The 288,358-nt window shown below is 41.5% G+C and overlaps 4 protein-coding genes and 1 long non-coding RNA gene across 15 annotated transcripts; 2 read left to right on the plus strand and 3 right to left on the minus strand.

The window, feature by feature from the left end:
• Positions 1 to 1,621: 1,621 nt before the first annotated feature.
• EML4 (EMAP like 4) lies at positions 1,622 to 155,380 on the minus strand. 8 transcript variants are annotated; one of them, XM_073791414.1, is made up of 25 exons: positions 155,102 to 155,380; positions 86,917 to 87,099; positions 72,173 to 72,302; positions 69,053 to 69,226; positions 67,069 to 67,197; positions 66,576 to 66,601; positions 66,343 to 66,399; positions 53,765 to 53,888; positions 52,336 to 52,485; positions 48,492 to 48,561; positions 47,324 to 47,434; positions 45,856 to 45,897; positions 45,077 to 45,172; positions 39,829 to 39,963; positions 39,579 to 39,714; positions 30,642 to 30,793; positions 29,435 to 29,560; positions 29,218 to 29,349; positions 28,422 to 28,489; positions 16,973 to 17,061; positions 15,476 to 15,573; positions 9,042 to 9,129; positions 8,461 to 8,559; positions 5,350 to 5,480; positions 1,622 to 4,435 (listed from the first exon to the last, which is right to left on the minus strand). In XM_073791414.1, the coding sequence occupies exons 1-25, from the start codon at positions 155,124 to 155,126 to the stop codon at positions 3,962 to 3,964; spliced, it is 3,045 nt and encodes a 1,014-aa protein (XP_073647515.1). In that variant the 5' UTR covers positions 155,127 to 155,380; the 3' UTR covers positions 1,622 to 3,961. The 8 variants fall into 8 exon arrangements, with proteins under 8 accessions (XP_073647515.1, XP_073647516.1, XP_019798269.1 ...); XM_073791415.1 differs by lacking the exon at positions 155,102 to 155,380 and adding an exon at positions 125,855 to 125,898; XM_019942710.3 differs by lacking the exon at positions 155,102 to 155,380 and adding an exon at positions 97,084 to 97,227 and having other exon boundaries at positions 66,343 to 66,375.
• Positions 155,381 to 183,814: 28,434 nt separating this feature from the next.
• Positions 183,815 to 219,193, minus strand: LOC109551227 (uncharacterized). The gene is made up of 4 exons (XR_012325726.1): positions 218,948 to 219,193; positions 218,675 to 218,775; positions 210,465 to 210,559; positions 183,815 to 184,511 (listed from the first exon to the last, which is right to left on the minus strand). It is a non-coding gene; the product is annotated as an uncharacterized lncRNA (long non-coding RNA).
• LOC101337297 (large ribosomal subunit protein eL6-like) lies at positions 206,043 to 207,507 on the plus strand. Its single transcript, XM_019943353.3, is given in 3 exon segments — positions 206,043 to 206,132; positions 206,701 to 207,274; positions 207,277 to 207,507. Coding segments are annotated over 3 exon segments (846 nt in total). The 5' UTR covers positions 206,043 to 206,045; the 3' UTR covers positions 207,462 to 207,507.
• On the plus strand, positions 206,147 to 206,697 carry LOC109551226 (ubiquitin-ribosomal protein eS31 fusion protein-like). Its single transcript, XM_033838659.2, has one exon. The coding sequence runs from the start codon at positions 206,184 to 206,186 to the stop codon at positions 206,649 to 206,651; it is 468 nt and encodes a 155-aa protein (XP_033694550.1). The 5' UTR covers positions 206,147 to 206,183; the 3' UTR covers positions 206,652 to 206,697.
• A 38,100-nt stretch (positions 219,194 to 257,293) lies between the features above and the next one.
• Positions 257,294 to 267,299, minus strand: PKDCC (protein kinase domain containing, cytoplasmic). Of its 4 annotated transcripts, none has more exons than XM_033838660.2 (7): positions 266,462 to 267,299; positions 262,144 to 262,266; positions 261,277 to 261,548; positions 260,532 to 260,611; positions 260,170 to 260,294; positions 258,377 to 258,550; positions 257,294 to 258,181 (listed from the first exon to the last, which is right to left on the minus strand). In XM_033838660.2, the coding sequence occupies exons 1-7, from the start codon at positions 267,113 to 267,115 to the stop codon at positions 258,170 to 258,172; spliced, it is 1,440 nt and encodes a 479-aa protein (XP_033694551.1). In that variant the 5' UTR covers positions 267,116 to 267,299; the 3' UTR covers positions 257,294 to 258,169. The 4 variants fall into 4 exon arrangements, with proteins under 4 accessions (XP_033694551.1, XP_033694552.1, XP_019798094.1 ...); XM_033838661.2 differs by having other exon boundaries at positions 260,170 to 260,277; positions 261,277 to 261,461; positions 266,462 to 267,298; XM_019942535.3 differs by having other exon boundaries at positions 260,170 to 260,277; positions 266,462 to 267,298.
• Between the last annotated feature and the right edge of the window lie 21,059 nt (positions 267,300 to 288,358).

Raw genomic sequence — 288,358 nt, forward strand, 5'->3', positions numbered from 1 at the left:
AACACAAACGTGTTCAGTTCTGTAAGCTATGGTCTCCTGAGGATGTCACCCATGGATATAGAAATGAAACACACTGACGTTTCTAGAGACAATGAAACTTTGTTTTCTCCTTTTGGGATTCTTTCTCTTTTAGTTTCTTTGTCCACTTTGTATCAGAGGTTACTGTAGGGGTCTATTAATGAGGGTGGAGTCGAAATTCAGGTTTCCTTTGGAAAAGATGAACTGATTAGCACAAAAGGTGTAATATTATCAGAGTCCCTGAGGAGAGCAGGAGTTGCCCCTTTACAAAGGAGACGTTTACTATGGTCCTTGAAGATGCCAGTCCTGGGCATCCTGGACAAAGGCGGCTCTTCAGCAGGGCCTATTTCTGTGATGGGGACAGACGTGCAGCGTTGCTGTGGGCAGTGCCCTCACCCTCTCCTGAACTGAGGACTGAGATGACATAGTCCTCTGCTGTTTCCCCGTCTCCTTTCCAAAAATCTCTGAATCTTCACCCACATCTTTTCCTTCTTCCTCCATTTATAGAGAATGTCGTTCTCCTCGTGTAAGTGGAAGAGGCTCCAGCTTTCCAAGTTACAACACACGAAGTCCTGGCGTGGCAGTTATCTGGGTAAGTGAACGCAGGCCTGTTCCTGAACCTCTCCAGCCCGCCCCTTGCCCACAGGGCAACACACCCCTTGTCATTGTGAGCTGGGGTGTCTGGGGGTGCGCTGGCCACACGGGGACTCCTCCAGCAACAGCTCTGCTCCGCTCCACCCAAGTCCTGAACACATGCTCTTCAGCCCCGTCTCCTTTGTCCTAAAAACATGTCCTTGTCCTAAACTCTCATTGTAGTTCCACCTTTAAGCTAGAAACCTAGTTCCTTATAGAAGTTACACTAACAAACACCTCAATATGTCCAAGATCTAATTCATCATTATTTCCCCATAGAGGTTCCTTTTTTGGATCTCCTTTTTTATTAAGAAGAAAAATCATATTGTTTAGTGGGTTGGTTCTGGTGTCTGTCAGCTGTTTTGTCTCTGAATTCTTGAAAGAGGAATTCCTGCCCCAAGACAGCATCTCACAGGTTAGTATATGCGAGTGGCTGTGAACATATATTCATAGTTAACAAGGATGAATAAGATGATGATGAAAACCCCATCATTTCCATGACTGTAAAACTGGGAATGTATGGGATACTCTTAGTCTAATGCTTCATAAAGAAAAATTTGTAGCAGCTAATTTATGGTTGCGGTGTACAGAGGATGTGTCACTAAGCAACACGGGAGAGATGGCGAAAGCGGGACGCTGAGTTCAAGGGCTTCTGGCAGGCTACACCGGGGAGGCAGGCAGTGGAGGCGGGTCAGGCAGGTAACCAGGATCACCAGGATTACCTAACAAACACTGGAGAGAGTGTAGACATGAAATAAATTAAAACAAAGCTATTCCCTATTAAATGGAAGCATAAATGAGAAGTAATTTCCTCTAACATTATGAGATGGAGTCTGTCACTCCAGAATAGCTGTATCCATAGCAGTGGCAGTGGTCAACTGATAAATGTGTCCTTCTGAACTGTCATGTCTTCTGATGATTGGACAGTCACGGAAACTAGCAGCATAAATGAAAAAAGACTCAAGACACATTTGGAGAGACAAATGAAACATTTTATTTTTTAATCTTCAAAATCTTCTGCCATAAGACAGGAATGCATGATAGAAATGGCTCAACATCTTCACATGAAACACTTGGATTCATTTTCATTCACAAGTTTTTCTAAAAACATCTACAATTTCATAATCCCACCCACTTCCAACCATTATCACAGATTTAGTTGACTGTTAAACAGTAGTCGCCAGCAGTAGAGCTGGAACGCTTTCTGCGTATTAGTAGTGTCTTTGGAAACTACCACCCAAGATATCACGAATATAAATTTCATGGTACACAGCAACCCCAAAGGTGACTGATGTCCCCAAATAAACTCCCTGCTTATCATGGAGAGTGGTATCCCCCGGGTACTTAATGAAATGCTTTTTCTTCTCCTAGAATTACTTGTTCATCTCATAGTATTTTTCTTGCAGGGTATATAGCACATGCTGACCTGATGATTCAGTCACCATAGCTAATAGGCAAATATATATGCCTGATACTACTGCTGCTCTCTGATAATTATGTACAAACATACTGAAAAATGATGGGTTGCTTGGAGTCTACCTCCCTTCTTCTGAAGAGAACTACTTTGAGGTTTTTTTTTTTTTTTGAACAGTTGTAAACAAAAGGAAAGAGAAATACATGGACATATATCTATACACAGAGATAACACACTGAGTATTTTCAGTGTGGTGCATATCTTCTTATATAGAGATACACAGAGTGAGTGTCTACACTCACCCCTTCACACATACCCACACCCTTACATACAGCATGTGAATACAAATGTCGTGAGTGTCCTTGGGAGTTCACTGAAGTTTGTGTATTACCAAATGATGATGAAATACCTGATTTGTATTACTCCTGAGAAGACAGTAGAAGGGAATGACAGTTCTGATGCACTTTGGAATGGCACAGTCACGTAAACACTTGCATACTTAAGACTTTTGAACTCATCCAAAGTTTCTAAACATGATCTAACCAAAAAAAAAAAGATATCAAAACATTGCAAGTTAAAAAATAAAACAGTCTTTTTTTATAATCAAAGTATAAACAAATATATAGGAAATGCATATTTGTCAGTAATTATTTTGAAAATAGGAAACACATACTTAAGAAAAACAATCATCTGACAAAACTTAAAAAAACAACTATCCAATGCATAATAACACATGCACTGCCCCCAAACAGCAGAGGATAGCCACATCAGAACTGCAAGGCTTACAGCAACTCCACCAGAGAAAGATCACTGTGTATAGCAGGTCTGTTAGTATGCAATTTATCAAAAATGCCTGTGACTATTATTCACACTTATATAAAAAAGAATTTGCCATTTGTTGAGTATTTTATCCCTCAATAATCTGTATAAAAATTACACCTAAACCAGTGAATTTCAAGCACCAATTCAATCATTTAAACTTTATTAATATTTCTGTTATTGAAGGAGCAAATTATGATGAAGGCTAAGCTAAGATTAGCCAAGTGTAATTTTATAGGCGTGCGGTTTCTTCTGTTCATTCACTTGAATGCCAAACATTTGAAAATGTTTAGGCCAGCAAAGGAATCCTTGGAGGAATCCATTATTTCGGAGTATCAATGGTTTAATATACATTAAAAGCTCTTTAACAAACCACTGCTTTCTTAGTTCTAAGATAAAATAGATTTGCACACAGGAAATTAAGGGGCTTAGAAAAGGCAGCACCTACATGGTAGACTAACAAGCACATCTGGACATCTGCTGGCTACGTAAGAAAAGGGTGTTGTTATTATTTAAGAAGGCAACACCACTGCTCATGGCACTAATGAAGTTTTTAACTAAAAAATTTCCACTAGACATTTGGGGTGGGAGGGAATCTCAGTAAGAGAAGGTTTTTTTTGGTTTTTGTTTTGTTTTTCTGATTTTCAGCATCAGGAAAAAAAAGTAGCACAGTCTGAGCCAGCAGATGAGTAACAGTGTTTGTGATGCCTCTGCTTGTTCCTGAAGAAAACCTGCTCAGATAATGAGGGGTTTATTTAAAATCTATACAACCGCTATTTTTGTTTCCAGTATTAACATCATACCACTCACGTACACAGTAATTTCCGAGACACAATTAATGTTTCAGTCTTTTCCTACTATTAAGTTTGGTTAATTTTCAACACACATCAAACCGAACCTTTAGGTCGACCGCATTTAAGAGACGGAAGATAAGACTATTGAAAACAGATTACGTGGAAACCAAAATCTCCGTCAATAGTGATTCTCCATCACTTCCTGGCCTGTTATCTGAAACTTTATCACAAGACCACATCATGCAGCTGGAGGAAAAAAGTGAGTCACGCGGAAGTCCTGGTGTTAGGATAGGGGTGAAGGGTCTTGCTGGTCCCCGGGAAGAGCGCCTTCGCTCTGCTCATCACTCATCTCATGGGCTGGCTCTTCATAAACAGGCTCACCGAGGTCTTCGCTGCCCCCCTCACTCTGCTCCTCACTGTGGTCTTCGCTGGGCCCCACAGTCTGTTCCAGGCTGTTCTCCAGAAGTGTGGGAGAACTGCTTATCCTGCTTTCTTCTTCAGCTGTCTCATTTAAGGGCTGGGAAGGAGGTGGTGTGGGAGCATCAGACTGCATGACACTTTCAATGGAAGAGATGGGGGCTTTGGTGAGCGCAGTATCTGCTACAACCTCATTTTGAGGCAAAGATAACTTTTCCACAAGTTTCCACTGAATGATGCTCGTGTCTTTTCCACCAGTTGAAATCAGGTGACTGTCATTATGAGTAAAACTGACATTGGTGACATGGCTGCTGTGGGCACTGTACTTGTGACTGGGAGCCTACATGAAATAAATCAGATAGGAAAATTAAACTCATTCTTCACATGCCTACTTACAGCAATGGAGGTGACTAGGTTAGGGAGGTCATTCAGTTTGTGAAACAGGTAATTCAGATCAAAACCACAAGTCATTGACTCTGAGGAATAAAGCTAGCAGTAATTTTCTTTTTAATACCTATTTATGTGGGAGAAACAAAGTAACTGGACAGCTGTACTTTCAGACTGTAAAAAAAATAAATGTCTCTTCTGCATACTTGTTAAGAGTTTAGTGACTATTCTACTGAGACGGCTAGGGGAGAATTTACTAGGTTGGAAAGATTAGAGACGATTTGGGAGTCATAATGTTGATCATGTACCAAAAATAAAATATTTTAATATGTTTAGAAGAAATTTAAAACTACCAAGGTATCGGGCTTCCCTGGTGGCGCAGTGGTTGAGAGTCCGCCTGCCGATGCAGGGGACACGGGTTCGTGCCCTGGTCTGGGAAGATCCCACATGCCGCGGAGCGGCTGGGCCCATGAGCCATGGCCACTGAGCCTGCGCGTCCGGAGCCTGTGCTCCGCAACAGGAGAGGCCACAACAGTAAGGCCCGCGTACCGCAAAAAAAAAAAAACAACAAAAAAACTACCAAGGTATCAAAATGAAAAAAAAAGGACAATAAACAAAAATGAATAAAACATCATCAAGTGGCTTCTCGGTCTTCTCCTTTACCTTAATGAGGAAGGAAAAGACAAGCACTGCCTGCTTGGATGCTTACAGATGACCCTATTCCCTCCCCACAAGCACTGTAGTATCACAGACAGTAATTAGTAACCCTATGAATATTTTCCCACCATTGACACAATATATTCCCAAACAAAAATTATCCCCAAACAAAAGGCCCTATAACACTAGTTTTCATTAAGTTGATTTTACCTTTGCTTTGGAGCAGGGATACTGAAACAGGTGGACTTTGCAAAAGTCATCAGCAACAGCTATCACCTTTCTATTGTGGGATCGCACCAGTGCATTGATATCTGTCCCATCAGATCCTTCTGGCCAGACACCTTTGATATGGAAACATGGTGGGGGCGGCGGGGGGGGATAGAAAAATTAGCCTGAAAAATACAACTGCCATGCTACGTGTGTTTATTTTAGAATCTTAATTTTCATCCGTGTTCAAACTCTTAGCTGCTAAATGTCCCTTAAAGATTTCTTAGTGGCTCAATACTTCATTCAAATGATGAAATTTTATCCAAAATCTAATAATAAACTGAAATAACCTCAAGATGGAAAATTTAAGACTTTAAACTTTAAGACTCAAAATACTCACTAGTAACCAGCAGGTGGTGCTAATAAATTTAGTTTTAGGTCGTCTCACCTTGACCATAAGCTCCTCCTGTTTAAAGTTTCCAGTTGGAGGGGAAATTCTCAGTTATTTCTGTAGCACAGTGCAGAAACAATGCCATAGCACTAATTCTTCAAAGTGGACTCTGCTCCCTTTCAGGCAGGCATTTAAAAAAAAACACCTCATAGAGATTCTTAATGGAAATGTATAGGCCATCCACTAGTCTATCATGTTATCCATAGAAGTCTCCATAAACCATTACTTATGTCCAAAGGTTGACACAGCAAATTTAATTATTCTGAATCATTATGAGGCACTGGTAATCATGTTCAACATAATCAGCACAAACCTCTACTAGACTAAAAACATACAATATATAACAGTTGAGATGCTGGCCTCCTGTAGTTCAGTACTGCTCTAGAGAACAATTTTCTTTTTTGTAAATTCACTAAAGATGAAACACTTCTTGACTGACATCTCTTAATAAGTAAATTAAATATTGTTTCACTAAAATAACAAGGCAAGTTACTAGCTATTGGCCACTGCTTCAGCTTCACCCAGAATAATGAATTTGTTTACGGACTAGTCAGGGTTATTTTGTTTCAATTTCTTCCAAGCCTGGTAGGCTTCTTCATCTCAGTAGCAGTTGTATTTAGAACAAGTACCCATAATGGATTATTTTTCTAATGCACACAGCATAAAGAAATTTTCAGATCTACCATCAGAGTGCAGGAGAGAGTCCAACTTTTCAGAAGGCAGAGATACACTGTTAATGGAAAAATATCTAATATTTTGGGAATTGCTTTAGGTACTGGTGCCACATCCATATCCAATATTCTAATTAGAGTATAACATCTCTTTTTAATCCTAACTTTCTCAGAAGAATTCCTACAGATTGGCAAAGACTGAGAAAACCGTCAAAGGACAGATTTCTAGAAATGTCCAAAACATGAGGTTAGGAATGATCTCCACATTTTATCTTTAAATAATGTCTACTGAAAATGCCTTTATATGTCAGTATGGTACTGGGATAATTGAACACCCACATGCAAAAGAATAACAACTGTTGACAATGATGTGGAGAAACAGAACCCTCGTACACTGCTGGTGGCAGTGTAAATGGTGCAGTCACTTAGGAAAACAGTCTGGCAGTTCCTCAAAAGGTTAAACACAGTTACCATTTGACCCTGCAATTCCACTCCTAGGTATAACCCAAGAGAATGAAAACATGTCTACATGAAAACTGTTCACAGCAGCATTATTTATAATAAAAAGTGGAAACAACTTAAGTGTCCATCAACTGATGATGAACCGAATGTGGTATAGCCATACAAAGGGATGTTATTCAGCCGTAAAATGAAGTACTGATACATGCTATAACATGATGAACCTTCAACACCTGTGCTAAAGGAAAGACGTCAGTTTCGATGGATCACATAGTACATGATTCCATTTATATGAACTGTCCTGAATATGCAAATCATTAGAAAAAGAAAGAAGATCAGTGGTTGCTGGGAGGTTGTGGAAGGAGGAGGGAGAGAGTGACTGCTAATGGGCAGAGTTTCTTTTTGGAGTAATGAAAATGTTCTAAAATCAGATGGTGAAGATGGGTGCACAATCCTATGAATATGCTAAACCCACCAAATTGTGCACTTTAAACAGGTGAATTATATGGTATGTGAATGGTATCTCAATAAAGCTGTTATTTTGAAAATGCCTTTACAAATTTGAAAGCTTCAATTTTCACTTGCAGGAAAAAATTGTGAAAGGCAATCTATACTATTATGTAAATGCCTTTCCTTTTTAATTGTCTTTCATATTTATTGGGGACCAAAAGTCTGCTGAATTCTGCAGAGAATAAACCTCATATTGGTTCAATCGTAAATACATTCAGCTTCTCTGAACTGTGCATTAATAGTGATAACACTAAAGAGTACTAAGTGAAGTGAGTCAGAAAGACATACTATATAATATCACTTATATGTGGAATCTAAAATATGACACAAATGAACTTATCTATGAAACAGAAGTGAGAGAGTGGCATGGACATATATACACTACCAAACATAAGGTAGATAGCTAGTGGGAAGCAGCCGCATAGCACAGGGAGATCAGCTCCGTGCTTTGTGACCGCCTGGAGGGGTGGGATAGGGAGGGTGGGAGGGAGATGCAAGAGGGAGGAGATATGGGGATATATGTATATGTATAACTGATTCACTTTGTTATACAGCAGAAACTAACACACCATTGTAAAGCAGTTATACTCCAATAAAGATATTTAAAAAAAATACACTCTGCATCTCTATTAAAAAAAAAAAGAAACAGAATGAGGGACATAGAGAACAGACTGGTGGTTGCCAAGGGGGAGGAGGGTGGGGGAGGGTTGGATTGGGAGTTTAGGGTTAGCAGATGCAAACTGGTATATACAGAATGGATAAACTACAAGGTCCTATAGCACAGGGAACTATATTCAATGTCCTGTGATAAACCATAATGGAAAAGAATATGAAAAAGTATGTATATGTATGTATAACTGAATCACTTTGCTGTACAGCAGAAATTAACACAACATTGAAATTCAACTATACTTCAAAAATAAATTGAAAAAACACATGTAGACTATTTTTCATTTAGAAATTTAAGTATTATACATAAAAACACCACAAATCGCCTTTTCCCATCAAGTGCAATGTCCTTACCAAAGACTTGAAAGCCTAGCACACAGGTGTATGTTGTCCAATCGATGTCCTTACAATCTGATCGATTCCTGATTAGTTTGCAGCCATTTGGAATGTCCCCTTTAAATTTAGAAACAGGAAGTATAATCACAGTGCTAGTGTACAAATGTATTTGAAAATGCATCTTGACTCAAACTAGCCACGTTTACTTGTATTTATAATCCATACACTGAAAATGTTAAGACACACTTGAAAAGAAAGTGTTTAACACGGTTTATAGAACTATAAACTGTTTCCCACTGAAGTTGTTTTGTCTTTAAAATGCGTAAATGCCCATCCATTGTACTCCTTCCTGCCTCCAGGAAAAGTTGTTAAATACAGAACCATTCAGAGCAGGATCAGTCCCCCTGAATAATTTCTCATGACATTCAAGTGAACTCATTACTTTGAGATTCTCATTCCTTAGCCAGCTCCAAGTAGCACATGCTTCTTCAGGTTAGAGGGGCCAGTGTGCAGTGGCTGCACAATTCAGAGTCCATGCAGCCTGCTCTTTACTGCCCCTGACAGACACATCTCAGCCGTATGTAATCATTCATACTTACAGTACAGAATCTCATAGTCTCCCGAGTTAGACATTATGTACTTGTTGTCTGGAGACCAGTCAAGGTGTGTGATATAGCTGGAATGTCCCTAGGAAGTAACACATCAACTATTAGAAAGCGTTTAGAGTTCTGAATGATAAATAGTCTCATAGTAGCCAGTACTGTCTTCTGAGTAGCCATTCACTGGGAATTCCTGAAGTAGAGAGAGCAGTACCACGGCCTCTGGAACTGAACAGGGCTCAGAACAGGTCTTTGGTTCTTTTTCACACTATCTTCTTGGGAGCTAGAACTGTGGAACTGAAGAGATCTGACCACAGTGGAAATGGTAGGCACTTGGAACCTGGGAGTATCCTGCTGGTCTCTCCATTTTGATACCAGCACCAAGTACTACCTGTGCTACACTTCCAAGAAAGACAGCCTCTTAAAAGACACTGAAACAGATACCACAACCTCAGGCCTTATTTCAAGTCACTAATGTCCCTAATTAGAGTGACTTCCTTTTTGATAATGAAGTATTGGTTCCATGTTGTGTACAAAAAGAGTACAGTTTTCCTGGGCTGCTGCTTCAGTACCCATGGCACATGGAGGTCTAAAAAAACTCCTATCTCCAAAGAATATTTTTTGGGAAAAGTTATCCAACATCACACTCCCTCCAAACAGCTGGATCCAATAATCATCTGACTCCTTAAACAAGAAGACAGTGATCTTTTTCTGCCTAGGTTTTTACTAACACCAGGAATTCAAACAAAAAAATTACCAAATGCCATATTTTGTTGGCTTCACATGTAAGCATTTGATTATTTCCAATAAACTGCAGATAAATCACACAGGTCTTACAGTTTACACCAAAGCTGACAGAGCCTCAAAAATCACTTTTATCTCCTACACTCTGTATTAAAACATTTAATTTCAATTGTACATTTTGAATTACTAGCTTTCTGCTCACATGGTTTTTTTTTTTTTTTTTTTTTTTTTGCGGTACGCGGGCCTCTCACCGCTGTGGCCTCTCCCGTTGCGGAGCACAGGCTCTGGACGCGCAGGCTCAGCGGCCATGGCTCACGGGCCCAGCCGCTCCGCGGCACGTGGGATCTTCCCGGACCGGGGCACGAACCCGTGTCCCCTGCATCGGCAGGTGGACTCTCAACCACTGCGCCACCAAGGAAGCCCATGGTTTTTATTTTTAAAGTTAATAAATTCAAAATACCTTAGGTGTAGTTTTCAGTGATTTTCACAAAGCATTTTAATTATTCCAGTAGCCTTCTGAAGCCAAATGACATAACCTAAAACCTCTCTGGAGCTATATCTCCACAAAAGTGCTGCATGGCAAATACCCACATTTATACATTTAAATGAATTTAAATTATGTGAATTTGAGACCTGTGAAGCTTTCTGAAGTCCCTGGAGATTAGCTGGTATGTCAGCAAACAGGTTGGGAGTCACTTGCGAGGCATGTGGGAGACCTCCCAACTTAACAAGAAATCAATTTCAATGCCAGAAAGACACATGTGGTTCTTGGGTATTTTCTGAATATGGCAGGAGGGTGGGGTTCACACAGATCTTTTCCATAGTGTTCATGGATCTGATGCCTGGCTCTGGAATCCAGAGAAGCCAGGCTTCTAAGATAAGAAAACTGGTGCTACATGAATGAAGGATTTAACCAGATTAATCATGTCAAAGTGTTTGAACCTTTGTGAAAATACTTTAATAGTATTATTTAGAAAAGCATCAAAGGCAACGTGTGGATACATAACATGCGTGTAATTCACATCTGTGTTGGACACAGCATATTTAGATGGTAAGTCAATATAAAGGATTCTCAAAGAGAACTCGAGCAGGAAAAGCCCCCAAATTTAGAAAAGACCTTCGGGAAAGTTATCAATTTATATTGGAAAACGAAGTGAGTATTTTTTCGCTGATGTGGAGTCCAATAAAGAAGCAAAGAAAAGAGTAGATGCAACTGTCTGTCGGGAGTCTATGGTGCTGCCTTCCCAGACCACCTCAGAGGACCCTTGTCTCACCCAACTCTTAGGCCACGCAAGGCACATACAAGACTTGGGGGAAAACACCCTCAAACGTCACCCCACAGGCACAGACACAGTTGGGAGCAAAAAGTACACCTCGCTGAACAGAAACAGAGTACTCTTAAGCTGATACTTTCATCACTGCCTTTAAGCAGCTGAATGGTGTAACCACAATAACAATCACAAGTGATGGTGCCTAAGAATAACTCTGGAAAAATAAGAAATATCTCAGCTGAATCTTTGTTAATCACATGGAAGGTTGTCATCTGCATCAGTGGTTTGCAACCATGGCTGTATATTAATATTACCTGAGGAGTTTTCAAACAAGTACCAGAGGCCTTCAGTTAGGGGACTAACTTTTTTCCTAAGTAGGTATCCAGGTGTCCCCTCACCCTCTAGGGTAGTGACATCCAATGGACCTTTCTGCAGTGATGAAACTGTGTATCTGCACAGTCCAATGCAGAAGTAACTAGCCACCTGTGGCTTCTGAGTACTCAAAATGTGGCCAGTGCTCCCAGGAAACTGAATTGTATTTAATTTCGTAAACAAAGTTGTGGTTAGTAGCTGTGATGCAGGCTGAGAAGAGTCCACTGTCTCTCTACTGATTTGAAATACCTAAACTTCCACATAAACAGAGATTTGCTTTTGGACTCTCTTTTCTGTTCCATTAGTCTATCTGCCTATTCCCAGCCAACTGTGATAGTTTCGTGGTATGAGGAAAATTTCAGATGAACTTTAGAACCATTTTATCAAGCTCATAAATATTGTGCATCAAATTTAGAGAATAGTTTGTAGAGAACAGACATGTTTATGAAGTCTTTTCTTCTAGAAATATGTCTATTTTTTCATTTCTTAGTTTGTGTTTCAGCCATGTTTCACATAGCTTCCTGTGCTTTTCTTGCTAAGTCTATTCTCAAAGCATCACAGTTTTTGTTACTACTGCAATTAGGATTTTTTTCCCATCACATTTTTGACGTGCTTTGCTGGTGTGAGAGAAAGCTGACCTTTAGAGTGTGGACTGTAGAGTGTAGCCTGTCCAATCCAATCTTTAGACTGTAGATTTGTAGAGCATAGTTTATCCATTCCACATGCTCTTAAGTGCCCAGCTAAAACACTGTTATTTCCTAATCTCTTTTGCAGCTATGGGTGGCAGAAGTCACTGAGTGGGGCTTCCAGGAAAACTTTAAAAATCGACTTAGGAGGAAGAGTGTCTTTTTCCCCCTTGCTCTGTCCCCCTAGAACTAAGATGGGATGACTGGAATTCCAGCAGCACCTTATTGAGGATGATGGAGTAGAAAGAAAGAAGGACCCTGAGTCCCTGATGACTTCTTTTAAATAGGAACACATCCCTCATTTGTTGAAGCCACCAAGTATTGCAATATAATTCCTAACTGTTATGGTAATATTGAAATACGTACTGCATTAGTTTTATGGGTAATTTTCTTGGAGATTTCTAGGTAGACAGTTTTAAAAGTCTTTTACTCTTCTCTTTCTTATATATATTTTCATTCACCAAAATCCTGACCAAAAAACACTTATTTTACCAGCACTTCTTGCGTATTCTAACAGACTCTGTAATGCTTTTTTAGTATATCACTACAACTTCATTACACTCCATCTCCTGGGCTAAGATCTTTGAGTAGCAGTGTTAAAGGTATACAGGAACTGGAGTCAAACACAGAGCTATTATGTTGGCACTCAGGGACAGTTTCAACTGCTTGGTTACAATTTATTAGAGGGACACTTCCTAAAGTTCTAAGCCCAGTATGTTTCTGAAGCTATAGGGTCACTTAAATGTTAACTAGTAACAGGAAATATTGGAAACAAAAGAGAAAACAGCATTTGTATTTGGAACTCTGAGAGTAGGTCTAGTTGCCACATTTTAATCTTTACAACAATCCTATGAAAGTAGGAACTATTATAATCTCCAGTTTTAAGATAATAAAATTAAGACTCAGAGAAGTTAACTTGCCTAAAGTTGCAAACTAGTAAGCAGCAGAGCCAGCATTAACCCAGTTTTTTCTGTCCTGTATCATAGCAGACAACAGATAAAAGGAGTTAATATGAGACTATAAGACCAGCTGGTGGAAGCAGACAGCAAGAAGTGAGAGCTGGAAGCAAAGCACAGAACAGAAGATAATTAGAAAAGCAGAGTGGCTGAGCCTTTCATTATAGCCTCAAAGAGTACTATAAGCTTTAACAGTTCCTGAAGATATTTCAAAATAATACTTCATATGCTCTAAAGATAAAAGCTGCCTAACTGGAGAGGGCAAATTGATAAACTTGGCAGTTCTCAACACTTCCAAGGTCGTCTCATTATCCCATGTCCAACACTGCTCTTTCCTTTCTGCATCAGTTGCTGTACTCTGAAAGCACAGTACACTGATATACACACTGAAAAATCTGAGGCCTTTTTGTACCTTGGGAAGTCTGCTCTACTAAGAGTTAGGAGAACAGGGTTCAGGACCCAGATCTGCCACTATGTCAAGATGTGACCAAGGACAAGCCATTTATCTTCTCCGAAACTCAGTTTCTTCATCCGTAAAATGAGATCTAAGTTAAGTGCTATAGTGTGACCTGTAAAATTTTATGATTCCACAAGATTAAATTATATTTGATAATACTCTGTTTATTAAGACATGGACTTGTTTAAAAGGTTGGGGTAAAAAATAATTAAGAAAAATTTGGTGCCTGGTAGGGTAAACTTAAGTAATCTGAAAATTCCTTTCAGTGGAATATTTCATTTGATCATGCTGTACAATGAGGCACTATTATACTACTATTCCCAAGTATTAAGATAATAAATCGATTAAAAGATGTATTTAAATAAATTAATGGATATTGATTCATAATTTTTGTCGAAGTAAATGAAAATATTTTGGATAAATTATAAAACTATAAAGTTGCTTGTAGATCAGTTTATAGGCTGGTTTTAGCACATGGTACAAAATACGCCCCATCCCCCCCCAAAAAAGCAAAAAGCAAATAAACAAAAAAAAAGCAGTAAGTCTCTTCTCTGAATAGAAAATGGCCTGGGTTTTACTTTTGTATATACTTTTAAAAATTCATTCTTTTATTCATTCCCCTAAAACTCTTTTGTGATAAAGACTGTTAAAGGGGGATTTCCCTGGTAGTCCAGTGGTTAAGAATCCATCTTCCAATGCAGGGGATGCTGGTTCAATCCCTGGTAGGGGAACTAAGATCTCACATGCTGCGGGGCAACTAAGCTCATGTACCACAACTACAGAGCCCATGTGCCGTAACTACAGAGCCCACGTGCCACAACTAGAGAGAAGCCTGCGCACCACAACTAGAGAGAAGCCCGCGTACCGCAACTAGAGAGAAGCCCGCGCACTGCAACCAAGACCTGACGCAGCCATAAAAAATAAAATAAATATTAAAAAAAAAAGACTGTTAAAGGATCTGTGCCACTAATTCATCAAGTAATTTGCTAATCCTAAATTGACTGGTAACATAGATACCAACTACCTCATTTTCTATAAATTCATAGTTAACATATACTGAGTACTTTTTATTTGCCAAGCACTATTGTAAGTATTTTATATGCCTTAACTTGTTTTAATCCAGTGAAGTAGAAAGTACTACTATCTTCACTTTACAGATGAGAAGACTGAAGTAGAAGGTTTAAATAACTTGCCCAAGGTCACATTTGTGGGTGGTGAAACAAGAGTTAAAATCCAGGTAGTCTGATCCCAAGTTCATGCCCTTTAGCCACTATGCTATACTTCCTGCCTCTCTCATCCTGTTCTCAGCTTGAATGCGTACTTTTTGAGGACCATGAGCAAATCTTATGCAAATCCCCAGGGCCTAGAACATTCCCCTAGTTAGCAGACTGCCTGCCATAAGATAAGTACTATGTCTAGAATTGAATCTAATCTTCATCTTAAAATGATAAACTAATCAATCAGAAATGCAGTAAATTAAAGGAAATATGCTTCTATTAATTCTCTTAATACAGACAAACCTCCATAGAAATTATGTTTAGTGCTAGAGAGGTCACCTAGGAAATTGCAGAGTGTCAAGGATGGGCAGGATCATGGGACATTGAGATTAAAATGTTAGAGATACCCTTCCATTTCTGACTCACTCCATTTTAAAAAAGCATTGTTTTCTAAGGATTTCCTAAGAAAATAGCTTTGATTTAAGAAACTGCATTAAAACTAGTAGTCAGAGAGAGAGAGGTAACAATATTAAACTCTCATCAAAGGAGAAACCTTTCTAGAGCATACAGGGAACTGCAAGATTCTACTGTCAGGTAATTTCAGTTTCAAAGATAGAGATTAAATTTTAAATCTGCTAAGTTTAAAGGTGATACATCAATGTAAACATTTAACTCTCTTTTTACAGAAATAAAATTTTCCAACAATTTTATAGATTGACTTCACTACTTACAGTGCACTTTCCATGTCTGCTATACTTTCTTCCATTTTCTGAGACTACATAGAGGTAAATAAAGTTGTCATGAGACCCCACAGCCAGGAAGGTGCCATCTGGAATGAAACAGGAAAAAATGTTGAATATAGAAATACACTGATAGGTTTATTTACTGTCACTTTACTGGACCTACACCAAATGGTATTTTACAAATGTTGTTAAATCTCATCAACTTAACTATTCTTTGGTGTTTAATGAATGACTCCTTCCATCACTAAACATACTTGAAAACCAAATGGTCATCTGGTTGAGTACACAATCCCTTCTTGGAAATGCTCACGGGCCTTGGACTCTTCCCTTAGTCTCATCTCCTTCTAGTTAGCGACAGACTGGCCCCAGGGAGGTTAACCTACTTTTATGGGTCTAAGTATACAGTATTCATATGGCAAGCTGAGTGTACAATTGCTCATTTCAGCTGAGGACATGTGATCTCTCCAACTACAGGGTCCATTCTCTTGGGAAAGGACCATATTCTCTCACAAAGGACCATTGTACTCACCACGTAACAGATGGTCAATAAAGTCCATTTGATCTTTGGGTTTTAAATGCTACATCTGCAGTAGTTATTTGCTATTACAGCATTGAAAAAAGCCAAACCAAGACAGAAAACCTTTTCTGCTTCAAGACAACTCTTGCCAAGCTTAGAGCTTGAAGCAAATACTTTTCCTTCCTTGTTCAACACAGAGAATAGCATTCTGAGCTTCCTCTGAAATGACTCAGAAGAAATCAAAAAGATCATTTGGACTCCACACTGACCCAACAACTACTGGAATATATTTTTGAATATAAGAAAATGTCACTCGAACTAACTCCAGGGAAGAATTATGTGGATCAAAACCATATTAATAGCGGGAAAAAGGAACCGACTATCATGGAAACTTAATTAACATTTTGAATAAAGTATGAAAAGAAGTATTCAAAGTAGCTAAACGAATTGATCAAATTCATGAGTTGCTGAGTACTTTATCTAATTAACAGACCAATCATTACTATGTAACCAGTAAAAATCAAACTAGATTTTAAAGAACTTGAAGGGCCTATAAAATTTGTATATTTTGAATATTATTATAATTTATTTTCTATTATCTTATATACAAAGAAAAAGTTGCTAAATAGATTAACATTCAGCCTAATACAGTACCTATTCAAAATTCTAAGTATTTGTAGTTCCAAAAAAATGGGATTTGATTGCACTGTATTCTGTTTTCAATTGCAAATGCAGTTGTAACAGTTTGTTCTAAATTTATGTTTGCTTGATGATTTAGAATGTTGTTTAACTTTAGCAGATCTTTTGCAGTTTCCTGCAGCAGAATTTAATCTAATGTTGGGGGAAACATATTCAATACTTAACAACTCTAGAGAGTAGAGAAAAAAGTAGTCAGCTTTACTGGAAGTGAAAATATGCAATTACAGAGAAATGCTGTAAATGCCAGGAGTGGGAGTAAATCTGCCTACCTAATGAGTAGCGCATCACAGAGAGCTGTTCATTCCCGTCTGTGTGGATAGAAACTAGATCTCTGGTTTCTGCATCCAGAACAAACCACCTGTTAAGAAGTAAAAAATCAAAAATTTTCTCAGATATTATAGCATTTATAGAAAAAAAAAAAGGTTGCTGACTTTTTCTTCCTTTTAAAAGAAAAAGAAATTCTAATAATGCCCTTAAGCTGGACATGTTTCCCTTTTCTAACAAAGGATGAGTGCAAAATGTTGCGAGATACAATAAAAATATACTTATACGGGCCTAGGCATGTTCACATTTCTATTTAGGTATTCACTGAATGCCGATGATGTCTCTTTTCGAGGCACTGTCCAAATAGAAAATGACAGGATTATCAGTGTCCTTGAAGATTACACTAGAGCCAGGAAAAAGGAAATGAGCCAATTAAAACAACGATTAAGCGCCAATCTCACCGATGGTGACTACATACAGCAGAAGAACTCACAGAAGGGAAATGAATAGCAGACAGAAAAAAACCTTCGGGGAGGATGTAGAATATGAGTTGAGCTGAATGTTGAGGGAAAGAAGTAGAGGCAGTTGAGGCAGGAGGAGTGACAGCTGCACTGCCATGGAGGTGGGAAGGAGCATGGACAGTATGATGGTGGGAGGGAAAGGCAGAGGGCCATTCATTTGGTGAGAGTTCAAAGGGACCAGCAGGGGGCACTCCTCCTCTCCAGTACCCCCTGCACATGCAAGCTCTAAGTTCTTTGAAAAACACGTCTTCATTCACATTTACAGGAAAAGTCAAAATGTAAAAAGCCTCTGAACAGGTAAAACAATGACTTAAATCCAACTACAGAATAAGTGACTCTTATCAAACCCTGTTCTAAGAGCACCTGAAGGAAGAGATGGTACTTCAGAAGAGCATGGTGAGATACTGGGTACAAAGCAAAGACTGGGAATTAGGAAGGACAACTAAAGGATAGATAAGGGAGAGGAGGGCAGGTTATGGACAGCACACACAGTTAGTTGGAGGAGTTTGGAGGTGAGCACTGCCTGGCTCAGAGCAGGCACTAAAATAAATATTTATAGAATGTACAAATGAACAAATAGAAGATAAGTCTCGAACCTGACAAATGCAAAGGTTTAGCAAGAATTATGTGGCAGCAGTGCAGTGTGTAGGAAGAAGTGGTTGGGGTGGCAACAATGGAACAGGAGCAGAAAATTAAAATCACTGTCTTAATCTCATGGAACTGGATGGGACAAAAGAGCAGCAAGTTTTGTTTCTAATTATTCAGATGGAAAAATTCCACCACTAAATTCAGTAACAGCAATCGTAACGACAGTTCCTTTTAATTTGGAAGCATTATAAATAATATCTGGACAGAGACCACTATGCCTTCAGATAAAAAGAAGTATTAGGGCTTCCCTGGTGGCGCAGTGGTTAAGAATTCACCTGCCAATGCAGGGGACACGGGTTCGAGCCCTGGTCCGGGAAGATCCCACATGCTGCGGAGCAACTAAGTCCATGAGCCACAACTATTGGCCCACGCGATACAACTACTGAAGCCTGTGCACCTAGAGCCCGTGCTCCACAACAAGAGAAGCCACCACAATGAGAAGCCTGCGCACCGCAATGCAGAGTAGCCCCCGCTTGCCGCAACAAAGACCCAACACAGCCAAAAATAAATAAATAAATAAATAAAAGAGAAATTTTAGGAGACAGTAAAGGGCTTAAAAGAATTAAAAAAAAAGAATAGTGATGTTGCTTAACATGCCTTCGTATATTCAAGGTAGAAGATAAAAAACTAAAGGATCCTGACTCTTCACCTATCACTGAAATCCCTTTCTAATTAAACATGTTCATGAATGAATTAGTAATTTTTGAGTTATGGGTTGAAACTTCTACGTAGATAACCTAATTCATAAATTCTGTCTTCTACTCAGGTAAGAGAAATAGCTTCTATCTGTGAATACCTGAGTTTATTAAAAGCCAATTATTAGCAGGAAATTGGCACTTTGAAACCCTGCGCTGAATGTTTGATCATTTCCACTTCAAAAGGTGCATGAAGAACATATCTTATTGCAACTGGACAGCATCCACAGATTATAGGTTTCTTCTGAGAATGTAATTCATTAATCAATTTTTATGGCTGCCACCATGGAACTCCTAGAGCCAAGAAATGCCAAAGCTGATGCCAAGTGAACCACCTTTTCAGAGTAAGGAAACAAAATATTCCAACTTGGACTGAACAGACATACCTAAAGAACAATGAGACACAGCACCGCTCTGTAGGTATGAGGTTTCAAGTTTTTAATGAGTTTATAGAAACTTTACTATACTTTCTTAGGCATTTAAAATCACCAATTTTTATTTTGGAGAAGCCTCAACTGATACTATTTCCAGTTCAGTTTAATCTTCCTATGGAAACTGCAAACAATTTTATCTCTTTGAAAACTCCCTTTAAAAGTAATAAAAAAAGGAATTCCCTGGAGGTCCAGTGGTTAGGACTCTGTGCGTCCACTGCAGGGGGCACGGGTTCAATCCTTGGTTGGGGAACTAAGATCCTGCACACCGCACAGTCAGCCAAAAAAAAGTAATGAAAAAACCCAGAATGTCTGTTGGTATAATATGTAGAAACCTAAAACTCTGAGTCATTTACTGGTTAGAGATGGCAGCTCTCAAAAAAGAAAAAAAAAAACCAACAACAAAACCCTACCTACTTTTTCTATTTCTTTAATTACATATCAGAGATTAATTCTTCCACTTTTGGCAAGGAATTTTTAGTAATAATAACTTTGCTGTTAAAAGTATACAACTTCCATATGGATCCCCAGCAATAATTTTAAAGCTCCCACCCTTTTCACTGCATGAATTACGTTCTACCTTCAGAAAAGACTTTCTGGCTCAGGACCTCTATCCTTAACAGAAGTATGGAGAGGATTACAAATCCTTTAGCAAAGGGAATTTTCTAGAAATAAATATTAAGTTTTCACTGTGCTCACCTGCATTCTCATTCTAGTCTAGATTATACACATTGAAACCAAGCTTCTGCTTTAAGGTAATTTGCAATCATTACGGGGCTCTATAGGGCCTAAAGGACTTAAAGAATCTTTCTAAATGTCATTGCTCAGCATCAGAGATGGGAAATCTTTGGCCATATATTTAAACTAATCTGACGTGTGAGTCAAGTACCCATACACAGTACCACCATTAACTAGATGACTTTTTAAAAAAGACACTTACTGATTTCTTTAGTGGCAAAAAGAGAATCATAAGATTTCAGAGCTGGAAAGTATCATACTTTACAGTCCCTAAATGAATATATATGTGTTCATAATAGGAGTTAAAAAATATTCATCATAATATAAAGTGTATCCTCTGGGTGGCAGGTTTATAACTTTTTCCCAACTGCTTTTATGAAGCTTCTCCTTATAAGAATAGGAATGTGGCTTTTATAATCGGAAAAACATAAAGTCAAAGTCAGGGGAAAGAAAAGCCCAATTCAAGCCCAATTCAACCCTCTTATTTTACAAATAAGAACACTGAAATCCCATGATGTCAAAACGCTTGGCCAGTCATCAACCAACTAGTTAGTGGCAGAGCCAGGATAGAGCTTCTAGCCCTTGGGCTTTTCACTACATCACACCAGGGAAGGGTGTGATCCCATGGAAAGTGCTCTCTCTGCCTGAGCTACACTAACATTCAGGATCTAGAGAAGAAAGAAGTCAGCAAAGGAGGCAGAATTGGCGTTTATAACCCAACCGGGGAGACGGAGTGAGTTCGTAAAGTGGTAAATAGTTTAAAGTAAAATGAATGACACAAGTTAAGGATTATGAGGTTTCAGAGCAGGGAGCAATCACTGAGGATGTGGGTGGTCTTGGATTTCATCACATCAAATGTGGCAAGGAGAGGTGGGATATAAATAGGTGGAGAGGGATAGGTAAGAAACTACAAAAAGGGCTGAGGTGTACCTGAAGGACAACGACTTAACCATTCTCGCTGGAATGGTGAGGGGAAAGATTTTTAATGGGCTTTAAGGGCCAGGCTAAACAAGTTTGGATTCCACTGTTTAGCAATCAAGAGGCCTTTAGGAATGTTCTAGTCCAGTTAGCTCATAGTTTCTTGTGTTTGCTCAATCCATTCCTCCTGCTTGATATAAGCTCCTAACTCTTCACTGCTTCTTCAAAATCTCAGAACTCTGTCAAGGCAGGACCAATTCCACCTCCTCTGTGAAGTGTTCTCTGACCACTCAGGCTCACAGTAATTTCTCTGTTGATCTTCAAGCATTACTGCCTGTTTATGCAAGTAAACTACTGATATGACATGCTCTATATCTTTTTATGTAGTATCTAATTAGGTTATAAGCTATTTGGGTAAGACCATGTCTTATATAATATTTCTTTGTGCCACTCACTGCATCTAGTGCTTTACAACTTGTAGGAGCACAGAGTGACTCCGAACTGGAATTATAACAAGGCAGAACTCAAGGAGATTCATGCTGATAGAGTTCAAAGACACTGTACACCCTGGGAAATGAGCTCTGGAGTACCGATGGGCCAAGTTCAGCAACATCAAATTACAGAGGGAAACAAGCTATTCTTTTCTAATTAGAAGTTTTCTCTTTTAATTATGTCTAAGAATAAAGTCTCAGCTAGTGCTAATATGTCTTTAACATCTCCCTTCTGAGCTAAAGGAGCATTTCTTACACTCAGAACCTTTCTAGTCAACAGTAGAATTTGGTAACAGTACTTCAGCTACATTGCTGGTTTGCCAAGGTTACAGTCATCATCAAAACTAACCTTTAAAAATTGTATAAAAAATTCAAAAAAAAATGATGAGTAGAGCTGGATCACTTAAGTCTCTCCAGGTCTAACGTTCTGTAATTCCACATCGAAAACTAAATCTAATTTTTTACCTTTCTGCTCACCAGGTGCATTTTCCCAGCTTGCTCTTCCTTGTCAAAGCTGTCACTATAGATCAGAAACTTTGGGGTCTCTTTTGAAGTCACCTCTCTCAGTCTGCCCTCTCCCCTTTCCATTCCAGTATGGTTATATATAGTATGTTTTATATACTGACTCAAGTCCACGGATTTCTTTCTTTGAAACAATTTGAACTTTAATCTTTGCTTTTTATTCTCCCTACCATCATTTCAAGTCTATTGATTTCCCTACCTCTGGGTGTCTCACCTCCATTTACCAGCCTATAAAATGACTATGGCAAAAACTCCTTTCTTAAATAGTGTATTAGAATAGTGGTTTAGAAATAGAAATGGGTCCAACGAGGAAAAGAGTAAAGTTCTGTGCAAACTGCTTGGGGAATTTTGTCTGAGCTGACACCTGACATCCTGATGGGATGGCAAATATATTTGTGGTTTCTCTAAGGCCTGCAAGTGGTATAAAGATTAAAGCGCCTTTTGAGAAACTAGTTTCAAAAAAAAGGAAGGGAGGGACTTCCCTGGTGGCGCAGTGGTTGAGAATCTGCCTGCCAATGCAGGGGACACGGGTTCGATCCCTGGTCCGGGAAGATCCCACATGCCAGGGGGCAACTAAGCCCGTGCACCACAACTACTGAGCCTGTGCTCTAGAGCCCGCATGCTACAGCTACTGAAGCCCGTGCTCCACAATAAGAGAAGCCAAAGCAATGAGAAGCCCGCGCACCGCAACAAAGAGTAGCCCCCGTTCGCCGCAACTAGAGAAAGCCCATGTGCAGCAACGAAGACCCAATGCAGCCAAAAAATAAATAAATTAATATATACATATATAAATATTTATTTAAAAAAGGGAAAGGATGATTAATTGGGGTCTTGGAAAAATCAAGCAGAATGTATTTTACCAATAATTCAGAGATTATAAACTTTCAAATTCATAACGGCTCAGGTTCACATGTATTGTGAGCTTCATGAAGAACTTTAAATTCCATCAAGAAACACAAATTTAAAAAAATGGGAGAATGTTATATTTGAAAATGTGTGGTATGCCTAAGTGCAATTTATTAATTAAATGGCTTATATAGTCAATGGTTCAACAAATCTAAAATTTCGATAACTAATGATTAACAATTACCAGTATATACTAATTTTTATCCATTTGTATGCTTTAAGGCTTCATTTCGGTTTAGGAGATATCAGGTCTTATTTAAAGCCTTATTGAAGTGCCAGTATTACCCTGGCAAAACCAAAGACATCACAAGAAAACTACAGACCAATGTACCTCAACAATATAGATGAAAAAAATCTTCAACAAAATACTAACATACTGAATCCAGTAATATATAAAAAGAATTCTATGCCATGACCAGGTAGGATTTATGTCTGGAACACAAGGTTGATTAGACATTTGAAAATCAATTAATGTAATACTCCATATTAATAAAGGACAAAAACCATGTTATTTCAATAGACTGGAAAAGGCAGCTGAAAAACCCAACACTCTTTCATGATTAGAAATTCTCAACAACAGAAAGAAAATTTGTCAATAGGATAAAGGGCATCTATGAAAAACCCACAACTAACATTATACTTAATGGTGAAAGGCTGAATGCTTTCCCTCTAAAATAGAGAACAAGATCAGGATGACCACTCTTGCCATTTCTATTCAATATTATACTGGAGGTTCTAGTCAGGACAATTAGGCAAGAAAAAGAAAAAACAATTCAGACTGGAAAGGAAGAAAACTATATTTGCAGATTACATGATCTTGTATGCAGAAAACCCTGAGGAATCCACTAAAAAAACTATTACTAAGAAAATAGGTCAGCAAAGGTGCAAGATAAAAGATCAATATATAAAAGGTAGTTGTATTTACATATACCAGCAATGAATATTCTGGAAATGGAAATGCAATTTCATTTAAAATGGCACCAAAAAAATGAAATACTTAGGTGTAATTTAACAAATGTGCAAATTTGTACCCTAAAAACATCTTTGAAAAAAACTGGAGACCTAAATAAATGTAAAACATCTCCTGTTCATAAATTGGAAGGCTTATTAAACTGTTAAAATAGTGACATTCCCAAATTGATCTATAAAGAGAAAAAACAATCCTTATCAAAATGCCAGCTGGCTTTGTTGTAGAAATTGACACGTTGATCTTAAAATTCATGTAGAATTCAAGGGATCCTGAATAGCTAAAACTGCTTTGAAAAAGAACAAAGTTGGAGGACTCACATTTCCCGATTTCAAAACGTACTGCAAGGCTATAATAATCAAGACTGTGGTACTGGCATAGGATGGACAGAGAGATCAATGGAATATAACTGAGAGTCCAGATAGAAACCTATATGTTTATGGTCAATTGATTTTTGACAAGGGTGTCAATATGATTCAGTGCAGAAAGAAAAGTCTTTTCAACAAATAGTGTTGTAACAACTGGATATCCACGTGCAAAAGAATGACGCTGGATATCTATACAAAGATTAGCTCACATCATATACAAAGATGAACTCAAAATGAATCACAGACTTAAAGGTAAGAGTTAAAACTATAAAATTCTTAGAAAAAAACCATAGGAATAAATCCTGAAGACCGAAAGACAGAGGAAGAATAGATAAATGGGACTATATTTTTATATAGTAAATTTATATAAATTATGTAATTTTTATTTAAAACTTCAGTGCAACAAATATTACCATCAAGAAAGTGAAAAGACAACCCTTGGAATGAGAGAAAATATTTGCAAATCATGTTACCTGATGAGGTACTGTATCCAGAATATATAAAGAGCTCTTACAACTCAACAATAAAAAAACAAATCAATTCGAACATGAGCACAGGATATGAATAGACATTTCTCTAAAGAGGCTACACAAGTGGCCAATAAACACATAAAAAAGATACTCAACAGCATTAGCCATCAGAGAAATGCAAATCAAAACCACAATGAAAAAGTGCTTCACAGCCACTAGGATGGCTATAATCAAAACACAGGCAATAACAAGGGTTGGCGACGATGTGGAGAAATTGGAACCCTCATACTTTACTGGTAGAATTGTAAAATTGTGTAGCTGTTGTGGAAAACAATTTGGAAGCTCCTCAACATGTTAAACATAGTTAACTCTACTCCTTGGTATATACCCAAGAGAACTGAAGACGTATGTCCATACAAAAACTTATGTATGACTATAACTCAAGTGGTTATTTGAAGTATATCCACACAATGGAATATTTGGTGACAAAGGGAATGAAATGCTGACACATGCTATACAACATGGATGAACCTTCAAAACATTAGGTTAAGTGAAAGAAACTAGTCACAAATGACCACATATTATATAATTCTATTTATATGAAAGGTGCAGAATAGGCAAACCTATAGAAACAGAAAGTAGATCAGTTACTCAGGGCTGGAAGTGGGTGGGAGCAATGAGGAGTGACTGCTAACGGGTACAGGAATTCTTTTTGGGTTAATGACAGTGTTCTGAAATTGAGCTTGTGATGAAGGCTGCACAACTCTGTGAACGTCTTAAAAACTACTGAATTGTATACTGTAAATGGGTGAATTTTATGATATATGAATGATATCTCAATAAAGCTGTTAAAAAGACTCCTTACTATATGAGGATTAGCAATGTTAAGGAAGTACTATGTCCACTTAGGGCCATGCATTGAATTTTCTTCTCTTAGAAATATTAGTAACATATTCTTTTAAAATGATATTTTTTTAAATCACTGTGATAATTTATTCATACTTGTGCTTACTTCTTTTTAATTCTTTTTTTAAAACTAATTTATTTATTCATTTATTTTTGGCTGCATTGGGTCTTCATTGCTGCATGCGGGCTTTCTCTAGTTGCAGCGAGCAGGGGCTACTCTTCGTTGCGGTGGGCAGGCTTCTCACTGTGGTGGCTTCTCTTGTTGCGGAGCACGGGCTCTACGCACATGGGCTTCAGTAGCTGTGGCACGTGGGCTCAGTAGTTCTGGCTCGTGGGCTCTAGAGCACAGGCTCAGTAGTTGTGACGCATGGGCTTAGCTGCTCCGCGGCACGTGGGATTTTCTTGGACCAGGGCTCAAACCCGTGTCCCCTGCATTGGCAGGCAGATTCTTAACCACTGCGCCACCAGGGAAGCCCTTACTTCTTGACTACAAGAAGTAGAAGATTTCTACATATGGACATGAAGACATCTTTAAACATTTTGCTAGTCAGCTTTTCTGGATCATGAACAATTTGGACACGTGTTGTATTAAACTGACAACAACAAAAATCCTTGCCCTAAGTGTGACTTTTTTTAGGCTTAGGGTCAGTGATAATAATCTGAATGGCTACATTGAGGAATTTTCTGTTTTAGACAGTACAGCCACATATTCACAGATCCATGTAAAAAATAATAAAGGAGAAAGTTCTCTAAGAAACAACAGACTAACCAGATGTGAAACCAAAGACAGGAATTAAGTATAAAATGAACACTGATAACTACATCTCCCCTAGATTTTAAATAATCCTCAACTCCACACCAGAAAGGATTTTTTTTTCCACTTTTTATTTAGTTATCATATCACTTTCATTCATAAGGTGCTTTCTACTCGCAACGCCAAGAGGAAACAATTGGCTTAGCTTTAGCTTAAGTCACTTAAAGTAAGTGACTTTTCCTGTTAAGCTTGCTAATGATGACTTCACAGTAACACTAAATGTTAGAAAGTAACTTCATTGCAATTTAATTACAAATTGGGGCAAACTGTATTTATGTGTATGTATATATTGCACATTCATCCAATGAAGTGGTGAGTCTTAATGATTCAAGTCCTTCTAACCCTTACTACTCCACTTGGTGTTTAACTCCTTCTTATACACAGTAAATGCTTTTAAAATACTATGTCAGCCAGTGATTTAACCTTCAAAGATAAACTTTCCTTATAATATTTCTAAGTAATGCTACAAACACCATAAGTACATCTCAAAGAGTACTGGTGGAGTAGTGGAAAGAGACAAGCTTTGGAACTATATAGAACCTGAGTTAAATCCCAGCTCAATCACAAGTGATTGAACCTCTATGGATCTTGGTTTCCTGTTTGTGCAAAGGAGATATTAACGAACATTCTGTTGCATTCTTGTGAAGACTTAAAGTACTATATGAAAAGAATTTAGTACAAGGTCTGTCATCAGATACTGAATACAGGGTGGCTCTTATTCTTACTACTTCATTGATTTTAGCATTTGTGATATTTGTTCAGCTGCCCCCAAAACAGATCTGACCTGCCATATGCCTGTTTAGTCCAACTTTAAGTAATAATCTATTACTGACATGTATTTTGGGGAAATCTGAGATAGTAAAGCCATCTGTATTTGCAAGTCATCACCAATTACTCTCCCAAGCAGCCTAATTCTAAAATTCCACTATTTCAGAACCACTCAAATAGCACCTCCAGTTACATGTCCACATTTCAAAGTTTATCTTTACCTTAAAGATCTATTTTTCCATGATTCTGAGCACTATATATGAGGAGGATTTTGAATATGTTTTGACTTTCTAGAGGTATTAATTTGTATCCAAGAGCCAAAGGGGAAAACTTGCTACAAAAAAACTTCACATTGTTAAATTTAGTTAGAATTAAATAAACTGGCTGATTTGAAATATTTGTTACATAAATAAAAATATTTATAGAAGTGTGTTCACAATATTTTCACTTCATTAGAAATCAGCATTCCATATTTTCTATGGGTTTAACTTCTGAAAATTTACTTTATCTTTTTCCTCTGCCTCTTTAAAAAAGAAATTAAGTTATTTGTGATGAGGGCTACTTACCAGCAGAGGCAATAAAAAGGACTCAATTAAAAAATACAGATAATAATATATATTACCTAATAACCTTGGAAAGGTACTATACAATGTCTGCAAAGATAAGTAATTAATAACAATTTCAGGAAACATACCTTTACTTATCTACCTGTGTAGCATTTAAAAAAGAAAAAAGCTATAGCACAAACAAAAGCTCAACTGGGTTATTTCAGGTTCATTTTCCTTCCCTAAAAGATAACAAGAGAAATTTTCGATACCACAGAAAATTTCACAAAGGAGGTCAAGTCTGCTGAACTGTCACCTTCCTTAATGAAGACTATTCTGACCTTCCTATTTATCGTTTTGCAACTGCACCCCTTCCAGTTCCCTCTTCCTATGCTCAACCCTCCCCCACCATAGCTCTTCATTTGCTAACTTAATTAGTTATAATGCTTATTTTTCATTCTGCCTCCACCCCTGACACACACTAAAATGTGGGCTCCACAAGGGCAGGGATTTTTGCTTTGCACTCTGATGTAGCCTGAACACCCACAATAGTGTCTAACAAACGGTAGGTGCTCAAATAATTACTGAATGATTAAATGAGTATACATAAAAGAAAAGAACAAAAAGCATAAAACTGTGCCACTTAAAAGATTAATTTTCCAGATCAGATAGAGAACATTCCTGAATAACGGTTAAACATCCCACCACTTAGATTACTCAGCTCACATTTCCCTTAAAGACCCTACCTGCCTGAGTGCGTTCCTATGGCCACCACTGTGCCACTTGGATGAAAATCTGCACAGTGTCCTGGTTCCTAGAAGAGAGACAGACAACTGTTGGGGAGTACATGAGAAAGTCTCCCTAGATCTATGGGAATAGTGGCAAAACATATTTGAAAATAACTTGTTTCACATAAACATGAAATCTCAATCAACTTTACTGTAGCCAATGGTAATACCACATGGACTTAAGAGGAAAAAGGATTTCAGAGAAGGAAGGGGACATGCTGGCAGAGTGGTGAGGGGGAAGGACCACCAGCTTGTGGCTAGGCAGTGGAACAATGGTAAGGATAACAACAAACATTTGTACAGTTCTTTAGAGTCTGCAAAGAACGTGTATACACCTTTTAGGCTAGAAAAGGTGGATATCTGGGTGGGGTAGGGAGAAAACACAGTAAGAGACCAACTCAAAAAGAAGAGAGCAGAATCTGTTAGTGGGCAGTACTTACTGAACCCAACTGCACCACCACCAGAGACCTAAACATATCCATAACAATTAATACTTCATAAAGATGTGAAATATTTTTTATTTTTACTACTGAACCTGACAGAAAAACTGAATTTCTGTCCTGTTAATTTGCTACTTTGGAGTGGGTTCATGTACTTTGTGACTAAACACTCTCCCTCCACCCCTTCCCCTTTACTGAACTATAGAAATACACTTGGTTTTAACCAATGCTGAGTCCTATTTGCTTTGCTGCTACCATCTGCCATTTTAGGGAGATTCTGTGGGAAGATTATAATCACATTCTGTTTTACTCACATCTACGAGCCTGGTCCATTCCAGCCTGTGTTCCACCGAGTTCCACATGCACACCTGTCTGTCCTGAGCACATGTCAAGAGCAAATCTTTGAAGGGATGTGTGGCAAGACCCCAAAGCTCATCAGTATGACCCTGAAAATGAAATACACCCATTGTTATAAGAAACAAAGAGTATCATCAAAAATACTCAGTTAATGGTTAAAATCATACAGCTTACCTGTACTTCTATTTGGAAGCCATCATTAAACGTTCCCCGTAAAATAAAGTTTCGTGATGTGCCTACCAAAAATTGATCTGCCTTTCCTTCTGCTACAGCTCTGATTGTTCCATACTGATCAGGAACCTAAAAAACATTTTGTAAAGTCACCATACACATACTAACATGCAATAATTACCACCTGAAGACCGTAGTTATAGCTGTATGCAATTATGTGGTAATAAATGACAGAATTCCAAATTTGAAAGTAATCTTATACTAATAAATTATTTGTTCAGACAATTACATTTTATTACACAGAAGTTATAATGCATTAACAACATTCTTTGGTTCAATTTTAAATTCATATTTTTATATGATTTCAAGAGTTAATGATTAGGAGTAGCGGATAAAGGAATAAGTTCTGATAGACCACATGAAGACTGTGATCTGGTTTTGTTACTTACTGGTTATATTATTCTGGGTAAGTCATTTAGCCTGAGACAAATTTCTTTATCTATAATATGGGGATATATCTTCTTGGAAATGAAACCCAAGAGCAGTACTATCAGAATCCTCTTTTTTAGAGAAGATTTTGTCTACAAAGCACGTTATGAGTAGAAAAGACTGAGCATAAATTCAAAATTTAAGTCACCAACAAACAGAAGCAATATTAAACTGAGTGAATTGCCTTTGCTCTGGCAATCATTGACTAAAATACTATTCTTAACCCATTTCACTTCCTGAGATCTCAGTTCAGTTAACAAACTTTCACTGAGCACATAATACCTGTCAGGTTTTATGGATACACTTGGTTCATGCAATGAAGCAGACACATATGTAGATAAATAGCAATTATCATTAAGCCCACTGTTATTATTTTCAAGTTTTAAAATTAAGCTGGTCATTTTGTATACCTTGGAGTAGGATACAGTTTTCAATGAATGTCTGTTAAATTTTAAGTTTACATGGTTATATTTTTGGGTCACTAAAAATATAATCTCAGAAATAAATAAGCAAATTAATTATTCTGCTGATTTTTCTTATTCTTTCAAACTATTTTGTTTAGTGAATAGTCCTTTTTTTTTTTTTTATTTTGAGGGAATGAAATGACAAGAATGTGCACCAAATTTCTCAGAAAAGTGTAAGTTATCTCAATGTGGGACAAAAGACATAAGTTTAGAGGGTTTAATATTTAAAAATTTTTATGTTCCGTTTTCATCCTTACCTCTATTTCTCTTTCAGGATTCAGGTCGTGATCCCACAGAATTATTTTTCTGTCTTTCCCGCCTCCAGTTAATAACATACCATTTCTCATCTGACAAAGTGTGAACACACTGCCATCATGAGCTTTGATTTGTTTGCTGATCTGATAAACACCTAATATGATGAGGAGTAAAATAAGAACGTGAGTGATAACATTTTCCATCAGATTTTAGAGTCTTTTTGGAAGAAAACTTTAGCAGAACTGTAGAGTGATTGCTGAATGACTCAACAATCAAAAACCTATTTTCAGCAAGTCTTCTGCAAGGCAGGTAGTAAAGCTTTAATACAACCTTTTGCATTTATGTCAATAATCAGTTACTCTGAAAATATTTCAAAATACATTCTTACAAAAAGGTAGACTAAAGCAGTGATAATTCCACAGACAACAGAGGGTATATTAACCTCAGAACTTTACTACCTTTTATAATCATCTTACATGGTAGTTAGGGTAGGTATTATTACTCTTCTGATTTTAGAACTAAGGACATAGGTATAGAATTGGCTTAGCCAATACCACACAGTTAGCTAGTGACAAAGCTGTGACTAGGACTCAAGTCTCTTTACTCAATGTTCTTTTACGTTTGCAAAAAAAGCCTTCATTTCCTCTCAAGGCAACAGTCATAATATTTAACATTTAACCACTGCTGAACTGGAGGACTTCTGCTCTGTCAGGGATAGTAACCCCTTTTATTTGCTGAGATACTGGGGAAGGTGTGAGGCAGAAGAGGCACTGGCAGCTTGCAGCAGTGGCTTTTGACCAACCAGAAAAGTATTTTAAAAACTGATCCAGTCACACCAATGTGATAGCTGAATGACAGCCCAGTTTTCTTGTATGCTCTCAGCACTTCACAAGTACCCAGGAAGGGACAAGGCAGGTACGAAAATATAATCAGAGCCTCTTTCTTAAAGGTGAACATAAGATTTCATGATGTCTTACTCAGAGAAGCTCTTCATTCAGCTAGTGAAGCTGCTAGAGTAAGAGAAAAACTTTTTAGAAGATGAGAGCTTGCAGAATTAGTTACCAGGTTCAAAATGGCAAGGTAGAACCTGGTTTAAGTATGACCAAAGTCAGTTAATAAATACACCTTAGATCCCTTGGAAATGAAAAAAATTACAAGTTTAAAAATTGTTCAGTGGGGGCTTCCCCCACACTGAACAACGGGAGAGGCCACAACAGTGAGAGGCCCACGTACCGCAAAAAAAAAAAAAAAAAAAAAATTGTTCAGTGGGGGGCTTCCCCAGTGGCGCAGTGGATAAGAATCTGCCTGCCAATGCAGGGGACAAAGGTTCGATCCCTGGCCCAGGAAGATCCCACATGACGCAGAGCAACTAAGCCCGTGCGCCACAACTACTGAGCCTGTGCTCTAGAGCCCATGCTCCACAACAAGAGAAGCCACTGCAGTGAGAAGCCCGCTCATCACAACGAATAGTAGCCTCCACTCGCCGCAACTAGAGAAAGCCCGTGCGCAGCAACGAAGACTCAATGCAGCCAAAAATAAATAAATAAATAAAAATTAATAATAATAATAAAAAAGTTCAGTGGGGAAATGGGTGAAGGTGGTTAAAGGTACAAATTTCCATTTATAAGATAAATAAGTTTTGGGAATTTAATGCACAGCATGGTGACTATAGTTAACAATACTGTATTGTACATTTGAAAAACGTTGCTAAGGTAGTGCATCGTAAAAGTTCTCAGAACAAGAGAAAAACCTCTACTGTATGAGGTGATGGTTGTTAACTAAACTTATTGTGGCAATCATTTTAAAATATATACATATATCGGGGACTTCCCTGGTGGTGCAGTGGTTAAGAATCCGCCTGCCAGTGCAGGGGACATGGGTTTGATCCCCAGTCTGGGAAGATCCCACATGCTGCGGAGCAACTAAGCCCGAGTGCCACAACTACTGAGCCCGCGCTCTAGAGCCTGTGAGTCAAAACTACTGAGCCCACGTGCCACAACTACTGAAGCCCTTGTGCCTAGAGCCCATGCTCCGCAACAAGAGAAGCCACTGCAATGAGAAGCCCACATACCGCAACAAAGACACAACACAGCCAAAACTAAATTAAAAAAAATAAATGTATTAAAAAAAATGTGAACTGTAAAATAAAAATTAAAAAATATATATATCAAATCATTTTGTTGTATACCTTAAACTTACACAATGTTATATGTCAATTATACCTCAAAAACCTGCAAAAAAAATTGTTCATTTTCTAATAAAATTTTTCATCAACTTTAAATGGATAAACAAAATGTGGTATTATTCAGCCCCAAAAAGCAATGAGGTACTAATACATGCTATAACATGGATGAACCTTGAAAACATTAAGGTTCGACTGAAAGAAGTTGGTCACAAAAGACCACATATTCCATGATTCCATTTATATGAACTGTCCCACACAGGCAAATCCACAAAGACCAAAAGCGACAAACAGTTGCTAGGGACTGAGGAGAGAGAGGAATGGGAAGTGACTCCAAATGGGCACAGTGTTTCTTTTTGGGATGATGAAAATATTCTGAAGTTAGTGGTGATGATTGCACAACTCTGTGAATATATTAAAAATCACTGAATTGTACATTTTAGAAGGGTGAATTTTATGGTATGTGAAGTATATCTCAGTAAAGCTGTTATTGAGGTTGTTCATTTTTACTCATCTATCTGAGCTGCCATTACATTGTTAAAATTAAAATTTGTAGAGTTTTGGTTTCCTAAAAAAAAATTATGCTACAGCTGACTCTCAAAATTACTCAGTGTGAGGCTGCTAGTGGTACAAATATTTAATAGATGGGTATATTTGGCAGGGAGAAAGGAACGGGCTTGCCTACTTTGGAGTAGGGCTTGCCTGATTCAGCAACGCTAGGAGCAGAACTCCAACAAACTTGCTATTCAGGTCAACTGCCTCGGCTCACATCAACATTCATCACGTAAAAATACTTTAAACATTGAACAACACAACTGTGCCCAGCAGGATAGCCAGCCAATTATCTAGCATAGCTCTGATGTGACCAAGAGAGAAAGAACATCTGAGAGATGTGAATTTTCTGAGAGTATTGCTGGCTTTGCTTGGGCATTTAAAAGTGGGGGGAAAAGTGGGGGCAAAGGGCTTATTTTTCTCATGCATGGTCAAATTAACAAGAGTAATCTGAAAGTACCACGGTACCATGTAAGAAATTACAAAACGCAGAGGTGTGGCATTTCATAGCTCTCTATCAGAATGCAGGAAAGTTAAATACAGTTTCTCTATTTTTAATTCAGTTTTCCCTACTTCTAAACATGACAAATACTTTGTTAAACACTTAAGATCTTCCTAGAAAAATGGAGTCTTAGAAAATGAAAAACTGAAGAACAAATGCTTCATCAAGAATAAAAATACCCTATATAAGTAATCAACATGGTGAGATACCCACTTTCTGCCTCCTACCACCCCAGGATAGTTATTTCCTGAGGAGGACTTATATTAATTTAGCTAAAAATATGTCTGTGCTTTAAATTTAAACAAGTTACCAAAGCTTGCTTTACATAGTATTTACCCACAAAATAATTTATAATCCAAGATTTCCTTCTCATGGGTCTATATTTCTGACACTTTAATTTAAGCCAAATAATGTCTGAAATACCTGCCAAGAAAAATAATTATCCTTGTATTACAAACCTATTGTACTTCCTGGCACAATCATGGCCAAGTCCATCCAAGCTTACTTGCAAATCCCCCCTTTCTTCTCAACTCTAGCAGAAACAAGCTTCTGTAAAAACCAAGTTTACCTTGACTGCCAAATAAAGATCCTTTGGAGGGCTTTCTGTGCCTGTTTAACTACAGAATCAAATATCAGGGAGACTTTGAAATTTATGTTATATTCTTAGCAATGCGCAAATGGGTCCATGTTGATTATTTGGAGATCAGGTAAAATGGTAGTATTTCTTAAAGAAACCTGGCAAAGATTTCAGAATAATGAACATTTTAATGGTGGTGTTGATACTCTCAACTTCCTCTCCCCCACTTAAAGAATTATGAATTATTTCATATAAGAAAAATTCTGAACCATTTCCTATATGTAGGAAATAACAAATACCTTATACCCACATAAGAAATAGAAAATACTGAAACAACCTAAGTGTCCATAGATGGATGAATGGATAAAGGAAATGTGGTATATATATACAATGGAATAAAAAAGAAGGAAATCCTGCCACATGCAACATGAATAGACTGTGAAGACACTATGCTAAGTGCAAAAAGTCAGAGAGAGAAAGACAAATGCTATCAACATATGATCTAAGTTATATGTAGCATCTAAAAAAAATAAACTCACAGAAACAGAATAGACTGGTGGTTGTCAGAGGCGGGGGAGGTGGGTAGAAGAAATGGGTGAAGGTAGTCAAAAGGTACAAACTTAGAAATTTAACGCAAAGATGGTGACTACTGTTTATAATACTGTAATGTATATTTGAAAGTTGCTAAGGGAGCAGATCTTAAACGTTCTCATCACAAGAAAAAAAAACTGTGAGGTGATGGATGTTAACTAAACTTATTTTGGTAATCATTTTACAATATATACGAATATCAAGTCATTATGTTGTACACCTTAAGCTAGACAAGGTTATACATTAAAAATGTTATAAAACTGGAAAAAAAAAAAGAGAACAGAAAATACTAATTACTTTGAAGATTCCTGTTAAATTACACTTAAGGTAAGGAAAAAATGGTTTGGAAGCTAGAGAGCTCCTTATGAGGCATAAAACACAGTTTTGGTTTGTCTCCTATTTACTAGAATAAAAGGATTAGCTGTGAAATTATACTTCTGCAATCCCTCAAAGTCCCTTTTTCAGATGCAGTATCACAGTATAGTCAAATTTTGGTTGATAAAGACTGCCATGGGTACAGAAATATCATATTAGGGAATATGCAAACTGGATTAATCTACTGAAATTTTGGGCAAGAATTTAAAAATGGAAACTATGAACATCTGTTCTGATCTGGGCTTACACATTTATTTCACTAAACTCACCAAATCCTTTCCAGCCATATTTACATAGCTCAAAACTCCAAATATAAAGGAAGAAACAAAATTCTCATCAAGTTTGCCCATAATAGGGTCAATCATGTAGCAAATTTCATGTGCCCAGCAGTTTACAAGATTAGATTTTCTGTTTTCTGTTCGTGCATATGCAGATTTTCTCTGCACAAAGGCTAAGCCACAAGTTTTTCAGATGAAAACCAAAATAAAAACAACTTCTGAACCTCTCCCTGCCTCTCACCTTGCACATTAAGGCTAATGAAGAGTGCATTTATACCCAAACTCTGCTCAGAGTGGTAGGATAATATGTCAACAATTTAAGTCACTGTTTTGATAATATAATACTGTTCCTGGCATTTCTGATACTGAAAAAAATGTGCCCAGGAAAAAGAAAAGAGAGGTAAGTGGGGAGGGCAACTGATAATACTGTTCTTTTTTCTTAAGAATCCTTAACCAGGAGCTTCTGGGTTGGTGAACACATGGGGATTCGGGGAGAGTGGTGCGCCTGGGGAGGGCATGTAGGCTCTTGGCGGGCCCTTTTCCCTGGCCTTGCCCTGTGCATTTTTTCCATCTGGCTGTTCCTGAGTTATCTTCTTTTATCATAAACTGGTGATCTACTTTACACTGGCTACAGCGCTCAGGCCAGGTGTCAGTACTGGAGGGAATTTGGTGTCCATCCACCGTGATGCCTCCAACTGCACATATGGCCACTTGCTCACACTAAGGATGACAGTGAAATACTTGGAAGATCATCAAACTGAAATCAGAGAACCCATTTCAACTGCTAGCTCTGCAGACTCTGGGCTAATTAATAAATGTCTTCAATTCTTAGTTTTTATGCATGGAAAAGGGGTGTGAAGTGGAATAAAGTGATGTCATGGATATAAAAAAATCCCCAGGGGAATGTCTCAGGAACCTCAGGTTGGTTCCCTGTCACCTCCTTTTTCTTTCTCCCCCTCCTTTTTTTTTGTGGAACTCAGAGACTGACAGGCCTAGCTAGTTTTCTTTCTACTGCTACTACATGCTACGCTAATAAAGAATCTCTCTCTGCTCCCAGCCTACTGATTTTAGAACAAGGTCTGTAATTTTCCTCTCATAACCTTCTACTTTGAAGGAAGTATATGGTTCTCTGGATATTTTTTCAGTTTTATTGTCCTTAAACAGAAAGGAAAAATGAGATTGAAAAAAAGCTATTTTTTTAAATTTAGTTTTTATTTTATATTGGAGTATAGCTGATTTACAATGTTGTGTTACTTTCAGGTGTACAGCAAAGTGATTCAGTGACATTCTTTTTCAGATTCTTTTCCCACATAGGTTATTACAGAATATTGAGTAGAGTTCCATGTGCTATACAGTAGGTCCTTGTTGATTATCTATTTTATATATAGTAGTGTGTATATGAAAAAAGACTATTTTCAATGTTTTTTCTCTAATTTTTTCATGTACCATAGAAAAGGGCAAAGTGGACCTGTATATTTGGGTGCAAATGGGACTTGAGGATAAAATATATCTGTGTTTTTGAGGAAAACCAATTTGAGGTAAAGCTGAATGAATTCCAAGGCCTACTGGGGCTGGGAAGAGGAGCTGTAGTGAGAAAAAGAAAAAGAAGAGGGGACTAACGATGAGTTATTCTTTTTATCTCTCCTGTCCCATTTTACCATATGGCCATACACACTGTTCTTACACATATTGTATCTCCAGACCCAGCCCAGGAGACAGTAAAACCTACAGTCGGTTGCTATGTTGGGAAAAGGAGAAGAGAAAGGGAGGAAACGTAACACAAATGTAGTAATTGGGACTATCTTTCTATATCACAGATAACTATGTTAACCAACAGCTGTTAAGAAAAGGTCCTTGGAACCATCCTTTTGTGAGTTGATATGGACAATTTTAATCACTAACTATTTAGAAAATGATACCTCTAAATTTGTAGGTCTTTGGTTTTAGTATTCATTTATTATAATAAATCCAATTTCCATAGGCAAGTCAAAGGTTTCAGCTGGACTCCAATTCCAACAAGTAGAATTCTGAAGTAATGGAGTCTGATTATGTGATATTTTACTATATTACTACTCTTATATTATCCATTAACAATAAAAACTTCAACTTTTTAACAGGGAGCCACTTTTACTGAGAGCAATGTCATCCTGCATGACCTCCACCATTTAGCCACATAAGATCTCGGGATAGAATGTAGGCTATTACTCTTTTTCAAGGATAAAATCTTTCTTCTTACACTCAAACCAGTTATTCTCATCTCTCTCTCTAAGATTTTTAGTCTTTTTTCCACCACAATACCCAGTTTACTCTCAGGTTTTAGGCAACCTTAAAAAGACTACTGATTGATTCTAGCAACTTTGCCTTCCATTCCATTTTCAACTAGGATTCTCAAAATTCTCCATTTTATTATTATTATTTTTAATACATTTATTTATTTATTTATTTTTGGCTGTGTTGGGTCTTTGTTGCTGCGCACGGGCTTTCTCTAGCTGTGGTGAGCTGGGGCTACTCTTCGTTGTGGTGCGCGGGCTTCTCATTGTGGTGGCTTCTCTTGTTGCGGAGCACAGGCTCTAGGTGTGCAGGCCTCAGTAGTTGTGGCGCACGGGCTTAGCTGCTCCACAGCATGTGGGATCTTCCCGGACCAGGGCTCGAACCCGTGTCCCCTGCACTGGCAGGCCGATTCTTAACCACTGCGCCACCAGGGAAACCCAAAATTCTCCAATTTAAAACTGGATATTCTATACTTAGCTGTTCTACGGCCTTAATGTTCTATTGAAATTGCAAGCTCCTTTGGTCTTTCCTTGGTTCTTATTCTTCTTGATCTCCCTAGAGCACTGAAACTCCTGGGAATTCTCTGCTTCCTTGTTCAGGCACTAAATAAAAAGTTCTATCTTGCTAACTTTTGTTTTTTTTTTTTGCGGTACGCGGGCCTCTCACTGTTGTGGCCTCTCCCGTTGCGGAGCACAGGCTCCGGACGCGCAGGCTCAGCGGCCATGGCTCACGGGCCCAGCCGCTCCGTGGCATGTGGGATCTTCCCGGACCGGGGCACGAACCCGCGTCCCCCGCATCGGCAGGCGGACTCCCAACCACTGTGCCACCAGGGAAGCCCTTTTTTTAAAATCTCACTTCTGTAACCCCTGTAGGCTCTTTTCTGGTCATCTAACTGTGGGACTAAGGATCCTTGGCCTCACAGCTCTTCTCTCTTCCATGGTGAACTCAACCAGTTTTTAGGATTCTTGTGGATAACTCGGAAAATCTGTATCTTCAATCCCTATTTGAATTTTCATTGGCTTAGTATATATTAGTTTAAATTGATAAGAGAAACTGCAATTCACTACTATTTTTTAAAATTGTATTTCCTTCATGCTGGCTATCTCTTGTTTTTGTTAACACATGACAAGTTATTCACACTATCCTGGATGTTTCACGTTCATAACCATCTTTGTCCCTGAACTTACACTGATCCCTAAGTGGGATCAAAGTTCCATATCTTTTGTAGTGTTGCACATTCATTATGGCTTAACAGAAATATCATTTCTTCTGTGAAGGCTTCACAAAATATTGAAGATTGGGATGACTTCTCTCTTAATCTTTACGGTGTTTAAATTAACATGTATCTGTATCATCTCTAATTATTTTGTATTAACCTCCTGGAAGGAAAGGTACAGTGTAGTAAAATGTAGGTTACATATGCTTAATAAATGAGTAAATAATTTGATTTAAAGAAAGACTATTGTGAAGAACCTTAAAAACAAAATGTATGTTGGTGACTCTCATACTGACTCCCTGCAGCTTTCTCTCTCCTGGTCTGGATAAGAGATGGCACTGCAATAGCAATATGCGCAAACTGAAAGGAATGACTTCAATATGAGAATACTGTACCTTTAGGCCCTTTCCCAGGTGTGGGTTCTACAGTAGTTTTGCTCCATATAAGTATGACTCCACCTGAGTCTCCAGTAAGAACATCTCCATTCCCCAAGAATGTCAAACACTGCACAAATTTTGGTTTTTCATATTTCTACAATGAAACAATGAGAATTTTCAGTTTTCCCTTTGGCATGATGACTTTATGCTTACTCAACAATTAAAAAATTCAAGTTTTATAATGAAGTTATAACATTCTGGTCCTTACCCCAAAAACTCCCTGTTTTCTTGTTAGTGAATTGCCACTCCAGGTCCAGAAAAAAATGTGAGATTTACCACAGGTTATTATAGTATTTGCATCTGTTGGATGGAATTCCACAGCCAAAACAACTTCATTTGTTGTCTGTGGAAAGACAAATAAAGTTTTAGATGAATGTATATACTTATCTCCATTAAGTACCAATTACAGGTACTGATAATCAAATATAGGAAAATTTTTAAGGAAATGCCTTTTCTTCAAAGTTCTATTTTCCTGAAAAATTTTAATAATAGATTTTTAGAATAATGATTTAAACTTGATGTCCTTATCCTATTATATCATCTTTTATGCTATCTATATATAATAACTCTGCACTAGGAAGACATTTACATGAATTAGTTTTAGGTTGTTTTAATTTCTTGCATATTCAAGGAAAAGTACGCTAAAACTACCAAATGAAAGAACAATGTACATGCTGTCTTAAAGACATTGCCATTTTGGTCTTAAAAAAAACAAACCAGTCTTATCTTTATTTGTACCATACTACTGACCATTCATTCAGGAAAATATTACTGATTTAGAGATTCAACCCCATGCTGAAGATGTAAAAAGTAGATACAGAATGGTCACTACTGATTCCTACAGAATGAAAAAACAAAAAACAAAGAGCTTTTATGCTCTTTCCTCAAAAAAACCTAGGAAAGGGACCTCATTAAACTTAAAAGCTTTTGCACAGAAAGGAAACCATAAACAGAACGAGAAGACAACCCGAAGAATGGGAGAAAATATTAGTAAACAATGCAACTGACAAGGGATTAGTCTCCAAAATATACAAATAGCCCATGTAGCTCAGTATCAAAAAAACAAACAAGCAAATCAAAAAATGGGCAGAAGAGAAACAGACATTTCTCCAAAGAAGACACACAGATGGCCAAAAGCCACATGAAAAGACGTTTAACATCGCTAATTATTAGAGAAATGCAAATCAAAACCACAATGAGGTATCACCTCACACCAATCGGAATGGTCATCATCAAAAAGTCTACAAATAATTAATGCTGGAGAGGATGTAGAGAAAAAGGAACCCTCCTACACTGTTGGTGGGAATGTAAATGGGTACAACCACTACGGAGAACAGTATGGAGGTTCCTTAAAAAATTAAAAATAGAACGACCATACGATCCTGCAATCCCACTCCTGGGCATATATCCAGAGAAAACCATAATTTGAAAAGATACACGCACCCCAATGTTCACCGCAGCACTATTTACAACAGCCAAGACATGGAAGCAACCTAATGTCCATCAACAGATGAGTGGATAAAGAAGATGTGGTACATAAATACAATGGAATATTGCTTAGCCATAAAAAAATGAAATAATGCCATTTGTAGCAACATGGATGGACCTAGAGATTATCATACTAAGTGAAGTCAGACAGAAAAAGACAAATAACATATGCTATCACTTATATGTGGAATCTAAAAAAATGATACAAATGAACTTATTTACAAAACATAAACAGACTCACAGACCTAGAAAACAAACTTATGGTTATCAAAGTGGAAAGGTTGGGGGAGGGGCAAATTAGGAATTTGGGAGTAACATATACACACTACTACATATAAAATAAACAATAAGGACCTACTGTATAGCACAGGAGACTATACACTCAATATTTTGTGATAACTATATAAGAAAAGAATCTGAAAAAGAATATATATTGTGTGTATATATATGTGTATGTGTGTGTATACATATGTATAACTGAATCACTTTGCTGTACACCTGAAACTAACACATCATTGTAAATCAACTATACCTCAATAAAAAAAAATATAAAAAAGTACACTAGGGATGTAATGTACAACATAATAAATATTATTAACACTGCTGAATGTTATATATAACACTTGTAAAGAGTAAATCCCAAGAATTCTTATCACAAGGAAAAAGATTTTTTTCTATTTCTTTCATTTTCTATCTATATGAGATGATGGATGTTCACAAAACTTATTGTGATAATCATTTCATGACAAATGTAAGCCAAATCATTAAGCTGTATACCTTAAAGTTATACAGGGCTGTATGTCAATTATATTTCAATAAAACTGGAAGGAAAAAAGAAGAAAAAGGAAAAGATAATGTGTTGATAACAAAGCAAAATTAGTCACCTCTCTTCCAGAATTGGAATCTTTTAAAAACTGATTCAGCAGTCCTTAGTTTTCACTTGGAAAAAATCAAAACTACTCAACAGTTGGATCTTATGCCAAACCGATTAATCAAGGATTATAAAGCTAACTATAAATATTCCCAAGTATACAAACCCATGGTTCCAGTGGTAAGATATTCAAGATATAAACTGAATAATCTATGAAAATAAATCACTTTGGGTATGAGTGTGGCCTTACAGGGTATTTTAACTTTTTATTGATGTGTACTATATAATCAGAAAAGCTCACAAATCCTAAGTGCATAGCTTGATAAGTTTTCACAAATTGAACACACCTCTGTACAGCATCTAAAGCAAGAAACAGAACATTACTAACATCCCAGATCCCTTTTCTACTCACTATCCCCTCACTGCTGAAGTAACCATGATCCTCATTTGCAGTAGCGAAGATTGGCTTTGTCTGTTTTATTTAAATGGAATAATACAGAAGGTATTCCTCTGTGTCTAGCTCATTTTATCAATATTACATTTGTGAGATCCACAAATGTTGGTGCATATATTGTAATTTGTTCATTCTAATTGCTGTATAGTATTCCTTTGTATGGAAAGACCACATTATTGATATATCCATTCTCTTATTGATGGGCATTTGAGTAATTTTTTCTTTTATTTTTGATTACTTGTATATACTTCTTTTGGGTTTATACCTAGAAGTGGAACAAGATGGGTCAGAAGGTATGCATATGCATGTGTTCAACTTTACTAGGTAATACCAAACAGTTTTCCAAAAGGGCTATACCAATTTACATGACTAGCAGCAGTATACGAGAGTTCCAGTTACTTTACACCCTCACCAATCTTGGTGATTTTGTCTGTTCTTACTGATTCATATTTCCACATATATTCAGCTTGTCAATGTCTATAAAAATCATGCTGGGATTTTGATTTTGAATGTATAGACCAATATGCAGAGAAGTAGCATCTTTACAATACCGGCTTCTATCCATTACTACTGTATAATCCTCCAATTATTTAGGTCTTCTTTAATATCTATCTGTCAATAAGGTTTTGAAGTTGCCTTACTGAATTTTAAATATACATAAATTAACAAGTAATGTATTAAATCCCCAATCCTTGTGACATAAGCCAGGACAGAGCTTATCTACAGAAGAATAAAGTTAACACACAGGGAGAAGCTAAGAGGGGAGACAGAGAATCAGTGATGTAGTCCCTGAATCAAATCATTCCTGAGGCAAAATCTCCCTCTGACCTTTACTAGAGGTTTTCTTTAACTCCCTAAACATGAATCAATAAACTCTCGTTAAATTTGCTTTAGTTGTTTTGAAGTTGTTTGCAATGAAAGAGTTCTAATATAGATATTTGGGATACAGAGTTGAGTGAACTTGCTGACTGACTGGGTGTGAAAGTGAGGGAAAAGGAATCATGAACGATGCCCAAGTTTCCAGCTTGAGCAACTAAGTGCAATGTGATGTTAGTCACGGACAGACAAACTGGTTGGGGGCTAACAAATATGATTAGCACAGATTTGGACACTTTGCTTGTGACTTGCGGGATTCAAATAAAGATGTCCAGCAGGCAACAAGAATTGCTCTTGTTACTCTGGGCTGGAGTGAGCTGATGTGGGACATGGCAGGTAGTAACCAAGGCCATGGAAGCAACAGGAGCAGCATATGATATCAACAGAAGACATGGGGTATAACTCTCAGGAACACCAACACCAAAGGTTCTGGAAAGGAGGTCCAGGAGTGGCCACTAGGAGGAAAACCATAAGACTTCATCCGGTAGCCTTTCCTACAAAGGACCAAAATTCACATATTTCACTTCAGTGTAACTTTCCTATGTTTCAATGTTAAATTACTCTGAATGATGGCTGACAGACAATCTATCTTCATTTATGTTTTTTAAAGTCTGAGGTTTCCTGATACCTTATATTCCTTTCAAGTACAATCAAATCTACTCTGCTACTTTCAAAAGATTAACTTATACTATTTAAAAGAAATAACCTCTTTTCATCCAACAAGCTGAAGGCTTGAAGCTTACACAAAACTAGGAGAGCGCACAATTGAAGAGGAATGTGACGTTATTTAAGAGTATAGCAAATATGTCACAGGCTTTTAAAAGCCATGCTGTCAGGACTTCCCTCGTGGTGCAGTGGTTAAGAATCCACCTGCCAATGCAGGGAACATGGGTTCGATCCCTGGTCCAGGGATTTCCCACATGCCGTGAAGCAGATAAGCCCGAGTGCCACAACTACTGAACTTGTGCTCTAGAGCCCGCGAGCCACAGCTACTGAAGTCTGCATGCCTAGAGCCCTTGCTCCGCAACAAGAGAAGCCACGACAATGAGAAGCCCGTGCACTGAAGAGAGCCCCCGCTCGCCGCAACCAGAGAAAGCCCACGCGCAGCAACGAAGACCTAACGCAGCCAAAAATAAATTAAATAAATTAAAAAAAATTTTTTTAAACCCATCCTGTTGCTTTGAATCCCTTTGAACCTGTCAGAGGGAGGCCGTTTCTGAGCCATATGAATGCAGTTGCAATGCTAACCTCATTCCTCTCTTACAAGTTATAGCCTGCTCTAAATGAAAGGATTAACACTATTCTATAGCAACTATAAAGGCTGTAGTATTTTATTTAATAATTCCATACACATAATTAAAACCAAAAAACTTATCATTACATATGCTTTTCAGTTATGTCAGCCATATTCCAAAGGTTGAATTTTTCCTTTAGATTTGTTAATCTTTAAAGATTGAAAAAAATAACATATTTTGTTAAAGAAAAAGAAGCCAAGTAGAGTATACAGTCTTAACTTTGAGATTACACATCCAACTACTTTGGCATTTCAGTAGTACAATGTGTCTGAAATATCACTGAAAGTGGTTGAAGCTGCTTGACTACTGTATCTTAAAACTGACTACCATAAGAATAATGACAAATCAATAAATTTGATGAATTTGGCCAGCTGGTGCTTTCTTGAAACCTAAGGATATGCAATATACTTCCAAGGATTTACAAAACAAATAATGTATTCTAAAAGATAATACCCAATTAAAATGTTTTTACCTTTATTTCTGCTCCTTTTGATTTCTTCTGCCAATCCCATACAGTAAGCATATGCTCATTGGAGTCATCAATAACACATAAATGAACACCTGAATCCTAAAGAAAAGTCAATTTAAATAGGCATTTAAAAATTTTCAGATAAGGCTGACTTTCTAAAAAGAAATACCATATTATTAAAACTGCCAAGTTTAAGATAATCCAAAATCCTTTAAGCTCATGGTTCCTTGAAATATAATGAATACACTATTTACTAAGACTGTATTTTCTTCAGAAATATAATAAAAAGTCTTTAAAAATTGTTTTTCCATTTATAATTTTTTCCCCTAGGTTGATCTCCACTTGCTCTCTAGCCACTTTTATTATTCAGAGATAGCAAATAATTAATTTGGAGGACACCCTAGTCCCTTCTGCAGCTTAAAGTATTTTCTGCTTTAAAGTAGTCTGACTGCATTTAAAGTATTTTCCTTTGAGGTAGATGTGAAATGTATATAATTTTATAACTTTGCTCCTAAATTTTGGTAGTTTGATAGAACAAGCTAAAATTAATGGCTACTTTAAAGTTTGCCAATTTGTTTTCCATGATATACCTGATTTACATTAACATGAATAAACAAGATAAAAACATAACTAATGCCTCCCAGTTTAAGAAAAAGAACTGTGGATGATACTAAAAGATTATTTTTTTCTAGTAGCATTTGTAGTATATGCCTTATGATGTCTATGGAACAAAGAAATATTGTGGTGATAAGTGAGAGGTACCGAGGAAGGGCAGAGCTTACTTTCCTCTTTATCTTTCTTTTATCCTGTATTGGAATGATTACCTAAATGAGGAAAAGTCAGAGTGTGAGGCAATCCAAGATACTCTTAACACTGTAACAATGGTATCAACAAGATGACAACAGTTCCTGCTACAGAAATTTTGGGGGGTAAAAAAGGTTTAAAAGTATTTCCCTTCTGTCCTCTGATCTCCTTTTCTAAATGCCTTTCTCCCAATTCCTGACTCATTATACCCCTTGACATTCAGTGCCTGCAAGCTAGTAAAGTTCCTATATCCACCCAAACTGATCTTTCTGCTCTAAAAATGTCCCTTGCTCCTCCATGTCCCACAAAACACTCATAATCCAGAATATAGCTGCTGATAGTTAGGAACTGAAGAGACAATATGAATACATAAATATATCCTAAAGCATGAATGAGGCCCAATAAAATCTGGAGCTATATTTGTAATTGAAATTAAAAATTATGATCCTAAAATAAAGAAGTTTTCCTGTATACTCTATAATAATTACATATAATTCAAGAATAAATAGAATGTTTACATGAGCAACATCTTGTTTTATTTTCACAAAATAAAGTCTCAAGGCTTAGGTAAGATTGCTAGACACTGAATTTTAAACTTAAATTTAAAATCATGCTGTCGGGGCTTCCCTGGTGGCGCAGTGGTTAACAATCTGCCTGCCAGTGCAGGAGACACGGGTTTGAGTCCTGGTCCGGGAGGATACCACATGCCGCAAAGCAACTGAGCCCGTGCGCCACAACTACTGAGCCTGTGCTCTACAGCCCATGAGCCACAACTACTGAAGGCTGAGCACCTAGAGCCTGTGCCCCGCAACAAGAGAAGCCACCGCAATGTGAAGCCTGCACACCGCAAGGAAGAGTAGCCCCCGCTCGTTGCCACTAAAGAAAGCCCGCACACAGCAACGAAGACCCAATGCAGCCAAAATTAAATACATAAATAAATTAATTAATTAAAAAAATCATGCTGTCATCAATTCAGAACCAAAACAATTCATGATTTTAGTGAACGCAAAGGTCTGACTGTTTCCTTTACTCCAATATGACATTAAGAAAAGACAATACTTGTGGGAGAACTGGCCAAGTTTCATGTCTGTACATTTTCTAAATAAAATAGATCTCCATGATTCAAGCTGAAGCAAAAGCACATCTTACTGCTTGTTTCAATTTTACTATGCTACGTATGCATTCCTTTAACCATTTCCTGCTATTACGTTAGAATCCTATTTCAGGACAGAACAAAGTTAAGTATAATTAAGCGAAATATCCTGGATCCTATCTAAACCAAAGTACTTTAGCACTTAGGTTAAAATGCTGGCCACTGTTAAGCAATAGCTAACATCTAATTTTTCAATTCAATTATCACTTTCCCTGAACACAGACACAAACAAAACTGAGCTTAACTTCTTTTCTGTGTCTTTGTGCAGCTGGCTAACTCCCTTAAATACTTACTGCTTTTGAAAAATCCAGGCATCCTACTCCACGCTCAAAAGTTCCAAGTCCAATAATTTGCAGTGTAGATAGACTAACTGAATCCCACACTCTGACATGGGGTTGCAGGGGCTGCAGAAACAAGGGGAAAAACACAAGACAGCAAGACAACTAGTATTTAGGTAGATGAAAATAAATACCACTCCCACAAGAACTGTTTACATATGCCCCCAAAGAATCTTGAGCAGGTATTTTCTTCTCATACCATGAAAGTAAGGAAATAACAAAAGTGATAACAGTAGCAGCAAATGATTTGAAGTATTTACTATGTGTTATATACTATTCTGAGTATATTACATGTATTAATTCATTTAATTCTCACAGACCTATGGGTTAGGTGCTATTTATTATAACCACCATTTAACAGATGAGGAAACTGAAATGGAGGTAATAACTTGTCTATAGTTATCCAGCTATTAAAAGGTGGAGTCAGGATTCTAACATCAGCAAATTTGCTCTGGAAATCCTGCTTTTAGCATTACTTTCATTCCTGAGAAAATAATACTTTTTAAAAGAATCAGTGTCCAATAAATTGCTAAGCAAACAGTCCTTAAATAGAATTTACAACTGGAAGGGTCTTAAAAGTCATCCAATATAACCCCTCTAACTCCTTTTTCTTTAAAGAAACTTTAAGTCGGAAAATGTCATGAGTAGTCATACACATGCTTATCAGTCATCATTAATATTCACTGTCGATCCTTACAAATAAGGGATTTGTTATGTAAGCCAATTTAACAGTACTGAATAATAACTGAAAAATTTTAAGTGTTATCATTTCTAGTCATATATAAAATCAAGGGATTCATCAATTTAGGGCAACATTGATAAATTATTCTCTGTTTAAAAAAATTTTTTTAACAAGCTTATCAGTTCTCCCATTTTTACAAGTAAATAGTTTCCTTAGGGAGAACACATATTTTTTTTTGAAACAAAATTTTTACTTTGACTCTCTTTTGTTTTTTTGGAATGTTATTACATCCTAATATTTTTTTTCCCTGCTTATACTAGAAATCCCTTAATAATTAAATTTTAAGAGAATAAAATAAATGAGTTATGGTTAAAATTACAATCAATTCCATTCTAATATCAATATCACTAGGTACAGAATGCATAAAACTGTGCCACTCACCCTTCCATCCTTATCCACTCCAGCTATCTGTCCAGTTGCAATCCTAATTTTGTCAGGATGTATAGCAAGGCTAGAAAGCAGTATTAACAACAATTTTAAATACAGGAAAGACATAAAACAGCAGAAATATGCCTAAGTATCAACATTTTTCAAACAGTTTTTAATCATTAAAAATATCTCAACGTGACCCATTTGATTTACTTTAGCAAATCAAATAAACAACAATTACCTAAAGGATTTCTTTCCTAAGTTTTCAGCTGTACTACTTCCTTGTTAAACTGAACAAATTATTATTAGAACACTAAATCTGAAGAAAATATTTACTCATAATTGTGGCATGATAAATTAAACTGTTCTCATTTGTTCAAGTTCCTTTGTAGTCCTGCACCTAGGAATAAATATTCACATGGTTTTATTACAGTGAAGATGCAATATTGCATTGTGTAATTTTACTTTATTAAAACATAAGCATTGGGCTTCCCTGGTGGCACAGTGGTTGGGAGTCTGCCTGCTGATGCAGGGGACACGGGTTCGTGCCCCGGTCCGGGAAGATCCCACATGCCACGGAGCTGCTGGGCCCATGAGCCATGGCCGCTGAGCCTGCGCATCCGGAGCCCGTGCGCCGCAATGGGAGAGGCCACAACAGTGAGAGGCCCGCGTACCGCAAAAAAAAAAAACAAAAAAACAAAAAAACCCCAAAACATAAGCATTGGCTTCCCTGGTGGCGCAGTGGTTAAGAATCAGCCTGCCAACTTTGGGCAAGAAACTTTTAAGTACAAATTGAAAATACTGCAAAATATATGCCCACATTTCTCATGCTAAACATATGAGTGATGAGCAAGATTTTTAAAAGGATGTCTTCACATCCGTATCTAGAATTCTTCTACATCTTGCAACCAAGGGGTAAGCGCAACTGAGAATGTAATTTTGTTCTTGGTATGTATTGCTCATTAATCTCCGGAAGAGTAGTATCAATTTAAACTGTCATAAATAAAAATGTTTTAAAAGTGTCACTAGGGCTTCCCTGGTGGCGCAGTGGTTGAGAGTCCGCCTGCCGATGCAGGGGACACGGGTTCGTGCCCCGGTCCGGGAGGATCCCACATGCCGCGGAGCGGTTGGGCCCGTGGGCCATGGCCACTGAGCCTGCGCGTCCGGAGCCTGCATGTCTGGAGCCTGCGCTCCACAACGGGAGAGGCCGCAGCAGTGAGAGGCCCGCGTACCGCAAAAAAAAAAAAAAAAGTGTCACGAAAACTTCCCCATATTAAGAATTATACCTTTTAAAATGCCTTGATAATTTGATTGGTATAAATGGTATCAATTTTTTTGGGGGGGGGGGCACTCTGGGTCTTTCTTGCTACATGTGGGCTTTCTCTAGTTGTGGTGAGCGGGGGCTACTCTTTGTTGCAGTATGCAGGCTTCTCATTGCGGTGGCTTCTCTTGTTGCGGAGCACAGGTTTCAGTAGTTGCAGCACACGGGCTCAGTAGTTGTGGAACGTGGGTCCTAGAGCGTGTGGGCTTCAGTAGCTGTGGCACACGGGCTCAGCAGTTGTGTCTCGTGGGCTCTAGAGCTCAGGCTCAGTAGTTGTGGCGCACAGGCTTAGTTGCTCTGCAGCATGTGGGATCTTCCTGGACCAGGGATCGAACCCGTGTCCCCTGCATTGGCAGGCGAATTCTTAACCACTGCACCACCAGAGAAATCCAATGGTATCACTTTATTTTCTTTTATTACTAAGGAGGCTAGAGTTTATCAATGTTTCTTTAATTCTATTTCCTCTTACTTAAATAGTTCACATCCTTTATTGTGGTCAATTATATTAAAAGTAATTAAAACCCTAACATTAACATTTTGCCATATTAAAATCCAAAAAAGAGGGGATATATGTATACGTATAGCTGATTCACTTTGCTGTACAGTAGAAACTAACACATTGGAAAGCGACTATACTCCAATAAAAAAATAATAATAAATAAATAAAAGTTGTGGAAAGAATTTAAATACAAAAAAACCCAATCTTTTAAAACACATTTTAAAAAGTGAAATTGCTGGACTAGGTAATATATATGCATGGTTCAAATATCAAAAGCTATAAAAACACATATTGAAATTCTGCTAAAATCTCATCTACCTTGCTATTATCCCTACTCCCTGCAACCCCAGGTAATCACTGTAATCAGTTTCTTTTTATTAATAATTCCGGAAGAATTTTACATATGTGGAAGCCAACATAAATATTTATCTTCCACCTCCTTTTTACACAAATGGTAGAACACTACACACACATTTTCTCGTTCAAACTTTATACTTAGGAGTATGTCTTAGGGATCTTTCCATATTAATACACAAAGACCTTCCTCATTCTTTCTTTTTTAAAAAAATTTATTGAAGTATAGTTGATTTGCAATGTTGTATTAATTTCTGCTGCAGAGCAAAGTGATTCAGTTATACATATATACTTTTTCATATTCGTTTCCATTACAGTTTATCACAGGATATTGAATAATTCCTTGTGCTATACAATAGAACCTTGTTGTTTAACCATCCTCTATATAATAGCTTGCGTCTGCTAATCCCAAACTCCCAATCCTTTCCTCCCCAACCCCATCTTCCCCTTGGCAACCCCAAGTCTGTTCTCTATGTCTGTGAGTCTGTTTCTGTTTCGTACATATGTTCATTTGTGTTGTATTTTACATTCCACATATAAGTGATATCATATGGTATTTGTCTTTCTCTTTCTGACTTACTTCACTCAGTAAGATAATCTCTAAGTCCATCCAACCTTATTCTTTCTTTATAGCTGCATGGTAACCTATAGGTACACCACAATGTTACTAGTCCCCAGCTAAAAGATATTTAGGCTGTTTCCAATCTTTTCTATCACAAATGATGTTGTAATAAGTAATTCTGTACACATATTATTCTTCTAGTGAAAAAGGCAATATTTTAATCATCTCTAAAAGTTTAACAATATCTATATAATATTTTAAGTCTAATATATATTACAGTAATTTTTTTTTTTTTGCGGTACGCGGGCCTCTCACTGTTGTGGCCTCTCCCATTGCGGAGCACAGGCTCCAGACGCGCAGGCTCAGCGGCCATGGCTCACGGGCCCAGCCGCTTCGCGGCATGTGGGATCTTCCCGGACCAGGGCACGAACCCGTGTCCCCTGCATCGGCAGGTGGACTCTCAACCACTGCGCCACCAGGGAAGCCCTAGAGTAATTTTTTTCTAGATAAAGATATAGTTGCCAGAATAGTACAGACATAGAAGAGAAGATTTTAAATGTTGGAAAATAATGAATCTAAGCAATAGATTATTAAAGTTAACTAAGAAGTAGTAAAATTAATTGAGTACTTTAAAAACATGCCAAGTATATAAAAGGAGTTCTCACTTTTTTACAGTTTGACACCCTATGGGATACTTTAATCCTTATTCAGCCATGATTTCCCTCTCCCCCCAAAAGCATCAAGTTCAAAATTTACCTACATAAAATAAATCCTCAAGAAATATTTAGTAACCAATAATCACTCTTAGAAGTATGCAAAAGTCTAGAATGCCCCACATATATCTGATGTTTTAGGCCAGAAGAAAAAGACCATAAAAGATGTGGGAAAGAAGAAGAGGTCCCAATTGAGATTTATAGATGATATGTTTTATTGCAGTGGATATCACACCAACCATTCTGGAGGCCTGTAAGTCTTTTTTTTCTTTCTGAAATTATCTACAGAATGCCCATAATATCCTTAAGTTCTGAGTTTTCCATAGGAAATCATTTCCAATAAAAATCCAGATTTAAAAAATAAGAGCATGAAATTAAAAAATGAACAAATGTTAAACGATACCAACCATTTCACACAGTCTGTATGACCCAGGTAGTGTCGTTGAGTTCTCTCATCATAATTAAATAGTACTACTACTGATGCTATGAAATAAACGATTTCCCCGGTAGGAAGAAGGTAAACATTAGCTCGACAGTCCTTTCCTCGATAACCATATCTTAAAAGAGTCAAGGTTTTTAATAAACATAATTTTCAAAGTTTAAATAAACAATTTTTTCATGGATACTTAAGGGAATCGGGAAGGTATAAGAAAAGAGGACTGGAATGGAACTAGAAAGCTCATGTCCTGCCATTAGCCCTTGTGGAACCCCAAGAACTTTTAACATGCTTAAATCTTAGTTTCCTCATTCAAAGAACAAATACACATTATGCTCCTAGTATGTGTCAGGCACAGAGCTGAACACACACATCTGAACAAAACAAATGTAGGCCTATGTCTCTAGAGTTTATGCTTTACAAGGTGACAAAAATTAACACCAAATATATCATTAGAAATTGTGGAAAGAAAAATAACAGGATGCTAGGAGAAACCATAAAAGGAGTATCTAATTTAAATGGAGAGAGAAAAAGACAGAGATCACAAGAAGGGCTATCTGAAAAAGTGACACTTACGCTTGACCTAAATGATGAATAAGAGATAGCCAGGCACAGTCTGATATAGGCAGAGTCTCCACTAAGAAGCTGTACAGAATAACAGGATTGGTGAGTTTTCTCAAGCTAATTTCTGCCAAAAGGAGGGACTGATTCAAGGGGTCGGGCAGGAGGATGTAGGAGAATGAAGGCAGAAAGCAGAGTTCAAACTATTAGCTCCTTCTGCTTCACTGAGAGTTTCTTAGAGGGTCTAAGAGAAATGAGACTTTCTAAGTGAAATAAGGAGCACTTTGTTTTATATACTCATTTTTTTAAAAAGCCTGGCGGTGAAGAAGTTAATTCTCAAATTAGAATCCACCTTGCTAATTTGAGCTCTTAATAAAATAATTCACATTATTTCACAGCTTACAAAATGCTTAACTGATGTTTTCCTACTTAATTCTTACAATGGACCTGTGAGATAGGGATTATTAACATCTTTTTGTAAGTGAAGGAAGTAAGGTTCATTAGGGATAAGTGGCAGAGCCAAGGCTCAAACACTAGCCTTCCAGTTCTAATCTGATGCCTCTTCTACCACACCACAAGCACCTGCCTCGATGTTCGTAGGATATTGCTTACCTTATCTGAAAATATTAATTTTGGTAGTTTTAAATTGCTAATAGCAAAATACATGTAATATGTGAAAGGATTAGAGATGACATCTCTTTACTTTCTCAAGTGGTTGCTATGTTTATTACATTTACTTTTTTTGACATAAAGACAATTTTGATAGAGGTCAAGTAAACTAAATTTTCTTAAACTAAAGACAAAGCAAACAAATTTGCTGTCACAATAGAAAAGGATACACCCACTCCAGTTTGAGCTTCTCAGGAGGCAGCTCTGTTCTGATGTCATCATAGTTGTCAACATCAGAAGGAATGAACATTGTAATTGGTCGACCTCGCATAAACATTTTAATATATTCTCCTTCTGTTAAGACACAAGAAAAAAATTAAGACAGATGTATTTGCTGAATATTCATAGAAAAGCGTATTATTAATGTGATACAACAAAAACAGATAAAAAATAGCTACTTCAGAGTTCTAGTCTCATTATACATGATTGCTTTTGTATAAAGACCTAGTCCAAAACACTGTAGGAAAAAAACCATTGGTCATTTCCTTAAGTAAGAATAACTATTTTCATAATTAAAATATAATTTATCTATGAGTTGACACATTTCAACAAGACGGCCAGGAAAGTTGAGGTACAGAAATGAAAAGAAAATAATTTTGTGATGGCAGTTTCTCTGACAATTGAAAAAAGATTGTCAGAGTAGAAAACAACCATGTCCACCACACTACCTGATCAACCTACTGACATTTAACGGCATACAAAACATGGCCTCAGAATACACCATGAGGAGTGAAGTCAGACACCCTCATAAGTCAGGAAGGGGAGAGAGACTAAGCGCTCTGCTACATAGGGCAGTGACCAGAGCTGGATGGAAAGAGGACCACGGTCCCCTACTTCACAGTCATGCCTACAATCAGCCTTGAGTCTAAGCAATTAAACTATAATACACTAACATTTTAAAGACAGTGCTAGGAAACAGTTTTCGAGTTAGCAGCAAAAACATCTTTTATTTATATAAACCAATAGCTGTTTTTAAGATGTGCAACAGTCTAAAACTAAAAATGTTAAAAAGACAACTCCAGAATCAAATCAATATTTATTGTACACCTTTTACAAATGAAAACAACACTTAAGTGAACAGATGAGACTGTTTTATGTCTTAAAAACAAAACAATACTTAAGTGAAAAAATGAGACTGTGTATGAGACTGTGTTGGGATCCCCGGTCGCAGCATCCCAACCTACATACAGACAGGTTTAATAAATGTTGATGGTGGTCGTGAAATGTTTACAAAAGAACCTAAGCAGGAGGGAGAAAATAAGGGACCGAGTACAAAGGCATAGGCAATGTCTAGAACTTGCTAACTTGTCTGTTATATGAAAATCATGTTAAAAACAGACTGAAAATGTGATCATCAACCAGAGGCTGATACAACCTTAGGACCTCTAATAATGACCTAAGCTACTAAGGAGAAGAGTAGATAATCCAATAGCTTATGTAATGCAAACCATGGAAGAAGGAAAGAAATTATTTGCTGAATGTCTGTAAATATTTCTTCAGAGTCAGATTTTAAAACTCTGCTTGTTATGGGTTAGAAGTTCGCATTATTTTTATTATTATTACTCATAGTGTGTTCGGCCTCAGGGTTTGATCTAAGAACAGGCTAAGACCTCCCACGCCATAGTTTTAATACCACATGATGTATGTCTCTATTACTTCTGAATCTAAGAGTGGGCTCTGCTTCCTGATGAGTTGTAGCATAGCTGGACTTTGATGATAACTAAATGATTTAGTTATCAGCTGTAACTATTTCCCTTCAGCAATCATCTTTATCTGTATCTCCTTGTCATTTTTTGTATAGTTCACTTTCTTATAGGTGTCAATTTGTTACCTACTTTTCCCTCTAGTTGTTGTTTTTTTTTTAAAGAATATGAATTCTTTTTTTTTTTGCGGTATGCGGGCCTCTCACTGTTGTGGCCTCTCCCGTTGCGGAGCACAGGCTCCGGACGCGCAGGCTCAGCGGCCATGGCTCACGGGCCTAGCCGCTCCACGGCATGTGGGATCCTCCCGGACCGGGGCCCGAACCCGTGTCCCCTGCATTGGCAGGTGGACTCTCAACCACTGCGCCACCAGGGAAGCCCCAGAATATGAATTCTTAAAGGGAAATATCCTGTCCTTTGGAATTTCTTCCAAGATCATTGATCAGAGGTGTATAGCATAAATGCTTTCTGAATGGAAAAAAATAAAATATTTAATAGATGCTTCTATTGCCAGTTAGAAGAGATTATATGTCCAGCAAAGGGACTGGGTTAGGGATAGCATCAAAGAAAAAAAAAAGCCCTCTCCTTTGCTAATAGAGACAGCTCAGAATACTGCACTGATCCCTTTAGCAACTGTCAAGCAGCACAAGCAACTAACTATAAGCAAAGGAACTATGCATCTAGCGCCTGTGAACTTTTCTAATATAAAAATGGCAATGCATGTTAGGATGAAAATGCTTTTCCTGCCGATAAAGTGGCAGTATGCATGCTGGACGCAGAGAATATAATCTAGACACTGGGAACAATTCCTGAGACTGAGAGGGAGGCAACACATTACAGTGGCAAGAGCAGGAGCTTTGGAGAAAAAGACTGATTGGGATCTGAATCCCAGCTTTACCCCTTCCTAGCCATGTGACTTTGGCCTCATTTTCCTAATAAATAAAATGATAATACTACTTACCATTCAGAATTATGACTGAGTAAATATCACACTGTAAAGTGTAAGGTCTTTGACAAATATTTATTCCCTTCCCTTTGTGAACGATTTATGACCATTCTAAACACTGTCTAGGAATTGCTTGTAATACATGATTTAACACACGGTAATCTCTCTTCATAAGCTTTAAAGTGACTGTCCACAGAACAGCAAGTGCAGCAAATAAGTTAGAATTCTGAGGGTTCTATCAGGTACACTATAATACATGGGTCACAAGTTCAAATATCTACAGGCCCAGGCAGGAAATGCAAAATGAGAGCAGTGGGAGAATACAGGATGACTGGTTGGGGTTCGGGCACTGGCATACACCAGGCCCCATCTCAGGAAGGCAGCAGTTAATCATTCTCAGGAAAGATGTGAGCCCAGTGCTGCTAGATCTTCTCATTTTTCAAGAGAAACAGAAAATCTATACGTTATTGTGAAATCTCCCAATTTTTAAACGTTTACTCCCTTGCCAAAAAAGGGAGAATACCATGTGAAAACACACCTTTGGCCTGCATGTAGCTCACTAGTTTGCAACCTAAGAAGAGTCTTTACCTTGGGAATTAGGTAAAATATATAGATGAAGAAGAACCTCTTTCCTCCTCAATCACTGTTGAGTCAAATTCTCACTGCAAACCGTTTTTTGAGGCTGTCAGGCTTATTGATCTTATAGTCGAACAACTTAACAATTTGTTTTACCCAAATGCTACTTTCTGGCTGTCTTCACTGTATACCAGCATGAAAGTCAAGGGGAAGAGATGGGCCGTGGGACTGGTCAAAGAAGAGTATGAGATCAGTAACACTAATTAATACATTAATAAAGTCTGGTGGTCCAGAAAAGTAATGAGAAAGAAATGATTAAATTATCTCATAATAATTAGTAAACACACTATAGGGCTATCTGTATTCAATAGTGAAGCTGCTGCTTCTTGAAATGTAATGAATCTCAACATTTTATCTCCTATTTTGACATTGTGAAAATTCCTGGGACTGAGAGGGAGGCTATACAGTATAGTGGAGAGAACACAAGCTTTGTGATAAACGCAGACCTTGTTTGAATCTCAGCTCTACCACTTACTAGCTTATGCTCAAATAAAATATTCTTAATTGAATCTGATCAATGCTTAATTATAAAAGAAGAAATTCAGGGAATTCCCTGGCGGTCCAGTGGTTAGGACTTGGTGCTTTCATTGCTGGGGCCCAGGTTCAATCCCTGGTCGGGGAGCTAAGATCCCACAAGCTGCATGGTGGAGAAAGCGAGAAAGCGAGAGAAAGCGAGAGAGAGAGAGCGAGAGGGCGAGAGGGCGAGAGGGAGGGAGGGAGGGAGGGAGGGAGGGAGGGAGGAAGGAAGGAAGGAAGGAAGGAAGGAAGGAAGGAAGGAAGGAAGGAAGGAAGGAAGGAAGGAAGGAAGGAAGGAAAATTCTGGGGGATATTGTTGATACCATAAATACCATAAATCTTATTAGTTCATTTCTCTAGACATATATAATGCTGGAACTGGAAGAAATCTTAGAGCTTACCTAGTTCAAACGGCTACTTTTACAGAAGGGGAAACCAAGGCTCAGAGAGGTCAAATGAGTTCCTAGACTGTGTTCTGTTGGGAAATATTTTCATTCTAAACTATGTTCTAGATCTGCACTATCCAAAATGATAGCCACTGGTAGAACACTTAGAAGGCAGCTAGTGTGAACTGAGACATGCTGTAAGTGTAAAATACACAACAGATTTTGAAGATTTAGTATGAAAAAAAAAGTAAAACATCTCATTAATGTTTGTTTATATTGATCACACATTGAAATGATATTCTGGATATACTGCATTAAATATACTAAACTTAATCTTACCTGTGTCTTTCTATTTTTAAAATGTTGCTACTAGAATATTTAAAATTATATGTGTTATACATTATATTTCTATTGGACAGTACTGTTCAGACAGTGGTGATATCTTTAGGCTCGTCCACATAAGTCCAATTACCTGACAGTACAGCTTCCTTATAATCCAAATAGTATTAGCTTGAGCTCTGGATCCCAACAACAGGAAATCAGAGAGTACAACAGAAGAGGAAGATGTTTCTGCTCTATTATCTTTTGGAAGAGTGAATGCTAGGCAAAAATTTGAAATACTGTATTTCCATGTCCTTCTTGCACACCTCTTAGTCCTTCTCCTTCAGCCTCCTCATGTGCTTCTACTTTAGCACCTCCCCTGGGCTGTCCTATCCTCCAAAGTGCTTCAAATTGCAAAATGATCATTATATTCCCTAATCCAAACTTTTTGGCATAGTTATTCTCAGGTGTTCTGAGAAAAGCAGTATTGCTGAAATAATTCATACTGATATAAATAACTGGTTATTAACATTATATGTTTAAAAGATGCTTATCAAAATTTATTAATCTTTCACAGATTATAACAAAGCAAAAGGAAAAATTCAAGGAGAGTGTAGAAGAAAATTAGTACTGGGCATACTCTGCTCCAAGATTGGTTCCTCCTGTGCTTTTTTTTTCCTTTTAAATAGCTTGCTCGATTTCTGCACCTAGAGATTTAAAAAAAAAAAAGCCTTTCAAAGGCAACAGCAGAGCTTCAAGGGTCTGGACTATGACTTGTACTTGTTTATGTACTGGGTATTGCTTTGTAGAAAGCCTTCTGAACTTCTAGAATGCTTACAATTTAAAGCATCTTTCTCCTAAAGTTTTCACTTTAGGAATTCATTTTTATATTTTACGATCTTTAGAACTAAAGAGCTCCCCCCACAACTGAATTTGAATTTTATATTTAACTAAAATGTAGCTAGCTGTGAGATGCTACCTAATTCCAGCAAACAAACAGAAAATTTAAGAATCTTTACTTAATTTGAGCTTTTTCTCTGATACTACCAGTTCCATTCCCCAAAACCACAGAGCTACAGAACAGGCTGGTAAACAAGATGCTAGAAATACTGTCCACAATTTTACGGTAGAAAGTGACAAAGACCATTTAAGGAAAGCTAAAATCTTTTCTTGAAACTCATTTATTTTTAAACAAAGTATTTCAAGTCCCAGTTAATGATCCAGTTACACTCGAGTAATAATTTTAAAAATTCCAATGAAACAATGTAATCTGTAAGGATCTTTGAATTTTGAACAAGGAAATTGATTTGTGCTATAATAAAGTCTCAATTTCACCCCTTTCAAATGTCTAGCTGTAAAAATAGATCATAAATGTAGACTCCAAAATAAAAAGGGGAGTCATGAATTTAGAAGGATATATAATCTAATCTTATTGTGCTCATTTAAAAAATTCCTAATTGTGCTTGCCAAATATTATGTAGTTAGTTTTACTGGCTGGGACAAGAACACAGTTCTGAAAAATCTGACCAAATACTAAAATGCTACCTTAATTTTCATTGTTCTATAGGTAGAGTTCTACTAGCTGGTAAATTTTATTGAATTCTTAATTACATGGGGGTTGGGTGAGGGTATACAATGAAGATGTAAAATGTGTTAACCTAGCCTCTTAGGAGCTTAGAAGACAGGCATAACCAAGTCTTATGTATCTGCTGGTCAACACTTATCTAATTACAGTAACAAGCCAATTTGCAGTTAAGTAATTTTGCAGTTAAGTAACTTTCTTGAATCTAAACCTCCTTTAATCAGATTTTTCTTTGCTGTTTTGCTTTTTGGGCTTTTTTTTTACAACTATGATTGTTATAAAATTACTTGAAAGTATCAGACATGGGACCTTGCGTAAGAATTTTAATTATTTTTACTGCGTGAAAAAGGCTTTCTTTGGTAAAAGATGGGAAATACGTCTATTCCAACAATATAAGGCACATAAAACTTCTGAAAGATTTGCTATACTGCTGAAAACATTTCTGAACTAAGCAAAACATGGCTGTACTTTACAAAGTCCCTCAAATCACTCATTTATATCCCCAGGAAAAGTTATCTTAAACACTAAATGAAAAAAATTCTTCATTTTATCTGAATACACCAAGTTGGATTTAATTTTTTAAAAATAAGAAATTAAAAAAAGAAACTTCAGATATCAAAATATTTATCCCTCTCTTTCTCAATTAACTATAGCAGAAAGAAAATCAAGAGGCCCAAGGGGAACAATAAAAACTTATATATGAAATTCTAAAGAGTATTAAAGAGTATTGAGAGATTTCATCTTTAATGTTTTATTTCTTTAAAAAAAAAAAATAGGGACTTCCCTGGCAGTCCAGTGGTTAAGACTCCATGCTCCCAATGCAGGGAGCATGGGTTCGATCCCTGGTCGGGGAGCTAAGATCCCACATGCCGCATGGCGTGGCCAAAAAAAAAAAAAGTTAATTAAAAAAACCCCAAAACCCCAAAAGCCTGAGTCAAATAAAGCAAAATGTAAAGATCTAATAAATCTGGGTGGTCAGTATATGGGTGCTTGAAATATTATTTGCATGTATTTTTAGAAAGATGAAAATATTTAATCTTTAAAAAGTTTAAAAAGCATTATTTAAGGAAATAATCAATAGAATATTTTTGGTGAAATTGTTCCTTGGAGAATCAACTATGAGTATAGCTCAGGAATGTGACATGTGATTTACTATGCCTTTTCTTGCAGTTTTGTATATGTCACTGATCATTTGTACCTCTTTTCTGCTACACTAATCACAAGTTTCAGAATTCTTTTCAAAGTGCTTCAGGAAAACAGTAAACAGTTGATACAGTGAGCAACACATTGTGGAGTCTAATTGCGGTTTCTGGACAGAACGGATTTCTAACTATACTAGCTCAGTTAACTGGCATGCTTAAGGAATGGAGATTTTCTAGTTAATTACATTTTCTACTTTAGATTTTTTTAAAAAAAAGTATGCCTACAGTTGTGAAAAGTTCAGTATGGGTGAAAAGTCTTCAACTGGAATAAAATAAATATGCACAAGACTAGGATACTCTCATGAAAAGTCATATTCTCCATGTTCAAAGGGGGCACTTGGGACTTTTTTCTCAGCTGAAAATAAGGAAAGAGGATGTCAAGAACACATATTCTTAGAAGTTGGGATAATTTATACTAAAAAAATTGGACAGCCTTTAAATACATTTTAATCTATAAGACTGTCACCAACAGATACCAGATCTCTGCTTAAAAAAATCTCCAACAGAGAAGAGGTTCCCCCTTTTTGGTCTCCTTTTAAATACAGGCAATACTTGGACAAAGCCCAGACCTAGGGATCCAAGTAATGATTATATATCCTATTTAACATATGCCAATAGGTAAATTTTAGAAGTGAGTGTATTTTTTTGGAGGTGCAATATTTGGTTTCCTGCCCTTCCTGCTTATTCACATTTAAAATAGACTTAAAGCTAGCACCCTTCTTTCTAAATTCTGGAACTGCAAAGTTTTGGATATCATCTCAGAAACAGCAAGGAAAGATTCTATCTGTAGCACAATTAAGGGCTTTTGACTTCTTTGGTTTGTTTCAAACTGTACACCCCCTCAGCAGGGGACAATATACTTCCTCTCAGTAGGTAACACAATATACAGACAGTGTCAGTAGGACTGCTATCCTATATTCTTACAGGTAAATTTTAGTTATTCTTTCAGATACAATGCTCAGTTTACACAGATGTGATCAGGTTTTAGGACAGAACATGCCTGGAGCCAACAGGTCAGAAAACAATACAAGGCACTGAACAAAAGCCCCTGTATTCAAATTCGTTAAAGGTAGATTAAACATGAGTTAGTGAAGGTATGGGGGCTGCCTTCCATTTTCTATTTGCTGCAGGAAAGAGCTTTTAAAAAGTTATTAAAGAGACTCTCGGCAACGTCTAATCTAAGCCTAAGTATATGTAAGAAAACTGAGGTCCAAGGTCTCAAGAGTCATAGGGAAAAATTTATTATCAGATGAAGGATGTTCTATTTTTTTTTTCATAACTTCCTTTGGGAAATGAAATTTTTAGTTTCTCCCCAACCAACACTCATAATTTTAGTCATTGTAGGATTCTGATTCTTTAAACTTCTGTGATTCACCCCTAACTAGGTCTCATGCTTATTATTATTATTATGCTCTTTCCACTAAACAACTTTGCTTCTCTTTCCTAAGTGAGGTGTCTAATGACTCTTCTGTTGCTTAGAATGAATCCATATTTTATAAATGTAATGGTTAACAAATACAAAATTGTGTGCACACTACGATCAAGGACCTTCTTGCTGCTCCTAACACAGCAAGAAAGCTCTTGCCTCAGGGCTTTTGTACTTCCAGTTTTCTCTGTTCATGAAATTCTTTTCTCCAGATACACAAATTGTTCACTCACGTCATTCAGGTGGCTCAAATGTCACTTTATCACTTTATCAGAGATGTCTCCCCTAACCACTCTATGTAAAATAGCAATTGTCTACTCTCCTTATTCTTTCCCAATATGTATTACCTACTGACATATTAAGTATTTACTGTCTGTTTCTTATAGGTAGAATATAAGTTCCACAGAGATCAGACAATGTAACTGCTGTATCCCCAAGTTTCTGGGACAGGTCCTGACAAAGTACACTCAATAAATACTTGTTGAATGAATCTTTAAAATTTTAAAAATGTGTATCTGATAAAGAAACAATAAAGAAACACATCAGAACTGTAATAGTTGTTAAAATGACAAGATTATTCAGTTTTTTTTCTTTCTCCACTTTTGTAAATGAGTTTATATTGTATATTTTTAGATTATTTGAATGACTGTTTGGCTAAAACAAACTACTGAAGGATTTTAGACAGTATGTATTTCAAAATGACTTTTAAAGTATTTTTCATCTGAAGCCATTTTGGACAGATAGCTAGGCAGCTAGTAAGAATTAGTCACCTCTCAATTTTCTAAGATGTTACAGTAATAGTTCAATCTAAATACACCTGTAGTTAAGCTACTACTGCACTGGTTTGGTAGTTAAGCAAGAATGAATTTAATCATAGAACAGTGAGGCAGCTCTATAAGAGGAAGTAAAAGTGTGATTTGGTGACTGAGGAGTTCTTTTCCTCAATTAAGCAGATTTCTCTCCAGTAGGAACCTGAATCATTCAGGTTCTCAACATGACCAGACAATTAAAAGAGTTTAAGATGTGACAAGAGAAAATTGATTTAGGATTACTCAAGCCTGAAAAGGACAGTTAACATGCAATAATTTGAAGACATTCAGGTTCTGCTCTGGAAATGAGGACATGTGACACTTATTTTCCATATTTTAAAAATGTAATATACTAGATAGTGATTATAAGATGAGCTTATGAGCTGTACTCATTTCATTACAAAATTTACCTAGTATATTATTTCTCTTGTGATGGGAGAGGATCCAACAGAATTAGGGAGAAGAGTAATGAAAAGGGGCTTAAGTTTCAAGGATCTGAGTGTAGATAAGGATCTAATTCAGTAAGAGCCTCTTTTTATAGGACATGGTGTAACATGTCCTTCCCCCCACATCTAGCCTCGGAGATTGCCCTGTGTACATCTCATTTCACCTCCCACTGCTTTCAACCATGGTTTACTTCCTTCTGTCTAAGTGCTGATCAGAATATGCAGATTTATGCTCTTCTACTCTGCTGTGTCTGAAGGACACAGTCATTTCAAGTGAAGTTTTCTCTGCTACCACTCACTTATATGTACCAAATATAAATCGCCTTGTTCCCAAAACAAAGCAGATGACTTACAGCAAGTCACACTTGTCACTGTCAAAAAAAAAGAGCTAAAGAATAAATCACATTCTAAAAAGACTGTCCAAAAATGACAGATATTTTTTTAAATGACGTATTTTAGATTAATACCTAAAGTATAAGAAAATGTGCTGTGAAATATGTTATGCAAAATGAATACCAAACTTAAATTTATACACAACTTACATCAAGTGAAGATCATCTATTTAACGGTCATCTTTTCATCTTAACTCCATATATTTGAGTACAAGGTTGAGTACTGTCACACTTATATTAATAACTAAAATTTATTTGGTGCTATGTGCCAGGTACTATGTTTAAACACTTTATTATCTTTAATTTTTATAATAACCCTTTGAGGGTTTATTATTGTCTCAATTACAGATGAGAAAACAAAGACTTAAGAAGGTGAATTAACCTGCCTATGGTCACAAGCTAAGTAAATGGTGAAACCAGTCTTGACTTCAATTACACGTTTAAACATCTACACTATGTTGTTTGTTACACACCTCTACGAGTAAATTAAGATTTATAAACAACTCAAGTGTAACTGTCCAAAACCAAACTATTCTTTTCTACACATCTACTCCTCCTCAAATGTTCCTTATTTTAGTAGATGCCTCTTATCTACTTTCAAGTTAGCCTTCATAGATTCCCTCCGTTCCTTATCTCTCATACCCTACCTGTAATCTCCTAAACCATCTAGAATCCATCTACTTCTTTCCATAGGCTCTGCCTCACAGGCAGGCCTGAATTATATAACAGGCTGAGGCACAAGAGTTTTCCTTCAAGATACACTCTAATGATAAATATAGCTGATTAAAATGGCAAAGGAACAGGCTCAAATTCCAAAAGTAAGGCTTAATGCAAGCAACATTTGCAAGCAACAATTTTAAAATTCCAACATCTGGAACAATCTTCTTCAGCTAACAATTCTTGTACCAGAATTGAACTGGCTTTTCCAGTTTTTCATTTCATCCTTCTTCCCCACTTTAGTGATGCTTCTCTAGCAAAACCCTTCCCTTTTAAATACATTTACTTACCTGCCTATTTGAATGGTTTTGAAAATTGTCACCAACACAGAGCACTCACTTACATACTAATCATAAGTTAGATCCCTTTTCCTTCCAAAGGACATACCACAGCACGACAAAGAGAAAGACAGCCCTTTCTCATTTACCCTCTAAGGATTTTTATAAAATGTAAGCTCTTTGGCAAAACATGTAATAATAGGAGCACCTTTTTATAGGTACAGTGTTTTCTGTTTTTAAAGTACTTTCATACATATTATTTCATCCTTCAGCAGTCCTGTGAAGTAAGCTTTATAGTTATATTCTCAGATTAGAAAACTACCCAGAGATGTTGCCATTTTGCCTGGGTCACAAGGTTGTTATACAGTAGAGCCAAACACTAAACAGAGACTCTCCATTCACTGCTCTTGCCACTATATATCACTATCTCTCTCTTTTTAAAATGTTTTGACACATAATAAGAATTGTCTTTGTAAATAAAATTTCATTTGTCCTTAAGGTATTTCAACTATTACTTAATCTATACTTAACTATAAATTATAAAAGAGGGAGTAAGACCTAACTGAAGGAGAACAGCAGCAATAATCAGCTTCATTTAGAATGTCTACGTAAAAACAAATGATCCAAAGAAGATTGCAAATATTCTTCTTACCAGAATCAAAAGTGAAAATCTACAGAAATCAAGTTAAATCTCTAACAAAAATTTTAACCACATTGTATATGGTTAATATAATAAATAACCCAGAAAATAAAGATAACTATGACACATAGAAATGAGCTGTAAAAAGCATGCACGGGAAGGACATGCTTTTATTTAGAACAGCATGCTTCAATTAAATTTGCAGGCAATTGAAGGAGAATGTAAAACTGATGTATAAATCTTACCTACTTTGCAATTAAATTAAGTACACATTTACAGAAAGTCTTCTTTCCTTTTTTGGGTCAGAACAAGCCAACAACAGCAAGTAGCCAGAAATTACAATTAATATAAAAGAAAAATTTAAGAGGAAATGGATTTGCTAGACTTATTATATTTTAAGTCTTAGCTTCAAGAAATGAGTGATTATTTGCAATGAAGTTGGCAAGACAGGAAATCGAGTTAAAATTTATCAATCTTTTAAATGGCTTTTCTAAGTACAACTTTTATTTTTTTTAAAAAGGGGGAAATTCCCCTTGGTATTATACCTCTTTGTAATGATATCTTTATTCCTACTGTTGACCTTAAAACTTCAGAGCTCAGAGAAATAGAAAAGTGGTTGGATTCACTAGTTCAAATTACTATATTTCCTTTATTAAGAGGAAAGTCAGGTAGTGTAAAAAATGAAAAGCCAAATAAGAGATCCAGGAAGAAATTAACTAAGAAGGCGACCAACTGTGTAGCTTATTCTTACCTTGGCTGTTTTTTTCACGGGTTGACATTTTTGCTGGTTGAGACAAAAATGACATATCTTACAATAAAAATTAGATAGTTTCTTAAATGACTATAACAACACACTTCTTTTTTATCACTGTGAGCTAATAAATAAAGTACACTGAATGAAAGTAAGTCAATATTCTTATCAAAAGAAAAAATTTAACTGATGTAGAAAAGATAAACATTTTTAAAAAAGAATTTTTAACTTACCTTGGTTGATGATGACATCTTTATGCCTACAAAAGGAATTCAAAGACATTTATTTTATAATTTTATTTGGCTATTATCATCACCTGAAGAAATTGCAAAAGATTCAATGTCTAGGCCACACCCCAGATAAATCTCCAGACATGAAATTCAGGCACCAGTATTTGTTAAAGTTTCTCACTGGTCTAAACTACTAATATACTGTTTCATAAAAGAAGGAATATTCCATTAGGATCACTTAAACAACAAAAGCATAGAAAGAATTTATGAAAAATACTCAAATTTTATGAGATTATTGAAATTTATTATGAGTTCAGAAGTATTAACAGGAAGACAGCCTTTTCTAAAGACACAAAAGGAAAAATGCACTTCAAAGAAAAAAAGATATCAATACAGATTTTTAGAAATGATTTAAACGTGCCATATAATTGTACATGCAAATGTGATAGTCAAAGAATTAATAATTTTCAGATATAACTTAAAGTATAATACTTACTTGTCTGCATTTTTTATAACTTTTGATATTAATTTTGATGTTGAAACTGCCCTCAGCAATTTATTACGGCTATCGTCTGAATTTTCCCATGAATTATGTGACTTTTCAGCTGTTGGTAGTCGTTTTATGCTGAAAGAAACATATTAGTTTCTTAGAAAAAAATTCTAAGAGTAGTAATTGACAGTTTGACTAGAACATAAAAGCAGTGATTAACATTTTCTTAAAGCTAATCCAGAAAAGAGAAGGAAGGATTAGTTGAAAGTTTCTGTGCCTGGATGAGTCAAGGAGTTAAACAAGGCAATTACCAAGTCTGTTTTTTAATTTTCACTATTATTCAGAAGATTCACTAGAACAAATATTACTTGATCTAAAAAAAAAAAAACCCATTTGCTTAAATATAAATAATTACTATCTCTCAGAATTTATGAAATTGCGTGAATTTGTGAAAAAACCTATTCAAAATCATTACAAGGCTGCTATTTTCATTTTTTATGTCCTCATGGAATTAAATTATACATGGTACAAATGACAATTTCTAAATAATTGTGGGACTAAAAGTAAAACTCTTGTTTATATCTTTTAGAGTCAATTTTATCCATGAAGTAAAAACAATTTAACACAAGAATGTTGTATTATCAAAACTGCTTCCACATATTCATAACTGAAATTTTTTAACTTATAAATGATTTTTTGGCTGCACTGCTAACTGTCCTACAACTCATCCAGCCTTCAATACTTCTTGTAGTAGTATATCCAAAGAGCAATTCAGAATGGCAAGCACATTTCCAAGAGACCTTAAAAAGCTGAAAAAAAGATCTGGGACAAAGAAGATGCCAAGTCAAATCAGAACCTTAAAGAGATTGATTATAAAATCACCACATACAATCCAAAGTTGCAAAACATTAATAAGCTATATCCAAGAAAAACTCCACATCAGACCAGGCAAAAGAATTACAAACCATTTAGATAGCATAAGAATCTGCACGAGACACACAAAGCATTTTTAAAATGTTAAAAACATGCATCAATCAAGTGAAGGGTGTTGTGTTTTCCCAAATTTCCATTAGAGATTTGAGGCAAAATACTAAGCTAATCAAATAAAAATATATTATAAATCTTTTAGGAATGGATGTCATTTATTTTTATTAAAATCCTAGCCAGTTCTGGGAATGGTTTATATTTTCCTAAGATTTCCAAGAGGAAGTATGATGATAAAATACATCTATACCTAATCATAAAGCTTGAATCAACATCCCTAAAGCAGGCAAATTTCATTAAGTTGGTCTAAATATTTGATTACAAGGCAGCTGTAGTGTTGAACTCCCAGCATGCAGGTTTAGATCCCCAATTTAGGCTCACACACATTGTTAGAATGTTTCTCCCTTCTCCCCTTCTCATAACTTTAAAATATTAATTATTATAGACACAGAGAGAAGCCCTCAAGCAAGCCTTTAGCATAGAAAAGATTAGGTGAAATGAATTCAATTCTCTACTCAAGCAAGAACTTATCCTCCCAAAACCCAAAACTGAAACTGAGATGCAGTCACAATGAAGAGCCATTTGTTGAGAAGGGCCCTTGCAAGCTGAAGGTTGTAATGATGCCAAAATATGGTGAGTATAACAACATATGGCAATTTTCTATCCATGGCTATAAATTTATGCACAGTTATATATAAATTTTAAAATATTCTATGATTTTACTATAAAAATGTTGTTTTGGTTTTAGAGTAGGTTACTTTTGCCTTCCTTTCATCAAATTGTTTATAACTTAATTTTTTTCCTCCAGTTTTAACTGATAAATATAACCTCAAATTTTCATTCTCCAATGTGTTAAAATACAGATTACAGCAACAAAGATGTAGGGGAAAAAAAGCCATCAGGCTTTTCTCTTGGAAACCATGGATAGCCAATTTTTTTCTCAAGTCACAGAATTTAGGTATCGTTACAACCATTCCCTAGCTCTGTACTTGGGGTCAGTTAAAACCTTTTGGTGGGAGTAGAATTCTTGCTTTCTTGAGTTTGTCTGTGTATTTGGAGAGGCTGTGAAGAGGGCTGGGGAGAAGGTGATGCTCGAATTTGTGGACTTTGATCATTAGAGTGAGATTCCTCTTTTTTTTCTCTCTGTCCTTGTGGTTTTTCTTTCTTTTTTTCTGTACCACTGTAAAATAAAGTATAACATGGAACAACACATATTTAAACAAATAAAAAAGATATATCAAACGATGGAAAAAGTTACTATTATATAATTCAAAATCCTAAATCATACAGCTAATACAATTTATACTGCTTTCATTCAATAATGAAAATATTTCTTTAAAAAAAAATCTTCAGTAAAGATTAAAATCTTCAGCAAATAATTTATTATAATTCTAAGGCAACATATCCTAGGAAGATTGCCCCTTTGGACCAAATTGGCCTCTAATGCATTTTGCCATCTTGGCAAATCTGGAAGGACAGTAGAAGCTCTCTTAACTGACTTCAATTTACCCAAATCAGAGCATTAGTGACATTTTACCTCTGTAAAGCATACTGATGCCCAAGGAACACTAAATGTTCATGTTTTGTAGGTTATTCTCTAACTCCTGTTTCTTCTGTATACTTCTGCTTCCACCAGTTGAGTTTCACACTTACCAAGAGTCAACTGTGTTTTCTCCCCCGAACCTGTTTATACCAGTTGTACTTGTTATTTTAATGATTAAGTTAATAAAATACAAAGAAAACTGACAAAATGTACATAGGAAAGAGAATGATAATTTCTATGTAAACTAAGCTGAATGCTTTGGAAAGACTCCATAAAAATGAGTTACTAAAAAAACTGCTGTTAAATTGTGTAGGTGACGCAATTATAAAAGATTATGTAAAAAAGTCATAGAAACAGATGGGTTCTAATTCATATTGTTTTGCAAGTTTCAAATTTCTTACTCTGTCTGAAAGGATGAAACTAAAAATTATAGAAAATGATTTATGGGTGTATGTTATGCAAGATAGTCAACAAGCAATCTAATCAGAGATGCATACTTAGAAAGAAAGAAGGGGGAGACTCAGCCTTTCATTAAAAAATTGACAAATGGACATATGTGAACATATTTTAGGTTAAAATATTTAAGATATATATGTATAAATTCTTATGATTCCACACTTTGACTCTTGATTAATGAAGCATCTCCTATTCCTGATCACACTGGGTAAGAATCCTTATATTGCACAAACACTTATGACAGTATTACAAAGCAGATGGAATCAACGATTCCAGGGTTGAATAGGTATAAAACCATCAACTATCTACATTTCTTCTCCTTTTTTTTTTTTTTTTAATTTGGTTGCGCCAGGTCTTAGTTGCGGCTGACAGGCTCCTTAGTTGAGGCTCGCGGGCTCCTTAGTTGTTGCATGCAAACTCTTAGTTGTGGAATGCAAACCCTTAGTTTTGGCACGCGAACCCTTAGTTGCGCCATGCGTGTGAGATCTAGTTCCCTGACCAGGGAACTGAACTGGGAAGGCAGAGTCTTAACCACTGCACCACTAGGGAAGTCCCTACACTTCTTAACCAAAGGACATTTTTAAATTTGACCATAAGGTACATAAGCTACAAAGAAGTTTGTTTAAGAACATTCTAAACAAATATAAGTAGTACATACAATTTAATCACATGATAATAGTGAATAATGTTAAAATATAATTTTGACAGTAACATTTCTTAATCTGATTCATTCTGATAACTTCTGACCTCAGACTGACTTTTGACTGTCTTGCTCATATTCAGTTTTTTAATTATGTGCTGAGAAATACAATTCTACCTCAAAAATATCAGATTAACTTTGCAACTTAAAACTGAGTTAGAAATTAATTACTTCTTTCTTGTTGGTCTTCAAACTATCCTAAATGCATAGTATTAGGCTAGTAGTCTTATGTGGGCCCAGTAGATTTTTCTTCTGGGTTATTTAGAAGAAAAACACAAAGCCCCTGCATCATAAATTAACAGACTTATCTGGTTTTAGATTGTTGAGTCACTACTGTACATAATACCACTGCACATAACTACAGCTATGTAAGAAAAATGGGCTGAATCCAAACAATTACTGGACACAAGGAAGTTTATTATTAAAAATTGTATTAAAAATTTCTACTACATATTAGTTTTTCCATAATTTGTCCTTTTCTCCTGAAACTGCAGCAAAGGTAATAAATTTTGGCAGGGGATTTTTAAAAGGCCTAAATATCTTGTCATTTCTTCACCACTCCTGTAGTCAAATGTCTGGTTAACATCTGTAAATACACACTGTTAAATAATTCAGTCACTGGCATTAGTTTATTGAGGCAACCATTTTCCATCAGCACATTTTAAATATTATTCTATTACTGAAAGTTTTTCTTCAATCATTCTTTGAAGAAAACAGCTATAAGATTATGTGGCTGATCTCTTATGGTCTCTCCAAACCCTATATGGAATAATTTGCTGGGTATTACACAAAAGCAGAAAAATCCAGTAAGCAATTTTATTGGAATACACTGAATTAATTAATTGATGAAAAGAACATAGAGAACGTAGTCCACTGAAATTTTATATTACAATATTTCCACTGCCCTCCTGCCCACCACCCCTAACATACTCACACGAACACACAACACAGTAATATAACATTTTGAATTAAGCCTCAATTTTATAGTCATGATTAAAAAATAAAAGTTGTAGCATTTAACCTCCCACTAATATACATATATGCTGAAGATTCTACTCCTTTAAAAATGCTATATCAAATGTATCACTTGCCATGGAAAATTCACTTATATAATTACATTAAATATAGTGATGTTTATCGCATCAACAAACGCCTATTAAAAAGAAACAAAAAGAAACAAAACCAAACCAGGAAATGAAACTGCTTGCTGTCTTTAGTAAGAACCAAAAGCGTCCTCACACTACTCCATAGGTGTGATGAATGTAAACTCAGCAAGTACAGGCTGGATATCTCTGCATTCAGAGACAAAGAATTTAAAGGACATGCTCACCTGAATTCCATACAGCTCTATTTCACATTCTTTTCAAAAGCAGACTGAGTTATCACATTCAATTTTGCAATGTTAGCTTTTTTTTACAAATGCATACCTTTTAGCAGCAGATGAAAGAGTTTCTTTTCTTGCAATTGAAACAGAGCTGGTGTGACTTGGTTTTCTGTTTGCACCACTCCCATTGGTTATACAGGACATGGAAATAGCTTCTCGGATGCCTGGCTGGCCTAGATATGGTTAAGAGAAAACTTTAAAAATCAAACTTCAAAATATTCCTCAAAGATAGGAGCTTAAAAAATTAAGTCCAATAGTGTTTAAGTCCATTAGTGTTTAAGTCTATTAAGTCTGCTAGTAAGCAGACTGTCCCCCCATATGCAGCATACAATATTATTATTTTTCAATAAGTGTTTATTGAGTATATAGATAAGAAAGGAATGAGCGCATAAAGATAAACATTTGTAAACTGAGACAATTCTATGTGGTATATATAAAGTTATAACGTATTTGGAAAAAGTAAATAAAAAGACAATGAAATACTTATTTCCTCTATAGAACAATGAACTTTGTTGACTTGTACACCCAACTTTAATTAGCTACATCTCCAGTGTGGTCTACAGTTCAAAAGGAAATGAATAAGATCTGGAGGTCTCAGAGGAATCCATCATGCAGCATACAATATTACTGTCTGAAGATTTAATCTCATCAAAATAGATCTATAGAAAAGCCATGCTAAATTAAATTGCTAAATTGCAACTAGGGTCATTCTCTAGCTAAACGGTTTGCTGTTCACACATAGCAGCTTTAAAGTGCATGATTCAAAGCTATGCCTCAAGTAAACCACAACTCCCCACATATCAACAATTTTCAGAAGTAGCTCAGGTTCTGTTGAAATTTAATTAGAAATCCTAGAAATCATAAATGTTGAATCTTAGAATATTGTTCCATATAAATGAAGCATAATTATGTAAAATAACCTGTTATCTTAATTTATACAGTAGAAGGTTTGGAACATTTATTCCAGTATTCCAATAACCCATGTGATGGATATGCTGCTATGGTCAGGAAGACTCACAGTCACAAGATAAAACAGCCACATCTACTAAGGCGCAAGTTTATCTAAAAATTTGGGAATAAAGAATAATTTTGAATTTTTAGACTCAGTTTTCTCACATGCACACAAGAAAACCTAACTTTTATATCTGGCTTTCATGTTTCTTTGTTTGCTTCACTTCATAAAAGCACAGAAAGCAAAAACATTTATGTATAGAGCCTAAAATATTTCGTACCCTAGAATGTCACATGTATGATAGTATAGCACTGCATTTCTGACAGTAATATGCTGTTGGGAGCCACTTATATCATAATCATCTAAAGTGCTTCCTTAATATTGAGATTCCTAGACCCTTCCTCAGACAGAATGAATCAGAAGAGAGGAAGAAAGAGACCTACTGTATTTATTTTTCAAACTTCCCAGGAAATTTTTCACATATAATAAGGTACAATAACCCCTAAATTAGGCTAATATCACTGGTCATTAGATCTAGCGCTAGTCTGCCAAATAGGTGACTTCTTGTTATATTGACTCTTTCTTTTTACTCTGGTCAAGTACTCATAAAATTTACCATTTTAACCATTTAATGTGCAACTCTGTGGCATTTAGTATATTCACAACATTAGGCAACCACCACCACCACCCAGGTCTTTATTGCTAGCTTTGGCTTTCTTTTTTTTTTTTTCCTATTTCCTTAAGATTAAAGTTAGGTTATTGATTTGAGATCTTTCTTCTTTTTTAATGCAGGCATTTACAGTTATATATTTTCCTCTGAGCACTGCTTTTGCTATATCAACAGCTGATTTTTCAAATACAATTTTTAAAACTTTTTGTTACACAAAAAACCCATCAGCCACTATATTAAAAACATATATAATCTAAAATCCACTTCCCATGCTCTCTTCCAATGTTCCAAACTTCATCTCAAAAAAAGAGACCAATTATACCCATTAGGATGGCTATTATAAAAACAAACATATAGCACAGGGAGCTCAGCTCGGTACTCTGTGAGGACCTACATGGGTGGGATGGGTGGAGGGGGTGGGAGGGAGGTCCAACAGAGAGGCGATATATGTATATATATATAGCTGATTCACTTCGTTGTACAGCAGAAACTAACACAACATTGTAAAGCAACTATACTCCAATAAAAAAACAAACAAGTGTTAGCAAGGATGTGAAGAAATTGGAATCCTTGTGTATTCCTGGTAGAAATATAAAATGCTACACGTGGTGTAGAAAACAGTATTCGCTGTTTCTCAAAAAATTAAACATGGAAGTACCATTTGATCTGGCAATTCCAATTCTAGGTATATACAACCCAAAAAATTGAAAGCAGGGAGTCAAGCAGATATCCGTATACCCATATTCATAGCAGCATTATTCACGATAGCCAAAAGGTGAAAACCACCCAAATGTCCATTGACAAACGAATGGTACATATATACAATGGAATATTGTTCAGCTTAAAAAAGGAATGAAATTGTGAAACATGCTACAACACGGATGAACCTTGAAGACATTATTCTAAGTGAAATAAGCCAGATGAGAAGAAAAGGGCAAATATTGTATGATTTCAATTATATAAGGTACCTGGAGTAGCCAAATTCATACAAACACAAAACAGAATGGCAGTTGCTAGGGGCAGGGGTCAGGGGGGTGGGGCAGGGGAGAGGAGTGGATGGATACACACTTTCAGTTTGGAAACATGAAAGGGTTCTAGAGATGGATGGTGGCAATGGTTGCACAACAATGAGAATGTGTTTAATGCCATTGAACTGTACACCTAAAAATGGTTAAAGGGGTAAATTTTATGTTCTGTATATTTTACCACAATAAAAAATGTTAAAAAAAAATCAACATATCACCACTGTTTCTAAGTCCTACAGTTTACTGTTGAAGTCTTCAAATGCTTTCAAGGTATCCTGTGAAACTACCATTCATCTTCACAGGATCAGATGGCAGTGCTATGCCTCACAGTTTTGATCAGTCTCAGGAGGCTCTCTATTCTCTATTCTAGGCTCATCCTAAATACTTACTCAAAAAAGACGAGGTATCTTTTGATGTCTTGGCCGTTTCAGGCCTATATATAATGGCTTCCTTTTTATTATTCAATATAAAGGTTTCCAACTACTGAGCCAGTTACAAAGTTTACTCTGTAGAGTAGTAACAATTGAAATGTTTGTGCAATTATTTAGTCATTTTATTATCTTTATTATGTAAAACAAATGGAAAAATAGAAAAATGAAGATGCTGATGTGAATAAAAAGGTAGGTCTCAAAACATAATATATGATTGAAAATTATCAAGTACTATATGTTGAAAACGACAAACCTTTAGCCTAAACTGAATTCTCATTGAATTTGGTTGACTGTATAGGCACTTGTGAAAGAAAACAAAATTAAAAACAACACTGCAGAAATTTTGGAGCTACACCACAGACAGAAGTACAAATAATTTTATTATATTTTATTTTCTTTATCAGACCCCCCCGAACATCCGCACATGATGTAAGCCTTTCAGGAATTAATTATGCTTTAATGTTCTCTTTCTGAAGAACTGGAGTGTAGCAGTGAGATAGGCTGTGGATCAACAGTTACTTCTGAATTTTCTGTTTTAAATTATTTTAGATCCTCTCTTATAAACAAATATGTAAACAGAGAAAAGTTACTTCATGTTCTTTTACTTCAAGGAGAAAGAAGAGCTTGTATTTCATGCACATCAAGCTAGCAATTGTCTCCAACAGAAAAACAAACACATTCTCCCAGTTAGTATAAATGGGATACTCTCTTCAGTTTCTAAATATTCTGTTTATGGTCACAATTTGCATGAGGAGTAATAAGTCCTTTGTAACTCATTTAGAATTTAATAACCTGTAGGTATTCTATTTGCTAAACACCAGCAAGTTACTGGCATTGTTCAACATATATATACATAATTCTGTATATATGTATAATTTATAAATACATAGTTGTCCCTCGGCATCCATGGGGGATTGGTTCCAGGACACCCCCCTCCCACATGGATACCAAAATCCACAGATGCTCAAGTCGTGGGCCAACTATACTATGCCATTTTAATATCAGGGACTTGAACATCCTAGGATTTTGAGCATCCGCCCTCAGGGGTCCTGGAACCAATCCCCTGTGGATACTAATAGTGACTGTACACTCAAAATAACTCCTCGATTCTGTATTCCCCCTAATCACCCCACCCCTGACATATGCACCCACCCACCCCCATTCCAAGTCTAATAAAGTATTTGGAAAAGAGTCAGTGGTCTACACTTTCCTATCTGTACCTCAACCTTCTGCAATCTGGTTATCGTCTAACCACTTCACAGAAAGTTTTCTTGCCAAGATCACCAATGACTTTTTTTCCACTAAATTCAATGGGTATTTTTCAGTCCTTATCTTGTTCAGCTTTTCTTCAGCATCTAATATTGCTGACTATTCAGGCAAGGACAGTATTTAGGTAAGGACAATGTCCTTGGTTTCTAGGACATTGCCCTTGCCTGAATTTCTTCTTAGCTCTGACCATTTCTTCTCTCATTTGCTGGATACTCTTTTCTTGCTCAGATTTTGTATCTTGACTCTTCAGTTATCTTGTTACCATCATACCCTTCTCATTATTTTTTATATCTAACTGCTATTGAACATCTCCCCATGAATGTCTGTGTCCTTCCTCCCACCAAACAAAACAAAAACTGGTACTCTGTGATATACTTTATTCTTGGTGAAAGACATTACCACCCATTCACTGTACGAACCAGAAAACAAGAAATCAGGTTTGATTCCTCCATTTCCTTACTGCCAACATTCAGTGGGTGACTAAGTCCTCTGCTGCATCTGTAACTCTTTAAAAAAATATTCCCCCCAGTTCTGTTGAGATAAAACCGACATACAATAAGTTGCACATATATAAAGTGTATGGTTTTGACATACATATATGTAGGTTTTGACATACATACATACATATATGCCTGTGAAACAATCACCACAATCAGGATAGTGAACATGGCCAGAAGTCTCGAAAGTTTCCTTGAGCCCCTCTGTAATCCATCTCTCCCTCCCTCACTCTTGTCCCCAGGCAACCACTGATCTACTTCCTATCACTATAGTTTGCATTTTCTAAAATTTTATATAAATGGAATAATACAGTATATATATAGATAGATAGATTTGCCTTTATTTATTTATGGCTGCGTTGGGTCTTGGTGGCTGCGTGCAGGCTTTCTCTAGTCGCAGCAAGAGGGGGCTACACTTTACTGCAGCACACAGGCTTCTCATTGCGGTGGCTTCAGTAGTTGTGGCGCATGGGCTTAGCTGCTCCACGTCATGTGGGATCTTCCCAGACCAGGGATCAAACCCATGTCCCCTGCATTGGCAGATGGATTCTTAACCACTGCACCACCAGGGAAGTGCAATTTTTAATGGTTTTAGTCCTCACACTGAGGTCTACAATCCATTTTGACTTAACCATTTATAATTATCTGTAATCTATCTGGAAACCTTACCTGTTTTGTGATCCTTGCATATATCCCCATGCTTAGCACTGTGCTTGAATCCTAGAAAGCACTTAATATCTAAATGACTAAATGAATGCATCTTCACCACTACTGCCTCAAATTTCTCTTCCGGGTTATGTTCAGTTTCTCTATTCTCCCTTCTAGCAGTACTATTACCTTGCTCTTAATGCATTCTGTACACCATGCCAGAGTATCTATCTAAAACAAGCTGTATATCTTTGAAATAATATGACATCAATTGTTATATGTACCATTATCACAAACAGCATTAGAAAGAAGTGTCACTTATGAGAACTGTAAGACATAATCAATAGTAAGATGCATTGTAATTCCAGAGATGTTAAAATGCAAGAAATATAGCCATCTTAGAATTAATGGATTAGTGTAACTCTACCTGTCATTCTTCAATTTAAAATCCTTTAATGGAGCTCCAGTCTCCTCAGGATAAAAACTAAATTCCTTAGCAAGGCATAAGAAAACCTTTCACTATGGGCCCTCTCCACCAGTTGAGGCTCACTTTTTGACACTCCCAACCTCACACCTCATGCTTCAGTTTATTCTGAACTCCTAAACTAAGTACTTTTACTCCCCTGCGCTCTGCACCTGGATGGTCCTTCTCTCTGGCATATGCTAGTCATCCCTGCTTGCCTAAATTAACATATATTCATCATCCATCTACCCATCAAATATTTACTCAGGGCCTATTATTATCCTAGTCTTTTGTTTTCAAGAGAATATAAGGGACCCAGGGCATCAAGGAATTAAAATCTTGCAAGAGAATCACACTAGCAATGAAAACATGTGGTAAGTACAAGAACAAAGTGATCATAAAAGAAATCATCACAAAGAAAAGACACATAATTCTGTAAGGATGATTAGAGACACAGAGCTCAAGAAAGGCTTCCTAGAAAAAAATGCAGAACAAAGTCTTAAGGAATAAGTAAGAGATATCCAGGTAAAAGGGAGGTGATGAAATACTGGGATCTTATTCCAGTGTGTGTAAAGGAACAGAAAGAAGGTAACAGTAAAGTGGGGTATGTAAGTGTGTATGGCATGGGGGCAGGGTAGACAAAAAGCTCTTTATGTGGTGAGAACGCAGAACAAGAAAGGGCAGAGTCCAGATGGTAGAGGAAAGTCCAGATGGTAGAGGTAAGCAGGAGTTAGATCATGGAGATTTTATCTATAGGAAATAGAGACCACCAAAGGGTTTTAAGCTGAAAAAAAGACTTCAATATACATTTAGAGAAATCCTAGTGGCTATGTGAAGAGCAGATTTCAGGGCAGTGGTCTAAGCACAGCACGATGGGGACCTGAAACAAGAGCTAGGTAGCATAAATGGAAAGGAGGAGGCAGTTTTAAGAAATATTTAGGGCTTAAAAGATGATTTCAGTTTGGGGAAATTTTACATTTATGAATTCTGAGGGACATACAAGCAGTACAATCTAATAAGTAGAAAGATAATTCTTAAGTGCTCAAGTCTAGAATATAGATTAACAATTTGGGAACTGGCACCAATAAGTGGATGTTAAGACCATGAAGGAAGATGAATGGCTGATTTCATCTCCTGCAAGGAACCTTCAACTCCAGTTTCGGTTAGGAGCTCCCACAACACCCTAAATTTACCTTTTTAATGCCAATTATTATATAGTTTTATAATTACTGACTTAGCTGTCTTCTCACTTTACCTAAGGCCCTGTGGAGGCAAAAGTCAGTATCTTTTATTTCTTTAATCTCCATCACCTAAAACAGTGCCTAGTGCATTGAAAAGATGAAGGAAAGAGACAACTGTCAATACAGTAAGTGATGTGAAGTAATATTAATTATCAAGCACTTGCTGAGTGCTAAGCATTGTTATCCTAAGTACTTTATAATTAAGTCCTTTAATCTTCACTATAATCCTGAAAGGGATTTACTATTATCATTCCAGTTTTGCTGATGAAAAAAACTGAAGCCTAGAGAGATTATTAACATGCTCAAGGTTATACTGTAATAGGTAGTGAAATCAAGATGTGAGTCCAGGAAGAAGGAATGGTAAGTAAGTGGAAAGAAATAATTCTGCCTTGTGGAGAGTGACATTTTGAGCTTTGCCGGGATAACAGATAGGAATTCACCAGATGGAGCAGGGGGAAAGGAAATTCTAAGCAGAGAGCAGTATTAAATCATCAAGGTCCCCAGATATTTACATAAATAGCAAGAAAAGACCAAAATAAGATTTTCATGGTCATTTTCCATCCTACAGTTTAATTTCTGATAACTCTCAGTACTGGGAATCCTTAGTATTTGGATAAAAGAGTGAATGATCTCCCAAGGTAGAGGCAATGAGTTAAGTAAAGCAGGTGCAGAAAACAAAAAGGAACGTGGGTGAATGATTGTTTGTCACCTGAGAAGTCTAAAGTATATTCTTTGAAATTTAGAATATTAGGAACCTAACTGGAAGAAAGGAGCGTAAAAATGATTATGCAGTACACAAATATATAACTAGAATGCATCATTAGCTATATATATCACATGTATATATGCTTGTACATATACATCCCTCTCCCCCAAGCCTTGGGCATTATAAAGTCTGAGCCACAACGCTCTCAAAGATCAGCCTGCAAGACTGGAAGCAACCTCTAGTAACCAAAGGTACAAAAGTAGTTCAATTTCTGAGCAGCAACCCAGCTGAAATAAGAGAAATTTAGGCTAAAAGTCTATAAACCAGGAAGGTACTAATTTAGTTTTAATCACAGTTTGTTTTAACCATTATAAGGCCAGGGTTGAAGGCCAATGATAAATTTTATACTTTATCTTACTTTATCATGAAATAAGAATACTAATCATTATTGTTTATATTCCTTGATGATAGACCTAAGCAGATGAACTTTCTGATACCTTAGCCTGACAGTTCCTAAATGCTAATGAATTTCACTGAACTCCAGAATCACACAGTAAAGTTACCACTAGGGACTGTTGCATATGTTGCAAATCTGAAATCCATCTTGCTACCCTCATCTGTAATATCCTCTTATTCTTGCATCTATCCCAATCCCTCCATCCAAAGAGCAATTTTTAAAATAACTTCCTACTTCTATAACTTTCTGTTTCCCACATTTAATTCAACAAACATTTATTGAGTCATTCTAAGGCTAGTTATGTAAGAAACTGTCCCTGCCTCCAAATAGTTTATAATCCAGCGGGAGCAACCAAAAGAAACATATATACCAAAAGAAACATATAATAAAATTTTAAAACAATTCTAACAAGAGACAAAAAATAGATCATTTTCAGGAATTAATTTGAGGCCCTAAAGAATGGGAAAATTTTTTATTAGGAGAAGGGTAAAGATGGTCTATGAAGGAAGAACTTTAGTTAACACTCAAAATCTTTTTTCTCAGATTCCCTATCATATGCCCCAGAGCTCCAACTGCATACCTCTTCCACTCTCTTCACATTTTCAAGCTCTGTGCCACCTTTTTCAATCTGTCAATTACTTTGCTTCATTCTTTGGAAATATTGAGGACTACATGTACTTCATCAAATTTTATCTTTTCCATTTAGAGTTTTATGTGTACTTTTCTCCTTTCCTCTTGTTTCACAGGAAGGTGTACTTTAGTTCTCTTGCCTCATTTTTTTAAAGTATATTTTGAGAAGAAATGACCAAAGAGCATTTGACTCTCATAGAGAAATGGAGCTCTGTAAATGGTAATTGCTGCCTGGTCTGAGGCAATATCCACCCATTTACTGTCATATACAAAGAGCAGCTTAGAAGTCTTTGATCTGTTGTCAAAATAATAAGATACTCTCCCACCCCCTACCATAAGTATGAATCATTTTATCCTAAGGGCCCCACCAAGGAAATTCACACCTTCTAACCTGATTAATGTAATTTACTTATTAACAACACTTACAGCAAACTCATGACAATCCCTGTCTTCTCCCAAATGTTATTTGGAGTAAGAGCCAAATGATACGGATCTGTGCCTGTACACTATCCCACAGTCTATATAATTAGGAATATTTTTTTGGGGAGAACCGACATCCTCCAAATTTCAATTTTTCCTCTGGGCTCTCTCATTTCTCAAGTAGCAGTCACAGTGCTTGATATTTCTGGTTTACCAGCAGCTTCCTGGTTTAAAATGACAGTTTCCCACCTTCAGATAATTTGACTCCTGTGCTTTTATACCTCTATGTACTAACAGCTTGTCTTCACATATTGCCACTGGGTTGTATTCTCAAATTACATTCATTTGGTCACCCCAAGAGGTCTTAATGGGTTTCCCAGGCACCAGCTGTGACATAATTTGTCTTCCTGGCAGTTAAAACTGCCAGAGTGTTCCCTGGGCCTTCCCTTTTGCTCCAAAGTACAGGTAATTTTTTTTCTTTTGGCAAGGATTCAGCTGCAACTGGTGCATATATTATGAACATATGCCGTCAAAAGGAAAGAATTCTCCAAGAGAAGAGAAGGTACATGAGAAATTTAAATGACTGGCCACCTTAAAAACTATTGGGAAAACTTTCTACCTAAGTGTCTGATATAATATATTCAAGAAAAAATGGGGTTTAGCTTTTAATACTGCTGGCACACTGGAGAGGACAAACTAAAAGAACAGAACTAAAAATACTGAAATGACTAGTTAGGTGTGTTTCTGATTTTGGGATTTACTGAATGGCAATACTACTATGAAATGACAGAGAATGTCGTTAACCCATTAGCATACACATTTAGTTTTAGCCATACCTGAAGCCAAGTCATGTTTCCATATCACCACCACCTAGCAAAACTGTAATACCTGTCTTCATCAATAAGGAAGCTGACCTATACTTTTAAGCACAGCTTCATAAAAGGTTTCCACCTATTTACCTACGGTAGTTTAGTCTCCCCTCTAAAGAAAAATCCTCTAGAAATTCTAAATATCTTAAGAAGATGGTAGTGATTACTGTCCTGTCAGTAATTTGTGTGAAAGTGAATACTACAAATTCTAATTTCACAAGGGACTAAAACATTTCCATATAAAATTTTTCTACAGTATCAGAAATGATTTTTACTTTTTTTTTTTTGAAAAATTGAGGTATAATTGACATATAACATTATATTAATTTACTTTTTTTTTTTTTTTTTTTTTTTTTTGCAGTACGCGGGCCTCTCACTGTTGTGGCCTCTCCCGTTGCGGAGCACAGGCTCCGGACGCGCAGGCTCAGCGGCCATGGCTCACAGGCCCAGCCGCTCTGCAGCATGTGGGACCTTCCCGGACCGGGGCACGAACCCGTGTCCCCTGCATCGGCAGGCGGACTCTCAACCACTGCGTCACCAGGGAAGCCTTAATTTACTTTTTAATTGAAGGAGAAAACACAAAATCCCTGCAAAATAATTTGTTTTTAAAAAAAATTTTTTCAAAAATATTTTTTTCATTTGTTAGAAAATACTTTGCTTAAAGTGTTTATTCCAAATATTTATACCATTAATATATTAATCCTGTTTTGTCAAAACTGATGGTTGATCTTTTTAAGGTTACATACAAATGACAATAGTGAAGAATCACTTAATATTTCTTTTCCAATTACTTTCTATAGTATACTATATATAAATTTCAAGATAAAGCTGTTTAGAATTGCAAATAATAAAATTAACAAAACTTTAAATATGTATTTCTCTTGATGTGTTAATATCAATATTACAGAACATAACTGGTCAGGCAAGTTTTTTCACTAATGGGAAATCCAGTGGTTAATCCTTAATGAATTATGCTCATTTCTTAAATAATATTTCCCCAAATTATTATATAATCAATCTTCTCCCCAGCAATCCATTTTATATCCAGCAATTCAAAGTCTGTGTCTAAGGTAACAAAGTAACTTAAAGAATATTCACTAGTGGACTCCATTTCAAAATGTGAACCACATCAGCATATTATAAGAATGGCAGTCAAAGTAAACTTATGACATAGAATTAATGGAAAGGAACTTAGTATCTCTCTAATTAATAAAGTTATTAATAAGAAGTAAGAGCCGGTACTATGTGGAAAGAAAATGTTCCAATGTAGAAGCTGCAGGTGGCTCCAGAACTGGATAAATCTCCACTAAAGAGCCTGTAACAAAACTGTTTCTAAATTCACTTTACAGACAAAGGATTTATGAATGACAACTAGAAAAAGACAACTTACAGAAGGTATGTTCCTAGGGGATAGGAACTCCAGCTATTTAAACTGTATTTGTACTTCATGAAACTGAAACAGGTAGGTGCTAAGGAACTGATGTGTCATACAAAATATCGTCTGCATGCCAAATTAAAAAAAGAGCAGTCTTTAAATTTCTCTATAAATATTTCTTTACTGAAATACCTTAGTAAATAAACAATGAGAGAAAACGTTTTTTTCTCAACACAAGATTATAATGTACTACTGTTTTAGCGTAATAAAATTTTTTAAAATTGTAGGTTAATACAAATTATTTAAAATAAGCTTTTAAAATGAGATAATAACCAAATACTATATCATTTTGTCTTATAGGATTTAAAAATACTTTAATATAGAGCCAGAACCTGAGGGTACACATATTAATTATAGAAACCTGTTCTTCTCTCTTTATGTACAGTTTACCTTCCCTGTAAAGCCCGTATACATTAATACTCTAACAACTCTAGAATTCTCTTAGAAAAATCAATTTATAACCAAATAAGTTTTTTTTTCCTGGCTTGATCTTGGCAATCCTCAAAGTTGGTTCTCAAAAAATTAAAAACTCACTTATAACATTATTAACCAAAGTGGTTTCAATCAAGTCTTTTGCCAAACTCTCAGGTCCCTTACTTATCCCATGCCACTGACACATTTATCCTACTAACCAGTAATGGAAAAGAACCATCCTGCTATCTAACTCTCCACTATTAACACAAAGGCCTGGAGTGCTGGAGGGTGGGAGGTATGAGAATGGGAATCAGAAAACCAGGCAGAATGAATGCCCCTCCCTCAAAGTTTCACAACTCGGTAGCCAGTACCCTCAGGGTCCCTGAGCATTTCTTTCATGTCTGTGGCCTTCCATTTTCTACTCTCTTACCATTCCAAATGTCGACTGCCTTTTTTTTTCACCAGCAAGGAACTGCCTTACTTTCCTAAATGGCATCACTATCTCCTGAGGAGAAAGTGATAAGGAATGAAACTTCTAGCCCTGACAACTGTGAATATATATCAATCTCCACTTAGTTTTATCTCTTTCCATTCTATTGGAATGGATATCTCAATATTCAGAAGTAGTCTTTTTTCCATCTAAGACTAATAGTTTTTAACTTGCTCTAACATCCCTTCTCAAACTCTCAGGAAACTTGCCTCAATTACCACCACCCCTCCCTCACCAACATCATCTTCCTCTCTGCTGCCTTTTTGTCCTCAATGTATTTTTCTGCTACAGTCTATAATGTCTTAAAAATAAAAATAATTAAAACTGGTCTTCGATTTAGCATCCTCTTCTACTACCCTCTTCCCCGCTCAGGTTAATTTTCTGAAAAAAGTGGCTGGCTACAGTTGCTGCTCTTAATTCCAGAGTTCTCCTCAATTCCTGCTTCTCAAAATACTGCAATTAGATTTGTAATCCTATCACTCCACTAAAATTCCTTTTGGAGAGGTTTCTAATATTCTCATAAATGTCAAATCCAATGGTCACCTCTCAGTCTTTGTTTTACTTGACCTTTTTGTAGCAGCTGGCAACATGAATCACTCTTTCTTTGCTATGCTGAAATATTGGAGCTCCTGAAAGAACTACCCTGAGCCACTTTCTTGTTTTACATCCTCCTTCTATGGCTTCAACTATCATCCATAAGCTGAACATTCCCAAATTTTTATTCCTAACCAAGACTAGCCTGAGCACTAGACCTATAATTCAGCTATCAACAGGTATCTATCTATACACCACACATACCTCAAACTCAACATTCGGAAACTGAATTCATAATCTTTCTTCCACATCTGCTCCTCATATTCTGGTTAACTATCTAATCTCCAGCTAAAACCTAGAAGTTATGTAAGACTCCTCCCTAGGTTAATCATCTGCTTTGACATATTACAGTAGAGAGGTAAGCTGATGAATCTTTTCCTTTTCCCATTGCCAAATGGGGATAATCATGCCTATGTCCATCTACTCTTCTCTACCAAGAAATCAGTGAGATATATGAAATGATATGTTTGACTGTTTGATTAATGTTAAAGAATTTAAGATTCCTTCTGGGTGGCTGGAAGAAGAGAAAAGCTACATGACATCTGCTCCAAACTCAGAGTAACAAGGTCCTGATAACAGTTTATTCCAGTCTGTGAAAATCCCCAATGTCTAGAAGTTAAAATTTCCATTGAACTGGGGTTGGCAGTAAGTTTCAGAGTTTAAATTAAATTCTTCATGATTCTGCTGACTAATGACCACAGGCTTAGAATGAAGCTATATGAACTATAATGCTTTAAATCCTTTCTGTAATGATAAGAGAGTTCACTTAAAAAGTATGAGTGCCTACCTGCTATGTTCAACATACAATGTGAAGTCTATGGGAGACACAAAAAGATGATCCAGTTCCTGCCCTCAGTAAATTTAATTTTGAATTTAATTTTATTTTATACAGCAGGTTCTCTTTTTCTTTTTAATTAATTTATTTTTTGGCTGTGTTGGGTCTTTGTTGCAGTGCACGGGCTTCTCATTGTGGTGGCTTCTCTTGTGGAGCACGGGCTCTAGGTGCATGGGCTTCAGTAGTTGTGGCACGAGGGCTCAATAGCTGTGGCTCACGGGCTCTAGAGCGCAGGCTCAGTAGCTGTGGCGCATGGGCTTAGGTGCTCTGCAGCATGTGGGATCTTCCCAAACCAGGGCTCTAACCCGTGTCCCCTGTATTTGCAGGCGGATTCTTAACCACTGCGCCACCAGGTTCTTATTAGTTATCAATTTTATACATATTAGTGTATATATGTCAATCCAAATCTCCCAGTTCATCCCACCCCCTCTGCACTCAGTAAGTTTGTTACGTAGTTGAAAGATACTAAATTCACACAAACACTGTGACATAAAAGCCAGTAAGTACAATCAGTGGCATTACCCCAAAATTCCCAATTTAAAATAATAAACTTTCAGAATTTCTTACGGATGAAGAAAAAGGAAATGGAAAATAAACTATAGTCATAAGTAATCCAAAAGAGAAACTATAGTTTTATATTCCCAATCTTAATGTCACTGAAAAAATACACGTTTAATATATTATTTCAAAGAAAATGTTGCAAAAAGCAAAACTCTTCCTACTTACAACACACTTAATTACCTTTACTTGGGACTGATTTTTTCACTGAGGCTACATGATCTTCAGAGATTGTAAGACGCCTCAAAACATCAGCCAAAGCTGCCTTTAGCACAGTGATTTCATCTTCTTGTTGTTGAACTCGTAACTCAAGGGCTGAGAGGCGATCTTGAACATCAGAAGTACTTGCAGCAGAAATACTATCATCTATAAAGAAAAGAAAATATGGAATATTTTTAAAGTAAACTTCTTAAGAAAGAATCTAATGACATATAAGAAAAACTATACCAGATAAGTCTTTTAAAAGATGAGAAAAATTGAAAAAAAAATTGTTTTTGCACAGATTAATTTCTGTAAAGATTTTCATAGCTACTTGAACTAATTTAAAATAGTAAAAGTTAATACAGCTGACATGTAATTAAAATTATGTAAATTTTCCCATAGTCAAATTTTCCATATATTATACCATCACCTTAATAGTTTTTTCACCAAAATGTTCCCTAAATATATCACTCTGTAGACATTTGGAAACTTGCAAGACTGTAAACTATTCAAAGCATCCTTCTTCTTTTCTTTTTTTTTTTTTTTTTTTTTTTTTTTGCGGTACGCGGGCCTCTCACTGTTGTGGCCTCTCCCGCCGCGGAGCACAGGCTCCGGACCCGCAGGCTCAGCGGCCATGGCTCACGGGCCCAGCCGCTCCGCGGCATGTGGGATCTTCCCGGACCGGGGCACGAACCCGTGTCCCCTGCATCGGCAGGCGGACTCTCAACCACTGTGCCACCAGGGAAGCCCAAAAGCATCCTTCTTACTTATTATATCATTATCATAATTATTTATGAAAATAAGGAGTACAAATCACTTCAATTTTGCTTTATGTATCAGATTCAGCATCAATGATCAGAAAGCATTCTTTACTTCTATCTTTATTATTATACTCCGAATCTCCCCCCCCAAATATGGCTACATAATTAGTAAAAGACTTGTTGCTGCTCCTTCTCTCTCCCCAATGCCTCAACCTCTCTTTAAAAAAAAAGGTGGTTTCTATACAGCACATAGCTAATATCTGCCTTAGGTATGTAACAAGAACAACGACAAAATAAAGTTTGGCTGTAACACAGCAATTACAAACTACTTCCAAAGCTATGTAACTTGAGAGTACACTACTTTGTTAGATCAATCTGAATCCAAATGTTTATAAAAGATCAATTGCTATTGGCTAATTCACTATAAGCAGGAAAATTCAGGGGGGAAATTAGGTTCTCACAGAAGAATGGTTTGACCTAAGTGAGATATACTGGGTCAGTCATTCACACACATAGTGTGCCATTTTTCTCATATTGAGATAATGTGTCAGACATCTTAAGCAGACAATTTAACTCAAAGTTTGAGTTAAAAATAACAACAACAGGGCTTCTCTGGTGGCGCAGTGGTTGAGAGTCCGCCTGCCGATGCAGGGGACACGGGTTCGTGCCCCGGTCTGGGAGGATCCCACATGCCGTGGAGCGGCTGGGCCTGTGAGCCATGGCCGCTGAGCCTGCGCGTCCGGAGCCTGTGCTCCACATCGGGAGAGGCCACAACAGTGAGAGGCCCGCGTACCGCAAAAAAAATAAATAAATAAAATAACAACAACAAAACCCTCAGCATTTTAAAACCAAAGTTATCACCCTTTATTATGGAGCAGTAAACATATTCATATTTAAGACCTTATATGCCTAAACATATTCATATTTAAGACCTTATATGCCTACAGACAGCTCAGGCATACATATGTACTCTCTTCTGTCTTTAGAGGTATTTCAATGACAATATTTGGAGAAGTACTGGAATGGAAGGAAAAGTTGGGTTTTATCTTCAATTCAGACTTCAAATTCTCGTACCATAGTTAATCAGTTGTGTAATCTTAGGAAAGTTATTTTACCTCTTTGAACCTCAGTTTCTTTGTCTTTAAATATTGTTATGAGGAAGGTACCCAGGACACGTCCGACATTCAATAAATGTTTAACACACAACTTCAAAGTACAAAAAGTATCATTTGAGAGCTTTGGGCCCATGTATTACATAAAAGGCAGATATGTCAAACTTTGAGATGCTTAAGAAAAGGACTAATAAGAACAATTCAGCTTCTTCTTTTAGAAGTTTTTATATTTGAGGTCTTTTTCATTTCCAGAGTGTTCTAGCTGAATTCTAGCTAATCCATACTCTGTATGTGTGTTACACCAAGGTTACTATTATATTTGTCTGCCCAGAATACTTTCCTATTTTCCTTCTTCTGGTAGGAGAACACCAGCTGTTTTGTGGAACTCCACCAGTTTTTGAGGTTCCATTAGGGCTGTCAATCTAGGATGCCTCATTCTCCTCTCTACCACCCTGCACTATTAATAGGTTGAAGCAAAGGAAGTGACCTTTTTAGTTGGTAAAAATAGGACTATTGGTAATTTCATATGCTTCAACCTAATACTAGCATAAAATGGTTGTGAGATATGGGTTAGGCCAAATGGAGTCCTCCCAAATTTCAGAGAGAGAGAGAGAGAGGTGTAGCCCATCCTTCTTGGTTTATCAACTATAAGGACACACAGACCTAGGGCTGTCAGTGATAAAGAGTCTTGTCTGCCCTGAGTTCCAGTTCTAGTCTCTGAAGCCCTGGACCTTCAATTCTGAGAGCTACTCTAATATTTCTTTTAGCTAATTATGTAACCTAATAAACTCTCTTTTTACAAGCCATCACTTGTAAGCCAAAGGTCCTGATTAAGTCAGTAAATTATACAGATATGCCTTTCTAAATTGTTCTTAATTTATGAAAGGTGGGTTATATATCTAAATTATAATCACAGGTAAAATATTTATGTGATTTTTATAAACACATGATCTCCTTAATTCTTTTGAGAAGGCAGCAAAGGCTAGTGGAAAGATTATCAGACTATAATGCCAAGGGTATAGTCCTGGGTTTTAGTACCAGCATGGTAACTAGCTTTTACTTTTGGTAAGTCACTTAACTTTTACAGACTTTGATTTTTTAAAAAATGACTAAAGTTTTTATTTTGTAAAACTTGGACAGTCACATGAAAGGTGGTTCAGCTTGTAAAAATCCTACCACAACCTGCTAGATACTGTGATAAGATACAAGGACAATTTTTCAAAGGCCATAACAAGCAAAAAGTTAACTATTAACAATGTCCTGCATTTATATAGTACCTTTCCTGTTTATGACCTCATCCCTCTCCTCAGTCTATCTGTATTTTGTATTTGAGGAAACAGCTTGAGAAGTTAAATAGCTTGCCCAAGGTCACCAAACTAGTCTTGATATCTGAAACTCAAACAGAGGACTCCTGACTCAGTTTAAGTGCCCTTTACTCTATTTCATGCTGCATCTTAACAATAATCACAGGAGGACCGAATAAATATATTCTTTCACAAAGCCAGACAGGGTTTAAACTATGAAGTGATATAATCAGATTTCTGTTTTAAAAAGGTTATTTTGGTTTCTGTGAGAGAATGGATTGGAACAGAATAAGAGTAAATGTAAGGAGAACAGGCAGGAGGGTAATGCAGTAACCCGTGTGAAAGGTGAAGGTGGCCTAGGCTAGGAGTAAGGTGTTCATGTGTCTCGATTTGTCCAGGACAAACATGTCTGCTATCTCAGTAAAAATATTATAACGTTCCTTCTTTCTCTCTAAATTTTCCCAGTTTGAATGATCAATTACAGGGTCACTCAAGCTAAGGCAACAGCAACAACAGAGATGCAAAGTGGCATAGTAGTTGATTATAGCCCTGAAACCCTGTAATATCCTAATATCTTGGCCCTTCACCTTTTCAGAGGCAAGTAGAATTGTGCATAAATTCTGGTGTTACACTGCCTGAATAAATCTGTTTGCTACTTACCAGCTCTGTGACTGGTTTCCTCATGTAATTTTTTCATGCTAATTAGTACTTATCTCAGGTTTGAGATTATTAGGTGAAATAATGCACAGCACTGTCATACAGTGAGGGTTCAGTAAGTTACTATTTTGTATAGTGGTGTTCTTTACTACACTGTTTATTATTGCTACAAAATTGGAAATGACCTAAAGTCCCTGGATGGAGTTAATAAGCTATATGTTCACACCACAGAAAGCCATGCAATTAAAAACAATAAGTATATAAACCAGAAGTTTGAAAGATCTATAAGACGACTCAAGTGGAGTAAATAAGCAAATTGGGGAACAACATGTACTAAATAATTTATTGAAACACACACACACCGAAACATACTTCTAAAAAATAAACAAAAAACTTCGTATTTATATATGTATATAATGTACACATAGAAAAAAGTCTAGAAGCATACACATCAAACTGGTAATTGGGTTACTTTTGACTCGGAAAGTGAGATTAGAAGGATAAGGGTAAAGGGAAATTTTTGCTTTTTAGTGTATTTCTATATTATTTGAATTTCACAAAAATGTATCATATGTTACTTTTCATATGTTATTTAAACTTATATTTAAGCTAATATACAGTGCTTCTGAAGCTTAATTTCTTAAAGCAAGTTTCCTTCAGACACAGTACTCCAATTTCATAAAGGAACATATCAGAGCATAAGGCAATTAACTTAAATTTGCATTCATTGATTATAAAAGCTAGAACAGAGACTATCTTAAAGATCAACAGCCCCTACTGCCATTTTATAGATAAGTAAACTAAGACTGTGAAATTAGGTGAGTTACTCCTGGGCACGCAGCAAACTGGAGTTAGCGCTCCTTCCTCAGATGACTCAATAGAACCCATCGCTCTTGCTCCTTCCATTTTCAAAACTTTGTTATGTTTTTCTCTCCCAATCTCTAATGTACCACATGGGCATTCACAATAAACTTTTTAAGAATACATATGTTCAGTAAATGTATCTATTTTCTGGGGGCTTAATTCCACTCCCCCTTCTTGATGCAAGTACATTGATTCCTTTTCCTTATACTGTGGTAGTCTCTTATTTCCTTGCTCCTTCTCAAAATAGTTTCTAGCCTTGAGGGTTAAAATATGAACTACAAATAAATTGCCAAGGGTTATTAAACTCATTAAGGGGGGGGGGAAATAAAAAAGAAAGGAAGAAAGAGAGAAAAGAGAAAGAAGTCCATAAACTTCTTTTCCATCAGTCTAATCTATTTATTGGCATAAGTAAGGTCTCTTTTATTAGAGACGCAAGCAAAAAAAAAAAAAGTAACTAGTAAACTTTCATATCCAATATGACAGTTTTAAAACTACAACAGTAGTCACTCATGCTTTTACTACAGTGAATCATAGTTAATTTGTCTTCTAAACTGTCAAGAAATACATGTTACCTTTGCAGAGATATTCTATTACAAATATCTAAAAGTTGGCTACCCAGCCTCACATCAGAACGAGGCATGCCTATACATTCTAGCATCTTTTGAATATCAATGGTTTTCCTGTCTTCTTAACAAGGGCATATAATTATAACACAGCAACTTCTAGATGACTCAGTCTTCACTGAAAATATTACTTTGTGCTGCAAGCACTGTGATAAAATGACACCCTGGAGGCTATTTCTAATTAAATAATTTAAAGTACATTTTCAAACTTATAATCTTTCTTCATACCTTTTCTGCTTCTTTCTTTGCAGTTAGTATTAACTATGACAGTCTATAGCAATACTCCTTTCTAATCTAATTTCCTACATTATGGGATATTGGATAACCAATCCTTTTGAACTGTTTATAAGAAGAAAAAATAATCTCTGAAATTAGGACCTCTTCTATTAAAAAATTTATATTATGTATGTATATTATATGCAAATAGATTATATATATGATGTATACAATTTAAACACAGAGAAAAAAATGGACACAGCCTCAGGCCTAATATTTGTGTCACTGGAGTCCCAGAGGAAGAGGAGAAAAAGATTCTAGATGAAAAAAATATGTGAAGAAATAATGGCGGAACTTCCCAAGTTAAATTAAAATTCACAAATTCATTAAAATTCAGTATATTGAAGTCCCTATCTCCACCACACATGAAAATCAAATCCAAACAGATTAAAGAATTAAGGGCAAAATTATAAAACCTTTAGAAAAATAATAGAGAATATTTTCATATCCTGCAAGTAGAGAGGAGGTTCCTAAACAAGATACAAAAAGCACTATCCATAAAAGTAAATATTGAAACTACATTAGAATTCAGAATACATGTCCACTAAAAGACACAGTAAAGAGAAAAAGCAATTCACAAACGAGGAATAGTTCTTACACTTACCAAGTGATAAAGGATTAGGATCCTGAATACAGAATTCCTACAAATCAATCAGAAAGACAATCCTACAGAAAAACTGGCAAAAGTCTTGACTAAACACCTCATGGAAAAGAAAACATAAATGGCCAATGAACATATGAAATGAGGCTCAAGCATCTCATTAATAATCTTGAAAAGGAAAATTAAATTAAAACCATATGAAACACTATTTTATGCTCACCAAACAGGCAAAAAATTTTAAGCATGACAATATCAAGTATTCCCTAGGATACAGAGTAATGTGAATTCTCATATATTACTGGTAGGCGGTAAACTGTTTCAAGACTTTGAGATTAAAAAACAAAAACAAAAGTAACACCAACTTTGGCATCATCTGGTAAAACTGAAGATGCACACATTCTATGACCCAGCAATTCCCCTCCTGGGTGTATAGACCCTGACCTACAGCAGGGTTGGCAATCTTTTTCTGTGAGGGCCAGACAGTAAATATTTTAGGCTCTGCAGACCACATCATCTCTGTAGCAACTACTCAAATCTGCCTTTGTAACACAAAAACAGCTATAAGTACGTAAATGATTGTGTGGTTATGTTCCAATAAAACTTTTTTTATAAAACAGGTGGCCTGGAGGGGCTTTCCTGGTGGTGCGGTGGTTGAGAGTCCTCCTGCCGATGCAGAGGACGCGGGTTCGTGCCCCGGTCCGGGAAGATCCCACATGCCACTGAGCAGCTAGGCCCATGAGCCGTGGCCGCTGAGCCTGCGCGTCCGGAGCCTGTGCTCCGCAATGGGAGAGGCCACAACAGTGACAGGCCCGCGTACCACAAAAACAAACAAACAAACAAACAAACAAAAACAGGTGGCCTGCCAGGCATAGTTTCCCAACCTCTGCTCTTGCATATATACACCAACAGAAATGTTCAATAATGTTCACAACAGCAAAGTTCACAATAGAAACAAACTGGAACTATAAAAGTTCACAATAGAAACAAACCATTAACTATAAAATGTGTAAATAAATTGTGATATAAACATTCAACAGAATACTACAAAGTGGTAAAAATAAACTATGGCTACATGAAACATCATGTATAAATCTCAGGAATATAATAATGAGTGTAAAAAGCAAGTCGGACTTTACATAAAGTTCAAAAAACACAAAAGTAAATAATATATTGCTTAGAACAAAACCACAGAGCAAGGGAATGACATATACAAAATTTATGACAATAGTTACTTCTAATGGTATAGGGCAGGGGATAGTACAGGGAGGCCTCCACAGGTAATGGAACATCTATGTCATAAAGACAATTAAAACATATACTGTATTATACTTTTTTGAGGTGGAAGTTAGTGATTTTTCTCTTCTGAGAGAGGATGGGGAACGTGGATGACTAGACTATATAATTACTCACTTTTTTTTTTTAAGAACAATGAAACCATTTTTGCAAATTAAATCCCAAAACAGATAAAACAGATAGAGTTGTACTTCCAAAGAACCCTGAGGTTCTGTGTCATAAAAACAACTAAACCAGGTGGTTTTTATGACTGCTTTGAGGGCTAATGGAATGACCGTAAGATTAGCTGTTACCTATGAACCTTTGGGGAAAAAAAAGTCCATCTCAAAAAGGTATATGATATGAGATATAATACCATCCAAAGAACAAATATTAAAAAAAAAAATAAAAACAGTCTCTGATCTCCCCTTCCTAAAGCACTTATGTTAAGACACTGGGCAGGCCTTAATGGGTAGAATGGTAGTGGCGAGGATTAGAAGAGCTAATATGGGTAAAGAACCATGAGAAACTAGTAACAACACCATGCATTGTTTACAGTTAAAAAAAGTGAGGGCACTAACCTAAAGGACTATCAATGGGGAACTGATTAAATAAACAGTTGTATTACGGTACACTACGGAGCTCTTAAAAAGGATGGTATATATTTAAAATCGTAAATAAGAAAGTTAACTAGGAGTAACAACATACTATAAAGAAAAAAATTGCAGGCAACATTTATAGTGTAGTTGTATCTGTGTAGAACTGTATATCCACAGGCATACATACACCTACAGATGTATAGAGAGACTGGAGGTATGTCTCTGGCAAGTGGGATTTCAGAGGATTTTGCTTACTTATACTTTTACTTTAGATGAATTTTCTGCAAAAAAAGCAAAATTCTTTGTAAATAAAACTTAAACTATTGGGGCTTCCCTGGTGGTGCAGTGGTTAAGAATCTGCCTGTCAATACAGGGGACACGGGTTCGAGCCCTGGTCCAGGAAGATCCTACATGCCGCGGAGCAACTAAGCCCATGCACCACAACTACGGAGCCTGCGCTCTAGAGCCCATGAGCCACAACTACTGAGTCTGCACGCCTAGAGCCCATGCTCTGCAACAAGAGAAGCCACCTAATGAGAAGCCCACACACCACAAGGAAGAGTAGCCTCCGCTTGCCGCAAATAGAGAAAAGCCCGCACGCAGCAACAAAGACCCAAGGCAGCCAAAAATATAAATAAATAAATAACCAAAAAAAAAAAAACCTAAACTATTTTCTCAGTAAAGAAAAGCAAAGCTAATTCAGGCTGTGATGTAATCCTACTTAGTAACGCACCCAAATTTTCAATACAAGTTTGGTTAACATGTAGATTTTTATGCATAGTGAATGAAAACATTTCTGTAAAAGTATACATCTCATAATGTTTGAAAGAAATATTCTCAAGCTAATAAGAGTCACAAAAATCAAAACAATACACCCTAAGGAAAATCGGGTCTTTAAACATCATTTCTTCAAAAGAACAAAACAAAATCACAACTGATTTGTCACATTAGTAAATTCCAATCAGAAAGCATTTAGCAACTTAAATGGTTTTTTCTTTGTTTTAAAATGGAATTAGTTATCTTCAAATATTGTCTCATCAAGACAAATATTTAAGTATTATATCAAAAAGTTATGAATTATGTATTCTAGAACAGCTAAAATCTACTTTTGGAAATAAACCATAAGAAAATATATTCATAAAAACAGCTCATAGAAAGATATATTTATGCAGGAATTAATGTTTCCTATTTATCTTAATATTCTACTTCTAAAAGTCAAATTTTTCTCTCAAAGAAGTTTTAATTAAATAAGGCATTTTAACTGTTAAAGCTTGGATATTTTATTTCTCTAATAAATGACAATATTAATTACCTCCACCTAGCAATATTATATGAAAATAAGACTATCTAATTTGTCTTCAACTGAATAACACAAACAATGTTAACTTATATTTTCTACTTTTAAAAACTTAAGTTTGTTTTTCCTTGTAAGATATTCTTACTAAAAATTCCCCTGCTGGCATAAATTATATAAGAAATTGAGTTAAATAAAATATAAAACCACTTTTGCTACAGCACTCCGGACATGAAGGCTAGTCCCAGGGAAGGACTTTACTTTGTTCTATCGCTAGGATTCATTCACAATTAAGACTTTTTTCAAAGTCTCACTTAAAACAAAATTAAAAACAGATAATCGGATAATTCTGCTTTTGATGTTTTTTGGTTAGACTTCACAGAAGCAGAAGTCAAGCTTAATTACACAATTCTGATTTCTTATTATTTGAGAGGCGCTTTTATTTTTTTACTATTTTCCACTAAAAACTGTTTTAATTTTTTTCCTCACAAATAATATAATGACTGTCTTTTGGGGGGCGGGGCGCAGGGAAAGAACAAGTTGAACAAAGCCCATTCTGCCCTTACAACAGGATATATTTGCTTATAAAGGGGGTACAGTCTTAAGTACTTTATAAAAGTAGGTAGGCAAATATTTATGCCATTATTGACACATACATTTAAAGGAAGGAGAAGGGGAGGGACAGAAGAGACCTAGATGCATTCCCACATCCTCAGATTTCTTTTGTCACGAGTAGTAAAGTTTGTGACACAAGTCTGAATCCCCAGGAAAGGAAAGATACGTTACCAGTGCAGAAGCTCCTAAATGTAGAGGAAGCACACACTGAAGCGAGACCAGGCAAGCGGTCTTCCATTCTTGCCACCTACGTTACAAGCAGTATAAACCAGTTCTGTCTACGTTTCCTGCTGCCTTCCCAGATAGTTCCAGAGCAAATCCCAGCTCTCTAAATCTCACGACATACTTTACATTCTGAGGAAATCCTCCCGATCCAGATGGCCTACCACCAAGCACTTCTATGTTGGCACAAATAAAAACTTCTTAAGATAGTTCTCCTGCCCCTTTGCTCTCTGATCTAAAGAAAAGTTTTCTACTTATTTATAAAGAGAGACAAAGAAACTGAAGGAGAGAGAGGAAACAGAGCACGCAGGCAAAAGGAGGGTAAAGATACAGAAAAAAAAACTTGGGCTGCTTTGGGGAGTGGCTAAATTCCAGGCACAGGCAGAAACACATTTTTAATGCACCACATGAATATTCACTACAATTATTTGGTTGTCCTCAGGCACTACTTTTCTGATCTTCTTTCAATTGGTTAAGAGTAAGGTACAACTGCTTCAAATGCAAAACCCAGTTTTTGCTTTCTGAAACTAAAACATATTAAATAGTTTCTATAAATAACAGAGTTAAAGCCCCCCAAATGAGTATATTTCTCTACTAGGAAATTAAATAAACAATGTGTGTGCAAAGTGGCAAGTCACATTTCCTTTTTCCTTTTGCTTTTGTTTAAAATAAAATGAAATCCACATGAACTCTAAAGAAACTAAAAGAATGATCACTTTTCATTAATTTTTAAAACCTAAGTGTAACATGTCTGATTTATTACAACCATTTCACTAGAGTAAGATAATGAATACAATTAACAATGAGAATAGTCCCTTTTCTTAATTCACTAATTTTCCAAATTATTTTAAAATAATACAACTGTATTAGTAGTAACCTATAATGGTTTACATCTGGACAGATATTCTGATATCAAACCACATATGCTTACAATAATGTAAAAGTATAAGGGAACTGAAATTATAAATATCTTTAGTCTCTCTTATAAAACCATGTAAAAGCAGGTGAAAGTTAATGAATGAAACGTGTATTTATTCTTTTGATAACTACTTCTAAAGCTAATTAAAGAACAAATACATGGAGATAAGTGTCAAAACAAAGCTACTGACAGATCATCTCTTCAGTTTGTTGCTTTTAAGCTTTATATTTATAATTAAGAAAAGCAAATTTAAACCAAACCAAAGTAAAACAGAAACAACTGGACTACTATAAACACACACACCCACACACACAATACTGCAAATGGATAAAACCTAAACCAAACTGAACATTAAGAGCTATGCTACAAAGATTGAGATGAGGATAAACTAAAAGCAAAGCTGATAAAAGACAGAGGAATGAAGCAAAATGACCTAGATTAATATTTACAGAAGAAAGTGGGAACCATCAAGAGTGTTTCCTAAAGTGAGACTCGGGAAAGTTCTTCTCTATAGATTAATACCTGGTACAGATTCATCAAAATACAGGAGCTACTTGGAAGATTAATAGGAATTAAATGGGCTGGGGTGTGTGTAATGTGTCTGAAACAAATAGGGGATACCAAGTAGGATGAATAAAAGCAGACAGAATGGGAAATATAATGATACAAAGGAAATGTAATGCTAGGCACAGACTAGGACGGAGTTCAAATTCTTGCTATTGATTGGTGAGAAGCTCTGAAGCAGATTGTACTTTATTGTTTCTCTTCAGTCAACAGACAAATGTAAGACTATAGTTTTATAATTTAGGTCTCAACTACTCTTCTTTACAACAAATGCAGCCCAATTAAATGACTGCTCACAGACTCCTAAGGTTAGAGAAGGACTGTCAAGAAGTTCTGCAACCTAGTGCTTTGTAATTAGTACGTAACGAAAAGGCTCCCCTTATACATACACTACAGTACATGGGCTTCTTTTTACCACCTCCCATTTGTAAACTGCTACTAATTTGTAGATTATATATCTTGGGCATTCCTTTCTTCTCAAATCAAAATTTGATGTCAGGCCAGAAAGTATGTGGTTCCTAATCTCAGCTTAGTTTTTCTTTGCTCAAGAATCATCTTCTCTCTTTACTATTACAGTCAATCTTTCCAGAACACTTACTCATACATTCAAGTATTTGAGTACTATGATGTACAGAATCTCTTCGAGATGCTGAGGTGAATTAAAAGGAATTTTACCTACTAGAAATTAGAAATTAAAGGACGCACTTAAAAGATGCTACTCAAGATGCAGGATTGATGGAATATGGTCACTGACTGGATGAGGGGATGAAAAGTAGGGGAGGGTCTCCTTGTTCTATTTGGAATAGTGAGCAAATGGTTAGATAACATTCACTGAGCTAGGAATAAAGGAAAAGAAACAAGGTTGGGGGAAATGAGGAAGTAGAATGATGAGCACTTTTGGACCTGCTGAGTTTGAGGTCACTGCAACAAAAGTATAACTAGGTCTTGGGCTTAAGACAAAGGCCTAAACTAGAGACGTACTTTTGAAAACTGTACTGGGATATAATTGATAGCTAGAGTCACTAGAATTGACTGGGAGTGAGAAGAGAATAGGGCCAAGGTTATTTTCAGGGCAGCCAGAAGGAAAGGAACGTGCAAATAACACAGAATAAAAACTGTCAGAAAGGTAATAATAGATTCAGGAAAAGAATAATAATTTCAAAGACTGAAAGGACATCAAAAGACAAGGACTGAAAATGGTCCACTGGATTTGGCAATTATTAGGAGACCTTTACCAGAGAAGTTTCAGTGGAGTGATGGGGAAAGAAGCATGACTGCAATGTACTGAATTGTGACTTGGAGGTAAAGAAGTCTTTTTAAGGAATCTGGTTGAAGATGGAAAGGGGGAAAATGGAATGAGGTGGGGAATGAGTTGTGCAAGGTTGTTGAAGGGGTTTTTGTTCAACATTTACAGGGTTTGGGGAAGGAACCGATGAGAAAGTGAGCTGTACTAACACAAGAGGGCATGCAGCAAAGCTCTTGTGTTAGAGACGATGTGAAGGACTAGAGTAAAAAACACAGACCAAAGGACGAGCCTTAAGAAGGGACAGCCAACATTGTCCTCAATGGTGAAAAACTGAAACCATTTCCACTAAGATCAGGAACAAGACAAGGTTGCCCACTCTCACCACTATTATTCAACATAGTTCTGGAAGTTTTAGCCACAGCAATCAGAGAAGAAAAAGAAATAAAAGGAATCCAAATCAGAAAAGAAGTAAAGCTGTCACTGCAGATGACATGATACTGTACATAGAGAATCCTAAAGATGCTACCAGAAAACTACTAGAGCTAATCAATGAATTTAGTAAAGTAGCAGGATACAAGATTAATGCACAGAAATCTCTTGCATTCCTATACACCAATGATGAAAAATCTGAAAGAAAAATTAAGAAAACACTCCCATTTACCACTGCAACAAAAAGAATAAAATATCTAGGAATAAACCTACCTAAGGAGACAAAAGACCTGTATGAGGAAATTAGAAGATACTGATGAAAGAAATTAAAGATGACCAAATAGATGGAGAGATATACCATGTTCTTGGATGGGAAGAATCAACATTGTGAAAATGACTATGCTACCCAAAGCAATCTACAGATTCAATGAAATCCCTATCAAACTATCACTGGCATTTTTCACAGAACTAGAACAAAAAATTTCACAATTTGTATGGAAACACAAAAGACCCCGAATAGCCAAAGCAATCTTGAGAAAGAAAAACGGAGCTGGAGGAATTAGGCTCCCTGACTTCAGACTATACTACAAAGCTACAGTAATCAAGACAGTATGGTAATGGCACAAAAACAGAAATATAGATCACTGGAACAGGATAGAAAGCCCAGAGATAAACCCATGCATATAGGGTCACCTTATCTTTGATAAAGGAGGCAAGAATATACAGTGGAGAAAAGACAGCTTCTTCAATAATTGGTGCTGGGAAAACTGGACAGCTACATGTAAAAGAATGAAATTAGAACACTCCCTACACAATACACAAAAATAAACTCAAAATGGATTAAAACCTAAATGTAAGGCCAGACACTATCAAACTCTTAGAGGAAAACATAGGCAGAACACTCTATGACATAAATCACAGCAAGATCCTTTTTTTGACTCACCTCCTAAAGAAATGGAAATAAAAACAAAAATAAACAAATGGGACCTAATGAAACTTCAAAGCTTTTGCACAGCAAAGGAAACCATAAACAAGATGAAAAGACAACCCTCAGAATGGGAGAAAATATTTGCAAATGAAGCAACTGACAAAGGATTAATCTCCAAAATTTATAAGCAGCTCATGCAGATCAATAACAAAACAACAAAAACCCAATCCAAAAATGGGTAGAAGAACTAAATAGATATTTCTCCAAAGAAGATATACAGATCACCAACAAACACATGAAAGGATGCTCAACATCATTAATCATTAGAGAAATGCACATCAGAACTACAATGAGGTATCACCTCACACCGGTCAGAATGGCCATCATCAAAAAATCTACAAACAATAAATGCTGGAGAGAGTGTGGAGAAAAGGGAACCCTCTTGCACTGTTGGTGTGAATGTAAATTGATACAGCCACTATGGAGAACAGTATGGAGGTTCCTTAAAAAACTAAAAATAGAACTACCATAGGACCCAGCAATCCCACTACTGGGCATATACCCTGAGAAAACCATAATTCAAAAAGAGACATGTACCAAAATGTTCACTGCAGCTCTATTTACAATAGCCAGGACATGGAAGCATCCTAAGTGTCCATCAACAGATGAATGGATAAAGAAGATGTGGCACATATATACAATGGAATATTACTCAGCCATAAAAAGAAATGAAATTGAGTTATTTGTAGTGAGGTGGATGGACCTAAGGTCTGTCATACAGAGTGAAGTAAGTCAGAAAGAGAAAAACAAATACTGTATGCTAACACACATATATGGAATAAAAATTTTTAAAAATTCAGAAGGACCTAGGGTCAAGACGGGAATAAAGACACAGAGAATGGACTTGAGGATACGTGGAGGGGCAAGGGTAAGCTGGGACAAAGTGAGAGAGTGGCATGGACAAATATACACTACAAAATGTAAAATAGATAGCTAGTGGGAAGCAGCCACATAGCACAGGGAGATCAGCTCGGTGCTTTGTGACCACGTAGAGGGGTGGGATAGGGAAGGTGGGAGGGAGGGAGACGCAAGGAGGAAGAGATATGGGGACATAAGTATAACTGATTCACTTTGTTATAAAGCGGAAACTAACACACCATTGTAAAACAATTATACCCCAATAAAGATGTTAAAAAAATGCAAAAAAGAAGGGACACTTTTATTTAAGAATGAAGGGGAGAAGATGAGAGCAGGCCCACATATTTGTTTTTGTTTGTTTTTTTTTTTTGCGGTACGCGGGCCTCTCACTGTTGTGGCCTCTCCCGTTGCGGAGCACAGGCTCTGGACGCGCAGGCTCAGCGGCCATGGCTCACGGGCCTAGCCGCTCCGCGGCATGTGGGATCTTCCCGGACCGGGGCACGAACCCGTGTTCCCTGCATTGGCAGGCAGACTCTCAACCACTGCGCCACCAGGGAAGCCCCACATATTTGCTTTTATACCTAAATTTTTATCTTGTGAAGCAGGAGACAAGGTCACCTGCTAAGCCGAGCTGGTTAAAGCTTAAGCTGAGTGGCTAAGTGTGGAATTGTTTATACCATCTGACTCATCACAATGCAGGATATTATAATCATCTTTTAACAAAGTTACATTTTAAATCCCTAATTAGATTGTAAAGTCCTCTAGAGAAGAAGTTATTTCTTTTTTGTTTTCCTCTACACCTGGAAGTACCACATGTAGCAGTAACTCTCCAAATAGTGGTTGATTTATCGTGGCTGTACTTTAGAACCAGCGGCAAAGACGGGATAAAACAAAGGACGAGATAGAAACCCCTATTACCTTAGTGACATGCAGAAGACGGAGGATGCTTTAGAAGAACAAAACCCCCCACATGAGAAGTTTCATTGAACTGGGAGGAGGATCTAGAAGAAACAATTTCAGCCAATGGCTACATGATAGAAAAGATAGGTATCTCTCTCCTATTTTCTTCACTACCTTAAATACTTCTTCCTTTTTCAGCTTCTTTTTCTGAATATCCCCCTTCCCTCTTTTGTAACTGGACTTTGAGACCATCTACCTACCTACCTACCTACCTATCTCGCTGCCTTTCCTCCCCCTCCTCCACCTCTCTCTGCCACAACATGCCTAAAATGAAGTACATTTTTGTTACTGCTGTCACAGTTTTAGAGATTTAGCCTGATCAAAAGGTTGGATATTTTTGCACTACTGTGCCTCAACCCAGACGTATTTATTTCACCACTAGATGTTTCTTTTTCTTATTTTCATAAGTAAATGAGCTCAAATGCTTATATTTCTCTTTAAAAAAATCCACTTTATTCCCCTCCTTAACTCCTCTCACAAACTCATAGCTTTCTCCAGGTATTTAGTCCTAAATTTACTCACATTTTCTCTCTCTCAAGCGCACGCGCACGCACGCACGCACACACACACACACACTCCTGGTAAATCACTGGCCTTGGTAGAAAATATAGCATGTCTTGCTTTTAAGAAAACTATTCTACCATATTAGTTTTTGTTAAAAAAACTGTTCCTGGAACACAAAGTTCATGTGTAACTGAAAACTAATTTGCATACACTGCTTAAGAATATAATGCTGGGTTTAGACTCTATGAATTCAAAAACTGGCCTTGCCATTTACTAAATGTATAACCCTGGGGGCTTCCCAGGTGGTGCAGTGGTTAAGAATCCACCTGCCAATGCAGGGGACATGGGTTCGAGCCCTGATCCGGGAAGATCCCACATGCTGCGAAGCAACTAGGCCTGTGCGCCACAACTACTGAGCCTGAGCTCTAGAGCCTGCGAGCCACAACTACTGGAGCCCACGTGCCACAACTACTGAAGCCTGCATGCCTAGAGCCCATGCTCCGCAACGAGAAGCCACCGCAATGAGAAGCCCATGCACCACAACGAAGAGTAGCCCCCGTTCGCCACAACTAGAGAAAGCCTGTGTGCAGCAATGAAGACCCAACACAGCCAAAAATAAATAAATTAAAAAAATAATAATAATTAAAAAAATAAATGTATAACCCTGGGCAAATTTTTAAACTTCTCCATGCCCCAGTTTCTTCATCTTTAAAATGAGGCTAAGAGCACCTAACATATAAAATTACAGAAAATTTAACAGATAAATCACCAAAGGGCATTTAAAAAAAATGAAAGTAAGAACTAAAATAATTATTAAGATTCTAAAATAAAGGTCTGGTAAACCCACACCTAGATTGCCTTAATTCTTAATGATTAGTAAGATTTGTGTGGTCAGGCACCCAAATAGGTCAAAGATTTCCTGAAACAGTCTCAAACATCAGCAGAAAGAGATGCTACATTATTTTACTAATTATTTATTCACTAAATTCCATTTCATCATCAGGAAGTTAAAAAGACTAAATTGGAATTAGCAGAAAAGATTAAACACAACACAAAAATATGTGTTATTTATTTGATAATCACTTTTAACATTCAGTGAATTTGTAATTATATGCCATTCATTGTTAAGAGTTTGAATAAGATGGTCTCCAAACCTAAGAAGCATGGATGAGTGGGGGAGAGAGAAACTGTAAACAAATAAATACAATAGAGTATTATACAACAGCTGTCCTGATAAATATATACAGAAAATAGTGGGACCCGAAAAAGGAAGTTAGCCAAAATTTTTAATGGTGGAGAAGGTCTGGTCTCTGGAACAAGTTATTTTTCTGTTAAAAGAAAAATACCAATGAGAATTTTTTAAAAAGCAATGCAACTGGAGAGCTTACTACGTAAGCCTATTAAACATAAGGCAAAAATGTAACTTCTAAATAATAAGATTACAGACATAACCCAAATGATATGATTATTAGTACTGAATATCAAATATTAAATGATAAACTCTGAGTACATGATACTTTTACCTACTTAAAAAAAAATAAAAATTAAAAAAGAGGAGGAGGAGGAGGAAGGGAGAGGAAGAGACCCAGAGGGTAAACATATCAATTAACAACCACCAGTTGTATCTACAAAACTCATCAATTTCATTCCTAAAACTATGTAATTGAAGGGCATATGTATTGCAGTTTGTCACACAAAATTGAATTCTTTGACCATGAGCACGTTTAGGGTTTTTCTTTGTTGGGGAGAGGTAGTCAAAGGAATAGCCTTAACAGGCCCATATCAATTTTGAAAGCAGGTAGGATGTAATTCTTTAAAACTTTAAAGGAGAAGGGACACTATTTTACATAGTATATAAAACTAAAAGTGGAAAAAGACAGGATTAAACAAGTACAGTACAAGGCCCAAGAAAATCCTGCTTTCTGAGGGGATTCCCTTTGCTGAACCTCAGAGAAATTGCGTGGGATTCTGCTACTGCAATCAAAACTGTATTTTTATACAACTGCCATCCATCACAGGCCTGAGAATTATCTGCAGTATGTGCATCTTTATTCAGAATTTAAGTGTATCTGGAAGATCTAACAGATTAACTCTTCTTTAAATGACTTTCAGACCAAGCCCAAACTGACAAGAACTCTCCTTCTAATCCACTTGCAAATAAATGTACCTAGGGCACTCAAACAATGGGAGACCCAATACACTATTAGATAACCATAAAGGTACAGTTTACACATGGCGGTGCAAATCATTAGCACTCATTTGTCACTTAATTTAGGTAGCATTATTTCTTTAAAAATAAAACAGGGGCTTCCCTGGTGGTGCAGTGGTTGGGAAGCCGCCTGCCAATGCAGGGGACACGGGTTCGAGCCCTGGTCCGGGAAGATCCCACATGCTGCAGAGCAACTAAGCCTGTGCATCACAACTACTGAGCCTGTGCTCTCGAGCCCGTGAGCCACAACTACTGAGTCCTCGTGCCACAACTACTGAAGCCTGACCGCTTAGAGCCCGTGCTCCGCAACAAGAGAAGCCACCGCAATGAGAAGCCCGCGAACCACAACGAAGAGTAGCCCCCGCTCGCCCCAACTAGAGAAAGCCTGCGCACAGCAACAAGGACCCAACACAGCCAAAAATAAATTAATTAAAAATAATAAAATAAAACAAATTTTTATATTTCCACAAAATATTTATTCATTCTACATTTTACTGAGTGACTAATTTGTCAGGCACCATATTAAACCCAAGGACACAAATTCAAATTTTCTTCCCACTTCAAAAAGTAAAAAGTTTAAAGGCAAAACTTTAAAACAGACATTATAATGCATATAAGAAATATGTAAATATTGCCTATAAATCAATAAGAAAAGACAACCTAAGAGAAAAAATGTGACAAAGATATGAATAGGCAAACTTCTGTTTGTAGGGAAGATGGATCAACCTCACTGCTAATTAGGGACATACAAATTAAAATCACAAGCTACTATTTCATATCCATTAAATAAACAAAAACTGTAAATTCTGGCCACATCAAATGTTGGCATCAGAACTTTTATACATTTTGAAGGAAAGTGTACATTAATAAACTACTTGGGAGCAAGATTTACTGAATTTGAAGGTACACTTACTCTACAAGCCAGCAACCCCACGCTCAAAAATAGGCCATGGCCTTGAATAAACATTTCTCCAAAGAAGATATATAAATTGCCAATGAGTACATGGAAGAATGTGGAGAAATTAAAACTCTGTGCACTTCTGGTGGGAATGTAAAATCATGTAACTGCTGTTCAAAACACCCCAGCAGTTCCTCAAAAAGTTAAACATAGATCCAGCAATTCCACTTCTAGGGATATATACCCAAAAGAATTGAAAGCAGGGACTCAAACAGATACGTGTGCACCAATGTTCATACCAGATTATTCACAATAACCAAAAGGTGAAACCACCCAAATGACTACCCACAGATGAATAAACAAAATGTGGTATATACATACAATGGAATATTATTTGACCTTAAAAAGGAATAAAATTGACACGAGCTACAACATGGCTTATAATTATTATGCTAAATAAAATAAGTCGGACACAAAAGGACAAATACTGTATGATTACATTTAAGTGAGGTATCTACAAGAGACAAATTCATAGAGACAGAAAGTAGAACAGAGGTTACCAGGGCTGGGAAAAGAGGGGAATGTTGAAATATTATTCAATGAGTATGAAGTTTCTGTTTAGAATGACAAAAAATGTTATGAAAATGGACAGTGGTGATGGTTACACAACACTGTGAATTATATACCTAAAAATGGCTAAAATAGTAAATTTTGTTATGTATATTTTATCACAATAATAAAAAAAATCACACCACACAAAAATATTACACCACACACAAAACAATCACAGTGTGGTATCACTTCACACCCACCAGGACGGGTGCAGTCAAAATGACAATTAGTGTTGGTGAGGCTGTGGAGAAGCTGAACCCTCGCACACTGCTGTGCGGAATGTAAATGGTGCAACCACTTTGGAAAACAGTCTGGCAGCTCCTCAGAAAGTTAAACATAGAGTTACCATATGACCCAGCAATTCCCTCCTAGATATATACCCAAGAAAAACAAAAAGATATGTCCACACGAAAACTTGCACATGAATGTTCATAGCAGCATTACTCGTAAGAGCCAAAAAGTAAAAATAACCCAAATGTCCACTGAATGATGAATGGATATTCACTCATGTGGTATAACCATACAATGGAGTATTATTTATTTTCAGCCATGAAAAGGAATGAAATACTGATATATGCTGTAACACAGATGAATCCTGAAAACATGCTAAGTTAAAGAAGACAGTCACATATTGTATGATTCCATTTATATAAAATGTCCAGAACAGGCAAATGTGTAACAGAAAGTAGACTCGTGGTTGCCTATAGATTATAGGAGATGGGGGAAATGGGGAGTGATGGCTGAAAAACAAAGAATTTCTTCCTGTGGTGATGGAAATGGTCTAAAATTGATGGTAGTGAAGGTTGTACAACCCTGGGAATATTCTAAAAACCACAGTGTTGTATAGTTGAAATGTGTGGTATATGAATTATAGTGCAAAAAAGCTATTACCAAACCAACAAACCCTTCATTCAATAAGCAACAAAAACTTTCATTTCATAATTTAAATTGTAAATTCCCTTTGAAGGTATAAGTAGAGTTGACATTTTCCCAAAAGTATAAATGACTGGCAGAAGAGCACACTGGGGCATTACTGAGTATGCAAAAAGGGTACAGGAATCACCTAAATAAGGGTACAAATGAGGGGAAAAAGAGAAGCTGGAGTTGTAAGCACTTCAATTTTTTCATAATGTAGCTTACAGCCAGCATTGCTTAGAAGACTATTATCTCTATTTACTAAATTGTCCAAAGATTAACAAAAATTTAATGGCCTCTGTAAACAAAGATGTTACTCACTGTATCTAGATGTGTTTTAGTGAGGATGTTTTTCATATACTGAGAGAGATCTGGGCTAAGTAGGTCAAAACCTCTCAAACGGTACTCTTGTAACAGGGACAGACTTCTTGTAAGCAAGGAGAGGAAAGATGACTGGCTAGAGTAAAAATTGTAATTTGTGGCTGCTGACATTTAAGATCTCTTCAAAAACAAAAAGAAAAATGAAATGTTGAGATGATGAAACTTCAGCTCCTTTAAAGCATGTCTTTATAAGTGTAAATGGCTTAGCTTCTTTAGTCAGCAGGAGATTGAAAACTAAAATAATTTTTACTGATCTTAGGGGCAATTTTTTTTTTAAATGACAACAAATAGTAGCCAGAGTGTTAGGACACAGGCAGTTGTACTGGTGCACTTGTGAACTGCTATGAATTTTTTGAAAAGTAATCTAGTAATAGCTACTTAAATTAAATAATCAGAATTACACATACATACTCTGATGCAACAATGTATATAGTATGTATAAACAGACCTAAAGGTCTACCTAAATGAGATCAGGTGAATGAAATATGGTATCTAAATATGGAATACTGTGCACCATATATCAGTGTAGTATGGACAGCTATCGATCAGCAGTGGATAAGCGGAAAAAGTTAGTTACCAATAAGTATAATATAATGCATATCCATTGCACACACTGTATTTTATGCCCTGCTTTTGAAAAAAACAAATGACAAAACCTGTTTATGTATTACAGGGGTCAGCTAACTTTTTCTGTAAAGGACCAGAAGGTAAATACTTTAGGCTTTGAAGGTCAAAGATCTCTATTCCAATCATTGCACTCTGCTGTTACAGAACAAAAGCAGCCATAGACAGTATCTCTACAAATGAAGTATGTTCCAATAAAACTGTATTTATGAACACTGAAATCAGAATTTCATGTAACTTTCATGTGTCATGAAATATCATTCTTTTGATTTTTTCAACCATTTAAAAATACAAAAAATATTCCTGGCTCACAATGATGTACATACAAAAATAACAGATTTGGTGCAAGAGCCATAGTTTGTCAATCCCCGATGCAGAAGAATACAAACTAAACTGTTAGCAAGAGTTATCTTGTGCAAAGTCTGACTTGTTAAAATGAGCAAGTGTATATTTATAATTTAAAAATATATAAAATAATTTTAAAAGTATCTCTCTTCTCAAATGACAGTAATCAGTTTTATTGACAAAGTAATTTTTATTAATAAGAGTAAGAAATGTCTTCTCCATAATCAAAGTAGGTGGCATATTAATTTTATGACTCTATTACTCCATGGCTACAGAGAGAGAAGAATAAGGAGAAAATAAAGAAGGTAACTTAAAATTTTTTTTTAGCCCCAAATTAGAGAATTTGGCATTTCATGGTACTTCTTGCTTCAGAGAATAAAATCTTTGCTTATTTATAGTGAGGGTTCTCAAGCTGGTAGAAATGATAAAGTTCTACAACAAAGAACAGAAACATAGCATCTGAGGAAAAATATGAGACTATTCAACCAGAGTTCTATGAGAGGATAAATATGCTCACATTTTCAGAAAAACCTTCCTAGGCTTCCCACAATAGAGCATATTTTTTAAAAATCACCAACATGTAGTATTCAAAGGATTTGATATTGTGAATAAGGAACTGACTGAGAGACAAAAAAAAAGTTATTTTCCGGGGCTTCCCTGGTGGTGCAGTGGTTGGGAGTCTGCCTGCCGATGGAGGGTGCGCGGGTTCGTGCCCCGGTCCAGGAGGATCCCACATGCCGTGAAGCGGCTGGGCCTGTGGACCATGGCTGCTGGGCCTGCGCATCCAGAGCCTGTGCTAACAATATCTAGTGCTGGTGAAGAGGTGGGACAACAGGAACTCTTGGAACTGCTGGTAGGACTATGTACTGGTACAAGCACTATGGAAAACTATTTGGCATGATCAACTAAAGTGGAATAAAAACATTTCCCACGACCCAACAATTCCAGTTCTATGATTATACCAGACAGAAATGTGTACATATGTGTACCAAGAAATATATACAGGAATCAGAGCAGCATTATTCATAATAGACACTGGAAACAAACTAAATATCCATCAATATTAGAATCGACAAATAAACCGTGGCATATCCATATAACCATGATACTGAATGAACTACAGCTACAGAGAACACCACAAATGAATCTCACAAACATAATATTGAGCAAAGGAAACCAGACATAAAAGAATATATGCTTTGGGGCTTTGCTGGTGGCGCAGTGGCTGAGAATCTGCCTGCCAATGCAGGGGACACGGGTTCAAGCCCTGGTTGGGGAAGATCCCACATGCGGCGGAGCAACTAAGCCCGTGCGCCACAGCTACTGAGCCTGCGAGCCACAACTACTGGAGTTCATGTGCCACAACTACTGAAGCCCGTGAGCCTAGAACCCGTGCTCCGCAACAAGAGAAGCCACCGCAATGAGAAGCCTGTGCCACGCAACAAAAGAGTAGCCCCCGCTCGCTGCAACTGGAGAAAGCCTGCGCACAGCAACAAAGACCCAACGCAGCCAAAAATAAAATAAAATTAAAAAGTATATATATATGCTTTATGATTCCGCTTATATTAAAGTGCAAAACTATACCATATTGTCAGAAATCAAGACAGAAGTTATTATTAGAGATGTGAGAGGGGGTAGTAATTGGTAGAAGCATAAGAAGGGGGGTGGGTCTTTTGGGGTTTTGGATATATTCTCTTTAGTGACCTGGATTATGATTACATATGTTATACAGCAATAAAAAGGTTTTTAAATATTGAGCTCACACCCCCAATATACGTATATTTTTATACATGTACTACTGTGGTAATATGTTATAAACTCTACAAAACATATATAAAAAATAAAAACGTGAAAATTATGGAATAAAGATAAAATAAATGATATCTTAAATGTCTTGCTAGTATTAATAGTTTCATACTTTCATTAGATTGTTTCTGTGTGTTTGCTGGAAAACAGCATACTTACTTCTTCTAAATGAAGCAAATATTTTAATCTTGTGGTTGCCATTTTTTTTTTTACTACTTTCACACACTTCAATACATTGCTTTATTCTCCCAATAGGACTTAATCCCCAAGATGCATATAATATTTAAATTTTATGCAGACCTGGAGCAGTGAATAATATTAAGACATGACAAACTACTTTTTGGTTTTTCAATCATTAGTTAATATTTTAAGGCACAATACATATACTTAGGGTTCAAACAAGTCTTCTCAATAATACTGACTTTGGCAAGATTTATCAGACCTGATTAGATCACTGGTGTTAAAACTGTAACGTGGCTGACAAAGAGCTTGAACTAAGACTAGAAGGATCAGCTGTGCCATTTTCTTATTATTCTCCTGTGCTTGACTTACATTATCTTAAACCTATGGTTTCTTCGAAGAAATCTTTTAAAGTCACTTATCTATTTGGTGAGATTTAGATAATATGACAAGTAAATGCACTTAATAAAGTACAGGTAAATAGCAATATAAAAATTAAAAATTCTAATATTTTTTCCTGTACCACCAAGAAACCATCTTACATCTCACTCTTAAAACCACTGTCTTGGAGGACAGCAGGAGAGTGGCCAGATCAAAATCACAATTTAAGTAGCTCATCCCCCTGGCAGCTAAATGGAGGATGAAAGGCAAAGGATAGGTTTGAGAGAGATGAGACTAGGCAACAGATAAGAGGCTGCTAGAACCATGCAGGTTAGAGGTAACAGTCATCTAAATAAGGCAGTGGCAACCTAAATAAAGGGGCAGATTACTGTCAGCGGTGGAGTTAATGGGTGGCTTTACCCTCCCCCTTCCCTTTACCTCTATTACTAGCCTCTCTATCAAAGTTACCCAAAGAGTAACTTTCTTCAACTGACAAAGTATGTATTTGATATGGACAATTGGTATTTTTTAAAATCACAGATGTTATGTATGCATTATATATAAATAAGATCATTTTTGGAGAACTTTGCTGCTTTGAATGATCTATAACGTACAGTATGAGTGAAAATAATGCACTTATTATTAAAAAGTAGCTTAAGGGCTTCCCTGGTGGCGCAGTGGTTGAGAGTGCGCCTGCTGATGCAGGGGACACGGGTTCGTGCCCCGGTCCGGGGAGATCCCACGTGCCGCGGAGCGGCTGGGCCCGTGAGCCATGGCCGCTGGGCCTGCGCGTCCGGAGCCTGTGCTCCGCAACGGGAGAGGCCACAACAGTGAGAGGCCCGCGTACCGCAAAAAAAAAAAAAAAAAAAAGTAGCTTAAAAACAAATCACACACACTCACAAATTGACACCCCTAGCCCCTTCTTAACATAGAAATTTCAAAGAAGCTACTCATGGCTGCAAAAGGGTTTCAAATGCTCCTGCACCAAAACAAACCACCAAACATATTAACAAACTTAACTTTTTAAAGCTTAAGTTAAACACAATCTGTCATTTTTTAATTTGTGAAAAGAAAAAGAAAAATCAATGTAAAGACTAAAGCAATCTAAAGATGTGCAGAACTTGGAAATTTATAAGGTAGTCCTTTTCAAAGACATCTGATATCTCCTTATGAAACGGGGCTCTTCTTCAATTGATGCTGTTTCTGCAATAATTAATCAATTCAAGGTCTACAATTAAACTTATTCCTGGCTTTAGAATTCACTTGTTTCTATATTCACTGTGAGTTCCTCATTGCCAAGAGTCATAATTATTTAAATGATGAACTGGCAAATGTGTCTGATGAACAAGGCAAATGTGTCTCAGTTAAATTTTTAGGAAAATGCATAATGAACTACTCAACTGCATTATACCTATACTAAAAGTTTTCACTGATTTTGAAGAAAACAAAGGAGAAGCCACTACCATACTATTGGCTGAAATCCCCAAAGCCCAAATATTCTTATTGTCAAAGTAAAGCACCCTCAAAATTGAAAGGAGTACCCATATTCCTAGTACGGAATTTTATTGTGTGGTCCAGGTAGGAACCAAGTATGAAAGGCTGATATCAAAGTAAATATGATGGGACAAATTTAATTCTTCTTTCCTCTACCCTCTATTCTCTTCAGATGGGCTCTGGAGGATACATATAAACAACAGATCCAAGTAGTAATTCTCAAGTGTAGAACACATGGGATGTCCTAGAGCCCACTTTGTAGAGGATGGTGCAATCTTATGGGATTACCCCAGATCTGACTCAGACCCATAAATTAACCCCAGGATCAATCCTACATTCTAGGAATTTTCCAAAAGTGAGATGATCAGAACCCAGATCAAATTCCCCATGTCTTCCCCAAAGTAAATCTACACATCCAAAATTCAGATCAAATCCAGACCATTTTCTCTAGTGAGGCAATCTGCTATAATATTTGTTGATAGATCTGATACTTGGGCATATGTTCTAAAAGCCCCAGCAATCAAGCAGTGTAGTTCAAATTACATAACTACTCATTAAGACAATGAATGAAGACACAAACATGATGAAACGTAGTCCAGAAGCATATTTTAAGAGATGCATCTTTTTCACGGGCAGAAAGCTCTGTTTAGGCCTGTATTATGTAAATAACTTAATTCAAGCACACTGAAACCTAGAAGACAAATGTTAGGTTTAAAGTATCTAAAGTTACTATATGAAAAACAGCAATCATCTGTTTCCAGAGAGGGTCAAACAGGATGAAGTATACTCCGTACATAACATGAAAAACATAGGACTGGGGCTTCCCTGGTGGCGCAGTGGTTGAGAATCTGCCTGCCAATGCAGGGGTCACAGGTTCGAGCCCTGCTCTGGGAAGATCCCACATGCCACGGAGCAACTAAGCCCGTGCACCACAACTACTGAGCCTGCGCTCTAGAGCCCGTGAGCCACAACTACTGAGCCCATGTGCCGCAACTACGGAAGCCCAAGCGCCTACAGCCCGTGCTCCACAACGAGAGAAGCCACTGCAATGAGAAGCCCGCGCACTGCAACGAAGAGTAGCCCGTTCTCCACAACTAGAGAAAGCCCGCGCGCAGCAACAAACACCCAACACAAATAATTTTAAAAAATAAATTAAAAAAAAACAACATAAGACTTAGATACAAAAGAATTTTTTTTTTTTTTTTTACTGGTAAAGGTTAATTCTAGGAAGAATAACTCTTGACAAATAAGAACTGCTTTCTCTGAAAAATCTTTTAATAAAACAAGATTTAAATGCTTTGATGGGGTAAGTATAATCCTATATCATTGTAGGAGAACTCATAAATTATCTTCTACAAGACTCTGTTATCCCTAAGATTACAGAATTCAATTTGTTTGAATATCTCTAATTAGCTAATTATGCTCAAGCTGGGAGAAAATTTTGAAACCACCACTTATGAAAGTGTACATTAGCAAGTGGTAGTTAACTGGTTACTGCTTCTCAGGGTTCATAGAGGAGTTCCACAACAGGAATAAAATTCACTGAAAATATAATATACATATCTAGTCCTTATACTCTGACACCAAAGATTTCTAATATGCTTAAACTTGAAGGTAGACTTTAAGTAGGAAATTTACTCAGCCTAACTGAGAATACTGGTAAAAATGAAAATTTCTTAATTGACAAAAATGGTCCATCAAAGTTGAAAGTATAATTTTTTTCTAACTTCCTTATTTCCTCCTGATGCAGTTACAAAGTCAATCAGAACTGAAGTTCATCTTTGTTCCTTCTAACTTCTGTTTCTCTGCCATCTCATCATTTTCAACCCTTAAGGTTGTGCAAGTCAGAAGGGTGGGATAAACTTTGTATATAACCGATTTCACACAATAAGTAGTAATAGTTCATTGGGTTCAATAGCTTTTCTCAATTGGAAAGCAACTTAATTGTCCAAAAGTGGCAGGGTTAATAATGATGATCTAGCCAATGAAATAACAAACACTCATTAATTATCAGGCTATAATACAATAATCTAAAAACTTCCCATATTTTTAAAAAAAGATTTAAAAACTACATATTGCTCACCCTTGAACAGCATGGATCCACTTACACCCGGATTTTTTTCAACAGATACCTACTACAGTAATACACAGTCCAATGTTGGTGTAATCTGTGTATGCGGAACCCAGATACAGAGGAACCAAAGATACAGAGGGCCGACTGTAAAGTTATCAACAGATTTTCGATTCCATGGAGGGTTGGTATCCCTGATCCCCACGTTTTTCAAGGGTCTACTGTGCAACACACCAGAAATAATTATAAAAATACTAGAAATGGAAAAAGAACAGGAACACATTAATGAGAATAGTTGTGCTTATGCTGGGATTGTGGGTAATTGTTTTTATAACTTAAAAAATGATTTCTTCTTTTCCCTCAAAGATCTTAGTGAGACTCTCAGGCTTAAGAGCTGTCAAAAACTAAACCACAGTTAGGCTGGATAAGCGATGAATAAGGCAGGCTGAAAAGTTCCTAACAGGTAAGTTCTCAAAGAGAGAAGATATACCACTAGAGATTCTTTATATATTCTGACTATCCTCCAAGGTAAAAGGATCGAAGGGAAAAGTACCTTATATCTACATCTGAGTACCTGCATCTCTTGAAGTCATCAGAAAATAAGACAGGCTGATGATAGACACGTGATAAAACAAGTATAGCAAAATGTTAATTACAGAATCTAAATGGTGGTTATATGGATGTTCACTGTAAATTACTTCATCTTTTTGTACATTAAACAGTTTTCATAATAAAACAGAAAAAAATTATATGTGAGGTACATACATTTCTAGGGGAAAATATAAATTGCAGAGTACTCTGGAAGATTTTATAGGGAAATAAAAATATTAAGGTAGTTGGGCTATGGGATTTGAATACCATCCTGTTAAAAAAAAAGTAAGTTTTCTATATATACTATGCAGAGTTATAGATCCTTAGATCCTGTAGTATAGCTAGTCTCCAAAGGTGACAGCCCCAATAAACCATGCCTTCCAGTATTCATGCCCTTCCATAGTCCTCTTGGAATCGGGGATGGCCCTGTGACTTACTTTTTAACTAATAGAAGTTGCATAACTTTCAAGACTAGATATTAATAAGCCTTGCATATTCTAAGACTGGTTCCTTTCTTCAGGAGTACTGAGCTGCCATTTAAGAAGTCTAACCAGTCTGAGACACCATGCCAGAGAGGCCACATATACGTACTCAGTTTGACAGTTTCATCTAAGCCCAGCCTGCCAGCCATTCAGACGTGTACCAGACATGAAACTGTCTGACCTTCTAGTCAAATATCACCAAGTGACCTTAATGTAGAACTGCCTAGTTAAGCTCTGCCCAAATTTCTGACCCACAATAATATGATATATAATAACGTAATTGTTATTTTAAGCTAAGTTGGTTTTTTTTTTTAATTTTATTTATTTATTTTTGGCTGTGTTGGGTCTTTGTTGCTGCGCATGGGCTTTCTCTAGTTGAGGTGAGCGGGGTCTACTCTTTGTTGCAGTGCGCGGGCTTCTCATGGCGGCGGCTTCTCTTGTTGCAGAGCATGGGCTCTAGGCACACGGGTTTCAGTAGTTATGGCACGTGGGCTCAGCAGTTGTGGCGCCACTAGCTGTGGCGCACGGGCTCAGCTGCACAGCAGCACGTGGGATCCTCACAGACCAGGGCTGGAACCTGTGTCCCCTGCATTGGCAGGCAGACTCTTAACCACTGTGCCACCAGGGAACCCCTAAGCTGCCAAGTTTTGGGGTGCTTTTTAAAAACCAGAATACATAAATAAGGTACCTTACACAGTAAATATTTAGCCCAAATCCTTCATTTTTATAAAATGATCCATTCTCAATGTACTGAAAAATAAAAAAGAACCCTGTAATCTCTAGGCCAAGCAAGTGAGAATAAAAAAATAAGGAAAAGGGCTAGTTAGTTAGAAATATCACTGCCTAGCCTATTCAAATATAAACACCCCACTCACTGTCTAATAAAAACTCAGCTAAGCAACAAATAGCAGGCTATTTCTTAAACCATTAAAATTTTACATATTGGGTGATATGTACAGAAGAGCGAATGTGGTAGATGTAATTTTTGCTATTTAAGTTCATACTGAATCCACCAACTGACACTGTCAGTGATCTGAGACTCCCATACAAGTTGCTACCTTAATAAAGAGTTAATAGATGGGACCCTGTAGAGAACAAACAAGGGGGAAGCGGGGGGCAGGGGCTGGGGGTGGGTGGTGGTGGGAGGAATTGGGAGATTGGGACTGACATATATACACCAATATGTATAAAATAGATTACTAATAAGAACCTGCTTATAAAAAAAAAAATTAGATGGGACTTCCCTGGTGGCTCAGTAGTTAAGAATCCGCCTGCCAACGCAGGGGACACGGGTTTGATCCCTGGTCCGGGAAGATCACACATGTCGCAGAGCAACTAAGCCCATGCACCACAACTACTGAGCCTGCGCTCCAGAGCCCACGAGCCACAACTACTGAAGCCCATGTGCATAGAGAGCCCGTGCTTCACAACAAGAGAAGCCACTGCAATGAGAAGTCCGTGCACTGCAATGAAGAATAGCCCCCACTCACCATAGCTAGAAGAAAGTCTGCACAGTAACGAAGACCCAACTCAACCAAAAATAAATAAAAAGTAAAAAAAAAAAAAAAGTTAATAGAGAATTGACTGCATCTGTAATGATAAAATGTCTTAAGCCTCTACCAGTGAAATTTGGTTTTCAGTGACTTGTTGAGAAAAATTTAGGGATCACAAACTCATATATGTTATCCACCAATAAACACAATACTTGATACAGGCAATAAAACAAAGTTTATGACTATACATGTAATAGGTGCTTGACAAATGTTGATGGAATGAATATAAAAAGTCTACACATTCAGCTTATAAATTATAATTGTGTGAGAGAATCATAAGTTGATGCATCTAAATAACATAGTCATTAATACCCTTAATTTTATACTTGTTTTAAGAAAACACAAAAGTACCTTCTAAAAAAAAAAAAGTACCTTCTAAATAGTTATAAAATATGAATTAAAACTATAATTCTTATATCTGTCCTAGAAGTGAAAATTCAAAAGATATTAAATTACTGCCCTTATTAATCTTTTATTTCTTTAATATGTATGCTTCTAGAGTTTTTTCATGCTATTAAAATAATAATCAAACTATTCCTTTCTTCCAGTAAAGGCAGCAGAGCAAGATTCAAGTGGCTGCTAGGAAAAAGCAAAAAAGGGAGACATTAGGCTACTTTAAGTTGAAGAACCCATTCGCAACTTGAAGTCTCATTTAAACAGTATATAAAAGTATAAATTGGAAAGATTCAATCCCTGAAGATTAAAAAACTATCAGAAGTTCTTAACTTTAAGGTAGTTCAATTTATTTTTTTCCTTTATGATTAGTCCAACAGAGGACTGGATAAATCAATATATTTATACTAAGAACACTACATAGCAATGAAAATGAACAAGGCACTGTTATACACCTAAAAGTTATATAGTACTGTTAATCAACTATACCTCAATTTTAAACATAAATTTAAAAAAAGAAAGTGAACGAATGACGACTCTACTTATCTTACAAATATAATGCTGAGGGAAAGAAACCAGGCACAAGAAGCCATACTGAATGATTTCAAAACACAGCCAAAATTAATCTATGATGTTAGAAGTCAAGACAGCAGTTATCCTTTGACAGGGGAGGAAAAGGAGTGACTAGGAATTACCAAGGGGCTTCTGAGACTCTGGTAATGTTTTGTGATCCATGTTCTGTGTTATTATGATCTGTGTACTTTTTTTGTATGTATGCTATACTTTAATTAAAAGCTTACTTGGGTGGAGGGTGGGCAAAGCTACAGGATTTTAATCTTTTTACACCTGAAGCAGAGGTATTCCAACACTTTATTCTATTTTATTTATTTAGGCTGCACCAGGTCTTAGTGGTGGCACACGGGATCTTCGTTGTGGCGTGCAGGATCTTTAGTTGCGGCATGCGGGCTTCTTAGCTACAGCATGTGGACTCTTAGTTGCAGGATCTAGTTCCCCAACTAGGGGTCAAACCCGGGCCCCCTGCATTAGGAGCACGGAGTCTTACCCACTGGACCACCAGGGAAGTCCCTCCAACACTTTATTCTTTTTTCTTATTTATTTATTTCCAACACTTTATTCTTTTTTCTTATTTATTTATTTATTTATGGCTGCATTGGGTCTTCGTTGCTGTGCGCGGGCTTTCTCTAGTTGTGGCAAGCGGGGGCTACTCTTTGTGGCGGTGTGTGGGCTTCTCATTGCAGTGGCTTTTCTTGTTGCAGAGCACGGGCTCTAGGTGCACAGGCTTCAGCAGTTGTGGCACAGGGGCTTAGCTGCTCCGTGGCATGTGGGATCTTCCTGGACTAGGGCTCATGTATCCATGTCCCCTGCACTGGCAGGTGGATTCTTAACCACTGCCACCAGGGAAGTTCCCAACATTTTAATCCTCTTTTTTCTTTTAAACATCTTTATTGGAGTATAATTGCTTTACAATGGTGTGTTAGTTTCTGCTTTATAACAAAGTGAATCAGCTATACACATACATATATCCCCATATCTCCTCCCTCTTGCGTCTCCCTCGCACCCTCCCTATCCCACCCCTCTAGGTGGTCACAAAGCACCGAGCTGATCTCCCTGTGTTATGTGGCTGCTTCCCACTAGCTATCTATTTTACATTTGGTAGTATATATAAGTCCATGCCACTCTCTCACTTCGTCCCAGCTTACCCTTCCCCCTCCCCGTGTCCTCAAGTCCATTCTCTACATCTGTGTCTTTATTCCTATCCTGCCCCTAGGTTCTTCATAACCTTTTTTTTTTTTTTAAGATTCCATGTATATGTGTTAGCATATGGTATTTGTTTTTCTCTTTCTGACTTACTTCACTCTGTATGACAGACTCTAGGTCCATCCATCTCACTACAAATAACTCAATTTCGTTTCTTTTTATGACTGAGTAATATTCCATTGTATATATGTGCCACATCTTTATCCATTCATCTTTCGATGGACACTTACGCTGCTTCCATGTGCTGGCTATTGTAAATAGAGCTGCAGTGAACATTGTGGTACAAGAATTATGGTTTTCTCAGGGTATATGCCCAGTAGTGGGATTGCTGGGTCCTATGGCAGTTCTATTTTTAGTTTTTTAAGGAACCTCCATACTGTCCTCCATAGTGGCTGTATCAGTTTACATTCCCACCAACACTGCGAGATGGTTCCCTTTTCTCCACACCGTCTCCAGCATTTATTGTTTGTAGAGTTTTTGATGATGGCCATTCGGACTGGTGTGAGGTGATACCTCATTCCAACATTTTACCCTTGATACTTTACACTGTACGCTAATTTATCTGCAGAACCATGGTGTAAAACGATATAATTATTGAAGGTGGCTTGGAGATCACATAAGCCAAATGAGAATGCAGGAATTGACTTCCAAGTTTACATAACACAGAGCAGAACCAGGACTAGAACACAGGCCTCCAAACTCCTATTCCAGTGCTTGACACTATACAATAGTGTCAAATCCTCTTTCTCTAGTAGCTGCTTTTACAATATCTGCAGATATGCTTTCCTAATTCCCAAGTCCTGATCAATATACTGTGGTACAATGCTGCCCCAGAAGGAACACTGGAAAATGTTATGAAGATACAGAAATGCAAGAAAGGGATAATAATCTGCCTTACTATGGTACCAAATAACATACATACAGTAAATGTATCTGTCAGTGTCATGTCAATATATCTGTTAATTGGATAGAAAAAAGTTCTAATGAGAAGAAAATTAAGACAGAATTTTAGTAGTGACTTGTTGGGGAAGGGAAGCTTCTAAAAATGACCCCCCAAAATAGTCTCAAACATTTATAAGACATTCTGGGCTTCCCTGGTGGTGCAGCAGTTGAGAGTCCGCCTGCCGATGCAGGGGACACGGGTTCGTGCCCCGGTCAGGGAAGATCCCACATGCCGCGGAGTGGCTGGGCCTGTGAGCCATGGCCGCTGGGTCTGCGCGTCCGGAGCCTGTGCTCCGCACGGGAGAGGCCACAGCAGTGAGAGGCCCGCGTACCGCAAAAAAAAAAAAAAAAGAATCCACTTGCCAATGCAGGGGACACAAGTTCGAGCCCTTGTCCGGGAAGATCCCATGTGCTGCGGAGCAACTAAACCCGTGCACCACAACTACTGAGCCTGCGCTCTAGAGCCCGCGAGCCACAACTACTGAGCCCAGGCGCCTAGAGCCCGTGCTCCGCAAAAAGAGAAGTCAATGCAATGAGAAGCCTGTGCACAGCAACGAAGAGTAGACCCCGCTTAGCCGCACTAGAGAAAGACCGTGCGCAGCAAGGAAGACTCAACGCAGCCAAAAATAAATTTTAAAAAAAAGAGTCATAAATTATGTTGCTACTATGTACCTTGATATGATGTGATGAGAATGGTACTTTATCTCTGTGGTCTTCATCCCCCAAAACCCATAACCCCAGTCTAATCATGAAGAATATCAGACAAATTCTAGTAGAGGGATATCCTACGCTGTACTCAACCAATACTCCTCAAAATTGTCAAGGTCATTAGAAACAAGGAAAATTTAAGAAACTGTCACAGCCAAGAAGAGCTAAACAGAAATGACAACTGGTGGGAACTTGTAACAGAAAAAGAACACCAGGTAAAAACTAAAGAAATCTGAATAAACTATGGACTTTGGTTAATGATAATGTATCAATATTGGTTTGTTAGTTGTAACAAATGTATCATACTAACGTAAGATGTTAGTAACAGAGGAAGTTTTGTGTGTGCATGCGTGTGTGTGTGTGTGCGCGCGCATGTGTCTGCACGCAGGAGTTAATGTGGAAACTCTGTGCTATCGACTCTATTTTTCTGTAAATTTAAAACTGTTCTAAATAGTCTATTTAAAAAAAAAGGTCATGCCACATAAAATGATTAAGTAAAACAGTACCAGTTATAAGAGACTGGGAAAAATTATGAAGGTAGTACTCAGATGACTGAAGTTCAGAAAACACTTAGAAGGAAAGAAAGCCTTTTCAATCACAAGGTCCAATCAAGGCTCTACCACCTACTAGTTATACCACTTCCTTACCCATAAAATGGAAAGAAGAATATGAAGACATCATAAGACTGTTGTGAGGATTAAATCAGATCATGAATATCTGCTTTATAAGCTGTTAAAGCCCTGTAGATATGTTATTCAATGTACGAAGGAATATAACACATTCTCCCGGAAAAAAAGATGCATGTTGAGTGAAGTAAAGTTAAAATACTATTCTGCTTTGTGGTACTTGTGTATAAAACACACACACACACACACACACACACACACACACACAGAAGGTAAAATATAAGTGTCTAAAAAAATTACTTCATGTTTTGAAATCGCATTTTTGGTTATGTGGAGCCTTGAGTTTCCAAATAACTGCTTTTAGTACTATGATAATATTAGTGATTATATTTTTTATTATTATAATTTCTCATTCTTTTTATAATCCGATAAAAAAAACATGCATCTGTAAGTACTTTAAAAAAAAAAAAAAGTGTGACTAAACTCTAGTGCCCAGTGATGGATACTTACAGGGGATAAAAACCATATGGAAAAAATGAAGTGATTACTACAAAAGTCAGGACTGGTAGATAATTTTGGACAGAAGACACTGTGATTGGAAGGGGCATATGTAGGAGCTTCTGGAGTGGCTGACAAAGGTCTATTTCTTCTTCTGAATTGTGGTTACAAGGGTGTTCACTTCACAGTATTGTAGTTTACTAAGCTATACATTTGTGTGGCTTTCTGTACCTGTTTTAGTTTTACAATAAAAGGTAAAAAAGAGAAAGGAAATAGGCTTCCAAAAATATATATTGTAAAACAACATTTAACCATTGTGAACACAAAATCTTAAATGTAAGTCTATCTTAGTTATTTGATTATAAACATATATACAAAATCGGTACCTTAAAAAATTCTAGTTCTAAATGATGTGAGGCAAAACTGCTTCAGCTTCAAAGCAGGTATGAGAATGGAAGTTCACCTCAAAATCTGAATACTTATGAGCGTAACAAATATTCTTAAACAAATCACTAACCTCTCTACTCAAAAGATAAAAATAAGACTTCTCTTCCAGGGTAAGTGGGAAGAACAAGTGGAATAAATACACAAATGGGGTTGAAAACCAGCGTGGTAGACAATGTAATTTGTATCTGTCCAGTGAAGAAGAAGAGATGAGACAAAAATCTGAGTGGCCATCACAAAGCAGGATCTCAAATACTCATTCACGTCTGATTCCAGGAGGTGTCAATACTATAAGCATGCTCATCTCCAAATACTACCATTTTCAGAGGACTCTCCATTACAAACCTGTATTGCAACATTTAAGTTAGGGGAAGAAGTCCTACAAATACAACTGCATATCAAATATGACTGTCTAAAATATAGAACAATCAGGAAATTAATGACTCATCAGGAAAGCAAAGGTGAATTAACATTTTATTTTATGCCAAATTCACAGAGAAGTCATTTATTTTTCCGCTCCAACCAACCAGAACTGAGCCAAGAACCAGGAAGTAACCAAAAAAAGGAGCCTAAAACAGTTAAAACTGAAACCATGAAGTTAAAATACTAAGTTTGAAAACCACTTCATTTATTTTCAGGAAGGTTCCTCTGGCCCTCATAATTTACGTCTTAACTAAGCTCATTAAAACTGTGTACAAACCAAAGTAATCTGGTTTTCCAATTCACAGCAAATGAAAAGCAGTAAATTAAAAAGTGTTTCAGGTGAAGCTGCTAAGGTAAGCAAGAACAGCTCACCAATAAGAACACAACTATTTTTAAAAAGACACAAGAAATCAAAGGCCTACAGTCCAAGATCATTCAGTGCAGAGGCAAACCACCTTAAGACATTTTCAATCACTCTTGAGGTATTAGTTGTATTTTTTAAATTATTTATGTGAAAATTAGTTATACCTGATATTATTATATTACCATATATTTGGAGACTATATATATACACATATATTTAGTTATACACATATTTATTAAAATTTTGGTTATGTTTGAACCAGCTTATAGTCTGTTTTTTTTCAGTCCTCTTAATGACTCTGGAAGCCATTTAGTACCACTTAATAAATTCCTTTCTGCTCAAACTAGCTAGAGAAGACTCTGGGTTTTTGCAACTGAATGTGACAGATACATAATGGTTCTAATTATTTTTCCCAAATATAATTCATTAATGAATCCATCCTCTTCCCCACTAATCTGAAATGTAACCTTCATCATATGCCAAATACTTTATATGTTTGAGTCTGTTTTCAAAATATTTTTCCTATTTATTCGACTACCAACACCACACTTTTTTGATTACTACAGCTTTACAGTAATCTTTAGAATGTGTTTGGATAAATGCCCAGGCCTCTCTTGATCGCTGTGCTATTCAAATTCACTAGTGACTATTAAAATTCACTGTGATGATTCCAATTTTATTATTTACCAAATTAAACAGAAGTTGGTATCCCTCAAGTTAATGTAGGTAATGCCCTCAACTATTTCTTATATTAACTAGCTCCACTGTAGGAGAGCACTTAGGTCCTGTTAAGCAAAAAAAGAACCACTTTAACCAAGTGCTCAAAGAAAACATCACAAATAACAGAAAAAACATCTATCACGTGCCCCTTATATGATGCACTCTAAGGACACAACATCACTTATAGAGTATACATATGCCAAAAACGCATATTCTAAATCTAATCATGATGAAACATAAGACAAACCCAAATTGAGAGACATCCTACAAAATAAATGGCTGGTAATCTTCAAAAATGTTTATCTCATTAAAAAAAAAAAAAGACTGAGGAATGGTTCAGTCCCAGATTAAAGAAACCAAGAAGACTAAAGAAACAAAAACTAAATGAAATGCATGATCCTGGACTAGAACAGAGGGGAAAAAAATGCTACATGGAACAAATCAGTGAAATATAAATAATGTCTAGAGATTTAAAACTAGTATTGTACAAATGTTTATTTCCTGATTTTGATCACTGTACTATGGTTGTATAATGCCCTTACTCTTAGGAAATGTACACTGTGATATTTAGGGATAAAGGGGCATAATATTTGCAACTTATTCTCAAATGGCTCAGTAGGAAAAAAATGTATGTAGAGAAAGAACAATAAAGCATACACAACAAAATGCTAGTAATTTTGGATCGGAGTGAAGAACATTCATTTGTTTGAACTATTCTTGTAACTTTTCCATATATTTGAAACTATTTCAAAATAAAAGTTAAAGAAGAAAAAGAAAGGAGAAATAATACACTTTAGAAAAAAAATTTCATACCCACAAACATGGAATTCATGAAGTTTTTACTTTCCTCCCAAGGTCTGAAATACATCAAAACAAGTACAAGATATGGTCTCTGTTCTCAAGGAGTTTTCCATCTGGCTGGGATGACAAAGCAAATACATAATATTTTTATAAGAAGTGTCACAAAGCAGTAACTGTCAAATGTGTGAGAGAAGCAGTAAGTGCTAGAAATTTAGAGGAAAAAAAGATCACGATGGATAAAGTTGTCCTACTGAAAGAAAAGAGACTGGATTCAGGTCCTGAAGTTTAAGCAAAACCTGGCTAGGCAGAAAAAAGAAGAAAATTCCAGAGAGAATATTTGTGGACAAATGAGTAACAGAGATTGACTACACAGTTTGTTAACATCAGAGAATGAAAATCAAGGCTGGAAAGAAAGGCTAGGGCCAAATTATGGAGCGCTTTGAATCCTACCCCAAAGAAAATTGGATATCATACTATATGTAATAGCCAACCACTAAATGGTTCTGACATAGTATTATTAATACAAGTAATTTCCCCATTTCTGTCTAGAATCTGACTGATTCAATCAACTTAACAATTCCTAAAAGAACCTTTCCTTTTGTACTAACAGATCTTTTGATTCCTCCACTTGAGTGCCTGCTGACACAGAATTTAGTATGGCACGTATATTGAATCCTTATTGTGCGTTAGGCAGGCCAGGGAAGCTGGCTCAGCACCAACCATACAGTCATTATAAATGGCCACTTAACACCGTCGATACCTATAATTGTTATCGGTGAAACTGAAACTAATTTAATTTTTGTATATCTCTTTTCCTTGCCAAATATAAAACGGTAAACTTTTGCTGATAAACTTCACTATGTGTAGGGACAGATTTTTATCAGTGTCAACACTAAAAGTTTCATTAAGCATTTTAATTCAGAATCATATACCAGTGATCACATCTGGAAGTATTTTTTGTTGCACATAAACCAATCTTACACTAAATTCATTCTACAAGGTTAATAACAAATTGTAATCTAAGATGCCAATTTTGTAAACTCTGCACGAATCATCTTTTTTGAGAACCCTTCATTATATTTCCAACACCCCTTTTCCCTTAACAGAAGAATCAAATTACAAAAAGAAAAGGCCCAGAATCAAAATATTTTGATGGTTATAGAACAAACTGGCAATTTAATAGGAGTGACTAAGAGTTGAATATTTATGATTTCTAAAAGCATATGGTATGGTAATAAGAAATAAAATACTAAAGAGTTTCATAATCTTAGCATTTCGTGAATATCTGCTCAAACGAACATTTACCTAGATTCACTTCTAACTTGTAACTGTACCTAACAATACTAGTTTATTCTAAAGAACTGTTAAGAATTCTCCGTTTCTGTTATCCTTGGTAAGGTAAAGAACAATTACATCAAGCCATTCTGCAGAGGTCAACAACTACTGCCCACAAGCCAAATCTGATCCCACAACCTGCTTTCGTAGGACCAGCTAACCAAGAATGATTTTTCATATTTTTAAACACCTGAAAAATGAATTCAAAGAACAGTATTAAAGGACCCAAGAAAATTACATGACATTCAGTGACTATAAGTAAAGTTTTATCACAGTCTCACCCATTTAAGTAAAGTTTTATCACAGTCCTACCCAAAAGTTAGATATTCCTTTAGGTATTCAGAATTGTTGTGATGTTTAGAGCCAAACTGCTGAACTTGAGGATTATTGTCTCTACAAAGAAAGTTTTTGAGTCTGACTTAGTGCCATAATTTCTGAAACTATCTTTTTTTAATTTATTTTTTAAAATTTATTTTTGGCTGTGTTGGGTCTTCGTTGTGGTGCACGGGCTTCTCATTGCAGTGGCTTCTCTTGCTGCAGAGCACAGGCTCTAGGCGCGTGGGCTTCAGTAGTTGTGGCACACAAGCTCAGCAGTTGTGGCTCACGGGCTCTAGAGCACAGGGTCAGTAGTTGTGGCGCATGGGCTTAGTTGCTCTGCGGCATGTGGGATCTTCCCGGACTAGGGCTCGAACCCGTGTCCCCTGCATTGGCAGGCGGATTCTTAATCCCTGGGCCACCAGGGAAGTCCCCCTGAAACTATCTTCTCAACTAGAGAGGGTTCAAGCAAAAGACAGCTTTTGATCCCAATGACCAGCAAATAAGAACTCAATATATATATTTGTTAAATGAACTAATTTGCTTGACAACCACAAATTAATATTTATCCACATAAGCATTTACACTGAATTCACAAAAGATTGCTGTCTGTAGCCATATGTATATATAGCAAAGGTCATTAAGTAATTACCACTGAAATTCTTACTTCCTTACTCATATGTACAGAGCACTGGTATTTCTATTCTAAATCTTAGCAACCTTATTTAAGCAACCATTGTTCATCTCATTAAGGAATGATACCATACAAAATTATTTTCGGATACTGGCATAAATGATGTGCCATGTATCATATCACCATCTCATGGCAAATGGTCTACTTCCATGCTTCCACAATAACACATAAATCACTTTTGTTTCCCTAACACATTCACCATCTGACTAGTAAATGACAGACCTCAAATTTCTGTAAAGCTTGGTTCCTTCTCTTTCCTACCCATCCTCTCTCCTGATAGGTTGCCTTCCTTTCCAAAGCTTTTCATTATGTCGTTTGCAATGCTCCTCCTTTCATGAATAAACTTTCCTAGACCCTTTACAGAACCTCATTCCACCTATCTTTCTCTGTACCTCATACAATAGACCAGGAGATATCAGCATTTTCTTATCTTCTTCCTATTGTGGCACATAGATGATTACTCCAAAAGTCTACTTTCTCCCGAATTTGTAATTAGGCTCTACTTAAACTTCATCACTATCATCAACCAACTTCCCAGTCACTCCCCAACTTAACAGAGAAGTTTTAATGCCTGTCTCACTACCTCACTTGTCTTTTCAGATATCATCAACCTGTTGACTTCCAAATCCATGTGAACATCCTAGCTGCTCTCCTCCTTAAGGAGTGAGGAGATATCCAACTACACTGGTCTTTACCTCCAATACTCAACTGAACAATCTACCTCTATGACCACTCTAGACCTTATCACCCAGAACAATTATTCACCTGAAATCTTAAAATTCATGGCTTTGACCTATAACCACCAGTTCTTATCCTTATCCTGCAGCTCTTTCACACTTTTCACCCCCATCACACTTTACTCTAGCTTCATGGAAACTTCTGGTGTTACGCTCCTCCATTTTCTCCCTATCAGCCTTGTTTTGGCTTCACTTCTTTCCCTATCCCGCCTAGACATCCAAGATATAGCCTTTCAATCACTCTCACTACAATACCTTTAATTTTTTGGTCCCTGCTTCTTCTCACACCATTCTCCTTCTTTCTCAAATTTTGTCCCCCACGTTTACCAGAGTACTGCGTGGGGGTGGGGAGGAAGATACACAACACAGAGGACACCACAAAATCCATGGCCATCAAAACTCATCTGAGTCTCTCTACATTTCTCAAGTAAACTCCACTCCCATTAGCCTCAGTAACTACCTCAAATTCTTACAACGCTCTTCCAGCTTTCAACTCCGCCATTTCTACCTCATACGTACTCTCTGAAAGTGTCCTCACCTCTTCTTTTAAAGAGAAAAGAGCAGACCGCAGGTAGAAATACCCCTCCCCAAATTAGTATCCTTACCTCCTTTTCTCTCAACTCAGTGAAACAGCTGTCTCTTTGGTTAAAAACTAATCCTTCCCCTAGGATTACATCCTTCCCCTAGGATGTACTACTGCTCCGTAGTACATCCCCTACTATTATCTGTGGAAAGCTTATGTCCATCATACATGGCCCCCTTCCCTCACATCTGACCAATCTACTGGTCATTTGCCCTCAGCATATAAATATAGTCACATCTTCATCAACTCTAATCTCTATGATTTCAAAAACTCTCAATTATAATACTCAACGAAAATAAAATATTTTATCTAAATGTAGTCAAAAGTATGATGTGAAGTATGATCAATATTTAAACAATCATCAAACACATACCTGTTTGCCATGAAAAAGGAATAACTAATCCTATACCATTTGGTTAATGAAATACTAGGCTCTACAGAGAATTCAGTTATTGACAAATAATTAACTTTAGTTAACACCTGGTACAATAAAGATTAGAGAAAAAAATCTCCGATGACCTGATTCTCCATTTCCGTCCAGGCTTCCTGTAGTAAATATGTAATGTTGCAATAAAGCTCCTTGAAAAATGAGTCATCTTCAACCAAACATAATCAACAAGATAATGATTAGCCAAAGGCTGGCACAAATCCTACCAGAGTAATATAATTCAAATTCAGCCTCTTCAAAGATAACTCATGTTTAATGCTGGTATCTCAAAAATGTAAACCAATGATTGGGTCTATGTAATGTGTCTATATATTGACACAAGTACATGTAGAACTACATTTAAAATTTTCCTGTGTCTTAAATTTTTTATAATAATTATCATTTACCCACAAAACCTAACAACAAATGGACTTTACAATGTCATGTCTCTATTTTCTACTCTATACAAAACTCTGGAAAATTATTACCTAATGTTCACTAGAATTAATGTATTTCTGCTTATTTAGTAAGACACAAAAACTGAGCATGCCACATTAGGCACTATATTAATATGCATACTACATGCTTTAAAAATGTAATAATGTACTGTCTTTCACACAAAATCAAATTAGTGAATTATCATTAGGGGATATGCTCTAATGTTTTATTTGGTAGCACAATGGAGTTAGGCTATATCCTCTTACTTCAGAACAATACAAGTCTACCAAATGGCTAAAGCAGATTAGAAATATATCTATGGCCACAAAACAAGGCCAAGTTAACTGGATCCTGAAGGAATGAACCTGTAATACTAAACTTGGAAGCACAGTTGCTATAACCAATGAGCTAGCTATGTAACTGCTTCAAGAATTATTTTATAATGTAATATTCAAGCCTAATAGGAAAGTAAAGCAAGGTCTTTAACAAACAGTGTTGTTTGTTATTGAGGATAAGGAAAAAATTATCTTTATCCCTTATCTCATACCACATACAGAAATTAATTTGAATTATAATTAATTTGAAGTATAATTAATTTGTCACTTATCTAAAAGTAAAAGCACTAGTCATAGGGAACAAATGACAAATTAGACTTCAACAAAAGTTCTAAAATTCCTACTCATCAAAAGACGCCATTAAGGGCTTCCTTGGTGGCGCAGTGGTTGAGAGTCTGCCTGCTAGTGCAGGGGACACGGGTTCGAGCCCTGGTCTGGGAGGATCCCACATGCCGCGCAGCGACTGGGCCCGTGAGCCACAAATGCTGAGCCTGCGCGTCTGGAGCCTGTGCTCCGCAACAAGAGAGGCCGCGATAGTGAGAGGCCCGCGCACCGCGATGAAGAGTGGCCCCCACTTGCCACAACTAGAAAAAGCCCTCACACAGAAACGAAGACCCAACACAGCAAAAATAATTAATAAACTCCTACCCCCAACATCTTAAAAAAAAAAAATAGACACCATTAAGAAAATAACTACACAAGCCACAGTGTGGAGGGACTTGTATTCAGAGTACATAAGTACAACAAATCCACAATAAAAGTATAAATAATCAAACAGAAAGCATATGAAGTGAAAAATAAAATAACTGAAATATATACAATTTTGTCAATCTTATTTTAAAAGACTTGATTTTCTTCAACAAATACTGTAGGATATTCTAATTTTTAAATAAACCCTTGGCCTTTCTCACCTTCTGAGACGGCCCAAACTCTGTGGAGTGTGTTTCTCTCTAAATAAACCCACTTCTTACCTATCACTTTGTCTCTCACTGAATTCTTTCTGCGATGAGACATCAAGAACCTGAGCTTCATTAAATCCTGAAACCAGAAGTAAAACCCTCCAACAAATGGAAGACTCGATGAAGCATTCTTCATTCCAGAGAGAAGGTCACCATTTCATAACCTGGAGAACCACAGAAGCTCATCCAGAGACCACCTGAGGCCAGATTAAAGGAATGCAGGCCCTGAACACACCCTGATCCTTATCAGCAACCCTGCCCTTGAACCATTGCTATAAAACTCCTCACCAAATCCGCCCCGCCCCTGCCCCCCCCCCCCCCCCCCCCCCCCCCGCCCTGGCTTGGGACACACAGTTTTGAGGGTACTAGCCCACATGTCCCCATTTGCCTGGCAAAGCAATAAAGCTGTTCTTTTCTACTTCACCCCAAAACAAATAAATAAATAAACCCTTAACATTAGAAGTGAAAAGTTTATGGTAACCATCTCTTTATATGTATTTTATGTACAGGCTATAAAAAATAATATATTACAAATATGATTTAAAATAAGCAAAACATGAATTGCCCTAAAAATGATAAAAGGGAAATCTTACAACCATCTGACAATAAAGTAATATCAGCACATTTAAAAATAAGAATGTATATAACTCTTAAAAATTAACAGAAATGAAAAAATTAAAACAAAGTATATAAAAATGTCCCTTTAAGAAATCTGAGATGAAAACAGCCAAAACTTAAATGAAGTTAAATCGTTTTAGTCCTCATTACAGCATTAGATTGGGTTTGGCCCTAAGAAATAAAACCTCGACAGTAATTTCTTTCCTAAGAAATTTTTCCACTGTCCGTCTAAACAATTATACAACAGACATAACTCTAAATGATTTTCCTCTTTTAATTCTTCATCCTCAAACCACCTTTTATTAATTTTTCCTTCAACAGAATGAACCGTCCGCACACTATGCAGTATTTACTATGAAGCATGCTGTGATGTAGCTAAAGACCAATGTTTAGCTAATGGATCCAACCAGCCGAAACATGTCAATTTCCACAGCCTCCCAGCCATAACTCTCTACAATCTCAGATCCTGCAAAACAATTTTACTACTGTTGGGCTTCACCTGTCACCCCTCTACAGTAGCAAAACCCTGAACGCTTTGTACAGATGTATCAAGAATCTCGGGTTCTCTAGATAACGACTGGAGAAAACTGAAAGTGAGAGTGGAATCAATTACTCTGAAAACTCTAAGACAGCAGCAACTGTTTTGGGGGCTTTTGAATTCTAGGGTAAGCCAATTATTCTACCTAAATATACTCATATTTTAGTGCCTGAAGTTTCCAAATGATCCTCACTTATTTCTCATCTATCCTTGTTGTTATGGAAGTGACAAGAGATTGGACCAAGATCTTTGCCATAAAAGTGTATTAGTATTTGAGGGACTGGAGTGGTCAGGAAACAATGGAAAGAGTACAAACTTTTTAAAAGAAAGGAGTAACTTTCACTGAGGTATAAGACCTAGAATCTTGAGAAAGAGACATTCAAAACTAGGGATTTTTAAAATTCAGTTTGAGATGGTGTTAATAATACATAAACAAGTAAGTAGCAATGAAAACTAGAATGTAGGAAAGAGAATTGAGTGTGATACAAACAAGTAAATGAAAAGAACACAAAGTTAAATCCGAAAATTAAACAATGATTGTAAATACACATGATTTTGGTATGGCTGTCCAAATCATAATTCCCCCAGGTGGCCATGTGTGTGCTACCCTTTAGACCTTCATTTGAGAAACTACTAAATCCCCCTCCTATTATTCTAAACATTGGTTCCAAAAGAGAACTGTTACTGTCCTACATGATGACATTGCCCTTCCGAAAAACATAATGCTTAGCAGTGGGATAAAAATTTGATGTAAGCAGGACCAAAGTCCTGTTCTTGGATTTTTCAAATTAGTGCTAAGGGAAGGAAACTTTGAGGATGCAGTTGCAGAGCTACTGGGGTGACCCCTGCTGCTGAATAAAGCTTACTTCAAAGAACAAAATCAATACACACAGAGAAGTGGAGGTAAGAGACAAAGAATTCCAATGATAATGCACATCCTTGCCCTCAATTATGTACATAATGTGCATTTTATGTTAAGCATGGTAAATATTTCCTACAGTTATTGCAAGAATTAAAAGAAATAATATAAAAGTACTTCATAAACTCTAGGTTTATCAAGGCTTATATTACTGTAATCACAAAACAAATGCATAAGACAAATCTGGTCTGCCAGTGGGTTTTGTATGGCCTGTGAGCTAAGAATAATTTTTACATGTTTAAATGTTTGCAAGAAAACTCAATACCAGGATATTTTGCTATATGTGAAAATTAATTGAAATTCATGTTTCAGTGTCCATCAATAAAGTTTTATTGGAACACAAGCACACCCAATTATTATATATTGTCTGTGGTTGCTTTCATGCTACAACAGAGTTGAGTAGCTGCCTTTATAGAGAGTTTGCCAGCTTCTATACAAGACTGTAAATACACACACACCAAAACACTTTAAATGACTGTTAGAAAGGTAAGAGCATAAATAATTTCATCTCGTCTCTATCTTCTCAGTCTGAGATGTGATATTACTTTCTATAAAAACCAAATTTTAAAAATAGAACTACCATATGACCCAGCAATCCCATTCCTAGGCATATACCTGGAGAAAACCATAATTCAAGAAGATACACTATTTACAATAGCCAGGACATGGAAGCAACCAAAATGTCCATCAACAGAGGAATGGATAAAGAAGATGTGGTATATATACACAATGGACTATTACTCAGCCATAAAAAGGAACGAACTAGTGCTATTTGCAGAGATGTGGACAGACCTAGAGACTGTCATCCAGAGTGAAGTAAGTCAGAAAGAGAAAAATGTCGTATAATATCACTTGTATGTGGAATCTAGAAAAATGGTACAGATGAACTTACTTGCAAAGCAGAAATAGAGACACAAATGTAGGGAACTAACTTACGGAAACCAAGGGGGGGAGGGGGGGTGGGATGAATTGGGAGATTGGGATTGACATATATACACTACAATGTGTAAAATAGGTAACTAATGAGAACCTACTGTATAGCACAGGGAACTCTACTCAGTGCTCTGTGGTGACCTAACTGGGAAGGAAACCTAAAAAAGAGAGGCTATATGTATACATATAACTGATTCACTTTGCTGTACAGCAGAAACTAACACAACATTGTAAAGCAACTACACTCCAATAAAAATTAATTTAAAAAATTAAGTTAAAAAAATTTTTAAGTTAAAAAAATTTTTTAAGAGGGCTTTAACAGCTTCTATCTGATTTCCATTCCTCTACTGTGTAACTCTTCCAATGCATCTAAGTCTTCCCCACACCAAGTAAATAGCCCCACCAAGTTGATCAGGCTAAAACACTACGAGTGGATAATCATGGGATCATGATTCATTCCTTTTCTTCATCCCTTACATCCATCCATCAGCACATCAATAGGCTCTCCAAAACACATTCCAAATGCTACCACTTCTTTCACCTCCACACAAACCCCAGCTGTCATCATCTTTTACCAGTACTCCTGCAAAAACCTCTTAACTATGATCTGAGGTTGTGGGGATTTTGGGGGAAAGAACTTAAGGGAGTGGCAATATAAGAGAATACTACAGATAACACACACACACTCAAATAGTCTAAAATTTAAGTTTTATTGTTCTTGTTCTCACTTTGGCAAGAACACCCTCATTTCTTAAAACAGTTCTTTCAGAAGGAATTTTTCAGCTTTCATTTAATGAAACAAAACTATAAATACCTATTCTGGTTGTAAAACACACCACCGGAGAAAAAAAATGAAGCCCAGTTTTAACTTCTTAATGTGTCTTGTGATGTTGGTTCTTCTATAGCTCTATACTTTAACTGAATTAAATTTACTGATTGAATTTTTCATAAAACACTCATTCTCCAACATTCAACATAAGAGAAGAGTAGCAAATGAAAGTAGTGTGGTATAGTGGAAAGCATACTGGATTTTTGAAGGCATAACATTTGGGCTTTAGTTCTTCCTTCATTACACTACTTGTATGATCTTAAACTATTAATTGTATGATCTCAAACTAACACAACACTGTAAAGCAACTATACTCCAATAAAAATTAATTTTAAAAATTTAAATATTATAGCTTCCTCATTTATGAAATATGGATATTAATGTCTGCTCTAACTCCTAAAATTGTTAGTGAATCAAGAGATCATATTCCTGAAAGTAATTTTAAAAGGTAAACGCTAAAGTATGAATATAAAATGTTAACAACAATCATTGAATTAATGTGATTTTCTGTCAGTCTACAAAGTTTTAAAGTTAAATTTATTTCCTCTAGGGCTTACCTGGTGGCGCAGTGGTTGAGAATCTGCCTGTCAATGCAGGGGATACGGGTTCGAGCTCTGGTCTAGGAAGATCCCACATGCCACGGAGCAACTAGGCCCGCTCGCCACAACTACTGAGCCTGCGCGTCTGGAGCCTGTGCTCCGCAACAAGAGAGGCCTGCGCACCGCGATGAAGAGTGGCCCCCGCTCACCACGACTAGAGAAAGCCCTCACACAGAAACGAAGACCCAACATAGCCAAAAATAAATTAATTAATTAATTAATAAAAAAGATTTATTTCCCCTAAATTATTTTTCAAATATAAAAAAACTTAACTGAAGTCTTTACAGCTATAGTAATCAAGACAGTGTGGTATTTACTTAATGATAAACATAACAATCTATGGGACAGAATACAGAGTCCAAAATAGACTGACACATATGTAGTCTATTGATTTTCGGCAAAGGTGCCAAGGCAATTTAAAGGAAAAGGGCTAATCTTTTCAACAAATGTTGCTGGAACAAAGGGATATCAATGTGCAAATAAATGAACCTTGATTCTTACCTTATACTATATGTAAAAATTAACTCTAAAAGGATCACAGACCTAAAAATAGAAGCAAAAACTATAAACTTCTAGAAGAAAATAACAGGAGAGAAATTGTGACATAATAAGAAATATATATATATATTCGATTTCTGTCCCCATTTCCTGGCATAGAACTTCTAAAACCCTTGGAATTTTCTGAGTAATAGGGGTGAGAGGAGCCCCTTTCAACCATACCTGAGTTTATGCTAAAGAGGTGACTTTTGGAGGGTGGGGGCTGGTTACCAGAGGAACCAACCCTGTGATTAGAGGGTTGGAACTTTCAGTCCTACCCCTCAACCTCTAGGGAGGGGAGAGGGACTGGAGACTGAGCTCAACCACACTGGCCAATGATTCAATCAATCATGCCTATGTACTGGAGCCTCCAAGAGAACCCTAAATGATGGGCTTTAGAGAGCTTCCAGATTGATGAACATAGCAAGGTGCTGGGAGGGTGACACGCCCAGAGAGGGCATGGAAGCTCCACACCCCTTCCTAAGTACCTTGTCCAATGCATCTCTTCCATTTGGGTATTTCTGCATTATATCCTTTATAATAAACCAGTAATAGTAAGTAAAGTGTTTTCCTGAGTTCTGTGAACTGTTATAGCATATTATTAAACCCAAGGAGGGGGCATGAAAATCTCGCATTTATAAGTGGTCAGTCAGAAGTACCTGAAGTCTGAACTTGTAATTGGCATCTGGAGCAGGGAGGCAGTCTTGAGGGACTGAACCCTTAACCTGCAGGATCTGCACTAATTCCAGGTAGTGTTAGAATTGCCTGGTGTGGAAAACCCACACATTTGGTGTCAGAAGTGTTGTGAGCAGAGAAAGAGTTTTCTTTCAGAATCTTTGTGACCTCGGGTTAGGTAGATTTCTTAAATGGGACACAAAATATACCATAAGAGAAAAAAATAATACATTGAACTTCATCTTAATAAATCGATAAACTGGATTTCATCAAAATAAAAAACTTTCAGGAACTTCCCTGGCAGTCCAGTGGTTAAGACTCCACGCTTCCAATGCAGGGGGCTTCGGTTCGATCCCTGGTCGTGGAACTAAGATCCCACATGCCCCACAGCATAATAAATAAATAAATAAATAAAAATTAACTTTTAAAAAACCCCAAACTTTCACTCTTCAAAGACACTGTTAAGTAAGTGAAAAGTTAAGCTGCAAATTGGAAGAAAATATCTGCAAAACACATAACTGATAAAGGACTTGCATCCATAGTATACAGAGAACTCTCAAAACCTAATAATAAGCCAAACAACCCACTTTTTAAAAAATGAGCACCGGATAGGCAAATGCATAGAGTCAGAAAGTAGACTAGTGGCTGCAGGGCTACAGGGAGACATGTATTCCAATGTTCACAGCAGCTGTATTCTTAATAGCCAAAAACTGGTAACAACTGAAATGCCCATCATCTGGTGAATTGATAAACTAATAGTGGTATATTTATACAATAAAATGTTATTCAGCAATAAAAAGGAACAAATTACTGAAACATGCAACACAGATGAATCTCAAAAGTATACTAAGTTAGGACTTCCCTGGTGGTGCAGTGGTTAAGAATCCGCCTGCCAATGTAGGGGACACGGGTTTGAGCCCTGGTCCAGGAAGATCCCACATGCCGCGGAGCAACTAAGCCCGTGCGCCACAACTACTGAGCCTGTGCTCTAGAGCCCGTGAGCCACAAGTACTGAGCCCGCGCACCTAGAGCATGTGCTCCACAACGAGAGCAGCCACCACAATGAGAAGCCCGCACACCACAACGAAGAGCAGCCCCCGCTCGCGCAACTAGAGAAAGCCCGCGCGCAGCAACAAAGACCTAACACAGCCAAAAATAATTAATAAATAATAATAAATAAATTTATTTTTAAAAAGTATACTAAGTTAAAAGCACAAAAGACCACAGATTATAAGATTCCAGTTATACGATATTATAGAAAAGACAAAATATAGGGATAGAAAGCAGATCAGTGGGGGTAGAGGGAAGGGACTGACTGCAAAGAGGTACAAGGGAACATCTTGGGGCAAAAGAGATGGTCTATATCTTGACTGTGGTAGTGGATACACAACTATACAAAATTTTCAAGACCCATTATACAATTGAAATTGGCATAGTTTATCGCAGGTAAACCATAGCTCAATAAAGCTGATTTTAAAAATTTGAATTCTCAAAACTACTCTGTAGTTCTACTCTTTTTCACTAAAATCAAGATATGATAATGAGGTGCTCAGTGATGTTTTAAAACAAATGACTGTGAGAATCTGCTATCAAGAATGCATTGTATTTGATAACAAAACTACCAAATTCCCAAAGGAACAGAATATACTCAGTTTTAAGGAAGTCCAATGAGGTTTGGCAAAAAAGCAGATTGGCTTATGCAGGGTTATACAAAATACCAGTGATGAGAGGAAGGAACAGGTTAATAAGCAGGAAAAGAAAACAATTCACAAAACCTTGCTCTAAAGATACTTTCTCATACAACTCTTAGGAACGTGTCATAATCTTACCTGTTGGTTTTCAAATTCCCTGATTTCCCCTAGGGTATTATGGCAACTCTGTCAATATATTATATATGTAATATATAATAAATAATGGCATAAGAAGAAACAAGGTAGCAATAAATGAGGCAAGAAAAGGGATACTGAGAGAATCCACATAACATTCCCCAAAAAGGGGTGAGACTGGTAAAGTAAAGTTGGAGCCAGGTGGCCCAAGCTAAGAGTTTATCTCACAGAAACTGAAAATGATAAAAACCTTTTAAGCTGGAGAGTGACAATAAAAATGCTGTATTGAAAGAATAATCCAGTGGCCATATGCAGGTTAAATGAGAGCAGGAAAGATCAAATGCGAAGACATTAATTTCTAGACATTAAAACATTGCCTAAAACTACCTGCCTAAAACTACATCAATGGTTTTCAAACTCCTGAAACAACTTTTTTGTTGTTGCTGTGACACAGTCACACCCCCGTGAGTCCCATCAAAAAAACATCTAACATTACCTTATAGGTGCTACTACTAAACAACTGTTCAGAGCACAGCAAGAGCCCAAACTGCTTTAAGTACCAAAGTAGGTGTTAAAGTCCGGAAAGAAAGAGGGCCAGAAGGTAAAAGAGGTGACCTCACCCTGGTCACACAACCCACTGTTTGCCTCTACCCTCACTACCACCCACGAACAGCTGTCTGGAGAGCTCCACAGCATCCTGGGAATTCTCCTTAGTAACTGAATAGGGATCCTGAATCCAGGTTGATAAACAGTGATCTATACTAATTAACCTGGAAGAAAAAAAGTTTTTATAGAAATATAATTAATTTTTTCCACAAGAAAAAAAAATACTAAAACTCAAGGAAATACATATCCAAACACATAAAAGTATTTTAGTAAACAATAAAGCCTTAAATATGAAAAAGGACAAATTAAGAATCTGAGAATGGACATCTAAGAAGTATATATACTATTCCAAAACCCTGTCATATGATCAGATACAGTGACTAAGATGTATGATGATAAAGTAGGCTTAGCACAGTTGTCAGTGTTTTACCTACCTGTTTTTGCATCCCGAAAATTACTTTTCTCTAAGCTTATATGACACAACCAAAGTCCACACAGGCTATATCACCATCTATTCTATGAAAAAAGGATGGTATATTTATAATCAACAATGCAGACATCAATGTTTATACAGGAGTCAATAATGTCTGAAGAGTGAATAATTTCATGAAAATTGCTTACTGTCTATCTCCCTTCATTATAATATATACTTTAGTAGGAATTTTTGTTTCTTTTCTTCACTGATATATTCCCAGTATGAAAACAATTCCTGGCATGTAGCACTTGCTGAATTATTAGATTTTCATACTGGCATCAATAGTTCATTTCAGTCACAAGAAGTCCGTCACTATAATCATCATCCTCATATGAAGGGTTGTAATAACAAGTTCAGTTTTATTCAATCTACTTAAAAGTTACCCTTGAGGGTATTTTTTTAAACTGAAATTAACAATTTTTTTGCCGTTTAGTTATTAGTTAATTTATGAAAAGTGTCTGACATAGTTCCTGAAATCACAGCGGAATAAAGGTTAGCGCCTTTGCTTTGCTACTCCCTTTCAAAAAGTTACCCATGTCCATAACCTGCCGCATCAATGATTATTTCCTAAAGCAAGTATATTGAAGACCATAGATTTAATCACAGGACTCATACTGCAACAAACACATAGAAAAATACCTTAGAAAAGTACCACTTGTATAGATAACAGAGAGAGGATAGAAGTTATTGAATTCATTGACTTAAATTAGGACGACACCAGGAGAGCACAGCTGACAATGGTCTCCGCACAGGTTGAAAACTGCAACAAAAGTGAGCACTGTTGGTAGTTTATCATTTTCTCAGGTGTATGGGAATAGGGAAAAAAAACTAAATGTCATTCCTTTAAGCCATTTTCAAGAGCTGGGAGGGCTACTGTGACCTGACTTCTATTTTTCTGCTTACACCCTAAACAAAGACATGCATTTGAAAAAACCATAAAAGGCTGGATGGTGGAGGTTTAAGACAGCCCTCCTTTGTTTCCAAAGCTTCCTATACTTCACCATCGCCATCCTTATTACTCTGTATTTTAAAAGCCAACATCATAAGCTCCATCAGGACTATGTTTATAGCTGGAAGAGTGCTGAGCACATACCAAGCGTTCAATAAATATTTCCCGAATAAATACTGCCTGAATCCCCCACAGAATTATAAGCTTCATGAGAGCAAGGATTTCGAGTGTCTCATACACCAATTTTCCACTGCACTTAGCACAGAGTATGATCCAAAGAAGCTAATCGAAAGCTATTTACTTAATGAATGTGTTTATAACCAGGAAACACACACAAAAAAGTGACCTATATGAGACTCGAACCCATAACCTTAGCTCCATTATAGTATGCACTAATGAACGAAGATAATGAATTTCACAGTGTGCAAGTTTCAGTGTGCATATAATCATTAAATCTCACCCACAAGCACTCACAAAAGTTTCAAGAAAATTAGTCAAATATTGATTACTTTCCCAGCCATTCTCTTTATTCTAAACTTTGTTCCCCAATACCTTATCTCAAATGACCCATAATAATAGATCCTAAAAATTAAGAAAATGTTGTTTATGCCAAAAAACATATCTTCACTAAATAAAACTGGAGAGGATTAAAGAAATAAGATGAATGCCAAGAGGTACTCAAAGCAGTCAAAGAAAATCAAAGGCTATGCCCCAACTAAACTGAAAACAGGATATCCTTCAAATTAAAAAATAAAATAAAATAAAATTCCCACTCACTCATCAACAGAAGTCAGTTTTGACACTTTTCTGGAACAAATGGCTCAAAGAAAAATGCAAATTTTGTCATTTGCTCTAACGTGTCACTTAAAGATCAGCATAAGCAGTTGCTCGAGACCAACATACAAGAGTAAAAAATGATTTAAGGAAAAATGTCAGATATCAAAACTAAATAGCTTTGTTTTAAAACAGCAAGTCATCTCAACTTTAGGAACTCATCAATTTTGGAAAGTCTGAAGAAGTACATTCTCTGGAAAAAAAGTTTTTAAATGAAAAGAAGTGTATTCTTATTATGGAATATGACAAATATAATATAGCATAATTTGACTCTCTAAGATACTAACACCTCACTGAGCCAGAGATTTATCCTAAAAGAAAAACAAGAAACAAAAGAAACAAAAGAAAGATAATCTCAACAAAAGTAAATACAGGGAGCATAAATTGTCTATAATTTAAAACATGCACATATCATCAAGTTTGTGAACTAAAAGCTCAGGTATTTTATTATTATTAAAGGCCTCATTCAGAAGTCTATTATTTTACTCTGAGGAACATCTGGTATTATGTTATTCACATATTACTAACATTAGCAATATTTATTAGGTATGATTCTGTCCCCGTAGGTGCTACACCATACAATTTAAAAAGGCATAGACCTTGATCTCTGGGTTTTTTGAGGTCCAAAACAATCCTTATGTACGTCAAACCAGCTTTGTTATTTGGTTTCCTAGCCTACAGCAGATTTAAAATTGGAAATCAAAAGAATGGCTAGATTAGAAACAATAACCAATTCAGTTAACAATGAGCACCTCTAGAGCCTAGAGTACCACTTCCTACCAACAGGAACCACAACTTCTTAAAGAAACAGCTGACCGCAGAATTGGAACAGGAAGTGTAAAAGAAAAGTTTGAACATCTTGTCACATCAGAAAGCAAGGAAGCTAAGAAAGAGCACTAAGACCAGGACTCAGGAAGCAGTGTGAAGATACTCTCAGAAGTCAAAGATGGGAAAATCTAAGCATCAAATTTTAGAAGAGTAATGGTAGCAGATCAAAATACATCAAATATATAAAAATCTTTAAGTTTCAATTTAAAGGATAAACAGAAGACAAAGAAACATGTTTGAAAAAAAAAAACACCAAAAGATACAGTCAGTACTTATGTTAAACTTTACAGAAGAAAAGGTCTAGCTTCTTTAACAAATTGCAAAGGGAAAAAGAAAAGGGAAGGGAAATATATAGATTAAAATACTTGAGACGTAACAACCAAATGCAACGTACGATCTTGTTTAAACCCTGATTTAAACAAACCACTGTAAAATGACACTTTTGAGACAATCAGGGATATTTGGCTGGATATCTGACATTAAGAAATTATTGTCAAATTTTAGGTCTAATAAGAGAAGAGTCATCTTTCCAGATATATAAGCTCAAATATTATGGGTGAGATTTCTTAAATAATTAAATAAAAAGAAAGGAAAGGATAAAGTACACTGACACTAGGTGACAAACAGCAAGGAAGACAGTTATAACTGTCTAGGGTCACTGAATGTATGGAGCAAACAGTTCTACACAAATAGCTCTCAGAGGCATCACTGTATTACAGCACAGAACCATGTCTAATGCTCATAGTAACCACCATCAGTCGTCAAGAATAAGGTAAATTATGTTCTATATACACAGCTTAGGCAGATCAGATGTCCAAATAATGGAATACGATGCATTAAAGTTTATATTTATACTCACTGAGAAGAAAAGATGATCACAACATTTAAAGGGGGAAAAAAAGGTTGATTTTGCTGCTTAAATCTGTTTTCTTTTACCCAAGCCCCCCAACAACACACACCACCTAACAGTACCTTGCTCTAAGATAACTGCTGATTGTTTAAATGTAGAAACATAAGAACAAACATCCTGAATGGCTTCCCACTTAAGAGCAAACACCTTCAAACTAATTTACATTAATGGTCTAGTCCATGTGTTTAACACAATTTTTAAGTGTAAGATAAACTATTATGCAGTTACAAAATTACAAGAACCGGGGCTTCCCTGGTGGCGCAGTGGTTGCAAGTCCGCCTGCCAATGCAGGGGACACGGGTTTGTGCCCCGGTCCGGGAAGATCCCACATGCTGCGAAGCGGATGGGCCCGTGAGCCACGGCCGCTGAGCCTGCGCGTCCGGAGCCTGTGCTCCGCAACGGGAGAGGCCCCAGCGGTGAGAGGCCCGCGTACCGAAAAAAAAAAAAAAAAAAAAAAAATTACAAGAACCATAAAGAATGTTCGCTAACTTAAAATGACTTAATTCAAAAATCTCACCTGAACCCTACTTAAAATATATATGCAAGTTATCATGGGCTGAATTGTGCACCTGAATCACTTCATTGTGTCAAAAAGCAAGAAAGTCCTCAAAGAATGATGGGAACATGTCAAAAGAATACAGAAGCCAGCATGAATGGGTAGCCGATAGCCAAAACAGGACCAATTTGAGTATCAAAATAAATAGTAATGGATTATAACCCATTGGAAAAAAATAGGATACCTGATTCATACAGATATAAATAAACCAATAATTTGAAGGTCTGATGAGGAACAGAGTATTTGCAGTTTCAAAGTACCTCCTACAAAACACTAATTACAAAGATTTTTTAAAAATGTATATATATATATATTTATTTATTTATTTTTGGCTGTGTTGCGTCTTCGTTTCTGTGCAAGGGCTTTCTCCAGTTGCGGCAAGCGGGGGCCACTCTTCACCACCGTGCGCGGGCCTCTCACTATCGCGGCCTCTCTTGTCGCAGAGCACAGGCTCCAGATGCGCAGGCTCAGTAGTTGTGGCTCACGGGCCTAGTGGCTCCGCGGCATGTGGGATCTTCCCAGACCAGGGCTCAAACCCGTGTCCCCTGCATTGACAGGCAGATTCTCAACCACTGTGCCACCAGGGAAGCTCTTACAAAGATTTTTTTTTAAGTAATTTTTACAGTGGAAAGGCCTGGCAGACACCACCTTAATCAAATGGTCAAAATGGCCATTACCAGAATGGGACAAATCAAAACTGTGTGCCACCTGACAGGATGCAGTGAGACAAAACATAGCTTCACCTGTGTGGCTTTTGTGCCAAAGATACATAACTTGAATCTAATCAGGAGGAAACCTCAAATTTAGGGACTTTCTACAAAACAACTGGTCTGCAATCTTGCAAAGCATTAAGGTCATGAAACCCAAGGAAAGACTAAGGAACTGTTCCAGATTGAAAGAGACTAAAGAAACATGACAACTAAATACAACATTTGATTTTGAACTGGATCCTTCTGCTATAAAAGACATTATTAAAACAATTAGCAGAACTTGAATGGGTCTGAGGGTGAAATAGTAGTAATGTATCAATATTAATTTCCTCATTCTCTTCACTGTAATATGGTTATGTAGGAGAATGTCCTTGTTTATAGGATATATACACTTAAATGTTAGCAGGTGTTAGGGCATCATTTCAACAACTTAATTCTCAAATTGCCATGACCACAAAGAAGACACTCCCAACACCTCTTGGGCAAGATAAAGGCTGCAAACATATGCCTATAGAGGCCAGGCAATAAGGTAAATACTTGAAACAAGCTAGGTATAAAGCAAGGACTGAGGCTGTTTACCTGACGCATCACTCAGTGAGTATATATCATCTGGAATGCAAGTCCACAGTGGCAATATCATTCCATTTTTCAAGAGAAACCAAAGATGCAGATTTTTATGTGAAATTTCCCAATTTTTAACACACTCAAAAGGGCCAAACAAAACATGTCTGTCGACTAAATTTGAACCACAGCTGTCTCTGGCCCAGAGGCATGTTTCTCAAACTGAAGCCTAGGGATAAAAGGAAACCACATGATATACGTGGAACATATTCTTGGAGCTGCAGTTTTATCCCAAGAGTTTGCCTGGAATTTTCTGAGAGAGGAACAATTTCTTTATTTTTAAAATGCAATATTTTGGAGTTGAATGCAAAGTTCATATGATTTTTAAAAACTTCTCATTTAAAAATAATTTCAAGCTTACAGAAAAGCTGTAAGAACAAGAATAGTACAAAAAAAACACCTGTACAGTTTTAACCAAATTCATCTATTGTTAACATTTTACTCATTTGCATTACTTGCATAAGAGCATCTTCGACCCTCCCTCTTCCTCTCTACGCAAACATACAAATACATACACACGTAAATACAAAGCTCTATATATACATATATGTGTATATATATATAAAACATATATACATGTTACATTATTTTTTCTGAACCATTTGAGAGTAGGTTATATATCATGGCATTTTATTCCTAAAAATTTCAGTGTGTATTTCCTAAGAATAAAAACATTATGTTACAGAACCTTAGGATAGTTACCAACTTTAGTAAATTTAACATTGATGCCATACCTTTATCTAATCTACCATCCATATTCCATTTTTGCCAAATGATCCAATAATATCCTTAATATCATTTCCCCCTCTAATACAAGATCCATTCTAGAATCAGGTACTACAAGTAGTTGTCATGTCTCTTTAGTCTCCTTTAATCTGGAACATTTCCACAGCCTTTCTTTGTCTTTATAATATTAACATTTAAAAAAGTACAGTCTCGCCCCCTACCCTTTTAAAAAACAGGATGTTCCCCATTTGGAGTTCAATGTTCCTCAGGATTACATTCAGGTTATGCATTCCCGGCTGGCGAACTACATAAGTGATGTGTTCTTCGCAGGCATCACATTCAGAGGCACACAATGTCCACTGGTGCTATTTATTTTGATCATGCACTCAAGGTGCTGTCTGATTTCATCACTGTATAGAGTTACTATTTTTTTCCCCTTTTAACTACTAAGCAATATATGGGGAGATATTTAAGACCATGCAAACATTCTGCTCCTCATCAAAAATATCCCCAGAGATTTAGCATCTATCAATGATTCCTGTCTGGACTAATCTTTATTATAATGGTTGCAAAATAATCATATGAATTTTTAAGTTAAGTAGACTCAATTTCTGGCTACACTCCCAGATCCCTTAGGTGTAAGCACTCGGTCTCCTCTACTTTAGGAGCACTACAGTGCAGTAGTTTGAGTGCAACACTAGAATAATTAGGTGCGGCTTCCAGAAAAAACAAGCATACCTGAGCCATGCCTTAGAGACTGGATAGATTTTGTAAAGCTAATGAGGTGGAGAACCAGTCAAGACACATACAACTCCATCAGGAAAGCTGAAAAAACAATATGGTGAATGCTTTGCAAAGTAAATAACATACCTTAGCCTACCAGTTTCATAAAGCCACATTTCCACATATGGAGTTTGCCTGAATTACACTGATTCTAGAACTATAGATATACTTTCGCTGCTCCTGATATTAACTATATTCTAATCATTATATTCAGATTCTAAAAACTTTTCAAAAACAGCACAATTCATTATAACTACTTCTCATTGTTCATCCACATTTATATATATATATATATATATATGTGAGCCCTCCGACCTAGTCTCTCAAAGATAGGGAACAGACACTAAAAGTGTACCTTTCATCTGATTGTGACCCCTAGAAAGAAAGAAATTTTATACTGCCATCTAAAGCAAACATATAAAACTGAAATTAAGTTTCTTGAAGCAATATCATGCAAAGCACCAATATTTTATAATCTTTCTTTCTTCCTCCTCATTCTTTTTAGTATTTGTCTTGACTGCAAATAAATTGATTTCTAAATCCTTAATAGGTGATGCACAGACCTGCACTTGAAAAACACTACCCTAGAACCTGGCACAGAGTTCTTTATCATATTCCCAAAAAAGTCCGGAAGAAAGTTTTCATTTATTTCAGGTGAAATAAGAAGAAAACAAGAACATAAAGAGTTATTTAATATTTTAAAGGATTCTGAGATTGTGTATGATAATTTTTTTGGTCTTCAAGTTATTATTTTTTTATGCAACCATGGTAAGAGCGAAGGTTGTAAGCTGCCAATTATATACTGGTTCCCTAATATTTTTTCCCCCAATTTTATAGGGTCATGAAATCTCCACTGCTCTGCTATGAGATTTCAAAAACACATGAGAGTGTCAGCCTTCAATGGGTTTACAATTTGGCTGGGGAAATAAGACTTACAATAATTTTAGGACTTGTAATAATTACTTCTACCTTTTGAGAAGAAATATTCTGTGATAAGTGCCCTAAAAATGTTCTTATGTTAAAAGTTCAAGGGTGAATATTTTAAGCTGGGAATGAAAGAGAACAAATAACGAAAGGTGTTCAGAAAGGAAACAATATTTGAGTTGGGCCTTGAAGGGTACTTCAAAAGAGAATAGTCACAGGGATGGAAAAAAGCCAATCAAATATGGGGAAAAAGAAATAGGTCAATTAGGCCAGAACATGTTAAGACAGTAGAAACAGATAATGGAGGACCCTTGACAACAAGGTTAAGGTGCTTGAATTTAGTCATTAAGGCAATGAAGCAATCTGAAAGAGTGAATGGGAGAGTCAAAGCACTGTTTAAGGAAGATTAGTCTGAAGGTCCCACACACACACACAACAAATTATAAACAAGTGGAGATTCTTGAGGCTATGCAATAATCCAAACACAGAAAAATAAGGACTTCAACTGTGGTGGTGGAAAAGGAAAGTATGGAATGGGAAAAGGTGACAAGGATTGATATGTCTTAGAAGAGATTTTAATGTGGTAGGCAAAAATGGCCAGGAGTCAAACATGGTTCTAAGATTTCAAGGCTGGGTGATACTTACAGACAGTGGAAAATAAGAAAAAGAAGCTGATTTAGAGGATGAGGAGCTCAGATTCAGGTATGTTAGAGTCAATGTACAAGTGGGTTATAAAGTGTCAGTAATAGTGTAAGGAAAAGAACATTGGACCCCATCAGAAAAATCTGAGTTCAAGTGGAAAAAAATGGGGACTTCCCGGATGGCACAGTGGTTAAGAATCTGCCTACCAATGCAGGGGACACGGGTTCGGTCCCTGGTCCAGGAGGATCCCACATGCTGCAGAGCAACTAAGTCCGTGAGTCACAACTACTGAGCCTGTGCTCTAGGGCCCATATGCCACAACTACTGAACCCGCGTGCTGTAACTACTGAAGACCGCGCACCTAGAGCCCATGCTCTGCAACAAGAGAAGCCACGGCAATGAGAAGCCCACGCACTGCAAGGAAGAGCAGCCCCTGCTTGCCACAACTAGAGAAAAGCCCACGCGCAGGCAACAAAGACCCGATGCAGCCAAAAAAAAAAAAAAGAAAGAAAAAAATGGTTAGGATCTAATGAAAAAACCACCAGAATGCAAAATTATATCTACAGTATAATTTTCACTGTGTAAAAAAGGAGGCATAGGAAAAGAGTAAAAACAAGTACATCAACATGACAACGTCAGCTGAATACAGATAAACTGGAACAAAAGATAATTTCTTTTTCTTTCTTCTTTTGTACTGTGTTCTCATTGGATACAAACCTTACAAATTAGGCTCCCCACCAAAAAAAAAAAAGAAAAGGAAACGAAAAATCTGGATTTGAATAGTCTTTTTAAAAACTGCAAACTCCTTGAACCTTAGTTTCCTCATCTATGAAAGAGGAAATAATTTCTTCTCTCCCAAGGTTACTGTGCAGATTAAATGAGATAAAGTTTTGTAAACTATAAAGCAATATGCAAAGTTAAAGCATTATAACAGCAACAGTTAAAACTATAGGACAAGAGATCACACAGAGACATAGAAATATACTACAGATATGGGAAGCACATTATTTCCTTAGACTATTTTAAAGTTTTAGAATCCATCTATTTTAAAGTCAAAATGTTGGGACTTCCCTGGTGGCACAGTGGTTAAGAATCCGCCTGCCAATGCAGGTGACACGGGTTCGAGCCCTGGTACGGGAAGATCCCACATGTCGCACAGCAACTAAGCCCGTGCACCACAACTACTCAGCCCGTGTGCCACAACTACTGAAGCCTGTGTGCTCTATGGTCTGTGCTCCGCAACGAGAAGCCAGTGCAATGAGAAGCCCAAGTACCACGATGAAGAGTAGCCCCCATTCACCACAACTAGAGAAAGTCCCCGCACAGCAATGAAGACCCAACGCGGCCATAAATAAATAAATAAATTTTAAAATAAAATCAAAATGTTGTCTTTTTTTTAAATTAATTAATTTATTTAATTTATTTTTGGCTGCGTTGGCTCTTCCTTGCTGCGTGCGTGCTTTCTCTAGTTGCGGTGAGCGGGGGCTACTCTTCGTTGCGATGCGTGGGCTTCTCATTGCAGTGGCTTCTCTTGTTGCGGAGCACGGGCTCTAGGCACGCAGGCGTCAGTAGTTGTGGCTCGCGGGCTCTAGAGCGCAGGCTCAGTAGTTGTGGCGCACGGGCTTCACTGCTCCACGGCATGTGGGATCCTCCCGGACCAGGGCTTGAACCCTTGTCCCCTGCATTGGGAGGCGGATTCTTAACCACTGCGCCACCAGGGAAGCCCTGTCATATTTCTTATGAACAAATATTGAAGTTTCACATGTAATAGAAATGGACTCATATACATAAAATTAATATGGTACTTGTCCTACATGCTATTCAAACTTAAATACAAAGCAGAAAAAGACCTAGTAATATCATTCCCTAGTATTTGGACTTCTAAATAAATTATTTCATGGTTTTAAAAGGCCAGTCTCTATAGAGATAAATTCAGAATCTCCAAACGTTGTCTCTCAGAAGTTACACGCTTGATACATAGCACTGCATTCTAAATGGTGCTTCCCCCTTCAACTCCCATTTCTGGTACTTTACTTATATCTCTAGATATGTATTTAAAACCAGACAGTAAGCTCCTAAAGGGCAATAAGAATGTCACAAAAATAGGTACACGTTAAGAAATACTCTAGCTAACTCATGTTACAGATGTACGAGTTACTACTCATGCCATATTATAACGTAAGCCTATCTTGAGCCCTTCAAGAGACAACCATTAAGAAATTAAAAGTTAAGAAAACATTCCCCAAGTAATATTATTACATGGGAAACATTTTTATATGAATAAATATATACAGAATGCTTTAGACTAGATTAATATTTAAAAATCATATACTACACTGTTCCTTTAAGAAAGCAAGAGTATACGTGAGATGAGAAATAAGTGCTAATATTGTGATGTTAAAGAGATTGTTTTAAAATATCTCATAAACTGAAGCATACTACTACTGCACTGAGACTGTTACATTTCTTATACTAACACTACAATTTCATCCACTACAATTTTCCTTTAAAAAGAAGTTTTGGAGTTTTGCTTTTAACTTTTGGAGCAGAAAAAGTTAAAATTGATGTGGTTAACAATATGCTTTCTTTAAAGCATAAACACAGACTAAACCTGTAGGCTAATCCCTAGACAAGTCTTAAAATTAAAATCTTTATTATGAAAAAGAGATGCTAAAAAAACTAAGCATGAAATGCACCTAACCCCTGCCTTAAGAAAATCAACAAAAAAAGCTGTATCAAGTTTCCCACTTTTGCACATAGACCTGAGATTTAAAATATTTACTGTATATATGTTTTGTACATGTATGTGTGTATTCTAAACTGATGTGGAGGCAGGACATCAAGATAGATTGTTTTCCCCTCACTAAGTTAAAAAAGAAATTGTTTCTAAAGTATTGCATTTTTATATTACCCTATTCGTGAACTAAAAGACACTTTGCCTGAAGTAAACGGTACCACCACCTGCCAGCCAAACTGCCTGAAATTCATCAGCTGTAGAGATTAAAAGCATCCTTTAGTTGTTTTTATGTAAAACAAAAGTAATACAAAAGGTATATAATTTCTATGTGGAACATATAACACAATCACCCACAGACAATCACCTAACGTTCCTCTCAGTGATTTCAAAACCACTACACACAGTTTTAATTGCCATTAGACATCTTATAAAATGCACATAATAGTGTTTTCCTTATCTAAACACACAACAATCAAGGGTACAGTTTGAATTTTAAAAGTTTTTCACTTTATGAAATGATGCACCATAACATTCCCTTAAATAATCAGCTTCTCTATAACCATTGTTTACAAAGCACTGAGCTTTCCTGCTTATAAAAATGTAGTTTTCTTACACTTTTTTTCAAGAACTCATCTAGTACATAAAAGGAGACACACACATACACTTCCTTGAGAATAAATGTTTTCAGTACTTGTGACCCCAGAAGAACTTCACATGTTTTGAATTCTTGTTTGGTTAAAAAAAGTTTTTAAACATCTACTAGAATACAAGAACTTGCCTTTACATTCATGGCTCTCGTGATGATAAAATAAAGATCAATGTAACTCTAAGCTCTAGACTAATGAACTGCAGGGAATAGAAACAAGCAATTTGGCAAGAGCTGGGTAAAGCTATGTTTAAAGACTACCAATAAAATATACCAGCATTACCCTTCCCTCACTCCCAACTCTTTAAGGTTTCAATTAAGATGGGGCCTAGTTTTACTCTTTCAAGGGGGACAGAAAGAGAAAGCACAGAGCTCCTGCTGAGAAGTATCTTCATGAGAAGCAGCTCCAAAAATACTGCCAGGAACCATTTCTTGCCCCCCAGCTGACATAGGTTCCTCTCTTTAAATACAGGTATATCCCCTGCTCCTGACCAACACCATACTTAAAGAAAGGAAGTCTCATCAAGGTACCATCCAAGGATGGCATCAAATAAATAAAAAAATTATCAAATGAATAAAAAAATTCAACACCAGGGTCAGCTATAATGTTCTTGATGAAAAGTGGGAGCCTCAACTAAAATTCATCTTCATCTCTCAGTCTCTCCTATCAGTTGCCTCATGAACTGGATAAGAAGGGATAGCTGTTTAACAAGGATATCCACTGTTTCAAAATAAACTTAAATTAGTGAGAAAGACTCCCACAAAACACAGAAGATGAAGCTTCCGCAAGCCTTCGACGTCCTCAGAACCAACAGGAAAGAAGTAAAAGCTGATTCTAATTTGAGCAGTGATCCCACCATTCCTACAGGCTGAGGAGCCCACAGTTCAGAGATATCTCAGTCCCACCACATCCCCCAAGACACTCAGTTTTTTGGCCAAGTATATGATCACCTCTTCGTGAACATAAAGGACAAGTCTTTCAGTCCAATATGATTAGAGAATAAATCCAGGCATAAGGCTTAAAGAAAAAAAAAGCAGTGAAAAGTTGATCCCTCTTTAAAAGGAGCCCAAGAATGAAACAACTTCACAATGTAAGGAATTATAAGACATCAAAGGTTAGATAATGGACAACAGGTGCCTTTGGGGAGGAAAGAGTAACACTCAGCTGCCTCCTATTTTAGGATTTCCACTCTCAAAGTACTTGTGTGTGTGTTTCCCAAAGAAAGTGTGTGTGTTTTTCCCCAAAGAAAGTCAAGGCCAAAATTATGGTTTTTACTATTTAATACCTATAATGGGTCCATTGCTCTTTAACCTACTTTTTAATTTTAGATTTTACGCCACCAGGGAAGTCTAGATTTTTAAAAACCCATTTAATCTCAGTGTGTCTGAATAAAGTATGGCCTATGGCCAGATTATGCACTGATCCATGAACATTAACCAACTAGGAATTTACTATCAAGAAATGCAAAGAAAGGCATCTGAATACAATCTACCTCCACATAAAATACTCAATATACAAATCCAGCAGCAGGTATCACATTAACTGCAGTATCAACCAAAGCAGAAACTTTCTCTCACCATCATGACAGCTGAGCTCAATCTTTACAGTAACCAGATTCCAATGGCCTCAAAGAATAGTAATTCCAGACAGAGATTATAGGGGACTGAGTACCAGCCTTCAGTTCTGATTCCCTTGGCCAATTACAAAATTTATTACCTTTATCTGGGTGAAAGGGAACACTGAAAGGATACTTCAGCCTACTTCCCTTTCTCCAATCCACAAAGACAACATATTCCAAAAATGGAGAATCCTTTCTTTCCCTGTCAGAGGCCCCCTTTCCTATGGATTAACTGGGCAGGATTACTTCTCCCCAGCATGCGTGCAGAGCCAGCAAGCATAGTTCTGCTTTCACTCCTCTTTTAAAGAGGGTCCCCAGGCTTCCCTGGTGGCACAGTGGTTAAGAATCCGCCTGCCAATGCAGGGGACACGGGTTCGAGCCCTGGTCCAGGAAGATCCCACATGCTGCGGAGCAACTAAGCCCGTGAACCACAACTACTGAGCCTGCGCTCTAGAGCCCGCGAGCCACAACTGCTGAGCCCGCAAGCCACAACTACTGAAGCCCGCGTGCCTAGCGCCCGTGCTCTGCAACAAGAGAAGTCACCGCGATGAGAAGCCCATGCACCGCAACGAAGAGTAGCCCCCGCTCGCTGCAACTAGAGAAAGCCCGCACGCAGCAACGAAGACCCAACACAGCCAAAAATAAATAAATAAAATAAATAAATTTTAAAAACCCCACTTATGTTAAAATAAATAAATAAATAAAAATAAAGAGGGTCCCCCAACACAGATGCACCTCTTCCTTTCCTGTATTAGGCAAATGATGCTTCAGTGCTTCTGGTTCTCTCCACCACTGCAAAATGTTCAGAGAAGTGGAGGGAGTGAAGGGAAGTTGTCAGTTACTCTGAGAAATACCTAAAAGAAGACTCCAAATTTAAAGTGAATACTTGGTGGGGCGGGGGGGAGTGCCCCCCCTCCTGAAGAGGGAATGGGGGTCCCTTCCCTAAAAGGGAGCCTCTGCCTGGGTAAGGGGTGTCCCCAACCTGAAAGAGAGCTCGGTATGTGGGAAGGGGGAGGAATGTTGTACCCAGAAAAGGGGTCAGGGTTTGAGAAAGGTGTCCTAACCCTGAAGGTGGGGGGAGCCGTGAGTGTATGGGGAGGGCTGTACCAGCTTTGGGGGGCCGCGCTGAGGGAAGGGGTTCCCACTACGGTGAAGAAGGGCCCCGCACTGAAGAGGACGCTGGGAGGAAAGGAGGGTCTTGCTGAGGAGGGCTGGCATGGGGGGAGGGGTTCTGAGTCCACCGGAGCCCGGAGAGGGGCAGCAGGCTCGAGGGGAACATGTGCAGTGGAAGTGCCGCCATCCCGAGGGGCAGGGTGGAGAGCAGGCCCGGGCTGCGTGTGGAGGGAACAAGGTTCCCACCCTGCGCAGGAGAGGGAAGACTCCCGGCCGTACTCACCGAGGCTGCCGGCGAAACCGTCCATCTTGCGGGGAAAGCGCCGGGCTCCAGGCTCAGCGGGGCGGGCACTTCATTCAGCGGACCGACTAGGGTCGCCGACGCTGAGCCTGACCCGCTAGCTTTCTCGGGCGCCCGGCTCGGCTCCCACCTCCCGCCTCCGTCGTCCGTTCGTCCACCACGGGGCAGTCAGCCGCAGACGCCCGGACCACTTCCCCGTCAGGTTGAGAGCCGCGCCGCGCCGCTCCGCCGCCTGCCCGGCCTCCCTCCCAGACAGCAGCCGCGAGCGCCCCGCCGCGCCCCGCCCCCGCGCCCGCGCGCAGCGGTAGCTCCACCCCCGCGTACGCCGTCACGCTTCCGACTCCGCCTCCCACGTGACGACCCGGAGGCGGGGTCTTGCCGACCCTTCCCTCTCACCTTGCCTCGGCCTCGGGTTCCGCCCCCCGCGCTCGGGAGGGGTGGCTACGCTTGCGCGATGGGCCTGCTGAGGGCCTGGGACTTGGGGCTTGAAACTGCTTCCGAATGGGTGGGGATAAGGGGAGACCTCCGGCATGGGATCCTCAGGAGCTTCTAGGGATTCCTTTTCCTCGCAGCCCCTGGGGAGTCCGCGGAGACCCATCGGAGCTTACGTTTGGAGCCCCTCTAACAGGAGATGGTCACCCCGTGTGTCCAAGAACACTAAAGAGGCAACCAAGTGCGGGGAGGGGTCCAAATTTCCCGGGTTCTCCCTTTGCCCCAGTAGGATGAGGGACAAATGAGGGCGAGTCTTCTTGACTAGCTCAAGGCCACCATGCCACAACCCAAGGCACACAGCAGAGCCTAAGACATACCAGAAGCAAGGAATGTTAGTACTGGACAGGACCCAAGAGTTCATCTTGCCTCCCCTTCAGGGAGGACACTGAGCCTTGGAAAAGACATGAACTGCGCAAGCTCATGGAGCCTGGTAGAAGCAAAGTTAGAACCTAGGCTTCCTAATCCCCCTGGTGTTTTTTCCACCAGGGATGCAAAGCCACCCCTTATCGGGGATATCATAGGATTGCCTACTAGGGAACTATAACAAAGGGTTGAAATGAAGTAAGCCTGAATTCCAGGCCCAACTCCATGTGACTCAGTAGGTGACTGTCAAGTCACTAAACTTACTTGGACCTCACTTTATTCATTTGCAAAAGGGAGGACTGGACTTGTAACCAAAACCTCTTAAGTATACACAGCGTTCTTCTTCCTCCTCCCTCCCCAACCCACATTCTCCATCCTTCTAAAGACCTTCTAGTGATTTCCCAAGTCCCTCTTGGGACTAGGTTTTGTGGATCAGAGTACTAGTTACTGAGAAGAAATGTAAGGTGCCCAGGAACTAAATTGATCTATACAATAATAAAGAGCTGAGTTAGAAGAGAATAAGAGTCATTGTAGACAGAGTTCCAGGAGAGAGGGAGGTACTAAAGGGAGATGAGAACAATGAAGTAGCAACTGTCATGAGAGGGACTTAGAGGAATTAGATGGTTGAAAGGATTGTTAAACATTTTTTTGTTGTCTTGCAGTATACTTCTTCCCTTTGGTGCCTCTTTAAAAATCTTCCCCCAAAAATCTAAATTACTTTAAATTTCTTTTTTGGATATCAGACCTGTGTGTCTTCTGAATACCATACTATGTGGAGAATGGCCATAAGGCAGCCAAGATAAATTCAGATTACAGACAAAATGGTGTCTAAAGTTTTCTGTTTCTTCAAAATTATTTACCCAGTGTTTCCTTTGCTATGGACATTTTCATATCTGTATGATGCTACCAAGTCTAATCGCTTAATATTTGAGACATCCTCAGTTCTGACAGCTGCTCTTCTGTGCCTGCATGCAAAACTTTGTGCCTTACATCAATTAAAAGAATAAGAACTTGCATTGTTATATTGGTATACATACATATACACACATTTTTTAGTTAAACTTTTTATTTTGAAATAATTGTTGATTCACATGTATGTGTTAGAATACCCTTTACCCAGGTTCCTCCCAATGGTAATAGCTTACAAAACTATAGTCAATATCACAACCAGGATATTGATACTAATACAATCAAGATACAAAACATTTCCATCATTTCCATGAGCACAAGGATCTCTCAAGTTTTCTTTTATAAACACGCCTTTTTTTCTCCTGATACCACCCCCTCCTTCACTCCTGGCAACCACTAACCTGTAATCCATTTCTATAAATATGTCATTTCAATGGAATCATATAATATGTACCAGTTTGGGATTGGCTTTTTTGACTCAGCGTAATTCTCTGGAGATTCATCCAGGTCACTGTGAGCACTAAGAGTTTGTTCTTTTTATTGTTGAGAATTCCATGGTGTGGATTATCACTGTTTGACCGTTCACCTGCTGAAGGACATTTGGGATGTTTCCAATTCAGGGCTATTATGTATAGGTTTGCTATAAATGTTCATGTACAAGTATTTTTTGTGAACATACTTTTCATTTCTCTGGGATAAATACCCTGGAATTGGGTTATTTGGTTGTATGGTAGCTGTACATTCAGTTTTTTAAGAAACTGCCAAATTTTTTAAAGAAGAATAGGATCCAGTTTTATTTTTTCTTCCAGTTTTATTGAGATGTAATTGACATACAGCACATGTATGTATATTTTTAATTCGGAGAAAGATCCATGTTTTGTGGCGCCTGAAGCATCTACTATTTGCGGGGCCCTTTTAAGAAAAACTAATACAAAATGTACAGATACAAAATTAGGTTAAATGGAGTATTTCTTTAGACTAAGAAAAGAAATCACAATACATTACACATTTTAAGAAGACTGTAACTACTATAAACATTACAAAATTGAGAAATGTGACATTTAATTAAATGCCCAACATATCTCCAATACTTTTTTACTTTTTTAATATTTGAGACAACCTCAGTTCTGACAGCTGCTCTTCTGTGTCTGCATGCAAAACTTTTTTTAATAGATGTTATGTACTGGGATCCAGCTATATGAAAGGTTTTGTATCCAGGTACTTTGTATGTCTAACCCCATTTCAATGTCACAGCAAGCCTATGAGATCAGTGTTATGAATATGATAGTGAGTTTTTAATAGAGAGGACAAAAGAACTTTAGTTTTTCCTCTAGTTGATGGTTGATCAAATTTGTCTTCATTTTTGACAGTTGGGATGCCTAAAAAACCACTTCACACATATCATATAGGCTGTTCGTAATATTGCCGCAGGAATTCTGGTTAATATCATTTCATGTGATTCCCGTTTTAAAAAAAGAAAAGAAAGTGTATGGTGAATTTAAAAAGGATTTAGAAGGATTTTCCCTAGACTTAGCTTCTGGCTCTTTATGTTTCAAACCTTGTTTCTCCCACACTACCCACATACTTCCAGTGCCAGCCATGTGTTCATATCACATTATAACCTCTAGCCCTGTAACCTCCATGACAGGATGCCAGGTGAATCAGTGCAGGGGGCCATCGGAATATTCCTGGAATCTGTTGCTAAATAAAGACGGCCAGCAATAACTTAATTAAATGTGACTGTAACCCATGTAATTATGTTTCATTAAGCCTGAAATTAAATGTATCCCCAACTCAACTTTCCCTTAGCCAGATACCCAAAATATCCAGGGTCACTCCAACAACACCTGACATCAAGGGAAATGTGATAAAGTGGAGGTTGTAGTGGAAAGACACTTTCCTGGAGCCTTGAAAGAAATCCCTTAGAGCTTAAATTTCATTAATTTCATGATAAGTATGCCTCTGTTTTAGTTATTTTTATTTTTACAAAAGTAATCCATGCTCATCCTAACTAATAAAGTCAACCAAAAGTTTATTTAAAACAAACAGACATACAGGAAAGGACAGGAAAAATGAAATAAATCCTCACTCAGAAAAAGGACAAATGGGAGGAGAAATACGGCAGTCACTCATCCACAGCAATTACAGAATTCTGCTGGGATAGATATTATGAAGTGTAAGGAAAGTTCTTTGCTTAAATCTTACTCTTCGTTCCAAGGAGCTCCCTTATCCACTGTACTCCAGGGCCCCTAGCTTTGCTATTCTACAAAAAGAGGGTGTTGGGGAATATACCTTCCTCATAGGCTGCTCAGCTCACTTCCTATTGGTGCAAATATGAAATCCAAAGATTACTTTCAACTCAAATAATCAAACGATTTCTTTGAGAACATGATTCACTCAAAAACTTGGTAGACTTTTTATCTGTTTGCTTCCAGTCAGCAACGTGTGCCACACCCAAAGTTCTCTATTATACGTAACTCTCAAGCATGATTTATGTCTTTGCTTTTCTTCCCCAGTTTCTCTCTCTCTCTCTCAATTTAATGGGGGCTATCTTCACGCCATTAAACTTGGATGAGAAGACCACAATCTTAATCAGGTCTTTGCAGTGAGTCTGGGTCTAACTGGACCTTTGCTACTCAAAGGTTTTTAATATTTTGTTTCTTATCTCGGTGTCTAGAAGTAGTCAGCTTTCTAATCTTTTATTCCCCAAATTTCTGGACTTCCTCTAACTCTTTTACTCCTGCTTACAAACCAGCCAATTCTTGCTTGAGCTTTTCTCTTTGTTGTAATGCCTTACTAAAGTTAGGAAATAGTAGCTAACACACACTACCTCTCTCTTTCCAAAAACTTCCTCTAGAGCTTTAGGCCTGCTAGGCAAGTAGTGTGCCATCTTCTAATTGTCACAAGCAACAGTTGTAGCAAATCTTTTGCCACGACATAACAGACTCTCGAGTATTCCAACCTCTGATATCTGTTTCCATACCATCCCTGACCCAACCTCAAATTCAAAGCAATATGTTTTAGGTTTTTTTCTTTACAGCAGCATTCAACTTCAAGTTTTCATATTCTGCATTCAAGACAGGCTGACTGCTATTAAAAAAATCCCAAAATTTCAGTTGGCTTAATACAATAAATTTGTTTTTTACTCTTATCACTATCCAGTGCATATCATCAGGGACTCTGCTCCATGGAGTCGTTCAAGGCTTCTTCTGTGTTAGTCCACACTTTTCAGCCAGCAGATAGGGGTGGTGGTAGAAGAACAGGGAGAGTCAGTCAGGAAGTTTATGGTTCAGACAGGGAAGTATGAACCTCACTTTCATCCACATTCCATGATCTGGAAGTAGTTGCATCACCACACTGAACTGCAAGGGAGGCTAGGAAATATAGTCTGTGTAACCAGAAGGAAAAGAGAAACATTTTGGTAACAATGACCCAAATAGTTTCTCCCATATTCCTTTCCATAGCATTTATCTGAGTTATAATCTTTCATTTACTTAAATGATTATTCAATTAGTATCATACCCATTAGGTTGTACACTACAAGAAGAGCTTTTGGAAAATGGGAGAGGTAGTACATCCCAGTGCTTAAGAGTGCAGACTCCGGAGTCACACTGCCTAGATTGAAATCCCAGCTCCACCACTTACTAGCTATGTAACATTGGACAAATTACCAAATCTCTCTGTGCCTCAGTTTTTTCATCTGTAAAATGAGGATAATACTATTTCTACTTCTAGAATGTTGGGGGGCTGCAATGAGATAATACATGAAAAGCCCTTAGAATAGGGCCCCATATGTTGTAAGTATTCAGTAAGTATTAGCTGCTGATAGTATTAAAAGTAGGCTTGCATTGGGTCTGTTTTTACTCACCATTATATACTGAGTGCCTATTACAGAGTAGCTGTTTGATATTTAGTGAATATCAAACAAACGTAGAACTCTGAAAACTAGTCAATCTGAAAACATTATTTCAACAACCAATGCCCAATTGCTTTAAAGCAGCCAGTATTAATTTTTTTGTATTATATTTATCAAATTAGATCTTGTAAACTAATACTGCTATAATAAAGTGAAAGATTTAACATAAATCCCTCAAAATGAAAATATAGTTTCACATTATCATGAAACACACCTAAAAATCCAAATGTACTAAACAGTTACCAATTACTGGGTGGTTATTTGGAGCTTTCACTCTAACAAAAGATTTATCTTTAGATTATTTTCAATACAGAGCTCTCCTTACCCCTTACTTTGAACCCTTTAAGTACAATTTAATTCAAGTGTAAAAATATGCACCAGTTTTTAGGAGCTCAGTTATTGCAAAGGGCTAAATATAGCTCTCAAATAATAAAAATTAAAAAGTTTCTTCATACACAGAATCTTGACTCCGTGTTTAGCTACCTTCCCCTCTACGTCAAAATAGGATTATTGTGGGAGGGGTTTCAGAATACTTGTGAAGACACACAACACCTGTTGTCAAAGCCTTGACCTAAGATTTGAAGAAAAATAAAAATTCCTATAACGGTTTCTTTGTTTTGCTCTCCTTAGCTAGATGACCTTGAAAGGTAACTAGAAACTCTTTTTGGTTTCTTGACATTCTCTCCCTAAGACATTTTTAAAGTGACATCAAGAGCAATTAAGTTTGGGTTTTTTTTTTTTTTTTTTAAGTATGCTGGGCTTTCCGCTTTTATTTCATTGTCTTAATGTTATTTTTAAAACTAAACCCTATGGTCATGGAATTGTGTAGATTATATAAATCTGTAGTCCACATAAGCATAAATATGGTAGAGAAAAAAACTTAAATGTTTTTCTTTGGCCTTCAGAATCAGAAATTAACAATATCTAAGTGGGGGGAAAAGGGTTCTTTTAGTTCTTTGTTTTTATAATATGTTTAACATAAGCAGTGTATGGAAGAGTTCCAAGGTCTGTCAGAGGCTAAATGGCAATGTTGTTCTAGCTTCTAACCATAAGGAATGCTTAGGGATAACTTTAAACTTATTTCAAAAGAAAAAAAGTGTGGTAGGATATACCCCAAAGTGTTAATAAGTAGTTGCCGCTGGAAGTGAAATTGAGTGGGGGAAGGAAAATGTAGGGAGAGTTACAGGGGATTTCACTTTTAAGTATATCATATCATACTATTAATCATAAAATAATACTTAATAATCATAAGTATTATTTTAATCATATAATTAACATGTGTTCATTTTTAAAAACATTAGAGAGACCAAAAAATGCATTGCAGTGCATATTAACTCACATACCCACAAACTGTATCTGCAGAGACTGGTTTAAAATATCATGCTTATTAAATAACTTTTACCAATCTTGGTACAATTGTTATCTTCAACCTAAAGTCTTACTGACCTCAGGGGGAAAAAATCAAGCAATTAGCAGTGCTGTAAATTCTTGGCAAGAGTTTATGAGACTGAAATCTACGCTCTGGGGTTCAGCAAACACGCCTGACTGAGGGGGATTTGCTGCGTGGATACATGAGTGAGTGAACGAATGCTGACTGAGGTTAATTTGGTCACTCTGATGGTGCCATTCATGACTAGCAGAGAGAAGACCCAGCCTGGGCTGCAGAGCTGGATTTTCCCAGTGCTGACCCAGAATTTTTGCCATGAAGTGGGGCTGGTTGAGTTTGTGGAACAAATTTTAAAGTTTCTTTTTATGTGCTAGAGCTTCACCACATTTACAGAATGCTGGGTGAGCCTTAGAAATAATAGCTAATAATTTTCATCTGTCCACCCTAACTATATACTTTTTCCCCTTAAGGAATTCATAGCAGCCTCTCACAAAATTGAAATTCTGCAGGGAAATACTTCAAAATAGCAATGTTATAGTGGAAAGCAGCCAGTCAGGGAAATTCAACTCCCAAAATTAATAACACAGGATGTTCTCCACTTGCAAATAAAATATTTCCAAAAGGTCACTTGCAAGTCAGCTGTTTGAAATTAGGAACAATGCTATAAATGTTGGTTAGATTTCCACTTAACTCCCAAAACATGTAGCATACTGATCCTAACGTGCCTTCCTTAAAACCACATTGATGACAACCTTACTTAAAGTTTTGAAATAGACAGGTCTGTAGTTGAATATTGTTCATTATAAGCATCTGTGAGTTGATGTTTTAACCTAAATACAACTCATAACACCATTCCAACCTTCAAAGAACTGACTTATAAATGCCCTAGGAGATAGGTTTTATTTTTCCCGTTTTTTGGACCAGGAAAATGAGCCTCAAAAATATACAACTAGAAAGTGGGAAAATGGGGGTTTGAACCCGTATCAATCCGCATCTGAAAGTCAAGAACTTTCCACTGCACCAGTCTGCCTCTCTGTCTCATTAGAATTCTATTGTGGAGATCGTTGAATGCCAGGCTGAGAGGTCTACAATGTAGTTTCAGCAGCAAGTGATAAGATCAAAGTGTTGCTATAGAAAAAATTAACCTGCAGGGGGATAAATTGGAGGAGGCACTGAAAGTGGAGAATGCAATCTGAAGCCTGTAACGAGGGAGGAGGAGCTGCAGAAAGGTCCAAGAAGAAAATAGTGTAAAGGAAAAGAACAAATGAGAACAACAAACAAATCCTTGCAAACCTGGATGACTGATTGCCTCAAAAGCTGAGAGAAAGGAGTAAAAGAAATCATCTAGATTCAGCTCCCAGTAATGGAAAGAATGGTGGTGGCATTAAATGCAAATGGGGACTTAAGGAAATGAAGTGATTAGGGAAAAGAAAATATAGTGGTTGATGGCCTTTTTTTTTTTTTTTTTTTGCGGTACGCGGGCCTCTCACTGTTGTGGCCTCTCCCGTTGCAGAGCACAGGCTCCGGACGCGCAGGCTCAGCGGCCATGGCTCAAGGGCCCAGCCGCTCTGCGGCATGTGGGATCTTCCCGGACCGGGGCACGAACCCGTGTCTGCTGCATCGGCAGGTGGACTCTCAACCGCCGCAGCACCAGGGAAGCCCCGATGGCCATTTTTTGGTTGGCCTGTGTCGGATCCCCTTTCCCTCTGTGGGAAACTGAAGGGAATCAGGAGTCATCTTTGGCAGCTGGGGCCCAGGCACATGACCTGGACCAATTGGAAGCCCCAGCCCAGGTCTTTGAGTCTGGGGGGAATAACACAAAAACTAGCAGTTAGGGACCACGCTGGAAGGTGGCTGAGATATTGAAGACCAGCTTTGCTGGTGTGCGGAGAAAGCCAGCTCGAGGGCAGCGTCCTCAACAGATTCCTCCTATGGAGTGAACCTGGCCGTGCTCTCTGTGCCCTAGACTGCCTGGGTCCCTGCCCATTTTCCATGCTTGGTCCTCTGGCTTCCCTGTAGACCCAGTGAGCCACCTGATATCTTCCCAGTGAATTCGTTTTCTGCTTGAGTTAGCCAGAGTGGGTTTCTGTTGTTTGCAGTTGAAAACCTTGTGTGGTAAAAAATACTACCTTTAGTTTTAAACAGATTGCACTGGCACCATGAGCAGATGCCCAGATGGAAGCCTCCAGCACACAGTTTGAAACGTGAGATTCAAGTTTGGGAAAGGGCTAGGTCTGGGAATATAGATTTAGGATACTTCTAAATAGAGCCAATGATTTAAGCCATGAGAAATTACCAAGGGAAAAGATTTGAGAGAGAGAAAATGGAAGTGAACAATGTGTAGAAATGGAAGGACCACTAAAATTTAAGAGGCAAGAGAACGAGTCAGGGAAAAAGCAGTAACAGTCATAGAAGGCAAATCATGCTGGTGTCATATTACAGAACCCAAAAGAGACAAGAGTTTTAAAAACTGATGGAAATCAGATGCTATTAAATGCTACAGAATCCAAGGAAGATGGGAACTGAGAAAGGGGCACTCCATGTAGTGATTAGGAGGTCACTGGTCTTTAGAGAGCTGTTTTATCATGACAGTGGGAAAGAAATCAGGTTGGGGGCGGGGTGGAGACTGAGAGGCTGGTGTGAAAGTCAAAGAAGAAAATGTAGGCTAGAGTTTAAAGAATTTTGGCAAGACTTTGTTTTGTTCACTAGACAAGCACCTGGCATATGGCAAGTGCTCAATAAATGTTTGCTTAATGAATGAAGAAGTGCAGAAGCAGGGAATTAACTGGAGCTGAAGCATGATAAAGACACAAATTTTTAGAATTGGGGTACCTGAGTATGCTTGCAAGCCAGGCTTACCAATCCTCTCTCCCGCTTCCTCCTTGGGCTGGAGAACCTGATTTCCTAGACTCTCACTAGTTACCTAGTAGATGCTTTTTCCCCGCCCCATACTACTGTCCTCCTTACTCCACTTTTCAGTTTGTTTGTACTATAAGATAATATAACAGCCATTCCCTAAATTACAATTTCTTATCCTTATTAATTTCTTAATTTCCTCAGAAAATTCTTTCCTCTACTAATTTATATCCCATACAGAGCTAAGTCAAATATTCCTTATCCATATTTATTTTGTCCCATATTGTGGATAATCTGATAAAAACCAAGTTTGATTAACTAGAAACTTAATTTCAGCTATACCATTAGGTGATATCTTGATTGCACGTTTCTAGAAATTCACTACTCTGTGGTGCTTTGAAACACCAATTTTTTTAAAAAATTAATTTATTTTTGGCTGCGTTGGGTCTTCGTTGCTGCGTGTGGGCTTTTCTCTAGTTGTGGTGAGCGGGGGCTACTCTTCGTTGTGGTGTGTGGGCTTCTCATCGCGGTGGCTTCTCTTGTTGCGGAGCACGGGCTCTAGGCGCGTGGGCTTCAGTAGTGTGGCTCGCGGGCTCTAGAGCGCAGGCTCAGTAGTTGTGGCGCATGGGCTTAATTGCTCCGCGGCATGTGGGATCTTCCTGGACCAGGGCTTGAACCCATGTCCCCTGCATTGGCAGGCGGATTCTCAACCACTGCGCCACCAGGGAAGCCCCCAATTTTTAAAAATAAATTTACTTATTTTATTTATTTATTTTTGGCTGCGTTGGGTTTCTCTAGTTGTGGCGAGTGGGAGCTACTCTTCGTTGCAGTGCACGGGCTTCTCATTGGAGTGGCTTCTCTTGCTATGGAACTCAGGTTCTAGGCTTGTAGGCTTCAGTAGTTGTGGCACGCAGGCTCAGTAGTTGTGGCTTGCAGCCTCTAGAGAGCAGACTCAGTAGTTGTGGCGCATGGGCTTAGTTGCTCTGCAGCATGTGGGATCTTCCCGGACCAGGGCTCGAACCCATGTCCCCTGCATTGGCAGGCAGATTCTTAACCACTGCACCACCAGGGAAGCCCTGAAACATCAAATTTTAAATCCAATAGCTAAATGACCAAATACATGATCAAAACCTTGTAAAGAAATCTTATAAAAGCATAAAGTTAAAATGGCCTCTGATTTAAATAACAAAAAACATAAAATGTAAGATTTATTTTATTATCAATCTTTCTCCAAATGTCAGAAGTCTATGAGTAAAGAACCGGCATTTAAAAGATAAATTGTAACTAGAAAAGTAAGAAGTCATGAGTGGTTCTTAAGCTCAATGAAACACTTGCACTATAATAATAAGATTAAAGACCTGGAGATTTCCCATCCCTGGTTTATGATTCTTCATGGATGTAATTAAAGCACGTAAAGCTTTTCCAATGAGTTTAAGAAGCAATTTCCTTTTTGTCTGCAAACTTAAGGGAGGTAGTCTGAGTGCCTATCATAGATTCATCAGAGCAGTAAGCTGTATGGGTGTTACTGTATTAATTTGCCTTTAGAAATTATTTTTGGAAAAAGATAGAAAGAAATATAAAATGAATAATTCGCTTTTGATTATGTCATTCTGTTTAGTTTCTTTTGTTAGTAATTTTATGTAAACAATACATGCAAACAGAATGCATTTGTGGGCACATGAGTATGTGTGTCTCCAGATAGGTGGTCAAGAAATTTTTATATCATTCCTCACCCTCATCCTAATCTAAAACTTGGTTTTGCCCACACTGAGTGCTTGATTGAGGTGGAAATGGTCTAATGCAGAACATTTCCAGTTGCACAGGCCAATGGTGCTCATCATCAAAGTCCTTCCAGTCACAATAGGGGTGTTTCATTCTTGGGTCTTGGGAATTTGCACTCAGCTGAATGGTCATTTCCAGATAAGGCCTCCCTGGCCACTTTCCTTCCATTGAAACCGTGACAGCTGAAGTTTTGGGAAGATCTATTAATCTGTTAGTCTACGAACTAAAATGGGTATGAGATTACCTCAGACCTGAAACCTTCTTTCCAAAATGGTGGCATTTTGGCACCAGCCTGTGCAGTGAGATATGACCCAGGTACCATGGTGTGAGATGGACCATTCTCATCCAAGAGTGAGAAGCCATTTCTGTGGAAGAGCCTCAGGGGCCTCCCAGGGACAAGGTGAGAGAAAGGCATCTTCTCATCAGTGCCAGTCTCAGTCATTCAGGATTCTGCACAAAACCAGGCTCACCAAGTGGCCCGTTGGCAGGTCAAGAAATGTAGGAATGGCAAAGGGCACGAACAAGCATTTCACTAAGGAAGCAATACAGATCACCAATAATTCTGTTTAAGAAGAAGAATTGAAAAAGCAATAAAATTAAGATGAGATACCATTTGCCAGAAATCAGTTTGGAAATGTTCTCTTTAAAAGAATTCTGTTTAGTGTAGATGAGGAGGCAGGTAAACAGGTAGTCTCACATACTGCTAATAGGTGTGGAAAATGGTCCATATTTCTGGAGGGTATGTTAGTACTATTTATCAAAAGCCCTAAAATGTGACTACCTTTAACTCAGCAACTTCACTTTGAGGAATAAGCCCAAAGGAAATAATCAGAGCTACATACAAAGCTTTATCTACCAAGTCTCCTCATAATATTACTTTTAATGGTGTAAACACAAAAACAACCTACGACAGAGAAAAAGGAGATTGCAGAATAATACTGTATGATCTCAGGATTACAAAAGAGATGACTGTATGTCTATAGATCTATGGATAAACGAGTGGGAAAAAACATCTACCAAAATGTTAATAGTGGCAATCTCTGGGTTCTGGAAGTATGGGTGATTTTTATTTTATTCTTTGTACTTCTGTCTATCTCTCCCATGCACATGCATTACTTTGGTAGTCAGCAACAGTATTGTTGAGAACAAATAAAACAAATAAAAGGAAATGTAAAGCACCAGTCCAGGTTCTTTCATGATTTAGTTACGATTCAGGAGATGCAACTAAACCTCTTGCTTAGTTTTCACATCTTCTCAGTGGAGGATTTGTGATGTCAAGTGTTGAAAGTGCAGAATGGAGCTCTAGTGAATTCTAGAGAACTACTTCCCATGAATTAATGAAGTCAGAGAAATTGAACGGTTTACAGGGAACAGTTTGCTCCTGTTTGGAAGCAGGCTCAACAACATGGTAGATGTTTCTGGGTGGACTGTGCCCTACATGCTCCTGCACACTTGGGGTGCTGGGGCCTCAGAGCTGCCCATGGTTATCCTTGGACTGAGGGACGCCCTTAAGGGAGAGCTAGGACAGCTAGTGTGAGCACATCACTTGTAATGTTCCTCTCATGGCTATGCCATCAATTCAGCCCTGAAACTCATCATGTTCTAGTGGACAACGTTACATACGTCAGTCTGGTCCTGTAAGTGGTCTCCACGCCCGCATTACACTTTGCCATCAATATTCCCCATAATGATATGTAAAGTCACGATCACTCCAAGTATGTTATGTAAGACCTAGCAGGCATTTACCTAGAGGCAAGATACCTACTCGTGGGGATAAGCTTGAGAGAGTCGGAGACAAGATTTTCCCTCAGTCATGCCACCAGAAGATAGATTATTTTACCTTGCTTTCAAAGTAGAGAGAGGAGAATTAAGAATAAGCTTCCTTTAAGGGAAGCTAGAGAATTCTCTCTGTAAGGAATATCAGTGTTTCCTCACAGCCAAATCTGCTAAAGAAAGACCATTGTGGAAGTAAAGAAAGGCAGTTCTTTTGACAAGGAAATTGAGACATATTTCTCTGTGAAATCTCTTGGTAACAAGCAAATGCCTTCCTGTGTCTGTCACATTTAGCCTCTTTAAATGAGCACAGCTCATCCCCCAAATGTGCAAGTTACCCTGTGAAGATGGGGGCGTAATGGTTATGGAGTCCTTCTGGGTATGATCTTTCCAACGGGCAATTTGTCAATCTATATCAAAAGGCTAAAACCGTTCACACCATTTGGCACAGAAAATAGACTTCTGAGAACTTATCTTGAGAAATAATTTTTTTAATACACCAAGGAGAATATGTCACTGCAGTGTTATTTACAAAAGTGAAAAAATGAAAAAAAAGTCCAACAATTGGAATTAGCTAAGTAAATCAGAGCATAATCATACCATAGGGTACCAAGAGGTCATTATTCATTATATACTTGTTATATACTTGAATAATATTTAAAGATACTAAGAAAACTCGTGATATAACGGGAAAAAGTATATGACATAAATCCAATGTTGATATAAATACGTGATACACGTATGCACGCACGCACACAACACACATTTATATACATATGGAGAGAGAGAAAGAGATTATCCAGATTTTCCAGCTTTATTGGATTACCTTCCTTTCCTCTTTCCAGGTATTTACATATTCCGCAATCCATGCTGGTTTCCACTGGTCACCTTATACTCAGTAGCTCTGCTCTAGAATTCTTCCCCAGTCACCTCTGGCCATCTTATAACAGCTTTTCCAGCTGGCTGTCACTCTCTAATATCTACCTTACCATGAAATATGAAAACCTATTTCCCATGACGCCGCTAACATAAGGCTGCAATTTTAACAAACTTCATGAAGTCTGAAGGATCACAGAAGGGAATTACAGTGCAGAAAAAGAAAACGTAAAAGTGGATATTGGATATCACTGCTCCTAAAGTTCCCCTGTAAGGCTCTTTCTAGGGGCTCCCTCCTGGCGGTCCCCTTCCTTAGCTCTCAGCCACCACTGTGGTGTGGGAGCTTGCCGCACCTCCTGGATGAGAGTCTCCTGTAGTCCTCTTGATCCAAGTCCTGAGACCCCAACTGCTTAATTCAGACCATCAACAGAGGAAATGAGACATTACAATAATCTGGACAGAGGTACACCTGCCCCCAGTAAGAATGGCTCTTTGTGTTATTAAACAAAAATCTCAGTATCTCCATCTAAAACGTCTGCATTTGGATTACTCCACCAGTCCAGGGCATCCCCAATAACAACTGATTGTCATTTCTTTGGATCCTTAAGAACATAAAAACAGTTGCCACTAAAGACATAGTCCACCTTCCACCTTTAGAACATTCAAGAAAAAACTCTTTAAAATTGCAACGCAGAGACAAGAATGAAACAGATGTCCACAGGGGAGCAGAGATGAGAGCCTGGCAGTGGGAGAGGGGGAGCTTGGAGGGGGGCAGAAGAGAATTGTATGGTTTTCTCTTCCTGGCTTTCCACTTTGGGACACAATTTTTTTCTTGTTTTGCTTTGTTCTGCTTTCGTATATATATAATTTTTGTAATAACAGCTTGAGATATAATTTACATGCGATAAAATTCAACCTTTTAAAGCATACAATTGAGTTGTTTTCAGTATAATCAGAATAGTGCAACAACCATCACTATCTAATTCCAGACCATTTTAATCTCCCTCAGAAGAAACTCTGGGCCCATTAGCTGTCACTCTCCATTCCCAACTCTGCCCAGGCCCTAGCAACCAACTGGGATCATACTATAAGTGACCTTTTGTGTCTAGTTTCTTTTACTTATTCAAGGTTCATTCATGTTGTAGTATGTATCAGCACTTCATTTCTCTTACAACAAAATGATATTCCATTGTAGGAGTATACTAATTTTTTTTATCCATTCATCAGTTGATGGACATTGGAGTTGTTTCCACTCTGCCTATTATGAATAATGCTGCTATGAATATTGGTGCACAACTTTTGTGTGCACATATGTTTGCATAGGAGTAGAATCACTGGGTCATATGGCAACATCACTATGATTAACATTTTGAGGAACTGACACTAGTTTTTATGAGTCCTGGCTGCCCTCGCGCTACTTTAGTATCCTTCACATAAACATGTGAATTCCTTTTCCTTTTTCTTCTTTAATCAATATGAGTTAGTTTCAGCAACAGTATTTGCAACCTCAAGAGCCTTAACAAAGTCACCTACTCCCACTGCTTTTGGCTTAGACTTTCCTGATTTCTCAGTCCCCTTTATTTTGGCTCTATTTTTGCCTGCCTGTTTGATAATGCTTTACTTTGGCTTTTTTGGCTACAAGTATCAGGCACTCATTCCAGCTAGCTCAAGTATAAGAACTTTAAGAAAAATACATGATAAGATAATGGAAGCTTTCAGAAACCCAAGAACAGAAACCACAATGGGCTGGCCTCAGAGAAACTAGTGCTAAAAGCTAGTTCTCAATTTGAGGTGGCTGGAAAGATTTCACTAATAGAAATTCATAGGTGTTTGTGGGATTTCATCATTATAAATATAGTTCAGACTTCCACCTATCTGCCCTGCTAATAACTGGTACTTTCTGTCTTTGCTTTCATGTCACCTCTCTGAGAGAGAAAGAGAGAGACTCTGATTGGCCCAGCATCTCTTTTCATAGCTGGCTACAGGTCATGGGAATCTAGTGGATTTATGGATTGACTGCCCTTGAATCAGGTATCCACCTCTTGTCCAATCAGCCATGAGAACAGACAGCTGGATTACATGGTACAAAATATGGCTGTTGGACCTACTTCTTCAGCAGGGACCAGGGTTTACAGCAGTTTCCATTAGATGAAACTGGAGCGGGAGGGTATGGTGATTAATTTTGTGTGTGTGTGGTTGATATTTTTAATGAAAAATGGATCACTTCTTTTTCAATCAGTTTCTGTCTTTGGCTTAGCCATTCTGCCAGGATCTAGTTTCCTGTGTTCAATCTCCAGTATTATGCACTGTAATTAAGTAAGACAAGCTCACAGTCCCATCCAAATGCAATGCCTTCTTGCTCAACTACCTCCCTGTGAGAAGAGTTGGATTAGACATACAGGCATACCTCAGAAATATTGTGGGTTTGGTTCCAGACCACAGCAATAAAGTGAAGATTGCAGTAAAGCAAGTCACATGAATTTTTTGGTTTCCCAGTGCATATAAAAGTTATGTTTATATTATACTGTAGCCCATTAAGTGTGCAATAACATTACATCTAAAAAAACAAAGTACATACCTTAATTTAAACATACTTTATTGCTAAAAAAACGCTAACCATCATCTGAGCCTTCAGTGAGTAGTAGTAGTAACATGAAATATCATTGATCATGTCACCATAACAAGTACAATAATAATGAAAAAGTGTGAAATATTGCTAGAATTACCAAAATATGACATAGAGATATGAAATGAGAAATGCTGTTGGAAAAATGGCGCTGATAGACTTCCTTGATGCAGGGTTGCCAGAAACCTTCAATTTATATAAAGCACAGTATCTGCAAAGCACAAAAAAGTGAAACACAGTAAAGTGAGGTGTGTCTGTATGTGTAGAGGCAATTCCTCCCTTTGGATGATGCAGAGACTAAAGGAGTAGAAAGAAGGCCCTAGGAAGACCGGAAGACCCTATTTCCTGTTCCCATCAGAGATCCCCCACCTCATTCTCTCCCTATCTCCCACCCTATTTCCTAAGACATAAAGCACTAGAGCCATAGCAAGGCTCAGAAAGTATAGCAAGTTGTCTCTTGTTGCCAGGTTTATTTTCAACATGTCACAGCTGGAACAGGACAGGAAGCTCCTTGAGCCAAAATTTAAGCTTCAGGATGGGGTAGAAAACTGGCCTTAAGTACTTTCTTTCTAAAAGACAGAACCCAGAGATAGAATTTTATTTATAAAAGGAAAAAACACAGGTTTTAGTATGTTAGAATAAGCAATAACTTTTGAAATGAAAAATTAAACTCTAATCATTAATAAGAACTTTACAGAATATTAAATTATGTATGTATACATATTTTTTCCATTAACAAAGCAAAAAAAATTAAAACCCTTCAGTTTGATAAGGTCTTCCATGTGGAAAGATATTCTGATTTCTAAAGAGGGTAAGTCCATAGTCTGCCCTAATTTTATTCTTTGTTCCTCTGGGTTTTTTTTAAATAAATATTCTTCCCTGTGGCTAATGTCAAGTGTGGATTTGCCAGATTGTCTGGACATACTCCAAAAGAAATATCTCACCCATATCTTTAAAGAAAAAGGCATTTAGTGTACACATGTCTAAAAGCTAAAGTAGCTTGAGGGTAGGAATGGGGGCAGTGATGAAGGCAGGGTTTCATATTTAACTAGCAAACTTTGACCAGACTTTCTGAACATTAGTATTTTAGGAATTTGAGTTGGCCGAGTCAGTTAAAGACTCATACACCACAAGAATCGGAAAAAGGAAAGATTATTTGCATGAGTTTTGCACTACCTAATTGGATACACACTGTTCCATAACCGGGTACAACACAAACATGTTTGTTTATTTTAAGGCTGTCTGCTGACCTGCATTGTGAGTTTGCTCAGCGGGCCAGCATGGCACAGAGAGGCAGAGTTGAGAGCCCAGACCTGGGGCCTCTGAAGACAATGCTGGTATCATCACTTGAAGGGCTTTCTTGACTTTGGCTGGCTATTGGCAGAACAGTCCTTAGAAAAGCTGGCTCTTGGTAGTTTAAGGAGTCGGGTTGATTCAGCAGTTACGTTCTCTTTTAAATTACCTGTATATTCCTAAGTATATTCCAAAAAGGCTGAATTCCCATCCACAGTAGGGGTGTGAAATGTGACAAGATGAGACTCAGGGTCTTATTGAAGTGATGCCACACAGATTTTAGATCAAAGAGAGGTACACAATGTGGACAGGGAGGTCAAGAAAATGGACTTGGGAGCCAGACTGCCTGGGTTCGAATCCCAGCACTCCTTTTCCCAGGCATGTGATCTCAGGTAAGTTACTTAACCTCTCTGTGCCTCAGTTTCCCAATCTGTAATATGGGGATTAAATAGCTCCTACTTCAAAAGCATCATTATGAGTATTAATGAGTTAACATTTTAAAGGTGATTAGGACATGTGTGTGACAGGTAGTAAACAATATCTATGTTTGCTAAATAGATAAAGTGAAATATACTTATGGCAGGTGAAGCTTATGCTGATTGACTCCAGAACTCTGTATCCTCAGATGAGAAAGGGCTGAATGCTAGAAACAACCCAAATGGGGGCACATCTAAATAAGTTGCAGTGTGATTATACTATGAAACACCGTACTAGCCACTTTTAAAATGAGGTATGTCTATACATACTGCTGTGGAATAATCCCTAAGATATATTGTTAAGGGAGAGAGCAAGTCCCAGTACAACATATGTAGGAATAATTGTGAAAACTAGCACTTACTGAGTATTTTCTATGCATTAGAGCTTTACATATATTAACTCATCTAATCTCCACACAAGGAAGGTACTAATTTTTTCCCCATTGTGAAACTCATGAGAAAACTGAGTCTCAGGCAGGCCAGAGTTGAACCTAGCATGCTTAGGTTATTCTTCCAAACTTGTCAGATAAGTCACTTTGGACCCAGGGAGTAGAGGAATTAAAGGGACAGAAAGGGGCCTGGAATTATTTTAACTGAATGCCTTTCATCTGGAAGGTACATTCTCTTAACAAAGACTATATGGACTTCCCTGGTGGCTCAGTGGTTAAAAATCTGCCTGCCAATTCAGGGGACTCAGGTTCGAGCCCTGGTCCGGGAAGATCCTGCATGCTGCGGAGCGACTAAGCCCGCGAGCCAGAACTACTGAGCCTGCGCACACCTAGAGCCCGTACTCCGCGACAAGGGAAGCCGCCGCAAGGAGAAGCCTGCGCACCGCAACGAAGAGTAGCCCCCGCTCGCCGCAACTAGAGAAAGCCCGCGTGCAGCAATGAAGACCCAACGCAGCCAAAAATAAATAAATAAATAAATTAATTAAAAACACACAACAATCTTCCTATACTTACCATTCTACATTTTGCTTTTTTCACCTAAAATGCTATCTCAGAGATCTTTCCACCTGTGCGCTACAGGTATACTCCCTATTTTTTAAAAAATTAATTTATTTTTGGCTGCGTTGGGTCTTCGTTGCTGCACGTGGGCTTTCTCTAGTTGCGGCGAGCGGGGGCTACTCCTCGTTGCGGTGCGCAGGCTTCTCCTTGGCGGCGGCTTCTCTTGTCGCGGAGTACGGGCTCTAGGTGTGCGCGGGCTCAGTAGTTCTGGCTCGCGGGCTCTAGAGCACAGGCTCAGTAGTTGTGGTGCATGGGCTTGGTTGCTCCGCGGCATGTGGGATCTTCCCGGACCAGGGCTCGAACCCTTGTCCCCTGCAATGGCAGGTGGATTATTAACCACTGCGCCACCAGGGAAGCCCTTATTTTTCTTTTATACCCTTTTTATTGCTTTAGCTTTCTTCCCATGTGTATATTACTTTCATTGTTTAAAATGCTGTTAGGGTTATCAGGACTGTGGGATTAATGATCGTTATTGTTTTCATCTTTATTCTTCCCTGCAAAAATAAATTATGATACATGTTATTTAAAAAAATAAAAACAAGGCAGCATAAAAAAATAAAAAGTGCCTCCTAGCCTTAGGAGTCCTAATGAGCTATAATCATAGAGACGCCAGGCTAGTCAAAATTGGAAGAAAGAGCTATAATCACAGGAAAAGGACTCTCTCCGCAACTTGAGGTATCCCAGAAAAAGCAGCAGTAATGACAGCAGGCCTGACTTCAAGAAAAGCAGAGACAAGAGTCGCCGTGGCAGGTCCTGCAGTGGCTGGTGTGGGCAATAACAAGAAATGACATCAGAAAACAAGAACTGCCACGCAGGACCCAAGAAACCCAAGAAAGAGAGAAACTGAAGGGCCTGAGGTGTGAAATCAACGAGAGGGAATTTAGGAGTAAATGCTAAAGTGATTATGACTCATGGTCTGATGGTCCTCAAGACTTGAGTGGCCTTGGGGAAACTGGATCAGAGTTGTGTAACCAAGGCGCTGTGCTGGAGAAACATGATGGATGGATGATTGAGTTTCTTCCTGCAGCCCCAGGTGATCAAAATGAGGTCAGTGTGCCAGACCCTGCAGCGAGGCAAGATAGGGGCCTCAAACAAGCATTTCATCCCGCTTCCTTCTGCCTGCCAAAACCCTGGCAGACAAGAGCATTATTACAGGAAAGCATGCATGTGGCCTAATTATTTGTCATACTCTGTCACTAGACCAGACCCTGTAAGAGAATTTCCAAAAAATTCATTTCACGGGTACAAAATACTGTAATTTGTGTTGCAATCCTGCCCAAATCACTGAACAGATACTTTAAGACCCAAATTCCTTAAAACCAGCTTTGATTTACCACACGCTACACTTTCCAACTAGAGTTTGGAGTGGAGCTGCCCACGTGAAGCCATTTCTCACTGATCTCTGGCAATTAAGTGCTCAAGAAGAAAGAGATTTCTTAAACTTCCTTTGGGTCTCACAAAACGAAAGCAGCCGTTACGTAATAAAGCCTGTAAAAAGCTCCTTGGGTTAAGAAGTCCCCGATGCTTTCCCTGCCTTCAGTCATTTTCTTTGTTTAAAGTATTCAGAAACAGTGAAAATTCACGAAGGAAAAACATCTTCGGCAGGAAAAGAAGTGTGAGAGTTAGTCAGCAGCTCGACTCACTCATAGGTCCGTGAGGTTGTAACTTAATCTTGACAACATAGCCTTTCCTGGAAGAGCTTTGAGCAGCGATTTATCATTTTATAATTTGTGGTTTCAATGTGAGCCATAAACCAAGCAGCTGTATTGGTTTCAGGCACTTTTGAATCTTTTTAAAACCCCAGGAGGCCAGAAGACAGATTCAAACTCCAGGCCCCAAACTCTTGGGGCTTAAGGGAGAGCACAAAGGACAAGGTTTCTGCGTGCACGCTTGTCTTCGCAAGTGTATGGAACGCGTTCCTTTGTTTGTTTTAGGCTTGGGGCGGGGTGGGGGTGGGGGAAGCATACTTTGATAGCTGGAGCCCTGAGCGGGCCCCCTCATATCTCAGTGCGGCAGCTTTTCTTCTATTGCAGGGTCCCATGGGAAATGAGAAGCTGGAAGCTGACAGGGGGGAAATGGGTGGAGAAAGGGGAAGCAAGGGGGAAGGGAGGCGTGCCGGCGATAACTCTGCTGACTTCACAGTTTTCCACCAGGGCCTGCCCTGCCTACCTCTGTTGACATCAAAGCTCGCAGAGCGCATCTGCGCGCGTGCTCAGTCAGCCCTGCGGCCGCCGGTGGGAGAAAGAATTGGCTATTAGCCCGAGAACAACATCGAGAACATTTCTGAAATTAACTTTGCCTCGAACAAAAGGCAGCTCTGGGTCACACCGTGCTTGGGGGGTTCCGGGATCCACCAGGGCTAAAGGCAGCTTTTACAGGGATGTGCCCAGAAACTCGGGCAGCTTCCCAAGGTGTCTCACTGGTTCTGCAGCAGTGTTGGCTGTCTGTGTGCCGACGGGTGTGGCTTTTTCAATCATGTTGGGGCGCCTGGATTTGGGAAGACTTGTCTCCTCTCCTCCCGAGCAATGCAGGGCATCAGATGTTTGCTGGCAGCTCCCACTGTCTGTCACCATTCTCTCTCCTCTCTGCTCCCCATGCTGGGATTGACTTGTTTTGCTTCCCACCTCTTTTTTCTCCGGAGTCCTCCCACCTCTCCCCGGAGAGGAAGCAGAGGAAATAAGAGGACCATCCTGTCGGCTGTCACTCATGACCTTCAAATCTGCTTATTATTCTAAGCCCAGGGCGGAAAGAGGCAGCACCTTCGTGGAGCAAAAACAGTCACTACAGATGCCACATGTTAAAACCAAGTTGCCTTATGGTTTTCTCAGGGTATATGCCCAGTAGTGGGATTGCTGGGTCATATGGTAGTTCTATTTGTAGTTTTTTAAGGAACCTCCATACTGTTCTCCATAGTGGCTGTATCAATTCACATTCCCACCAACAGTGCAAGAGTGTTCCCTTTTCTCCACACCCTCTCCAGCATTTATTGTTTGTAGATTTTTTGATGATGGCCATTCTGACCGGTGTGAGATGATATCTCATTGTAGTTTTGATTTGCATTTCTGTAATGATTAATGATATTGAGCATTCTTTCATGTGTTTGTTGGCAATCTGTATATCTTCTTTGGATGGACCTAGAGTCTGTCATACAGAGTGAAGTAAGTCAGAAAGAGAAAGACAAATACCGTATGCTAACACATATATATGGAATCTAAGAGAAAAAAAATGTCAGGAAGAACCTAGGGGTAATACGGGAATAAAGATACAGACCTACTAGAGAATGGACTTGAGGATATGGGGAGGGGGAAGGGTAAGCTGTGACAAAGCGAGAGAATGGCATGGACATATATACACTACCAAACGTAAAATAGATAGCTAGTGGGAAACAGCCACATAGCACAGGGAGATCAGCTCGGTGCTTTGTGACCACCTAGAGGGGTGGGATAGGGAGGGTGGGAGGGAGGGAGACGCAAGAGGGAAGAGATATGGGAACATATGTATATGTATAACTGATTCACTTTGTTATAAAGCAGAAACTAACACACCACTGTAAAGCAATTATACTCCAATAAAGATGTTAAAAAAAAAACAAGTTGCACAGCACAGGTTTAAAATATATATGCATGTGTATGATGTTTCACAGTTCTCTCCTGCACTAGCCCCAGATAGTACTGGAAGTGTGAGCTTTAACCATTTTCTACTGTTCGATGTGAATTTAAAGATAATCATAGGCTAGAAGTAGATGCCTTGGAAATACAGCTCTGGCAGCAACCCTAAGCACTACCAGCAGTTTAGAAGGTTCTGTAACTGATTACAGATCCCAGTTACAGCATTCTCCCCCTTCTAACTTTCCCCTAGGTCCTGGCTCGAGAAAGTTCTTAGAGGAGGCTGGCCTAGGCTCTTCTGGAATGTGGCTACACCGTGGGCTGTCTGTGCCTGTGGTGTCCAGCTTTGTACTTGGATGGAAAGGCATTTGAAAAAGAACACACGATTCTTGTCCTTAAGAAAATTAACAGAAACATCAAAATTTAGCTAGGAAATTAGTGAGCAAGATAGCCCAAACGCTCTATAACTAGAGAATTTAAAATTGGGAAGTGAAAACTTAGACAAGTTAGTTAAGAGACCTGCTTAAGGTAAAGGTTTCTTTGGTTAATCCCACAAACAAGATTTAGAACGAGAGTCAGTTTGTAACAAATGCATCCTTGTGGACTCAAATCTGAATATGAGTGTTACTCAAAACCAGGCTACCATAGATATACTGAGGTTCTTTTATGGTTAAGGTAGCTGATGGGGAACCTGCCCTAGGTTTTCTAGATTCAAACTAGCTCCACCCACCCTCAACCTTCTTCTGGGGTTTCAACCAAGTACTGTCAACACATTTGAAATTGATTCAAAATGCTTTTTGGAGAGCCATCTCAGTTGAACTTGCAGGAACTCTTGGGGTCCCCTTCCAAGAAGGAATGGACCAGCATTCTACCTGGGCTAGATCCAAGTTAGGCTCCGCCTGCCTAGGAGTGTGTTGTCTCCCTCTCTGACAGTCTGATGGCTAAAGCTACAGGTTCTTGCTCTTCAATCAGCACCACCAAATGTCTGCAGTGTTAGCTCTACTCACCAGCCTTAATCTTCAGCTCCCACGTAGTTGAGACAGTTCTTTTTTTAAAGAGACATGAAGGATATACGTAGCTTCTTTTTCCTGAAATCTCTTTCTGAAACTTCCATTGTCACTTTTTACTACTATTTACTGAGTATCCTGTATGACCTGCATGCTAGGGAAAACAAGGTGACTTGATCCATGCCCTCATGAGATCTGTAAATGCCACAGGGAATCACTGTATAACCAAGTTAGAGATGAAAAAAACAAAATAAGATGAACAGCCGACAGCCTTCTGTCTCATTAATCCCGCATCTACCCCACCTAACAAAGTAAAGGATCTAATATTCAAGTACTTCAGAGTTCTCTTGGCTCACTTCCCAGCTGTGGTCAAATTCTCTGCATGCTCATTCCTCCTTTTCTGGATTACTTGTGGAATTGCCAGGAGGACAGAGGCTTGAAGAATGCAGGCAGTGAAGAAAAAAAAAAAAAGAGCATCTGCAGATGATTGACTGAAACCAGTTGTAGCTGGACAGAGTCAGGGTTCTCAGTTGCAAGCAACAGAAACTGATTTAAGCAGAAAAGGAATTTGTTGAAAAGCTATGGAGTAACTCATAATCACTGAGAAGCTTGGAAAACAGGCTCAGAACACACAAGAACTGGGAACTTAAGATCCTATCCAAGGCCACAGGTACAGTCACAGCCTAGAAAAGGTGAGATGAGGGTACCCCTGCAGCCACTGCCTGGGGCTGCACCTCCGCTTGCACTGCCACCATCTTCAGCCCTGGACACTAGATACCACCATGGGCACAGGGAGCCTGGATATTTTTTTGCCCTGCAGCCTCCCCCAGAAAGGATTCTCCAATGTCCCTGTTTTTTGGTGCCAGTAACTTCTGATACTATCTGGAGCAAGTGCAGCTGATTGACCAAGTCTTGGTTGTGTGTCCGTGTCCTAGCTGCAAAGGAGACTAGTCTCTTGTAGAGACTTCTAGAAGAATAGAAAGCTCTTTCTTAGGGCACTGAGATTCATGAAGTGATAAATGTCCCAAACATGGGAAGGGCGTTCAGATGCTGAGTAGCCAAAAATGATCCTAAGCTCCCTCCCTTCCTATAATCCCATGTGAAGGGGAGAGCCTGAGTCAACACTGGCCTGCCAGAGGGTTAGAAATGAGTTCAGTATACACATGCCAGCACTAAGGTCAGTACCCACTGACCTAGAAGCAAGCACCCTAGGCAAGCAAGGCCAGCACAACCAGACTGAATTTCCCTAAGAGAAGAAGGGAAACACTTCTCCCTGGCTGCCCCCTCCCCCCAGCCTCAGGGAGAAGGGGAGAGGGAGCGGTGGAGAGGCTCCCTGGGAGTGAGAAGAACAGTCCCTCCCGCTCTAGCAGCCTCTCCACGTGCACCTGGATCGGCTCCGCCTACTCCAGCCATGCTTTTCTCAGCAGCAGGAAGGAAATCCAAGCTGCCGCCATCTGAAAACAAAAGCATGTGTCAAAGATATTTACTTTTGGCCTTGATCTCTCATCTCAGACCTGCTGCTTAGACTTTTGAGAATTTACGGATCCTGACATGTGGTGATTCATCTTGGTTTTGTCACTGTTAGCCGCCAAGCACAAGGGCTGGCATCCGAGATGGGGGTGGGTGGCTAGGGAGAGGGGACACGTGTGCTCATCAGCAACCCCTCAAAGCCCCAGGCCACAGTTTCCTCTTACTGATGTTGCCCAGCCCAGGGTGGGGGGGTTAATCTGTGGCTTATTTTCCATTTGTTTGTTTTAGCCCACCACGCATTTAGCAAGTTGGTTTAAAAACAAAAAAGCCCCAAATAAAACCAAAAAAGGAAACTCTTTTTTGAGTCATCTGATTATTTGTTCCCTGCCTTTAGAAGAGAGGCAAACTAACCCCAAAGTGTAGCACTTATTGAAGGATGATATACGGGGTCAGGCAGTCCCTCAAGCCATTCTCAGGCCCCTGGGGTGGGCCCTTGGTGACACACTGTTTTCCTTTATCGCTTTCCTGGGGATGTGGCTGGGAGGTGCCTCCTGGGTAGGGTGGGTACTTCCAACCATCTGCTTCTAGCCTGGGGAGAGGAAGGTTGGGTAGGCAGTGGAATGTAGCTTTTCCCAGCCATGCTTCCTCTACCTCTCACCACAAACTTAGATTCTTACAGCATCCCCACCTTCTCCTTAAGGCTGTTAGAGCTCCTGGGGGAGCCATGCATGAAGCCTTTATGAAAGCTCTGGGCCGCTGAAAACGTCTGAGTTCCCCCTTATTAATCAGATCATTAGAAAAAAAATAGGATATATTGTCTTAACTCTTTATAAAAATGCCTTCACTGAGCCAAAGTCCAACACTAGAGTCCCAAATTTCTTACAAAGTAAACATAAGAAATAGAAAAAAAACACAAACCACCCACATTTTTGGTATCTTCTGAAAACTCAGTTAAAGACATTTTCCATTACGTTTCTCAGTGTCCTGCCCTTTAGGATCTATGTGATAAATTTCATTTAGAATTTATCATGAGGAAAAAGATTGTTTCCTCATGAGCTAATATTGCTTCCTTTTCTTCAGACAATAGGAGTGACATAACCAATTGTGTTTCCCTTTTTGCTTTGACTGTCAGGGAACCTGGACTTAAATTTAATACCCATTTACAAAATTATCTATCTCCAGCTCCTGGTCTTTCCCTTCTGTGTGGTCTCTCATCTCCCCTTTCATCTTTACTTGAACTGCCTCACCTATTTGTACATTTAATTTCAGCTACATCACAGTTTTTTTTTTAATTTTTTTTGTGGTACGCAGGCCTCTCACTATTGTGGCCTCTCCCATTGGCGGAGCACAGGCTCTGGACGCACAGGCTCAGTGGCCATGGCTCACGGGCCCAGCCGCTCTGCGGCATGTGGGATCTTCCTGGACCGGGGCACAAACCCATGCCTCCGGCATCGGCAGGCGGACTCTCAACCGCTGCACCACCAGGGAAGCCCCACAGTTTTTAAAGAACAGGCAAAGTGTAACAAATGGCAAAACTAACCACCAAATCAGTAATGTGACCAAGGTCACCTAGAACTTGATCTCACTTCCCTGATGTCCCCTTGGAGAGACTCACAGGCTAGACACATGCAACCATTAGAAGAATATGTTCAAGTATTAAATGAGAAGAATAAGGGTTTTCGGGACTGAGGAGACAGATCAGTGAAGACTGGGACAGTCAAGGAAGGCTTCCCGAAGGAGGCACTACTTATTGGAAGCTTTGAAGGCTTGGGAGTTAGTTTCAGGAGTTCATTTCATTGGACCAGCTGTATGGTTTGGTTGAATTACAGGAAGCATTGGGGCAAGTACCTGGGAATTTGTCTAATTGGCTCTTTCCTGGGGACAGTTTCTGAACTTCTCTGAGAGGCCAGTGCATTGCTTTCTAGGAGAAACTATGTGAAGGCCATCAGGTGAGTCCTCAGTAAAGGGTGGGACTGGTCTAGCCACTATATTGGCATTTTAGATGGGATAATTCTTCATTGGAACTATTCTACATACTGCAGTATATTTAGCATCCTGGTTCACACCCACTAGATGCTCATAGCAATCCCCAGTCATTGGGACAGCCCCAAATTCCTACACATTTTCCCCAACGCCCCCGGGAGGGCAGTAACCACCCAGGTGAGACCTACCACTCCCTCAAATACCCAAGATTCTCCTCTCTGGTCTGCCATCCACAACTAGGATTTCCAGATTTAGCAAAAAAAAAATATAGAACACCCAATTAAATTTGAATTTTAAATAAACAATGCATAATTTTTTAGTGTTAAGTATGTCCCCAATATTGCACTACTCGTTGTTTATCAAAAAATGCAAATTTAACTAGTGGCCTTTATTTTATCCGGAAGCCCTACCCACAGCCCATCACCACCACCTACAAACCCGTCTCCCAGAAATTCCCTTGGGCTGGTCACTGTGGTGTGTGCTGAGCCATCCCCTACTTCTTCCCTGTAAGATCTGTCTGTTCTGTATTTCAGTTCCTGGTGTTCCATCACTGTGGGATAAGTCTCAGTGCGATGGTAAATACTTTTAATCAGATGAACAGATTCTTCCTAATAGGTAGGCTACTTACCCCATCTAGGCAGCACCTTCCATTAACCTGGTTAAAGTATACACCAGTCTCCGGAAGTCTCTCAGATTGAACGGTGGTGGGGAGGACAGACGGAAACAGGAAGCATTCCTAGGGCTAACAGCTTATGTTATGTGACCCTAAATTCCAATGAGTCTCAATTTTGCCTGCACAATGGGGAGCTTTAAACACTGTTGGTGTCTAGTCCTACCCTCAGAGACTCTGAGTGAATTATTCTGGGACGGAGCCTGGCATTGGGGATTTTTTAAAGCCCTAACCTCCCCCACCCCTACGCAGGGTCTCCCTAATTTACAGCCGAGGTTGAGAATCACTCCTCCACTTCCTGAGAAAAGCGAGAGAAAGGAGAGAGCAAGATAAAGGTCGAGAGGGGAAGAGAGAGAATGAGACCTGATTTCAGGGGCTCTGCCTGGCACTGGTCATCGAGGGGATTTGGAAGAATCAAGAGGCAGACGCATTCCACTCGAGCAGGGGGAAAAAATGTTCAAGAAAGTAATATACTTCGAATGCGTTCCATTTAGAGCAAAACAGATGTGAAAAAGCACTTCTGAAAAGCCCAGAGAGTGTTTCATTTTGTGCCAAACACTGTCCTTAGAGATGCCCCAGCTTACCAAAAAAAAAAAAAAAGAGTCCCCTAGAGAGAGTCCCATTTTTCTTTATTATCCGGTGAGTCTAACCAACGCCAGGATCAGGTTCAGAAGCCGGGCTGCTCACACGCGTGGCCTTCCTGGTGTTAGCTGAGGAGCAAGCTTCTGATGTCACCATGGGCACCTCAGCGAAAGAGCCTCCCCCCTTGGCTCCATGTGGGCTGTGAGCCCAGAGTGTCAGTCCCTGTGCCGTCAGCACACGCCGGCCTCGACAAGTAGGGCAGCATCGACATGGCTCCAACCTCCACCAAGAGGTACTTGCCGTTGGCAGGAAGCTGCTTCTGCAGAATTAAAAACCATCAGAGTTGATCAAAGGAAGTGCAGGGTAGGCTGGCGGGCGGGCCAGATCCTAATCTCCACTTGTTGGCCTCACACATCACTGCACATGAGTCACCCCGCTGAGCTCAGCGGACATGCTGTTTGGATTAGGCTTTTACAGGCGAGGCTTGCCAAGCTTGCCTCTGCCGGCTCGCTGCACAGAGCAGCAGAGAGGCGAGGGAGGAAGGTGGGTTGCGGGTTAGATGTGGTTGCCCAGGTGCCAGGCGGGGAGGCGGTTGGCTCCCCAGCTACACAGGACAGTGGCAGCAGGGGGTGGTTGTGAGTCCCACCGTCCCCCACCCATCTTCTCAGCTCAGCTCCACGAACCCCATTAGGAGCAACGGAGCCCACACCAGGCCTACACATCCTTCCTCTCTTGCCAACTCTCCAATTAAGATGTACTATTACAGGACTCACATCTTGCCTTCACTCAACCATTTGCCTCTCAACGAGCAGGAATTCCTTTTCTCAAAAGCAGGCAACACTTCATCACTCAGGCATCCTGCTCAAATGCAGTGGAGTCCAGCAAAAAAGGGAGGGAGGTCAGAAAATAAAAATTCCTAAATTAAGAGCCAATCCATAAAAGCAGGGCTTCCCCTAGTGCCTAGCTGGTGTGACATCACCACGAGTTACTCAATGAAAATGGTGTCAGAGTAGCGGCTCAATTACACGTGGAAGATTTCCTCAAGAAACAGAAGTCTGCAGAAAATGAATAGGGGTAGAAGATATTCTGCACTTAGGTCTTTGGGGGGCTGCCTCCAGAGGGGCTGATTTCCCTGGGCAGAGAGCTAAATGGGATTCTCTTTCAAATAGTGCCTAGCAGAGTCTTGGTACTAAGGAGTGGCAGTAGAGGTAACCCAGTGGTTTGTTTTGCAATGGTAGGAACGAGATCAAAATCCTTTGTCTCCAATTCTGCCAAGTTTTGCTTCTGTGCATGGTAACTTGGGAAGAAGCAGCCCCCATTATTTTGTGAGCCAAGGATTCTTGGCTTGTAGTGTCTGCTGGGATTCTCTTTAGAGTATTTTAGACTCTCATTTATTAAAAGCTTCTAAATGGAGGTGGCAGTTCTTGACACTTTCAAAATAAATGTTGCCACTGGTCCTTACACCACTCTTGACTCTAAACCACAAATTTCCAAACTTACCATTGCTCAATTAGCTGTAATTTAAAAAGTATTTCTGATTCCTGGCTTCAGGTTTCTTTTCACCTATCTATAATTCTCAGGGTGCTCAAATTTGCTCATGAAACCTGTCCTTTCCTTCCTTTCCTCCTTTATTATTTTCACTTAAAAATGCAAATGGAGATAGAAGGTACTACCCTGGGTAGGATTCCAGTCACTAAAGCACAGCACAGCAGTGACTGTTAGGTGAACCTCTGTGAACTCCAGCTCGGCCACCAATTCCCAATGTGACCTTGGAGCAATTTTCTTAACCCCTCACAGTCTCAAATTCCTCAGCTGTAAAATGTGGATAAAAATCACCCTGAACTGGGGCTTCCCTGGTGGCACAGTGGTTGAGAGTCCTCCTGCCAATGCAGGGGACACGGGTTCGTGCCCCGGTCCGGGAAGATCCCACATGCCGCGGAGTGGCTGGGCCCGTGAGCCATGGCCGCTGAGGCTGTGCGTCCAGAGCCTGGGCTCCACAACGGGAGAGGCCACAGCAGTGAGAGGCCCACGTACCGCAAAAGAAAAAAAAAAAAAAATCACCCTAAACTCATTGATGAGGACTAAATGAGCTAAGGCAAGAAAAACATTCAGTAAAGTCCCTGGCACCCAGTAAACACATAATCAATGCATTATTATTTCTATTACAGTAATTACTCTGCAACCAGCATTACACAGCTAATGGTGGTAAGCTTAATTGGATTTTACCAATAACATTTCTTCCTTCTGAAATTCCTCAGCGCCCAGAGAGCTGACATTTGCTTTAATCAAAAGTATTTGCTTGATGGTGCCTGTGCATCCTTCGTTAGGAAAAGACCATAGGAGAGGAGAAGGAAGAGAGGATTGTGTATCAGTTATGAAAAGAAGGTATTTTCCCTTGGGGGTTCCTTTCTATAACTAGAAGGAAAGTCTCAACTCTTGAGGGCTTGCTATGGATGGGGGACAGAGGGTGCAGATTCACATCCTAATGGAATCTGTGAGTGGAGGAAATCATAGGTAGGAATGTGATGTGGCTCAATGTATCAAAAAGGCACATCTACCGAGTTTCTGCGTAGCAGGGGATGATGTAAGGAGTAGAGGTCTTTCTGTTTAGAAAGGTACCGTGATGGGCAGCATTTCTAGTGCACGGGTAGGCCCTGGGCATAGTCTACAGGTGGGAGCTGAGAAAAGGGGAATTGGAGGTGCTTTGCATAACAAAAATAAGGCATGCCCCCATTTAGATTTAGTTGGGGAGAATATGTGGGAAGATTGGAATATGTGTTGGAAGATCCTCCCCTCCCTTCCTTAATATGGATTTGGACTGAGACTAATGGTTTGTCTTTGGTGTGTGTGTGTGTGTGTGAGAGAGAGAGAGAGAGAGATATCTGAGAGTTACAAGCAATCAGAAGACCACAGGAAGAATGAGGAGGGGTATCTTGACTACACGCTGGCAGAGGGACCCTGAAGAGAACAAGAACTGGAGAAATGAAGCCTCCCTTGGGTTGTTCTGGGCCTCATCTAACTACATGGCATTACTTCTAACTGAGTAACTCAGACTTTGAGAAATGCATGGCTGTGGAGTATCTTTACCTTACAGGTGATCCTATTTGTGGTAAGAGGTAAGGTTGGGTTGGATCTTGTTGAGTGGGGATTTCATGGGCCGGGTTGGGGGGTTGCATTAAAATGTAAACATAGTGATAGCTTGTATTCTTTGTCTTTTGTGTGCTTTGATCCCAGCACCTAGAACAGTGCCTGGGACATCGTTGGTATTTAGTAAACATTTATTGAATGAATGAATTTTGCCATGGAGAAAAGCAGGCTCACAGAGGAAAAGAAGAAACAGAGGTTGGGCCTTGGGGCTGGTCATTAAGATAGGAAATGGGCCATGCCTATGAAGACACCCTGCTAAGGTTTTTTCCTTCTTCCCTTGGCCTCTGGGAACAATCATATTTAATATTCAGATTTTTTCCCCTTCTACATATACCCAAATTTTCAATGAAGTGGCTTACACATACATGTTAGAGGTGTAGAATTAGGTGACAACACAACAAAGGCAAATGTGGCTTCCCTGCATTGTCCCTTGTATTAGTTTCCCATGGCTGGTATAACACACTGTCACCAATGCCACAAATTTATTATCTTACTGGTCTGCAGGTTAGAAGACCTAAAATCAAGGCATCTGCAGGGCTGCATTCCTTCTGAAGGCACCAGGCAAGAATCTGTTTTCTTGCCCTTTTCAGCTTCTAAGCACAGCCCGCATTCCTTGGCCTTTTCCTCACATCCCTCTGACCTCTGCTTACATTGTCACATCTCCCTCTCTGACTCTTACTCTCCTTCTCTTATAAGGACCCTTGTGGTTACATCGTGTTCACCCAGATATTCCAGGACAATCTCCCCAACTCAAGGTCCTTAACTTAATCACATCTGCAAAGTCCTTTTGCCACGTAAGGTAACATATTCACAGATTCCAGAATGTGGACATTCTTGGGGGCCATTGTCCTGCCTACCACATCCCCGAGGCACCATCGGTGTCATGTCCAGGGAAGATGGCAGTCCCGGAACACAGGCCAAGACCCACACTCCAGCGAGCAGAGACCCTGGCTGAGTGTGGAGTTTAAGGGCAGGTGAAAGCAGAGGCATAGGCAGCAGCCTGGACTGGCTTTGGAGATGAGAGACCCATCCCTTTCTGCACATATACTGGAGCAAAGTGATTCTTAGTGACAGAGACAGAAAGATAGAGTCTGCTTTTATGGATAGAGGGGCTGTCTAGGCAGCAGACACTCAGGTTACAGCCCTTTTCCAGTTTGGGGGTTAAGAATTTGAAACAATTTGTACAGTGCAGTGTCTGGTTTATGGCAGGTGCACAATTCAATAAGAGCCATCTATTATTAAAACCAGAAGGAAAGGGGGCAGGGGGGCTCCAGAGCCCCAGCTGCCGGAGGAAGCAGGTCATACACAGCTCTACATCCCCAACCCCGGGAAAACAGGAAGAAGACCTGTCATGAGGGAATAAGGTATGAGGCAGGTGTGCAGAGGTAGAGTTTCAAATGCCCTTTATCTTAATTTCTTCCCATACAAGCTAGGAGGAAGCATCTGGCCGGTTCTCTAATGAAACTTGGAACTCACTGCTGAAGGCAAGAAGAAAATATTTTTGTGGTTTTTCTGTGGGGGAAGAAAGCAATAAATTTTTCTGTTGTTGAAGGAACACCTTTCAGTTGTGTAGCTCTGAGAGGGATGTATTATTATTAAAGCATACGTGCCTGAAAGTTTATTACTCAGGCCACTGGGAAGCTTCACATAGACCCTGAAGGGTAAGAACAAAGGATGAGCTGGTGGTCCCAAGCTCAAAGGTAGTCACAGTAGATACAGATTTAAGAAATTGACATTCCTACTAGAACAGCTAGGTTTCTGTGGTGAGTGTTGGCTCTGGAAAGCTCATCTGTATCTCCCCATGGATTTCTTACAGAGCCCCTGCTCAGCAAGGAGCATCTGTTTTCAGTTGGCCTGCTCTTATCAGTCGGATGTGGTAGGAGAAGAGGACAAGGTTTTGCTCTTTTTTTATTTTCCACTTAAAAATTAAAAAAAATTTTTTTTAATGTTTATTTATTTATTTTCTTATTAGTCATCCATTTTACACACATCAGTGTACACACGTCAATCCCAATCTCCCAATTCATCCCAACACAACCCCCCACCCCCAGCAATCTGTATATCTTCTTTGGAGAAATGTCTATTTAGGTCTTCTGCCCATTCTTGGATTGGGTTGTTTGTTTTTTTAATATTGAGCTGCATGAGCTGTTTGTTATATTTTGGAGATTAATCCTTTGTCCAATGATTCCTTTGCAAATATTTTCTCTCATTCTGAGGGTTGTCTTTTTGTCTTGTTTATGGTTTCCTTTGCTGTGCAAAAGCTTTTAAGTTTCATTAGGTCCCATTTGTTTATTTTTGTTTTTATTTCCATTACTCTAGGAGGTGGATCAAAAAATATCTTGCTGTGGTTTATGTCAAAGGGTGTTCTTTCTACGATTTCCTCTAAGAGTTTTATAGTGCCCGGTCTTACATTTAGGTCTCTAATCCATTTTGAGTTTATTTTTATGTATGGTGTTAGGGAGTGTTCTAATTTCATTCTTTTACATGGAGCTGTCCAGTTTTCCCAGCACCACTTATTGAAGAGACTATCTTTCCTCCATTGTATATCCTCACCTCCTTTGTCATAGATTAGTTGACCATAGGTGCGTGGGTTTATCTCTGGGCTTTCTATCCTGTTCCATTGATCTATATTTCTGTTTTTGTGCCAGTACCATATTGTCTTGATTACTGTAGCTTTGTAGTATAGTCTGAAGTCAGGGAGTCTGATTCCTCCAGCTCTGTTTTTTACCCTCAAGACTGCTTTGGCTATTCGGGGTCTTTTGTGTCTCCAATACAAATTTTAAGATTTTTTTGTTCTAGTTCCATAAAAAATGCCATTGGTAATTTGATAGGGATTGCATTGAATCTGTAGATTGCTTTCGGTAGTATCATCATTTTTCACAATATTGATTCTTCCAATCCAAGAACATGGTATATCTCTCCATCTGTTGGTATCATCTTTAATTTCTTTCATCAGTGTCTTATAGTTTTCTGCATTACAGGTCTTTTGTCTCCCTAGGTAAGTTTATTCCTAGGTATTTTATTCTTTTTGTTGCAATGGTAAATGGGAGTGTTTCCTTAATTTCTCTTTCAGATTTTTCATCATTAGTGTATAGGACTGCAAGAGATTTCTGTGCATTAATGTTGTATCCTGCAACTTTACCAAACTCATTGATTAGCTCTAGTAGTTTTCTGGTGGCATCTTTAGGATCCTCTATGTATAGTATCATGTCATCTGCAAACAGTGACAGTTTTACTTCTTCTTTTCCAATTTGTATTCCTTTTATTTCTTTTTCTTCTCTGATTGCCGTGGCTAGGACTTCCAAAACTATGTTGAATAACAGTGGTGAGAGTGGACATCCTTGTCTTGTTCCTGATCTTAGAGGAAATGCTTTCAGTTTTTCACCATTGAGAATGATGTTTGCTGTGGGTTTGTTGTATATGGCCTTTATTATGTTGAGGTAGGTTCCCTCTGTGCCCACTTTCTGGAGAGTTTTTATCATAAATTGGTGTTGAATTTTGTCAAAAGCTTTTTCTGCCTCTATTGAGATGATCATATGGTTTTTCTTCTTCATTTTGTTAATATGGTGTATCACACTGATTGATTTGCATATGTTGAAGAATCCTTGCATCTCTGGGATAAATCCCACTTGATCATGGTGTATGATCCTTTTAATGTGTTGTTAGATTCTGTTTGCTAGTATTTTGTTGAGGATTTTTGCATCTGTATTCATCAGTGATATTTGTCTGTAATTTTCTTTTTTTGTAGTATCTTTGTGTGGTTTTGGTATCAGGGTGATGGTGGCCTCATAGAATTAGTTTGGGAGTTCTCCTTCCTCTGCAATTTTTTGGAAGAGTTTGAGAAGGATGGGTGTTAGCTCTTCTCTAAATGTTTCATAAAATTCACCTGTGAAGCCATCTGGTCCTGGACTTCTGTTTGTTGGAAGTTTTTTTTTTTTCCGGTACGCGGGCCTCTCACTGTTGTGGCCTCTCCCGTTGCGGAGCACAGGCTCCGGACGCTCAGGCTCAGCGGCCATGGCTCACGGGCCCAGCTGCTCCGCGGCATGTGGGATCTTCCCGGACCGGGGCACAAACCCGTGTCCCCTGCATCGGCAGGCAAACTCTCAACCACTGCACCACCAGGGAAGCCCTGTTGGAAGAGTTTTAATCACAGTTTTAATTTCATTACTTGTGATTGGTCTGTTCATATTTTCTATTTCTTCCTGGTTTAGTCTTGGAAGGTTATACCTTTCTAAGAATTTGTCCATTTCTTCCAGGTTGTCCATTTTATTGGCATAGAGTTGCTTGTAGTAGTGTCTTAGGAGGCTTTGTATTTCTGCAGTGTCTGTTGTAACTTCTCCTTTTTCATTTCTAATTTTATTGATTTTAGTCCTCTCCTTCTTTTTCTTGATGAGTCTGGTTAATGGTTTATCAATTTTGTTAATCTTCTCAAAGAACCAGCTTTTAGTTTTGATCTTTGTTATTGTTTTCTTTGTTTCTATTTCATTTATTTCTGCTCTAATCTTTATGATTTCTTTCCTTCTGCTAACTTTGGGTTTTGCTTGTTCTTCTTTCTCTAGTTCCTTTAGGTGTAACGTTAGATTGTTTATTTGAGATGTTTCTTATTTCTTGAGGTAGGCTTGTATAGCTATAAACTTCCAACTTAGAACTGCTTTTGCTGCATCCCATAGGTTTTGGATCGTCATGTTTTCATTGTCATTTGTCTCTAGGTATTTTCTGACTTCCTCTTTGATTTCTTCAGTGATCTCTTGGTTATTTACTAATGTATTGTTTAGCCTCCATGTGTTTGTGTTTTTTACGTTTTTTTTTCCCTGTAATTGATTTCTAATCTCATAGCATTGTGGTCAGAAAGGATGCTTGATATGATTTCAATTTTCTTAAGTTTACTGAGGCTTGATTTGTGACCCAAGATGTGATCTATCCTGGAGAATGTTCCGTGTGCACTTGAGAAGAAAGTGTAATCTGCTGTTTTTGGATGGAATGTCCTATCAATATCAATTAAATCTATCTGGTCTATTGTGTCATTTAAAGCTTGTGTTTCCTCAGTAATTTTCTGTTTGGATGATGATCTGTCCATTGGTGTAAGTGAGGTGTTAAAATCCCCCACTATTATTGTGTTACTGTCGATTTCCTCTTTTAGAACTGTTAGCAGTTGCTTTATGTATTGAGGTGCTCCTAAGTTGGGTGCATATATATTTATAATTATTATATCTTCTTATTGGATTGAGCCCTTGATCATTACGTAGTGTCCTTCCCTGTCTCTTGTAACATTCTTTATTTTAAAGTCTATTTTATCTGATATGAGTATTGTTACTCCAGCTTTCTTTTGATTTCCATTTGCATGGAATATCTTTTCCATTCCCTCACTTTCAGTGTGTATGTATCCCTAGGTCTGAAGTGGGTCTCTTGAAGACAGCATATATATGGGTCTTGTTTTTGTATCCATTCAGCAAGCCTGTGTCTTTTGGTTGGAGTATTTAATCCATTCACCTTTAAGTTAATATTCGTTATGTATGTTCCTATTACCGTTTTCTTAATTTTGGGGGGTTTGTTTTTGTAGGTCCTTTTCTTCTCTTGTGTTTCCCACTTAGAGAAGTTCCTTTAGCATTTGTTGTAGAGCTGGTTTGGTGGTGCTGAATTCTCTTAGCTTTTGCTTGTCTGTAAAGCTTTTGATTTCTCCATTGAATCTGAATGAGATCCTTGCCAGGTAGAATAATCTTGGTTGTAGGTTCTTCCCTTTCATCACTTTTAAGTATATCATGTCACTTCCTTCTAGCTTGTAGAGTTTCTGCTGAGAAATCAGCTGTTAACCTTATGGGAGTTCCCTTGTATGTTATTTGTCATTTTTCCCTTGCTGCTTTCGATAATTTTTCTTTGTCTTTAATTTTTGCCAATTTGATTACTATGCATCTCAGCATGTTTCTCCTTGGGTTTATCCTGTATGGGACTCTCTGCACTTCCTGCACTTGGGTGGCTATTTCCTTTCCCATGTTAGGGAAGTTTTTGACTATAATCTCTTCAAATATTTTGTCTGGTCCTTTCTCTCTCTCATCTCCTTCTGGGACCCCTATAATGCGAATGTTGGTGCATTTAATGTTGTCCCTGAGGTCTCTTAGGCTGTCTTCATTTCTTTTCATTCTTTTTTCTTTATTCTCTTCCGCAGCAGTGAATTCCACCATTCTGTCTTCCAGGTCACTTATCCATTCTTCTGCCTCAGTTATTCTGCTATTGATTCCTTTTAGTGTATTTTTCATTTCAGTTATTGTGTTGTTCATCTCTGTTTGTTTGTTCTTTAATTCTTCTAGGTCTTTGTTAAACATTTCTTGCATCTTCTTGATCTTTGCCTCCATTATTTTTCCAAGGTCCTGGATCATCTTCACTATCATTATTCTGAATTCTTTTTCTGGAACGTTGCCTATCTCCATTTCATTTAGTTGTTTTTCTGGCATTTTATCTTGTTCCTTCATCTGGTACATAGCCCTCTGCCTTTTCATCTTGTCTATCTTTCTGTGAATGTGGTTTTTGTTCCACAGGCTGCAGGATTGTAGTTCTTCTTGCTTCTGCTGTCTCAGTCTTGCTCTTAAGGAGGTCATTCATTCTGTACAAATGTGGTGAACCCTTGCTGGACGTTCTAGGCACTGATCTAGGTTCAAGGGATATTACAACGACCAAAACAGACAACAAATGATAACCATGTATCTGGTTGTGATAAGTGGTCTAGAGACAGACAAGGCAGAAGAAAGGGTTGAAGAGCAGCATTTGATGTGGGGAGTGGGAGGAAGGCCCCTCTGATAATGGGGTAGTTGTGCAGAGACTTGAAAGACGTGAAGGTGGCAAAGGGGCAAGTCACACAGACATCGCAAGAGTGGGCCACGTGGAGGGAACATCTATTGAAGCCTATGAAAGTAGCTCAGTTTTCAGTGGGCACTATGTACAGTGCTGACAGGGTTACAATATCTGTCTCCCTCCTCATGCAGAGTCCTCACCCACAATGGTGGGTGGCAGCTCCTTTGTGTCACACATCCCAATCTCCAGCCACGGTGAACTGGACCTGAGGAGGGAGGGCATCCATCCAAACTGAGCAATCTTGCATAAAGTAAGGGCAATCAATCATCAGGGAAAATCAGCAGTACGCGGCGACTGTCTCTCGAGGCTCACCTGGGGTTTTGAGTCTAGGAGGCTGGAGTTAGAAGGCCAAAGCCTGTGTGACTGAGAGTGGGTTTATCAACCTGTTCTTGAGGCAGAGACACACCCCAAGGCTATGCTGTGCAGTCGAACCTTTCCTAGGGTGAGTCCTGCTCCTCTGCAGGTATCTCCTGAGTGCAGGTACATAGATTAGGTGCAGAGATTGCAAAGGAAGAGCACACAGCAAACAGAAATACTTACACTGAGATTGCTTAGGCTTGAAGCAACATTCCTCTAATGCTCCCTATGCACACGCACTTGATAAGTAGAAACATAATTTGGATTTTTCAAAACTCTTTTTATGAATGGTGGGGTTTGTTTGTTTGTTTTTTTAAGGCACTACTTTTTTAAGAAGCCTGCGTGCTTCTATCTTGAAAATGTAATTTATGGGTGTGAGGAAGGATTTTTGTTTTTGTCTTTTTTTTAAAGGAAGTTTTCCGATGAGGAAGCTTTGTCCTTTTAATACCTTGAATATCCAGGGTGGATGGAGCCAGTCAGGCTCTGACACGCCTCTTGTTCCAAGCTCTGCCGTCTCTTGGACTGCAGCCTCTCCACAGCTTACCCTGAGTTGGCTGAGCAGATTTCTTCATGAGTAAAATGCAAATAGCAATGTTCTCAAGGCCAGAGCATTTCTTTCTCCCAGGGAGGTTGTGAATTTCCAAGGTGCTTCTCTGCTAAGCTGAGATTTCATTAACTAAATTGTGTAAAAGGGCTTATTGTCACACCTTGCACTAAATATCAATACCATACAAATACCAGTAGTTGCTAAATACTAGTGCCTATAGAGGTTATGTCGAAAAAGAAAGTCCTTTTTAGATAGAGATGCATACTGAAGTATTTATGAGTAAAATGACATTGTGTCTGGAGCTTGCTTTTAAAAATTCCAGTTAAAAAAATGTGCATATTTGTGGGGGAAGGAGGTAGAAGTAGGGTGCTAGTTGCAACAAGATTGGCACCTGTAGAGATTGTTCAAACTGGGTGGTAGGAACATGGGGGTTCACTATTCCATTCTGTCTCACTTTGTGTGTGTTTGAAACGTTTCATGATACAAAGTTAAAAGACAGAGAGAGAAAGAAAGAAAAAAATAGTCTGACCCACTCTTTTCTCTCTGGACTCTGTTATTACATAACGTCAGCAGGGATCCGAACGTGGGGAATTTGATTATGGGAGTTTTTGCAGTGTGACTTCAACAAAGGGAAAAGTTTGATGGATTATTTCTGGAGAGTGGAACAGTCAGGGTTTCCAAGAAGAGTGATGTTGAAATGAATAATGAAGATTCCTTGCTCAGTGATGCAGCCTGCGGGCTCTTGTCAGACGTTCTGGGAAATCGCGGAAGGGGCTGGCATCGACCTGGCGGCTTAGCGCTTACTTGTGCAGGGCAGGAAAGATCCACGTGCTCCCTGCAGTTTCCCTCAGTCCCTCGAGAATGGTAGTGGGATTTACTTGTACTTTATATCCAGGGCTATGGCCAGGACAGTGCAGCCGTCCAGGTCAGTCGTGCATCCTGGCTCCCTGGATGTGGCATTCTCAGAAGCCTCGGTGTCTTGCAGCGGAACACGGTTGAGGGAGTGTGTGTAGGGCCTGGCAGCCAGTCTCCAGCATTCTCGCAGATTCCCACTAAGCCCAGAAAGGAGCACCGGAATGCAACACAGGAAGTTCCCTCTTCTCAACCCCCGTCCCTGGGCTTGCAGGGTGGGGTGGAAATTGGCCTATGGGTGACCACACCCAGCTCCCTATCCACCCCAACCAGAGACTTTACATCCTCAACAGCTGCTGTCTGTGTTTGGCTTTCAGCTCAGGCTGCTTTGACCCAGCTCCCAGAAACCAGTTTGCAGGGGACAACTGTGACACAGACGTTCCAGTCATAACTGACCTGCAACTTCTTCCTACTGTCCCCCTGCCATGCACATAGTGTGTCCTCATTTCATTGCTAAGACAGGATTTATCTCAGGAGGTGCCTCCTTGATTTGCCTATGATTTTGTTCTGGAGTTTCTTAAAACTTATTCCAAAAGCTCATCTCATCACTTAAAATGTGTGAGGAATTTTTTTTTTTAAGTGGGTTTCAGTGGACTAAAGAATAAGGTGATGGAGATGCCTTTATTTGTATTGCTCAAGCTGCTCTGTGGGATAAGATTGGACAATGAATGGTGCTTTAGGAAGTAACTTGGCTCTTCCATATCATAATCAATTCAACAAATCAAGAGATGACGTGGGCTATGAACTCTTTGGTGCTGCCTTTTTAAGGGCTCATAATCCCTGAAAATCATTCAAATCCTTCAGTATGGTAATAGCACTCCTGGAAATTTCTACAAAGGAAATAATTCAAAAGAAGAAGGGGGGAGGAAATCTTTATACGTATATAGATATTTATGGGAGAATCACTTGTAATAGTGAAAATTGGAAACATAGCAGAGGAATGGTTAAAAAAATTATGATATATCTGTGGAAAACCATGTAGCCACAAAAAATGATGATTAGGAAGACTATACAAGGAAAGTGTTTATTAAGTGATGCTAAAAAAGTGGAACACAAAAATTATATGAACATTAAAATTATGTAATTATATTATAATAATGTAATTTCTATATCTGACTGAAGACTGAAAGGAAATCTGGGAGAAGGGAAAGTGGTTGTGTTAAATGGTGGAAAAAATGAGTGATGTTTTTCTTTTTAAATACCTTTAGTGTTCTTGTAGACTTATTTTAGTAATAAGTAATTCTTTTTTTTTTTTTTCTTTTTTTTTTTTGCAGTACGCGGGCCTCTCACTGTTGTGGCCTCTCCCGTTGTGGAGCACAGGCTCCGGACGCGCAGGCTCAGCGGCCATGGCTCATGGACCTAGCCGCTCCACGTCACGTGGGATCTTCCCAGACCGGGGCACGAACCCGCATCCCCTGCATCGGCAGGCAGACTCTCAACCACTGTGCCACCGGGGAAGCCCATAAATAATTCTTTAAAAAAAAAAGAATACTCAAGCTCCTTAACTTGTTGTGGTTGTTTTAACTTTGGGCAGTAAGTGAAAAAATATTCAAAAACTAAAGGAAGTCACATCAGCAACTATCAAATCTTGAGCTCAGAATGTGACTAATTGACAATAGTAGGAGTCAGATGAGAGAATCTAAAGATAACAGATACAGGAAATAGGTCCAAGAGGCAGTGGGGGAAAGGATTTGCATAGTTCAATATTTACAAAAAGGAACAAACTCACATCCATTCATTAGTCTATATTGAGTCTGATGATACCTGTGAACAAAAAGAGAGAGCCAAAGAGGCATCCTATATTAGCCTTTCTCTAACATTAATGGTCCATTTTGGGTGCCTTCCCTGAAGGCAGCTGAGCAACTCACCTAGAGGAATGGTTCAAATCATTCCTGATTTTTAAATATTAACCCTTGGCCAACTTAATTAATCATAGCGTACCAGCACTTGGAAGCACTCAAACAAAACACCCTTTACCCACAGGAGATGCATCCACCCCAAGCTGCTCTTCCCTTATAATCTTGCCCCAAACTTGCATGGGCAGCTCAGGACAAATTCTGGTCCCAGGCTGCCAATGTCGTGTATTGATGGAGTGAAGCAGGCTGACAGTCTGCAACCTGAGAAGGTTTTAGGAGAAGAGTCTGTGTTAAGTGCCAGTGTTAATTACAGTTGATTTAAACCTTAGATTGTGGATGGACCATGAAAAAGGCAGATTGATGACTACTATGTGGTCAGATGAACCCAGATACTTAGATCTTTCAAGAGAAAACAAAAAGCCTTAAAATCATCTCCAGGGTACAGACACTGTGGTAAGTCCAGTGAAAATTATAAGTTTAGGGTTAGACACGACTCTGCCCACAACCCAAAAGAGTGTGTTAGGGGAGCAGGATGGAAATACAGACAGAATTCGAGTCAATAAACGCATCACACAGAACAAAATATAAGTACCTCAAAGTAAAAAACTTTGAGTTAGGTAACCTGGGTTTAAGTCCCAGCTAGGCCCTCTGATCAACTGTGTGATGTTGGACAACTGTCTATGACTCAATTTCATTTCCTGTAAAATAGGAACGAATAACGTCTACCTCAAAGGCAGGTATGAAGATTAAATAAGATAATGCATTTGAGAATCTGTTGAATCCGCAATGTGGACTGCATAAGGCAGTGGTTCTCAAACTTGACTACACATTGGAATCACTTGGGGAGTTAAAAAAAATACTGATGCCTGGGTCACGCCCCCAGAGATTCTGAATTAATTGGTATCATGTGTAGCCTTGGCAGTGGGATATTTAGAATTGTAGAAGAGAAAGAAACAAACCTATAATTATAGTTGGAGATTTCAAAACCCTTCTCTCAATAATTGACGGAACAAGTAAGATAGAAAAATCAGTGAGGATATAGAAGACTTGAGCAATGCTATCAACCGATTAGACTTAATTGACATTCCACTTAACAATGTCAGAGTATATATTCTTTTCAAGAGCACACAGAAAATTTTCCAAAATAGACCATATTCTAGCTATAAGATAAGCCTTAAGAAATTAAAAAATATCCAAATCAGAAGAGTGTGTAATTTGATCACAGTGGAATTAAGCTAGATGTTAGTAACAGAAAGATATCTGGGAAATAGCCAATTATTTGGGAACAAATTTGCATACTTCCAAATAACCTACAGGTCTAAGGAGAATTAGGGCAATTAGGAAATATTTGGAACTAAATGAAAACACAACATATCAAAATTTGTGAAATTCAGCCAAAATATATTTATAGGGAAATTTATACCACTAAACACTTACAGTATAGAAGAAGAAAGGTCTCAAACCAATGGCTTTAGATACCACCTTAAGCAACTAGAAAAAACAGCAAATTAAACCTAAACTAAGCAGAAAAGTGTAAATTATAAAGATTAGAGAAGAAATTAGTGAAATAGAAAACAGAAAAACAATGGAGAAAAATCCATGAAATTAAAAGCTGGTTCTTTGAGAAGTTCAATAAAATTGATAAACCTCTAGCCAGACTGATCAGGAAAAGAAGAGAAAGAAGACACAAATTACTAATATCAGGATTGAGAGAGGTGATATCACTATAGATTCCATAGATATTATGGAATAAAAGTATTATAAGGGAATATCAAGAACAACTTTGTGTCAACAAATATGACCAAATTAGAGGAAATGGAAAGATTCTTTGATGCAATTTACCATTTATTAAAAAAAATAGATAACCTGTATAACTCTACATCTATTAAATAAATTGAATTAGTGGTTAAAAATCTTCCCACAGAGAAAATTTCAATCCAAGATGGTGAATTCTATCAAATATTTAAGGAAGAAATAATACCAATTCTACACACGAACACTTCAAGTAAATTGAAAAGGATGGACTATATCCCAACTCATTCCATGAGACCAGCATTACTCTGATACCAGAACTAGACAAAAATATTACAAGAAAAGAAAACTAGAGATCAATATCTCTCATGAGTATAGATGCAAAAGTTCTTAAGCAAATTTTAGCAAATAGAATCTAACAATATTTATAAAAGATAATAAATAATGAGCAAGTTGGTTTATCTCCAGAATGCAAGGTTAGTTTGATATTTGAAAATCAATCAATGTAATTCACCATATTAACAGACTTAAAAGAAAAACCATATGAATATCTCAGTAGATGTAGAAAAATAATTTGACAGAATTCAAAGTCCATTTCTGATTTTTAAAAAAGCAACTCTCAGCAAAGTAGGGAACTTCTCAACTTGAGAAAAGGCATCTATGAAAAACTTAAAGCTAACATCATACTTAATGGGAAAGACTGACTGTCTTTCCTCTAAGACCAAGTACAAAGCAAGGTTGTCCATTTTCACTATTTTTATTCAGCTATGTATTGCTTCTAGCCAGCACAATAAGGCAAGAAAAAATATAAGAGGAAGTCAGACTGGACAAGAAGTAAAGCTGTCTTTATTCTCAGACAACATAATTATCCATATAGAAAATTCTATGGAATCTACCAAAAAGCTGCAAAACTAATAACTGAGTTTAGCGAGGCTGCAGGATACAAGATCAATATTAATAATCAACTGTATTTCTAAATAATTTCAACAAACAACTGGAAACTGAACTTATATAAACATCAGCATTTACAAGTGCATAAGAATATCAACTACTTAAAATTAAACCTCACAAAAGGAGTCTGAGACGTGTATGCTGAAAAAACATTGCTGAGAGAGACCTACATATATGGAGAGATATACTGTGTTCATGGATTAGGAGATTCAAAATTGTTAAGATGCCAGTTCTCCCCAAATAGATCTATAAAATCAATGCAATCCCAATCAAAATCACACTATTAGACTTTTAAAACCCAGAAATTGATAAACAATGTAAAACTTAAGTTCATTCTAAAGTTCTTATCTTTCTTAGAAAAAGAATAGAGTTGGATTTCAAGGCTAACAATAAAGCTATAGTAATCAAGACAATGTGACATTAGTATAAAGATAGATCAATGGAACAGATGGAGAATTTAGAATATACCCACAAATATATGGCCAACTGGCTTTTGCACAAAGGTGCAAGGGCAATTCAGTAGAGAAAGGCCAGTCATTTCAATAAATGGTGCTGGAACTATTGCATATCCACATGCAAAAAAATAAACATCATTCCAAACCTTGCCTCATACATAAAAATTAACTCAAAATGGATTATAGACCTAAATATAAAACTTAAAATTATATAACTTCTGGAAGAAAACATAGAAGAAAATCTTTGTGACCTTGGGTCAGTTATACCACAGAAAGTAGGATCCATAAAAAAATTAATAAATGAGACTTTATCAAAATTAAGAACTTCTGCCCTTTGAAAAACATTGTTAAGAGAATAAAAAGATTGGGAAGAAGTATTTGTCAATCATATATCTGACAAAGGACTTGTATACAGAATATATAATGAACTCAAAACTCAACAATTAAGAAAACAAAACCCAATTTAAAAAATAAGCAAAAGATTTGAAAGACTCTCACCAAAGAAGATATAAGGATGGCAAATATACACATGAAAAGATTCTCAACATCAGCAGTCATTAGGATGTAAATTAATACTACAATGGAGATATTATTATACATCTATCAAAATAGCTAAAATAAAAAATACTGATAACACCTATTCCTGGAGAGGAGGTGGAGCAACTGGAACTCTTATACATTTCTGGTGAGCAAGCAAAATGGTAGAACCACTTTGGGAACCAGTTTGGCAGTTTCTTTTAAAGTTAAATGTATACTTACCATACCCACTTCTAGGTGTTCACCTAGAGAAATGAAAACTTATATGCTCATACTTGTTCATGAAGATTATTCATAATTGCTTAAAACTGGAAACAACCCAAATGTCCTTCACTGGGGAACAGTTAGATAAACTGTGGTATATTCATACAATGGAATATTACTCAGCAATAAAAAGGGCAAACTATTAATACAGGCAACAACCTGGATGAGCCTCAGAAAAATTATGCTGAGCGAAAGATGTCAGACCAAAAAAAAAAAAAAGGAGTATGGTTCCATTTATGTAAAACTCTAGAAAATGAAAACTAATCTATAGTGGCAGAAAGCAGATAAGCTATTGCAGAATGGGGGCAGGGATTACCAAGGGGCACGAGGAAACTTTAGCGGTAATTAGCTTGATCATGGTGATAGTTTCACAGCCATATAACATATATCAAAATTCATCCTACCATATACTTATTTTTTTTTTATTATTAATTTTTTGACGGCACCATGTGGGATCCTAGTTCCCCGCCCAGGGATTCAACCTGCGCCCCCTGCAGTGGAAGCACACGGAGTCTTAACCACTGGACCACCAGGGAAGTCCCTTTCTTACTATACACTTTAAATATGTGCAGCTTATTATATGTCAATTATATCTCAAGAAAGCTGTGTAAAAAAATGTTATCTAGGCGACTCTAATGCGCAGCTAAGTTTGAGGACCCTGAAACACATACAAAGCTATCTTATGTCCTTCAGTTTTGGCTTAGAAGTTGGCTGCCATTAACCCACAGAGAGTTTTCTATTGTCCAGATTCCAAACTTGTTACAAATCTAGAACCTATAGGATAGCTACAGAATGAGCATGCAGTCCACCACATAAATTCATTTTCATAGTTCCAGGGCCTTCATTTTAAGCTGCAGGGAAGTACTAGATAAAAATTACTAATCTGAAATGAAACAGAGCAAGAAGTTTCAAGGCTTTAAGCTTCCAGGACTATAAATCAGCCACAGTGCAGAGACAATTTTGGAACTGGTAATTTGGTGAAATTGCTCTTCCCATCCCTCATAGACTCAGCTTCTGTACTACCCTTACTTTATTAGAGTTTGGTATTTGAACCCACTCCATTTTCTGCTTCTCTTTCCTTTGACCTAATCTGCAGTGCTTCTAAGAATAGGTACTTGAACATATTGAAGAAGTTGCTAACTCTGTTAGGCTATGCAAGACTTCCTTAAATGAGTATATTTCCCCTTTCCTCTCAATGACTCAAACGGGACAAACTATAAAGGACCTGAAACTAGATGAATGAGACCAGTGTATGCGTTGTGCACAGTTTTGCTCAAAGGCAGGGGGATGACTTAGAGTGGCATAGTTTCATCTTCAATGTGCATATGAATCACTTGGGGATCCTGTCAAAATGCAGGATCTGAGTCAGTAAGGCTGGGGTGGACCCCAAGATTCTGCATTTCTAACCAGCTGCTCTTTGGTAATGCCAATGCTGCTAGCTGGGTTGCAAAGTGACCCTTCAAAGTCCTTTCATGCCTGGGACACTGTGAAACAATAATCACCCTAATAGGGAAGAAGAGGGCATTCAAGTCAAAGGGAGGAACATTGTGTTAGCACTGCCTTCGATGACGTTTTCCAAGTTATGAACCCCCTGCATTACACAAATGCTTATACATCTGGTAAGGGTAAGGATTCATTTGTTGTGAATAGCTCAGAATGTTTAAAAAAATGTTGATGGAATTTTCTTACCTTTTACTGAAAAGGATTTGTAATAGAATGGTTTTTGTAGGTTATAGTTAGTCAACCAAATTTAAGTCACTTTATCACTGTTGCATCCAACCATGTCCTGTGTGTGCCCCCCTTTTCTTCTTTTTACAAAAGATACATAATATTGAAGTATGAAACTCTAATGTTTAATTTACTACGTAGCTGATGTTTTCAGTTCTTATGACAAATGGGCTGGTTTCTCTCTTAGATAGTGAGAGGATTATATTGCATGTCCTGAATTTTCTTCTTTTTGAGGCAAAGATAGCTTTGGTAACAGCAGCAGTTGCTTCAAATGATTTAGAGTTATAGTAAAATCGCTTGGAAAGAATTGCAGGACAGTATTGAGGCATGGTCATGAATCTTCCTGGGGAAGCTGGCTGCAGTCCTTGGGTGGGTCTTTCTCACCCATTACTTACTTTCCTTCCCCTCTGCTTTGTACATCACACTGCATGATTTTTTTCCAGAGCAGATTCTTGATTTTTGGAAAGGAACATAGTAGTTTAGTTTTGCCTAAAGCTGACACATTCAAACAAACACATTTCAAATCTCTCCGAATTTGCAATTTAAACCAAGAGTCCTTGATATGCTTAAAACCAGGCCAGTCTATATTTTCATCAAATTTCTTATTATGGGTAATTTTCCATCTCAGTTTACTTTGCTATTTAAATTAGTTCGTCATGATTTTCAATGAAAATAACTGAGAAAAATGCATCCATAAAAGCTAAGAGTAAATCTATATTCGTAGCGCTGTATTCCTTGTCCAGGATTCCTTATTAAGTGATTACAAGAGCAATTTTCTGTCTTTCAAGTCAATTTCTGCAGAAGAATTTGAATCACCACTGGAATGAATGTGGTAACAAGAGTAGGTCTGTCAACAATATGTGACACTAGGGAGGGGAGCATAGGAGCTGGGCTGTCTGGACGATGGTTTTGGATGGGGTTTGGGGTTTTTGTTGTTGCCAGAAAACTCAAAGTTCAAAGAGAGAAAAAAAGCATATTGATTAGTTTTGGACTGGTCAAAGACTAGATTTATATCTGAATTTAACTAATGTTTTACACATGGTCTCCTTTGTGTTTTGAAAGATGTTGTACCCCGGGTTATTTAAAGACCAGGGCCAGCTGAAAGTAATTCCTCTTCTTGTCTTCTCCAAATCATGACCATTTAATAGGCTGGTAGATATTAAATCTCTAGGAACAAAAGGGAGTGTGACTGGCCCATATGACCTGTGATCTCTAAAGTCCCCGTTGGCGCCTCAAGATCTTCATGGCTTATTTTTCTACCCAAACCCCCTATTCTAGAGGCCACGTTCGTGGGGATGTCTGGAGAACCAAGCTGACCACTTGCCCGTCTCCCAGTGCATCTTTCTTTTGTCCAGTTTACGAAAGATATTTGGATCTGCTGATGTCAACTTCAGCTCCATCAGTTAATTTTTGTTTAAAAATTAAGTTGCTAACATTATTAGGTGCATTGTGCTAAGCACTTTACACATATTATCTTAGTTAATCCTCATGATACCCATTTTATAGATGAGAAACCTGAGGCTCAGGCAGGTTCCATAACTTGCTGAAGTCCTCAAGGCCAGGATCCAAAACACAGACAACTTAAACCCCAGACATATGCTCTTAACCACAGTGTATCCTGCTTCCTTCATCTGTAGATTTTTACAGAACTTGGGAACTAAAGCAGTTTGGGAAAGGGACAAGAATATGGATTCTAATGAAGCTGCCTTAAAGTTTCATAGTCATCTGCTCATTCAACAATAGTGTGCTCCTCAGATGGAGAGAACAAACGTATGGACACCAAGGGGAGAAAGTGGCAGGGTGGGGTGGCGGTGGTGGGATGAAGTGGGAGATTGGGATTGACATGTATACACTGATATGTATAAAGTCGATAACTAATAAGAACCTTCTCTATATAAAATAAAATAAAATAAAATTCAAAAAAAAATTAAAACAATAAAAACCAATAGTGTTCTCCCGCTCAACTCTTCCAGAAGCATGCTTTCAGTTAAAGGTCATCACATCACTCTATAGCAGACACTTTTTCCTGGCAGTGGTCCTCACACTAATTCACAGGGTAAGTCTTCTGCAACCATGTTTCTATTTTAAAATCTGTCCCCCTAGTCAGAACAGAATGAGTCCTAAGCTGGGTCAAGAAGACTCTTTCTACTGGAAAGCTGAAACTGGGAAGAAGACATGGAGAAGTAGCTTCTGATATAGCCAGAACTGTGTCATGCAAACTTAGTGCAACATGCAAACTCAGGAACTGTAGGGAAGCCATTTTCTTCCACAAACGAGAACAGGGAGAGGGGAGCGGGGAAAGGAAGGAAGGTGAGGGGATGTTAGAGGACAGGAGAGGAGAGAGAGAGAATATGAAGAAGATGAGGCAAACACACACAGTAGCTGAGACCAGATAGACACGGGACTTTTTGCCAACTTCCCAGTACATGGCTTCAGTTCTTCATGAAGTATCCCTATTTCCTTAAAAACACTCTTTTTTTTGCTTTTTCCCATCTCGCAAGATGGCAGGTGAAAAGGCTGAGAAGCCAGATACTAAGGAGAAAAAACCTGAAGCCAAGAAGGCTGATGCTGGTGGCAAGGTTAAAAAGGTGAAGCACTTCTTTTCGGATCCGCCATCTGCGGTGGCACCAGCCGCCAATATGCAGATTTTCGTGAAGACCCTGACGGGGAAGACCGTCACTCTCGAGGTCGAACCCTCGGATACGATAGAAAACGTAAAGGCCAAGATCCAGGACGAGGAAGGAATTCCTCCTGCCCAGCAAAGACTGAGTTTTACTGGCAAGCAACTGGAAGATGGACGTACTTTGTCTGAACACAACACTGAAAAGGAGTCCATCCTTCATCTTGTGTTGAGACTTCGTGGTGCCGCTAAGAAAAGGAAGAAGTCTTACACCACTCCCAAGAAGAACAAGCATAAGAGAAAGAAGGTTAAGCTGGCTGTCCTGAAATACTGTAAGGTGGAGGAGAATGGCAAAATCAGTCGCCTTTGTCGGGAGTGCCCTTCAGATGAACGTGGTGCTGGAGTTTTTATGGCCAGCCACTTTGACAGACATTATTGTGGCAAATGTTGTCTGACCTATTGTTTCAACAAACCAGAAGACAAGTGATTGTATATTGGTTAATAAAAGACATGAACTGAAAAAAAAAAAACAACAGGTGAAGCAGGTTAAGAAGGGGAAGCCCCACCGCAGCCGAAACCCTGTCCTGGTCAGAGGAACGGGCAGATATTCCCGATCGGCTATGTATTCCAGAAAGGCCTTGTACAAGAGGAAGTATTCAGCGGCTAAATCCAAGGTTGAAAAGAAAAAGAAGGTGAAGGTTCTTGCTACTGTCACAAAACCAGTTGGTGGTGACAAGAATGGCGGTACCCGGGTGGTTAAACTTCGCAAAATGCCTAGGTATCATCCTACTGAAGACGTGCCTTGAAAGCTGTTGAGTTATGGCAAAAAACCCTTCAGTAAGCATGTGAGAAAACTGCGCGCTAGCATCACTCCTGGGACCATTTTGCTTATCCTCACTGGGCGCCACAGAGGCAAGAGGGTCATTTTCCTGAAGCAGCTGAGCAGCGGTTTGCTACTTGTGACTGGGCCTCTGTCCCTCAATCGAATTCCTCTGCGGAGAACACGCCAGAAATTTGTCATTGCCAGTTCCACCAAAATTGATATCAGTGGTGTGAAAATCCCAGAACATCTCACTGATGCTTACTTCAAGAAGAAGAAACTGCGTAAGCCCAGGAAGGTGAGATCTTCGACACAGAGAGAGAGAAATACGAGATTACAGAGCAGTGGAAGGTTGATCAGAAAGCTGTGGACTCACAAATTCTGCGAAGAATCAAAGCCGTTCCTCAACTCCAGGGCTACCTCCGCTCTGTGTTCGCTCTTACAAACGGAATTTATCCTCACAAAGTCGTGTTCTAAACTTCTTACAAAGAACCTAATTAAATAATTCGGTCCATTAAAAAAACAAAAGACAAAAAACACTCTTTTTGCTTAAGCTGCTTCAAGTTGATTTCTGTCCCTTGCAATCAAAATCCTAATTAATGCTTATTTGAGCTCCTGCAAGACCCAGGAACTCTGACACTTTTGTACCTTCCCCAGGGCCCAACAGCAGACTCTGTGTTCAATCAATGCTTTGTTCTCCATTCTCTGCTTCAGTGTGCTTCAACCCTGCCCACTTATCCGGAGGCTTTATTCAATCATCTAACTATATGGCCTGAATCCAGGCTCTCTTCCCTCTTGCTCACCTTACATTCTACCATGAGATTAATCTTCCAAAACTTTGTTTTCCCTCAAGCATTACTTTCCAGCTCTAACATCTTCGGTGGCTCACTAGCTCCTAATTGTGTCTCATGGAACACCAAAGGAAATGGTCCATGATAAAAAGAGTTCTGGGGTCAAAGACTCTTAGGAAGTCCAATTTCCCCCTCTCTTGACCTTGCCACATAAATGAGCAATATTAAAGCTTTGAGAAGTTCTGTTTATAAACCATCCTCCACTGCCCCTGGCCCTACACACACCAAAAAACAAAAACAACTCAGCTTGAATTTAACTTGACATTTCCTTCCTTGGTGTGACACCTCCAGGACAAGGGGAAACATCTACAGAATTAGGGTCAAACTTCTTTTTGGCCCTCTACCCATGTGCCCCATATATGACTTATCTGGTCTGACTGACCATCTCTCCCAAAGCTGCAGCCACAGGAACCTCCTTCTTGCTTCCTGTGCTTCCTGGCCTCTGTGTCCCCTCCACATGGAATATTCCTTGCCTACCCTGCCTCGAAGCTCCACCTGTTCCATGGAGTCTTCTCAAACCGCTCAATTCTACCTTGTGCTTATACTTTTCTCACCTCCTAAAGCCCTTGCGATTTGAACCACAGATTAGCATTTAGTCATTCACACATAATCTGTTTCTACCTAACTCTTTCACACCTATATGTTTGTCAACCCATGAAGAGTAAAAGTTTATGAAACACAGAAACCATATCTTTTCTTCTATAATATCCAGCTCAGGTCTAGCACAAAAAATATTTTTGAGAATGATGTATTGAATAAATTGGGCCAACTCCATGACTTAGAATGACAAATATTTTCTCTCTGTCTGCTCAAGAATGGCCTGGCCAGTAGACCTAAGGTTGCTCAAGGCCTAATGCCAGGCTTTCCCTGAAGAGCACAAGGACAGCTGAATGCTTGTTACTTCTGTCAAGGCAGGGTTCTCTTGGGTATAGACCTTTGAAGGGATCCTTACCTGCTTGTAAGGGAAGAAGGTTACCTTGTTTACCTAACAAAGTTAGCTTGTTAGCTGAAAACAGGGGTGGTGCAGACAACCCTGCCACAGTTAAGATCTCATGCTTGGAAAAAGCCTAAATACTCTGCCACATAAAATTGGTTGATAAATCTATGATAGCATACCTATAGCACAAAATCATAAATAGCTTTAACAAATCATATTGTAGAAGAGTATTTAATGACTTGGGAAAAAATTAGGATACACGGTTAAGTGAGAAAAAATTTCTAAAAGAGGATATATACTATGTTTATAATTTGATTAAAAAAAGAATATGCGTGGAAACAACATTGGAAAGGTAAACAAACATGTTAACATTGATTATATCTGGGTGGTGGGATCACAAGTGTTGCTTCTTTTTTTTTTCAATCCTTTCTTGTACTTTTCTGTATTTTCCTGGTTTTCTACATTGAACATATGTTACTTTTGTAATCAGAAAAAAAATAATCAAAAACACAATTCTCTGTTTTCTCTCTTCTCCCAGCTCCTGCCTGCACACTGAATGCTTCAAGTTCAGAGGCCTACAGAATCCTCTCCATTTTGACTTTGTGCCTTAACCTCTTGTTGGTTGTGTTCAGCTTTCTTTTTTAATCAGGCTAACATAGGAATGTCTCAGAATCCACTGATAATCTGGGCACTGTCCAGTGTAGGCATCTGAGCTATGTATAAGGAGCAGATCAAAAGATGTCTTTCCTTCCCCAGACATGTTCTGACATCTCTTACTCTGTCTTTCCTCTCTTGCTCTCTTTTCTCCTAAGAAGAAAATGATGATGGATGTGGGTATTAAAATGACATCCTTTAAAGAGATGTGGATGAAAGGCATAGGATTACACAATATCTCCCCATGAATATGTATAGCTTTACCTGACAACTGCCTAAGAAAAATTCTAGCTCAGCTGGTCTGCTACTGTGCTGATCAGAGTAAGAACCAGGAAGGACTAAGGCTTGGAAGGAGCCTGAGCCTCCAGGAATTGTTACATTGGAAATACAGAAAAGGAAAGGTCCAGGGAGGCAGGGCGAGAGGAAGGGCATCAAGGGCCTCTGTGTGTGTGTGTGTGTGTGTGTGTGTGTGTGTGTGTGTGTGTGATGGAGGTACACAGGGTGGGGGAGGATTGTGAGCTGAGTTTTGGAAGAGTGAAGAGGAACAAAAAAGGGGCAACTGAGCGGAAGAAAGAGAAGTTAGATTGAGTGTTGAGAATATACTTAAGCCCCTTGACCTTTTTCTCATGGGACTGGGTAAATATTTTAACTGATTTAAAATATATATATAATGCATATATATAATACATGATTATATATATACATATGTATTATATATAATACATATATATATATATATATATACACACATATATATATATATTTTTTTGTTTTTTTTTCTTTTGGCTGTGTCACGTGGCTTGTGGGATCTTAATTCCCTGACCACGGGTCAAACCCGGGCCCACTGCAGTGACACTGCCGAGTCTTAACCACTGGACCGCCAGGGAATTCCCTAAATTATATTTTTATACAGGAGTGCGGCTTCTTCTGCTGTGTTTTGTGCTCACTCTGAACCTCATAGGGCATCCCTATTCTTGTCAAAGATGAATGCCTTCCTTACGAATGAATGTTTTCTATGGAGAAATGACGTAGGCTTACCTTATTTCAATGCCTTTTGCCGCTCTCTTGGCACTAGGTGAGCTCCATCAACGCACATACGTTCCTTATGATGAAAGGCATAGCTGAGGATGCCCCTGTTTTGGAAGAAGGCAATTTGGTTCGAGTCTGTCCTGGGAATTGGGGTCTTGTCTTCATGTCTGGCCAAGGGGGATCTTCTGGAGCTTCTGCCCAGACCCCTCTGGAAGCTTTGCCTGCAGTTATTTAGGCGTGTTGTGAGCTGAAGCCTGAACTCTGTAAAGGCTCTGAGATTCTATTTCTCCTCAGGACAGGTAAAGCCTCCTGCCCCAGAACCTACTGTGGCCTCAAGCCCCTGGTGCAGCCACAAGGCTGATACCCCAGGGTCTCTAACTAAAATGTCTGGAGGGCCTCAGGAGCCTCGTTTAACTTGTTTATCCTTAGTGCAGAGGCTCCTCGCATAACACTGGCATCTTTCGAGAAGGAATACATTGGCAGTCAGCCTGGAAGCTGCAATCCCTATGGGAAAGGAAGGCATGGACTCCAGAAGGCCTCTGTTAGCAGTGGATATGTGGGGGCCAGGCAAGCAGAACTATTAACCATCTGCATCCAATGATTGCAGAATTCTGAGGAAATGGCTTGGGTACTGCCCCAAACATCTGGTACTGCACTATCCTCTACTGAGAAGGCACTTAGGGGAAGAGGTGAAGAGAGACGAGTTTCTTTTTCAAAGTCCTCACTTGTAGGACCCTGTCCTTTTGCCTTTACTCTCTGTGGTGCCTCTGACAAACTGTACCGTTGTCCCTCGGTATCCACGGGGCACTGATTCCAGGGGTCCCTGCAAATACCCAAATCCGTGGATGCTCAAGTCCTTTATATAACACGGCGTAGTCCACTGAATACAGTTGACCCTCCGCGTTCTCGGATTCAACAAACCCCAGATCAAAATTTAATCTGCTGTCCATGGTTGGTTGAATCCCCTAATGCAAAGCCCGTGAAAAGGGAGCGCTGACTGTACATTTGTTGAAAAGAATCCGTGTATAATTGGACCCAGGCAGTTCAAACTCCACGCTGTTCAAGGGTCAACTGTAACTGGCTCACTTAGGGCTGGGAGAACAGCTAAAAAGCAACTGACAATGACGGGAATCGGATAAGTCGGTGTCATTGGCCCAGGCTTTTTTTTATTCTATATGTGGTAAATAAAGTCGCTTTATTACCTACCATGTGGGAGATTCTATCATCTATCTATCTATCTATCTATCTAGTGACTATGAGCACACAGTTTGTTCATTCCAACTTGACCTGACTTTGCCCGTAAACCATGTGTTTATGGTCAGCTCCAACTGTTCTTTCTGGTTCCATTTTCCCTTTTGCTCTTGGCCCAGACATTTCTGATAGGCGAGGGAGTAAGTCCCTCTCTGCCTGGATTATTTTCATTCATTCCCAAAAAATACATATTGTTTCCCTACCATGTGTCAGGCACCGTTCTAGGCATTTAGGATACATTTGTGAACAACATAGAGAAAGATCCCTGTGGGGGTGGGGTCAGGGGAAGATAGATAATAAGCAATAAACATAAATATATAAATTACATAGTATGTTAGGAGATAATAAATGCTATGGGGACAAAAACGAACAAGGTTGTGCAGGTTAAGGGTGATCAAGAGTGTCAGGGTGTAGGGAAAGGGCAAGTTTCAGTATTAAACAGGGTGGTCAAATGGGTCTCACTGAAAAGGGGAGAATCTAAAGACTGAAGGAGTGAGAAGGTTGGCAAGTAGATTTCTGGGGCAAGAGCGTTCAGGTAGAGGGTAGAGCTAGAGCAGAGACCTCACTGTGGGAACACGCCTAGTGTGTTTGAATAACATCAAGGAGGCTGGACTCCCAGAATGAGTGAGGAAGGGAGTATCCAAAGAGGAAGACAGGGAATTCCCTGGCGGTGCAGTGATTAGGACTCTGTGCTTCCACTGCTGGGGGCCCGAGTTCGATCCCTGGTCAGGGAACTAAGATCCCGCAAGTCACGTGGCGCGGCCAAAATTTTAAAAATAAATAAATAAATAAAAGAAAATAATCCAAAGAGGGAGCCAGGGAGGTGAGTGGTGGGAAGAGTGGGCAGATAATGGAGGAACTCTTTGGCCATTGTAAAGACTTCCGTTTTTACACTGAGAGAAATGGGGAGTTATTAAAGCGTAACCCTAAAAGAAACGTGGGAGAGGGGGCTTTTGAAGTTTTGATTAGAGAGTGATGTGGTCTAAAGTATGTTTTAAAAAGATCACTCTTGGGGATTCCCTGGAGGTCCAGAGGTTAGGACTCCGCGCTTCCATTGCAGGGGTGTGGGTTTGATCCCTGGTCGGGGTACTAAGATCCTACAAGCCCCAAGGTGCGGCCAAAAAAAAAAAAAAAAAAGATCACTCTGGCTTCTGTGTTGAAGGCCAGAGTAGAAGCAGGGAGACTTTTGATAGGAGGACACAGCAGTAATCCAGGTGAGAGATGACGGTGGCTTTGACTAGGACAGCAGCCATAAAGGAGGTGAGAAGTGGGTGGATTCCAGATGCATTCTGTTGGTAGAGTTAATTCCTGTCAGATCTGATGTGCATGTGAGAGGAAGACAAGAGTCAAGGATAACTCAATGTTTGGGCCTGAACCACTGGAAGAATAGAGTTGCCATCAACTGTGATAGGAAAGACTGCAGGTAGATCAAGTTTGGGGAGCATCTCAAGAGTCTAGTTTTGGACATCTTGAGTTTGGAGATGTGGGGCGGACAGTCGGATATATGAGTCTAGAGTTCAGGGCAGAGGTCTGGACGAGGTATAAATGTGGGTCATGGGTGCATAGATTGTATTTAAAACCACATATCTAGATGAGATCATCAAAAGAGGTAGATAAGGAAGAGTAGAGGACTGAGGTCCAAGCCCTGCGCACGTCAACACTTAGAGGTCAGGAAAAAGAGGCGGAGCCAGGAAAAGAGACCAAGAAGGTGGGAGCAGTGAGAGAGGAGGAAAACCAAGAGAGTGAGGTGTTCTGGAAGTCCAGGGAAGAATGTGTATCAAGGAGGAGGATGTGGTTGATTATATCAGATGTTATTAATCAATAAGATGAGAACTGAGAAGTGACCACTGGATTTATTAAGCCATGGTAACTTGGACCAGAATAACTTCTGTGGAGCACTGAGGGATATAGGCCTGATTTGGGGTTGGTTTAAAAAGGACTGGAGGAGAGGAACCGGACATAGCAAGTACAGATGATTCTTCTGAGGAATTTGCTCTAAAGGGGAGCAAACAAATGGGAGAGAGGCTGCCAAGGGAAGTACAGTCATTAAAAGGCTTTTTTTTTTTTAAGATGTGGGAAATAATAGCATGTTTGTGTGCTGATGGAAAGAATCCAGCAGAGAGTAATAATTTGGTGTAGGAAGAATTGCTGAGTAATATCCGTGAGTAGGTGAGAGGGACTGGGCTGCCTGCGCAAGTGGAGGAATTTGCTTTTGATGGATGGGTCACCTCTGATAGTAGGTGGAAAGGCAAAGTGTGAAGACGCAACTGCTGGACGGGATAAATGTGATGGTGGGAATCTGCAGATTTCTCCTCTTGTTGCTTCTACTTTCCCAGTGAAAAAAGAATCCAATTAGCTTCTTTTAGAATTCAGCTGAGAGTGAGAATGGGAAGGGAATATTAAGGGTTTGAGAAGAGAAAAGAAGGTACAAAACTGTCACCCAGGAGCATAGGTGAGTGAACGGATCAGGGAAACGTAAGTATGACTGTTGGGCAGCATTAAGGGCCCACTTAAGTTTCATCAGCATGAACTTCAAATGAGGTCAAGCAGCGGGGCTGTGTGTATTTCTCTGGCTAGGTATGGCCATGAAATTTACACTGGGTCAGGAGGGGATTAAGAACATCAAAGGGGTGGGCAACAGTGAAGGGTGTAGTGGGATCAACATATTGGAGGCTCTGGTGGGGTCAGAGGATGGCTGGGATCAAGCAAGGAGGTGAACTGGAAAGATAGGAGGAGGCACGAAATTGAGATCATGGAGGGACTGCAGTTGTGTGTAATCACAACTATGGGTTGAGGGGAGGGAAAATCACTGGAGGAGAGAAATTCAAGAGACTGAGAGGCTGGGGTATTGGAAGGGTCATCTACTCTATACTGAATCGCCACGAGTTAAGACAGTGTTGGTGAGAGTGGCAGTGAACCAAGACCTAGAATATTTGCAAAATAACGCCTGGGGGTCAGGAGAAGACAGCAGTGATTGGTATAATTTGATAACACGAAATTCAACGTGGTGTGCAAGGGAATACTTCTAAAGGTGACGATGACCAGTAAGGAGGACACCTATCTCACCTCCAGGTCTAGGGACGGGGGCTGTGAGAGAACAAAATCAGGCCCTGCTGGAGAATGCTGTGAGGGCAGCAGTGGACTCAGGGGAGAGCTGGGTGTCCCGTAGGGACAGAAGTGAAGAGGATGCTCAGACAACAGGTTGAGGATAAAGGAGAGTTTGCTAATCACGGATTATGAACTCCAGAGGTCACGGAGGAAGAGTTTCAGGACTTGGGGAGGGTGGGAGAGGCCACAAAATAGGGGAAAGACAGGGCCTCTGGGAGCCAGGGAGATTTTAGGACAGACATGAACAGGAACGAGGACACAATGCACAGATGATGGCGGCAAGACTGAGTGCTGGGGTTTCAGGGGCTCCTGATGACGCAGCAGGGGAGAGGAGGCTGAATAGAGTGTGTCCCTGCCCCAGCCTGGCAACTCCCCGAAGGGGCCTCTCCTACCCCTTTGCTGCTAATTTGTTCTTTTCCAAAGGCTTCACCTAGCAGTTGTGACAATTCTGATGGCCATGTTATTCACTCACTGGTTTTGAAAGAAGTTGAATAGATTTTCCTGTCTCTGATAACTGTATTTCCTGTTTCTCTAAAAGCCCTAAAAGTACTTTATCACATTCACGCCCTCCACACCCCAGAGTACACATCTGGGGCTCTGTTGACACACTTGTCCCATGGACTACTGCCAAAAAGGTCTGAGTTCAAATATTCACAGGGCTGAAACTCTCCCAGATGAGCATTTGGGGAAGGCTGAGGTTGCCCCGAGGACTATTATACAGTCCGTCAAAGCCCATCTCATCCCTTCTTACGTCTCCATACAAAACCTTTTCACCTCTCTGCGTGCACGATAAACTGCTTTGGCAGAAAAGCTTCCAAGTTCGGGGAAGATGGTTTTCCCTCATGTGGTCCACGTTTCAGAGAACACAGCTGCTCACCATCTTGGTGAATGAGGTCGTGCTTCAGTTCCTGGCTGCTCAAACCCCTCGTCTTCATTCAGCTCCTCCTCTGGGCTCAGCTCTGTCCTGGTTGAAAGCTCAGCCCCATTCCTTTGGGCTCGCTCATAGCCTGAGTCGGCAGCCCTCTAATCACCTCCAGGGTTTGCTTCTGGACACTCCCCAAGGCACTTCCAGAAGCAGGTTTGGGAAAGGCAGCCCAGGATGCTAATAAAAGAGTGGTGTTTGCTAAGTTAAACGAAAGGATGAGCTCCTGGGAAACAGGTGAGGTTCTGACATCCATGTCAGCTGTTCGAACACCAATTTCTCATCTTGTGGTCTTCTGGGAACTCAGAAATCTGCTCTGTTCTGGTATGGCCTGATGCTTTGTTTGGGGGAAGCCCACTTTCTCTCCTACCCTCACTTTAACTTACCTCAACTATTCTACCTTAACCAGCTCTCCAGAAAAGATAGCCAAACTGGAATGTGACCAGTTAGACTCAACAGTTACCTCTTTAGTGAATAATTGCATTTTAGTGAGGAAGATGGGGGTCAGCAAATTCAAATGTCAATGGGCCACGCAGGAGGGTGGGAATAAAAAACGGGATGGGATGGCTGGGACTGGGGTGGACCACAGAGTAAATGTCAGTGTGGCCAGCTCTTAAAGATTGGGGGGGGAGAAGCTAAAAAAATCCAGATATTTCTGCACAATCTTCCAATTTTAAATGTTTGGTAATTAACTCAACTTTTAAAAAATGCTAGGAAAGCCAGACAAAATATATCTTTGGGTCGCCTTGGCCCATGGCCCAAGGTGAGATAGCAGTGACCTGTGTAAATTTAAGCACACATCTGGTTCTGTGTTAAGCACAATGGTTCTTTTATGGTTGATTTTTAGTAAGGAGGCCACTTGGGGCTCCCTGTGGTCCTGAAATCACACAGGAAGGGCTGACCTTGGTGACTGCATCCAGTCCATTCAGAGTCCTCCTCTTACGGAGAGTTTGTTCCTCTATACACTGGGGTCTTAGGGTAGGTTGCCTGGCCCCCTCAGGAATGCCATCAAGTTCAACGAGGCTGCAATCACTCGGGTCTACTAGAGGCAGGCAGGTGTTACAGCAATGTCTTCCTCACTGTTAAAGACAGCTGAAGGCTGAAGTGGAGTCATGCCAACCTCTGGTCTGAGAGACCATCAGAGCTGATTAGCCTACAGCAGAGGTTCCACAGGTAACCGCTGGAGTCAGATCCCTGAGTTCGAAACTCTTCTCTGCTAGTTAATTAGCCTCTCTGACCTCAGTTTTCTCATCTGTAAAATGGGGAATTAATAGTACATTCTAAGCAGGATGAGCTGACCAAGTGCTTCCTTAGCACAGCAACTCGAGAGTAAGCGCCCACATTGGAAGAGGAGTGTGACTTCATTTTTTAAACCAGGGCTTTATTTAGCATTTAGTTAAAGCTTATTTTTACAGACACATTTGAAAACTGGTGGTTCAGATCTGTTTCACTCATTATCTCCAAACCTGCCTTGCTCTTTGCCACCCTCTCCTGGAGCCATCAGATGTCCGAGTTTCCTGGGAATAATTTTTGTGTCTGAATCCCTTAGCCCAGGTGGTGGAACTTCATTAACCTTTTTCCCAGAGCAGTCTTATTGTGTCCAACAGGCTCCTTCTCAGGGAGCTGCACCCCATTAAGTCCCAGGCTCAGGAGACTGGCTCAGAAAACTGCACCAAGCTCCTGGGAACCAGCCTGCTGGGACAGCAACTCTCTTTTCCAGCGGAGAGATATCCCCTCTTCACATGTGTGTACTCCCAGCTTTTTTCCCCTCTTTTAGATTTACTCTGCCTGCAGCCTGTTCCCCACCGTCGTCCGTCCCCACCTCCACCCAAACGAAAAGGGCCATCAAAAATTTAGAATCAAATTTTACATTTAAAAATGTGATTTCGTTCGTTGCCTTCTAACCTAAGGCAGCACCCCCCACCCATCTTGAAAGAGAAGTCAGCATTTCAGGAAGACTGGCCACAGCCTTTTAAAAATACCAGGGGAGGGAGGAAACGGTCTGCGATTGGGAGTTCGGGAGGTGTATCCTGAGTGGAGAGAAAACCCTCAGGTTAGGCACTCAGGGGGTCTCGGGCGAGGAAAAGGAAGCCAGGCCTCTGCTACGGATGGAGCCCGCCCCTCCCAACTCGGAGAGCAGCCTGCAGCGCAGCGATGGCCGGAAGTGCTGGGCTCAGAGGAGGGTGGGTGGAGACGGGCTACCCGGGAGCTGTGTCTCCCCGCTCGCCGGACTGGGATATTTATAGCACCTGTGTTTCTGGACCTGTCTCCACCTGGATTTATGCGGTCTGTGGCTGTAGCGTGTGTGTGTGGTGGTGGGGGAACGAGGGGAGCACGTCTTGCTGCAAGGGCTGATTCTCGGCCTTGGCGCTCTGGCTGGAATGGAAGTTTCAAAATCAAAACAAGGAGCCATCTGGGGGAACACCGCGGCAGAGCGGCTCCTCGGTGCTGCGTCTGCAAAGCAGTCGGCGGTTAGGCCCGGTGAAACCCGGGGCTTTCCAACTCCGCTCAGTGTCACATTTACCGCAGCCGTGGGCGGGGGTGGGCGGCAGGGGAAGTGGATCCCACCCACCCAGTCGCCTAGGGGCTCTGGCTTTCCCTTTCTCGCTGCTCTAGCGCAGAGTTAAAGCTGAAAGAATGTTCGTTCTCCCGGGGGCTAGGGGTGGAGGATCTGCACTTTGAAAGAGGAGCCCAGAGAGCACGTGGTGGCCCAGCGTCTGTTGAGACCGGCACGTGGAGTCCACGTCTGCGGACCTACCATCCCAGTCCGCACCCTCAACTTCCACTAATCGCTACGTGCCTGGTTGATGTCAGACGGCGATGACATCATTTAAAAAATGAAATAACTGCCCCTTAGGTTTTTCAAGAACCTAGCGGGCAGATAATCCCGAGGGAGAGCCTACCGCCGGTCCTTGAGGCGGCCGTCTGCAGTGCCTACCTGTAAAGCCGCCCCGACTGCTCCACCAAGAATTAGTATGGAGAAGAGGCCCTGGGCAGGGTGGGCGGAAGATCCAGGAGAGCTGAGGACAGCAGCGATACCTAGAGAAACGAAAACATCGTTGACATTGCTCCAGCACGTTCCCTTTCTCATTTAACCTCAGGGCGGCACAAATGAGGTAGCACTATTGTCAGGGTGCCCATTTCACAGGTGGAGAAACTGACGCTTAGAAAGGCTAAGGGACGTGCCCCAAGGTGACGTAGCAAAGGCCACCTTCAGTTTCAAACTGAGATTCGGGGGACCTGCGGGTTAGGGTGCGCGGCGAGGACGGAGGAGGCAGGCGGGCGTGGGGCGGGAGCGATTCCGCCGGCTGCGGCCGCGCGGGGAGGAGCCGGGGTCCCGGCAGCGCCGCGCCGGCCCGGGGCCGCTCCAGGGCCGGTTTGGTCGCCTGGGAGGAGGGGCGGCCAGCCGGGAATCTGGAGCGGGACGGCGAGGCCGGGGCAGTTGCCAGACGCGGCTGGTGACGGGCCCGCGCCGCCGGCCCCCACCTCCGGGCCGCGCTGCGGTCGGGCAGCGAGCAGGCCACATACCGCGCGGCGCAGAGGAAATGGCTGGAATTCCTCCCGCGGCGCCTCCCTCGGGCCTCGGGGAGGGCGCGGCGCTGGCGAGGGCTGCCCCGGCTCCCAGCTCCGGGCACGGAAGGGGACCCCTTCCCTGGGAGGGCCGCCACCACTCACTGCGAAAGGGCACAAGGTCGGCCCCCGCAGAGACTCCCCGGCCCTGCCCAGTCTCCTGCCCCCTTAACCTGTCTCGGGCTCAGATTGTCTGGGCCGGCCATCTGGGGAGCGGGTCCTGCACCCCTACTCAATCCCCTGCTGATCAGGCCTCAGGCCGCAGCAACCGGGATGGTGCACAAAGCGTACAGCGTGCGAGGGGCCTAGCTGAGCGCGACGCTGAAGCTCCGGGCAGTGAGGACTCCGCAAGTCCCAGCCTACGCTTTTGGAAAGCCCTGGCCACTGATATCTGCAAATGTTCTAGGCTATTTAAATGTTTGTTAAATGAATGCATGAGAATTGGGTAGGCACGGTACAAACGGAAGCAGAGACCAAAGGAAAAGCAGGCCAAATGTAGATCCTGCTAGAAAGCGTTCATCTTCGCTTCCTGCTTAGGCAAAGAACCTGCTACCTAGGCCTGTCCTGCTCTCTCTCACCTGCCAACCCAAGGCAAGCACAGCCCAGAGGGCCTGGCACCAAGACGACTCTGACCTTCACACCTTGAGCCTAATCTTAATCTCAAGGGCCACACTCAACTCTCTTACCCCGGCTTTAGGCTCTGGTGTCTTTTTGCATATCCCACCCTTCCCCGGCTCCACCTCCAATACTTCCCTGGCTGGCCCTCTTCCTTTCTTCACAGAGGGCTCAGGAGGGTCTGATTCCACATGAAGTGGGGCTCTCCTCCCATTCCAGATGGGACTGGGGCGCAGAAGGTGGGGCCCCAGGCCAAGGCTGGGGGCGGGGATGGCGTGGCTATGTCTGCACCCGCCCCCCCCAGCTGCCATCCCGATGGTTTCAAGCCTGGGAGCAGGGCAGGGACAGGGTTTCCCAAATTAATCCACATCTGAGACCAGGTTATCAGTTTAAATTTCTACCCTCTCTAGGGGCTTCTGAGCAGCAGACCAACCCTGGGGAGGGACTTCTCCTGCAAGGCCCCAGGAAGCATTAGGAGGCCAGAGGCAGGCCTGTCCTAATGCACTTGTCTCTCCTCGGCCAGGTCAAGGTGGGGGGGGGGGCGATGGGGAGGGGCAGGGAGTGAGGTGTCATTGTCAAGACTGCCCCTGGACGCTGGCCCACGAGGAGCAGGCCCAGGAGGCCTTGGCGGACCTTCCATACAGATGCAGGCAGACAGAAACACAGACGGCTCACAGTGACAGTCTTGCTTCTGGGAATTTTGGAAATGAAAACTCGTACATTTTTCACAGAAAAAGGAACAGATTTTGGCATCTTCGCTCCAGAAACAGGAACTGACCAAGACAGTGGCCTCTGATAATCACTTCCTCATCTCAGGGCTCAGAAGCTGGTGGGGAATCCCTCAGCTCTTCTGTTTTCTCCCCAGTGTTCTGTGGGTAGGAGCCCGAGGGTTTTAGGGGAGAGAAAGGAAGGGAAAGGAGAAAGGCATAGCAGAGAGGAGGGAGGCAAGGAGGGGAGATATTTTTAAACTGTGTCCTTGAGGATTGAGGAGGCCGGGAGCCAGATGGGGATGGGGTCGGGGCCAGAGGGCACTTAACGGGAGCTCAGTGTAGCTGTTATTTCCATCTCCTCCTGGAAAGAGCGCCCGTATTCTGTGTCCCTCAGAGTTCACGGTTCTGTGGACCTGTGCCTCATAGTGAAGTACGGCAAACACACTTAGCCATATTACCTCCTATGCATTTATTGAACACCTACTGCATGTCCACAGGTTGCTAGGTACTGAGTGGATAAGAGACAGATTTCTCCCTTGCAGAGCTTAGAGTTGAATAGAAGGAATTGGCATTCCAAAAATAAAGCATGAAGGTAATGGAGCTGAAAATAATTGCCAAGAGAGGAGAAAGAGGCCAGATCAGGTTGGGGTGGAATATGAAAGGCCTTAGGAAGAGGTCACATTTGAAGTGGGCCTTGAGAGGTAGCTGGGCATTTGCCAGGTGGAGATGGGGAAGGAGGCCCTTCCAGGGCAGAGGAAGTGCATCAGCATAGGTGCGGGGGAGGGAAAGTGTGAGCACATCCAGGACACTAAGAACGTAGGGCAAAAGCGGGTGCAAAGGAATAATGGGAGAAACAGCTGGAGCAGGAACTGGTCCACTTTGCAGACGGTCCTGAGTGCCAGGCTGAGGTATGTGGGATTCCTCAGAGGGCCATGAGGCGGCCTTGACTGGCAATGGCCTGACAAATGCAGCACCACGTGCTGCTGGCAGCTCAGAGAAAGGAGTGAGGCAATGGGGAGGACGGCGGAGAGATGGGGAAGCAGCCAGACCCATCTGTGATAACTCAGCCAGACCATTAAAGTGTTTTATAGTCCAGGCCCCTGCTATGTGCAGCTGACCTGAAATTGGTCCCACTGAGCAGATCTTTGTTTGTTCAAGGTTTTTGCTGCAAAACTCTGAGCCTCAGTTCTCCTATGGGAGCAAAGTGAAGGTGGTACCTGTGTTCTTGTGTGGAATGACCAGAGTGGTAGTCCCTGTGGGCAATCAGAGACCTTCCTCTCCTAAACCGGCTGATGGGGGAGTGGGGTACCTGCGCCGGCATGGAGAGCGTGAGTGGGAGAAATCACAGATGTGGGCTCTGAAAAGGGTGAGACCTTGGGGTAGCCCAGATAGGGGAGAGAGAGAGCCAGTCTCCTGAGGCAGCCAGGGTGGGAAGGGGTTGGGGAGGAAGTTCCAGGATCCAGAAGGTCTCTGAATAGAACCAGCTGGACCCTCTTCCAGCTCTGTGCCTCTGTCCCTCACAGAGCACTTCTCACGTGGGGCAGGAAGGAACTTTCTCAGCAATAGGCAGAGAGGGTTTATGGGGTGTAATTATTATTATTATTTAAAAATTTAAAAACGAAATTTATTTTGAAATAATTTCAAACTTAAAGAAAAGTTGCAAGAAGAGTATAAACAACTCTCTTAGCTCCTTAAATCAGATTCTATAATCATTAACATTTACCATTTCCTTCCTTCCCGGCCATTATCGTTATTTCTTTTCTGTTCAATCTGAGAGCAAGCTGCAGACATGATGCCATTCCACCCCTAAATATTTCACTGAGTATATTTCTTCAAAAGCAAGTACACTGTTCTGTAACCTGTGTGCAACTCATTCAGATTTCCAGATCCCATTCAAATTTTGCCCACTGTCCAATGTCTCCTTTTCCTTTCTAGGCCAGGATCCAAATCCAGATCGTGCGTATAATAAATTTGTGAAAAATAAACGTTATTTCTCTTCCTGGATTGGAAGGTCCTAGAGAGCAGAGGTGCTGTTTCCCACAGGCCTTAGTACTTAATAGGCACTAAATAAAAGCCGAAGGTAAAGGATCGGGATCAGATGCCGCATTATAAGGAGGGGAAGCCCCATGGGTGAGAGCAATGGCTGAGTTTGCTGTTTTGTCACACATCCCCCTCCGGATCTTCTATGACTTCTATGAGTGTGACTGAAATCCGACTTCCTGTGGGGTCTTTACTGGGGGGCCACCTTCTCTGTACTTCTTTCCCTGGCTCCCCCCCCATCTCCCACTTCTCCCATGGGGCATGTTAGCCTTTCATGAATACACATTTAAGGAGGATTTCAATTTGTCAGGTTTTGTGCCAGGCATGAGAATACAGTGGTGAATAATGCTAATGATGGAAACAGCTAAACGAATCCCCAGCCCCTACAAAGGCCTGAGGATCTCTCCATGGCCTCATAGGGTCTGAGATGGCTACTTGGCTGGAACAGGCAGAATTGTCCTTGCTAGTTATGATTTTGTGGCGCCACCTGCTGGCCGTATGTAAACACATGGACACAGTTTCGTGTAAAAGTGTACGCACAAAGAAATTGACTATTAAAACAGAGAGGGAGACACACAAAAGTATGTACACACTGTGAAACATACGCATGTTCGCAAAAAGGCACACATACATGGAAACACAGACATATAATCACTTACAGAAATTCAAGATCTAGCATAGTACCGTATCTCTGGTAGGAGTCCAATAACTATTTGCTAGTGTGTAAAAAAACCCCACCAAGTTCTTTAGATCAGTTTTCTTTCAGGCTTATTTTTCACCACCTTTTCTAACCAGTAAGGTAAGAACGCTCCACGGTCACTTGCTCCCTGCCCACATTCCTTCCCTCCATCCTATTCTCTCTTTTTTAAAATATTTTTTATTGACATATAGTTGATTTATAATGTTTCAGGTGTACAGCGAAATGATTTGGTTATACATATATATCTATTCCTTTTCAGATTCTTTTCCATTATAGATTATTACAAGATATTGAATATAGTTCCCTGTGCTATACAGCAGGTCCTTGTTGTTTATTTATTTTATGTATGATAGTCTGTATCTATTAACCCCAAACTGCAAATTTTTCCCTCTCCCCCTTTCCACTTTGGTAACCTTAAGTTTGTTTTCTATTTCTGTGAGTCTATTTCTGTTTTGTAAATAAGTTCATTTGTATCATTTTTTTAGATTCCACATATAAGTGATATCATACGATATTTGCCTTTTTCTTTCTGATTTACTTCACTTAGTATGATAATCTCTAGGCCCATCCATGTTGCTGCAAATGGCATTCTTTCATTCCTTTTTACGGCTGAGTAATATTCCATTGTGTGTGTATATATATTTCTCCGGCTATATGCCCAGGGGTGGGATTGCTAGCTCATATGGTAACTCTATCATCCTATTAATTCATTAAAACCAAATTCAAATGCCATCTTCTCCCTTATCTCTCCAGCTAAGATAATGACTTCCTCTTCTGAACTTTCATAACTTTATGATATTTATCATTTTACTAATTTGCATTTTAGCTATTTGAGGATATGTGTTTTCTCCCTTTCTAGTCTGTAAGCTCCTCAAGGGTAGGGTTTGTGTTTGATTCATGTCCGTGTTCCCCCATAGTACCTGGCACATTGCCTTGCACAAAGTTGGGGCTCAGTAAGTATTTGCTGAATGAATGAATAAATGATACAGTCACAGACACAGAGAAAAACAAAGATAATGCACAGAAATGCACATCTATCTACATAAATTTCTCTCTTCTTGCAAAAATGATACACATTTACATGAAAGCATAGAAACGCGCATATCTATGACTAAAGCTGTGAGGAGACACATCTCTTAAGTTAAGCACTTTCTTATTTCTGTTTTTATTCTGATCCAGACCTTCCCACTGACTGACAGCAATACCCTCTTAACTCATCTCTGTTCCTAGTTTTTCCCTTTCTACTTTTCCATTGCCCTCAGCCTGTACCTTCCTAAAGCACCTCTTTGATGATATTATTCCTTAGCTCTAGAATTCCAGAAGTCCTTGCATGATAAAGTCTGGAAAAAGCTAAATACTTTATTTTCTAAAGGGAAAGGACTCACAGTTATAACCAGTGAAAAATAAATGGAAGCGGTTTCTTTCTGGGAAAGTTTCTCATGGCCTGTTAAAAAGGACAGTCTCGGCTGGTGCCACCTGTTCTCCTTCCATACTGCCTTGAATGTGGTTACAAAGGAGCTGCAGCAGCCATTTTGCAACCATGAAGGAAAGGCCAAGGTGTTGTTCCTGACCTCACCGAGCAGCTAAACAAATGCTACTGCTTCTAGATTCCTTGTTTATATGAGAGAAATAAACCTCTGTTTGTTTAAGCCACTGCGAGTCATGTTTTTTTGTTAGGACATATCCTAACTCAAGATTCATGAATATCTCCCTAACTCAAGATTCATGAATATCTCCCTTTCCTTAACCTAGTTTTTTTTTTTTTTTTTTCCCTTAACCTAGTATTTTAAAAACTGAGCCTGAAGGATAAGAAAAAGCAGACATAGGACAAACAAGGGAAAGTTTTCCAAGCGGAAGTAGCAGCATCTACAAGGGTCCTGTGGGAGAGCATTGATGATCTGGCCCTGCTTTATCATCCAGCCTTGATTCCCAGTATTCCCAATATTCTTTTCATGGTCACACCCTAGCCCAAGCCTCCATCATTTCTTGCTTAGACACTTTCAATAACTTCCCAGTTTATCTCCTTGCTCCCGCTACTGACCTCCTCTAATCCAGTCTACTCTCCCCCTTGTCATTCTCTTGTTGTAATTTCCTTATTTCTCTCTTAATAATTGCTGCCATTTAAAAACTATATATTTGTTTGTCTTTGTCTCTCCCGCTAGACTGAAGATTGCAGAAGGGCAGTTTATGGCCTTTCTGGTGTGGTTCACTTCCTGTATTCGGAGCCTAGCGCAGTGCCTAGTATATGACAGGTGTGTCAAGAACTGTGAAGGAATCTGAGAATTTACCCTCCTTACAAGTTAACAAGTTAGCTTCATACTGTTTCATGGATGCTGGCAGAAGACACAAGACTCCCAGGACAGAGACAAAGGATGTTATTACTCAAAGCAATAGCAGTGACTAGAGTATCAGCATTTGTACTGCTTCCTCGAGTCCCAATTCCCGTGGGGCGATGTGAAGAGGTCCAGGTGACACATGCACATGTAGTGGGTTGCATTACAGAAGAGGGACCCTGAGCTTAGGGAACCAGGATCATTTTCAGTGGGGAGTAAACCTACTTCACCTTCGTAACACTGGACGGTACACCTGCTCTTTGCTCCAGGGGGAAACACTGTCTATCTTTCAAGGTTCTTTACTATGCCAGCATCTTTGAAAGAGAGTCAGAAGCAAAGGGAGCTAGTGCCTTCTCTTGCAAGACCTGCAGAAATGGGAGAGACACACGGAAAACCCTTTGATCACCCAGGCTTTCTGCCCGTAGGCTCTTGACAGACCAAGCACAGAGAAGGGGCAACCGCAACAGAGCCTGGAGGTCTCATTTAGTTGAAATGTCAGCTATTAGAGGTCAGGAAGCCTCAGGCCACTGGAATTTGTGGCACAGAATACTGGAAAGGAGGAAGCTATGCAGAGAAAACACTCCAGCAATTTCCATGGGTTCCGTTGAGTTTTGGCTAAATATTAAACCGTGCATGTGTAGGGTAAGACTCCCACCAGGCTCTTCCTATAATTACCAGGAAGCTGTAAGCTGAACAGTTTTCCAGAGCTAACATCAGGTCGGGAGATGTTAGAGTTGCAACTAGCCAGACTGGAGAGCAGAGAAACATTCTTGAACATGTGGGCATCGAGTAGCTATCCCAACAGTAGGGTAACACTGGTCCCAGGTTATAAGTACTCTAGAAGGGGTTTTTCATCTTTGGTACTGTTGATATTTTGGGGGGAGGATAATTCTTTGTTTTGGGGGGCTTTCCTGTGCATTGCAGGATACTGAACAGCATTCCTGATCTCTAATCATTAGATGACAGTGGCACCTTCCGGGTTGTAGCAACCAAAAATGTTTTCAGACACTGCTGATATCTTGCGTTGGGGGTTGGGCAAAAGTTGTATCTGATTTAGAACCACTGCTTTAGACCCACCCTAACAAACACAAATACAAGACTAGAAAGCATTTAGCATATCTATAAGTAACTCAACTATCTGACCTCCCCGGCCCCATCTCAACATTCTTCAAAGAAAGACAACAAAATTCAGACACCCAACAATGTAACATTTACAACGTCCAGCAGCATCCAATCCAAAATTATTAAGCATACTAAGATGTAGGAAAAGATGACCCATAACCAGGAGAAAATCAATCATAAAAACCAGAACCATAAACCGTAGCACATTGATTAGACATGGTGGAAGAAAATATCTATGAATGTGCAAACACAGCAACTATCCAAACTGGAGCTCCTTAGAGACTCAGTGACACGTGTGACAGCATCAGCTGTCCAATAAGCATGTAATCAGAGTTCCAGAAAGAGAGAAAAGACGGAATACGGCAGAACTGGAAAAAAAAATGTCTAAAAACTTCCCAAATTTCATAAAGTTATAAATTCAAATATCCAAGAATCTCAACAAACCCCAAACTGGATAAGTACAAAGAAAACCACACCAAGACACTGCATATCAAATTGTTAGACTCTAATAATAAAGAGAAAAATCATAAAAGCAGCCGGAAGAAAAGGACACAGTACAGAGAACAAAGGTAAGAATAAACAGTGAATTCCCCTCAGAAACAACAAAACCCAGAAGACAGGAGAATGATATTTTTACAAGTCTATAAGAAAAGAATGTCAACATAGAATTCTATACCCAGCCAAAGATATCCTCCAAAATGAAAGTGAAATAAAGGCATTTTCAAAAAAACAGAAGCTGAAGCAACTTAACACTGGCAAAATGCACTACATGAAATGTTAAAGGAAATCCTTCAAATTGAAGGAAAATGATACCAGAAGGAAATGCTGATTAACACAAAGGGGTGAATTACCAAAGCTGACAAAAGAAGAAAAAAAAAATCTGAATAGCTCTATAGCTATTAAAGAAATTGCATATACAATTAGAAACCCTTCCCCAAAGGAAATTCCAAAACACCAGCTTCCCTGGTGAACATTTACGAAAACAAACAAACAAAAACAATGTCACAAACTTTTTCAGAAAATGGAGGAAGAAACACGTTCCAACTCATTTTTACTTTATTATTTTTTTATTATTTGGCTGCATTGCATCTTTGTTGCGGCATGCGGGATCTTTCATTGTGGTGCGAGGGCTCTTCCTTGCGGCGTGTAGACTTCTCTCTAGTTGTGGCGCGCAGGCTCCAGAGTGCCCAGGCTCAGTAGTTGTGGCGCGTGGGCTTAGTTGACCAACAAAGGATCGAACCCGTGTCCCCTGCATTGGAAGGCGGATTCTTGACCACCAGGGAAGACCCCCAACTCATTTTATTAAAGGAGGGCTTTGCAAGTGTTTTAGGCTGTTCTGGGTGGCTACTGCTGTTCCTCCTCCCCCCAATCCTCCTCCTTCATCTTCACAATCTTTAAAATTGTAAAAGCCATTCTTAGCTTTCAGGCCAGAGAGAAACTGGCCAAAGGCCAGGTTTGTCCTGTGGACCCTGGTTTGCCCCACCCCGGGGCTAAAGCATTAGTAAGCCACACTGTTTTTACCAAGGACTTTTGTGCGGCAGTTGACAAGAGAGTTGTATCTCACACCAAACAGCAACAACCTAGTAATACTTGTATCAGACATTAAATTTTCAAATATTGGGGGATTTTCCAGGTGTCTTTTTGTTATTAGTTTCCAGTTTAACTCCATTTTGGTCAGAGAGCATCCTTTGTATAATTTCAAGTCTTTAAAATTTGTTGAGATTTGCTTTCTGTTCCCCACAAATGGTCTGACTTGGTGAATGTTTCACAAACACTTGAAAAAAAAGTGAATTCTGCCGTTGCTGGGTGGAATGTTCTATACATTCCACTAGGTCAAGTTCATTGATGGTGATGCTTAGGTCTTTTATATTCTTAATAATTTTCTACCTTTTTTATAACTTAATTATAGCCTCCAACTATAACTGTGGATTTACCTATTTTTCCTTTCAGTTCTATCAGTTTTTAGTCATGCATTTAGAAGCTCTTATGTATTAATATTTGTTAGGGGCTTAAAAATTTAGGATTGTTATGTCTTCTTGGTGAATTGATCCTTTTATCTTTAAGTAACATCCTTCGTTATACTTGGTAATATTTATTGTATTGAAATTTACTTTGCCTGGTATTAATGCAGCCACTATATATTTTTTGATTAGTGTTTGCATGGTGTATCTTTTACCATCCTTTTTCCTTTAACCTACTTATATCTTTTCGTTGAAAATGGATTTCTTGTAGACAGCATATAATTAGACCTTGCTATTTTATCCTATATGACAATCTCTGTCTTTAAATCTGGTTGTTTAGACCATTCACATGAATCAAGATCTAACATCTTGCTAGTTGTTTTCTATTTACCTGTTATTTGTTCAATTTTTCCTCTTTTTCTGCCTGCTTTTGTTTTTGTTTTTGTTTTTTTGCGGTACGCGGGCCTCTCACTGTTGTGGCCTCTCCCGTTGCGGAGCACAGGCTCCGGACGCGCAGGCTCAGCGGCCATGGCTCATGGGCCCAGCCGCTCCGCGGCATGTGGGATCTTCCCGGACCGGGGCACAAACCCGTGTCCCCTGCATCTGCAGGCAGACTCTCAACCACTGTGCCACCTGGGAAGCCCTCTCCTTCATTTTTGAAAACTATTTCACTGTGTATAGGTTTCTGGGATGACAGATTTCTTTTGTTTGTTTGTTTTTCCTTTCAGCATTTAAAACATGTCACTCTTTTCTCTTCTGGCTGGCATGGTCTCTGATGAGACGCCTGCTGTAATTCTTACCTTTGTTCCTCTGTTTATTTATTTATTATTATTATTTTTAATAATATTTATTTATTTGGTTGCACTGGGTCTTAGTTGTGGCACGCAAACTCTCAGTTGCACCATGCATGTGGGATCTCGTTCTCCGACCAGGGATCGGACCTGCACCCCCTGCATTGGGAGCGTGGAGTATTAGCCACTGCGCCACCAGGGAAGTCCCTGTCCCTCTGTTTATAAAGCTGCCTCTCCTCAGTGGCTCCTCCCTGCAGACTCAGCCTCCCCTCCACTGTCCTGAGCAACTGCGTACATCCCACCAGTTAAACAAAAGGCTATCTCCTTACAGAGTGGTTGGACCCCCGTCCTTTGTCACTTGAGCATCTGTTATTGCCCTTAGTGGTCTGACTCCTACCACTGCCTGCCCACACCTCCATTCAGGTAGCTTCTAGAGTGTTCCATTCTGTCACACACGCACACGACAATGTGCCCTTGGCCTCAGGTGGACCCGGTGATGGGATCTGAAGGTTCCCTGCCCACCGTGCTCCAGCCAGGATTGTTCAATGGGCTTCTTACCTTCTCTTTTAGTCCTTCACGTGCATTCCCTGTCAAGGATCCTAGCTTTGTCACCTTCAAACAAACACAGGACATTAACTGTTATGTTTTTAGTTGTTTTTATCGGAGAAAGGGCTGTATGGGTGTGTTTCAACCTGGCAGAGTTATTCTATTAATCCACCCATTTTTCTTTTATTCTGATTTATTTTATTTGTATTAATAACTTAATTTAAGACCCTTTCCATGTATCTAGCCTATCTATTTACAGTAAATGTCCCCTGGGGAGGCTGACTCTATATACATGTGGTAAGAATTGTAGGTCATAAGGATGGAATATTATGGGCCTTCTGGGAGGAACAGTAGAGAAAAATTGGGGACCAATGGTTAGGAACAAAATGGATGAAGAAAGTGGAGGACAAGGCTGTGGGAAGTCTCTCTTGGTGTTGACTGCTCTTGGGGGTGGAGTGGGGTCTTACCCTGAGGTTGGGAAGGATTGAGGTGCAGGGTACTAATTCAGGGTTACTCCCCAGGGATGCTGTAAGGTGGCATTAGTGGATAGTATTCTATGTCCTTCAACTTTTTGCCCTGGGGGACCATTTAAAAAGTTATCAAAGAGAAGGGGCTGTAGTGAAATGGAAAGAATCAGGCCACCTTTTGACAAATTAATGCAAAGAGACATCCATGCTGGGGAGACTTTTTCCCACCTTGGCGAGAACTGCAGCATTGGAAGCAGTGCTGACGTGGGTACCTGCACACCCGCAGAGAGAGGTATTGTGGGAGCAGAAGGAAATCTTTAATTACCTGTGAACTGCCTAGGTTGCTGCCTATTTGCTGGGAAGCAGCGTTGTGATGAAGGACGCTCATAGATGCTCCTGTGTCCTCAAGGGAACACTGCTGGCCGTGACAGCTTCAGAATTCCCACATAGAACGGATTAGGGACCTGAGTGGGGAGTGGCAAAAGGACACGCATCTGGGCGTGTTTTGTGAATGCACTGTTTGTGTTCAGGTGGTGTGCGTGCTTATATGGGATGGTTTTCGGGGCACTGCCACTGTTCCACATCCAATTCCAATAATGGAAATGAAACATGTTACATGGAAATATAAGAAAACAAGTACAAAACACATACAAGTATTATTGGTAATTCGAGTTACAGGGCAGCTCTGCTCCTGTGCACCAATCCTTTCAGCATTCAATTCTCTTATTACTATTTCATAGGCCTATTGCTCTATGAGGTAGCGAAGCGGTTGTTGTTACCCCACATTATAGCTGAGGATGAGGGGCTCCACAGTGAAAGCTGGGTAATTAAAGATGCCCCACTAGAATGTAAGCTCCCTAGGACAGGGGTTTTTACCTAGTGTTTTGTTTGGGACTTTGACCATACAGTGTACAGAAATAGGATGGAGGGGGTCAATTTTAGTCAGAACTCACTCACCATTATGTAGAGCAAAGGTACTGCGTGCATGTGCCTGCGGGTGTCTGTGTGTGTGTGTGAAATGGGATTGACCCACTCTGGACAGTGAAACCTCAAATGATGGAAAAATTTCATATGGAAGCCACTGAATCAAAGCTTTGTTTGTACCACGCTCCCTGTCCTGGAGTAGTAGCTTCCCAGGATGAAGGGTTGAGTTCAAAGCTAGGGAGAAGGGGGCTGAGCCCAGCCCAAGGCAGGCAGGGCTGGGTGGCCATGATGCAGATCAAGACGGGGCCGTTCAGCACAGGGTCCACATGGTCTCTATTTTCCTACCTCTTCTTGCTCCACTCCTGAAGCAGTGGGGAAAGCTGGGGCTGATTTCTCTGCGGCTGGGAGCTGGGCTGAAAGCTGGTGGGTAGCTGCTAGCCCACAAGACAGTGGAGGCTAGAAGCTGGGCGGAATGGCGGCTTCCTCTCAGTGTATTTCTTCCCTTGGCCACCAGATGGCAACACCTCCCTTGAAACAGAACCAGAGCCACAGGACTCCACGCAAGATGGTTACTTATTCTGAGGACTTCCAGCTGCCCTGCATTATTTGAGGAGGGTCTTGGCACCCTATCAGCTATTTGTTCAATCAGATTTTACTGAGCGCTTACTATGTGCCCAGCCCCGTTGGGGTGGGGTGGAGAGTGAGGGTGCCGCAGCGGACAGGACCCTACAAGACCCACCAAGGCTACTCTTTCCACAGCTCTTACAGCCTAGCAAGGGAGACCGAAGTGAGGCAAATAATTACAAAACAATGAAATCATTTAATTTGTTCAGTGAACTAATTTCAATAGTGTTATCAATGATAGATATAAAGTGCTTTTGAGACCCTATTAAGAGGAGGAATTTTATTTCATCTGGGCTGTTGGGAAAGGCTGCTCTGTGAATGAAACACCATGTGTCCTAATAACTCCCACCCCTTCACATACCCTGTTACACCTACCATCACACACGCCGTTATATTCCCATTTTATAGCTAATGAACCCCTCCCCCTCCCAAAACCCCCCCATCCCATCCTATAATACCATCTCAGACTCCATTGCAGACCATAATAACAGACCCTATTCCAACCCCTACACCTCCCTCACATAACCATTGACAAATCCCTTTACAAGTCTTTCGAAGTCTCCTCCACATCTTTGTTGTAAATCCCATCACTCATCCCTTTGGAATATCCCATCACTAACTTTTTTTTTAATTTATTATTTTTATTTATTTAATTTATTTATTTTTGGCCGCGTTCCTGTGCACAGGTTTTCTCTAGTTGCGGTGAGCGGGGCTACTCTTCGTTGTGGTGCGCGGGCTTCTCATTGCAGTGGCTTCTCTTGTTGTGGAGGATGGGCTCTAGGCTCATGGGCTCAGTGGTTGTGGCTCACGGGCTCTAGAGCACAGGCTCAGTAGCTGTGGCGCACAGGCTTGGTTGCTCCACGGCATGTGGGATCTTCCTGGACCAGGGCTCAAACCCGTGCCCGCTGCATTAGCAGGCAGATTCTTAACCACTGCACCACCAGGGAAGCCCCCCACCACTAACTCTTAAAGAACCCTGGTCTTATTCATCTTTGCATTTCCAAAGCCTCCCAAAATACAGACAGGTAATATGTTCTTGAAAACACTTGGCAAACCAGTGACCAGATGGCTCAATACTCTATCATACTCTATCACAGGGCTGTCATGGCTCCTATCACAGAGCCAGGGGTACAGCCCCCAGACTGGAAAGGCTCAGGCCTCGGCTGCCTTCTTCCTTTAGGAGAGGGCTGAGGTGGGAGTTGCTGATCTCTGGTTGCTCCCCTCCCCCCACCAAACCTCATCAGTCCAGACAAGTTCCCTTCCTCCCTCCCTCCACAAGGTTTGTGTTGCTTGGGACCAGGTCCCGGTCCTGCAGTCTGATTTGGTCTATGTCGCCCAGACCCGTCAGTGGTCACCCTTTTACCTCCTCCTTGGAGCGTATGTAGGTCCTGATTGTGGGTCTGCGAACTGTGCCCTTAGTCCACGACTTGCCCTTCTCTCCTTCTCTGAAGGGCCAGAGAGCACAGGAGGGAGTACCCCAGGGCTGGAAGGGACCTCAGGGAATCATCAACACCCTTCTCTTCCCCCGCTCCCTCTCCTTTCCCTGCCCCCTCCTGTTTATCTAGTTTTTCTTTGGGGAATGTAAACGTACGGCAGCATTACTCAGCAGGCAAGAGCTGGAAGAAAACATAAAGACCAAGTCTAACTCCCTCATGTAACAAGTGAGGAAACCAAGGCCCAGAGAGTGGAAGTCACTTGCCCACACGGCGCATGCTCCTCGCAAGTGTCCTTCCAGAAACCACCCTCTCTGTGCACATTAGCCAAGAAACGCTACTTCCATTAGGAAGGCACGTCCAGTGCAAACCACTCTAGAGATTGCATTTCAAAGATTGATAGACATGGCTTTTGCATTATCTGCTGTTTCATATTAGCTATGCTGTGGCTTCATTCTTTAGTGCTGATATTGGGGGCGGGAGGGATGGGGAGTGGGGGGTAGGGAGCCAATTTTGAGACCTTCTCACAACCTCCAGCCTGCACAACTAGGCCCGAGAAGGACAGGGTGATCCATCCTATATTTTCAGACCGTCAGGAGATTTCATTGTTTAAACAAACATTTCAGCGAAGCCATCCAGCTGGGCAGTGATTTATGGCTCTGGCTGCAGTTTTTCCCCAACAAAGATAAACAATCCTACAACTCTTGGGACTGGGGCTGGGACTCCTGGTTCTAATAACTTGGAGCCGGCTGGACCACACCAGCCATCGCCTGGTCTGGGGTTTGGTTAGGATCTGTTCGCAATGGTCCTGCGGCTCAGCCACAAACCTGGGGGGATCGTGTTGTGTTTGGAAGCTAGAACCATACCTCCAGGGCAAGGGAGAGTGGCAGGCAGGAGAGAACTAGCACAGGGTTGGGGCTTCAGGCCCGTCCCCCACTTCTAGGAGGGACGCAGTGGTGTTCTGCGTTCTGTGCGGTGATTATCTGGTGGTTTGGTCAACAGCATCTATTCTTCCTTCTTTTGGTCACAGTATGTCATTTCACTTCTTTTTTTTTAAAATTTTATAATTTTCTTTATTTTTTTATACAGCAGGTTCTTATTAGTTATCCATTTTATACATATTAGTGTATATATGTCAATCCCAATCTCCCAATTCAATTTCCTTCTGTGGAACTGTTTTAGGCTGTGTGCTGTGGCCCGGTGCTCATAGAATCCACCCAGTCTTTGGCTCTGAGAGTGAATATGTGCTCAGGTCCTCCCAAAGCAACGCTTTCCTGTGGTCACAGTCATTGGCTCAAGGGTAGACATCTAACCCATTAACAGATGGAGAAAGGCAATGAGACATTTGCTGGGGCTGCTAGGAGAGAGGCAGATTCAATTCTCTCTGGACTTGACTTTTTTTTTTTTGCGGTACGCGGGCCTCTCACTGTTGTGGCCTCTCCCGTTGCGGAGCACAGGCTCCAGACGCGCAGGCTCAGCAGCCATGGCTCACGGGGCCAGCCGCTCCGCGGCATGTGGGATCTTCCTGGACCGGGAAATGAACCCGCGTCCCCTGCATCGGCAGGCGGACTCTCAACCACTGCGCCACCAGGGAAGCCCTCTGGACTTGACTTTGAGATGATATGGGAGTACAGTTGACCACTAAGCTGTTGCCGCCATCTTGCCTCCATGGGGGTCACATGGTCCCTGTCTGACAATGAAGCCAGTAAACAGGAAGTGAGGCTGAGGGCTGCTCCTCCACCCAACAAGTCCTTTTTTTAAGGGTTGGGATTCTTTCACTTCCAACTGAAAGAATGTTAACCAGTACCCACCGTCTGACACAGCGGGGGAGATTGACTAGGGAAGGGCAGCTCCGGCAGCCTCCGGCTGAGCTGTCTGGATGTGGTGGTTTAGCCAGAGGACAGTAACTCCCTCATAATCTACCCCTCTTGCCCCCATCAATCTGATTACTTGTGTCTACAATTTATTTCAACAAGTGGTTAAGGAACTGTGGCAGATGCAGAGATGAATGAGACACAGCTCACATTTTTCTTAGAGTTCTTGGTTTGTTTAAGGCGGCTTGAGATGCACATCGCAAGAGAAGAACACACAAGGTGCTTTGAGTGTGCAAGGGAAGAAGAGCTCACATCTGATGGTTGGGGACCAGTTGAGACTATGGAGGAGGGGTGTTTGGGATGGGTCTTGAAAGATGATGAGAATTTGGGTAGAGAGAGATGGGCAGAAGGCTTTACAGGTAGATGACGTAGTGTGATGGAAATCAGGGAGGAGGGAAAGACTATTTAGGGGAACACTGAAGAGTTGAGTTGGATGGGAGGACAGGAGATATTTAGGGGAATCACCAGCTGGCAAAGGAATTTGGTGTCATCTAGGCAGATGCCTCTAATGAGAAGCTTGTTCTTGGTTCAGTTGGTGATGGGGAGTAATTGAACTCTCTTGAGCAGGGAAGTGCCCTGATCGGAGTTACTCTTGAGGGACTTCAGATAGGAGCAGGAAGAAATTGAATGTGGAAAAGCCACTAAGTATATATTAGGAGATAACCTTGACTCAGCCGTAGGACGGGGAGACAGTGAGGGGAGGAAGGGCAGGGAGGGAAAATCACGGAGTAGTTCTAGTTTCTATTCTTTCATACTTCAAGAACTGTGAGGTTTCTTAAAGTCCAAAAGTTGTAAAAGGAAAGGTTGGTATATTTAACCACATAAAAATGTAAAATTTCTACATGGCAAAAATGCCATAAATAAAGTCAAAAGACAAGGACAAACTGGGGAAAATGTTTGCTACACAAGTGACAGAGGGTTTATTTCCTAAATATATACAAAGAGCTTTTATATTTCAGAAAGAAAAAATAACAAGCAATGAAGAAACGGGCACAGGACGTGAATAGACAGTTCACAGGAAAAAATTTACAATGGTCATTAAATATACGAATATGTAATAATGACAATTAACACATATTGAACTTTGTTTTTATTTACGCATCTAATTTTCACAATAATGGTAGGAGGAATGTATTATTATGATGGTACTCATTTTACTGATGAGGAACCAAAAACAGAGAGAGGTTAAGTAAATTACCCAAAGTCACCCAAGCAACTAAGGACCAGAGTTTGTCCTCTCAAGCATTGTGCTACACTACTTGCTCCATGTCACCTATTCTAAAAGAAACCCATTTTAGAACTACACCAAAACATCATTCTTTTTATTTTTATTTTTTTATTTTTTTGCGGTACGCGGGCCTCTCACTGATGTGGCCTCTCCCGTTGCGGAGCACAGGCTCCGGATGCGCAGGCTCAGCGGCCATGGCTCACGGGCCCAGACGCTCGCGGCATGTGGAATCTTCCCGGACCGGGGCACGAACCCGTGTCCCCTGCATCGGCAGGCGGACTCTCAACCACTGCGCCACCAGGGAAGCCCCAAAACATCATTCTTTACGTGAAAAGATTGGCAAAGATAAAAAAGTTTGGTGGATGGTTGACAAAACTGGGAGACCAGTACTCCCGCATATTGTTGGTGAAAATGTGAACTGTAATAACCACTTTGGGGGCAGTTTGACAATATCACAATTTTAAATACATATTTGCTTTGACGTAGAAATTCCATTTCTAGCATTTTTCTAACAGACGTACCAAGGGAAACATAGAGAGATATTTAGTGCAGCATGTTCACGACAGCAAAAGATTGAAAACAAGCTAAACACCCATCAATAGGGGACTTGGTGGATGGATTATGGTACATCCATAGGCTGATAAGAGGAATACGGCCTATCTATGTGTATGTTACGGAACAATCTCTAAGATACGTGATTGAAAAAGGCAAGGAGGAGAACAGGGCATAGACTGTGCACCACCACGTACTGGGCATCTCCACATACTCTGGCCAGGGAACAGTGTCTGGCCAGTGTCGGCCTTTGGGGAAAAGAGCTGGGTGCCTGGGTTAGGGGTGAGAGGGGGCAAGTGTTTTCACTGTATATATTTTGGCATTGCTGAAAACCATTTTTAACATGTTCAGGGATCACCTTTTCAAAAATAAAAGTTTACGATAAAATATAGCACGACTTGAAACAACCACCACAGAAAAAGGTATGATTTCCATTAGTCATCCAGGGTCAAGCTTGTCGACACTCTCGTCTCAAAGGCAAAGAGAAGTGGGCTGTGTGGTGGAGGATTGTACATAGAACTGAAGGACAGGGAGCCAGGGCTTGGGAGTTCAGAGAGCTAGGGAAGAGATATCTGGCCAGGTGGTCATTATTTTAAGATAGGAAACACACAAACTCACTTTTTAAATGTTTCATATATCAGAATTTATCTCCCTGTCCCTTAAAAAAACCCACAAAAACTAAAGTTCCTTTTGAAAAATTCTAATTTGTTTCAGATGAACTCAGGATTTTGCCTATGTCTAAGCAGAATTGGGTGGGAATCAGAGAGACCCAGTGGCCAGGAGTCAGCAAGCCCACCATAAGCTGCTCTTTCCTCCGCTCTGGAGGGTTCTTTCACCCTCTTTTGGGTGAAAGAGTACAGCCAAAAAAAAAAAAAAAAAAAATTTATTTTTGGCTGTGTTGGGTTTTAATTTCTGTGCGAGGGCTTTCTCTAGTTGTGGCAAGCTGGGGCCACTCTTCATTGCGGTGCGCTGGCCTCTCACTATCACGGCCTCTCTTGTTGCGGAGCACAGGCTCCACACGTGCAGGCTCAGTAATTGTGGCTCACGGGCCTAGTTGCTCCACGGCATGTGAGATCTTCCCAGACCAGGGCTCGAACCCATGTCCCCTGCATTGGCAGGCGGATTCTCAACCACTGCACCACCAGGGAAGCCCCAGACATTCTTATTCTTCTCAGTAAGCTAAGAGGTGAAATCCTGGCCTGAGTTCAGAATGAGGGGCTCAGGGGTAGGACTGGGGCTTGAGGAGAGTGGTGAAGGTAAGAAGAATCAAGGTGAAAACGCTCAGAGCAACTGCTCTAGCAAAAATTAAGCAGTGATTAGGAACAGGTGAAACCTGATGACGATTTACCAAATTGTGTTTTCCTTAATTGCTTGCTCTTTAGGACTATCTCCTTTGCTCTGGGACTGCTTTAATGAGGATTCCTGTTTTTACTCTTAAAAAGAGAATTGGGTGGAAAATTCAATTTAACTATACAAACATTAGTTTGTATAGTTACAAACTGTGATGTGTCAATTACAGGGCATGCAAAAATGAGTAAGACTTGGGCCCTGGTCCCAAAGCATTCAAGTCCAATAGCAGATACAGACCTGGTTGTAAGTATTACATTGAAGTGTAACAGTGGAATGATGGAAAGAAGAAAATGTTACAGACATAAGACTAACTGCTCCATGCGGCTGAGCAGTGCTGTAAGGGAGGCTTGGAGGGAGGCTAGGTCTGAGCCTGGTTTTAAGCGTGGGTGAAGGAAGTTCTATCACTAAGATTATGCATGAAAAGACTTACTTAGATGCCTGCCACCTAGTGTGCTCTCAATCTGCTCAATCTGTGTTGCAACCAGGGTAGGTTTAATCCTCATGGGTGGCGAGGGAGGTTTTGAGCTGCTTCCCTGTAGGTGTGTGTGGGCTGGTGATGGTAGGGGGAGTTGAGGGCCCAACTTCCTTTTCTTGAGGATTCAGGTGTCCTGGGACATGGTGGGCCTGGGGTGGGGCAGTAACTTGGATGGGGAGAGAGCTGAGAATGGCTCTGGTGCTGGCTGCTGTGGAAAGATGAGGCACTGGTGGGCCATCGGGAAAGACAGCCCAGGATTCTTGGGGGCTGCTGCTGGTCCCTGGGTGCAGAGGTCTGGGTACAGCAGTTTCTCTCACAGAGGCCCTTTGCTGGCATGATCTTCATCCCTTCTGCATGGGCCCCGCAGGTCAGGGGCCCACCAGCCTCTCTGTCCTCATAACCTTCCCTCCTCTCCTTCTCCCTTCACCATTTCAGAGGAAACTTTACTGTTTATCTTTGGAGAGTATAGAGGAAGGGTGGAGAGAAACCCTGCTCTCACTCAAGATGTTTCTCCTAAATATTTTAATCTTGCCCAGACATCAAAGCTTGTATTTTCCTTTTTCTCCCTACACATCCTTCCCTTGAGGCAGAGAGCAGAGAACAGCCTGGCTGCTTGAACATGAGTTGGGGGTGGGGTGGCGGTGGGGGGTGAAAGACAGAAGGGAGCTCCTGGGAGCACAGAAATGGGTCATTCTCTCCAAAAAGCCTCCTGCTGCATTAGAGCTGTTGGCCTTGAGACCAGCACCCACCTGGTAGCCAGCCGAGTGTGCTACTTGCAAGTAATACAGTAAATGAAAACTGCTTGGGGACCTAGCTTGCAACCAAGATCTCTAAAGTGACGATTTATGTTCACAAAACAAATACGAGGATCAGGCTGTGCAGATGGTTGCTCTGCATGCTGTTGTTTTCCCGGGGGACAGGAGGGGTAGTTGGGCGCAGGCAGGAGATGCGGGCTTGGCACCCCCCCATGGTCGCCCATCCCAACCTTAGTGCCTTGCGTCTCTGGTTACTTGGTTTTGCCTGCACTGTCTGCCCATTTCAGGGAGGGGTGAAATCTGGGAGAGTTGGTGTTATAAAAAGTGGGGGGCTTCCCTGGTGGCACAGTGGTTGAGAGTCCACCTGCTGATGCAAGGGACACGGGTTCGTGCCCCGGTCCGGGAGGATCCCACATGCCGCGGAGCGGCTGGGCCCGTGAGCCATGGTCGCTGAGCCTGCGCATCCGGAGCCTGTGCTCCGCAACAGGAGAGGCCACAACAGTGAGAGGCCCGCGTACCGCAAAAAAAAAAAAAAAAAAAGCGGGGACATGTTTGATCACGAGCATCACAGGGAGCGAGCGTCACGTCAGCCTGGATCTCAGACCCCCCTGTGTCCAGCTGACATGGAGAGAATCCCACCCCTGGCCAAGCTACCCCTTTTGTCAGCCTCGGGCTGCACCTGACTTGATGTCCTCCTCTACCTGCTGCCCATGTTGGGGGCTTCGGGGGAGAGTATAGTGCGACCCGCATTATCCTCACAGGGTACAAGAGGACTTCTGGGAGGCTGGGGGTGAGGAGGAAGGGAGAGAACGAGGGTTGCAAAAAGCCGCTGAGCAGAGAGGAGGGCTGATGAAAGTTACAAATTCTGATAATCTTCCATCTTCAGAACTTTTCATCTGAAGCATGAAATTTAATCAGATGTTTAAAGATCCTGGAGAAACAAATGAAGAAACACAAGAGCAGAAAACGGAATCCGGGGGCAGGCGCAGCTTCTGTATTATTATTATTACAGTGAAGACTGATGTTGGAACTGGCTGTGAGATTGGTTTTGGAAACCCTGTTATGTTGCTGGGGTAAACAGGCCCTGGGAAAAAATCGCTTTTCATTTCCTGAGATAGGAAGGGTCGGAACGTGCTGGGAGGAAGGGGTCATGACTCTCTGGAGACAGCAGGATCTGCATCCCCATCAGCCAGTGAGATGTCAGGTTGAAACCAGATGGCAAATGTTTCATCACAAAGGACATCCGCCAGGGGGAGGGTATGTCCTGGGTCAGGGGGTCCACACGTCTGGTGCCAACACAGTGAATGGTGGTCAGTGAATGGTGGTCAGCCTTTCTTGAGCTCCTACTGTGTGCTCAGCCAGTACTGATGTGACACACAACCTAGGCCACTCACATTGTATTCCAAGTGAATGCCGCTCCTTGGAGCACATCCCAGTTATCTATTGTATCACCACAAAACTTAGCTTTTTTTTTTTTTTTTTTTGGCTGTGCTGCACAGCTTGTGGGATCTCAGTTCCCCAACCAGGGATTGAACCCGGGCCCCAGCAGTGAAAGCACGAAGTCCTAACCACTGGACCATCAGGGCATTCCCAAAACTTAGCAGTTTAAAGCAACAATTTATGACTATTTTTCATGGTTCTCTGGGTTGACCAGGCTCAGCTGGGTGGTTCTCACTGGGGGTTTCCCATATGCTTTCAGTCCGATGTCTCAGCGACTGCAGTCCTATGAAGGCTGGTTCACTCACATGACTGGGGGGTGACCCTGGCTGTCTGCTTGGGGCTCAGCAGGGGGCCATTGACTTACATGTGGTTTCGCTACATGGCTTGGATTTCTCACAGCATGATAGCTGGGTTCTGAGAGGGAGTATCCTAAGAGCAAGTGTTCGAGAGGGTCAGGAAGAACTCGCAAGGCTTCTTATGACCTAGTCATGGAGGTACAAGAATGTCATTTTCATTGCGTTCTGTTGGTCAAGTCCGTTCAAGGGACAAGACTTAGACGCCACCTCATGATGCGGGAGTGGGATGCGGGCAGAGGGAAGTGAGGTGTTGATGGCGGCATCTTTGGAGGCAAGCTACTACTCACACCACATGGGCCCAGGGCAGGCTCTGCGGGTGTGCGACCAGGGCAGTGGCACGGGGCCTCACACTTAGAAGCGTTCTGTGCTTGGGTCAATGCTCTGTTGTCATCATCTTGAAATTTTTAATAATTTTAACAAGGAGCGCTGTATTTTCATTTTGCACTGGGCCTTGGCAAATCAGATAGCTGGTCCCCTGCAGGACCCATTGTGAAGGATTTGTGCAGCATGGTAGGAGGGGGGACCTGGGCTGGACTCTGTGCTCTGCAGTTGGAACTCCTGCCTGCAGAGAACTTGCAGACCATCTGAGGACACAAGAAACACAGATGCACTAAAACTAGCCAACGACAATGTCTGAGCAGAAGTTAGGCTGTGATTGCCAAAGGAGGGCCCAGGTCGGGTGGGAGGATCCTCGTATGTTGTCTTGGGCTCATATTCAGACTTGAAATCCATGCTGGGCAAAACCTTCCTTCTCCGGGGCCAGAAAAGCATCTAGGAATCTTAGGAATGTTCTCTTCCTCTCCCCACTCTACCTCTTCCTTCACCCTTATTCCCAGGACCCTTGTGCTGAAGGCTTCTACAAAGGGGCTTCCATATCACGCTCTGGGGTGTGGGTAGGAGGGAAAGGGGGGTGTAGAAGCACATGCACTTAATGCCCAGCTCAGGCTGAAGGTCTTGAGTGAGTCACTGGAAGAGGCTTGAAGGAAGCTGGGCCAAAGGTGGTCTGGGACGGGGGACGGGAGAAGGGGGATCTCAGGTCTCCTCTAAGGCGTGCTGAGTGCCCTGGTACCCTGGACAGTGCCTCCCTCCTAGTCCCCAGCCAGATCCCTTGCCATTCCCCAAGGCACAGACCATGCCCTTTTCCACAAAAGAAATGGCTCAAAGGGCCCGGGACCCAGCCCAGCCCCGAACTAGGGCACAAAGCCAGATGGCCTCTGAGGGAGGCCACCCTTTCTTTACAAACAGTGTTCAGTTTCCTTCAGCGGTGTCTCCTGCTGTGACGAACGTACAGAGTAACCTGATGGTGCACGTTGACAGGGCGTCAAGGCGGCTGACCCGTTTCCATCTCTGTGCGGCGAGAGGACTAAGGAGGATGCTGCTTCCCGGGGAGCTGGTTCTAACGTTTCTCTAAAACTGTTGCCACAGGCCCATCCGAGGCCTGCTGGGTCATCATTCTTGGCCTTGCTGGTCCATCGCCTAGGTGCTCTCAGACTGTCCCTTGACCTTTGTGGGCTGCTCTGCAGGGACTATGGTTCCCAGGCTCTTTGCCCTTTGGCTTCCAGATGAGCTCACCCAGTGGGGGGCCTGGCAGCAGGTTAGAAGGTGGTTAAGAGGGGGAAAGTTGGGATACTCCTTTCTCTTTGCTTCCTAAGGTGTCTTTAGCAGAAGCTGGATCTCTTTATGGCTCCAGCTCACATCAGACGACCCCTCTCTGTGGTTGTGATTCCCGTGGGATAGCCCTGGCTTTGGACTCTGGTGACCTCACTTTCTCTCTTTCCTATCTTTCTCCAGCCCTGGGGCAGAAATGGCTTCCTGCTGTCACTCACGTCTGGATGGGCTTAGCATCCCTGTGTGGTTTCTTAGCTCTTCCATCACCTGTGTAACCTCTTCTCTCTATCAAATTTCCTCTGACTGACATCACTGGTCATCTGCCTTTTATGTATCCAGGAAGCCCTGGAGGTGGGAAGGGTCCTGTGACCCTGGCTCCAGATGGAGTCTGCGAGCTCAGCTCCAGAGGGATCTGAATGTTATGCACACCAGTAGCTGCACTATACAGCTGGGTGCAAAGCGAGAAGGCAGCCGGGCCTGCTCCCACCAAGTCCAGGTCACTAACTCCTCAGACCACCTTGCTGAGCAGGAAGAAGAGGCCCAGCCGGGGCAGGTAAAGGGACAGCGTGGCTGACATGCCCAGAGGCTGGGGCGTGGTGCTCTAATGATTGTCCTTATGAGGTTCCCTGATATGGGGCCCACTCCCATTGCTTGTGCCCTTGCACTCCGGAGGCCAGTGATTAAGAGTATGTGTTTGGGTTGAGAAACAGTATAAATATGTGTGTGTACATAAGGCTTAGGGGCTAACGTACATGTGCAAGTGTGAGGCTTAACAGCTTACATAGATGAGTACGGGTGCGGTTTCCACGTCTGTAAGGATGTGGGTCTGCCACAGATGAACCTTGAACCTGGCTCCCAAGATCACTTAGTCTCCAAGACAAAGTCTTCAGGGTCATTGGCAAGACATGAGTCTGGAGCAGAGTTTATGGAGGCGTTGTTAGCTGAGCCTAAAAAAGAGACAAGCAAGAGCTGAACCCAAGTCAGGGGCTACGGGGACCCCCACTGTCCTTCCTTAATTGGGTCCAGCTCCCTGTTCACTGCTGCAGCCTGCTCCTTCCATTGGGGAACAGAGCAGGGGCCTAGTGGCAAGTCACTTGCCAGGTGACTATCAGAGAAGCTCTTAGGCCCTAATGGACTGACTGGACTTTTCATTAAAAAAAAGCTATTTTTGGTTCTTTATCAGCAGGCAGGATTTGGGGGAGAAAAAGTAGTCAAAAGGGCAAGAACCGGGAAAACTGGAGTAGTAGCTAGAGAGAGAGAGAGAGAGAGAGAGAGAGAGAGAGAGAGTGTGTGTGTGTGTGTGTGTGTGTGTGTGTGATAGAGAGACAGAGATCGGAGTTACCCTTTAATGACTTCCAACTTCGCTCTCCTGCACCCACATCGTGGGGACATCACACTCTCAGGCCTGCACCTACTACCCTGGCGATTAGCCTGGCTCTGGCCAGGGATCAGGGGTCAGGCTGGCTCACATCAGGACCTGTCCTACTATCAGCCCATGCAGGCCTTCTCCCACCCTGCGGGTTGGGTTTGAGGCCGAGTCCTAGCAATGCCACTTCTCCCTGTGTCCTAGGCCTGCAGCTTTGTTTTGGTTACCTGTCTGTCCTTCTAGGCCTGGGGCCTTGCTCTGTTCTCTCTGGCCTCTCCCCACCAGATCTAGCCTTTGGTGGGTGCTGGGATCTGCTGACAGACTCTCCTGAGGCTGCCTGCCTGCTTAGATTTCAGACTCCGCTTCTGGAACCACCCATTGCTGTGGCCCACCTGCTGGTAGAGATACCCTGTTACCAAATGCTAGAAGATCCGCCACTCACTCACCTCCCCAGCTGCTGACTATTGTCTGTTTCCACACCCTTGCACGCTGCGTTCTGCCTGTCACCCTGGACGGCTGCCCAGCAGCTGCAGCTGAGGCCATCCTACCAGCACCTTCCCCAGCCCGATGGGTGGTCCCGTCCGGTCCCGGCCCTCCCAGCCTGCCTCATCTGCTGTGTGTACAGAGCCACATCTGGCTGAATACAGAGCTGGGGGAGGCTGCATGGGCTCTGACACACTGATCCCCAGAGAGATGGTCATCTTCGCTCAGGACCTCTTGGAGAGAGTCAGGTCTGGAACCCAGAGTAAGAGACAATAATAATAATAGTACATGGGCTTCCCTGGTGGTACAGTGGTTGAGAGTCCGCCTGCCGATGCAGGGGACACGGGTTTGTGTCCCGGTCCGGGAAGATCCCACATGCCGCAGAGCAGCTGGGCCCGTGAGCCACGGCCGCTGAGCCTGTGCTCCGCAACAGGAGGGGCCACAACAGTGAGAGGTCCGCGTACCGCAAAAAAAAAAAAAAAAAAAAAAAAAAAATAGTACCTGATGTGACAGGCTCAATGATTTACCAGCATTACTGTAGTTGTACCTCACAACTAGCGTAGAAGGTAAATACTATTATAGCCCCTTTTCACAGATGAAGAAACGAACACCAACTGATAAAAATGAATCTGTGTAGGGTCCCACCGGGCATCATTTATGGAGCTAGGATGCAGAACCAGGGTGCTTGACTTTAGAGTTCAAGTTCATAACCACCAGACCAAAGTGCCTCCTTGATGACCCACGAACTCTGTCCAAAGATCCCAGCAACATTCTCTATTGTCTCTAATGACCCTTCCCTGGTCTAGGATCAAAGGACCCATAGGGGATAGGCGGAGTTTACAGCCATAGTCTCAGTTAAACCTTTGGATACTTCCTGTTCCTTTTTGAGAACAACCCTGGAATAACCTCACTCGTGGTCACTTTCAGAGGTGGGCCACCAGAGCCGCACACCCCCCACTCCTCCCTGTGTGTCCCCAGGCCCTTCTTCCCTTGTGTCCCCTCCCTTGGGCCCCTCAAAGTTTTCAGGGAGTCACCTGGTGGTAAAGTTGTTAACCAAAGCTGGAAAATGGAATATGTGCGTGTACAAATAAATTGTTCACTGATGGATCTGCCTTCTCAGAAGGGCCAGAGATTCTGTGAGAAAAAGGAAAGCAGGCCCTGGGGGTGGCAAGAGTCTTTGAGGAAAAAGATAGAGGGGCTTCTTAGAGGAGGTGGTATTGAAGATCATCTAAGCTTTAGCCCTGTCCAGGAGTAGCTATGGGAGAGGGAAAGGAAAAATGAGCACTGGATTGGAAGCACTTCAGTTTCCAACTGAATAATTATATACTGTGGGTTTTTGCAGGCGATGGAAATGGCGAAGGATGGGTTGGAGGGGTAAGTTCACCGTTTCAGGTTGAGACAACAGTTTGTAATTTCTGCCTCCCATTTAGTCTTGGAAAAACAGGTTTTTGAGAAAGTTATCAGGGTAGTCTCCCCTTTTCCTACCAGCTCTCAGTCATTGCTGAGTTTGGGATGAACGGCACAGACATGGGAGGCGTATAGTTCCTAGGAATCTCAAGAAAATCTAGTATGTGGGCCTACTCAGTCATACTCTGACTAGTCTGATGTCACATCATTTCCTCAAATAAATATGTGTGGCTCCAACCGTGGGCCTCTTCTCTGCAAGGCTCCTCCAGCCTGTCTGGGATGGGCTGAGAGCTGCTGCTAACCCTTCTCTCCTCCCAGGTCCATTTCTGGGCTGGTTACGAGTTTCTGCTTTTCCATCCTGCCTTCTGTGCACCAGGAAGAAGAGAGAAAAAGAGAAGAGATTTTTAGCCTTTAGGTTGTTAGTGCTCAAGAAGGGCAGAAGGGAGAAGGAGGATGGATTGGACCAATGAGAAGGGCTTCCCCTCCTTGTCCAGCAGTGGAGATAATGGTGGCAAGGTGATGTGGGATCAGAAGCTTTCCTTCAAGGGGTATGGATTGTAGGTAATTGCCCGTCGTGTCTCTGGACGACTTTGGACCCTGGTGGGAAGGTGCTGGTTCTTCTGCTCTGGCCTCTGCCGTGAGCCTCAGCTTCCCTTAGGAGCACAAGATCCCACAAATCCTACTGGGTTCTGCAAGTCGTGATGGGATCAGGCAATGGGGTTGTAGCTGCGAAATGGATCAGGCTTTGTGGAGTTCCAATGGTAGTCTTGGGGTTATTCCACAGCCATAACTGCCCAACGTGTTACAGATGGTCCAAATCATCGAACAGGGCAGTCTGCCTTTTGGTCTTGTCAAGGAAGGAGTTGTTTCAAGGGGAGCCAAGGTGAGAAGGGGACTCTGTGGTGAGGAGCCCCACTCCAAGAGGGAGGGCTGGTGGGGCCCAGGCATGACCTCGGAGTTACACACGTGTGCCCCACATGGTGGGCCATGTGTGTCGCCGTCTGGCCTCTGGAGCCTGCAGGGTCCTCCGTGCTCGGAATAGCCTGGATCTGCTGACTTGGCAAAATGGGGTGGTGGGCTGGGCCGCATCTGGAGGGGAGAGGGAAGGAGCCCCAGGTGACTGGGCTGTAGACGGGTTTGCTCGCCCCACGCTGCCGCAGCCTGGAGCTCCCCCCTCCTTCCCCCCAACCAAAAGAGCAGTGTAATTCTCACGTTAAAAGTAAACATCTGGCAGCATCGGCAGTGCCCAAGTAAACCAAGAACTAATAGGAGGCGTTTGTAACCACAGTAGGTCCTGGATCGGGGAGGAGGGAGTGGGGCTCTATGTAGAAGCCAAGCTGGCTACTTGGGGAGCCTCAACTCGTTTGTTTATTGATGGGTGGTTAATTAGTTGATCAATGTACCATTTCCTAGAAGATCTTGTTGGTGCAGTTTGCCATGGCCCCAGGGCAGCAGGGACATCCCATTGACTTTGTGGGGGGCCAGATGGTCCATGGTATAGCAGGGACTGGGAACGATGGTCAGTCCTGGAGCGTCAGCTGCCCCTTGCTGCAAGTCCAGGGTCACCTATTCCAGAGAACAGTGGGAAGATCTGTGTGGCAAAGCCAGTGGGGTCACTGCAGGAAAAAGGGCCGTTTTCTAGAAGCCAAGTTTGCCTGGGCCCCTTCCTGAGAGAGCGGAAGCAGAGGCCAGCATAAAAGCAGGTAGGATCCCTCTGTGGTCAGTCATGGTGCTAAAGGAGCAGCCAGGGATGAGAGAGAGAGGGAGACAGAGAGAGTGGAGATGAAGCAGAAGAGGAGGTTACATCTTTTTTTTTGGCTGCACTGTGACGCTTGCGGGATCTTTTTTTTTTTTTAATTAATTAATTAATTTATTTATTTTTGGCTGTGTTGGGTTTTCGTTTCTGTGCGAGGGCTCTCTCCAGTTGTGGCAAGCGGGGGCCACTCTTCATCGCAGTGCGCGGGCCTCTCACTATCGCGGCCTCTCTTGTTGCGGAGCACAGGCTCCAGACGCGCAGGCTCAGCAGTTGTGGCTCACGGGCCCAGCTGCTCCGCGGCATGTGGGATCCTCCCAGACCAGGGCTCGAACCCGTGTCCCCTGCATTGGCAGGCAGATTCTCAACCACTGCGCCACCAGGGAAGCCCAGGAGGTTACATCTTGAGGTCAGTCCTCTGAAGCCGGTAACTGGTGTCAGGGCAGTGGTATTGGAAGAAACTGATAAAACACATTGACTGCTCCAATCTGATTGACAACAAGCTGGAAACAGAGTCTGGGCCTGGCTGGTACATCTGACAACTGTGAAGGGCTCAAGGATGAAATTGGGCGTATTTGAACAGCATCAAATCCATTCCTCACAGCCACACTAAATGTAAGTGACAGATGGAGACACAAATTAATATTAAAAATGTTGCCAGCTTTTTCATTCTGGCAAGAGAAATGCTTCTAACTAGGGACAGAGTCACAAGCCTTCATACTTTGAGTACTAATATCCTTCATCACCCTCATCAAACAGCAGGAAGTGGCACAGGGTTCACTGGGGAAGAGTCAATAGGAGAGAGAACACAGGAGGTTTGGTGGCTAAATACTCAGAAATCAAGCTGTTGGCTGTAACTTCAGAAATGGGTTTCATGCTAGAGGTCACAAACTGGCCGCCAGCTGGCTGAGTCCAGCTTGTAGACATGTTCTGTTTGGCCCACAAATGTCTCTACTTCAGTTTTGAATTTGGATTGGTGGCCAAAATGCACAAATCAAGAGAATCACAGAAAACTCCAGCTCCCTTGAAATACCTATGCCCTCAGGCCTAAGTTCTCCAGATGGCGTCAGGCACCACAACTCCCTTTCCTGCTGGACTTACAGTCATTTGTGATTTCAGCTCCTGTTTTAAGCCATCAAACACCTTTTATGAATAAGAGATTTCGTGGAGCTGACTTTCCAAAAGTCCAATTTAAATGGAGGTTATGAAACAAAATGGGAGAGAGATTTTGGTACCACTTTAGGTAAAAAGATTGAGCTTCTCCTTTAATCCATTGAAACAATGATCTAATTGAAATCAATTTTTATTAATCAAGCAACATAACAACATACAAGAAGAGTATAGAAAATTAAAAAAAAAAACTAGGGGCTTCCCTGGTGGCGCAGTGGTTGAGAGTCTGCCTGCTGATGCAGGGGACACAGGTTCGTGCCCCGGTCTGGGAAGATCCCACATGCCACGGAGCGGCTGGGCCCGTGAGCCATGGCCGCTGAGCCTGCGCGTCCGGAGCCTGTGCTCCGCAACGGGAGAGGCCACAGCAGTGAGAGGCCCGCGTACCGCAAAAAAAAAAAAAAAAAAAACTAGTTTGTCATCCTTGCAAAATTGTGGTATTCACAACTATTTACAAGAGTTGTGTGTATTCCTTCCAGTCCTTTTCCACTGCATTTTTATATAGTTATATGTCTGGGTTTACATCCTCCTTTTCTCATTTAACACTATAATTTACATGTTTTATCATATTGCTGTATAATCTTCACTTTTCCTTATTCTAAATAATGTTGCAAGGAACATCTGTGTACATTTGAACCTTTCCTTTTTTTTTTTTTTTTTTTTGGCCACACTGCACGGCACGTAGGATCTCAGTTCCCCGACCAGGGATTGAAGCCATACCCCTTGCATTGGAAATGTGGAGTCTTAACCACTGGACCGCCAGGGAAGTCCCCAACCTTTCCATATTTGCTGGGAATATATTTTCAGAACTAGTATGAATGAGTTATATGACTTGCACATGAAAGAGTTAACCTGTAAATTCCTAACCCGAAAGGACCCTGTATAAATTTTTTCATCTCAGCAAATTGTTGGAAAGGCTATAGGGAAAAAAAGGTCACTTCAGCATATGTGATAGGAGTGTGGGTAATTAAAGAAGAAAAATTCGGCATGTGAAGTCCATTCCAGGAATAGCACTATCTTGAGACCCAAGTCAAATAGTACTAAATGTGCTAAGCAGAGGCCTATGTTTAAAGAAGAAACTCATTTGTTCTTAAGAACTGAAAAATGCTGCATAGTTCAACGATGGAGTCAGAAAACTCCGCGTCGCGTCAAAGCCTGGTTCAGAAAGATAGGGGAGGCCAAGATACAAGACAAGCTGTCTTTCCCGATTAAAGTATCTTGGTGCCCCAAGTACAGTAGTCATTTCTTAGAACAATGGCTGCCTTTAAAATTTTTTATTGATGGGAGAAAAAAATGACGAAACAAGACCAGAGCATTTAAGGGTAATCTGTGTCCTGTAAACAACCTCAAGAGTGGTGTAAACAAGGTGATACGTCATAAAATGAAATGTGATACAGATAATCTCACGACTATCTCCTGTTCAAGTTCAGATGAATAACAGGGCCTTAAACCTCCATGCAATGGGAAGCAAAGCATACTGTGTGTTTTATCTTGCCTCGTGTCTTTCCCCAAATAAATAAGATTGATTTTATGGAAGGGCAGGACAAAATGAAAGCCCTTTCTTGAGACTGACCTCCGTGCTGAAGATCTGAAGGGCACCAAAAGGGCTTCTGGGAAATGGCCCACAAGTTTTGTTCCCCTGCCAGGCCAGTCGGCTGACCTTCTAAGGGCTGGATTATGGAGCACTTGAGAAACTCCTCCTCCTGTGGAAAGGCAGCCTGTCTTTGGTAAGGAGAAATTGTGCCTCTCTAATCTACTAGAGCTCTTTGAAGGGCCAAAGAAGTGTATGGATAAGGGGGGAAACAGTAGACACAGTCTATTTACACTTTCAAGAAGCCTCTGACAGGCTCCACACCAAAGCCTGTTGAGTTGCCTTGGGAATGGGGGTGGGCAGGGGGGAATGTCTGGTGACAAAACGGAACTGACTTTCAGATAAGAAATACAGAGTAAGGATAAGCCTTCCTCTGGATGGAACAGTGTTAACAGTGGGGCTCCTGGTGGGGACTTGGTACTCCTGGGGGACCAGGTTAACTAGCCCTTAGTGATTTGAGATGTGACCATCAAGCCCTTTGCTTTCATAAGCCACATGCGGAAATTGATCTCATTGCTCTAGAGTCACAGCTCATATGTTGCCCCATTGAATTTGTCCATCTTTGTGACATCTCTAATGACATTGTGAGTTCCTAAAAGGCAGGGGGTATTCTGATATTTGACTATTCATTGCAGTGACTAGCATTCAAGAAATATTTTGTGGCTTGATCACTAGAGAGACGAGTGAGTGTGCGTTGAAATACCCTGGCTTCCCATGACCCGAGCTCTTTTGTGTAGGAAAATACCAACCAAAGGCTGTAAGCTGCGGGGAGATGCAGGAGTCCCTGCATGGCCCAAGATGTTCATCATGGGCAAGGATACGTTGAATAAAATGTTACATGAAAAATAACTTGGGCTTTCCTGGTGGCGCAGTGGTTAAGAATCCGCCTGCCAATGCAGGGGACACGGGTTGGAGCCCTGGTTTGGGAAGATCCCACATGCCACAGAGCAATGAAGCCCATGCGCCGCGACTACTGAGCCCGTGCTCTAGAGCCCATGAGCCACAACTGCTGAAGCCTGCGCACCTAGAGCCCGTGCTCCACAACAAGAGAAGCCACCGCAATGAGAAGCCTGTGCACCACAACGAAGAGTAGCCCCCGCTCGCCGCAACTAGAGAATGCCTGTGTGCAGCAACGAAGACCCAATGCAGCCAAAAAAAAAACAAACAAAAAAAACCCTCACATTTCACTTTGTTTTTATTAGGGATGGCACAGAGAGTACACACAAATGTATATATCAGTTTAGAGAAAAGAATATAATCTGTACTTTTGAGGGTGACAGATTCAAAGCTTTCAGTGACAGCCCAAGAAAGGGTTTTGGGTCAACTCTGATCCAATGCTTCTTAACCTATGATTCATTATCACATGCCCCACATCCCCATCCAATACTCTTGTGGATACTTTTCTCCTAAATGCTACCACCCCCATGGAATTTTAGTAGCTCAGTTATATTGCATGTCTCTTTAGGCATCCATTATGATATCTAAGATTTTTTCATCTCCCAAGAACCAAGTTTTGTCTCCCTGATGAGAATGTATGCTGTAGAGGACTCCCTGAAGGTTTGGTCCCGTGTGTTCTTTTATCCAAACAGAACAGCAAAGAGCTGGATATCTAAGAATGGAACTGGGAGTAAAAAAAAAGAGAAGTCTTCTCTTGCCCTTTCCTCAAACAGGAAGCTCAAACAGGAAGTGGGACGGAGTGCTAGGTGTATTCCTCTTGCCCCTCCCCATCGGCAATCTCCCCTTCTCCACCCTGCTGTCTTAGAGGCTTGACAGTTACAGACCTCACATCTAGCTCCCTCTGGCTTCAAGGAGAGCTCAGCAGGAGATGGAGGGGTGGGGGAAGGGAGGCTGGAGAGTGAGGGGAGACTGGCTCCCTCCTTGTGAGGTCATCCTGTCTGGCTGTGTCCTTCGGTCACTTGACTCCTCCTAGGTTCTCCTACTGGGTTCTGGTAGCAGGTCCTACTCCCTTCCCTTGGGTAGAGATGGTAACAACTCTATTTTCACTAGTTCCAGGTTATAACCCCCATGGGGTTCCCTTGTACCCACGTATTTGTAAACATATCCAATGTTCCTTGTGCTCTCCATTTCCTGTTGAGACCCTGAATGATTGACGCGGGGGGTAGGGGAGGTCTGGTTACTGCACCTCAGGAGGAACCTGCTGGAGCTGGAATGAGGCTAGCAGAGGGCAGGCGAGAGGCTGGCGGGGGGTTGGTTAAAATGGGGCAGGAGGAGGAGGACAAGGCATCACTGCCCTAAAAAAGGAAGCTGGGGCTTCCCTGGTGGCGTAGTGGTTGAGAGTCCGCCTGCCGATGCAGGGAACACGGGTTCGTGCCCCGGTCCGGGAAGATCCCACATGCCGCGAGCGCCTGGGCCCGTGAACCATGGCTGCTGAGCCTGCGCGTCCGGAGCCTGTGCTCCACAACAGGAGAGGCCACAACAGTGAGAGGCCCGCGTACCACAAAAAAAAAAAAAAAAAGGAAGCTGAAAGGGGCCTTGATCTGGTTTGTGGAATGAGGTGGAAAATGAACTTCTCCCTACATGGTCATCAAGGATCCACTACAGCTTGAGAGGTAATTTTAAGAAATATCGTGGTCCATCTCCCTCACATAGATGGCCCTGACGTAGCTCCTTCCCCCCCCCAAGGCTGTAGCCCTGGCTTGCATTCACGGAGAGGTGAACGAGGGAAATGAAAGTCCTGCACGACTGACCTCAAGGCGGCGCTTAAAGTAGGTCGGGCTCTTTGGGGACATCCTCACCCTTATGGGATGAGGCCAGAGAAGTGGACCTGGTCTCCTTAAATTGCCCTCTGGGTTTCCCATCAAAGGCAGAGTGTGAGTCTGGGAATCCTTCCCAAGGGAAGAGGCAGGTCTGGGCGGATCATTGATCTTGTGGGTTCAGGGGGCGCTATGCTCCTGGGCGAGACAGTGGGTAGAGGGGAAGGATCACAGGCTTCCAGGGGCGATCACCTAGGCTTGAATCCCACCTCCTCACCTCTCTGGACCATCCCCCGTCTCACAGAGCTGCCATGAGGATTAGACGAGAAAGTGCACAGAAAGGCAGCCAGGCCCCCCTTCCTAGCCGATTAAAAGTCTCATGTTCTGAGCCCACCAAGCCTCTTCCCGGCTCTTCCCCTGGGAGCAGGGGGCAACCAAGCCTCACAGGCTCCCGGCTCCAGAAGCCACAGAGTGAAAGTAAGAAGCTTGTTGTCATGGATGGGGGTGGGTGGCACATTATCTTGAAGCCTCCTAATCCCATTTTCTGCTTTCATGTTAATCCTTTCATGTTAATCCTCTTCCACACTCAATCTGCCACACTCAACTCCCAGGGCACCGACCCGGAGAGAGAGCCGGGTTCCACCTCCTCCAGGCAACGGCAGTGCTCCCTGGTGTGGGTGCTGGAGGTGGAGTGTCGGGGGACAGTCTGGCTGTGCCTGGGTCCTCCCCAGCTGACCTGGACACTCTTGTAGGCCAGGCCTTGGATGATTGTGGAGGGCTCAGCTCACTCATAACAATAACAATGACGGTATCAGTATTTCCTAAGTACTGTTTGCTGACCCTGGCTAAGACTTTTTTTTTTGCGGTATGCGGGCCTCTCACTGTTGTGGCCTCTCCCGTTGTGGAGCACAGCCTCCGGACGCGCAGGCTCAGAGGCCATGGCTCACGGGCCCAGCCGCTCCGCGGCATGTGGGATCTTCCCGGACCGGGGCACGAACCTGTGTCCCCTGCATCGGCAGGTGCACTCTCAACCACTGTGCCACCAGGGAAGCCCTGGCTAAGACTTTTATGTATGTAATTTTGTTCAATTCCCATGACACTCCTGTGAAGCAGGTGTCATAAATCTGAAATTTGCAGGTTAGGAGATGGAGGCTCAGGGAGTCGTCCCGGCCCAGATCACACAGTGAGCAAAGAGAAAGACTGGCCAGAATTCCTCCAGAACCTCATGGGGGACCAGTGGCAACACAGGCCCTTTCGTGTTGCTTCCTACTCCTCCAGCCCTGGAAAGGGCCCACCTCCCTCCTCTGGTCCTATCACCTGAGGCTTCAGTTGGGCGAATGCATTTCTTCCATGCACTAGATCTTGGTGTCACTGACTGTGCAGTAGAGTGGAAAGAACGTAGACTTTGGGGTTGGCAGGGATGGGTCCAGCTTCCTTAGGAAGGGAACAAGATGTTCCCAGGAGCTGAACGTTTTTCAGGGACACAGGTGGCTATGTGGAAAGGGCCATCTGGGGGGAGGATGATTCTGCCTCCGGCTTTCACTCTCTACCCCATTCCTTTCAGGGCACTCCACCACTTCTCCACCCCCAGCTGCAAATGACCCTTTCTACTTTGCAGGACTGAGCCTGGCCATTTTTGCCCCCCTGATATAGGTTTGGAGGCAAGGCTCACTCCACTGAGGAAGCAGCTGTTTACCACCCCTTTAGCTACCTGTGGGTGAGTCTTTCTAAGAAGGTTTGATGCACTTTGGACCTCCATTTGAGCTTGGCACACACTCAGAGGATGGGCTCCCTGACTCTGACTTAGATTCCTCTTACAGCAATTCTCCCTCCAGAACAGGCTTGGAAGTTAGGGCTGGGTTTGAATGCTCATTAAATCCCTTTGCAGCTGTGACCTGGGCTTCGGTTTTCAGGTCTGTAAAACTGGAGTGATAATCACACCTTGCCGAGGCCACAGCCTGCGCCTCTCCACGGGCCAGTGAACCTCTCCTCTGGAAGCCCAGAGGCAGTGGCTGGTTCATCTTCAGCCTTTGCTTTCCTCACTGAGTCACACAGTTCCTGAGCCTGCGGGTCTCTCTGCTGACTGTAACCAGGGTCTTCGTTTCCTTCTGAATGGCACAGACCCCGCAGACCTTCCTGCCCCAGCCCTGTGGAACCCCCTTGGGTCCAGCATGGTGACGTGGTTCTCCTGTCCTCAGAGCTCCACAGACTGGTGGGCAGTTGAACAACAGAGGGCACTGTAAACTCTAACACTGGCTAGCAAGGGGTAGGCTACCCGTGCGGGAGCGTGTGAATTCAGCTGAGGAAAGAGCTCTGGAGGCTGATGGAAGCCGAGTTCCTCCTGGGAGGGGTGGGACTGAGAGTGGTGAGCGTGGGCAGGACATGGCTTGGTTGAATCGTGGTGTGAGGTTCTGTGGAGGCTCTGACCCTCCCTGCCCTCCACGATCACCAAGCCCAGGTAACCAGAGGCAAGATGTAGGACGTGTGGGCTGGGCATGGTGGTGGCAAGGTGCAACCCTGAGGGTCTGAGCGGGCGTCCACGATGAGGACTCCAGAGCTAACATCGGCTCTTCAACCACTCAGAACTACGGGGACGTCCTGTGCATGAGAAATTTCACCGACTGCATCTGCTGAGAAAACACTGGATTCTGAGTTGAACTTTGGTTATTCTTTTTAAAGCCCTCAAAGGCTTGTGCACGTTGAGAATATTCTATAAGTAGAATGGTGTACAGGGGAGAAGATGTGGGATTTCAAGTTTGAAGACTTGCATCCACGCTGGGGCTCTCTCTGGCCTCACTGTGATCTTGAACTCTTTCACTTTGGGCTTCCATATACTTGGGCCTTTCCCTGTTAGACCCTCCCTCCCAAAACCCAGGAAGAGGGGACCAGGCTTTCCATTGACTTTTCTGTCTCCGCACTTTCCATATATTTATTTCTTGCTCAAAGAAAGACTCTGAGGGCTTCCCTAGTGGCGCAGTGGTTGAGAGTCCGCCTGCTGATGTAGGGGACACAGGTTCGTGCCCCGGTCTGGGAAGATCCCACATGCCGCGGAGCGGCTGGGCCTGGGAGCCATGGCTGCTGAGCCCGCGCGTCCAGAGCCTGTGCTCCGCAACGGGAGAGGCCGCAGCAGTGAGAGGGCCACGTACCGCAAAAAAAAAAAAAAAAAAAAAAAAAAGAAAGGCTCTGAGAAAGGCAAGTGTGCATTACCACGTGGTGGGCAGTGGTGATGATGGCCAGGCCCAACCCTGCACAGAGGCAAAGCTGACCTGAGTGGAGGCTGCCCAGAGCACCCTGGCGTTGCTGACATCCCACCGTTAGGACATGAGTCCTCTGGGTAAAGGCTTTGTATAGAAGAAGCGAGTGTGTGTTAAAATTTTAACCTTGTTAGTCCCTCCTGTCTTTTGTTAGGACATGGATGTAGAGGGCCAAGGACGGAGACGGGAACCATGGGAGCAGGGCCTGAACACACACTGTGCCAGCTTCAGTGTTTGCATGGAGACTTCACTCCTTCATCACACGCTGCCCCCGCCCCCAGACAGACACCAAAGACAAAACTGAAGACGAGAAAGGCAGCCCAGGAAAATGCGGCTTGAGAAGAGCCCTTGCCATGAAATGTCCTTTTATTAATTGATTTTTTTTTTCTTACAAAAATAAACATTTTGATGAACAAGAAGTACAAAAGCTTCTGGATATACAAACTCCAGGAGCGGGGAGAGGCTGCTTTTGGCTGCTTTGTGGCTTTCACTGAAAGCAAATGAGGCAGAAAGGCCCCGGCCCCACCCCCGCCCCAGGTCCTGGCTCAAACTGCTACCTGCCCCTCAACCCCATGACCTGGCTCATACCTCGCGTGCTCCTGGGCCCCTGCTCCTGGGCTGGCCGGTCAGCGCCCCTGTCGGGCCCAGAGGCGGCCTCCCCAGGTACAGAATCACCCATCTCCCGGAGCATCCTTTCAAGTCTCCAGTCTGGAGCTTGGCTAAGAGAACACTCTGTGACTGACTGTCCCCACGCGGCCCCGGCCGGGCCATGGCACAGGCAGCAGCAACGGCAGCAGGGTCTCTGGCTACATTCTCGCGCTACGAACACAGTGATGGGGCTGCCCACAGAACTGTCCCAGTGAGGGGCAGAGCCCCCAGTGGCGAGACCGTCCTGAGCCTCGCTGGCAGCCCAGAGGGTGAGAGGGGCAGTCAGCCCTCCGTGATTCCTGCCCTGGAGCCAGCAGTCCCAGACCTAGACTGGTAAACTCACATTTTAACATGTGGCATTATTGCACGTTGTCCTGGTCACCTCGGTCTGTCGGGGATGTCAGCCTTGTCTGCAGGGGTGCCCAGGTGACACGCAGTGCTGCCAGTGCAAGTCACAGGCAAGCCCAGCTGGCAGGGATGGTCAGCTGAGCCCACAGACAGGTCAGCCAGAGGCCCTCACATATGTGGTCTTGCTGGGATCAGGGACCACGTGGCTCCATCCTGTCTTGAAAAAGACTAGTTGCCGACCTGGGGGCAGAGGTAAGAAGTAACAGGACTGGATGATTCTCTCCCTGGACGCAGGGCCACTCTCCTCATAACGCAACTGCCCTGAGGACACTTGTCTTCTCACCATCGCTGGCTTCTGATGGGGGACCGCTACCTGTCAATCTCTTCCGGGGAGTCCAGTCACCTCCCTCAGGATGTCCTTTCCCACTGGCTCACCTGTCCAAGTGGTCTGGTTGGTGACCACAAAGGCCTGGCACTGGGCATGGCTCTCACAGATGTCCACAGCCTCGGCCAGGTTGAACACTGAAAGCAGGCAGCTTCCGTGGTGGTAGGATGGCCAGCAGCGGTAGTCTTCCTGGGGGATGGTACTGCCTGGGAGGTGCTGGTACTCTGTGGGTTGGGGATGGAGCTCAGATGAGAACTCTCTGTGCCCAGGGGTAAGGGCTGGGGTCGCTTTCTTTAAAGGGCTATGAGCCACATTTCCTAGGTGAGGGCTGAAATCCAGCCCAGTCCTCCTAGCATGGAGATGAAAGCATCTACCACTGTGAAACTGGGATGACCACACAGGAAAGGCAAAGCTCAGGTTGACTTTTTGGGAGACACACGTCTCCATATATAAGGGCACACACTCGTTCAGGCTACACATGACGGCGGGCACAGGCATGGGATAAGTGCACACACAGAGCCATCGGCTGACCAGGGAGATTGCTGAGCTCAGAACATTTTAGACATTTAAAGCCGGGCTTCTCAAACTTCAATGTGCATGTGAACCTCCAGGGAATCTTGTTAAAATGCAGATTCTGATTCAGAAGGTCTGGGGTGGGGCTTGGGAACTGGCATTTCCAACCAGCTTCTGGTGCTGCTGGTTGGCAGACCACATTTTGAGTGGCAAAGAGTTTAGAGCTGCCCTTTGGTCCCATTTCCTCCTGGCCTTGGGGAGAGAGGCTAGGCCAGTTCCTCGGACAGGGGGTCAGTCATGGAGTTTTTGAAGTTCAGAGGCGTGCAAATGAATGTAAAACACAAAAAATGACCATTTGGGAATCCACACCTTGAGTATTTGGGGCAGAGGCTGGAGGAAGAATGTGAAATCTCCCCATTTCACAGAAAGAGCCCCACAGAAGGCTCTGAAATCTCCTCAATCCAGAAGCTGCTTAGCCGCAGGCCTCCTGTTCCCGCGAGTCTTTCCCGCTGCCTGGGGAGCCCCGGCTCTGGACTGATAATGCAGAAGCCCTGGGCCTCCGGCCACCCCGCCCTCCTGCCTCCGTCTTCTACCAGGGACTAGACCAAAGTCCAGGGCTGGCTGTGATTTATAGCCCCATAAACAGCGTCCTCAGGGACAGAGCCAGCCATTGTTCACCTCGTTAAACTTTATTTACAGGGCTAACGAGGGCTCCCCCACCCTTAAGACTGGCCAGAGCTCCTTGAATAGAGAGGCTGCCCATCCCTCGCCCCCCTGCCAACCATGCTAAACCCCAGGGCCTCAGCAGGAGAGACCACAGCCCACAAGCCGTGGCTAGAACTCTCTCTCTGCCCTGGAGCTTCTTAACTGGTTTCAGTGTGGAGCCCCTTCTCCACCTCCAGCCACCCTCCCAGCCCCAGAAGGGCGAGGAAGGAAAGAGTAGCAAACATATATTGTGTTCAAGCTGTGTAACAGGAAACAAGTTAACTGCCGTCACACATCTCACCTGCCATTTAATCCCCATAAGAATTCTGAGGCAGGTAATACTGAACCCAGTTCACTGATGAGGAAATTGAGGCTCAAGGCGTAAGTTAACTTGCTCATAGTCACGCAGTCAGTACACAGTGGGGTTTGCAGCCACCCAGAGAAGGGGTGTCAGCGCCCACCCCCCAGTTCAAGGCACAATTATAGTTGTTCTAGCTCAGTCGAAGTGAAAGGTAAACAGCGGTCTCAGAGGGAGGATGAGCCACTTCCCCGATTAGGGGAATCACCCACCCTCGCACCTGTTCCCCACCTCCCCAGCCCCTGGATCCTCGCCGGGGCCACTCACCGGCTCTGCCGGCCTCCGTGGAGTTCTGCAGATACTGCCCGCTCCGGTACAGGTGCAGCACCTTCTCCAGCTGGGCCAGGGTCTCGTCCACCCCCCAGGTGAGCTCTCCTGCAGAGTGCACGGTGCTGTAAGAGGGTACCTGGGCTCCTACTTCTCCCTGAGGTAGGCAGCCAGCTGCCTTTCCCCCCTCCCTCTGGAGCCTGGGCCCCGATGACCGGAGGACTGGGCACTGAGTTTGCCACAGAATGCCACTTTGGGAAATGATGTTTCTGGACCATGTGCTGCCCTGGGTCATTCTTATGCCCATGCTTGCTGGGGGTGGGAGATGGTGACGGGAGGCAGGTGGGCACTGGAGAGCATACCTGTGGCATTGACAATGCTGTCCAAGAGAGGCCGTAGTGAGGGTGGGGCACTATGGGGCAGGAGGTATGTGAAGAAAAACCTGGGGCAGAGAGAAACCAGGGGCTTAGTGCTTCAGCCTTTGGGGACATATCCTTCTTCTACCCCAACTTGGGACAGAACCCCAACCTGGCCAGGGAGCCTGCTCTGTCAGGCTAACCAACTGGGCCTATAGCCCCGGAGTGTGCCAAGGAGTCTATTCAGACTCAGGGTCGGGGTCTGGGCACATGCTAAGGCCACAGGTAACCTCATACCAAACTGAAATCTGAGGTCTGTTTTCCCCACCCGTCCCAGGGACCTTCCCACCCCTCAGCCCCGCGTTATCGCCCGGCTGACCCGTGTCAGAGCAGCCCCATGGCTTGGCTCTATGAGGAGCTTCCAGAGGTGAAGGGCCAGGGGAGGAAGGGGCAGGGCCTGTCCCACCAGCTCTAAGCTCTGAGTCTGACACTATTTTAAGAAGCCTCCAGCTGCCACCCCCAACCCAGATTCTCCTTGGGGCTGACTATTTTTAGCCTCATGGTCAGGAGCCTGAATGTTCCCTTCTTGAAGGGGTGGAGGCCTTCCCCCGCCCCTGCTACTCCGCTGGTCATGGCTGCGTCTGGCTGGCCTCCTGGACCCCATGCTGGCTCCCTCCCTGCGAGCCCCCACCCCCACCCCGGGCTCCCGCTCCCTCGCGGCCCGGCCTTCCTGAGTGGAGATGGAGGTCACCTGTAGGCATTGTAGAGGTTGCGTTTCTCATTCATGGCCTCGCACCAGCCCTGGGCTGAGCAGGGCAGGGTGAAATTCCTGGCTGGGAACTCGAGTGTGCAGTCAGCGCTGCCTGTGCACGGTGTCTCCTCCACGCGGGCGTCGTCCAGATCCGTCACCTTCAGTTCCCCATCCACCAGCACGAACTGTCGGGGGCGGAAGTCCAGCAGAGTGACCGAGCCCAGCGGGGAGTGGGCCAGGTGGTGGAGGAGGCGGCCCAGGCTCAGGCAGATCTGAGGGGCAAACACCAGGCTGCTCACGGCTTCTCTCCTGGGAGGGTGCCTGGGGGCTCCCCGCTTTGGTGCTCTGGACTGAGCTTGGGGGTTTGCCTTTTTCTTCAAGGCTCTGGAGCTCACTAAGGACTGAGGCCTGGGGCCTTACTGAGCAAGCCAGCGACTTTCTATTACCCCCGGTGGGCCTGATCCTGAGGGTAACATGGAATAAGTGGGAAATGGGCAGTCTGGGCATAGTGCATATCCTCCCTGAAGCTGCACCTTCGGTGTGGTTTCTGTGCAGTGTATGCAAATAGAGGGAGGATCAAGATGACCTTAAGCTCTTTTCTAGTCCTAGGACACTAGCCCTCCTGCAGCCAGGCTGAGAGTATGTGTGAGTGTGTGTGTCAGGGCGGCAGGAGCACAAAAACCTCAGGATCCTCTTTGCCTCGTTTCTTTTTTTAACCCTTTGGCCAACGGCCGAGTCAGCTTTGCTCCATCCTTCCCTCCCTCTCCCTCAACGGAGGAGGAGTTGAAGCTGCTCTGGAGAGCTGGCCTTCTAAGGGAGAACCATCGCAGCAAGGAGCCCGGGGCCCTGGCCCTCTTCCCTGCTCACTCGGAAGCGATCCTCCCAGGAAGTCTGCAGCAGCTGGATCATTTCCACAGGGGCGCCCAGCTCCGTGATGGTGGTCAGGGTGTCCGGGATGTCCTCGCTGTCCTGGTAGCAGTAGCCATAGAGCTGGAAGAGGCCCAGGAGGGTCATGAGGTCACAGGATGGGAGTGGGGACAAGGAAGGGCTGGGTTTTCACATGCCCCCCACCCTCCCATCCCTAGGTCTCTGCTTCAGCTCGGGCCAGAAGAGAATAGCAACGTTGCCTGGGAAGCCTGCCCTCTGTCCCAGCAGCCAGAGTTCCTACTGATTCCATCAGCCCCTTACCTCTGGCCACTCAGGTAAATGGGCAGGTCTGGCCACCTTGTGTTAACCATGTGCCAGGCACTGTGCTAAATGTTTTACAAGCAAAACTCAATTCTTAGAATAACCTTAAAAGGGCATAGTAGGTACTATTAGTGTCTCCAATTCACATGTAAGGAAACCAACTCAGAGAGGTTAAGTTACCTCCCCAAGGCCACACAGCTAAGAATTGCAGGAGCTAGGATTCAAATTTATGTTACTCTGATTCCACAGCCTTGTTCTTTCCATGAGTACCATTTGCTAATCGCCCAGCCAACAAATGGATGTTATACCTCCTCCCCTGCTCTAATCCTTGTCTTTGCTTCATCATTTTCACTTTCTGGCACCCTCATTTTTCCTCTGCCCTGGTCTTTCTGGAGGAAAAGCAATCTCCCTTGGGATTGGTAACAAGTGTCGATCAGAACAAGAAGTATCCAAGGGGCATATCATTGGGTGTTCTCTGCATAGCTGGTGGGCAGGGCAGGGTGGGGTGGGGTCACCCATATCAACTGGGGGAGTAGTAAGGGTGGTTCCTGGGGAAGGTCAGTTCTTTGAGGGCAGGGTCACAAGGGCCGGCCCGCTCCATGTGATCTGGGGGAGGGGCTCCGTACAGCTCAGCTGGCCAGGGGCTTCTGGGAAGCACAGCCTGACTGTCACTGACACCTCAACCAGCATCCACAGAGATCTCTGCTTCTCCCAGTCTCTCCCACCATGCTGCACATCAGCTAAGGATCAGCCGGTGCTCAAAACAACCAGCACCCTGTAGGGAGGAGGAACACAAAGGCTGAGTTGTCTGGGCCAGAGTGGGAAGAGGGGAGGGCTGCACGATGGGCGGTGCCGGTGGGGTGAGGCGGCGGGGGAGTCAAGCCCCTGGGCTAGATGTCCCTGCACACCATCACCCTTCACACCCTACCCAGCTTCACTCCAGGTCCTTATATGCTCCCTTCCATCCCAGGAGTGCCCTTGCAGCTCCCCGTCCCTGGAGCCAGCTACCTCAGTCCTGCTGGCACGAGGGAAGGCATGTCTCGGTGTCGCTTTCAGATCAGTAGGGCTGCAGCTTGGGGGGGGTCAGGGGGAAATCCCCGGGGCCCCCTTCTTCCCTCTCTCTCTACCCTCCCCACCCCACATCAGCCCAGGGAGACCCCAGACCCCAGTGGGGCAGAGGTAGGGGTGAGGTAAAAGGAGCAGCCCTGGAGCCTGGTTCTCATTTTCTTGCCCAGAGTCTGAGCCTTTGTGGGAAACTTCTGAAGGTTATTAAACACCCAGAGGTCGTTAAATGCGCTGTTAACGAGGTATTAATCAACACCCCTCAGGAAAAAATAAAAAGACACCATTAACTCCCCCCCCCCAGGAAGCCAGAGGCTGAGCATTTCAGTTGAATCTTTTGTTCCTTTGGGAGAAGAAATATACTCTAGCAGGGCCAGAATCAGGGCCCAAGTAGGCCTGGGGCCCCATCTGAGGCCTGAGGCCCTGGGAACGACAGTGATGCAGGGGAGGGAAGACCCTTGTGCCCTTTGACCCTGGGCTATAGAGGCATCTATCACGTGAGGGAGAGTGTGTGTGTGTGTGTGTGTGTGTGTGTGTGTGTGTGTGTGTGTGAGAGAGGGGGGGGGGGGGGAGGTGGGTTGGGGAGGGGTCACAGAGATGGATGGAGAGATCTCGCCCAGGCAGTCCCCGGACTGAGCAAGCTCTGAGAAGGGCCAGTGGGACATGCTATCCTGGCCCTTTTCTATTAGAACCAGCACCAACTTCAGGGCTGCCAGAGAGGCGGAGGGGGCCTCGGGGAGCGGGAAACACTCTCTGGCTCCTCCCCGGTTCAGCAAACAGTCGAACAGTTTTGAAATTTTAAACGATTAAGACGTATTAAAACAACATTATTTCTAGTTCCCTGCACACCAGAACTGGAGCCTCCTGAGCAGGAAGTCCCCCAGGCAGGCTTACCTGGAGCAGAGGTGGCATTGCTGAAGAAGCCAGAGGGATACTGGCCTGGGGGTTGGGGGACGAATGTAGGAGACCCAATACCAAGGCAGTCCCGAAATTCACACCAAGGTAGCTCTACCTCCCCGTAATGGTAGCTTTTCACCTCTCCCCTGACAGAAAGGACCTGGCACCCTCTCCATCTTGTAACACTTCTGTCCTAGGGCAACTAACCCCAGTCTCCGACCCTGTAAGAGTAACACAGCCAACCCAGTCTCGGTCTAGAGAGAGAATGAGTGAAAACTATTCAGTTGTAATTTTTTCCCCTTTGGCACCTTCAGCATTGGGCTGGGGGCCTGACATATGCGTGAGGGCGGTTAGCTGGATGCTCGTCTTGAAGTTTGGGTGGGGTAAGAGAGGGCGGGAGAAGTTCCTTAAGAGACAGGAAAGCGCATCAAACCTCAAATCCCTCGTAAGGGAGGGGGGTGGGGTCTTGAGTCAATTAACTAACACTTAATATCCTGCTAACACACTCAAGACCTTCTCCACTGCCTCAGAATCTGGCCTACACCCCAGGTTTCCAAAAGGTTCCCAGGAGCTCCTGGGAAGCAAAGAGAACAAGATCCTCCCAGTTAGAAGGGCCACGTGACCCACTGCTCACTCCCTGTAGCTCCAGTGTCAGCCGTGCAACAGTTGGCTGACACTGGAGCGTAACCACCCATAACTGTTGGCTCTGCCTGACCTTCTGCAACCAGTTTAGGGCCCAGGACCCAGTCAACGTGTGTCTGACCAGGGCTGGAGTAGCCCAGGGAGACTGGGAGCCAGCAGTAGTATAAACAGCTCTCTGGCTTCTCTCTCCTATTCTGCCAGGCCCACCCAGATCTGGTGTCCAACTCACTCCTGAGGAAAGGAGGGAAGGATTCCTGGGTTTCTGACCAGTTCTGCCGGGTGCAGAAAGGTTAATTTGAGTGGGCTAGGAGGTGGAAGGTGTGGGCAACATTCCTCAGCTGGGGAGTCTGAACAAACCCTATGCTCACCGGGCCAAAAGCAGCCAGGGATTCCCCTCTCAGTCCGCTCAGACATGTGCTAAGGGAACGGTTCGTCTAATTCTAGGGCTGACTCAAGGACCAAGGGGAGCTGGGGGAGAGGGGGAAGTGGGTGTGTTAGGGCAGTGCTGGGACTATGAGAGGCCCACTCTCTTAGTCTAGCCTGGAGGGAACAAGGTTGGGTCTCATCTTTCCCCTGTCCCCCAGTGAACGGGAGAGACAGAGTCCCATTTAGTAGGAACCTGGGCATCTGGTCTTCTCAATCTTCCAGCCTCTTGGCCACATTTGCTCAGATAATGTGACATGCAGACCCTCAGGTCCTCAGCCTGTCCCCCGAGCATTGAGCTAGGACCCCGAGGCTTCCTCAATACTTCCAAAGCCTACTTTGAGGCCAGGGTCTCTTCTGGGAAGGGCCATGCATTTTCTGGCCTACTGTCCAATCCCCTCCAGTCCTTTCAGCAGCTTCTGGGTGGGGTACAGGATATTCTCTGGGAATCAAGTCTGGTCTTTTTCTAGCTCTTCCCAACCCCATTGCAGTTCCACCCCAACTTCAAAGCCAGACAAGTCACTGGAAGTTGAGAGAAGTGGGGTTCAGATTCCAACAAGAAAAGGGACCCTATCACTGCAGTTGGGACCCTGACTCAGGGATGACCTCTGTTCACTGTTTTGGCTGGGGTCCCTTCCCCGGTGCTCAACACCCCAGCTCCAGCCAGAAGCAGGGTCCTAAGCCCGAATGGACCCCCACCCCTACCCCGAGTCTGGGGACCCTCTGTCCTGTCTTCAAGAGATACGGTTTGGAAGCTGAGAAACCCGGGAGTCTCTCCGTAACGGGTCACCCACCCAAGCAGGGTGGTGTAATGGGAAGCTGCCACTGTCCGGGTTCTGCCCCTATCTTAACCTGGGCAGTCATCAGGGCTTCGCTTCTTTATGTTAAGACCAAGGTTTCTCTTCCAGCCCGAGTGGTCGAGCACTGGCACGTCCAGCCAGCACCCTTATCCCTGCACCCGCCCCCCTCGTACCTGCAGCACGTTGGGGTGCCGCAGCCGCTCCAGCAGCACCATCTCCTTGAGCAGCTTGTGGGCCGCCAGCCGATAGCAGCCCCTCCGCGCCCCGAACTCGCGCACACAGCTGCCCAGATCGTGGCCGCTGAAGTCCACCGCCTTGAGCGCCACCGCGACGCCGCCGGGCAGGCGGACCCGGTACACGGCCTTGGTGTAGCCGGAGCCCACGTACTGTGCGCCGGACACGTTGCGGAGCGCGGCGCAGCCCAGGCGCGGGCCCGGGCCGGAGGATCCCGGGCCGGGGGAGCCCGGGCCAGGAGCCGGGGGCCAGCCCGGAGCGCCGTCGGGCAGGGGCCGGGCCCGCGGGGGGCGGGGACGCTGCAGGCCCGGGCCGCCCGGAGCTAGGTCCATCAGGCGCCGCCGCTCCGGCCGGCCGGCCCCGGGACCGGGGCCCCCGCGGGAATAGCGCTGCACCTCCTCGTAGCGCGCTCGGATCTGCCGGGCCAGCTCCCCGCGGCCCCCGCGACGGCCCGGGCCCGGGTCTGGCGAGGGCCCGGGGGACTGGCCTGGCCGCGGAGGCTCCGAGCCCGGTGCGAAGAGCACGTTGAGGACCGAGCCCAGCAGGAAGGAGGCGCAGAAACCCGCGGCCACCGCGGCCCGCCGGCGCCGCATCGCTCCCCTCCCCCCGCCGGCCGGCCCCGCGCGGCTCCCCGGCCGCGGCCCCGGGAGGCTCAGGCTCCGAAGCGGCTACGCTCTGCGCCCCGCGGGTCCCCTGCCCAGCCCGCGCGCATGGCCCCGGCGGCCCCGACCCCGGCCCCTCGCGGGCTGCACATCGGCCTGACACTTGCCTCCCTCCCGCCCTGCCCCCGCCGCTTATAAGGCCCTGAGCCGCCCCCGCCCCCGCCCCCTCCGCCTCCGCCTCCCAGCTCCCGGCCAGAGCCCATCCTCGGCGCCGCCCCCTTCGGCTGCCCGGCCCGGCCTTCCCCGCTGACTGACAGCGGGACCTCCTCCCGCGGCCGTCCGGGCCTGGGAAGCGGCGCGGAGGCGGCTCCGGCCCTGCCCAGCCCGCGGCCCCCGAGCTCCGGCCGGCGAGAAAGGGAGGGGGCGGCAGCGGCCCCGGGACGCGCGGGGGCTCGGGCCCAGCGCAAGGGCGGATAATGGGGTCGGGGCGGCCGGATAACGGGACCGAGAGGCGGCTAACGGAGCCGGCCGGGCAGGGTGGGGGGGAAGATGAAGGGGCGAGGCCAGCGGGTAACGGGTTCTGGAGGGGACGAGCAGCTGGGTCCGGGGTGCTGAGGATCCGCGTGGTCCCAGAGCGCCCTCCCGGGCACCCGGGGCCTTGGGGCGGGCTGGGCGCAGGGAAGGAGCGTGGGTCCCGCCTCCCGCGAGTGGGACTGCGGGTGGCGGCTCCTGGCTCAGTCCCGGATTCGGGGGCGGGGGATGGGGAGGCGGCGCTGAGGGAGGGGCTGGCACCTGCGAGCGCGGGTGGGACGGGAACTCTGGGATCAGAAGAAAAATCTTGAAGTTTTCGGAGAAGCCCTCTTCAACCTCCTCTACCAAGTTTTCTGATTTTCTTTGTCCCCGAAGCCCCAGGTGGAACCGCTGCCCCGGGATCCCCGCAGTCAGACGCGGTTAGCAGCGGATCACGAACCATATTCGTGCTAGTAATTTACAAAGAGTGCCTTTGTACCCACGGACGTGCGTGGTCCAGATTGTCTCTGGAGTGCGTGCATTAGTGTATCTGAAGGGGCTACTGTGTCCGAGGAAGGGAGTGTATACCGCGTGTGTAAGTAGGTGCTGACTCCACCAGAACTTCTGGCCCCTCCTCCTCCCTCCCTGATTGCATCATTAGTGCTAATTGAGGAGCTTTCACACGCCAGTGCATTAGTTGTTTGGAGTGAGCTCCCCCCTCCTGGGAGAGATAAGCCGCTGCCCCTCCCCCTCCCAGCCCTCCACTTCCCCACCGCCCAGGAACTGTCCACCTAGATCCTCCCACCTTCCTGGGCACCTTCCTGCCTCCTGGTCCTCTACAGGTTAATCTCTTTCCGCCCCGCAGTGTCAGAGGTTGGCTGGAGAGGAGTCAGGGAGGAGGTGGAGGGCTTAGAAAATCTTTCCTCCAGGAGGCTGAAGAGGTTCTGGCCTTCCGACAGAAAGCACAGTCTCTGTGATGAGGGAGGGGACAGGAATCTCTGGCCGGTTCTTTTGGACCTGGAAGGGCAGAGGACAGCACTGAATTCTTGATCTCCAGCCTGTGATCTCACTGATGAAGGGACAACCAATCCTGACTCCTGGGGTCCCCTAAGACTCGGAGAGCTGGGGCCCAGTCTAACTTAGAAAACATGAGAGGGCTGAGAGAAGCCACGATTCTCCTGAGGACCTTGGGTTTGGTGGAGTTTGGTCTGGTCCTGTTTAGCTGCTCTGCCCTGCCCTGGCCCTTGGCTGCTGGGTGTAGGGGGAAGGCTCTGAGCAGATGCCCTCCCCAGCCCTCACACCAGATGTCTTTGGTCTAATTAACTGTGCTGGGAAAACCAACCTGGGTTTGTAAACAGAGCTACTGGCTAAAGTCAACAGGGAGCAGCAGCAAACAGCAAACATTCCCCTCACACAGCTACAGTCCAATCCAGCCGCCTGGGGAAGAGGGGAGCCTGGCGGATCATGGGGCCCCCCTGGCCGACAGCTGAGTCAGGGAAAGCCTCTCTACCTCTGTGACCCTAATATGGCCATTTCCTTACCAGTTCCAGGGCTCCTTTGCTGGGGAGGAATGGGGATTCTGGGAGGACAGAGTTGCCATTTCAAGATAGGCTCTGCCCCCCTTCCAAAGATCTCTTGATATCTATTAGCCAAACCTCCTGATCCCCAAGGAATCCATTGTGGGGGGAATATTCCTTAACGAGCTTTCTCTGGGGCCTGCTCTGCTCTAGGGTCTTGGAGGAGCCTCCTAGGTAGGACTTGGCATTGAGAATCTATAACTCGGAGTTGGTGAATATAACATGAACATTGTTGAGTTCGTTACACATCGTGTAGGTATTATAATAACATGTTCTGAAATTAGATAATTGTTCCTGTGATATCTTTGCCAAGCTTCAGTGTTTCTGTTATGGTTTGAAAGTTCAACGCACACAGGGCCTGAGAAACAGGCCTGAGTGTACATACATACAGTGCACACACATGAGCCCACGGAACAGTGGCCTCACACACAGGAACAAAGGCATTTCAGCACTCGTTCTCACACTCACTCTGTCTCCCTTGCCAGCTCTCAGACATACAGACATATACAATCTTTGATGGAAATAGATTTTTGGACTCTGAAAAAAAGGGATTGAACTTTTTGAACAGATTAGAGTTTCTGAATTGGCAGCTTCTTGAGTTCTTAACCAAATTGTACTTGTTTGCTTTTTCTTCTTCTTCTTTTTTTTTTTTTTTTTTTTTGCCACCCAAGGAGTGGAATCATCATTTCAAAGAACTGAAAAAGACACAGAACTCTGGCTGAGGATCCAGATCTACGGGTCCGCCCATCCGCCCTGTCTCGAAGACCTGGCAAGGCCAGTAGCCTCTTTATTGTCTACCTTTTCCCTCCAGCCCAGGTCTCAAAGACCTCTTTTGGAGTATCATTCTCCGGCTCAGCAACCTGGAGGATAAATTGAACTGGGCCTTCAGGCCTTTGTGAGCTGGCCCCAGCCCTCCACCTGGCCCAGTGACCCCCTTTTCATTTCCCTGCACAGAACCAGACTCCCCCAGCCCGCCGCCTGCACTGGCTTCTGACTTGCAGCCATCATTAGTGTTTTCCCCTGTGGCCCTCCCGGTTCCCTTTCCTGAAATGCCCGCTTGTAGCCTTTCTGTGTCATCTTTGCTAGCTGGTTTTTCAGGGTCTCCCAGAAAATAGTGAATTACAGATACTGCTTCCCCAACCGGGATACACGGGTCCCTGGGACCTTGAAGGTCTATTCTTAGAGTTTTTGTGGATTTATTTTCTTTAAAAGGAAATGTACGAAATACATTTCTCAGGTCTTGGAAACCTTGATATAGAGCAAAGAGCTTTGGGATTTGGAGTCAAAGACACCTGGGTTCAAATTTCATTATTCGAGTTACTTTGGGTGAGTTAGTTAACTTCTCTGGGTATTTGTTTTCTTATGCAGAAAATGGGAGATGATAGTAGTGCCTACTACGTAAGGCTGTTGAGTGAATGAAATGCAAAGACGTAAAAAGTGCTTGGCACAAGCTAAGCCCTCAATATGGGTAATCTGTAGCTAGTATTAATGATGATATTAAACAAATAAACATCTGTGACAACATGTTAGACAGCTAACCATAACTCTGCCTAGAGGCAGAAATGACTTTAACTACTCTCCTTCCTGGTTTCCACTGGTGAAATCTCTCAGCCTCCTGGGCTCTCTCTGCGTCTGGAATTTTCACTTTTTCCCGAATCAGTAAACCAGTGGTGGAGCAGAAGAGGCCTCGTTGCCTCCCCCAGCCCGTGGTGAGCTGCACAGGGAAGACTATGAATCAAGGCCTGATTCTTGGTGCCACGGTGACCAAGCACAGGGAAGGCCTTGGTCTGTCCTCCCTGGGGCAAGGAGCTGGGGGAGGGGATGGGCTCCGAAAAGGAAGGGGGGAGGGAAAGGGGTGGAGCCGGCAGCCTGAGCCCCCACCCCCCCTTCCCTCAGGTAGGAAGTGAAGCTGACGTTTCCAAAATATAAAAAACAGATGATGAGGGTCAGGTTTCCTACACACTGGAGAGCGGGAGCCCCAAGGCAGAGTCCCCAAGAAATGATCAGAGACAGAGATGGGGGGCAGAGAGAGAAAGAGAGAGGAGAGGAGAGAAGATAGACAAAGATGCAGAAACATGGAGAGAGAGAAAAACGCCCCTGAATCCTGAGGGTAGTCAGACAAAGACAGAGACAGAAAGCCATGGCTCAGGAAAGATCTTTCCACCCGTTTCTGGAAAAGAGCTTAGTTCCTCTCTGTGGGTCTCAAGTTGGGAACGTGAGCCATTTTGGCTCCATGACCCTGGCAGAGGGTGAGGCTCTCCAGGACCCCAGAAACAAAAAGGCCCTCTGGGCTCAGAGCTCTCCCTGCCCGTGCTGGTCTCTGTCTGTCTGGGCCTCCAGATCTGTGGTCCAGAGTCTCCCTCCCCGAGCCAGCCTCGCTCTTCACCCCTCCTCCCTCCTGCTTAGCTTCACCTACCAGCCCAGAGAGATGCTCTGTGACAGCTTCTCTTTCTCTCCCTTCCCTGGATGTCTGGGATGTGTGTCCTCTCCCTTCACTGGTTCCTTTGATTGGAGGAGCTGGGGGCGTGGGGCTGAGGACAGAGAAGGCTGAGAGGTACCTGTTTAGAGCCATTACCTAGGGGAAGGAGGGAGGCGGCTGCCTTGGCGTTGGACCCAGGCCAGGGGAGGGCTAAACCCTAGGGTCTCTGTTCCCTGGGCAGATGGAGAAGCAGGTAGAGGGATGAAGAGTTGGCCCCTGGATCAATGGGTGATGGGTGGACTCTGGTGGCAGGGGGTGGTAGAGAGGAGGCCTTTGCCTTTGTCCAGAGGCCTTTGCAGGGGAGAGGGATAGGAATGGGAGCATAGGGGCCAGGTGATCCGATCTAACAATTCACACCTTCTCTGACCAAGCCAAATGTGCCCTGAGTCAATGGGGCAACTTTTCTCCCAGGCCATAGTCAAATAGAAAGAACCAGTTCTTCTCGAGCAGCCTCAGGGCTGTGGTTTGGAAAGTAGAGAAAAAAGAAGAAGAAAGAGGGGCTGTTGAGTTTGTGCATCTGGTCTTGGACCTCCAGAAGGCTCACAATTCTCTCCCTCTTCCCCAGCTGCCCCGGGAGGCTGGCCTGGACCCAGGCCCAGAAAGAAGACTGTTCCTTACAGTTAAAGAGGCCTTGGCCCTGCCTCTGCCCTGAGGAGTTTACCGTGTAATTGGGAAGATTTGCCGTCAGCTGTTAGGGACACAGGGAACTGTGCAGGGTCTGGGGCAGGTAAGAGCTGGCCCCTACCTGGAGCCCTGATGGACAGTTATCATGTACTGAACACCTGCTGTGCGCCAGGAACCGTCTAACCTCTTGACACGTACTGTGAGGTCAGTATCACTACACCCATTTTATAGATGGGGGAATTGAGGTTCATGAGATTAGGGAATCTGTCGAATGTCACACAAATCTTAAGTGGCAGAGCAGACTACCATGACATCAGGAAGCAGCAACTCAGACCCCGCTTCGGGTCTTCTCTCAGCTCTTTGTTGGTTGGGGAAGAAAAGAAAAATTCCTGTCAAAAGGAGCAGCAGAGGCAAGTAAGTGCCCCCAGTGGGAACCAAGATGGAAGCGCGTTACGGTGATTTTTGCCTCCAAGCAACAAAGTTTGGTCATAAAGATTTGCTATTTTATTGTTCTTATTGACTCTAATGATAGAGTATACTCATTAAATGCCTTTCATCATCATTTAACCCACTTAATACCTCTCAGAGATAAATACTATTATTATCTCCAATTTTCAAGATGAGAAAATTGATGTATAGAGCCGTTAGATAACTTGCAGCAGAGCTGGGATTTGGACACAGATGCTGATGGCAGAGCTGTACTCTTGCATCTTCCGTCCTGTGTCCGTTGTTTAGTTCATGGTCTGGGCTGGGCTAATTTCGGCTATAAAACCCCCAAGGTCAGTCTTTCCAAGCTCAGTGCTGCAAACTTGCTTCAAAGATGGGTGTCTGATGATGTTTGAGCCTTTCAAGGACAGCGGCAAGTCCTGATGGGGTCACAAGGCAGTGGGGAGAGAAGGAGGGAGACACTGAAAGAGGTACACACATAGGAGAGCTCAGTGAGACTACTCCTATGAAGTCAGGGACCCCAGCTCTGTAAATCTTCTCTTCCTGCATTGCAGTTAACGCTCTGGGTGTCTGCTGGATTGGACGCACTTTACTGAAGCGGTATCCTGATCTGTCATGTGTGCTGTGGTTGGATTAGTGTCTGGGAGTGGGATGTGTCGTGGTGGTGAAGCCAGTGTGGACTATTGTGTTGTCTGTTGTGTTGGTGATTGTAGTGGGTTTTGTGGATGTTTAAGTTGTCAGTGATAACAGTTCTCAGGAGTTGTGAATTAAAATGTTGAGGTTGTCTTATTCATCGATGGATTTTTCTGATATGAAGAGTCTATTAAGTTCGTGCTGTGTGATGGAGATTACATGCTGGTTTGTGATAGCAGGTGGTTTGCTCTGCTCTCTTTGTGTCTGGTTTCCTCGGCTATGTGTCTGCTCATGCTGATGACGTGTCTGTGAGGTGTGATTTGTTGGCTGTGACTGTGTAGACGTCGTGAGTCCTGCTCGCTATGTTGTCCTGGAGATTGTGGTTTGCAAAGGCGTGTTCTAGTCTCGTCGGAGCATTGATGGAATTCATTCCTCATTGTTCGCTCATGGGTATGGTCTTGGGTTTATGTTCCATTGATTCCCAAAATACTCAGTAAACATTCCCTCCATTAAAAGAGATTATATATCATAAGATATGAAAGCCACCTTGCCTGCCCCTCCAACCCCACCTGCAGAGGTAACCACTGTGAAGGATGCTGCGTGCAAAGACGCCCTAAGGTGCCCCACGCACTCATCATCTCCTTCCCCCCACAGGCTTTCCCTTGGTGACTGTTTCATTTCGGCACCGGCAGGCTCCAAGACACCTCAGTCTCTTTGATGCTTCCAAACCCAAATTTAAATCCTGTGCTTAAAAAAAAAAAGTCTCTTGGATTTGCCCCTTTATTTCCTCACAGCCTTCCTCCCCAGTCTAGGCTCTTCCTCACACATCTGGTCTGTTGACTGTGTCCCCTCGATGTTCTCCTCCCATCTCAAAGCATATATGGGCACCAGATACATCTGCCAAAAACACTGCTTCCAACACATCATTTTTCTGTTCTAAAATTGTTGATGATTCCCCATGATTTGGAGGATAATTTAGCTTGGCATTTAGAGTCAGTTGCAACCTACCTCTCCTATTCTTGTTTCCACGAGTACTTCCTGATGCTGTGTTGCAGCCTGACTGGTTGCTTCACCCATCTTAGAGCATTCTCTGCTTCTCCTGCCTGATGACATCCTTTCCCCACCTATCCAAAGCTTGCCCATCCTTCAAGGCCCACCCCGAGACTTTCTTTTTCCAGAAAGCTTTCCCTGTCTGCTTTAGTTCACGTCCATTGCTCATTCCCCAAATGTCTGACCACGAGGAGGCTGTACATCACGGTTCAGAGTCCCCTTGTTGGAAGAGACCTTGGGTATGATCATCAAATAGTAGTTCTCAGCCTGGACGCCAAAGGTCTTCAGGAGTCTGTAAACGTATTGGGGAAGGGGGAGCTATTGTCAATATTCCAGAAAACCTATAGGAAATATTTCATGGTAAGTTTGCCCAGTCAAGGGAAACATTGACTTTCTTTGCTTGTGGCCAGAATTATGTCATGCCTTGGGTCTCTTGTGCTGATGAGTGACACTGGTTTTTTATTAAGAAAAATTGGGGGAGAAATTATGTTATGGAAATGTACTCTGGTAGGCAGACTCTTTAAAAAATCTGGGGTTTGTGGGGTAGCAGGATGGATAAAAGGAATCCTTGATGGTGAAAAAGTTGGAGTCACTGATCCTGACCATCTCCTGACTAAAGTACGACTCTTCCCTGACATTGGGACAGCCCAGTCACCCCAACCCCCAGCCCCATGATGGACAAACTCACTTTCTTATAGGTAGCCAAGACATTATTTGATCGTAGTAAATCTAAACTGTCTTCCTCAGGACAGCTCTTCAAATATCTGAAGATAACTTAAAACTGTCATTGGCTTCTAGTTTCCTATAGGCCAAAGACAAACCTTCTTTCATGTTTTCTGAGGCCCCACATGCTATAGCCTTGCCCACCTCTCCCACTTTCGCCTGCCCTGTGCCCTTCCTGCCTGTCTCTGCTGAGGCCCGTTTACCCTCCCCTGCTCCTCATTTGCACCTTGCTCTCTATCCCCATTTACGGTGCCCTCTGCTCAGAACACTCTTATCTCCCCTCTTTGCCGAGTTACTCCACTCATCCTTAGAGCTCAGGTCTTAAGACACCCGCTCAAAGAAGCTTTCCCTGACCACCCCCAGGATGGATTCTTGTACCCTGTGTACCTGTCTATTGCAACACTCATCGCAGTTGCCATTTCTCTCACTTGTGTCATTCGATTGAGATCGGTCTACTCTGGACTGTATACTCCGTGAAAGCAGGGCCTTGTTATATTTCTCTTCTGGCATATCCCCATCACCTAGCATGGTGCCACAGTCTATAGGCAATTAGTTAAATATTGATTAATATTGTTATTTTTTTATTGCACATGGCTGTTAGAAACAGTAAATGTATGCAAAAGCATTTTGTAAGCTCCAAAGCAGGGCCTATAATGATTTTAGGACTGATTACTTTTTTTTTTTTTTTTTGCGGTATGCGGGCCTCTCACTGTTGTGGCCTCTCCCGTTGCGGAGCACAGGCTCCGGATGCGCAGGCTCAGCGGCCATGGCTCACAGGCCCAGCCGCTCCACAGCATGTGGGATCCTCCCAGACCGGGGCACAAACCCGTGTCCCCTGCATCGGCAGGCGGACTCTCAACCACTGCGCCACCAGGGAAGCCCAAGGACTGATTACTATTACTGTTTCTTCAACTACACTTTAGTCTCCTAGATGGACCTAGAAGTATAATCCCCATGCCTTCCTTCCCTGAGCCTCCTTTAGCTTGATAACGAATGACCTAGCATATAAACTGAGCCTTTTTTTCCCCCCTCTTCTTTCTCTTTTAATTGGCTGTTGAATTAAAAAGTAATGTGACTAAATGAAGCACCCTCTAAATGTTCAATCTCCCCCTTCCTCTCATTCCTTTCCCCCCTTTCAATTCTACGTTTATTGGTCGCCTACTCTGTGTTAGACATCAAGCAAATAACCAGGGACACAAACGTGAACGATGAGTCTCTGTCCTGAGGTATTTCTTGAAATCTTCTTTGTGTAAGAGGGTCTCCTGGGCCTCTCCCAGATCATGCTCGCCTGGTTACTTAGTTGTTTGATAATGCTCCTCCCAAAATGTGGCCCTAGGACCTTTGCACTTGCTGTTCCCTCTGCCTGGAAAGCTCTTCTCAGGAGGGAAAGCTCTTCCCTCCTGTGGCTCCTTCTCTGTATATTCAAGTCTTGGCTCAAATGTCATCTCATCAGACAGGCCTCCTCTGCCCACTCTCTACCACATTACTCTGTTCTGTCTGCAGAGCATTTGTCATCTGAAATTATCTTGATATGTCTGTTATATTTTTACTTTTTTGTTGTCTGTCTCTCCCCTCATTAGACTGTAAGCACCATGAGATCAGGGTCTGTGTTTTGTGCACTGCTGTTTGCTCGAGTCGCCAAGTAGTGGCAGCATCTAGCAGGTACTCAGTACTAAATAATTGTGGATTGATTGAACTTGACATTCCAGCGAGCTTCCAGAGGGCTCAAGCCGAGCCCTTCCCCTCCTGTGGTTTGGACACCATATCTCTTGTAATGTGCTTGTCCTCTGATTTTTTTTTCAGGGGTATTTGCCTCTTGCCAGAGGCTAAGTAACAAATGTTTCCTCATCAGCAGAAAGAAATCCTCTCCTTCTGTCTTAACCAAACCCAGTCTCCTTATCGTGAGCCTGGCTTCCTGCTTCCGGAAACTGTGACCCGAACTGCTTCCCAGGAATTTACCTGCCTTGTGTCTCTCCCTCAGGGCTCTACATTGTGACTTTTAAGGTGACAATCAGCTAATCCAATAACAGAATCCTGCTAATGTGCTAACGGGACAGGGTGAGAAAAAGGCTCCCAGCTCCCTTCCTTCTGACTCAGGTTACATCTGTGCATTTAACAGGGCCCTTCTGGAGACAATTAAATAAATGCTTTATTGAAACAATAAAATTAATAGGGGTCTCATGGAACTCAATGAAAGGTTTTTAAAAATTAACTTCATTGTTTTTTAAACTTCAGATTAAACTTTGCTAGGCAAGGGGGTGGGGCAGGGCCAGATTTTCATTAAAGCTGGTCCCTGACCACAGGGCCTCCTGTGTGTGGGGACAGTGAAGATCCCACGCCTAAGCTTTCCCTATGGAAGGGCCACTGCTGCCATTCTGAGGGCCTGGCTCCAAAGGGCTACCCCAGTTAGAGGCAAGGTTATGCTAAACCATAGGTCTGGTTCTGGTCCTGGGACTCTGTGACCTCATGGATTGACTAACCCTCTGCTTCATGAGATTTGGGTGCCCTGGGTCAGTTGTCCCGTCAAAGGAAGTGTCCTGACGATACTTGTCATGTCGAATGAATGAAACAATGAAACCGGGGCTACTCATTCTGCCAGGAAGTGGGTGGGACGTTTGTCTGGTTCTGCATTTGTCTGGGTCCGGGCCCACCCACCTCATGATGTTGCCTCACAGCCCTTTCCCTGGCTGTGTAACCCATGGTCCCCCATTCCTCCCTAGGAACCATTTGCAGCCTCAAGAAAGGCCTAGGAAGTCAGAGTTTGTCAAATCAGAACCTGAGGCCAGAGATTTTGGAAAATCTGTGGAAGGTTCTGCTGGGGGGGGGGGGGCCGGCTGGGGAGCAGGTGTGATGTGGGACCTGGGGACTTTCCCATGAGGGATTTGCCCAGCTTGGAGGGCACTGGGACCCTGGATGGCATAATTCTTGTGGAAGATGAGGTTCTCTGTCCAGATGGATGGAGCTGGCATAAGACTGTCTTCAGGATTCCTCATTATTCCTATCAAGGTAGCACGTTGATTCAAACCATCTGTGGGCTTGTGAGGTCTGATTAGACTTGGCGTTTCCAACTCTGGGCTCCCGACTTACGCCCGATGTGAGTGTGACGAGCAGGCTGGAGGTGCGGTTGAAGTCCGGCGTGGACCCTCTCTCTGACCCTCAGCGTCCTTGCCCCCAGTGACGCAGGGCACATACAGCTCCAGTCCCCTCCCTTCCCCTGGGCTGCCAACAGGCATTGGGAGGCGTTCTGAGCTGGAAGGCAGAAGGCTTCAGCACCCAGCTCTGCCCTTAACTAGGTGGGTAACTTAGAGTAAGTTATTCAGCCTTTCTGGGACTCAGTTTTTTCATCTGCAAGATGGGGATAGTGATACCTGCTGTGGTTCTTTTGAGGGTCAAATGAGGCACAGGTGTGAATCACTTTGAAGTGCATGAAAAAAAGATTATACAAATGTTGTTGTTTTCATTAATGGCCTTCCCTGTCACAGGGAACAAAGTTTTCCTGCCCTGGAGTTGCTATCCTCTGAGTACTGAGTTCAGGGCATCTTTGGCATCTGGAAGGGAGAATAAAGCTTTTGGGGGCCTTGCTTATTTACTTCTCTGGTCCCTCACTTCCCCTAGAGGGCTTCTACCCTCTTTCCCCCTCCAGTACTACCTAGTCTCCCAGACCAGAGGTTTTGGAAGTATCTTTAACTCTTCCCACCCTTTTATCCCCGGATATCTATTCTGTCAGCACATCTTATTTCTTATTTCTTCCTTTGAAATCCATCCCCGACTCACCTTTTCTTTCCTGGTCCCACTGACGTCACCTTAGTCTAAGCCATCATTTCCTGGGTTTCCCCAGGAGCTCCTCAATGGGTCTCCCCGCCCTTCCTCTGTCTCCCCTCCGTGCCTTGCTGCACAGGGCTATCAGCTTCATCTCCCCAAAGGCCACCATTTATCAGGTCACTCCCCTGCTCAAGAAGAGCCAATAGCTCCCCAGTTATCTCGTCAAGGCCATTGTCCTCTATGTGCTCTCAAAGTCTTCCACTCCTCTGCTACACCTGCACTATGCAACTTGATTTCTTGCAGTTCCTTGCATTGCACCCTCCTCTACAACCAGACCCATTTGCTTACAGTCCCCCAAAGACGAGGTGCCCATTCCTACCTCTCTGCCTTTGCACAGACCATTTACCCTGCCTGGAGTGGGAATACCCTCTCCTAGACTCTCTGTCAATTCTCTCCAGTCTGCAGCAAGTCCCTGGTTCCCACCCACCCCCTGCCCCTGAATTTTCTTAGGAGGTTATCTTATGGGACTATCTCCCTGCTCTATGTATCCTAAATTCTTCTGGCTTATATTGGCAGTACTGATTTAGTGTCAATTATCTTTCATTTCTTGTCCCCCTGCCCTGCCTCCCTTACCTTGATTATAAGCTCTCTGAGGGCCGAGACCCTGTACTCTATCTTTCCTATAACATCTAATCAAAGTCTGGATGTCCTGTAAAATCGTGGTTGATTGAATGGACAAAGAGATCTGGTGTGATGCATGGAGACAGTGTGGAGATTCTCTATTTTAAACAGAGATTTCGTGTCCCCTTCCCTCCTCCCCTACCCCACTGCTGCTCTTCAGAATCCAACCCCCCCCCCCACAATCTTCATCCATCAGTAATAAAGCAGGAACAATAGGGGGTTTCTTTCTAATTAAAGGGAGCAGTTAGTGTTTCCACTTCAAAGCCCCAAGAGAGAAGACTTTTGTTCACAGGGCCTGGGAGCTCTGGGAGCCGGGGCTGGGTGGGGAAGTGGAGCTTCAGGCCCAGCCAAGCATTAAGCTCGTGAACCTGAGATCCCCAACCCCTTTCCCCCACCCCCCACCCCCGTTTGCAGGCAGAGAAGCTCAAATTTAAAACAACAACGTAATTTGGTAACTCGGGTTCTGATAAAACAGTTGGGGGAATTTCTTCTCTCCTAGCGTCTGAAGCCAATGTTATTACAGGTGTGTGCTTGTCTCTCCCAGCTTCCCCAGCCCCTGTCGCCCCGCCACACACACAGAGCACACACACGTGCCACACCACACGCTCACACGTATGTGGGACTCACAGCATGGCGCTCGCCGAGTGGCTGCACCCTCTTACCCCCGTTCCCAGGGCACTCTGGCCTGGACGATCCCACACTCCCGGTTACTCTCACACGTGTCATCCACCTCTAAGTGCTCAGGAGCGAGGTGCTCTGGCTCGAGACTGTCCCGTTCTCTACTCAGCTGCAAGTCAGCTTGGCCACAGACTGATCCCGTACGCTGGGCCCATGCTGATTCCCACCCTGATTATAAGCTGGCTCCTACCTCTGACCACAGATTGAGACCCCAAAGTGGCCACAGACTGAGCATGGATATGGTCATAGACTGAAGCTCCAAAGTGCCCACAGAGTGTGTCCTAACAGTAGACCCAATAAAGAGCGTAGTGGGTCTTCGGTCTAGCAAATCATCTCACAAATTCGATCCATTGATAAGGGAGGTGGGAAGAGAGCTCTTGGTCTAGTTCCACTGCTGAAACTCTGTAAAGCCCACATTATCCATCCCTCCATCCCTCCATCCCTCCATCCTACACTGAGCACCTATTCTTCTCCATATAGTGCTGAACAAGGCTAAATACAGACCCTGTGCTCAAACATCTCAGCGTTAGATAAACATCATGGGTCTGGGCATTTTACAATCCTGTGTTCAAGTTCCTCCTCCTTGATTTACTAGCTGGATCACTTTGGACAAGTTACTTAACCTTTCTAAGTCTCAACTTCCTCACGGGCAAATGGGGGCTAATAATAATAACGACCTCTAGGGACGTTAAAAGGATTAGATGACGTGCTCTATCAGGTGCAAACACAGTGCGTGGCGCATAGAACACGCTCGATAAATAATAATGATCATTCGTTTAGTTGTTATTCATTCCAGTGGGGATGTAGACAAACATGCCTAAAATTACAAAACAGCATAAGATCTGTCCTGGTTCCATGTACCAGCGAAGGAGGAACCCAGAGGAGACTCTGGGTCTGCTGGGGATGTCGGGGGGGGGTGCTTTTGTGGGAGTGGGGCTTGGGAGTGGGGTGGAGGCAGCCCTCGGATAGAGGCTTGTGGAAGTACGATTTTGCTTGACTGACCAGGCCTGTTGGGTCCAAGTGGAGGAAAAGACGCGCAGATTCCACTGGGGTCAAGAATGGCGTCCCCTGCAGACTATGGGCAGAAAGTTTTAAAGGTCACAGGGAGGTACTATTCTTATGACATGCCACTAACTGGTGAAGGCAACAACCGTCTATGCATCCAGGACCGTCTCAAAGGGCATCTGATGATGGTGAAGGATGGTGATGTGGACACAATGTTGTGATTGTGGTAAAGCAATGACACGGTTAAGAAAAGGATGGCTGAGGTCTTCCAGCTGCACACCTCCCCTCTGCTCTGACCTGGCCTTCTGTCTCCTTTTCTTTCCTGCTTCCACTCCCTTCCCACTTCCTTCACCCTCTTTTGTCTCTGTGCGGCACAGAGAGACACCTTTGTCCTCATCACTTGCCTTCCTCATTCCCCCGAAGGCCCCTGGGTCCCAGCTCCAGTTTGGCTTGACCGAGGCGGGCTGTTTCCGCACACGTGATGACGCCAGTATGGGGCATGGCCGCCCTGCTGCGGCCTTGCTTACTCCCCTGATTATTTCTCCTTAATTGAGCGTAAAGAATGTGAGGAATGCGGAGTAGACCGCGTGAGGAGGGCTGCTGCGGCCCCTGCGGGGATCTGGGGATTCGGGGCTCTGGATGGGAGAACTGCAGATGGCCACTGAGCCCCACGGAGTGTGTGTCATTCCTGGCGCTCCCACTCCCTCCCCGCCGTGATGGGCCCAGTTCTCCAACCTTTGATCCATCCCTTCACTGTTCTGGGGCTTTCTTCTCCCTCCTTTCTGCACAAAGAATTTCACTTCTTTGTGAACGGGCCACAGTCCCCTCTCTTCCCTGGAGTCTGCCTTGACTTAAACCCATTTGACACTGACAATCCTTACCAATCTCTAAATTCCAGGTGGAACTCTAAAAGCCATTTACTCCCCTCTGGTGAAGGAAGGGGAAGAGATGGCTACCCCGCAGCTTGCTGGGCTGTGGGACGATTTGTGAGTCCAGGTGTGAAGCCGGATGCTTACGCGTCAGGAAGGCAGCCAGGTGAGTCGCAGCTGGAGCGTGACTGTGAGGGAGGTGCTGTGTGAGCCTCTCTGTCTCTTTCCTCTGCCCACTCAGGGTCCAGCCTCCTGCCTTCTCAGGTGGAGTGTGACGTGGAAGAGAAAGCGCAGGTCGGGAACTCAGACCTGAGTTCGAGTCCTGCCCCTGCCCCATTGTCTAGTAGCTGTGTGACCTCAGGTGAATTATTTCTTCCTCTCTGAGGTTGTTCCCTCATGTTTAAGAGGATGGTGTTGTTTCTACACTTGCAGAGTTGTCAAGATGAAATTAGATGCGTTCAAGCCTGTGAGGCACACAGTAGGTACTTAGGAAGTATTAGTCTGGCTCTTTCGAGGAGACTGGAAGAAGGGGGTGAATTTTTCTAAAAGAGATTTTGCTTCTGTGGTAAACGCACTAGGCTATCCCTGGAGATCATCGAAGGGACAGAGTGATGCTGAGGGACCCAGTCCTAAAATTTCCACTCAGAGGCCAGTGGATCCCAAAGCTGCAGATGAACGGGATGCCAGAGAAGTGCCGGGGTGGGGGGACCCGGCCATTCCGGAGCTGCCGCTCTGGCTCCTTAAGAGAGGACAGTGACAGCTTTCTTCCTTCCCCTCCCCTCCCCCAAGGCTTGACCAAAGGCGATGGCCCATCCTGCAATGGGAGGGTCTATTTAAAGAAAACTTCCTGCCTAGGAGAGATGTTCTGTGTTGAGATAGCTAATCCTCCCAGAATAGCTGAGCGTGGGCTGGTCTCCTTATTTTGGCAAACAGGACCTGGATGGGGCCTGGCTGGGGTACAGGCCAAGCTCACCCAAAGGCGGGGGCTGGGCAAAGTGGAACTCCCCGGCCCCTTCCCACGTAGCCTCTGCTGGCTGCCTGCGGCCTCCTGATTCTTCCACTCACTGGCAGGCGGCTCCCTGGAGGTGCTCTGTCAGAGGGGCAAGGCCTAGAAGGCACCGATTATATTCTGCAACCTTCCTGCTGTTAGCGATTTGCGAACGTCTCTTGAGATGAACGTTCAAAATCAAGTGGGAAGTAAATGGGCCTCGTGAGTGATGGCATAGGGAGCTTTATCGCTGGCGGTGTTCATGAGCAGGGCCGTGGGCCCCTTCGTCTTTATGGCACCTGGAATGCTGGGTATTAGCGGGGCTTAGGACAGAGGCTGACCTGCCGGGCTGACACTGACATGTCCCTCCATTTCCCAGAGACAGACGCAGAGGCAGCATTGCTGCCCTCCCCTCTGCGGCAGGAGGTACCCAAGGAGGACCCCAGGGTCACCATCAGTGAAGCTGATCCTGCGGCTAGAGGTGGAGGTAGGAGAAGGGCGTCAGGAATAGGAGGGGAGTGTAGAATGAGGGTAGCAGGCTTGGGGTGGATGAGAGTGGAGGATTCATCTGCAAGAATCTATTGGCCCTGGGACCGGGCTGAATCTTTCTGCAAAGTCAGCCACTAGACCTCTCTCCTTCTCAGAGCTGCAACCCTCCTGGAGCAACTCTGTGCATTGTCCCCTCCTCTGGCCCCCATCCCCATTCCCATCTGGGTCTGCATTCCTGTTCATAGCCACAGCAGTCCTGGCAGCAGCCATGGCTGAGCCACATCTGGGGCTCTGATGGCCACATCTGTATCCGCCCCTCTCAGAGCTGGTTCTTTCTATTCTGACTTTTATCTGCATCTGTGGAATCTGGAGGGGATCTGTGCCTGGTGGATTCCCAGCCCCAGGAGCTGTCAGTTTCTGGGGGAGGGCTGGGGAGGACTCCATGTCACCAGGCCCAGAAGAGCTGTTCTGATGGGCTTCGGTCGGGGGCAGCGGCTCCCACCTCTCTGCAGTCATGGATTCCTGGCTCTTTGATTCCAGGCAGAGACAGCTGGGGAGGAATCGCACCACAGCCTCACACCTCCCTCCCCAGGCTCCCACCCTCCCCCAGTCTGACTCTGCCTATGCCACTGGCCCCTCTCCTCCAGGAGCTAATTATACTTATGATTCTTACTGAGTCTGGGTTATGGTTCCCAAATGACACTGGGGGTGGTGTCAGAAGAGAAAGACCATGCATGCTGCATTTGAGTGGGAGATGAATGTGGGGAGGGAGGGAAAACAAGATGGGACTGGGTGCAGGTGCTTTGGGGGGCCTCCTGGGCTGTCTCAGGGATCCCTGGACTGGTGTGGAAAGGCTCCAGGTAATGTCAACGTGCAACACTAGGGGCAAGGGTTGTGTGGTCAAGATGTTCCGTGCTTACAGGCCAGGAGTATCCAGGAGAGGACGTCTGGCTTTTAAGCCCGAGCACCTTGGGCCACAGGCTGGGTCTCCCAGCTGGCTTTTTGGTGGCTAGAGTTCCCCGGCTGGGTCACCTTCTCAAGACTGCTGGAGAGTGGTGGGGATGGGGGTGGGACACACAGAGCATTTCTTGCTGTGGTCCTTCATGGTGGGACAGACACCCTGGCCATGAAAACCCAGACAAAAAGCCTGACCCAGAAGGGGATAGAGGACTCCAGAGAGCCAATTCCTACCCTCTGGTCTGGCCCAGACCTGCTGATGTCCTGGGAACCCTGCAGGCCAGTGTCTACCTGAGTGAGGTCCTGTAGGATGAGGGAGGTAGACCCCCTATTGGCTCCCCTCACTGGACTAGAGAAGACATAAAGTTCGGGGCAGAGAAAAGAAACCGGAGAGGTCCTGAATGGGAGAGTGTGTGAGAGTATGAACGAGCCCATCTGTAAGTGTGTGTGTGTGTGTGTGTGTGTGTGTGTGTGTGTGTGTGTGAGACAGGGATCATCCTCTGTGCTTAGAAGACCATCATACCTGTCCTGATCCAGGGTCCCCCCTACTGTGTTCTGGAAGGACCTTGTGATTTAGAGTGGCATTTTGCCTGGCACACTCCTCAGGATGAATCAGAATATTAGCTGAGCCCAAGTTACAGCTGGCTGATTCGGAAGAGCACCCCACAGTGGTGGCATGAGGGCCGTGGTGGAGGGTCTCAGTGGTTCTGTAGCGCTGGGAGTTAACAGGTCTGGGGTTGCTTTCCTGGATCAAATCTTCCCACCTATGCTATGAACCTTTTGTCACTCTGCAGTGGGTTTCCAGGCTCTGCGACCTCACAGCCCACTTTCACTCAGTAGCCGAGCAGACACCCTCATCTGTATCTCATCTGATGGGAGTTGGTTTGGCTTCTAGAACGGCCATAACCTTCCTCATGCGGACAGAAGATACACCGGTTGAGGTCCCATACTTCCCCTGTGAGATAATCCTGATGGGAGCAGTGACTCCAATCACATCCAGGGTTGGTGGTACTTCACCTGAGTAACTAGCCTAATCTTTCTGAGCCTTGGTTTTCTTATCTGTAAAAACAGTAGTAATAGGGCTTCCCTGGTGGCGCAGTGGTTGAGAGTCCACCTGCCAATGCAGGGGACGCGGGTTCGTGCCCCGGTCCGGGAAGATCCCACATGCCGCGGAGCAGCTGGGCCCGTGAGCCATGGCCGCTGAGCCTGCGCGTCCGGAGCCTGTGCTCCGCAACGGGAGAGGCCACAACAGTGAGAAGCCCGCATTACCGCAAAAAAAAAAATAAAAAAGGTAGTAATAGTAATGCCTAAGGCGTCGGGTTGGTATTAATTAAACGAAACAAGAAATAGAAAAAACCGGTTACAGTGCCTAACACCTCATAAATGCTCCACTCATGTTAACTCTGTTTGGTAATTCCCACCCCACCACAGACACCTCTGGGCCAGGCTTATGATTTACAACGATCAGGATGAGAGTCTGGAGTTGGGGCTACAGTAAGGTTTCGGATGAGGATTAAGATATGGGGTTAAATTCAGCAGTTTTGAATAGTGTTTGGGTTGAGACTGCTTTGGGGTTCCTGGGAGGTCTGGGTGTTAGCACCGAGTTTGAGGTTTGGATGACATTTAGGAAGGAAGGCCCTGGGAGAATTACAGTTAGGGATGGAGTTGCCCTTGAGGAGGCCTTTCTGTTGGGAGCAGAATGGCTACCTCTGTCTACATCCCACCATGCACTCAGGAGTCACACTAGGACTCTGCAAGTCTGCCTTCTGAGGGGGTACCCCAGCCTGCCTAAGCCTGGAGCTTTTCCCAGGATGACCCCCACCCCTCAGCCTCTGTTTGGTGGAAAGAGCAATGCACAAGATCAAGGCCTTTTGGGGGGAGCCCTAGGAGGTCAAGGCTGGAGAGAAGGCAGGGCCAGTGTTCTGGTTGTGCTTTTGGGCCAGTCCCATCCCTCCGACACACTAACACTCTGTCTCCCCGCCTCCAGCCCTCCCACTCTCAGCACACCCACTGGGATCTGAAGGGCCTCTGATCCCAGGGTCCTATGGCCCCAGTTCCCTTGCACATCTCACAGGGAGCAGACGGGGAGAAACCCTGGCCTGGCCTGGGTGCCCTCCATCCTACCCTTCCCCACCTCCAGCCTCCGCCTCCTGGGAGAGGGTAGGACACAAAGACAGATCTTTCCTCCAGCCCCATCCTCCTCCCTCTGGCCTTTCTCCCTCTCCCTCTCCGGGCTGGCAGAGGCCAAAGAAAACAGAGCTTCTCCAGCTCACTCTCTCTCTCCCTCACTTCCTGCTCCGGGAGGATGGTTTACTCCCTCCCCCGCCCTGGCTCCGGACCTGGCCTTGGTGTCAAGTTTCTCCAGAGCTTCCAGAAGCAGAGGCCCTGCCTGGGCTCAAGCTGGACCCCTCACCTCTCTCCCTTTTACCTCTTCCGTGTTGTTTTCTCCCTTAACCCAGGGCCCTGTGCCTCAATTTCCTCAGAGTTAAATTTTGTTTTTCAGGTAGCAGAGAGGTCCAGTGGAAGGAGGTTTTCTTGGGGGTAGGGGGTATGTGGGATGAGAGTAGGGTAGAGGAGGACAGAGCTGCTGGGGAGACCCTGTGGAATGGGTGAGAGAGTCCTGTGGACACAGGGATCAAATATACTTCCTTTTAGTGTATCGATGCAGTGGAGAAAACTCCTCTTCCAGCCCAGTATGAATGATGCCCCTGGAACTGTGTAATGGGGAACCCCGGCCAGTGGGCAGCCTTGATGACCTTCCCTGGAGGTCCAAGACCCCCAGGTCCATTTGTGGCCTCCTGAATTTTGGATCCCTGCTCAATCCACTTTCAAGTCCACCTGCCCTCCCCCAATTCCCTCAGAGGATTCTCAGCCTCATTTCCTCTGTTCTGGGTAGAGCTTCATGGAAGAGCCTCTCAGCTCCCGAGAGCGCTCCGGGGTTCTGAAGCCCTGGACTTCCACCTGCTCCACCTACCTACCCTCTCTCTCTAACAGCAGGACTCTCTTCTGGCCCAGACCATCCTTCCTCCTCTCTTTTTCACCTGCGCTCCCCAGCTTCCCAACCCAGAACTTGGGTCCCCTTGAAGTTATTGCTTAGTTGACTCAGAAACAGAAATGAAACAGATGGGCTCTAGTGTCGCACTCCCTAGATGTGAGTATTGACTCCATCACTCACCTTGGGCAAGACACTGGCCGCCTTACTTGTGAAATAGGGATGGTAACTGTATCTACCTCCTAGAGCTGTTGTGAGGATTAAACGAGGTGATGCAGTAATGCGTGTAAAGGATTTAGTGTGGAGCCTGGCACATAGCATACCTCTGGCAGGTGACAGCTATTATTATTATTACCATGTCTTCTGATCACTCACCTGCACCTGAAGGCAATTCCAGAGAGACTACTGAAGGATGGTAGAAGAATGAGGGTGTTGCTCTCCATAGGACTGGTTGGTAGGAGTCCTGGTTTGCTGACCACTGTGTAATACCTATCCCCGCATTTAACATGAAGTTGGGTCTTCCTTCTTTCCTTCCATCCTCTTCCCTTCCTCCCTCCTTCTCTCTTTCTTTTCTGAACTTAACACTTTCTAAGAATCGCCTCTGGACCAATGCTTTGCTATGCACTAAGGATACTACAATAGATAATAACAAACAGCCTGAAGTCTGGTCTAGGAAGGGGGTGTAGGCAAGAATATAAACCAGAAAAAACAATACTGTATCTTCGTTGCTGTGGTAGAAGTATGTACAGATATGGTGGAGCATAAAGGGC

Source organism: Tursiops truncatus, chromosome 14 (genome assembly GCF_011762595.2).
Source record: "Tursiops truncatus isolate mTurTru1 chromosome 14, mTurTru1.mat.Y, whole genome shotgun sequence".
Classification (NCBI taxonomy): domain Eukaryota; kingdom Metazoa; phylum Chordata; class Mammalia; order Artiodactyla; family Delphinidae; genus Tursiops; species Tursiops truncatus.

What these genes read in the sequence shown, in the direction of transcription:
- EML4 (XM_073791412.1), bottom strand. Translation starts at nt 97,150, where the DNA reads ATGGAAGACCGCTTGCCTGGTCTCGCTTCAGTGTGTGCTTCCTCTACA. An exon ending in CAAAAGGAGCAGAAATAAAG is followed by an intron (nt 39,964 to 45,076) that starts GTAAAAACATTT and finishes GTCTTTCCACAG; the next exon opens with ACAACAAATGAAGTTGTTTT. An exon ending in AGACTATGAGATTCTGTACT is followed by an intron (nt 8,560 to 9,041) that starts GTAAGTATGAAT and finishes CTAAATTTAAAG; the next exon opens with GGGACATTCCAAATGGCTGC.
- LOC109551226 (XM_033838659.2), top strand. Translation starts at nt 206,184, where the DNA reads ATGCAGATTTTCGTGAAGACCCTGACGGGGAAGACCGTCACTCTCGAG.
- PKDCC (XM_019942535.3), bottom strand. Translation starts at nt 267,115, where the DNA reads ATGCGGCGCCGGCGGGCCGCGGTGGCCGCGGGTTTCTGCGCCTCCTTC. An exon ending in GGCACCCCAACGTGCTGCAG is followed by an intron (nt 262,267 to 266,461) that starts GTACGAGGGGGG and finishes GGCCTCTTCCAG; the next exon opens with CTCTATGGCTACTGCTACCA. An exon ending in AACCTCTACAATGCCTACAG is followed by an intron (nt 260,612 to 261,276) that starts GTGACCTCCATC and finishes TCTCTGCCCCAG; the next exon opens with GTTTTTCTTCACATACCTCC.